A 237,628-nucleotide genomic window follows, 5' to 3' on the forward strand; every position below is an offset into this window, starting at 1 on the left:
GGCTCATGATTCTCAGAGGAACAGCAATGGCTTAAGTGCACAGCTGTCACCTTTCCCTCTATAGTTAAATATTCGCCTGTTCAAGAAATAACCTCCTACCAAATGTGATGTTACTTAACGCGTCACGCGTACCGTTACACGACTAACCCGGAGAGTACGACGCTGCAGTAGAGGTAAAATAAATATCCAATGGCATCAAAGGCACGAAATCTAAACGGGAAGGGGAGGACGCACTTCAAACGGTGATTTGGCAGACCCAGTTCTAGTAGGATACCGCGACGGATTATATGCGCCTCGTTAACACTTTGACAAACGAACATTCTGAAAAAAAAAAAAAAAAAAAAAAAAAAAAAAAAAAAACTCACCACCAATGTGGAATTTTTTTAACGCTATGCGTTTAGCGCAGTACCCGTACGGCAAAGACAGTCAAAAGGTTAAAGTGAGTTACAGGGCCATGGCGTATGCCCTTTACGTCTGCCCGCGCCTGTCGGTATCCGGGCGGACGGACTCTGAGCGAGTAAGTACTACTGACATCCAACACGGGGTGGGAACGGCCAAGAGCATTTTGGGCCTGGTGTCGCAACAGCGAAGAAAAAAGAAATCAATTTTAAGCAGCCTCCTCATGTTTTGCAGCAGGAGCTCGATAGTGAATAATAAAATAAAAATGCGAATATGGGGGCTTTTAAATGTCTTCCAGGTCTGCGGGTTCTTTTATGCGGCCACATTTACTTTTTTTTTTTTTTTTTTCGCTGGCAAGTGACCGCGCTCCTACATTGCGACGTTAACGCTCTAAAACGAGCTTCAATCGAAAGAAGTCGGTTAGCGAAGGCCAGGAGCAATAAGCAGGCCAACGGTCAAAGGGTAATTCCGAGAGGAGTGGGTACACTTCGCTTTGTTACGAGTTGATGCTGCCGCAGGATAGCGACCATGCCGACGGTCGGGGACTTCCGAGACACGCACTTTGCGAATTATTATTCAAGCGTTCTTGACAGACAGCCTCGGTTCGGACTTCTCTTTACCGCAACTTTATTCAAGCTCGTGTCGGGTGTCACGTTCGACAACCGCACAAGTTCAAGATCACATGAATGCATGTGGGTCCAACTTACACCTTTTACATACACGAACGAACCCGTTTTCTACGCAGCAGGTTCGAATTAATGTTATTCGACTATACAAACAAACTCAAAGCTCGAGTGTTCACGGCGCTCTAACAGTGAGCGCGACTGGGGTCCCTGAAATCAAGCTAGAGGCACTGAACAAGCACAAAATCTTTCTCGTGGTCGCACACTAACCTCATGGCCCACCCAGCAGGCTGCGCAAAAATCTACCCGATAAATGAAATATATCCGGCCCCCAAGCGTGGCGCAACTCGGGCCTCTTATAGCATTTTTTTTTTTTTTTTACGTTCATCTGACTTTCTATTTCGGGCAGTGCGGGCAGTACCGTCAAACCAGGTTTGCAAAACAAGCGCACACCATGGACTAACAGTAGGCGGCAAAGGATTAGAAAATGAAGCGCGACAAGATTGGATACCGCCCGTCATTTTTTTTTTTTTTTTCGCCCCACATCGAGAAGGAGCCATTCATGCCTGTGTCTATTGTTAGGCAGCAACTTCAGCCTCTCCGCATTCTTGGTTCTCCGTTGCTGGTCGATTAGTAATTTGGCGCGACTTCATCAAACACCATACACGTGCAGAAGCTTGTGACATGTTTAACGCAATGGTTTTAGCAGACAGCGCATCAGACAGTCGACGCGATTTTTGAATCAAAGCACGCACGCACGCACATGAACTTCAATAGGCACAGCTACTAGTCAGTTCACCGGTACGCACTTCACCAATCTCGAGAAGAAATGATCGCGCCTGAGGCGAGATTCGCACCGGAGGCGCATCGCATCCTTCAAGGCACCTCGCAGTAAATGCGACGATGAGAATCGCCGATAAATGAACAAGAGCAACATAAAAGAAAAACCTGCAGAGTTAACGTACTAAGAAAAAGGCATGTATTAGATCAACAAGCCACCACCGTACATTAGCTCACATGCGTAGTAGGTAACACCGGCACTGTGTCAAAATAGGTGTAACCACAATCAGGAGCCCCAACGGTCGCTACCATGCCCGCCGCTTAATGTAACAGACAAAGAAATAGGCTTTCCTAGCTGCCTCGATCGGCTATAATGTTTAGTAGAAGTTTAAAACAATGATGGATCATTTACACGCGGTCACAATTCATAGCCTAACTCAGTTATCTGCTAAGACATCATACATTAGAGCACATGCGTAGTAGCAAACACCGGCACTCCGTGTCAGATAGGTGTAACCATAATCAGGAGCCCCAACGGTCGCTACCATGCACGCCGCTTAATGTAACAGACCAATAAATAAGGCTTCCTCGATCGGCTATGACGCTTAATAAAAGTTTAAAACAGTGATGGATCATTTAAACACGGTCACAGTTCACAGCCTGGCAGTTATCAGCTAAGATAGATTAAGTGAACACGCAATAAAACGTTTTTGATAAACGCGGCACACGCCGCATTTTCAAACCCCGTCAAGAACAAAGGAATGGCGGGCCGTTAGTCGACTTCGCGGTTCTTTTGCTTTGCATCCCAACGTAATGAATATACAGCATCGAGATATCACTCACTCTTTTCTCGCCTCTTCGGTGCCGCTAATGACGAGCACAAACCACAATCACATCACCGGTTCACTGTAAACTACAAAGTTCACAAAAGTTAGCACGCGCTGACCATTCGCACCACACCGCGCATCCGTCCTGTCCCGACTGGGACTGAAGGCGCGCAACTATAGTGTTGCGCAACGGCTTACTCACAGCTCGGTCAGTAGCGCCATCATCTGGCATAGAAGTGAGGTCCTAAATTAGTTCAAAAGTTTTCCATTTTATTGCAGTAGAAATGGCGCTCATGTCGCAAGCGCTGTTGTTTGTTGCTTCCTATCCGCCGTACTAGCTTTGCTTGAAATTCTGCACTTTTTTTTTGTCTACTAGCATAACAGGTGGCGTAAAAGCGCGACTTTCGCCGGAAAACGTGAGTTATGCATTGATCTTCAATCAGTGTGAAATGAATTGCCTCAATTGAAGGCTATTCATGCTTTTCACGCCATCCACAAGATTATAAAACGGTTACGACTGAGCGAGCGGCCCTAAGTGTAGGGCAAACGCAGGCATTTCGAGCGTGTCTTACAACCGTTGCCGGATCAGTTCGCACAACATATTGCGAAAGAGTAACAGTAGCGCCGTTGCAGCTATCGCCAATGCAGAAGTTCGCTTCTTCAGATGCCTCGCTGCGCTGTGCTTATCAGCACACAGTCCGGTCGGCCCGGTATCGTGAAGCGTCTGCGGACAGTGCGTGACGCCAGTGACGCTGCTAGTTATTGCGCGAGCGTTGGGAACCGATGATGACGCAGCTCGCGTGAGCGCTTAGCTTTGGATGCAAGAGTTTATTGAGGGGTTTTAGATGCACGGTGTCTGGGCCAGTACGCGGCGCGCAAAAGCCGATCCGCCAAGCAAAGCTGCTGTCGGCGGCATCCTGTCGCCGTTATTAAGTCACAACTTTTGCCTTGTGCTCTTGCAATGTCGCGGAAGAAACTCGATAAACATTGTTCCTGTTATAGCTAGCGTTTACCCTACGAATGCGTAAAAGTGGCTTCTAGGTTTATTATACTAAATAAATAAAATTGGTTTACTGGAAAGGGAAGGCGCAGTACCTGTCGCGCTTTTTTTTCTCTGGGCATCTGAACCAGACCGTAAGGGGAGGGAGGGAGGCATGGTTTGACATGTTTTTGCTTGGTGGTTTGGCAGTGAGAGGCTGGCCCCGCCGGGGCGATGCAGTGGTAAGACGCCCGACTACTGTGCCGGAGTACCCGGGTTCGAGAGGTTTCGATGGAGGCGAAACGAAGAGGCGTCCGTGTGCTGTGCGATGTCAGCGCACGTGAAAGATCCCCAGGGGGTCGAAATTACTCCGTAGCCCTCCACTACGGCTCCTCTTTCTCTCTTTTCACTGTCACTCCCACCATCCTCCTTTCCCTTACAGCGCGGTTGAGGTGTCCACAAAAAAACAAGTGAGACAGTTACCGCGCCTTTCCCTTCCTATAAATCAAACAGACTGGCAGAGAATTTGGTTGGTTGGTTGGTTGGTTGGTTGGTTGGTTGGTTGGTTGGTTGGTTGGTTGGTTGGTTGGTTGGTTGGTTGGTTGGTTGGTTGGTTGGTTGGTTGGTTGGTTGGTTGGTTGGTTGGTTGGTTGGTTGGTTGGTTGGTTGGTTGGTTGGTTGGTTGGTTGGTTGGTTGGTTGGTTGGTTGGTTGGTTGGTTGGTTGGTTGGTTGGTTGGTTGGTTGGTTGGTTGGTTGGTTGGTTGGTTGGTTGGTTGGTTGGTTGGTTGGTTGGTTGGTTGGTTGGTTGGTTGGTTGGTTGGTTGGTTGGTTGGTTGGTTGGTTGGTTGGTTGGTTGGTTGGTTGGTTGGTTGGTTGGTTGGTTGGTTGGTTGGTTGGTTGGTTGGTTGGTTGGTTGGTTGGTTGGTTGGTTGGTTGGTTGGTTGGTTGGTTGGTTGGTTGGTTGGTTGGTTGGTTGGTTGGTTGGTTGGTTGGTTGGTTGGTTGGTTGGTTGGTTGGTTGGTTGGTTGGTTGGTTGGTTGGTTGGTTGGTTGGTTGGTTGGTTGGTTGGTTGGTTGGTTGGTTGGTTGGTTGGTTGGTTGGTTGGTTGGTTGGTTGGTTGGTTGGTTGGTTGGTTGGTTGGTTGGTTGGTTGGTTGGTTGGTTGGTTGGTTGGTTGGTTGGTTGGTTGGTTGGTTGGTTGGTTGGTTGGTTGGTTGGTTGGTTGGTTGGTTGGTTGGTTGGTTGGTTGGTTGGTTGGTTGGTTGGTTGGTTGGTTGGTTGGTTGGTTGGTTGGTTGGTTGGTTGGTTGGTTGGTTGGTTGGTTGGTTGGTTGGTTGGTTGGTTGGTTGGTTGGTTGGTTGGTTGGTTGGTTGGTTGGTTGGTTGGTTGGTTGGTTGGTTGGTTGGTTGGTTGGTTGGTTGGTTGGTTGGTTGGTTGGTTGGTTGGTTGGTTGGTTGGTTGGTTGGTTGGTTGGTTGGTTGGTTGGTTGGTTGGTTGGTTGGTTGGTTGGTTGGTTGGTTGGTTGGTTGGTTGGTTGGTTGGTTGGTTGGTTGGTTGGTTGGTTGGTTGGTTGGTTGGTTGGTTGGTTGGTTGGTTGGTTGGTTGGTTGGTTGGTTGGTTGGTTGGTTGGTTGGTTGGTTGGTTGGTTGGTTGGTTGGTTGGTTGGTTGGTTGGTTGGTTGGTTGGTTGGTTGGTTGGTTGGTTGGTTGGTTGGTTGGTTGGTTGGTTGGTTGGTTGGTTGGTTGGTTGGTTGGTTGGTTGGTTGGTTGGTTGGTTGGTTGGTTGGTTGGTTGGTTGGTTGGTTGGTTGGTTGGTTGGTTGGTTGGTTGGTTGGTTGGTTGGTTGGTTGGTTGGTTGGTTGGTTGGTTGGTTGGTTGGTTGGTTGGTTGGTTGGTTGGTTGGTTGGTTGGTTGGTTGGTTGGTTGGTTGGTTGGTTGGTTGGTTGGTTGGTTGGTTGGTTGGTTGGTTGGTTGGTTGGTTGGTTGGTTGGTTGGTTGGTTGGTTGGTTGGTTGGTTGGTTGGTTGGTTGGTTGGTTGGTTGGTTGGTTGGTTGGTTGGTTGGTTGGTTGGTTGGTTGGTTGGTTGGTTGGTTGGTTGGTTGGTTGGTTGGTTGGTTGGTTGGTTGGTTGGTTGGTTGGTTGGTTGGTTGGTTGGTTGGTTGGTTGGTTGGTTGGTTGGTTGGTTGGTTGGTTGGTTGGTTGGTTGGTTGGTTGGTTGGTTGGTTGGTTGGTTGGTTGGTTGGTTGGTTGGTTGGTTGGTTGGTTGGTTGGTTGGTTGGTTGGTTGGTTGGTTGGTTGGTTGGTTGGTTGGTTGGTTGGTTGGTTGGTTGGTTGCACAACTTTTAATTCCATCGGAAACGGGGAGTCGTGCGCCCGCGGATTAGAGGCTGGCAGGTAGCCCTTGGCTTGTTGCGGCCTCTTCCGCCAAGTGGACGGTGCGGTGCTGGATCGCAGGGTCTGCGCTTTGCAGCAGGGTATCCCAGGCTTCTCTACTTGTAATATTTTGTCCTATCCCTGGAGATTGTGGGCACTCCCAAATTATGTGGTCGAGGGTCCCTCTCGCCCCACAGTGTTTGCAGAGATCATTGTCCCTAAGGTCTGGTAGCACGTGAAACGCCCAGACCGGGTTTATGAGCGTATTAGTTTGTAGCCGCCTCCACGCGACAGCTTCTCTATTATTTAGTCTAACATCTGGCTGGGCAGGGGTACCAGTCTACGTCCCAATTTATAATGGTCGATGATTTCCCCGTAATTTTGCAGACGCTCGTCGTATGCCCAATGTTCGGGGGGCTCGACGGCTACCCGGAAGCAATGTTACTAGACCTAGTTTAGTAACATTGACCCGGAAGTAGAGAGCTCGGGCTAGCTCGTGAGCAGCCTCGTTACCAGGGACCACCACCGTGCCAGGGTCGGCAGCGTGAGCGGGTGTCCAAATTAACTAAATTTTCCTATTCATCGTTCTTTGGGTGAGAATTTTGGCCGCCTCCCCTTCCCAAAATTTTGAATGGCAGTTTTGCTGTCGCTAATTATGAATTTGGCTTCTGTTCCTACGCAAGCTAGCGCTATCGCAACTTCCTCCGCAGTCACTGTGTTGCGGCCTCTGGTGGCTGCCGCGGATACATCGACTACCGAAGCTACCGCCGCACCTGTTCTGCCACTTGGCACATCAACATAGACTACTTCCTTTGCTCCCATGTACTTGAACCGTCACTCTAGAGTTTCGGCTCGTTTGGCCTTCTTCGACATTAAATTCTGGATGCATATTTTTAGGGAAGGGGGGGACTACCAAGGAATTCCTGATTTCACTATTAATTGTGACTTTTTTTTAACTCCTCTGTCTTGGTTGAGGTCTACTTTTGCAAGGATTACCCTGCCCGTCTCGGTCGTGCTTAGTCTCTCTAATTGGGAGACGCACTGCCTCCGCCAATTCTGCCCACGTGTTATGGAGGCGAAACGAAGTGGCGTCCGTGTGCTGTGCGATGTCAGTGCACGTTAAAGATCCCCAGGTGGTCGAAATTACTCCGTAGCCCTCCACTACGGCTCCTCTTTCTCTCTTTCCACTTTCTCTCCCACCTTCCTGACCCCTTACGGCGCGGTTCGGGTGTCCACAGAGCAAGTGTGACAGTTACTGCGCCTTTCCCTTCCTGTGAACCAATTATTATTATTATTATTATGCAGCCCGAGTTCGAGCAGTCGTTCGCTCGAGGTACCCATGGGCAGTCCTAGCGCCTTCTTAACACATCTTCGAATCAGGCAGTCTAACTTCTCTTTTTCGCCAGCCTTGATGTCCAGGTAGGGCGTGGCGTAACTGATTCTGCTTATTACGTATGCATGGATTAGGTTTAGTAAATTTCTCTCCTTGAGGCCTCTTCCTTTAGTGGCGACCTTCCTCAAGAGCCCGAGGGTTTGCATCGCGTAACTCCCTAATTTTTTCAGGACCTCTCCGTTATGGCCGTGGATTGAATGACCATCCCCAAAATCCTCATCTGATCTACTTTGGAAAAATGCTAAAACGTCATTTGCATATAAGATCCTTCCCCTGATGGGGCTGGCACAGGTAGATCACCGCCGCTTGCGGCAGGAGCTAGTCTGCCACTGATTTTTATCTGTTGTAGGCCGTCATTGCACCCGGCACCGCTTCGGTGGTGGTGGACGACGGCTGTTGTTGCGGCGCGCGTCTTTCTCTCCCTCTTCTTATTCCTTTCTTGTCTATTTTCTCTTCTGTCCATTGTTGTTGTTGTGGCTGTAGGAAGAAGGAAAAGAAAATTCACGGGCCTGCTACTGGCTCTGTAGCTGAGGCACCTCCGCTGCCTCGTGCGGACAGAAGGGAAAAAAAACATTGATTTATAGGAAGGGACTCTCTCAGCGTCGTCGTCTTCTCCGAGTCTGTTGCACTTCTTCATCCTCATCACGAACAGTGAATACAGCTAAGTAACAATATTCTCTCGAACCGATGTTTCTTTGAATGCAACCATCAGAAGCCACCCGAAGCATGACAGTCTACATAGAATACTCTAACGCACACCGAGTACGATATTAACAGGAAAACATTAACGCATGTCGAAAACCATGCTGAAAACATTTCACCCGCGGGACTGCAATTCTTTTGCATTCATATATCAAGGCAGGGTTTTTTCATCTGCCAAATTTCTGCAAGGTAACTGTTTTAGGAATCATGTAAATTGGATGAATTAAATTATCTTAAGGTTTCTACGCAAAAATGAAAAATCTAACAGTGCACAGGGTCATAACGTATAGAAAAGAAAAAAAGAACAAATTGCCCGTGTCTTCGTCACGGGCATGCCCAAGCGCGTGCTGTCCTCGAGAACAGACGAAGAAGAATAAACTACGACTCAACAGCGGTTACGAATTCCTGGGAGACAGCACGAGTAAAAACCGAGAGCGAGTCATGGCAAAGCGCTCCAAGAGCCTTGCGTCTGCACTGCTACCGAGCATATTTTTTCCACCAACCGAGTATGGTTCGGACAACCCGACGGAGACGCTGCTGCAGGCTATGATTGTGTTCGGCTTCGGGCGCTTCCAGAGTCTGGTGTTACTCTGCGCGGAGGTGACCACTTTCGTTGCCTACTCGTACAGCTTTGCTGTCACCACCGATCTGGAACCCATAGAACACTGGTGTCGCTCCAGCGTCGAGTACTCCAACATGACCGTAGAGGCCTGGAAGAACCTGTCCGTGCCACGGCTACCGGGTTCCACAATCAGGTTTAGTAGCTGTTACCGCTACCAGACGCCGCTCGTAACGACAGCGCAAGAAGCCGGCGCAGATGTCGAAGGCGAAGCTGAGCTTATGGTCGCTTGCGACGCGTGGGACTACGACACGCGCATGACGGGCAACACGGTGGTGGTTCAGTGGGACATGGTCTGCGACCGTGCCTGGTACCAGCACCTCGTCAGCGCATCCTTCATGTGTGGAGGAGCACTGTCCGTGCCATGCGCAGGGCTCGCATCCAACCGCTGGGGTCGTAGGCCTATCATGTGGGCGTCACTGTGCGCGCTCCTGTGCTCCGGGCTGGCCACCCCGTTGGCGCCCACAGCGCACGTATTCATAGCGTTACGCTTCATGTCATCGGCAGCTGTGAGCGCGCTCGAGGTCGTGGCCTTCGTGCTCCTGTTCGAGACAACGCCTCCAGGACCACGAGAGGCCTTCTGCGCGCTCGCCGTCTGCTGGCCCACTGTGCTCGCGCCTGTGTACGTGGCCACCATCGGTTACCTGGCGCTGGACTGGCGCCTCTGTCACGCGGGGCTTGTGGCACCGGCACTGGCCCTCACCCTGACGGTGTACTTCACCGAGGAGTCGTTCCACTGGCTCATCGCCAGCAAGCGCTTCCAGGAAGCAAGACGCGTTGCCCTTTGGGCTGCCCGGCTCAACGGCGAAGATGCAGAGGTCGTCATTGAGCGCTTGGAGGAGGTCAAAGCGATGCTGGCTGACCGTATCGGGGGTGCAGAATCTGCCAACCGCAACCACCATTATGCAGCAGGCCGACCGTGGCTGGGCTACTACTCTTCGCGGGTTATGCTGGCCCACTGCTTCGTTGTCTTCGGGTGCTGGTTCACACTGTACATCAACTACTACTACCGGAACCTCAACCAGCCGTACGTTCAGGCTGCGAAGTGGGTTGTCATTGCTGGTAACGTGCCGGCCATGGCCGTAGCCTACTTCATCGTCAGGCACCACGGCCGGCGGACGCCCCTGGTAGTCTTTCTGCTGGCGGCCTCTCTGCTGCTGCTGTTCCAGGCGACCTTGCACTTCTTGGGCCTCACGTTTCCGGTTCTGTTGGGCCTCATGTGGCGGGTGTTGCTGCTAAACATCGCCTACGTCCTGCTCTGCATCCACACGGTGGCGCTGTTCCCGACACAGGTCCGCAGCGTGGCCTTCTCGGGGGCGTACACTTTCGGTAGATTAGGCGCCATGACATCGGAGCTATTCAGGGTCGTCGAAGGCGTTCTTCCTGGTGACCTCTCCACGCTCCCAATGGGCGTGGGAGCTGTCCATATGATGGTCTTCGCGTTGCTGCTGCTGATGCTTTCTGAGAAGGCGCTGCTGGACGATGTGACGCGGGCTGACACTTGTAGTGGTGGCGCAGCATCATCACAACGCTTGGCGAAGCAGAAATCAACGGAATGCTCCATGTTTCCACTGAGGAAATAACTTGGCTTACTACATGCGGACTTCCGTAATGCTGCGCGCTAGTGGTAGATGATCAGTTGAGATTGTTACGGGCGACACATCAACATTTGTCTTGCATTACTTTTGCTTGTATTCTTGTTTCCAATTGTAAACCTTGGCGCTTTGAAAATAATACGTAAATTTCTGCTGTATCTAATTGTCATTATAACTAGCATAAGCTTTCCAAGTTGTTGCCTCTAAATAACTTTACTTTTAACAGAAATGGGTGTGCGTGTCCGTTGGTCATCCGTGCAAGCAACCGCGTATTGCAAATACCGTACAACCAAGTCCCATTCTTTCGTTCTTAGAAATAGATGGCTTTAAGGCAGCAATCCATTTAACGGCTACATATCCACCTCCGATTGTTCGGCACGGTTCCGTCTACCAACCCAAAACGACGTTAAGAAGTTGACTAGCGGCTATAACTGGGGTTATTGAATTGCTCGTATGTTATTGTCGCAAGTGGCTTCAAAATAACGTTAGATGAAGAAATACTCACTGAACAATATTATTTACTGCATCCAATACTGACACTGCGGCGACACAAGATTGTATAGTTGGGGACAGGTTCTAGCGCGTATTCCCTGACGACATGGTTGGCAACTTATTGGACAAGTGGTGGTACGCTCATGTTGTGCTTAAAGGACCATTTTCTTATTTTGCATAACCCATCGATCAAATGCCACCCGCTATGGCCTCACATAATGGCGTCATCTTCGGCGGACCCTTTCATGAGTGCTGGTGCCGATCGCCGAGAACACGATCGCTTTCTTAGTTGACAAGATCAAGCTATGAGGACAGAAGAGAAGCAAGGGCAACAATGCCTTCAAAAAAGACAAGCTAGAACTTTGAACCTCAAAGAGCAGCGCTAACCAGAATGCCTCTACTTCGAATGTAGACGGTCAGCGAGAACGATAACACCATTGAAAGGTGCCGGCGACAGCCCTCGACAGTCAGCTAAGCGAGTGCTCCCACGAGCACTGCGCAGGCATCTGACGCTCCCCTTATCATTCGTGACGTCTTTAATTAATGTTGACGCTAAAAATTCGCAATAATTGTCAACGTTCATGCGCGAAATGGTCGAGGTCACAGTTGTTATTAACCCACTTCAAGCCACCACCAGAAGTGCTTCTTGCACGACACGTAGTATAACCAGCACAAATTGTGTGTTACTTCAGTTACCACATGCCGTTACTCGCCTTCCTGCCCGCAACAACACAGAGAACGCGCATCATTAAGTTTGAATTTTCTCAAAATATGTACTTTGTGGCAACAGAATATAGTCAATGCATTCCTGCAGTAGAATAATCTAGACTCAGCACCGATTAGACCGCCAAGTTTTATTTTACCAGGCAACTTGTTTGAACGGACACTGACAAACAGAAGTCGGCCCGCAGCCGCTAATACACATTAAAATCGTAAAGGGGATAGTTTCAAAGCAAACGAATATTTTAACGGCCAGAATAAAGACACGCGAGTTTTGTCATCACCGGCCGCTCTCACGAGCTGCAGTTAGAGCCTGGTTTTAAATTTCTGATGATAGATTATGCCTACATTAACTTTCAGACGATGTGAAGAGCACTGTCAAGATGTCGCCACCGAGAATCTAACAACGGCATTGGATGACCTTCTCTCCTAGCAGTTTACCTGTGATCACGGGTTTGGGTAAAGTGGCTAGGATACACAACGTGACTCGACCAGATTCGGGCTCGAGGCTTCATTGACCAGTCGGTTATCACCCATCCGCAGTCTTGATGTAGACTTCTCTGGCATTTTCGAGATCTCAGTAGTGATGGTCGGGGTAGATGTTCACAAGTTCTAGTTAAATGCGGGGAATGAATAAATTTCCTTAATGCAGCATCGATTTTTACAGGGAACAAAATTTGCATTGTACTGCTTCACCTGAGGCTTTCCTGCCCAAAATGAAGTCGACGGATATCGCACATGTCAAAGCCCACAATGCCAGGTGCACATGTAGCAAACGACATGCGCAGTAACGTTGCTAATGAGCTCGGCTGCACAACAAGAAACTCGTGGTTCGGGCCTCGCTTCGTCGCAACTCGCGGCTCGATCGCGCGCGCGCTCGCCCTACCGTTGCAGACTGGCCTCCCCAGCGTGCGATAAGTTTTTCAAGCGCAAAGACGTTGGCAAGGCTTCTTTCGACACCCACCTTCTTTCGAGCGTCAAACCTGACCTTGAAACACGCTGGAAAACGTCACACGAGTAAGCGTCACGACTTCATCCCAACGTCCATGGCTGTCGACCGCTTTAGACATACTGCACTGGGCCTGACGCTCGCTGGTATACTCTCTGTCTTGTCAAAGTGCGTATTCAGTGGACAAGGGATAATTTCATGAACCTCCTAAGAAGCAGACATCATCTACTCGCCTAGCGCTCTCCACGATCGAGTGACAAACGAATACTTTGACCCCGCACCAGCGATATATGTTAGCGCATGCCCTTGGCCTTCATCTATGGTCAGCGGCGCTAGCATTGGTGCAAATACTTACAATGAATTCCCGGAGCACGAAGGCGGGTGGACAATGACTAAAGCAAAAAACGATATGAAACCTCATCTTACCACCGAAACTCATGCAGTGGACCTCACACTACGAGGGCACCTTCGCACCTCAACAAAATTCGGAAAGATGACATTGCAAGAGCTGGCCTCATGCAACACGAAGCTGCCGGCGTCACCGTAAATGTGCAGAAAAAAAATTTGCTATCTTCAACACCCCCCAAATCCCGCAACAAAGCTCACTGCGCTAATAAAATTGCAAGTCGCTAAGAATACCCTGCCAGAAGCATACCGCGCTCCCCACAACTCGTGTAAAGGTGTGATCTGCGGAATACCTCCCCATACCACTTTGGAAACTGCAGTACCGTAAAATGAGGTTACTTTGTGACTGCAGGGGTTACTTTGTGACACGCGCTCGGTTTTCTGTATTTTACATCTCGCGCCCCGATCAGGCGCCGCCGAAAAGCTACGAGCCACTCAACAAGTTCGCCTGATATGCCGTGCCACCTACCGGCAGCCGGCCGAAGTTCCCGCGCTCCGGAGCCACCCAGACGTCGACAGGTTGAATCGTGTTTTAGCGCCCATCTGGTGAAGCACCGTAAACTGTGTGTGCTCGACCCGTCCGCACGAGAAATCCAGCGAAAAGAGCTTTGTACTTCTGATTGCTAATATCTAGGCTAAAATAAGCTGTAATATAAATTTAATCAAGTCATGTTTGTATAAGGTTGTAGAAAGGAAACTGAAACGTTGATACTTGGCGGGGTAACTTTGTGACACGCCAAGAAAGAAGCCAGCAGGACGGGAAAACCGACAACCGGAAAGAAGGGCAGCTCTTCCTCCGGTATCAGAGCTAGACGACCTAGGAAGAGGTCTTCTCTTGAGGACGACCGCGCAGAAGAAACAGTGACAGCGAATCGTCTTCAGATGGTCAGCATGGAGACAACAAAAAGTGGTCGGAAGGAGATACAAGTGATTCCGAGGTACTCTCCGGAAGGCTTGACAACCTATCGGAAACGGACACTCCTACCACTTCCGTGGTTCCAAATACTAGCAACGTCCCGAGGGTCCGCGGTACGGTTTCCGGAGTAAGCACCTTCAAGGGGGATGACTTTCGAAGGACAACTTTTCCCGGGAAGAGTGACGGAAGTCAAACCTGAGGGGTACATCGTCAGCACTATGGAGAGGACCAAAAAGAATTGGAGATGGCCGGACCGCGAAGACGCTATTTTGTACTCAAAAGAGGAAATTTTGTACACAAATTAATCCCCTAGGCCAGTAGGCAAGCGAGGCATCTTTGAAGTAAAAGATCTTGATTGAGGAGGTACATGTATCAATTATTTGTAATGCAATAGTAACGCTGCCGGAGCAGAAACTAATTGTAGACAACGCAAATAAACTTTTGACGGGGTAACTTTATGTCAGCCCTTTTTTTCCCAATCATATTCAGCCAAAAACAACGTTGTCACAAAGTTGCCCCACACGGCGGGGCAACTTTGTGACAGCTATTAACCAGAATATTGCCGTTTGCATTAAAGGTGCGGATTTGTAGAACATACCGTCGTGTGAGGGAAGGCTTTAGCAGCGTTATGCCACTATATTCATTCGTCTTTATGTTGATAATTGTTCAGCGAGGGAATGAAAACGTACGGTATCGTCCTTTTGGTTTCGGTTTCGAAATCAAGGTTTGCGCAGTGGCTGTGCCACCGTACTCTTTCTCCCGTCCTGCACCCTCTCTCATGAATTAAAGGCCAAGTCTGCATTTGGCTGTCGTGGAGTATGGCTGTCTGTTTCTTCCTGCACGCCGCCGTTCGGCGGGCCATGTGGCATCCATGGCAGCCACGCCGACACAACAGAAACCCTTGTGGAGAATCTGCGATCTGCGAATCTGGAAGTAAGGATCCTGGCAGCAAAAATGATGGGACGTACACAAAATGCCACCACCATCACTGCAGCTGTTCTATTGAAGAGCGTTTGCAATGGTTTTGTGTGCTTGGCTTCTCAGTCCGCGCGCAAAGCATTCTCGTGGGCCCTCGTTGCTCCGGAATGTTGAAAGCAGCTCAGCGACGGCGGTATATACCCGGGTGCGTCACTGAAAAATAAAACGCAACCTTAGGTTTTGTTCCAGCATGAAGCGCAGTACGGAACCTGAAGTGCAATATTAATAAATACCGTCGCCCTACACGGGTCGAGTCTTCTCTCCTCGTCCATCGCCGTGTGTATGAGCGTGCTCGGTCCGGAGGCGAAACGAAGAGGCTTCCGTGTGCTGTGCGATGTCAGCGCACGTTAAAGATCCCCAGGTGGTCAAAATTACTCCGGAGCCTTTCACTACGGCTCCCCTTTCTCTCTTTCCACTTTCACTCCCACCTTCCTCCCTTGCTTACGGCGCGGTTGAGGTGTCCACAGAAAACAGGTGAGACAGTTACCGCGCTTTTCCCTTCGTATAAATCAATCAAATCGGTCCGGAGCCCTCCTTTGTACGCCTCGGCATAGGGTGCTAGGTGGTACTGCTCGATGTAAGCGCGCCACAGTCCGCGCGCACCACATCGAGGCTCCCTACTTCGGCTATCCATCCAATGTCAACTGTCGTGCAGATTACAAACTCATTTCAGAAGCGGCTGCGTTTCGATGGAGGCGAAATGAAGTGGCGTCCGTGTGCTGTGTGATGTCAGCGTACTTTAAAGATAATAATAATAATAATAATAATAATAATAATAATAATAATAATAATAATAATAATAATAATAATAATAATAATAATAATAATAATAATTGGTTCACAGCAAGGGAAAAGCGCAGTATCGGTCACACTTGTTTCTGTGGACACCTGAACCTCTTGTTCCCGGAGTTAGCATTTTCGCGTCGCTTTCGTTGCAGGCCTCAGCATGGCGAGCTTTGGCGTCCGCCTTCTGTGCCTCCGTCTTACGCAGCCTCCCTCGCGGTCGTGCACCAGCCGACGTAGATGGCCCATCAGTACTCACCGATGAGGAAGTCACTGATGAGCGAGACACTGTAGTGCGTCCGGCACTGGTAGACGGCACCGGTTCCATTACTCGTTTCTCAAGAGCAAGCCTATGTTCCGACTCTTCATGTCTTAGCGAGGACTATTGGGATTACGTTGGGAATTCTTTTATGTTTGAAATTATGTAATACCTAGTGTCTGCTCCTTGTTTACAGCCATTAACCTTGATATTGTAACCCCCCTTACACAATGCCCTTCGGGGCCTGTAAGGTTCAATAAATAAATAAATAAATAAATAAATAAATATAGTGGATAGTATTCTAGTTCACTATAGCGGGGACGTAATTGCTTCCCTTAGCGGCCTCTGCGAGTAGTAGAAACTTTTCGCTACAGTTCGCGCGCACAAAAGACACCGTAGTGCGCCCGGCACAGGTAGACGCAACCGCTTTCATTACACGTCTCAAGAGCGAGCTCATTTTCCGACGCTTCATGCCCTAGCGGTGACGTCATCGCTTCCCCTAGCGGCTTCTGTGAGTGAACCTTTCGGCTCCAGTTCGCGCGTACAAGCGTTCCTTCGCTTACAATGCGGCTGAGGCGTGCACTGAGAAGGGAGGCTCTGTTTCGAATTCCTACATAGAGCAACTTGCTATACTCATTTTTATTTATTAATCCTTCCGGAACGAAGAAGCGCTGCCAGCCACCTTGCCGAAACGCGCGGGCCTCGAGTTGCAGTCGTAGTTCATCGGCAACGTCGTTGCCGATCCGAGCCGGCGTGATGAAGATCTCGGAGGCCGTGCCCTGTCTATCTTATTCCGTGACCCCACACGCATGATGGCGCTACGTGCACCCCAAGCAAAGAGGAATTACAGCGGAAAAGTAACTTGCCACTCGCTTAACTGCGTGTTCTAGTAATTCTGTAATTTACATTATCATAATTATTATTATACGCCACAATACACTTTTCTAGGGACATTTCTGAGACAACACCACAATTATGGTGAACTAGGATGAGTATTCTAGTTCACTATAACCGCAATCGATAGACGCGCCTTTGTCCATTTCAAACCATCTAGCTGGCGTGGTGGAGTGGTTCCCCGGAGGCCCACGTTTTATTCCTCAGGTCGGTGATTTTTCCTACTCGTTTTTATTTATTAATGCTTCTGGGATTTTTCGCTCACGGCCAACGCCTGACGACGCGGGACGGCGGCCGCCGACGACGACACCGACTTTTCTGCGACACGGGGCCGTTAACGCTATCATGTTAATATCATGCAGATAATTTACCACGCAGAAGCCAAATCTTTTGTGAAACCCTGGAAGGCGATGAGACAGGCCCACACAGTGCCACATGCAAAACCGGATACCCACTGGTTTCTCAAGAGAGTCCAGAAGAACTTACCGAGACAATACAACGCGCATTGTCTCCAGGGCCTAGCTCACAGCCTACACTCCAGGCGAGCGCAGCACTGACCTCAGTGGCTGGAGTAACCGGGGCGGCATCTTTGATAGGATAGAACAGGTGGTGGGGGTAGAAACATTTGCTGTCAATATTACAGAAGGTGGGGGCGTTGCCCCCTGCATGGCATTTGAGAGCCCCCTCCATGTACGGAGGGCCCTCTTACAAAACAAATGAAAACCTTTGGAGGGCTATCCGAGCAAGAGCGCATGGTCCTTATAGGAGGTACTGGTGAGTAGCTTCTCCCAGTAATCTGGGGCCACCTCTAGTGAAAGAGGATGAGGGAATGAGGGGCAGGTGAGTAGTGTGTGTAGAAAGTCGCCAGGTATGCCACAGAGCTTGCAGGAAGAAAACTGGTCAGGAAAGCGGGCGTGGAGAAGGATGGGGTATTGGGCAGGGGGTGCTTAGGTCCTCCTATTTTCGCGGTGGTAGGTAAGGATGTCACGAAAGGACAGCAGGCATTCCCCGGCATCTGAGGAAAACTGTTCCTCCTCAGCCTGGAAAATGACACCTCGGGCCAAGGAGTGAGCCTCCTCATTACTGGGAAGGCCCGCAAGCGCGGGTGTCCATATAAGGGTTACAGATTGTTGGGGTTGCCAAAAACGCAAAAGGCGGTGGGTGTTAGGGGACACTAAACCATTGGCAAAGTTTAGGATATCTGTTTTAGAATCCCAAATTATTTTGGCAGCGGGTGTGGATGTCATGGTTCGCGCAAGGGCTGCCTCCTCCGCCTCTGTAGTAGAATCGATGAGAATTGAGCAAGCAGAAAGTAGTTTTGCATGATTGTTAGTCTGCTAGTACCTTACGACGGATGTTTGCATAAGTGGCCGCATCTACATATGCTACACTAGGGTCTTCTCCATATTGTCTGCGTAAGGAATGCGCTCTGTCTGTTCTACGTTTCCCGTCCCGTTCTGGGTTCATGTTTTTAGGAAGGGGGTACCAAAATTTTGCAGCAAATTGCAGGAGGTAATGGGGTGCCTTTATATGGGAGTCCTATTGGGGATATGTGTAGAGAATGGAACAGTGCGCGACCTGCTCGTGTACACGAAAGGCAAAATTGTGTCTGGGCTGTCAGCGTGGCTTCTCGGAGTTCTTCATACATATTATGGGCCCCAAGTTTGAGTAAGCGGAGTGTTGAGGTGCTGGGGAGGAAGGCTCAGGGCTGTTTTTGTACAACTGCGGAGTAAAGCGTTCACTCGATGGCGTTCATTGCTAGTGAGGGGCAAGTATGGAAGAGCGTATGCGACTCTGCTGGTAACGTATGCTTGTGTGAGGCGAAGTGTATTTATTTCATGAAGGCCTGTTTTCCGAGGTGCTACACGACGGATGAGCGAGTAATTTTATGAGCATGAGATCTGATTTTTATGAACATCGGATCCTGTTCTTGGCCACTTTAGCGACATCGCTCCAACCATCCTGCACACTGCAGATGCCCAGTGGTCGCGGTCTCGGCGCTGTACTTCCACAGTGCGACACAACTTCCCGTGAGAAAGTAATTGCCTTCGCCAGCCGCACCATGACGCCAGCTGAGCAAAATTATACAATTACCGAGTAGGAATGTCTTGCCGTCGTCTGGGCGGTTCAGAAATTTCGTCCTTATCTATATGGTCGCCCCTTCACACTTGTGACCGATCACCATGCTCTTTGCTGGTTGTCCTCGCTGAAACATTTGGCAGGTCGACTTGGTCGTTGGAGTCTACGCCTACAAGAGTACCAGTTCGACGTCGTTTATAAAGCAGATCGCAACCACCAAGATGCCGACGCGCTTTCTCGCTGCCCACTTTCGCCATCAACCTGCAGTTTTTCTGCGCAGTGAATTTCCTCCTCTGACCAGAGTCGATTTTCTCTTCCTCCGACGCATATCACAGCAGTTTCGTTTGACGCCTCTGACAACAAACACGCTCACCGGTCGCAGCAACTAGCCGACGCCTACTGCCATCCCATCATAGACCGCCTTAAAGGCGCTTTGAACCCGCCAAATGCTAGACTCCGCCGACAGTTACGCAACTTCAAGCTCAAAGATGGCATCTTACTCCGCTACGTGTATTGCCCTGATGCAACCCGCTGGATCCCAGTCCTCCCGCGTGTGCTTCGCCCAAGTATCCTAGCGGCTCTACACGATGACGCTACGGCAGGTCACCTAACCTAGGTTTTCACAATACCTACGACCGCGTGAAGAGACGGTTCTTCTGGCCTGGCCTGTCCTCCAGTGTAGCTAAATACGTCGCTTCCTGCCCCCTGTGCCAACGTCGCAAACGGCCGACTTCTCCACCTGCTGGCCTCCTGCAACCCCTTCCCTGTCCAGCCACACCATTCGAAGTAATCAGCATCGACTTATATGGTCCCCTGCCTCTCTCCGATCGGGGCAACCATTGGATCATTACGGCTGTGGATCACCTTACGCGTTACGCGGAGACAGCACCTGTGCTAACTGGCTCGGCTCAAGAGGTTGCAAATTTCTTTTTGCGATATATTGTATTGCGGCATGGCGCTCCCCGGGTGCTCCTAAGCGACCGCGGAACGACCTTCTTATCGACAGTCGTTGCCGAAGTTCTCCACCCATCATCCACCCTTCACAAGACCACTTCAAGCTACCATCCTCAGACTAACGGTCTGACGGAACGATTTCATCGCACTTTATCGGATATGATCTCAATGTACATCACACCGAATCATCGAAATTGGGACACTATTTTACCATTCGTCACATTCGCCTATAATACAGCAGTACAGCGGACTACCGGTTACTCTCCATTTTTCCTCGTTTATGGCCACCCTCCCACCACAATTCTCGACAGTTCATTCTTCTCTACGTTCGACTGTTCCTCCACATCAGTGCCTGCCCAGTTCGTATCCCGTGTGACCAGATGCCGTCCCCTTGCTCGCCTCAACACCGAAGCCTGCCAGGAAGATCGCAAGAGTCGCTACGATTCTACTCATCGTTCGTGAGGTCTCATTCCGTCCTGGTGACGAAGTACTACTTTACGCACCTATCCGCACCCCTGGCCTTAGTGATAAATTTCATCACCGCTACCTTGGTCCATACACGGTCATCGCCCAAACTTCCCCAGTGAACTACGAAGTGGCACCTATTCATCCCCCAGCCGATCGACGTCACCGTGGCACTGAAATAGCTCATGTGTCTCGGTTGAAGCCATTTGTGCGCCGCGATGCAGCAGTTGCTTAAGAGCGGCCAGGCTGGCCGCTTCCGACCCCCCGGGGAAATTGTGTGAGCCTTCCAAGGATCTTCTTCTTTCACGTGTATATACAATCATCATCTTCATCTTCCCGTGGCGCCACCGGTGGCACGCGCCTCAGTTGTCCATCGGAATAAACGCCAGACCGCCAGACACGGCATCTCTTGCCTTGCCGTCTCGACCTTGCCGTCTCGACCTGGCCTTCTTCCACAATATTCGCTATTGCAATACTTTAACTGAATTTATTTTCCTGGTCGTTGTACATTTATGAAACATTTGAAGCTTTGCAAATTGGCCAAAATTTTCTTTAATGGCAGCGGGCGCCGACCCCATTCGTATACTATACCCGAATTTTGATCAGTTATTATATTTATATTAGAAACGCATTTTTCGATGCATGGGTCCAATGGAAAGCTTTGCAACTGGTAGTATTGATGAGCTCTGTTTGTAACATTCAAGATCAATGTGAAAAATCCAAGCATGGTGGCAACTGCGACCACACAGTTTAAAAGCAGACACCCCTATATTTCAATTATCTATGCAAATGACATTGGCTACAGGAAGCAAAAAGGAGAGAAACTCACCTCTTGTTTCTCTTAGGAAAGGTGGAGGAAGGACAAAAGGGGAGATAAAATAAACATTGGAAGGCGACCGATGCAAAATGGAGACGAAAGTCCCTTGACATTTTCATGACTTTCTGAGAAACCGGTTTGACTGGACCCTTAGGGTGGACTGCCATCAACTCTTTCCTGTGCTAGACCTTTTCACGGCTCTGAAAGAAACCGCTGTCAACGCTTTCATGTGCTACGAGAGAAGCCATCTGGCAGCGCCATTCAAGACGGGTGGAGGCACTGATTGTTCCCACTCTTTCTTCGCAAGAGTCGGAAGCGGGGTTAGGATTGTGAAAAAGCTATAAGGTAATGAAATACCGTAATCTAGTAATTGACATGAGGTCATGAGGTCATATAGCGTAGTCTCATGACAAAATAGAAATAAAAATGAAGTAGAAATATACAGGTGAAAATTAGGAGCTAAAATTCAAATTATGACAATAAAACATGTCAAAACGAAGTTAAATAAAAATAAATTGACCACGCGTCTATTGTCGCAGCAGCGGCGGCAACTTCAGGCTTTCACGTTTCACTAGTGCAGTTTCTTCAGTGCTAAGAAAGCTTTTTGAAGTGAAAGCTTCATTGGGTTAGCTGCAGCTCGTTTCTTGTACGCCACAGTTTGACCTTCAGCGGCGTGAATTCTTCTTCTCCGGCGTGACTAGCGGCTCGTGGTCTGCTCGCCGCCTGCTTCTTCTTCGCATTCTCCTTCTGTTGCTGCTTCCGTTTTTCTTTTACATAGCAGACCTGCTTGCTCTTCGCACGTGTTCACGTAGCGGCCGGCGCTCTTTTGTTCTTTTGTTGCTGCTTCGCTACCTGCTTCTTCCTCTTCACACCCCTGACAAACTTCATCGCATCGGTATGCATATCAACACAGCCTGACACAATGCTACAAAGCCTTCCAGTCACCTGCCTACTCTTTAATTTCTCTCCACCACCACCGCTGCTCATCTGGGATACTCTCCCTTTAAATGCCCTCAATACCTTCGTGCAGTCTAGACTCACCTGTGGTGTCCTTGAGGTTCGCAGACACCCATGGAGGAGTCGCGCGCTTTCGCTTTTTCTACATAGGTTTAGCGGTGTCAAACGTTTCCTTAGCAAGCACTCGCAGATTATGACTAGCAGCTTACCGGTATCGCTCAAGAGGAAAGTATACAACAGTTGCATCTTGCCTGTACTCACCTATGGGGCTGAAACGTGGAGGCTAACCAAGAGAGTTCTACTTAAGTTGAGGACAACCCAGAGGGCTATGAACGAAAAATGGTAGGGGTAACATTAAGATATAGAAAGCGTGCAGAGTGGGTCAAAGAAATAACTCAAGTTACCGACATTTCTAGTAGAAATTAAGAAGAAGAAATGGACATGGGCAGGACATGTAGTGCGAAGAGAGGATAACCGATGGTCGCTGAGGGTAACAAACTGGATTCCAAGGGAAGGAAAGCGTAGCAGGGGGCGGCAGAAAGTTAGGTGGGCGGATGAGATTAAGAAGTTCGCAGGGGTCAAGTGGTTGCAGCTAGCACAAAACCAGGTTAATTGGAGAAATATGGGAGAGGCCTTCGCCCTGCAGTGGGTATAATCAGGCTGATGATGATGATGATGATGACGTTTCCTTAACTTTTTGTTCGCGCACTATTTCATTGCTATGCTGTATTCTAGCAGCGCTGATTTGGCTGTGTTGTATTCTTTCAGCTGTTATGTATGTGTCTTGACAGTTATTTAGCACTGCGTATGGACCTCGCTACGGCTAAGTGACTTCCGAAGCCTGAAGACAAGGAAGAAGAAAATGAATGTGTGGGGCTCGTGCCACTTGCGAACGCGTGCACGTGCTCGAGTCGTGGAAAGCGCGAGCTTATTGCTGGAACGTCGGAGCCGCGTGCTTGCTGTTCGAACTTCCCAGAAAGATCTGCATCCAGCCATGTCCGACGATTAAGCTCCATCGCCCCGAGTTGCCGCTGCGACCCCTCGAGAGAGAGGGCACCGAACTAACCGTTGCGTGCATGGTCTTCGCCAGCCATCTATCAGTTTCCGGTTCCTAGAGTCGACCCGTGCCCGCGGACAAGAGTTGCAGCGACCTGACGATTGGAGTAGGTACCGTATGCCGTGTTTTACAGTGCATCTCTTAGCCTCGTTTACCTGTATTGCATGGCGTATTTGTATAAGTAGATGGCGTATACGATGACGTAACACGCCACCTACCGCCGTTGCAAGTAGCAGCATAGTGAACGCAACCTAGTAGGTGGCGAGTGGAGAGATGTAAATTCCTCCTCTGTCATTGCAACGGATGCAAGATGGATACAGGGCGTGAGAGGCACTACGTAATTTATTGAATCGGGCAATGCGGCGATTACGAAGGAATGTACAACCTAAGGGGGCTTCTATACGAGAACAAACTAAAGGATGACTGCTAGTGTAGTTGTGGTAGTTGGCCGGTAACACTGCCGTGAACTGACTTTCTGTCGGGTTGAGTGACGTCACGAGATCACGTGGCAGTAGCCGATTTGACGGGCGCTGCCAACTCGGGGTTCGCCCTTGAGCTGAGAGGGTGAGATTGAAGTGCAGCTTTCCAGGACCCTTCGGTCTTGAGTTAGGCATACGCTGTCCCTAGGCCACGCCGGCGTGTTCTTACGACTTGGTTAAAGCGAGGATTTACAGCTACGTCGGGTGGTCTTCGTGTGCCATGTATTCTGGTAGCTTACGGCTGTGTGCTAAGTAATGAGTATAAGCAGAATAATGAGGTTATAAATAAACGATCGATAGAGAGAATTAGCCTACCGTGATCTGCGATCCGCCACCATGACCCTCTACCGCGCGTGGGCTGGGCGCACAAGCTGTTTGGTTCCGACGCGGCAGGTCTATGTGCCGACATCAAGTATGTGGCGCCATCTAGCGGCTTCAAGGGGATCTGGGCATGCGCAGTGGAACGCGCGGTGGCGGATAACGGTAGCGGATCGCGGATCACGGTAAGCTAAATCTCTCTAATAATACATTTAGTAGCAAGGTGCGTGTACGTGAACAAGGATCTGCAAAGGGAGCCTTAGCGCTGTTGCGTCATGCTCTTAAAGGCGGAGCTTAAAAGATCTACTCAGTTTCAACACGATAGCATTAAAGGTAACGTTGCCCAGAAAGTGTGGACTCAAGGTCGACGTTGTGAGCGAACAATGACGGGCATGGCGCTGGCAGGTGGTAGCTGGCAAGGCCTGGCCCTCATGTAACGAGATGACATATCAGAAAGTTGAGAGGAGCTGCCAACTCGAGTTACTCATTTGAGGTGGGAAGTGGAATAACAATAAATTTTCTATGGATCTTGAGTGCTGAGTCAGGCCTGCTACATTCAGGATACGCACACGCGTTCATGTAGCTTCGTTAAAACAGGGCTTTATAGACCGTTTTATCATGGGCGATGCCATTTTGTGTATGTGGCACCATCTAGCGGCCGAGTTGTGAACAACCGCCATGCTGGTATGTGGGGTCCCATCCGCGGAACAGGCGACATTAGCGGAAATCGGCATTTTGGAGCTTTCGCGTGCAAATGTTTGCTTTCTGAAAGTACCAAGCTGAAAGAAAAAAAAAGTTTTCAGTAGCAGCGAAGCCATTCGGTCAGAAATGACAAATTATTATGCTCCTGATCAGGTCGGCTGAAGGCTACAAGCCTGATTGCAATTAGTGTGTAACTTTTATGTGGCACCGAGAGGCGGCGGCGCACCACTGGCAGTGATGGCAGCTTTCGATCTACTTTTTATTCTTAAATGATTTCTAGAGACGGCTTACCGTAACAATTTGAGGAAAGAAAGAAAGCGAATGTAGCCGTTTCATGTCCCGTTTAGGAGCAATGCTAATCGCGCTAGATTTGCTGGGTCAACCGATCATTCATGGCCTGGGTATGCAATGACAACCCTTCCCTTTCAGGCGCTTATGCCTGCCATCTACCTCAGGGTACCCCTCTTCACGCTGAACTCCTCGCGATTTGGGGAGCCTTGTCAGGAGTGCCTTGCACCGGAACTGGGTCAATACGTATTCTTACTGATTCCTTTGAAGCTTTCAAGGAAATCACTACTCCGGGTTCACAAGATGCAACAGCTACGGCTATACAGCGCCTCCTTAAACGCCACCAACTCGCGACCAGAGCTGTCGCTATTCACTGGACCCCAGGTCACTCGGACGAATCAGGGGGCAATGCGGCGGCACACGCCGCGGCTGCCTTGGCAGGTGGGATGTCCACATTTACTTCCCCACCCCCCTTGCTTCATCCTTATTCGACCTTGGGCGGGCAACTCACCCTTTCTCTTGCCCTTATGCACTATACTCGGACCAGTCTTCGTAGCCTCAGTCAGCATCGCATGCAGGTGGCCACACCAGACCCACCTTTTACGAGAAGAACCCACCTCACCCGAAGTCAAGAAGTATTTTTGAATAAGCTCATCGCCCATGCGGCTTACACGCCACGTATTATGGCCCGCTGGCGTCAGTATACGGAGAAAATGATTACGTGCCCCCACTGTACGACTCTAACCTGCGGCGGCATATCTCATTTACTTTGGGAATGCCCTGCTTTTTCTACTGGACGCCCGAGATCGAAGCCTACCGCCTGAACTACCGTTCCCTTCTAGAAACTGATGCTAACACACAGATGATATTTGCCAAGTATGGCTCGCTTAGTGACCTGGTTAGAGCAATGTGATTCGAGTGACGACCTAAACAATGAAGATTAGGTCTACTCCCCTTTATCCCCATCCATGGCCATGAGCCTTCCCATTCAATAAAGGACATTCAATCAATCAATACTCTTTAATGCTTGAGCGGCTACTGCGGAAGTTCCCACACCTCCACTGTGGTTCTATTCTTAAGTATCCATTATCCATTTCGGATCCATTACTCTACCCTGGCTACTTTTGTTGGGTGACAATCAGGCAGGGCGTTCAAGCGTCCACTACCAGTCAATCGGATTTCGACATTGCCTACATGACTCAACCACCTGTCTGCCGGTATGTGCGGGGAGTGGCGATGACTTCTCAACAGCGGAAGCTGCTATCCTGCAATTTCTCTGACTGGACGTTCGTTGCGTTTGTCTGACGCTGCCGTCATGCTGACATTAAAATACAAGATAAAATGGACAAATGATATCTATGGAATAGGGACCTTAAATTATGTCCCATAATGACCTCATAGAAAGTTGCTTTTGTCAACAATTATACAGTCCATTTTTCGTCGCAAGGTTTGCTTACTGCAAGCAATCGCTGCTATTCCTATGATCATATTCCCATTTATTATCTGCAGCAAAATCTTACGAGATGCGTGTTTTCAAAAACACTAAATAAGCTGACAACCAATTCATTAGTATATCGTTGTCTTCAAGTGGGACAGGTTCTGTCACACTTGCATTAACCTCAGGTGACTGAATCGAAATAGTTCTTCTTTACCTGGCAGCATCTCGTAAATATTTGCCGCAAGGAATATCATCCGCTTGTTGCCCAAAGTCTGCCGTTGTTGCACGGGTATTCAGTTTTTCCGGTCCCTACTCGACAAACACAGTGTTCGGAACTCGCACGAAAGGCTGTCAAAGCGAAACATTTGCGGTTGGGGCTTGAAATTCAGAAGCTGCTCGTCTTCGCCCAATTGAGTGAGTTGCAAGTGAAACAGTGTAGAGCAACACACGCGCATACACCGCTGTTAATCTTTTATCTTCTGTTAATCATCTCCTTTTGGTTGTTATTTTTGTCAATGCAAACAATTCAGTAAAAAAAAAAAGATTGCGTTAACCGCGGCAGCTCTTAGCAGCTAAACTGCGGCCGGCGGAAATGAAACGATCAGGGAAATGAAGGAAATAAAGGGGCGAAAATAGAAAGAACAGGGAAAGAAAGCACATCGCTCACATCAGCTAATCGGCTTACATACTTTGCGGCTATTCAAGACACTCAGTGTCCAAAAGACTGCAACGCGTGCCCTTTCTCGGTAGAATGCCCTGCCGCCCCCGCTGCTATCTCCGCATCCCCACATACCAGACAGGAGCAGCAGCGCAGCGCGTTCCGGCTCGAGGCTATTTTCCTCCTCGCCCCGAAAACGGTCTATATGTGGGCCTAGATTATCGGACCACGCCTTTAAAAGGGGAGTCTCCATCATAATTCCCCCCAACCCCCCTTATTGAGCGAGTGCCCACTGATGTGATCGAGACAATCGACCTATGACAAGCCACGACATGTCATCTCGAGAGTTACGCTTATTGCGCGTATGTTGGGTGCTGCCACCTGTCTGGAGGTGCAATAGATGAACGACTTAGCACAATTCAAATTCAGTGAAATGGATAATTGGGCTAGTTGGTGTGCCACTGATTATGATGCACCGCGCCAGGAAATGCATAGATAGGAAGAGGGACAAGCGCTGGACTTGCAACTAAATTTTATTCAGGAGCGCGTCAATTCAAATACAAAACTGCAACAAAATACATACTACAGAGACCAATAAGATGCGGACCCCCCCGGTATCCTTAATTACGGGTTACCTTCTGGCATCAAGGTAATGGAACTCTTTTTCAGATAGCAGAATTGATGGTGTGCTGACATATGAAGTCCCCGCATTAGTTACTGACTTCGTCTCGATAATTTCTCTTGTTCTTTTGCATTCATGATTGGCCAGGATTCTGCAATCGGAAAAGTTGGGTTTGCAGGCAGGCTTATGCTAAAACTCGCGTAAATGCTCCGACCGAAATTCTGGTGTAATGTTACACACATAATTGTGGTCATACAATCTTTCATTGAGACACCAGCCTCTTTGGTCGATGTACGTTTTTCCACAGGGTAACTTTATATTGTATACAACGGCCTGTTGACATGCTACAAATGGATTTTGTAATTGTTTCATTTTGCATCCGGGACTTTGGATTGGCCTCATGATACAACTTCATAAGTTTCACCGGGGCTGAAAAAATACTTTGCCATTTAGATTGAGGTCGAGCTCACTGACTCATCTCGGGGTCAAAATTATTTATAACGTGCCCGCCATCCTTGTTCATCACTTCGTACTTAGTAGTCGTTGGCTTACACCGCTCCCTTTGTTTCTCTATCATCTGTTGCAGTCCTCAAAATGACTACCACAGACATCCAAAACGAGCTGGGTGACCCAGAGAGTTGCCTAAACCAGGAAGATTGCATTTTACTGAGGATTGCTACGTTATGCTCACCATCTGACCTCACAACGTCTGCAAACGTGCCCACAGACCTTCAGGTGGAAGATGGCGGACGTCGTATCAGGGCCACGCCCAATAGCTTAGTCAAAAACTGCGAGGCAATATGCAAGCACCACGTCATTGGGGCCGTATTCGCCGGCTGCGTCGCATTGGACTCCTGCGCACTGTTCCCCTCTGCTGCCAAGAAGATCCTGGCCGAGACTAAAGTACTACTGATTGTGCATAACTTAGACTACATCATCAACCTGGTGGACTGGTTCCCGTCTGTACGCGTTCTAGTAATCCACCATGACTTGAAGTCGCAGAGTTTGCCGGAAGGTTGGAGAGCTTTTCCCGCCAACCGCCCGCCACAATTGAAGAGGCTGCTGGGCAGCACACCTGCGATGGGCACTAACCCCTTAATTATGGTTCCAGATGCCCTAACTGCACTTGTCTCCGATTGTCCTCAGGCAAGTACCAATCATTGCTATCTTGCATGACTGAGTATACTTACAAGTACCATCGACTGCTAGACAACCTGTTGTCCAGAATGGAGAGTTTCCTAATAACGAGAAAGATAACTTCATTACCAATGGTTCTCAATCTATGCCAACACCTAACCAACATCTTGGGAAACGTCACCACCAGTAAAAGCTCGTGTTCGAGGATTTCCGCTTATTGCTAGGAACTTGTTTCGGATTTCAGTCAACATGACGTCATTGGTCAGCAGGTTCTTCCTGGGAAGCTTGGTATTCGAGCAAGTGCAGGTGTTGTCATTTTTATCGCGTGTAGGGTTTTATCCTCGTGCGGAGCAAAAATTCCTGACGGCGGCACCGTGAGCCATTTGAAACTCCGCAGTTTCGCAAACTCGCGAGAATACTTCCGGCAGGTCGTAGTTGGCAACTGACATGATCGGGCACTGATTTATTGGCAGGTTTTGAGATATTATGAGACTGCGTGGCATGGTCGAGCTGTAAAGAGCTGCCAACTCACGCAATTCCTTTGATATGGAAGGGTGGCATACAAAGTGACCCCCTCCCGAACCTTTCCACCCTATGTCACACACGCTGCTCATTGGTCACGAAAGCGAGTTCGTACTACTTGGACAGAGCTAGCATATAGTGCCACTGCCTCCCAAGCACAATGACACATGGCAGCCCAGGCGCATGGCGGCCAGGAAGAGGAAAAAAAGGGACGTGTTATCACTACACAAACGCGGAACAAGACGGCCACAATAATGCGCTGATAGAGCACCTGAGCTTGAGGCTGTCGCTAAATACAGGTGGGGCTAGCCTTGCAGATTCTGCTAGCAATCACTCCACCGTAGAGACACATAGATATGCATCCACAAGTCAGGTACACGCACGCAATCAAACGTTATATTTAGTCACTCCTGCTGTCATCATCTAGAGTCCTGCCTGGCAAATAATATTCACTTTTTACATATATACGATAACTCAGTCATATAGAGCGCTATAGAAAATTAACACGCACCCGTATATGGCGCATGAACATTATTGGTCGTCTCTTTCGTAACTCGAGCTACATTGGCCACAGTCTCGCCATTTCGACGTTGCCTGTTTGTGCCTGTGCGTGAGAGAAAGAAAAAGAAGATGAATAAGAAGAAGAAAAGAAGGAGAAGAAGACAGTTAACAAGGTAGTTGGTAGATGCGAACAACAGTGAGTTGTTACGACAGAAGGTTCGTTCGAACGTTGTGACGGCGGTGTGTCCCGGAGTTCGACGTAAAGACGATGTCATGCCACTAAAAGTCTTCTACCCGAATGAGAATGGCCAACGATGAGAGGCAGGGGGTGCTCATACGTGAAGCGATTCCTCTGTAAAATAAATAAAGCTGAAACCATAGAGTAAACTACTAATGTGCAAAAGTCATGTCTTTACTTTGAAGCCGAACCTAAGCGTAGCCATACAGATTGTTTTCGCGTAACTCATGGTTTAACCACAAGCTAAACCAGAGCTATTTTTTTATAATTTGCACCGAATGAAATGCCTGCAAAATTTTACTTTAAACAGACAAGCCGCATTGAGCGAGCCCATTATAGGCGAATACTGTCGGGCAGCAACGAAGACTTTTGACTGTGCTCGGTTGATGGTCTAGTGATAATGATTAGATATTTCTCCTACAATATTCCTACCATAATTTTAAGCAAACTAAACATTTTGAGAAGGAAACCGAAATTCCCATGCTAGGAGAATCCTTTGGCAAACCAAATGCACTTGCGCTGCTTTGCTGCGTCAAGAACGAATAGGCGAGAGAGGAGCAAAATACAAATAGGGAACTCTCATTCACGCTCTTCTCTATATTCTGCAACAATGCGATGCAATGCAACTTCGTGAACGACGTTAATGTAAATAGGTCGCCAATTACCGATCACTTACCGCCAAGAAATGGGAGGCATCCCCAACAGATATGCGTGCGAGCGCAACAGGTGTCACTTTTTACGACTATCTGTAACGCCAAGTCAAACATTACGAATTAGAAATAAAAGCTGCCTAGTGTAGTCAGAATTAATGTCGTATGGGAAAGGACGAATGCACAAAGCCGACCCATAGCTTGGGAAAAAATGCTGAGGCTTAGCTAAGGTTAAGCCTAGTCAGATGCCAAGCATATTGGTGGTTAGGCTTGGAAATGCACGGTTTTTCCTTGGTTAAACTCGGAAATACACGGTTTTCCTTGGTTAAACTCGGTAATAGCATGACTCATCTCGAAAATACGGTAGTATAACTGTGTTACCGACACACAACGAACATGACGAACCCCGGGCCAACGTTGATCGATTACCACTACGCGGATATGTACGCGTACCAAAAGCTCTTAGAACATCGACGTGCTGAAGGGATCAACGATTATGAATTTTTCGGCAACAACACGGTCATATGGGAAAGCCTCCCCGTAAACTACCCATGCCCAGCTGGCTTGACATGCAGCAACGGTCGTTTCGTCTTCACTAGGCATGGTTGTGAGGTCACGTCATGTATACCCTTCGAGCCATATCACCGCCACGGTGGTCCTTCAATTACACCACCGAAGCCCATAAAGCGGTCCTTACGAAAACTGTTCAAAACCGAATCACGCAATTTGTTTTGTTACCTAGACGAGGAAACGATAGGTAGTGCATACGAGCGCGTGCCTCGCTATAAGAATGCCATTAGAGAGTTTTAGCTTACCGTGATCTGCGATCCGCTACCGTGATGCGCCACCGCGCGTCCCACTGCGTTTGCCCAGATCCCTTGACGCTGATAGATGGCGCCACATACTGGATGTCGGCACATAGACCTGCCGCGTCGGGACCAATCAGCTTGTGCGCCCCGCCCACGCACGGTAGCGGATCACGGGTCACGGTAAGCTAAATCTCTCTATTATGAGAAGAAAGATGAAACTGCGACGCCGCGCTTGACCGCGCGAGCCGGCGGCCCATCTCTCCTCTGCTCTGACGTCACGCATCACGTGGTACTCCTTGGTAGCGACGCCGCGCTCGACGGCGCGAGATGCAGCCCGGTCTCTCCTCTGTCGTGACGTCACGCATCACGTGGTAGGTCATGAAAGGTCAATGGTGGCGACACCGCCGCGCTCGAGGAGCTGAGGCTTAGCTCTAGTAATATGCTTCGCATAAAAAAGCTGCCCTAGAAATGTAACCGTAGAGTACAATCCTATCTACGACAGAACTGTTTGTATGGTGATGCTGGTTCAGATAAATTTAAAAAGCAACACTCCGCGAAATTACAAAGCAACCCGCATGCATGCTAAATAATTCGGAGGAGGACCAGAGAGAATTTTTAATTCCAGCTGAAATATTGCCCCGAGGTGTTGGCCAAGTAATTAAGGCGCTCTACTTATCCGCCCAAGGATGCGAGACCGAATCCCGGCGTCGTCGGCCGCTTTTCGATGGCGATGAAAAGCAAGGCGCCCGTGTGTTGTGTGGTGTCACTGCACGTTAAGGAACCCCAGGTGGTCGAAATTTCCGAAGATCTCGATTACGGTCTCTCTCATAACCTGAGTTGCTTGGGACGTTAAGCCCACCAAACCAAAGTTGAACATTAGTTCTGCCAGCTGTTCAACGCCTCTAATTTTTATGCTCTGATTGATGCAGGCATCACACTCCGTTAATGGAATGCATTGTACGTGTGATTATGGCTGAGTGGTCTACAACGGATTCTTATTAATATTAGCAGCAATATTGTTGATTTGCATTTATTCCGGTGCAGCGTGGTTATGTGTAAAGTACGGCAGTACCAGCCTCTTATTTCTGCATTTATCAATCATCTACCCTAAACCACTTCTCGCGTATGCAAGTGAAGAAATGCTTCATACTAATTCCTTAATTTTATTTGGAGTCCGCGTTTCGACAAGAGGACGACCTTTCTTGAGACTGAAGGTAGATGAGTTTTAATTCTTACCTTCAGTCTTGAGAAACGCCGGGCTCAACTCGGGCCGAAACGTCGGCTTCAAATAAAATTAAGGAATCACATATACATACCTACACAGACATCATATATATATATATATATATATATATATATATATATATATATATATATATATATATTTCTACCACCTAGGGCTCTTTAACATGCACTGACAACACACAGCACACGGGCGCCTTGCTTTTCGCCTCCATCGAAAACCGGCTGCCAAGGCCGGGATTCGATCCCGCATCCTTGGGAACAGTAGTCGAGCGCCGTAACCACTGCGCCACTCCGGCGGGGCATGCATTGTGCATGTGGAAGGCTGTGGAACAGCCTTCGTCAGAATTACACATATATATATATATGTAATTCTGACGAAGGCTGTTCCACAGCCGAAATGTCAATAAACTGTTTCACACGTTCGTCTTCATTTTTCACTACTATTGACCGTGGCCAAGATTTCATTTTGGTGTATTATATATATATATATATATATATATATATATATACATATATATATATAGGAAGGAAGGAAAGGAAGAAAGGAAAAATGTTTGTTTCAAATATGTGTACATACATGAGGGGACAAAAGGCATGCAAGCCTGACGAAGCCCATCCCCCTTGGTGCACCTGGCGCAGCAACACAGTGTTACATGTGCAACAGGAATAGAACATGTGAAATGAACACACGAATTACAAAGGCAAATTACTATAGGCACATCAAAGATATGTTGACAGAAGTTTAAAAGACACTTTCAACATTCATTAGACACGCTTTCATCAGTGTAAGCTTATGAGGGTTCTGCTGAAAGTATGTCTGCTACTTTTTTCCTGAATAAGCACTCGTTTCTGCATTTATGGATGAGATATTTTATTTCTTTGTTAGAATTAAGAAGAGCTGTTATCTGATACAATGTAGCTTGAGAGCCATAATTTGTTCTTATTCTGGGTGGCCCGACAGAATAATTTCTTAGTTCGTAGTTCTGGTATTCGACAGTGTGCATGATGTGTGCAAGTGTCCCCATGTAAAACAAGTGGTGAGCATGGCTGGCCAGCCGCAGTGTAATTAGTTTATATTTAATATCTTTAAGCTACCCCAATGTGGAACTGTGGTCTCTAGATATGGAATACCAGAGATGACTCTAATTGATCTTTTTTGTGACAGAAGGAGTGCTTTCAAATTTGTGTCAGATGTGCTACCCCAAACTAGAAGGCAGTAATGAAGATGAGATTGTACAAGTGCAAAATAAAGTTGTTTCTTTAACCAGATTGGGAGAATAGACCTAAATTTATTGACGATACCAATGGAGCGTGCGACTTTCAACCGCACAGAGTTTACGTGGTCATTCCACAACTTTTCATTAAATATGACTCCGAGGAAACACACAGCTTCAGCACGTTGGATGACATTATTTCGGAACATAATACTTTGTTCCATATCTATGACTTTGTTTTTGGGTTTAAAGGTTACAAACTTTGTTTTGTTTACATTTAATTCTAGTCTATTAACATTTAGCCAGACAGAGAGCTCGTCCAGCCAAAGATTACATTTGTTAACTATAGTTTCAATATGTTCTCCACTAAAAAACATGTTTGTGTCGTCTGCGTATAGTATTATTTCAGGAGTGTTCGGTATGTTAACAATGTCATTTTTATGTATCAAAAAGAGGAGTGGCCCAAGAATGGAACCCTGCGGTACGTATTAGTCCATATTCCGAAGGAACATCATTAGCAATAGTACATTACTGTCTTGATTTTAGATATAGATATCCAGTAGGATTCAGTGGGCCAGTTTACTGAATAAAGTAGAGCGTTACGACAGACGCGACTGTTCGTTTTCAGTTTATTGTTATTTTTGTTGACAGTTTCGGGAATGGTATTCCTTTCGTCAGAACAAGTTTACAATATCTCAGTCTTGTGACCATTGGCTTGGATAAAAACATATATGTTTTTCATTTTGATGATATATATATATATATATATATATATATAGCTTTACATTTCGTGCCCAAAAACCACGTAGTTGTCCGCCTTATCGTATCACATATATAATGTGAAGAAATCACAATAACAATTTCAAAAATTGCCGTATTTGCCTTTTAATGCAGCCTTGCATGCTGGGTTCATTACCTTCATACCGAGAAATACCTTATAATTTCACATATGTTACAGTAATAGATACGTCCAGTCCTCTTCGATCCTGACCCTTTTATACGTAAATCTCACGTCGTGGTCTAGACGCTAGTGCAGTGAATCCCCCTTTACCTTTTGCTGCGTCACAGACTACAGATATTTTGCAGACATCGAGATAACTACAATCCGCACGTTTATCGCCTTTCATTCGCTCTGATGTTCTTGCAGCTTCGAGAGGTGCAGACCGCACTCGACGACCTGTTGGAGCCGAATCATAGCCTGGCACAGAGAAGCAGTCTCCCATTGTTCAAGTCTGCCACCCTCATCCTGGGTTTGAGCCTAGTGTGTCCTGACAGCGAAAGTGCAACCGTAGACACCTCGCGTGATGTGACACCGAGGGTCCTGACATGCGCTAATGCGCTCTTCTCTAGGCTACGGCATATGGGGGTTATCAAACTTCCTCAGTAAGCGTTAAGCGAGACAATGCAGAAAAGAGAGTAATCAACTTAACTTCAACTGAACCGCACTTCTTCCAATGTTACATCACTGCGGTCTCTCTTCACGAGCTGCAACCCGACCAGGGTAGCTGCTAATAACATGGCGGTTTACCCTACAGATAGATCACTGCAGCATGACGACTGTTTCTCGAGCTCAGGAGTTGGTGATTTTCTTACCATATGGATACGCAAAGGAAACATTGTCATTATCCCAACTTCTTCCACAAGGCAAAGACCTCTCACCCACAAATTAACACTTCCCTACACCAGCTCTGGGCACCATTGTGCTGACTCACCTTTCCTTTCTGCAGTCCTCTCTTACATTTATGTTGTATTGTATCCGCTCCATAACCATTAGAGATCAACGGCTATTTTGCTTTCGCATTTGCGTGTCCTGTATATGACCAATCCTTCTTGATTTTGACCCGGATGTTATTAAGTCATGTCGTTCTCTGAAACACTGCGCTCTTCATACCTATCATATTCCAGTCCAAACTCCCCTCTGGCGTCAATTTAAGTTGAACACTGTTTGTTACTTCCATGTTTCTGCCTGATAGGAACCCGTAAATACAACTGTCATATAATTTTCTTTTAGGGGCACTGCTAAAGCACCATTCATGATCAGAGTGCCTGCTTACGTGAGAGTATTGCCAAGTATTACTGCTGACTGTCGAGCCTCGCGCAATAAGTAGCTCCGATGGCTTGGCCGAGGGTCATGTTATACCGTAGTTTTCCGATATTTGAATAAATCACTAACAATAGTAAGTGTAAATTTATTATTGGTATTTTAACCTCTTCTACACAACTTTTCCCTGTTCAGGAGACTTCTCGAGACAGGTTGGATACAGGTATCTGGTGACTTGTCTTCGAAGACAATTCCTCTTGTCGAAACGTTTGCTTGTGACCTGCTCCCCCTCCACCACTGCTGAGTTCGCTTTCATGCTGTGTAGCCATAGTCATCTCTTTTTTCTGCCCTTATTCTGTGAGTGGTTGCGTGAACAAATGCCTTGTGGACAGCGGGGAATAAGGTGATAGGTTTGTCCCAATTTGTCTATCAGGTCTCCTTTCATATTCATTCAGATATTAGCGTTCTTCCAACATTTTAGTACGCTCAGTGTCATAGGGCAGTGGTGCAGCACAACTGGATCTCCAGCGGTATTGTAAAGAAGCAGCATTGGTCTCGCGCGCAAGTAGTCGGTAATTCGAATCCCCATTCGACCCAACACTCAGACCAATAGAAAAATCGGTTGTGGCTTAGCTTGGTTAAGCTAAGCCACAAGCGAAAAGCTTCGGCGATGCCATGACTTAGCTTGTGGTTCCTTGGCGTAGTTGTGGCTTACCTTGTTGTTCACGGTTGCACCTTATGGACATTCCATGGCTTATCATCACGGTGAAACATTGATTACAGCCGTACAGCACATAAGATTAAACTTTATTTTAATTCCACATCATCATCATCACCGCTACACTTCTGTATAGACATAAGCACAGCCCGGTGAATGCTTGACCAACGACATCTAATGCGGCATCATCCCTTCATGAAAAGATCACAGAGCAAGACACCAAGCTGCCCCAAGGCTCAATAATTGCATATGTAGATGCCAGCATTGACGGATGTGAAACGACAACTGCAATTCATTGTCCTTGTAAGCCGGCGCTTAATAGCACATCCAGATATCAATTTGCAGAACCTCCTTCTTCTTTCTGTGCTGAGCTGGTTGCTGTCCAAGAGGCTCTTTGCTCTCTCTCCATCACGACCTTCTACCTACAGCCAAAATTGTCATCCGCACCGACGCCCTACAAGCAATACATCTGCTCCAACGCGTCAGTCGCAGTCGAGAAATCTGCCAGAATATACATCGTCTGGCGGCTTGCATCTCTCAAACCATTCGAACTGAGTGGGTCCCACGTGATCTACTCAGTTCGCAAACCTCTGCAGATTCTGCAACCCGCCAGGCGACTCTACCTTCATCAATGACACACTTCCTCACTATGGATGATGCCACTCTGCTTCTCACAAGAAAGGAGCACCTCCGGTGCCACACACGTGCTCTTGTTCCACCATGTGCGGTAACCCTCCCCAGTGGTCTAACCCGCGCTGATCCCCCACACCTGCTGTGACACGAACATGGCCTCAATACCGATATTTATATCAACGTCCAGGATGTCCTGTCTGCAAGTCAGAATATCACGAGGCAGATATTCACCACTTGTTGTGGGTTTGCCCGGCACTGAAGCCGACGAGAATTCGGCACCTGATGGCAGTGGGCCTTTCGCCGAACAACTCATCTTCATACACTGCATGGACGCAAAGACCTTATCATCGCTCTCTCTTGAACTTTATTAGAAAAGCCAACCTTTTTTCTTTCATTTAATACCCGCTTTAATTTCTTTACATATTCATTATGCCCAGAGGCAATAAACGTTATTTAAAAAAAGTAATTGCCTGGTGCTCGAAGAACCTGCAATGTCGAATTCTAGCTAAAGATGGGCTGCTTTCACCATTGTGCATGTTGCGCGGGTGCATTCTTTCCTTCTCGTTCACTATAATTGAGACGTGCATCTAACGCGCGGTGTTATAAGGCTTCTATTCAGAGAGGAACCCCGTGGCGTGTCGAGAAAGAGTGAATTGGTCGAAGAGCTTTGACGTCACACTTGGAGCGTAATTTTTGAATAGCGAATAAACAGACTCGGCACGCTACCACCAGACCACGAAGGCACACTTGTACGGCTTGGTAAAAGGGGGAGAGCGGGGCTGTATAATAAGAATGCGTGCGTGTGTCTTCTTTCCCATAATGCAATAGTCTACGGCTGTTTGCTAATGAGTACATGCGATACCAAACGTAGTAATTACAGAAGCAGCGATTATGCGAGGAGCAAAGCGCATGTGCGTGAAGAGTTAGTGTACGAAAACGATATCCAATTACGAAGGACGTTGCAAAAAGAAGTGCAGTGTCTGCAGCGCTGAAGTTCTGGGGTAAGCATATTCAACCACTGTAGAAGAGGAAAGTGTTCGTGTCCGTGTGCCACAGGAGCCGCTGCTGGGACCATATCTAACACAGTTACGCCATGCCCTTAAAAGCGAGGCTTAAGTGTCCCAAGATTTTCTTTTCATTTGCACGGCATACACATCTTTCACTCGCGCCCGTCACATCCGCAGATAACTGACGGTTTGCTAAAAGACTCGTAGGCTGCGTCATGTGATCGTTAGATTGAGTATATACGATAGATGTAGCTTAACAAAAGATGGTGTACCTAACACTTTCATTCCTCTTCGCAGGTGACAACTGCCCACTTAGACTCGGTTGTCAGAGTCGGCGATTTTTCAAAAATCACAAGGTTGACGCTTAGATATGAAGGGAAGACACCGCTGCCATTCCAACGCCTCTTGGAAGATGTGCTCACCAAGCTGCGGCTAAACACCTGTCTTTGAGTTTCATCTCAGACGTCAGGCTATCCGCAATCGCGGAAGAATGCCCATACCTACAGAACCTCTCTCTATTCAATAGTACCATTGCGAAAGAGGAATGCGAACTGCCACCAAACTCTATGCCGAACTTGACGGACCTTCGACTGTGGAATGGAAAGGGTGCCGAAGACTTCCACAAGCGCGCGCTGGACGCGCTCTTAAAATCAACATTGAAGCTCGCAACGTTGCACCTTGATGGTGCATTGCTGTGTGATTTATTCCTTTGTCGCTGCAGGGAGGAAGAGATGCCATGTTTGCAGTGCCTGACACTCGCAACAGATCGCCTCCTAAAACTGAGAGTCACTCCAGATAATCTTCGCTACGTTCCCGAAGCCCTTCCTTCGCTTCGCCATGTAGCAACCAACGCCTTTGATTTGAGGAATTGTTTCGAGCGGATAATGCCTGCTGTCAAAGTTTCCTGGTGCTGCTGTACAATCTGTATTTCGCAGTATCCCCGCGTCAGCACCGTGCAGAAGCACATCTAGACCGACCTCGTTGGGGTATTCACAAAGGGGAGAACCCCACCCCTGTCGACCGGGATGTGAAAACGAGCCGCCTTCGACCACCGAAATGCCGTCTAAGGCTGAAAGCCATCTAGCCCGTTTACAAGTTCTTTTAAACCATTTGTATGTATGTATGTATGTATGTATGTATGTATGTATGTATGTATGTATGTATGTATGTATGTATGTATGTATGTATGTGTGTGTGTGTGAGTGTGCATGTGAGAATACTTTTTATGCGGACAAAATATGTAGTCACTTCGACACGCTGTCCATCCCCAAATGTTGTGCACTGCGATCCTTTGAACAAGCGCAATGTTTTAGCAGTATTGGTGACTATATACCTTTCTTTTTAAATAAGTCGTTACTCAGGAAAGAACATTTTGTGGTCATTATTACTTTCTTAATCGCATCGGTCCAGTTACGGATACCAAATAATCCGGGTGTATGTGTGGAGGTGGGGGGAGGGGGGGAAGGGGCAGAAGTGCAAGGTGGTCACACAGAAGTGGGCAAAGCACAAAGACTAACGAGAGGGGACACTATACTCCGTTTCATACATCAAGTGCAACACTGCCAAAGCTACAGCTCTTGTTTGCGTTCTCCGCATCCGCGATGAAACATAGTGCCTGCTGTTGACGAGCAAATAATAGTTATTTTGTCTGCAAGCTTAATATATCTTACATTTGCCATCATCTTCATAAAAAGAGCCTTTTTTAGGGAGAAAGAATCGGATTCGGTGAATTTATATGTTTTTAAGTCGTTTTCGTTCGTGTCGCGTTTTCGTTGCCCAGCAACCTTGCCAGCTGTGCCACTAGATGGCGCTGGCTGTGCCCTCCACGCTGCGCATCTGGGGAGGGGGGGGGGGGGGGGGGCAGAAGTGCGAGGTGGTCACACAGAAGTGGGCAAAGCACAAAGACTAACGAGAGGGGACACTATACTCCGTTTCATACATCAAGTGCAACACTGCCAAAGCTACAGCTCTTGTTTGCGCTCTCCGCATCCACGATGAAAAATAGTGCCTGCTCTTGACGAGAGCAAATAATAGTTATTTTGTCTGCAAGCTTAATACATCTTACATTTGCCATCATCTTCATAAAAAGCGCCTTTTTTAGGGAGAAAGGATTGGATTCGGTGAATTTGTATGTTTTTAAGTCGTTTTCGTTCGTGTCGCGTTTTCGTTGCCCTGCAACCTTGCCAGCTGTGCCACTAGATGGCGCTGGCTGTGCCCTCCACGCTGCCCATCTCTTTTTGAGAATGTGGTTCTTCGGTGCACATTTTGCTATAAGTTCCGCACTGCGAAGATGTCTAGGCATGTGAAGCAAGTTATTGCAAACGCGTATGCTCGGAATAGAGCCCGTTTCCGTAAGAGCCACTCGGCCACAAAACGAGCGTGTAGTGATACGCCTCGATTTTTTTTTTTCGTGCGGACTAGTTGCTTAGCTTTTGCTACGTTGCACCCGATGTATGAAACAGAGTATAGTGAGTTTTACAATACGGGGAACCTATCGATAATGAGAATAGGTTAAAAGCAGGGTGAGGGAGCCCATGCCCAGAGTGATTACTGCACCTCTCACCTATTCAATGCAATACTCCGCGCATGAGCACTGACTTCACAGTTACGCAATCCATATAACCTATGCCTTATTCTGAATTCTCTATAGAGAGCGCGAGTGCATATGTCAAGAATGAAAGCCGCAACTCTCACCCTCAACTCAATCGCGCCCCGCTATTCCTCCCCTAACCAGTAATCGATATGGTCCCCCTATTCTAAAGCTCACTGATTATTAAAAGTAGCAAAATAAAGGCAACCCAATAAAGTTGAGAAGGAGGGAGTGGTAAAACGTATGGTTTTTGACTTCCCATATAAGTATTAATGAGGAACACAATACGGACACTTTTGACAACTTTGACTCTTCGCTGTTGCCTCCCGTATCATCATTTAGAGCAAGTATTTTCCGCATAGTCTACATTTATCTATCTCCCACAAGGCGGCTGAGAAAGAGAAAGTCGACTTCATCATCAAAAATTTCATTAAATAAGCAATAGGGCTGCCAATCCGCAAGTTTAACGAGCGGCTTCTAGGCCTAGGCGTACGCGATACGCTAGGAGAGATCATGCAGGCAGTTACGATCTTGCAATATGAGCACCTCACTACCACACCAACTGGCCTATTCATCATTGCCAAGCTAAACATCAACTACGAGTGACAGGGTGGAACCATAGTGAATCCGCCAAATGAGATCTGCAGCCAGCTAATAATTCCACCTATTCCGAAGAACATCATGCACCCGAACACCATACAGGGCGTACGAAAGATAGAGCCAGAACTCTGGGAAAACTCTTTCATAATGACAAATCGGTAGTGCACATTGGCGCGGCAAGCTGACGAAGACAAAATGGTAGTGGCCGTTACTGACGACGATAACCTACTGGTAAGCGGAGTGGCTTCCACGACTCATACGAACATGGGGGAAGAGGTCACTATCGCCCTCGCCATAGCAGGATACTCTGCAAAAACCACTGTCAGCGATTTCAAAACAGCAGTCAGCAAATCATCGCGGGACGAGTCTCCCGACAGGTAGAGCAAATTCTGAGTAACATCCACACTGGTAGGCAAATTCGCATAGTATGAACACCTGCTAACGCCTCCCTTCCTGGAAATGAGGGAGCCCATGAACTAACACAAGGTCTTACTTTCCGAGGTGGTCACTCCTGGCCAGCCGAGCATTTCACGAACAAAGACAGGCTACTCAAGCATAGAAAAATTTTGCAGCACTACAGGCTTGTCAGGCTGAAATACCAACCCGCGGACAAATCTCTTACTAAACAACAGGCACCAGTTTGGAGAAGACTTCAATCCAACTCATTTCCAAAGCCCCAATTAGGCAGCTTCTATTAAGACGGACAATACTTTGACAAATGAAAAAATGCAATGATAGGGTCGATCTAAATCATGATCTGGAACTGCGCCGAAGCTTCACGAGCCTATTCATCAAAATCTTAACAACATGACACACCACAGTTCACCTCCGGCCCGGAGACTCAACTTCCACTGATCAGACTGGCCGAAGACGCCGCCGAAGCTCAAGAGATAATGGCCGTTGTCTAGGCGGGGGTGTCCTGTAGGTAACTCCCCTCTATTTGCTGGGCAAGTTTTTCCATCCGTGCGTCTGTCTAATTCGCGAAGGAATGTTCCTCTTTTTGTTAATAATCCGTATTCGCCTTTAATTGCGCTCAGTCACGATATAATTTTTAAGTTTGCTGAGTCATGCTTAGACAAGGTGTTGAGTCATTGTTGTTTTCGTCGTCAGTGTACTTAACTTCTGCTATGCAGTCACCTACTGTTACACTTATGCCACTTCTATCTGCCCTGGGTCCTTCACACACGTTACCTGCCGATGCTTCAGGCAGCCGCAGACACCTCGGAGTATTCCCCTTCATAGGCACCTTGCGCTATCCAGGGGGCGCCAAGGAAATAACGTTAAAAGCACCCTCTGTGTCTAATGGGTGGTACAAATCTCCTTTGTCTGCTTCCTATGTCCTTGTTCCGTACTCATGCCCCAGGTACGAACAGACAGCTTTTGGTCTTAGTATTACAGGGCTGAGAACTGAAGATGCTGAAAACGTTTTCAAGGTCTGCACACTTTGTATAATGTACAGAAATCAGAAGCGACGTTACGCTGCCAGTTGGTAGCCAAATGAGTGCCGTATGAAGTGGTATATTCTAATATAGATTCACATGCAAAAAGTTACCGCGCAAACACATGAAACCGGAACACGGATCGCTAAGTAGCACAGAGAACCCAACCCTGTAGCAAAAGGTCCTGCTTGGCTCCTACCGCTGGCATGTGTGCATGCATGAGCTGCCTGGTGAGTTCGAGGCATGCTCCTAAACATTCTTGGTTCTTACCATCTGCATGCCACCAGATTAGTCACACATATAATTTTGAAAAATAGAACTTCCGCAAAAGGAAAAACGACACAGCATGTCGATCATATCCAAGTCTAGATTAGAGGTCAACTACGGCGGTATTCCAACCGTACCGAGTTAATGGTTGATTTATATTACTCAAGACTTTGTCACCCCAGTACGCGATTCCATTTTTGACAACACGTAAACAATTATTTTAAATAACAAATACCTTGAATCAAAATTGAAATTCCCATGCGGGTGCAGAGAGCACTGCTTTTCGTGACATCGCATGATGACGACACACAGGAATGCAGCCGAGCTGTACGCACGCGCTGTCGTCCTGTCGAGGTGTGCGAATGCCAACCACTGCCACGGTACCACGTGGAACATACTAATGAAAAGCTACCTTTAGTGGCTTTGACTAATGTAGGTGAATCATCCTCGATGACATTGGACAGTGAAAGCCAGGACTCGTCATTAAGTTGCAATTCAGAAAAAAAGACCAGCAGTACTTGGCCTGCACGCACAACGAGGGCAGAACCAGTGACCGATATTGAATTCGACTAAACTACTGCTGTGTAAAGAATTCGCTATATTCTTTAAGAAAGCCCTCACAGACAGACATTATGGAAGTAGACGGCATATATGAGGGCAGCCGAATGATATACTGGTTACACTGCTAGTCTAAATTCCCATTCGTGCCTTGATGCCGACCCAAAAGGCCGCCTCGCCACGAGCCGCGACACCAGCGCTCGGTTTCCAACAGGACGAGAGAAACGGCACAACCGACGAGCAGCCGCGGCTGATTGCGGAGCCCGCCGGCGCGGGAGCGCGTGCCAGGCGCGGTCGCAGTGCACATGGAGCAGAGGAATGACCCATTCGCTTCAGCCTCGTTATGACTGCACAAGATGCTATCCACGACCTGGTGCCTGTTTTCGGCGCATTTTGGACTTGTTTCCTACAAAGGCACAAAGCATACCGCCTTACCCTTTGGTACAAGCCGACAATGGCCAGGGGAAGTTCGCTGCTGCGGCGCTGCCATCCGAAACATATGACCTATCTACCTTAACGATGAGGGGTTTCCAACGACCTGGGTCACTGACGAAAAGCCGAGGCATGTCATTCTTGCGGCAGATTTCTCTCCATGAGCCGAACAGCGAGGAAATGCCTGACGACTTTTGATTCAGACAGGGACATCTCTCCACGGGAACCTTTGTCTTTTCAGTTCTATAGCTACTCTGTGCAATTCCTAGTTGTTATCTCCTTGAGCAAGTGCACAGTTTCGAGCTCACGAAGAAGGATTGCGTATGATAGAACGGTTGACAGCTGTTTGAGGCCGACTCGCTTCCGCAATGGCCACAGCGGCACCGCCAGGGACAACGAGCGGTATGATACATTAACAAAAAGAGGCGACAACCAACGCCGTTACCGTTTACCACTCAAGTTTTATTAAAAAACGAGCCGTAATTTTATCGTTGTAGTTTACTCTTGGAACGCGACGGTGGCCAGAACGCGACACAAGGAGGGAAACAACCGCGCGCACAAGTAAACGTGCTCATATACAGCGCGAAGCAGGCAGCGTGAGTTTCAATGCAGCTTGAATAACCCATCTGCGTACACTGCTTGGACGCAAGGGCCTTATCATCATTCCCTCTCGAACTTTATTAGAGCAGCCAACCTCTTTTCTTTCATTTAATACCCCTGAAGAGGGGTTTATAGGGAGTTATTCGGAGGACTGGAGACGGCGACCGGTGACACAAGATGATCGTAGAGCGAGGCACAATATCGTCCGAACAAAACGGTCCGAGCTCTCGGTGCGCGCACCAGCTGATCGGTGTCTTCATCATCGTTAGCGTCGACGTTGTATCATCTTCTTCCTTACACCCCTTTTTTCTTTCTACATTTTCCTTTATGACCTGTGGTAATAAACTATATAAAAAAAAGATGGCGTGGCTGCGCTGCGCGGATGTTTTACTATGGTGGCTGTAGTTTTGCCAAGGTCTCCACGGAGGGCGCTGGCGCACAAAGAGGCGCAGTGCCCCCTGGCCGAGGTTGTCTCCCCTATACGCTTACCACACGGAAAATTTAATGCCTTTCCCACCGAATGGCACTTCTAACCAACATAAGGGTGGCTATACTAACATGTTGATCACGACAATCTATTACAAAACTCAGTGGCGATGTCGACGTTTGTTTATGGAAGGTGCGCGTCCGCGCCCGAGTGCGAAAAGTGGACGATCGCTTGCCAGTTTTCATTACGCACTTTGGATGTTAAACAAGTTTCAAGAGCAACACGCAACATATGCAATCTCCAGTGTGCCACCTGACTGCGCTTTTATGTAACCTTCGAGTACCGCCCGACGGTGAAGCATACTACAGCCCAGCCCGACCAGTTTTCGCAGGATCGTTTGCTTAGGATAAGCGGCCAACAAAAGGCCGTCATCTGCTCGACACTCCTGCACAACTGTGACGTCATCGAAAAAAATCCTGTGTGGCAGCACGAGTCGCAACTCGCATACGGCTATCTTTAGATTATTTTGCGAGAAAACTAAAGTATCCTCAACTGTGCAGTTTGGCGTATATAATCTTGACGTTGAAAACTCCTGACACAAATTTTGTTGGTATCGGTGAGGATCGAAAATTGCCGGAGTTGCCCTTAACGCTTGAAATGTGCCGCGGCATGAGTCAGCTATGTTGTTGCGACTGTAGGAAGGAATAGAAAATACATGGGGCTGCTACCAGCTTTGTAGCTGAGCCACCTCCGCTGCCTCGTTGCACCCGCCACCGAAGCGATGGCGGGTGCAGTGACAGCCTACAATAGGTACAACTGCGGGTGACAAGCTGGTCCCCGCCGCAAACGGCGGGGACCTACCAGTCCTAGCTCCGGACAGGATCAGCCACCCTCCCTCTCCACCCCGGAAGCGGGTGGTTGTAGCTTAAAATGTGCCAATTGCCTCTATTTAGAGACAGCCAGTTCCTGGAAAGCAACTTTGTCAAATGAACGCTGTTTGCTGTGTTCGTCTCATCCGTATCTGCAGTGACTGGCCGGAGGCGGGCTTCATTTTTTTTTCACATGAGTGAGAAACTGGAGTAACCTTTTGTATCTCATTGCTTTCGCAATAAAACGACGAGAGGATACAGGCATTTCCTTTTGTATCTCAATTTAAGACGAAGACTGAATGGCTGGCATTCAGTTTTCTTATACGTGTTTTCTTTTTTCCGCAGAGTTTAAGAGAGCAGTCGTTACCCATGGGGAAAGGGGGATACTATTACATTCTCGCACAGGTGATTAAGTGCATTTATTGATTGCTGATGTAATTATTTTCAACAGCTCATGTACAGTCACTTCTGGATTCGGGAGACCCAAAATGTATAAAAGTTCAGTGTTAGAAATGGTTTGAATATATGTTTTGCTATCAAAAACTGACTTCTTTGTAGATTTTTAGTTAATGTAGCGAGATGTTAATGCATAAAGAAATACCAGAAAATGATCAGTGAAATCACACTCTATCACACCAACCTGAGGAGCAGTGGGAAAATTGAATTGAATATAATCAAGTAATGAATGCTAGCCATGGTCAGTACATTGCGCAGGGGTGCTAATTAAATGTGCATGACCGTAATGCCTAGATAATATTTTGAAAATCCATATCGTAAAGCTGTTGCATGACAGGTGTGTAAAAATGTGGCTTTAAAGCTTAGCTTGAAGGATTGCAATGTCTGCGTAGGCACCCTTGATCTTTATTCCGTGAGTCTCAGCATTAATGCCAAATGCTTTGTTGAGGGGAACTCAGGCTCTCTCTTGGAACGCTTGTCACTGGGGTGCCCCGTCATGCATTCATCATCATATGCCCCTGTAAAGATGAAAAGAAAGAACTAAGTCTAGTTACGTTACCTCGTTTGATAGAGAATATTCGCATGTTACAAGAAAAAAATTGAGGCACACACATAAAAAAATGGCAGCTTAAAAAGAACATTATTGTTATTTACACTGTTTCAGCAACCTTGACCGTTCCTTTTTGAAAAAGGAATGCCCATGCAAAAAAAGCAAGAGTCCGAAATGGTCACGAAATTATTAAAAACTCAGTGCAAGTACTCATATGAGCTATGGGAGGCGCCGATCCAACAAATTTTTAAGCCTATGATCTGTCAAATTACCGAGCGGCCCAGAATCAGGCTTACTCAAGCTATTAGGTCTATGCCTTTTCTCCCCAATGCCACCTTCGCTGCTTTACACCACCAAGAAGTTACAATAATAACAATCGTGTTTTTTTTCTCAACTTCTTATCAAGAACCAAACATGGCTTTTGTGAGCAACATTTCATCCACTTACTTTGGGCACATCAAGCTCAAATTTAACATGTATAACCTGCAGTGTGTGCAACTGTAATTATGCACAACCAACTCTCTAGATTTTAATTAACGATAGTTTAACTCAAATTTTGTAAACGTTAGGCACCAGGCACTAAGAATGACCACACACAGGATAAAATTGTCTCAAAACGGGTCATGCTAAGTAGACGTCAACAATTTGCTCAACTGTACACAGCAGAGGGTCAGACACATACACACACAAGAAAAAAAATGACTTTAGACTTTTTCCTGCTATAACACCGTGTCCCCATATCATACTGTTGCCGAGCATGCATTGTCTTTCACTTAAGCACGGCATTTAAAACTGGAAAGCGTCAAGCTATCCTAAACTAAATACAGATCAGGAAAGCGGGAATTGAGCACTATCTCATCACCTCTCTGGTGAACTGGGGGTCAATGGTTGCCGCAATAATCCAGGTCCACCTTTATTTTCTTGACTGACGAAACAACCATCGCCAATATGGACTTAATAAGAAAGCAGAACATTGTTCTTTTGTCCTGTGTTTCGCGCTGCTTTCAAATAACGTTTTTTTTTGTTCCTTTAATTCTATGTACTCAGGTAGACCGAGGAATATCAGCAGGAACAGTGTATATCCTCGTCAGACCCAAGCATAAAAGTCCGAATAGCTTGATTTACTTAAAATACATTTCCCTAGCCTAGGTTATCCTAAGAATGGACACAAACAACTTTGCACATGTTTTGACACATCTTCAGTTCAATACTTGCATGGAAAAATGCATACATAAATCCGAATTACAAATGGTCTCATAGTAAAGCTAGACAAACTTGGGTTGCTACAGAACTGCTTGGAACTGAAGTCTAATTCAGAGAGAGCAATCAGCTCGCAAGATATCTCAAAGCGTGATTTTTACTAATGTACACTCTTTACCCCAAGTTCAGAGCCCAGGGGAGGTTCCATGTGATGTCGTGTCCTATGTGGCTCGTTATACATTCACAGCGTTCCAAACCTCAAACCCCTTGAAGGGAATAGGAACAGTGTCTGCCATGTTAACTAAAGCTCCAGGAGCTACTAGCTAGGGTTGAGGTGTCTGTAATACATTACACATGTTTTACTTCAACTGAGAACCACATCGGTGCCCAATACCATGTATATTTCGAAAGAAGGTCTACCAACATACACTAATACCACTTACTGTTAAGAGTTTTGGATTCGAAGTACGGATGTACCCAAGCCACCTTTTTTGCACTGCTTAATAATTAGTTTGAAACCCTCTATTAGTATTTATGATAATGAAGCAAGTTCAGTTTTCAGGAACATCAATTCTTAAGAGGGGTGTACGAAGATTCAAAATTTTGAGTATGAATTGAATGTGTTTATTATTTGATTTGTATTTGAGAAACAGATAGTATTCCGAATTATAATTTTCAAAAATTACCAAATATTTCAAATTGTTTCAAATTCACTGCAGTTTCTCCGCACTGCGCATTTCACCGCGATTTCTGACCTTGTGGTCTGTACAGTGAAGCATCTTCAAAATGCAACAGGGCTGTTTTGTGAAGGGGGGCTTTCACTAAAGTTTGCATAAAGGGAAGCATTTGACGAAATCGAAAAAAAAAAAACACCCGGCATTCTCACTTCGATTTCATCTCAAGTGCAATCATGCAGCTGTTCATCAGATAAAATTACTGTGATGCAAAGATAAAATTGATAAAATTACCTCGATGCAAGTTTTTTCAGGCTCATTCGATAACTCGAGCTTTCGATTAAATCGGGCATTTTTTTTGCTCCCTTGAAGCCTGAATTAACGAGAGTTTGCTGTATTCAGCAGCGATATGACAGCTCTGCTCGTGCACTATTTAGAATCGTGAGGCAAAGATCTTTTGCATTTGAAAACAGAAAAATAACACAGTGCTCTTTTAGATGGCTTTACCACCAGGCTTAGCAGCACAAAGGAGAAGCCTACTTTACGGAGGCCTCCAAGCCATGAGGTAAAGCACGCAGCGCGTAAGAAAACAAAAGTAAAGCTGTCTACAAACATAGAAAGGAGGCGGCACGGTCCGTAGTAAAGTGCAGCAAAGAATAGGGAAGGGGAAGAAACGGGCAAACATTCCCAGCACTGTACAGCACGAAGCATGAGTTAGTGGAGGCAAGAAGCAGAGGTGTAGCATGTTTGGTTTTGCAGCACTTGATTGCCACTGGCATTTACCATTTATTGCCTTTTAAAGGACTGAAACAGCAAAAAGTGACACAGTGTTCATGCAAAGCTTTGGTTTTCACATGAAATCAAACTTGGTTGAATTCGTAGCCCTGTTGTCCTCATGCTTAAGAGGTACTTCCACAAGACGTAAAAAAGTTTTATAACTGAAAAAAATTGCACTAAGACATGATAACAGAGAGGTGAAAGGTATTTCAGAGCATTTGTTTTTTCATTAAGCAACAATACGTGTTCAGTAAGTGCCCTTTAACTACCAGACAATATCTTAGGACCATGTCATCAACAACAACTGATATAGTAAAGACCGCAAGATTTTTTGCTGGTCCCAGTGACATTACTATAAAGGGGTTCTGCTGTACTATACTCATAGGGAGCTATACTGTCAGGTAAATTTCAAAAGGCCTATGGTATCTGATCAGATGATCGAAGAAGGCGAAACGATGCTGGCCCAATGAGGGGCGACAGGCACAGGTTTAGGACAAAGAGCCCCGTGCATCTTCGTCTGCTCAAAGGGCAAGACGTCGGCAACTGGGGCAGCAAACTTCCATTTTAGTGTATGGCATTTAAGAAGAAGGCAGTTTTGAAGGTTAGGGCCTAAGGCTCGGCAGGGCTCTACCAACATGACTCCGCAGTGAATGGTGCTCGGCCTCATGTGCAATGTGCACTCTTAGTTCATCGAGGCAGCGCTGAGTCAGTTTCACTTCCCTTCTGAATTCTGGGAAAGGAAAACATTACTTAGCTGGCAGCACGTGCGATTCAGAGGCGGTTATTGGTTAACGCTGCCAATAATTAGATTTGAACAACTACCCGGTTTAACAGCGGAAAAGTGTCCGGACTTTGCAAACTAAAGAAATGGCCTCGACGCTGCCTGCAGTGCTGTGCAATAGCGCAATAGTACAGAGAAGACCTACCCATTTGGCCCCAAAGCTTTGGACAGCGTCCAAAGTGCGCAACTTGCCACTTTGTCCTCCACCTCTTGTCACATTCCTCAATTTGCTTACTGAGTTTTCTTTAAAACAGCAACTCACAGTGGAAGAGGTGCGGAGAGGGGGGCGGGAGGCCACTGGCATCGTCAACTGCAAACACAACATTGTCCTTCTCAAAAGTATCCAACCTGCACTTACTATTTCTCAGCCCAGCAGGAGACTGACTTATGATTAAGAAAAAGATAGCACTGGTACAGCTTCACATCACAAAGTTTTGAAGTGAAAAGCTTCACTAGGCTAGTCAACTCCGAGTCTCGCCTGTGCTCCGTTGTTAGAAACACATATAAAGCCCCCCTTTAAACAAGCCGTAGGAGCGTGCCTTAGTGGCCTATAGGGGTAACGTGACTGTCAGGGTCCTGGCAGGCTGAGTGTGACACAACCATCCCATGTGAAACGAGAGACCCAAGTTGGAAGCTCCTGCCAGGGGACCACAGACACAGCGACGAGTGGTTAGACTTGGTATGGTATTGCTTTCGCAATAAAAGCCACAGCTGCGCATGCGTAAACCACGCGACGTCATAGGAGAAGCGCAGGTGGTCAGAGCCGCTGCAACCGCCGCCACAACTCTGCCGGTTGATCTTTAGCTGGTGCCGCGCGCCTTCCCTGGATTGTGTTGATGTCTATGCAGAAGTGTAACGATGATGATGTGGAATCGGAATAAAGTTTAATCTTATGTGATGTACGGCTGTAATCAATGTTTCACCGTGATGATAAGCCATGGAATATCTATAAGGTGCAACCGTGAACAACAAGGTAAGTCACAACTATGGCAAGGAACCACAAGCTAAACCATGGCATCGCCGAATCTTTTCACTTCTGATATCCAGGCTTAACCAAGCTAAGCCACCACCAATATTTTCTTGAAGCCGACAAGCTGGTGACACAACATTGCTGTAACGCCCTCTACTCTTTTTTAAAAGGACAAGGAAGGCTCATTAGTTCTGAAAAACACAATATGTATATGGTAATAATGGTAGCAAGAACGCATTATAATCCACCCAACAGCAGCCATACAATGAAGAAGGAAAAGTATACAGTTTTCTGACAAACTTCATAATTTAAATATTTGTTTCGGTCCAGGGTATCATTTTTGAGGAAGCTGTAAACCATGGAGGAAGGAAACAACTTAGGAGAGGTCCTTGCCATTCCCAATGCATTGGAGAAAGTGTGGCTGAAGTGACGTCAAAATTTAGGGTTAACCAAGCCGAGCCATAAGCAACAGGGTTGCTAAGGGCCCTAGGTATGTGAGCGTCGCGGAGAAAGAAAATGCGGAGGGTAAAGAAGGAGGAGAGACGTTGCAGCGTCCGGTCGCGGCGCGGCCGCGCCAGCTACAAAAAAATGACGTCAAGGCCTCTCCTAAGTTCTTTCCTTCCTCCATGCCGTAAACCTTTCCTCCATAGCGTCATGCACAGTTACTCTTAAGTGGATGTTCAAGTAATTAGTTCCTTATTACAAACCTACTGCACCTTGTGGGATTCTCCTAAAGACTGAACCAGTACACATATGGCATGCCATCACGAAGTGTGCAATAGCCTCAGAACAATAAATTTCAGAAGGATGAAAGAGCCTTTGATGTTTCAAAGCCACACTGTTCCTTACTCCAATCTGTGTCCTTGGTGGGGAGTGGCATACCTCAGGCTCTTGCTAATTCACCAGCCTGCCACCTGTGGAGGGTTGCAAAAGATGGAAGAAACATCTGGCTGCCCAGTGACACCATTTCCAGCTCTGCTTACACATGGAAGAGCCATTGCTGGAACCTGCAGTCTGGGTATCCCAGCAACGGCTTCTGGAAGCCTGGTCACTCTATGTGGCTCTTCAAAGATTTCCAAGCCAGATTTCGCCTTGGTCTCCTAATACTCAGTGTCCTGAAAGCAGTATCAGAGAAGCATTGAACATATCACAGAGCAAGTGAAAATAATTTGAATGCACAGTTGCAGCACCTGCATGGTAAACACATGTAAGACAATTAAAATGAGACTGATATGCCTCTTTGTTCTGGCCTGAAGGTTCCATAACATACTTTTTAAACTTTCCCTAACATTAACGCCTGTGCCTGTCATAGTGGTTAGGGTGCTCTACTACTGTGCCCAAAGTTGCAAGAACAAATCCTGGCTGCGGTGGCCATTTTTTGATGGAGGCAAAAAGCAAGGCACCCATGTGCTGTACATCGCACAACACCAGGTGGGTGAAATTTCCGGAGCCCTCCACTAAACCACAGCCTGAGCCTCTTTGGGACGTTCAACCCCACGGATCAAACAACAAACCAGCCAACCAACCAACCATTAGGCCCGCCTCTGAAAACAAAACTTAGAAAAGCATATAAGTTAAGAGACAGCATCACTCGATAACATGTGCAGTACATTCAGCTTTGTTTAACAGTAAGCAACATTTCTCTTGAGGGAATATCTTCAGGTACACCAATGTCATGAAATCCCCTCCTAGTTCATAAATGACGTGAAACTGGGTTTTACTTGAAAGCCAAATGCCCAACACATATGCTCCACAAATAGTATAGCCTCCACTACACACAAGCTTATATATCCTGGGCTACAAAAAAAAAGCAAAGTAGCATACCTCGGAAGGCTGCCTTGAATCTGCACGTTTATTCATCCACCCGAGAGCAACAGCGAGGTTCTGTTCCAGTTTTCCTGTACAAGTCAATAACATATTAACCATTCACACATACTACAGTAAAAGCTTTCTTTGCACACCAATGCATGCTAAGTATCGTATTTACTCGCATAATGCTCGCACTTTTTTTTCACGGAAAATTGATGCTAAGTTGTCGGGTGTGATAATTATGCGGGGAAAATTTTTGAGCAAATGTTTTGGAGTGCTAAAAGCAAATTTAAATAGGTGTGAATTGGGATTCGTAGGTCAGATATTGTAAATATAACGAAAACATTACTTTCAAGCAGAACTTACCCTTGTTATAAAAGTACAGGGTCGCCAAAAGCACAAATTGCTAAATCACTTTATTTACAGCACGCAGCCTCATCATCACTCCCCGCGTTCTGTGGTACAATGCTCACAGCCAACCACACAGCTCTACTCTTGAGTCCGTGTCAACACTGCAATCGCCGTCTCCGTACTACGCAGAATTCGTTGATGCCGAAGTGCCTGCTGGCAGCGCGGTTGCCATGCTGTAGCTCGTATTTGAAAGCTTTCAGCTTAAAAGTACCTGTATAACTTGCGTACCACCCCACCGCGATGCGGCACCAAGAACACGGTAGACGGTGGAACAAAGCAAGCAACATGGATGGAACGAAGGAACAATGACGAGACGCGGAGACACCTCGCAAAATGGCAATGACTACGAGCATCATGGATATAAAAAAAAAGACGAGCATAACCGATGATGATGATCTACCCGAGCACGCTGTCGCCGCCTGGTAGCGTGCACACGAGGCCAGCTAGGTTCAGTAGAGCTCCGAAGATGGCGCTTGTTACTACTAGCGGACAACTCTTGCGGTGGTAAAATTGGTGGTGCGATGATTATGCGAGGAAAAAAAACAAATTCCAATTTCTGATACCCAATGTTAGGGGTACGAGCATTATGCGAGTAAATACGGTATAGTTATCAATAATCTGAACGAAATGAATCCAAAATATTTTGCACAGACATAAACCAAGTATGACTTGGAGTGCAACACATGCACAAATGCTGAAAATAGTGCATTTCTAAACTACAGGGTACTTAAGCTTTGCATCTAAAGGTACGGCCTGAGAGCGTTAACGGCTCCTGTCTGCAGCTCTCCATGATAATCATTGTATGGTTACGTGCAGTTTGCTAGTTGTTCACTCCGAAATCCCTAAATTTGTGGCTTTTTTACCTCACATGTACTCTTTAACATACAACTGCAAGCTACCCCATTATGTGCAAGACCACTCAGTACAAGTCCTTAAACAAGCCGTACAAATGTGCTTGAGCGACCTATGGGTGGTGTTTTCGACTCTGGATACAAGGGTCCTGCAAGGTTCGATTTCTTTCATCCACCCGTCCCAACAGAGAAGCATGAGTTGGCAACTCGTGCCAGTGTGGCAATCTCATTCAAAGGAAAAGTAAAGCACAATACCAGGGCGAAACCTTTACAAATGTCAACAACGCAAAGTTGACAGTTCTTTTTTGGCTAGCACGAACTGTCTTCATTGATAGATAAGCTTGCCGATCTTAGGTATTTCAGGGAAAATAGGAAAACCAAGCCTCCTCTGAAGCTGTACCTCTTGAAACCTCATGAAGCCTCCAACTGCACTATTCTGAAATGCAATGAGAGCTGACGGTGGTTGATCATACAGTTGTAGCCATGGATAAATGCCATTTCAGCAGCCTTAATGACGTCATGCACTAGAAGAAGGCAATAAGCCCCACTAGAACATAAGCCATACGAATGTACCCATGTGGCCTAGGATTATTGTGTTTGATTTGGGATCGTAACGTCTCGATGGGCAAGTGATTCCCATCTCATCCTTTTCTCCAAAAACCTGCCTGGGTTGGCAGCTCCTGTCGTTTCGACCACTCCAAATGGTCTCTTAAAGGGGCGATGACAGGGCCGTTCGATGGATTGTCGTTTCATACTTCTATGAATAACATACAAGTCTGTCATTCTACTCGCAAAGTTTTAGTACCTAGCACGCGGCACGTGTTACAAGAAACGTGATAGAAATCGGAAGCGGAAATTCCTTCCCACCGAGAGCGACCACCATTTTGAAATGCTCATGTGACATCACAAGAGAATAGAAGGCGGAGCGTCGTCTGCAGTATCAAAGGGCATGTCTCTTTCTTTCATTGACGATTGAAACAGTTTCATGCAGAAGTGTTTGATGAACATGCTACTGCACAAAAACGATATACAGTAAGGTATATTATTTTTCCGCCAAAGTTAAGGCAGGGTTACAGTCAATTAGCAGTGCGGTTAGGTTCCTTATACCCCTGTTACACAGGCACGTTAACGGCCGTTAAGAAAAATGGCAGTTGGCCTTAATGGCCGTTAGGCAGCGTTGCATGGCAGAGCGAGCACCGTTGGAAATCCAACGGCGATTGACACCAACAGAGGTGGCCGGTCTCTGTTCCGTCGCCGTTTCCATCTGTTTCGTCATGAAGTAGGCAAGATGGCAGCCCTCAGCAGCAACGTGCCTCCACTGCAGGCGAGCGCTCCGGTGCAAAAACGCTTTGCCTGGACAGCATCACTGACGCATTTACTTATAAACTTGTGGCAAGATCACCTTGCCGGACTGCGAGCGCAGAAACACAATGCGCCTGTGTACGCAAGGATGATGGCGCTGTTCAACCAGCTCGCAAGCGAGGAAAGTGCCGTGTGAGCGCAGCCACCACCATTCCATTCCCACGACCGTTACGGCGTTCAACTGACGCTCAACTGAATGGCCATTGAAAACGCCCATGTAACATGGGTATTAGCTTATCGACGTACTGATCTTTCACATCATAACAGCGACAACGCCAGCGTGACCAACGATTGCCTATAGCCGTAGTGTGAGGTTTCCGGCCCCACGACAAAGACGGACCTGTTCAGCGGACGGTCGCCCAATCTGCTTTGGTCAGATCAGAGGCCGAGCAAGAGAACATTGACGCCCGCGTTAACACCCTGAACAGTTGCGCTTGTCTGTAGCTTAGCCGTGTTAGAAAAAGGAAAGCAAGCAGCTACTTTTTATATGTTCCCAATTCTCATCAGCAATGACCTTGGCCAGAAATGCCAGCTGGCGCCGTATTCCTCTGGCGCCAGCTTTTATTTTTTTATATTTATTTCCTTTATTTTATTTCGGACGGCGCTCCATGCTCCACCAAAGAATTTTTTTCCAGATGTGGTCCGAAAGGTTTGTCTCGGGTCAGTGGTCCAAAAAATTGGTTACATTCATTGCATATTTTTTTTCCTCTCTTCCTTTCACAAATTTTAAATTAGAATGACATTTAATATGTCATTTAAATCCATACAAGCTAATAAGATTTTAATTTTATTTTACGGCATTCAACTGACGCTCAACTGAATGGCCATTGAAAACGCCCATGTAACACGGGTATTAGCTTATCGACGTACTGATCTTTCACATCATAACAGCGACAACGCCAACATGACCAACGATCGCCTATAGTCATAGTGTGAGGTTTCCGGCCCCACGACAAAGACGGACCTGTTCAGCGGACAGTCGCTCAATCTGCCTTCGTCAGATCAGAGGCCGAGCAAGAGAACATTGACGCCCGCGTTAACACCCTGAACAGTTGCGCTTGTCTGTAGCTTAACCGTGTTAGAAAAAGGAAAGCAAGCAGCTACTTTTTATATGTTCCCAATTCTCATCAGCAATGACCTTGGCCAGAAATGCCAGCTGGCGCCGTATTCCTCCGGCGCCAGCTTTTATTTTTTTATATTTATTTCCTTTATTTTATTTTGGACAGCGCTCTATGTTCCACCAAAGAATTTTTTTCCAGATGTGGTCCGAAAGGTTTGTCTCGGGTCAGTGGTCCAAAAAATTGGTTACATTCATTGCATTTTTTTTTTCCTCTCTTCCTTTCACAAATTTTAAATTACAATGACATTTAATATGTCATTTAAATGACATATTAAATGAGAATAGAAATGAGTAGACCCAGCGCGAGTATGCGGGGTTCGGCTCTACTGTTTCAGTGATTACGGATTGCGCATTCATAAATTTTGGCGGTTGCATGTGGCCATCGAGTGTGGTTTGTCAAAAGTGACTCTAAATTGATGACTACTTACATCACAATGCACGTGCACCTTGAGTGGGAAGCCTTGATGTCACTCTGTCTGGCGAGCAATACCGAGGGCTGCCGGTGGCTGTCGGCGCCGCTTGTGGGTACCCGGCGCAGGTAGGGGGCATAGCATCATCGGCGCTTCTTGCAGCGCTGCTGTAGTTTTTAAACAAGTAAAAGGTGCAACTGGTGTAAAAACAAGAGAATATTATTGGTACTGCTAGCTCAGCTAGATTGTATTTTATGCCGTGCAAACGAGCAGCATACATCCAATTATATATACGAAAGCTACGTAAACAAACACGCTGGGGCGTAGTCATAATCCGTGAATCAGTGTTTTCCTGCGAGAGTTTAGGGCTCACACACTAAATACTAAATGGTATATGTTTACGTTGAGCACTCACGAGTCATTTGCTGGACAAGCACCAGAAAAACTCAAGGTTAGGCTCAGGCGTTGTTTGCACTCGCGCGCGCGTGGCTGTGGGGGAGGCGAGACAGAAACCGTGGCGGCTGGGAGGTTTGCCTAATGATTTGCCTGGCTTTGGTGACTGTTTCTTCATTCACGTGCATGCCAAAACAAGGCACAAAAATCCCATGTACCATACAAGGCTGCATCACATACGCAGTCGACTTCCGTTCAGTGACAAACTTTCGAATAAGATGAACATTGCAATACCACTAGTTGATTACCCATAGAGCTCGACATACAAAAATCTATGCAGGACGAACTGTTTCACATGTTTTTCTGCTAGGATTAACTTTTGCGCTGGCTGCAAACCACAGTGACCCTACGCAACATCAATCACGAGCTGTCAGCGTAATGCTGCCAAGGAAAGAAAAAGACAAACACACATCTAAATGGTAAAAGCACAACTCCACAAAATGGCTTCTGCTTCACACCGAATTACGAAGAAGCTCTCTTGTGGGAGCACTCTTCTTAGGGGGTAGGGGGAGATTTTTTTCAATGGGGGAAAAGGCAGCACACCATGGTCAGATCTTGATTGCAAGTTCACCAAAGTACCAAACACTGCCTTCCACAGACACTAAAAGGCACGCACGTACAAAGTGCGCCCGCTGGTTGACTTGAAGCTTACAAATTGCCGGGCTACCTTCCCAAATGACGCAGCTTTTAAACATGTGTAGCTGTGCTCCAAGCTCTAAGGTAATGCCATTCAGCTTCTGCCCTGCACCAGCCATGTTTCAGCGAGTAATGGATACTCTACTGACTGGTTTGCAGTGGCAGGTTTGTCTGGCATATTTATATGATGTAGTTGTCTTCTCTTCAAACTTTAAAGACCATCTGGAAAGGCTATGTACAGTGCTTGACGCTATCAAGTCATCATGGTTACCATTGAAAGCAGAGAAGTGACTATTTGCCCACAAGAAGCTGTTGTTTCTGGGTCATATCATAAACAAGGAGGGTGTCCGCACAGACCCATAGAAAACAGCTGCAATCGCACAGTTTGCACAGCTTGACGACAAGAACTTTTCGCGCATCATAGAACCTATAAACTGCTTACAAAGACAGATGTACTATTTGAAAAGCACTGCTGGTGGAAGCCTTTGAGGAATTTAAGCACCACCTACAGTCTCTTCCTGTCCTCAGCCACTTTGATGAAAACGGCCAGGCTGAAATTCATACTAACACAACCAGCGTGGGCCTAGGTGCCGTCCTTGTTCAGAAGAGTGCTGGAGTGGAAAATATTTTTGCTTACGCTAGCAAGTCCCACTCAAAAGCTAAATCCAATTACTCGCTGACCGAGACGCAGTGCCACGCAATCATCTAGGCCATGCCAAAGTTCCATCCGCATCTTTACGGTCGACCATTGAATCTAGTGAGCTATCGCCATGTGGTCTGCTGGCTGGCCAATTTGAAAGACCCTTCCAGCCGCCTTGCACGATGAAGCTTTCTTCTTCAAGAAGTCGACATCACCGTTGTCTACAAATCTAGCCACAAGCACTCCGATGCAGACTGCATGTCACGAGCCCCCGCCGACATGCCTCCAAAAGAAGACGACGAATATGCATTCTTGGGACCGATGCTCACCCTGTCTTTTCCGACCACTGTCTACAGCGGCAAAGATATCTCGGTGGCACGAGCTGCATATTTTTGCTCGTAAAATGCAAATTTAATCTGGAAATTGTATGTGGAAATGCAGTTGCATGAAAAAGTGCTTAATTCTGTTTTAAATGTAGAAATTATGTGCAAAATGTAAATATCTTTTTAAATGAGAAAAATCTGCATACATGTAAATATATATTACTGATTATTTGAGCACTATAAAATTTTAATTTTGCGCCATTGCAGTGAAGCCATCTTCTACAAGTGCCACCATTTTGAAACGATTAAGTGTTCCGCATTATGACAGCATTCTGAGTAATAAACATTATTTGTTGCACCATAAGTCAGCATAGAGAACTTAATATTGTAGTTTCTATAAGAGACACTGCCTTAAGACAGCACCAATTCGTCTTGCTGGAAGAATTCACAATCCTATGAGATGACTGGTAGCTTATTTATGGTAAGAATTTGCGAACAGCTTACGAACGAGGCCCATCGCCCTGTGCTATCGAATAAGCCAAGAAAATATTAACTCAAGAAATTTATTTTTCATGACTACAAGTTTTTGATTTCTGAGGAAAAGTGTTGTGCAATTTCTATCATTTCACAGAATCGTTCAGTATAGATGTCAGTCTGCCCGTGTGCTTGTCGCGAAAGTATGTGCTCAGGCAATATTCATAAACAGTCAGCAGGTTCTTTGAGTAAATATGGCGTGTCGTCTCTGTAGGAAATTCTAAAACGAGGCAAGTCTCAAACATGACTGCATAAGGTAGGGTGTGGGATGTGTGTGTGTGTGGGGGGTGGGGGGGGGCGAAGGGAGGGGGGGGAGTCTATAGGGGACCTTTTAATTCTTTTTGAACTGGACCCTTAATCCACCCCTGAGTGTGCCCAAGGTTGTTTCTGCTACCACGTCAAGAGTGGTGGCTGTGACACCGGAAATATATTTTAGGTGGGAGGGGGGGGGGGGATATTTTATGCATTGTTTATATACTTGAAAAGTACTCACTCAATCTGTGAGCAAGCTGCACTCAGCATGGCACCTGCACCAACCTGTTTCAGTGCAGCTCTTATGACCCGTTAGGCAGTTCAGGCACATTGCCATTCACCAGTGTAACCGAGCGAAAGAGAGTCATGAACCACGAGAATCGCGACCCAGAGAGAACTCCTCAGAAGAAGAGAAAAAGAACCACAAGCTCTGTGCCGCTTGCTCACCTGCAGCGTGCCATAATTTACACCCCAGATTGTGCCGGTCCCGCTACTCACAGCACTGCTTTCCAAGGAAAAGAATTTTAGCTAGTTTTTTTTAGAATTTTAGCTGCGGAATAGTCGTACATCCTTCCACCCATAAATCTTGACGAAATCACGCAGTCAGCCATGATCATGACGCCGGCTCTTCAGCACCGCTCACTCAAAAAAATGTTTGCTGCTGTATCATGCATTACAATAGTTTTGTGGCAGTGGACAGCACCCGCCCCAATCGCGGTGTCATAAACCAAACGTAATGAACAGACTTGCCCAACCGGACGGCACCACGACTAATGCTTCTTTTCTTTTTCTTTTCTTTTTTTCAAATTCTCAGGAAAAAAAATGGGCCGTGGTTTTCTAATGAGAGTGGGCTCATTAAGCGAGTAAAGGTATAATCCTTAAACATTCAAAAAGAAACTGTCATACCATCCATTCAACATGGCTTGTGCAGAAGGCTGTCAACTACCACCTAGCTCCTTGAGAGGATGCATGATGTACCATTCCTGCACAGATAGACAAAAACAGATAAACCTGATACTAGATGTTTCCAAGGCCTCCGACTATGTGTCACACACAAAAAACGTAAATCGACATTAGGTGACAGCCCCATCATCGACTGGGTTAAACTACACCACCGACAGGTCACAATTTCTTAAAATTCACCACGACACATCTGAATACTATAGCCTGCGACCTTTGGGCTACAGCAGGGGAGAGTCTTAAAGCCCATCTTGTTCCTGGTATATTTATCGACGATGTGCACATCAGTCGTCCTGTAAACATTCGGCTTTTTTACCGACGATTGCATTCCCGATCATGAAATTAATTCCCCTGAAGATCAACAGTGTGGTAAACAATTCATTACAGCCTGTTTGCAAATGATGCGATGACTAACAGATAGTTTTCAGTACACTAATATAATATATAAAAAGAGAAAAAATCTGATCTCTCCCTATGCCTACTCAGTCCTCGATACACTTCTAACTCGCGTTTCTGAGCATAACTATCTCGGCCTAACGATATGCTATGACCTACGATAGGAAACTCATATTAACAACATTACTTCAAAATAAATGAAGTGACCATTCTTTTTTAAAAGACATTTGCACTTTACACACTTCAACAAAACTTCTGGTTTACAACATGCTCATAAGAACATTACTAGGATATGGCAATACTGTTTCGTTCCCCTATACTAAACAGTTCACAAAACAAATTAGCTATGGTTTAGCTTGTGGTTAAATGTGGAGTTACGCGAGAGCTATCTGCATGGCTACGCTTAGGTCTGGCTTGAAAGGAAAGATATGGCTTTTGCACATAGTAGTTTACTCTATGGTTTCAGCATTATTTATGCCATGGGAGAATCACTTCACTTATGAGCACCCCTTGCCTCTCATCGTTGACCATTCTCATTCGGGTGTAGAACACTTCTAGTGGCATAACATCGTCTCTACGTCAAACTCCGGGGCACACCGACATCATAACATTCGAGCGAACCTTCTGTCCTAGCAACTCGCTGTTGTCTTTCGCCTCTACCAACTACTGAGATATCAGTCTTCTTCTTCTACTTCTTCTTTCTTCACTCTTCAGAGAGGCACAGACAGGTACGATGAAATGGCGAGACGGTGGCCAATGCAGCTCTCGCTAAGAAACTTTTATGATTTTTTTTTCTGCTCATTGTCTCTCCCTGTGCCCCAAAGCTGAAAAGTGCATTTCTTATTTAGTGTCCTTTAATTGTACTCTGTAATGGACATCATGTTTGCACTGCAGCAGAGTCCACCTGCACAGACTGTCAGACTGTAGTATTGCATCTTTTCTTCGCCTTTAAAGGAAAAGCTGTGGAAAAGAAAGGAAAAGTAAAACATGTGGTGTGTGGTGTTTCAGAAGCCTGAACAAAGTGTACCTGAAAATCCTACAGTGCTATTTTATAGGATTAAATAACTTTTGATACCACTTAAGAGGGACCATTTGCATGATATTGAACTGTTTTGAGCTTCCATGATGCAGTCTAGCATTGCTATGGCAGCACCCGTAGAAGTGTTTTTGCTGCGTCTGCTTATATATTCATGCGCATATTTTTAATACTAATTAGTAGATAATCTACTAAATGTAGTCGGGCCTCGTTTGTTTTATTGTAAAAATTAAATGACACTTGTCTTGCAGTATATATATGATAGCAGCAACAATTTGTAGGAGACATTTACATAAAAATTGAGGTGGTACTCTGCTTGAATTTGGAACCCAGATCCAAAAAAATAGCTGGTTAACTGCATTCGCCTTCTGAAATGTAGTCATCAGGTCTCGCTGGTCATCTTTGCTGGTGTCACAGAATGAATGCAGCCAACGCCACTCAGCCTGAGCGATGTGGAAATGGCAGAGAAGCCACTTGCTCTCGGGACAAGTTGCACGCATGGCAGCCTTTTCAGCTGCTGCAGAATTATCAGTCATGGATGTCTGTGATGCCTGCAGAATATAAGAAGCAATATTTGTAGCTTTGTTCCTTTAAATAAAGAACTGCATCACGTATCCTAAATAGCACCAAGAGTGTACAGTACGGCTCACTGTTAGAGGGAACATGAGGCTGCGTTGCTACCGTGTTTTGCAAAGCACCCCCGAGAGAACCCGGTGCATGCTCAGTAAGCACGGCCGACTATTCTTGCCAAGCATGCACTTGGTGCCATCCATTCTTGCCACTGCCCGGCGGCAGTGCTTTGCAAACTGTTTAGGTCATGGGCTCCCATGTTCCCTTTAACAGTGGACCATACTGTACATCGCTTTTTATTAGAGGCTCTTGGATCACGTAATTTTGGACACAAAGGACATGGAGACTTTTTAACAAGTGAACTGGACGTGTGTTCCCCCCCCCCCCCCATTCACTAGTTGGACCAAAACATTAAACATCCTGTTTTGCCCCTACTGCAAGGGTGTTAATACAACAAAATGCAGGGAAAATAATGTTTGATGGGCACTCTTGTTCTTGTCCGTTGCTGTGCACATAATTTGCAGGACATGAATGTTTTTTGAATATTGTTACTTACATGAGCACCACCAAAGCAAGTTGGGGAAGCCTGCTTCAAAAGGCCAAATGCAGCCTGCTCTGTGAACCAAACTGCACCAAACTGCAGTTGGTTCACTGTTAGGCTGCTGTGTGTTTCGTCACATGATGCCGTGGAGTCCACAAATATTATTTCCCTCGCAGCACTCAGTCTTTGTGTCCTTTTTGTAAATTGCATCATTACAAGAGCTGCCCGGCAGGTGTCGTCCTCCATCTTAGTGATTCTCACACCGACCCCTGTAAAATACAATATACAGTTCTTACTTACGGTGGCACTGAGCAGACGACGGGAGAGAAATGAGGGACTTGTTAATACATTTGGAAGCAGACGGTTGTCACTGACAGCCACAAAAGGTAATGAAATAGTATATTTCAAAACTCTTTTAACGTTTTTATATATCCAACCAGGACCAGCACAATCATTTTTCCAATGCAAGATGGCTGCCTCAGGTAACAGGATGCACAAGAAAATACAACCATATGCCACCGATAAGATCCGGCTGGATAACATTTGCATGCTCATGGGTGTGTTAGGGGCTGGAAGGGAGACAGGACTGACACCGGGCAGAGTAATGTTGGAATGTGCTGACAGTAAACTTAGACATTACCGATAATGAGAATGGGACAGTGTAGGCCAGCCTTGTTCTGTCATTGTAGGAGTAATTCGGGACGGTGAAGTTTTGTTGGACACCACACAGCTTCAGCAATGCAGACCAGAGGAGGTGGGGCAATAAGCTTATTTATACATGCATGTGACTTTTTGCCATGCTGTGTGTTTACCGAAATGCACCACACTGTGGCTTGACTGAACACGCCCCCAAGTCCTCAAGGTAAGGAAACCTAGAGGGAACGGAGAAGTATTTAGTACTACTAGCGGTGAGGTTACCGACAGCATGACATATCGCTATGTTTAGTGACGATTCTTGCGAAGCAAATGCGTATGAAATGCATTAACCATAAAAATGAAAGTAATCACATACACAGAAATATACAGTATTTTCCAGTGTATAAGACACGGTTATTTTACAAAATTTTCGGTAGTGCATCCTATACAATGGCGCATCTTACGTGTGTTTTTTTCGTTTTGAGCAATGTTCATACTTTATCGTGAAACAGGTAACAGTAGCGACACCTGCGATTACAGTATTTACAATCGTTATAGTTTTCTAGAATTGTACAACCGACTCAGTGGAAGAATGCCAAAAGGTGGCGACCTCCATGCTCTTTGCCCTTTCCACGCTGCGAAGACAAGCCAGATCAAGCCAACTCTCTTTTCCAGTTACAATTTACAACATCGTTTGGTGGCTATTGCGCGTGCTTTTTCTCTTTCCTGCATATGCTTTACCGCGTGCATCAGAGTGTCCGCACGCAGCGACGATCAGCACAGTGATTATGAGAGCAAAAAGGATGATTGAGCGCTGCCGCGAGAAAGCAGCGACCGTGTACTAGGGCACTGCACGGGCTCGGGCTGGGCCTGAAATTTGTTTTTTTGCTGGGCACGGGCCGGGCATGGGCTTGAAGCTGCGGGCCTGGGCCGAGTACGGGCTTGAGGTAGCGGGCCCGGGCGGGCTTTGGCTGGCTGTGCATTGCTTCTTTCGGGAATGAAGAAATCCCACCGCTAAAATGGTTAAAGTAGTTTATGAATAAGCCACTAATAGTACATTTTTTAATGGCAAATGAGAGAAAGCTAATTTATATACAGAATTTAATCAGCTGCACTCAGTGGTTTGTCCAAGTAACTTAGGTGCGCACGCCTCTCGGCGCTCAACAACAAGAGCAAAAAACTTAAAGAGAAAATGCGCAAAACCCTGCAGCACGCTCTGCTACAGTGCAGGCCTTATGGAGTGCTGCAACGCATGACACACGGCTCATTTACATGAGCACACGCCTACTAAAGTACACAACTCTAGTACTAGCTTGGGATTTTTCAGCCATCAGTGAGCACACTTTGTCGTATCTAGCTGAAGGTATTCTTGTATCATTTTGTTTTCATGTTGCCACCAACAACGGGACTTATGAAGCCTCATAAGAGCCACTGGAGAAGAACCTTTAATCGATACTGCTTGGCAGGCAGCCGTCTTCGCACCCCCCCCCTCCAGAAAAGAAATATGTCTATGCTACGAGAAATGCCATTAAATAAGAGCGTATTGCATTAGGAATCTTTGGGTATTGAAACACATATTTATGCAAAATAAAGAGGTGTCGTTTTACGTCTCCACAAATATGCGGAGAGTGGCCATGAGTTATTCAATAGAATATTGCTGCCACAATATCCTATAGAATTTTTTATTTTTTCCTGCCCTTGATGACACAGGTTCCTGTGGCATAGTTGCTGGGGAAAGTCTCTTTGTGTGTGATTAAGCAAATAACTTGCCTCAAGAGCTAATTGATAATACGAAGCCATATTTAAAATCCCTGTAATCCATAGCTCTTGAGCATATATGAGCACGATAGCGTTAACTAAGATGGCATGCCAGAAATTTCTTGACCAAGCGTTTGCTTCTGCCAGTACTTTAACAGTGCCCTCCTTAGCTCAGAAGAATATTTTGTCACATTTTTCTTCCATCTTGACTTGTTGTTATATACCATTTAAACAGCATTATTTAATTTAACCAGCTAATTTATTTATATCAGTGCCATGCAGGGCTAAGATAGGAGTGCTTTGCTCAGATCAAAAGTACACTCGTAGTAAATTAGAAAAAAGCATTACACATAAAGTACGGTCACGATCAAAGGAAAAAAGATGTGAACAGCATACCTACCATCATTAATTCAACAACAAGGGTACTCTACTATCGATCATATCTATACCATCAACCAGGTGAAAAAAAAATGGTTTGGTTTGGTTTGAGGGGTTTAACGTCCCAACGCAACTCAGGCTATGAGAGACGCCATAGTGTAGGACTCTGGAAATTTCGACCACCTGGGGTTCTTTAATGTGCACTGACATCGCACAGCACACGGGTGCCTTGCTTTTCGCCTCCATCGAAAGGCGGCCGCTGAGGTCGGGATTCGATCCCGCATCCTTCTCGGAATACAATCAGCCCTTATACTTAATATTCATTGATTACGAAAAAGCATTTGACTCGGTACAAACCTCAGCAGTCATACAAGTATTGCAAAATCAGGGTGTAGACGAGCCATATGTGAAGCACTGGAAGATATCTATAGTGACTGCACTGCAACTGTAGTTCTGCATAAAGATAGTAACAAAATCGCTATAAAGGAAGGTGTTAGGCAAGGAGACATGATCATCCCAGTACTATTCACATTTTGTTTAGAGCAAGTATTCAGAAACTTGGAATGGGAGCAGTTAGGGATAAGGGTAGTTGGAGAATACTTTAGTAACCTGCGGTTTGCTGATGACATTCCTTTGTTAAGCAACTCAGGGGATGAGCTACAAAGAATGACTGATGACCTAGACAGGAAAAGTAGAAAGGTAGGCTTGAAAATCAATATGCAGAAGACTAAGGTCATGTTCAACAGCCTTGGGAAGAAACAGCAGTTTACATTAGGTAGCAAAGCACAGGAGGTAGTAGGTGAATATGTCTACTTAGGACAGGTAGTAACCGCAGATCCATACCATGAAAAAGAAATAACAAGAAGAAAATTGGGATGGAGTGCATTTGGCAAGTGCTCACAGATTATGAGTAGTAGCTTACCTGTATCGCTTATGAGGAAAGTGCACAACAGTGGCATCTTACCTGTAGTCACCTATGGGGCTGAAACATTGAGGCTAACAAAGAGGGTTCTACTTAAGTTGAGGACAATGCAGAGGGTTATGGAACGAAAAATGGCAGGGGTAACGTTAAGACATAGGAAGCGTGCAGAGTGGGTCAGGGAAATAACTCAAGTTACTGACATTCTAGTGAAAATCAAGAAGAAGAAATGGGCATGGGCAGGACATGTAGTACAAAGAGAGGATAACCGATGGTTGCTTAGGGTAACAAACTGGATTCCAAGGGAAGGAAAGCGTAGCAGGGGGCAGCAGAGTTAGGTGGGAGGATGAGGTTAAGAAGTTTGCAAGGGTCAAGTGGATGCAGTTAACACAGGACCGGGTTAATTGGAGGAATATGGGAGGGACCTTCGCCCTGCAGTGGGTATAGTCTTGCTGCTGCTGCTGATGATCGAAATTAGAGCTCTCGACATATTCTCAGTATACAGTGGTTTATATTGCCAAGCACATAATGTTCACAAACTATTGTCTTTTCCTTTATTTTGTTCTAAATGCAGTCTTTTACCTTGTTATAGACTGAACTATGTATTACTGCTCTGCCATGTTTAAAATTTTTAAATTACTGCATTGTTCACAGCTTCTTTTCCTGGTGTTTTGATACTTGATTCATACCTGTCGAACCTTCCTTATTCTGGAAAGGTACTGCTCTGTGAAGTAGCCAGCACCTTTTCCTTCCAGCTAGCAATCCGTCTCTGTTAGCTTCGCAAGCGATAAGGATGCACACCAATCCTTTGGCCAGCACTAACTGAACTGTTTAGCGCCAACTTCGCAGACAAAACCTTGCACACTAAAATGCTTGCTACAAACTTGAGAATGACAACTCGCTTCTTTATCCATTCCCAAGTTTATTAACCAAGCTTCTTAGGTATTATTTTCTGGTTAGAAATGGAACCTTATGCCGAGTTTTGTAATGTATACCTGGCACTGCCGTAAAGAGCACCAATGGTTTATGGCATAAAATTTAACAAGCAAAACTAGGTAGGAAAACGAGGCATTTAGATTTCAAAAGGCATCAAATCCAATCAACAAACATATCAGATGTTATATTGACGCTGCTCTCATGGCTCACATGACTTCAGTATCAGCTACACATCACAGTTATTGCGCAGTTGATGAAACTGCATGATGACTGTGAGCCAAATATAAAGAAAAATTTAACTATGAATTATATTGCTGGTTCCAGGCAAATATTGCCTCGCTGTGGCGGCCGCTTTCCGATGGAGGCGAAAAGCAAGGCGCCAGTTTGCTGTGCGATGTCGGTGCACGTGAAAGAATCCCAGGTGATCGAAATTTCAAGAACCTTCCACTACGACATCTCTCATAGCCCGAGTCAGTTTGGGACGTTAAACCCCATATACCATAAACCAAACCAAAATAGGCAAATATGCGTTTCATGTCCATATACTTATGTCTAACACACCATTAAAAAAGAAAAGAGGCTAGCAAAAATTTTGCGCCTGTGCTTCTTTACTTTCAGAAAGTATGGGATTAATTGCACTGTAATCAATGCAACATTATTTGTCTGACCGTAAGAATAATTACATGGTGCAGGCTACCTCAGCTGTAAAGCCCAGTATGTCGAACAAGCTGCATTTTCAATAGAAAGAGCGCTGACATGCTGAGTTTACACAGAGGCAGACTGGATTGAAGACAAGACTTCGTGCTGCATGTGACTACATCCCTGGCTTGTTATGCGCAAAAATACACTGGTTTCGGGGACACATGGGCCATAATGGCACGATGACTCAATCCAGAAAGATACCTCTACAAATGACAAGAGTATTGCCTTGTAACAGCCTCTCGAGTCAACTTAAATGCCTCAAATATGTATGCCTCCAAGTCAGAACGCGAGCTAAGGCCAGGATACATCATTTCAACAGCTAGTCGCGCCAGGCAGCACGTGGCAAGAGGGACCTCCATAGGCGACGAAAGCACCATAAAGAAAAAACTGCTAAATGGCATGAAATAAATACATGACAAAAATAGAGAGCACCCAACGACATAAGCATTAACTTACGACTGTTTATTTCCTGCTTATGCTATGTATATATTCACAAACACAAAGAAACTTCAGGAAAGCAAATAGGCGATCATGATTATAAGCGCACAGTGATGCCAGTCAGTTGTTGATACCTTTTTGCCGATTGCACTTTGTTGGTAATGTGAGCGATGTTTTTTTTGTGTCTTTTTTTTTTTGTCCTGCTATTGTTTTGCTTTGCTGAAACAACATCACGCACTTAGCAACTCTTCTGAGCTTGTTCGCGCAACATTCATGCATTGAAGGTGCACTGAATGCACCCGCAAACCGCGTCTTGTCAAGTCGGTAAAGTAACCTTTTGTGGCACACTCAATTTTGCTACGATAGGATCTATTGAAACGCAAACGCGTTGACACTAAAAAGCCAAGATGAAACAAGAGCACAACCTATGAACGAAACACACAGTTCGCTTTGTCATTCTCCTACACGCATGACATAAAAGGCCAAGGATTTCAGAGCTTGCAAAGTAGTCGCATCGTTGCTGCCTGGTTGTCAGCATTGAGAAGGCGCTTAGTTCAGAGTGAGGACAGCTGATCAAAATATAATAAACACTAGGCACAAAAGGTAAAATGTATTCAATAAGCAACATCACAAACCTGCATGTTCTGGTGAAACCTAACATTAAGCATAAGAAGCGCATGCATCTGCACACATGACTGAAGTATGCGCAATTATTATTCAGACGTCAAATAGTGCAAAAGCCATAATTAAACGCTTCAACAACACTTACTTCGAGTGTACAGTGACTGACAGCAGCTATTTAGTGCCTAGGCACTGTAGCAGCTACAACTGCTGGGCGCCGCCATTTTTTAAAGTTGGACCAAATCACTAGGCCCGTTGCCGCGCACTTTACCACCGCTTCACAGAAGCACTGAAAGAGGGCAGCGGCAAATGGGCATTTTTTTTTTATAATATTAGTAACTCAAAATTGCTCACATACTTAAAAATTAATATTATACTTGCACTATCCTAATAGGTGTATTGACCAAAGTTGCAGTTTTTACTTCAATTTTGTAGAAAACAATTATTGATTTGTTGCGGCGTTTTTTTTTTGTGTTTTTTTTTTTCTTGCTTTGAATGACAATGAGTGACACTCAGAGAAACTTACATCCTTACATGCCAAGCATAAACTACATGAACACAGCTCTTGCACCATCGTTTGCTTGCACTGCTTGCACCAGTAGCAGGGTAGCAGTAGTAGCAGTGCAGCCGTGCAGCCTAAAAACAACCGTTGGTAACAATGGGATGAATCGTCCGCGCGCATCAACGGCGGTAAGTGCAAAATCATACGAAAAGTGCGATTTAATTTTTTTGGCTTTGACTTTTACTGGAATAAAGTAGCTGCAAATGCATGAAACGCGCGTTGAGGTCTGGTGCTTGCTTGCATGCGTGCATCTCGCGGCATAAATGGGGTTCCCTCCGAGCACGCACCGAGAGCGCACGCGTTTTCGACAGCTCCGGTGCCTGTCACTGCGAACCTCGACCCATCACATCGCCCCAAGCGGAGCTCCAGTTTCCTGAAAAAGCGTCTGGCGAAGATCTTGCAGCCTAGGCTGTTCAAACGGGCCTCCAGTGACTCAGAATTCATCTCACCAACACGGTGATGGTCAGTATTCCAGATCAACATCGTGCCATCCAGCGTGCTCAAATCAAGCATCCGCTACCATCCCAATTGCTGCCTATGCCCCGGGCTAGCCCCTGACAACCCTTACGTGGGGTGTTATACCACGCGTACAACCATAAAACCGACACCGAGATTTTCGACGAGATCCGTGCGAGCAACCGCCGCCTTTCCGTCGTGGCAGCGGCGCGGCATGGGTGGTACCCGCCATTTCGGGGTTACATTTGTGAACAAGGAGCTACCCCGCTTCGTGCAATATCTTGACTTCACCTTCGAGGTGTTCCCTTTCAAAAGCCACCGAGAGAAGAGTCCTTCCCCTCGCTTGGCGAGAGCTACCAAGATAGCCACAGTGGCAGTCGCTCCAGTACCAAATGAGATACTTGAGCTTCAGTTTAGCAAATGCCAAAATCCAGTCTCGAGTCGGCATTGAGAAGCATAACTTTTGCACCGGGCATTTGAACGCTGGTGTTCGCTCCTTTAAGAAGCTTGTCTTTCGCAGAAGTGCATCTGCCGGCTTGAATAAATTTGTAATTTTCTGACCATTCATTACCTAGGTAACAGTCAACTGAACGAATCCCCAAGAAAGCGGAGCCGGTTTCGAGCATCTGCTGCTCCTCTCCAGTTGCCATGGTAATATAAATGCGCACAACTGGCCTCTCCTGGCCACCCTGAAATGCTCGACTGGTAGCCCAGTGTAGCTCCCACTACAAAATTTAAAAATTCGGCAGCAGTAACGTTATCACAAGTCTCAGTACACTTCTGCAAGGCGTTGAGAACCCTGAACTTCGTCACGTTTTAACTGGCATTTATGCATTATTTTGAATGCTAGCCACGAGCTACATGGGATGTTTAACCAACAAGCTTAATAATTTCCAGTCTTTGAATCTCCCTTTCACCATTTCAGCTACCCTTTAAAGAATTTCTTGTGTTTAGTAAAATAAAGACAAATTATAGTAAACACACCCACAATTACATTTCTTGAGAAACTCTGATAAAGGAAATGAATGGCTGCGTGGTACCAACCTACTTTTTGGTGGAGTTGTTAAAAAAAAAAAGAAAGCTGAGAACTGTAAAGTTGGTTTGGTTTGGTTTGCGGGGTTTAACGTCCCAAAGCAACTCAGGCTATGAGAGACGCCGCAGTGGAGCACTCCAAATATTTCGACCACCTGGGGTTCTTTAACGTGCACTGACATCGTGCAGCACACGGGCGCCTTGCTTTTCACCTCCAGTGAAAAGCGGCCGCCGAGGCCGGGATTCGATCCCGCGAACTCGGCGAACAGTAGTCGCGTGCCGTAACCACTGCGCCACCCCAACGGGGTGCTTCGCGAAAGTGGAGGTGCATGGGTCAGCAGTTTTTTTTTCTTCTACATTATCAGATCAAGAAAGCTTCTCAGTTGTAGTTCACATATAATTGCATTATGCTGCTCCGTTAACGCTTTCTCTATCATGGGAAAACTGGCAATTTTAGGGTGGTGTTCGTAAAAATATTTTTCACCCATTAATTCAAATACTTTTCTTTATTGCTGTGCATCATAGTATAGCTAATAATTTTTTAAGTCGCAAAGGAAAATAATATATACTGCGCATGAAGAAAAAAAAAGTCTCGTTCTTGCAAAAAAATTACCGCTTCTTCTGAGTATCTTATTTGTTCATCAGCAACGAGACGAATTTATTGCTGAGAAAACTAAACATAGCATTTCCCTTTCCCTGTCGCTTGACTGGCATCTGTGCTGCCTTGACCAAAACACGCTGTCACTGCCATTTTGTAAAGAACAGCTGTGTAGCCTTGCATCAGGGATCTGCCTCAGTAAACTATCTGTCCCTACTGGGGATGTCCCCACAGTTTGCTTGTGCACTGCCTCCTCTATTTCTACAGTGCCAGCTGCATCACCTGCTTTGCAGTGGGAGGCATCAGTATGCCCCACTTCATAGTTGCTGCATTGTGACGCTACCCAGATAGATTACAGGACTGCTTACATTATGCTTGCATATGGGCGCACCGTGGGTGTGTGGTGCTGGTATTCTGACGATCACTCTTTCTTGCTCCTTCACCACAGGTCTGTCAGATTCTTGCTTTCTACCCCTTCTTGCGTAGCTCTAGACTCACCAGTGGTATGGCGCCTTTTCATGCACCAGGTGGCTGGAGCGGCAGATTTGCTCACCGTTTGCAGAGGTGGGCTAAGGCGTTGAGTGACTACATCTGAACATGTGCTGAAGTGGACTTGATTTCAGTTTTATCTGTCTTGTTATTCAAGCTTTTTTTTTAATTTTTAATTTGCATCATTTGATTAACGCTTGGTGGCAGTCGGCGAGAAAGAACTTCGCGAGCAATACACGGATGAAGAAAGAAGAGGCAAAGACCTACACAAATGCAGATGCGCACGAAAATGTCTTGGTGGTGCTCTGCAATCTGCATTTGTTTATTTCTTTACCTATTCTTCGTCTGCATCTCGCTTGTGCATTTCTTTATTTGCATCGTTATAAGCCAACTAACTTAACTATACCATGTCAACTGAATCCCCTCAGCACAGCAGGTACAAAACTAATGGCCAAGCCAATAACTTGACCGCCAGGAAATCGGGCTTTGGCATCAGCTATTGTGCTGTGCATCCATGAATGGAATTCACTTTTCGCTTGTTAAAGCAATCATAGCAGTTGGCTGCCAAAAACAAAAATATATACAGCTGAACCCCGTTATGAGACATGGATGTATAACAGACAATCGGGTATAAGAGATATTCACCCAAATGGTTGGCCACCCTATGACTCAATAATTGAACCTCTTTTTTAACAGACATTTAATGTAGAAGACAATTGACTATAAAGGACATATCAGCCTCTAAGTTTGGAACTCAGTCTTGCTTGTAACAGACATTTTAACATTAGATGTAGCACCATCCATCGCCAGGTTCAGTAGCAGCTAGTGAAAACAAAAGAGACACACCTGTACCGTCGTTATTAATTATAACTTCAGCAAACAAAGAGCAGGTCAATCAGCTATGAAATGACTGCAGCAGGAATGCAATATAGAGAAGCTTTTCAGGCTTGCCATGAAGAGCACAAGTGTGACTGCATATGCAAGCATCTGAGAAATTATATTGGGAGCGTGCGTTGGGCTCTATCACGAATTACGACCAACCTGACTTGCAAACAGATGCGTAAAGGCAGCCCAAATTGTGATACATGTGCGAAAGCCGACAGAAACGTGTCCGAAAGTGAAACATGCAGTCGCTCTGACATATCTTTTGAGATAATGCATGCAAACGAAGCAGGTGCTCTTCGCTCGGCCGCTAATTGTAACAGGCTGGCAGACTTCGGTTCAGTGCAGTAAGCAATCGATGTTATGGAAACAGCATACCACGCACTCGCTTCGTTTCTGGCAGTGAACAGACCTGAGAGGCCAAAAATACTCGGGATAAGTTCTCTGCTTCGATGAACACCAGTTCCCCTCCTATCATAAAGGAAACAAGGTTACCGCAAGGAAAAAAAGACTTTTTGTACAACACAACGGGTTGACATTGCAATAATACACTGCTACTTGGCTGCGTTTGCAATGCAGGATAATTACAGCAAATAATTGGATTTTCAGATGATGCTTAGCACATGTTGCACACTAAGAAATAAGACAAAGTAAATATTGCTATTGCCTGAGCGTACACTGAACTGCTTTTACACACATAAAACTAAAGCTACATAATTTCCCTAACCATTTTGTGCATTCCTTCAACTGAACACATGCGAAAGGTAAATGGAATTTAGATGGATTTAGATGTTTATTTAGATGATTAACGGCTCATACCATTCACCCAGTTAAAACAATCTTTACTGCAACCTTTAGATGTGCCTCACAAACTAACTTGAATATATTATATTTCCTGCACTATTCAGCATTGATATATTGATGCAGTGGAAGTTTTCATAAGTCCCCATATCCGATGTGAACAGAGAGGAAGTCAAAGAATGCAAACATTGAGTCAGCATTTCCTGATGCTCGCCTTCACTTGTTCTCACTTTAAACGAGAGCTCAATTTGGCAAGAGTCATTCTTCGCGTCCACTTAGTATGTGCTAAGAGGGATAAGCATATGAAGTAAATCAAACTACAACTTCTCCATTTAAGACCACAAAAGACCACAAAACCACAAAACTGGATCTAGTTCGGTAAAACTGGAGGACGATTCCTCCTCTCGATTTTGTAAAAAACAGCTCCATGAAGAAAATGCAGTATCTCGCTTGAAATTCGCAATCTCATTTTATTTCGGCACAATAAAACTCGTGAATGAGCGCTGGAAGGCGCAAAAGCAGGCGCACGCTGACCACTGCCACAGAAGCAAGCGGTCAGGGTCGTGTAGGTCCTGCACGCCCCTCGCGGCGGGAGAGAGCGCAATTCGCTTAAACTCCCATTGTTTCCGCAGCGAGTGCGCAGGCTGTATGAAAGCGCGCACCACTGCCACTTGAGTCCAGCCGTGAGTAGAATGTCAAGAAGGTTCAGATCAGAGATTTCAGTAAAATCGATTGTCGATGATTCCGCTGTGATGGCCAGCATTTTTGCTTCTGTGGGAACAACATTCTGGAAGGAAGCCTTTCCATACACAGGAGGTGGTAGAGGATGCACCCCAGGGACCAAATGTCGAACTTCCGACTTATCTGCAAAAAACAGACCAGTTTGCAGCATTTGTAACTCAACAATGTAAGTGTCCTGTGTGTTCTTAAAGGGACACACAGCCGACAAATCAAAGTCGACCTGCATAAATAGTCTACCATGTTCTAATCACGAAGAGCAGGCCCTCTGGCCAAGAATGGAGGTTTTGCGAGCTAGACAAGGCCAAGAAACCAAACACAGTTGCTGCCCCTACTGGCAATTCACAACTAGAATGCTTGGTTTAGTTTGGTTTGTGGGGTTTAACGTCCCAAAGCGACTCAGGCTATGAGAGACGCCGTAGTGGAGAGCTCCGGAAATTTCGACTACCTGGGGTTCTTTAACGTGCGCTGATATCGCACAGCAGACGGGCGCCTTGCTTTTTGCCTCCTTTGAAAAGTGGCCACCGTCCGCCACTGAAGGTTATTTCGGCGCAGGCTCCAGAGGCAATGCTACGCTGTGCTTCATTTCAAAATTGCGGCAGCCCAACCTTTTCAGTAATGATGTCGTGTGTTGAAACTTAATGACAGGAAAATTCTGGAAACCAGTTTCCTTGCCAAAAATGCACCTTTTGCTGCCGGACACATGCCAACTTGTCCTGAAAGATCAGCAGCAATTTTCACTCTGAACACTGATTCGATGCAGTTTTCCACTTCGTCCCTTTGAAAAGGCTCTATGACAGTTTTTTAGCCCTGTGTGTGCAAGACATTTCTTAAGATTTACAGTGCCCCCAATATTGTACCATGGCTACTCAATAGAAACACACTAGATGTGAACCGTCGCATCACCTGAAACTAGTTCCTGTCGCCCTCGCTGCGGCGTTTTGGAACAGTTGAGGACGTTTCCGTGTGCAGGTTTGAGATCGAGAATGACACATTATCATCACTGCGCTTCTCTGACAAACGTGCACTTGCCGAAACAAATTCAGACTTACACGGCTACAGTAATACCCTAAAGTAATTGTTTCGAAAGATTGCCTACAGCGGTGACAGTTAACCTGCACTTCTGTTTAGACACGCTCGTTAGACTGCACACACCTATGCTTAAACGCCTGTAACTTTGACCACCTTTGTAGGCGAAGCCCCTTTCAAGCACACACCACTACAAAGCTGTGACGCAGTGGGTTTCGAACTAACCCCCTCTCACAAACAAGTGAATGGCTAAGCCACTAAGCCACCAACTGCCTATCACCTCCTTTCTCTCTTCCCTCCTCTCTCCTCATCTCAAGTAAGAGAGGGGTTTTCCTTCCTCCAGTGTGCCATATCGACGAAATAAGGCAGGTGGTGCTTCAGACAACAACAAGAGCAAAATCGAAGACCAAGTTCATGCTGATCAGCATTGCAATCCCCTTTTAAAAGCACTCTAAAAAAAGTTCAAACATTTAAATTTCAGTCTTCAGCGAGATAAAAATTCAAATGGCCCCAAATCAACAATAACAGCCATTCGCTGCTGCACTGGGACTCATAGGCACATGGGAGCAGAGTCATAGGAGTGCTCACCTTCAGGCAGCGCTTGCCCCACCCTCGTGGTCACACTCTTGGAGAGACTCGGGGAGACGTGAAATTTAACGTTCCCATCTGAAACATCGAATGGAAAATGGCTGTTACTAACTGTTACACTATAAGGGGAAGGCTCCAGCTTACATTCATTCACCTGAATTTCACATGCACAAATGTTTTGTAACATAATACTGCTGCATTTTGCTTTCATAGAAATATGCTAAGCAGCAGAAGACCATGGCCCCTGAGCAGTAACGGAGAATGCACAAGAGAAAGATGACGTCTGTCACATCCACGCTATTGTACTCGTAGCAATGCATAGCGAAAAGAATCATCCCATTTTCACCTTAATTTCCTTCACCATTATTATATGGCAGTAATATTTCTGTACAGTAAGCACAAGTCTTAATTTTTACAGGGCTGCGTTTTATATTTTCAGACACTAGAACAGTCAAAATAAATTTGATTTATTTCAGAGCAGCAAGATGGCTAACCTTGATTCAACAATGCTGCATTTGCCTCAGTGTACCATACTGTTTTTATCTCTTGCCTCTGCTGCAGTCAGATGGTTATCAAAGGCCAAGACTGAAGAAATATAGTACAATGTCTTAGGCATAACTTAACACATGCTATACAGCAACTCTTCCTTCCAATACTCAAACTAAGTAGTCATGCACATTGGAGCACAATATCTCATTCTAAGCTGAAGTACTCAAAGGCCCTGTCTTCAAAATTTTCTCTGTTAGCACTTCTAGCTCTGGTGCCATTTCAATGTACTACTGCCCGGTGCCAAAGTAATTGGATTAGGGGACCACATGCTCGTTACTTTTACGAAGGTTACCATAATTATCAGAATCTTAGAACACGATATTCAAAACTCTTAGATCATCTTACATTCGAGAACTGACTAACCCTTGACTGAACTGGTCTTAGGTGGCCGCAGTGCTGTTGGTGTACAAAAGCATTTTTTACATTGCGCAAATGATATTAATTTCTGAAATCTTATGCTTATTGGGATAAAAGCAAAAAAAGAAGTTTCAGGTTGCAGTGTGCTAAAGTAACTACAATTGAATCTGTTTTGAGAATCTTCAAAAATATCAATGGCTGAGAAATAGGCACCGGGCTGACTCAGTCTGATATTGATCACATTTGTCTTGTTTGTTAGCTCTTGCGGCACATAATTAATTTGAGTTATCACGTGCCAAGCAAGAGGTTAAAATATCATCCAAGTATTCATTTTCCTCGATCAAAGGCGCACAAGCAACAGAATGACACTGTACCCGAGACTCTTTCATGACACTGGTCACGTCTTCCTTCATGGTGCTTGCAGTGCTGCTGAAGTCTGCAATCTTCAGCTTTCCATGAACAAAGAGGAAGTTGTGTGGCTTGAGATCACAGTGTATCACACCTGGCCAAAAAAAATAAACAAAACAACATTATGTCAACGGACATGCTAGGTCCACACATTGCCTCATGAACTTACACAAGACTCTTCTCTCAATTCGCAATATTCCTCACAACCCCATTTTCACTTAAATATAGCACTTGGTCAACGTTACCTTGATTTGACAAGGCCTGGCCCTCCGTACTCTTTACATCATGCTAGTTGCCGACACTCCTGCCAGCACTCTTCACTAATGCTCGTCTCGATCAACCCCTTGCAGTCATTTACTAGTTAAGCTAGGCACTGCAACACAGTGTTGATATAGAACTCCGCTGTTACGTTCCTCACTGCTGTGTTTTCCTGGTTATTACGTTGTTTTTATCTGGTCTGGTATTACTCCCATAAGATGCAATGTATTGGGAACCTTGCTAATTATGTTGCAGCTGTGGAAACGTTCCTGCATGATATGTCGCAACTTGGCTCCCCGAATCCACCTGTAGCAATGCGCGCCAGCCGCCATTTTGGCTATTGACGAGTCTTGGCTACAAAACTAGCACCAAGAAGCCGCATGCGAGTTGGAGAGGCTAGCACTAAATCGCCATACCATATGCCTTGTGAACCACAGAACGTCGAACCCACATTTTTTTCTCCACCACTGAAGACAGTAGAACGGTCAAACTTTAACATCTTTGCCGTGCTTCAATGGTGTCGGGCAAGTGGAAAGCACTTCCCCTTGAGGAAAAGCTAGCCATACTCAATGCAGTCGACTGGCAGCCAACGCGGAAAAGAGTGGATATTGCGAACGACCTTGGTCTGCTACCCTCTACGCTTGAGACTCGTCTCGAAGCGTAGTGCTTGCATTCGCATTTTAAAATGTGCTTGCATTCGCATTTTAAAGCTCGCAAGCAGTCCTACATGAAAGCTATTGTGCGCAAGGATTTTACACTAACAGTGAGTATTATGGCAGAGGCTGTGTAAAAGGCAGAAATTAAATTAGGAGCAGACGCTTCCTTTTGAAATTCTTAGTAAAAGGACTGAAAGGGTCAGAGTACCCTGACAACCTCACTTTTCACTCAGACTGCGCAGTAAAAGTGACCAAAGACACACGGGATACCGCATTTGCGACGGAAGGAGGAGACAATGTGCAGTGTGAACCTGGTTTTCAATTTATCAGATGTGATGATGGAGGGCACTGTTCTCGCTGTCGCCGGCATCAAGAAAGCGGGGCGGAAAAGCTGGCACGGCCAGCCATCGCCGGTCTTAATTTCCCTGGCTCCCAGTCCCATGTGGCTGCAGCAGCAGCTGAATGCGCCTATGTGATCGAGGGGGCTCAACAGTTCAGAAAGACGACAATGTGGGGGTGAAACCAAGACCATAAGGGCGCTTCATCCTGACCGCTCACACATCCACTGGTGCCACAATTAAAGGATTTCCTTTTGAATGGTCTGTGAAACTTTAGTGTTGTAAAATTTCAAGCTTACGAAGTAAGCTACGGATTCTACCAACTTCAGTATATCAAGGTTCAACTGTATATCCAGGAACGACTACATACAATAAGGCTTTCATGCTTTAACAGCAGTGAGGGATGAAGGATGGAAAAAGACTAAACACATGCACTCAGGTTCTACAAGCATGAACATGGACAGCGGCCATCTCTATACCTTTCTCGTGAATCTCTTGTACAGCCAGCAACCTCTCGGACCAGTAGAACTTGACGTTGATTGTGCTCACACACCCATCCGTGACAGAAGACATCAGTACTCCTGCGAGGTCCTCGTCGCCCTTTTCCATGACCAGAGCCAGCACGAGATCCCTTTTATGGTATTCACTGCAGTAAACAATTAAAAGTCATGTCAGTTACTACAGCTTGAGGCCAGCCAGTGCAAATTCACTGCTGTCTTCTGTGACTTGATTTTGTAAAGATAAGGAACACGCATACTGATTATGAAGGTAAAGAAAGAAAAACCGAAGCTCACAACAATGCATGCACTAACTGACCATTCAAATAGGATGTCCTTCAAAAGTAAGATGTTTTTTTTCTGTATGAGAAAACTAATAAACAGGAGACATGAAACCTAAAGCATGACCTTAGATTTCAGGACAGCCACTAATATAGCTTGAATGACAGCTGCTGTGGCACTGAGTTTACAACAGTACATATAAGCATTGAGGTGGCTTGGAAATGACTGACTTTCTGAGAGGCAAGTGTATGCACAGTCGCCACATCCATTACTCCTATTTACTAGCCTTATGTGGTAAGTGATGACTATTTTGTGCTGCATTCGAGACCAAGAACAGTAAACGTGTCAAACTTTGCAAAATAAAAATAAAAAGAAACAGCTCAAGGACATGTTTTATGAATGCAGATGTCATGCTGCTATCAAGGCAATGTGAACATGGGACTTCTATGAATGTGATAAACATCAAGTAGAAGTTAGGATTTATAAATTATGAATAAAACCCTGAGCTTCCAAAGCTACAAAGGCATTACTTCAGATATGTGAGAGGTGCAGCGTGCACATTGGGAAAGTTAACACGAACATTTGGCAATGATTGCACAATTGGTGCACGTGACACTAATGGTGCTCCTCTCTCTGCCTATAGTATGCTGTCCACAAGCATGAAACCTACTTTTTACACTGCAAACTCCTATCAGTTCTGCTATGTGCCTGCTAAAACTGCGCTTTTTAGCTGCCAGGATAACTCCCATTACTTTAGTACCACAGAGGTCAATCTTCTCTCGCATACAAGTTTTTCCCCAAACAATGCAAAGAGAATGGAAACGAAACATTAGAAGTACAAGAGTAAGCCTTACAAGTCAAACAGGCGGACAACACGCTCACAGTTGGGCAGCAACTTCAGGATGGCCATCTCATTCATGAACATGTCATCAACCTTGGACTGAGCACGTGCCAGGCGAACTAGTTTCACAGCGCAGAGTTTCTTGTGCTTGGTTACCATCCTGAAAACCTGCCAAATATAGATGGTGCAAGAAAACGTAGGCCTGAAAATCAGTGCGCAAAGACTAAGGTAATCTTCAACAGCCTCTGGAAGGAACAGCAGTTTACAATATCTAGCGTAGCACAGAAAGTGGTGGGCAAATATATCTACTTAGGACAGGTAGTCAAATACAAATTTTTGACTAGCAGCTTACAGTATTGCTCAACAGTAATGTATACAACAGTTGCATCTTACCAGTACTCACCTATGGAGCTGAAATGTGGAGGCTAACGAAAAGGGTTCTAGTTAAGTTGAGGACAACGCAGAAGGCTGAGGAACGAAAAATGGTAGGTGTAATATGTTGCGACATAGGAAGCGTGGAGAGTGGGTCAGAGAAATAACTCTAGTTAATGCGATTCTAGTTGAAATTAAGAAGAGTTGGGCATAGCCAGGTCATGTAGTGCGGAGAGAGCCGATGTTCACATAGGGTAACAAATCGGATTCTAAGGAAAAAAAAAGCTCAGCAAGGAGTGGCAGAAAGTTAGGTAGGTGGATGAGGTTAAGAAGTTCGCAGGGGTCAGGTGGATGAAGCTAGCACAGGACCGGGTTAATTGGAGGAATATGGAAGAGGCCCTCTGGATGATGAAGCAAGATCACTGATTTCTCCCCCATGTTTCATAATGTCAAAGAGAAATAAGGAGCAAGCCATGACTTGGCACAGTTTTTATTTTTATTAGGGCCAAACATGACTAAAAATCTTAAAGAATTTTCTGGTTTGCTGTGGCTCTAAATAAGGCAGAGGTAGGGCACAACCCTCTACAAAAAAAAAAGAAAAAAGCTCCCCCAGAAAGTCTATAGGCACATATATAAGAAATGGGGGCAAAAAAGCAGGCAAAGAAACAGCAGTTTTAATGACACAGCTGTGCAGCCCTTGCTAGTGGCTATTAAAACACAAGTAGCTGTAGTAACAAGGAACAAAGCGCTCCTAGGGTGCACGAATTATATCCACTCCATGGTCTCAATGCTTAAGCAGTACTTGAAAATACTCTAAAGTTTCTACCTTCTACAAGCGTGCATACAAGTATTTATTTCTGCAGTTTAACAAGTGAATAGCACAGTAAAAAGCACTGCTTTTCAATAACACTCAGCTCAAGGTCAAGTGCCTTAATGACTTTTTATCACGCATAGCTGGAGATTGCCCATCTAATAAAGATTTCGTTCCATCCATATTCCAAGTAATATTTGTTTGGAGCAACACTTGCGCAGACAAGAAAAGCGGACAATAGATATTCGTAAAGCAAACCACATTTACTGTTGGACCATACTGAGGTGCACTTTTTATAATCTAAACAAACATCTGATACTTGAAGTCTGTCTTCATGAGCTTCTACTTTACGTACGAGTTACTACACCAAGCACACAACTGGCACCAATGCTTTCACAGCTGCATTCTTGTGACAAGCACAGAAATTCATATAAGTAGCGTCTTACAATTTACTCCAACAATACTTGATTCATCTGTCACGTGAGAGGTTCTATGCTGCAGGGGATTAATAAAGAAGCTGGATTACAGCAACGAAACAATGACTAGCGGGTAGTAAATGTCAGTTCACTCACTGCCTGCTTGCCTAACCTGAAAAATTCCCTCACTTGCAACAAGAATCAGCAAAGGCCGCCGTCTTTGTTTCATCAACCCCTCTGCATTGTTCTCGGCAGACCAGAGAAATTGTCAACAGTACAAGGCCAAACCTTACCTTGCTAGAGCCACTTCTCCCATTAATGTTCAGCACTTGGTACAGCTTTCCATTTATTTCTGCATAACAACTCCCCTGCAATAAAGAATCAAGTAGACCCCTCAAACAACTATAAACACATGTAAAATGAAGTTTTGAGTAAGATGCATGCAAAGTAAAATTTTGGTTAAATATACCATAAAAACTTTTATATAATACGAACTTAAATATGAGGTGCAATTTCGGCATTGCAGAAACTGAAAAACATTTCCATCCGCATATAATGCGAGTGATGAAAGATCAGTAAAAGTATTCATTTACGCTACATTTCACGGTTGTTCCGTGAGGTGTACGTGCTCCACACTTTCGTGTCCAAAGCTTATCGGCACCAGGTACCGAATAGTACTGCAACCCTTCATGTGCTGGTGCTGGTTCACTCCCCTTTGCGTGCCAATGCGATAGATGGAGCAGACATAGCAGCCAGAATAGTAGGTGCAAGTTTTATATGATGACCGCATAAGATGGCTTGCTCGGCCTCCCCAAAAGTAATATTTGAAAAGCTGTACATAATTTTCAGCGAGTCTTTGCTATCTTGACATGCCATGTCCAATTTACTGTTTTACTATAGCATCATGCCCGGTAATAAAGGCCTGAAATATAGAAATATGCAAACAATACTCTTTCGGAACCGAACAGAATATGTATGTTTATGCTAGCTTCGCTACCGAATCAAATATGTCTAGTGTTGGTTAAAAACTCAACCAAATAATGACAGTATCCAAATGAATACAATTAGGATACCTGCAAAAGTATACCATATATGCTACGGCAATGAGCCTATTTTCGTCTAGGAAGTATTGACCCCAGTTAAGTGGTTTCATAGCGCAGGGTGACACTCCTTGACACTCCTTGACAATGACACTCCTTATGCACGATCCTCCAACATTCCACCCATCAATCAATGAAAGCATGCAGTCAGCTATGATCATGATGCCCATTTTTTAGCATCGCGAGCTTCAAAAGGCGTTTGTTGTTACCATGCGTTCCATTTGTAATAAAGCAAACATACTGAGCACAAGCTTTGTGCAACTACTCGCACACATCAAGCCGTTGCAGACACTACTGTCAAGGGCTCGATGTTTTGGCACTCGCAAATTTGCCCCTCCCCCACCTCCATCATCATCAAAAGAAAAAAGAAACAGCATGATGCTATCGCTGCGCAGCATCTTGGCATGACGCATATGAAGGCGACTGGAGTGCGAAACTGAGGGATGCGCTAATGAGAAGCATTTCCTTTTTTCAAATTCAATGCAACTGACGTTGGGGTTGGGCTCCATTAGGCGAGTATATACGGTATCTGCTGCTGATGCAAATATTGCCACAATACATACTTATGCAAGACAGCAAAGCGATGGAAGAAGCACTATATAAGCTCCTAGTTCAAAGTTTTAACTACCTAAATACCTAATACAGTAGAACCCCTTTATAGTAAAGTCACTGGGACCAGCAAAAACATTTACTCTATCAGGGTCTTTACTATATCAGTGGTCAGTGATGACATGGCCCTGAAGATGCTGTCTGGTAGTTAAATAGGCACTTCTAGAACACGTCTTGTTGCTTAAGGAAAAAAAAAACATACCTTCCATCTCGCTTTTATCTCTTTGTGAAATTTTTTCATTATAAAATTTCTTTACATCTTGTGAAAATATCTCTTAAGCATGAGGACAATGTGGTTACGAAGTCAATCAAGTTCGATTTCATGTGAAAACCAATGCCTTGCATGAACATGCTGTCCCTTTTTGCTGTTTCCGTCTTTTAAAAGGCAATAAATGATAAATGAGCGTGGCACCCAAGTGCTTTAAGACTGCACTCGCTGCACCTACACTTTCTGCCTGCACATGCCTCATGCTTTGTGCTGCACATTGCAGTGAATGTTAACCCTTCCCTTTCCCTATTTCTTGCTGCACTTTTACTCTTCTTTACTTTCTGAACAGACCACGCCGCCTCCTTGCTATGTCTGTAGACAGCTTTACTTTCTTTTGTTTTCCTGCGCGCTGCGCGCTTTCCCTCACGGCTCTAAGGCCTTTGTAAAGTAGGCTTCTTCTGACTGCTGCTAAGTCCAGTGGTAAAGCCACCTAAACGAACACTCGGCGTTATTTTTTTGTTTTCAAATACAAAAAATCTTTGCCTCGCGATTCTAGGTAGTGCGCGGGTGGCGATACCATATCGTGAGAGTCATCGCCGCGGCCAAGAGCACTTTACTATAACAGATTTTTACTAAAAGAGTCTTTACTATATAAAGGGGGGAAAATGTGCTGTTGTCTATGGAAGATTATCTGGGACTTCAGTTTGACTTTCCTATATCAGAGTTTTTGCTATACCAGAGTTTACTATAGCGTGGCTCTACTGTACTGATCTTGACCACGAGACATGCAACACTAAAGGCGCGTTCACACTTGCGAGCTGTGGAGGTCGTACGACGGAGCTTCGTCAACTCACCACAAACACTGGGAAACAGCAGGTTTTGACACCGGCGTGCGACTCGCTTTCACGACAGTGCTCGCTCCAAACGTGATTTGAGAGAAGAACCGACTTTCGTGTCTTTGTGGCCCTTTTTATCTGCTGCCGCACTGGAGGTATGCTAGTTCGCACTCCTTTCAGGCATGGATGGATATGTACTATCATGAGCAATATGAGCACTCTTGAGTACGGTTTGAGGCTTTCTGCCACGCGTTCCCGTGTTCTTGCTCATATATTGCTCAGGATAGTATAATTATTTCAGTGCTCTTGTCTGCGCTCCCGCGAAGTAGCAGATTATGAAATCGTCTCATGCCCGAGCTCTGAGTGCATGACGAATGTAAACACAAGAAGGCTTCACTCACTCACTGACATGTGCAAAATAACTGCGTGCACATGAAGTTGTACAGACACAGACATGCAATATTTTCCCACCAAAGGCTTGAAAAACGTCACGTCCTGCTGAGGAGTTAAGCGACCTAATGTTGCGTCAAAAGCAATCTGTCGGCGAGTGGCACACTCAAATGCGTCGCTGGCGATTTTTTCCAGTCTCCCTCTTCATGACTAATTAGCATAATGATGTCGTACAAACTCTGGGATTCGCCAGTATGAACGCATATTGAAGGCGGTAGATTAACCCTGTGACTGTCATGTCAGAGACATCAGTAACTGTCTCCTGTGACTTATAGTGACTGCAAAACCGGAGCTTAATATCAGCTGAGAAGGTGAAAAGGTAAAGCCGGCAAATCTAATTTCGAGCATGAAAGCAAGGCTCGCTAAATATGGCTGAACACAGTTGGGAACACTGATGCGTGAAAGCTACCACTATCCACTGGGAAGGCACTGAACCCTCCTTCCAGCACATTCGGGTCGTGGCAGCATGCTGTGCAGTGTTGAAACAAGTCCTGTTCTTGAAACAGATGTCGATTGAAAAAATAGAGTGTTCACTTGAAATTTCAGGCCTATTAATCAGACATTACGAGTTCGACTCGTTTTAAACAATCCTTATGAAACACTATTAGATTTTTTTCAGTTAATCAGATAAGGTGATAATTAGTTATTTGCAACAACTTCAGATACAGTCGGGCCTGGACATGCAGACCCTAGACGTTTAAAATTACTGGCTCAATTAAAAAAAATTTCTTCTTGAAAATGCTGCACAGGAGTGCGGGGAAGCTGGATATATTAACAGTGATATGGCATATACAACGGCTTGAGCCATGTGAAACTCGGTTATGATACGTACCGCAGGAGTCTCAACTTCCTGCAATAGGCTGAACAGGCTCCTCTTGTGTGAACCGGGAGGAACTTTGGCCGCGTCACGCAAGCTGCCACTGTGGACCCCAACAACCGCAGTGCCATGCTTCACGTCTAGGGGCACTGGTTGCTCACGTTGTCCACCATTCTGAGCAGTGGAAAGCGGTGGCTTCTCAGGTATAGACGAGGGTTTCAGATTAAAATTTGGTGGGGCAGACCGGCTGAAAATAGAGAAGTGCGATACAGTTTGAATCTGGTAGCTGAGCATATAGATAAAAAATGCTTCTGAGCAGCATTTTCCTGCAGACCCTATTTATAAAGGGCAGTCTTAAGAGGTGTAGTTTACAGATTCAGCAACGTCTCTAAAGCAGACACTGTACATAATGCTCACTATACAACTATAATGCTAAAACATTCAGGAGAAAGTGAGGATGCACGAATTCGAAGCCAACAGTTGGCGAGGGCAAGAAAATCGTAGTGGATTTTTTATTCTTACAATGTTATTTACCTAAATTAGTGATGTAATCAGTTTAAGGTGAAAGGTAAATACAAAGTAGAAGGAAAAACAATGCGTCAGACGTGTGGACGAAACCCACGACTTCCAAATATCGCATCTGGTGCTATTACCAACTGAGCTATGTCGACGGCTGTCCAACCTTGGGTAATAATGTTGCCTGTTAATGAACCTTGAGAGTGTTCACCAGCGCCTCCCTCTTGCATAGCGGCGGCTGTGAACAGTCTATGTTACCGCGAGAGTCACGTGGAACGCGATCAAAATCCTGGCAGAGCGGAAGCTGTGCGAGGAAAGGGAGCTGTGCCACCTATGGCTTCTCAAGACTGTCATAACACCCTCGCAAGCTAACAAGCAGAGAATTGAATCGAGGGGCTCGTTATGATGTACGAAGGAAAGAAGCCAAAAGCTGAAATATAATGCTCACTCACGAAAAATGCAGTTTAGCATTTTCATCTTTCTCTACCTATTGTGGATGAACAAACTTTGAACCAGACATAAACCAAGACCGGCACTCTTTGTACTTAATCATTGGCCACACAGGCAACTCTACCCAATGACTTTTTTCAGGTACTGCTGGACCTTCCAAACAAATTTCGTTTCCCAACAGCCAAGAAACGCCAACTAGTCACCCTTGCACAGTAAGCAAACGTGAAATCATGCATAAGGCTCTGAATCCGAGCAAATTAATGTTCCAGCACTTAAACGTGCAACAGCCTTTCAAATGCCAGAGCTCCACAGTATTAGGTCACCACACTCTGTCATCCTAACATTACTACAGCATTACAAATTCGCTCAAAATGCACAAGGTGGGAGATTATACATTATTATAGAATGCACTTGCAACACCCAATACTCATTACACAAACGCACATATGGCTAGCTCATTCACCTTAAATATATAGTTAAATTTGCTAGCAATTTACTGGGCCTGTATTGCATTACAGTCCACCCTATTCCTCCACTCCCATTTCATTCAACCTGCCAGAATAAATGTGCTCATTGTTTCGATCTGACACATGCACGAAACTTACCATGGTAGCATGAGGAATGCATTGAAAGCTGACACATGTTGGACACTCATGGCATCTTATATTTCAAAGGCAAGAAAACTGTCTGTCACTACATCACATCACAATAGAAGACCAACGATTATTAGCACCAAATAAAGCAGAAGAGAACAGCGTTTTGCTCATTTTCTACAACTTATTTTCCTTTATTTTTAACGAAGAGAAATTCGAGGGTACATGCATGTGCTTGCATGTAATGCAAGGGTAGCAAGCCACCAGAAAGTGCCAAACCCATCACCTCCTTATGTTGCATGCAGTATTTCACCAGTTGAGCTAGGGACATATGTCGAAAAGCGCGTCCATTATGAAGGAAACGCTCCATGAACATAATTACAGCACCATCAAAATGAATGCTACTTACAATTTCCGCACAACTTCGGGCATTCCTGTACTCTCGGTGGTAGAGTCCTGATGGGATGTGTCCTTGGCACCCAACAAGCTCGAGAGGCTCGTGCAACCCGTCGTATGCTAGTAATTCCACGAGAAGAATGTGAAAAACATTACTTTCAAAGTAGCACATCGGCTTCATGTTCCGATCAAGCCTTTGAAACATCTGCTTTAGAGACAGTATAAGTAAACAACACTGAGAAAAGGTACCTCTGTCCACAACACTGGAAAAGGACTCCGGAAATTGTAACCATTTTGGGGTTCTTGCATGCGAAAATGGCTTCGCCTCTATCGAAACGTGGCCACTGCAACTGAGATTTAATCTACGTCCTCGGTATAGGTATTCAAGCGCCCTACCACTGACACACCGTGGTGAGGCAAGTTTATTAATGCGAAAGAGTCACTTCGCTATGTTCACAGATTTCTATCCGTAGGCCGCATCTGCAAAATTGTGTCCGCCGCAGTTGTAATTGAGAAGTGGTAGAGGTTAATAAAGGGAGACGTAATGTGTCCAAAAAATAATTAGGTAAATAACTAGAGACAAAAAATGTAAAAGAGGGTAGAAATGGTCTCATTAGCCAATGGCTTGGCACCACATTTGAATCAAATACTAATATAGTAACTAAGTCCACATATGAATCGAATACTAATATAGTTAAATAAATTAGTCAATTAGGGTGACTTCAAGATGTATCAAATACTAATTATTTTATTAATCAGTCAATTAAGGTTACGTCAAGGATGTGACGTCCCACACCCTGAAGTAGAACCGAAAGAGGGCATATGAAGAAATTGGCATGCAATTTAAAAAGTACCAAAGAAGTGAATTAATGTGACTTAGAGTACATGACATCACGCAACCAGAAGTAGAGCCAAAAAAAGGCACTCTAACGGATTGGCGCGCAATTTGAAGTACCAAAGACCAACATGGGTAAACAAGAAGTGAATGTGACATCAAGGATATGACGTCACGCAAATGGGAATTGAGACAAAAAGGGCACATAAGTAGTTAAATCAGTTCATATTAGGGTGACATCAAGGATGTGGCGTCATGCAACCGGAAGTAGAGACAAAAAGGGCATAAGAAGAGATTGGTGCGCAACAAAACATTTACAAAAAAAAACAACCCAAACTCAAAAACACCAAAAAGTAATACAACCATACAAAAAAGCATCCGTGCTTTTGCATTACTCCAATGCAGATTCTGCACTGCTCTTTATTTTTTTCTTTGTACATTGCAAAGCCACACTTACCAACTTTGTGACTGCTACATTTGTTGCTGGCTATACTTTAAGAAAACTAGCCTTACTTGCCACTTTTGAACCATTATAGAAGAAAACTCCCAGTAAGTACTGAGCTTTAAAAAAGACACAGAGCGTAAGTTGGGCAAGAACATAAAGTTCCATAAACTGTAGTGGCGCCAACTCTTGTGTCGTTATGAGTTGGGTTGGCTTTCATGGCACATAAACAAGTAACGTTATCGTGCACCAAACATGGTAAAATGCCTGCACTTAAAAAGATGGCCTGCTTAGCAGCTGCAAAATTCTGCTGACACCACAGTGACCGAATATGTGTTGCCCACCTCTGCATACAGTCCGCACTCCTAGGTTGGACCCTTAAAAAGAGGAAAAAAAAATCCTCGGCACTAGCAGCAGCAGCACAGTTACTTGCTGCAGTACGCATATGCAGTTTTGAAACTCCAAGCAATAACCAGTTTGTGTCGCGAACATGTTTAATGTTCAGATTTTTGCTGCCATGCACTATCCTGTGTTGCATTCAGTTATTGCCATCAATCGGTAATTATCGCCATAATTATTAAAAAATGCTGCCTCTCACAGCGCAACTAACAATACCCAATTTAGTTCCATAGGATGTAACGTGGCTAAGAGATGCGACCACACGTGGGAAGGCTGGCCAGTGCAAGGCATGGCGAGAAAAAATTATTTTGACATGCCAGCTGCCTTTTAGGTTGAAAGGCATGCCACAGCAGAATAATTGTGGTAATAAGTTATTCTAATATAGAATCATGCAAGAAGGAAGTGTGTCAGCTCTGTTGTAATCCTTAAAGTGAGCCTGTAAGCTGGTGCAATACAAAGAGAAAAAGAAAGGCTGCAGTTCAACCATTTTCGAACCAAGTTTTATGAGGGATAGCTCAATTTTGCATGGTTTAGTGCTTATGGAATTTACTCGCTGAGACCATTTCAACAACACATGACTTGGCATTGTAATCATAATAAGCTAATTAAAGGTAATTAATTTATATTTGCAATTAGTGTGCAATCATACTCGATATAAGCTACCCAATGATATATAACTTTATGATGTGTAAGGTTAAATTTTTATTTGCAAATTACTGAACCGTAATTAAGACCTACAATTAGTCCAGTGCAATTATACTCCACATAGGTTTTAGATTAATATATACCATAAAGTTAAATTTTGTCAGAAAGAATTACCTATAATTACAACACTGCATCACCAAAGCTCAGTTTTACCCGACACAAGCTTTGCAACGATGTAACACTTGTGTTGCTATTATATACTTGCATAAGGTATGCAGTAATATAACACTTGTGTTGCTATGGCTTGATGCGAAGGCTTGACGCCGAGGCAGTGCTGAAGACATACGGACACAGTAATTGCCGCAAGAACAAGTGTTCATAAAAACCTCTCCAGAGAAACTGTGTTCAGTAGCTTAAACTTAAAACCAGAGGGTGCGGGATACAGCACGCAAAAAATTTCGCTGAAGTGAAAATTTCGTTGTGGCGATATCTGCTCAAAACCACTTTTGGATTTGACTGCATGCTTCCCAAACATTTAATTCCAAAACAAAGCCTTATCTTCGTTTGCCTCTCTCCCTTAGATATCAGCAGTGCGGTGCGAGATGCCAAACACGTCCATCAAATCCAGTGCAGGAGCCGAGGCCAATGCGTCTCGTGCTTCACTCTCATTGTCCAACAAAATGTCGTTATGGTGCACTTCAAGCTTCAGTTTTCAAAATTGACAGTTCACTGTTGGAGATGCCAATTTTCACTACAATGTCTCCTTTTTGTGTACCATTTTTGCATTGTTGGTGATTCGAACCTTAAGTTTCAAGGAAATTCCACTTTGTACTCATGGTACTGTAGAGCAGTAAAGCGAGAACTAGCCCAAAAAATAGTTCGTTCTGGTAAGAACTTCGTTGCATTCACTTCTATGACCAGCTGACAGGGAATTAGAAATATTTCCCTGTACACATAAGCGGTGAATGCACAGGGGGCATTCGCATTTCTCCCACTCCCTACACAATACATAGACATCCCGGCACTGTGCTGGCCATTTAGGGAAAAGCGAATTTCATATTCGAGTAGCAAAGCCTATTGCTTCTTGCTGTGCAATACCGCGGGAGATAACAGCAAGTGCCCGTGGTGGGAAACGCTCTCTCGCAGTCCCTTTAGGCAGACTCCCTCTACCTTCGAAGCGAGACGACGACATAATGCTAAGGCTACAGATTTTTTTATGAGCTAGAACATTCTTTCACAGTGCACTTTACCTGGCATTGTGTTACACAAAGTATTTCCTAGTGTGATATGCCGTTGCCTATTTCGTCCATACATACCTGTGGCTGCGACTATGCCATGGGTTCAGGAAATTGTGTACAAGAAAGGCCTGCGTATAGCTGGCACGGAAGTTTGCCTTCCCAACTGCATGTGTGTAGAGCGACATTATAAGGGATAAAAGTATTTTTTACTATATGTGCACTGGCAACAATTTCATGTTACAACCATTATGATAATAAGCTTGCAACCTCTTGACCCAAACCGCTTAATGAAGAGACTTACCCCACGCGAATATCAAAGTGAGATAGCATGTGTGCCAAAGACCTAAGATAAAACACATGAGGTTTGTATCACAGAATTAGTAACATTGCAGTGCAGCTGTGTAAAAATGCCGCTATATGTTACCAACCTCGAAGTGCTACTGTGACTAGCAAGTGCGAAACTAAAAAGGAAGACAAGACATTACAAAACATTGATTTGGCTCCACTTACAGTTCCAGGGGGCTGCTCCTGGCTGGGAGCAGGTGTAAGCAGTTGAGCACAGCTGTCTGACGCAGTAGCAGGAACAGCATACGGCAGCTTCAGCCAAGGCAGGCCAAGCCAGTTTTTGTCCAACCAAATCCGCAACCACTGAAACCTGAGTGGTAGAAGTTAAGGCACAGCAAATTTACAACTTAAATTTACAATTTAAATTTACAATTTAATTTACAAATTTACAATTTAAAGTTTCAGTAGAAAAATATGTGCATTACATAAGAAGCAAGTAATTGAAACAAGATTTTGCTTCATCGTAAACTTCGTTATATTGAGATTCAGCTGTAGCTAAGCTAACAGGATTCATTTTATTTCCTCAAAGGATTTAAAGTTGTACTGGATCAAGATGCTCGAGTTAGGCGGTTTCCGCCAAAGAGCTCTCGCGTATTTCTACTCAAACTTGTGTCGCTTGACTGCATTCATGCTAGCATGAGATACAAGTGCAGGCAGTATAATCGTGAGCTATTGTGTGGCATTGTACTTCACCATGCACCTTAGGCAGTGGTGCCTTTTGAACTTGGTATTATTAGGAAGCAAAGCTGAAGTACACAACAAGGTTCCATCTACAGTTCAATAAAAGCACTGCACCACGATCCCATTGAACATGTATTATACCTGCTTTTCCTTGAAGCCAAATATTCAAAAAATACTGCATACACTGACACAAGCAACACTTTAACAGGACATAAAAAGTGTTCAAAAGAAATGTGGATTTACCATTCTTGCATTGATGAAGGCAAACTGGCCGGTACAGCTTGGCTCTCACGCCCAGGGGGGGTAGCTTGCATGGTCTCACTGATCCATAAAAATCACGAAATCTGTAATATTTCAAAATTGAACACAATCCTGAATTGCTGCCCTGCCTTCTCAGCTGCCTCGTGCAAAAAAAATAATAATAAAAGCCCAGTTGCAAATCCTGCATACGTTTGCATTTGGGTTTTTGGCACATATAGGCAGCCAAGGCCAACTTGAGTCAAGTGAAAGGGTTAATCTTGAAAATCCTAGCATATATGTGACAGCATTTTCAAAACAATAATTGCAAGGCACACTGAAAGCAACTAAAGCCACAAGAATAGTTGCACACAACTTGCTGTTTGTACAGGCAGTTGTAAATTTATGGCCGCTTGCATTATTAATAAAAAATTCTAGAGGCCACTTTGGACCACTTAGTGCGATGAGGAAAGAGTCGTAGCGCGGTGGATCGTAGCCCTCCACTACTGCACCTATATCTCCCTCTCTTGACTCGTACCTTCCTTCCTTCCTTCCTTTACGGCAGGTTACATGTGTCCGTGGAGAATTTTGAGAGATACTGCGTCTTTTCTATCCCGTAAACCAATTTCAAACGCCGCTGATGCCTGCTATACTAACGCCTCCTAGACATCTGGGTCTGCTTCTGTTGGCTGCGTGGTGCGGCGCGTTCGATGAAGCGGCAAATGAAGGCGCCGCACGGACGCCTGGATCGGACGCCCGGCGGGGCCACCTTTGTATACGGTGTAGCACAATTAGAGGCGCGATGTAGAATGCTTCTCCCAGCTAAACCGCGGAATCCTCGCAGTTCAAATTTTGCACAGAAATGGTATTTTGTTGCTAGTATTTTTTAATACCAAATTTGTTTGGGGTACTTGCCTGATTCGATCAAAAGAAGTCAGATGTTCCCATCTTGTGCGGCGGCGACAACGCAAGACGAGCCACTGCCCCAACAATGGTACTGGTGGCGCCACCTCATGCTGCTTACAACTCAAACCTTCTGCCAAAACATTCTCCCGCTCTTTTTCTGCTACAGAGTTGTTGTAAGCAGCATGAGATGGCGCCACCAGTACCATCGCTGGGGCAGCCGCTCGTCTGGCGTCGTCGCCGCCGCATAAGATGGAAACATCTGACTTCTTTTGATCGAATCAGGCAAGTTCCCCGAACCAATTTGATATTATGCGAAGCATATTAACGTAGGTTTCGGGCCTTCGCGCGACGCCCGGCGGTGGCCACCATTGACCCCATGGAGGAAGGAAACAACTTAGGAGAGGCCCTTGTCATTCCCAATGCATTGGAGAAAATGTGGCGGAAGTGACGTCAAATTTAGGGTTAGCCAAGTCGGGCCATTAGCAACGGCGACGCTGTTGCTATGAAAACTCGGGCCACTAGCAACAGCGTTGCTAAGGGTCCTAGGTACGTCAGCCGCGTCAGCGTCGCGGAGAAAGAACATGCGGAGGGTAAAGGAGGAGGAGAGGTTGCAGCGTCCGGTCGCGGCGCGGTCGCGCCGGCTTCAAAAAAATGATGTCAGGGCCTCTCCTAAGTTCTTTCCTTCCTCCATGATTGACCCTGAAGTGGGGTCACGTGACATGACGTCACACCGGCTGCAGATGGGGCCTCATATCGCGCTATCGCGCCGTCGGTCGCCTCCCGGCGGTGCCCACCATTGACCTTGAAGTGAGATCACATGGTGTGACGTCACACCGGCTGCAGATGGGGCCTCATATCGCGCCGTCGGACGTCGCCCGGCGGAGGCCTCCATGCTTCGGTTCGCGCCGTCGCGCTCGACGCGGCGGCGGCGCCACCATCGCTGCATCACTTGATATGTGACGTCACGCCAGGGATGAAGCGGCGCGCGCCCGCCGTCGCGTCAGTCGCTGTGCCCGCAACCGCGCCAGCGTCTTTGCGCCGGGCGTGTATGCGGTCAAGATGCCTCAACGCTAAGGACGTTAATAATAGGAATGCAAAACGAAGGCTGCAGCGTGGTGTTGTGTAGAAATGCTCAAAGACAATACAGAATAAGTGACGTGCAGACCAAGAGTCATGCATTTACGGACCATAAGAGTGTGTTTGTCGGGCTGCAAAGAATAAAGTACGACGATTAACCTAAAACCACGTCTCCGTTACTTAGCCCCATCCACACTGAGGCAGCTGCTTAACATGTTTTGCATCCACTGGGCTTAACCTTGATAAAAATACTAGCGACAAAATTCCCTTTCTGTGCAAAATTTGAACGGCGAGGATTCCACGGTTTAGCTGGGAAAAGCATTTTACATCGCGCCTCTAATTGTGCAGCGCGCTGTATATGCATTAATAGCCTGGCGACATCACCTGTCGTGATGGTACATCTCGCGCCCATTGTCGAACACAACCAGAATTTCATTGAATGCATCGAAGTTCACCGGCGTTCTATAATTAGTTTACAGGAAAGGCGCAGTATTTGTCACTCGCGAAATCCCACTATTCTCACGATAGACGGGGGGAACTAAAACTATAAAGAGCGTTTCATAATCCGGCGGGGCGTGGCGCAGTTGGTAAAGCGCTGGGCTGGGGAGGGATGGAGGTTCGATTCCCGGTGGAGACAAGGCTTATTAATTTATTTTTAACTCGTTCTCGAAAGCATGACACCTCTGCTGATAACCTTCCGTCGACAACGACCAGCCATTATAGGCTTTCACCCTAATATGCAGAACACAACGAACCCTGCATTCCCCTTCAGGCACTATCGTGCTGACAATGAGATGGCCATTTACATGGCAGTAAAAGGGCTCCACGAGGTTGCAATAGTATAGATTTCAACAATTCGCCGACTTGTCCCGAAATTTAAAAAATGAACAAACGCTTGATGCATGTTCTTGCATTAAAGGAAAGGCTTCAAGGTGTCCACGGGACGAAATTTTGAGCCAGAGCCCGGCCCGGGCCGGACGCTACAGACCCAAGCCCGGACCGACTCGGACAGGGACTGAGCCCAGCCCAGCCCAGCCCGTCGCTTGAATTTAAGGCCCGGCCCGTCATGTTATAATTGCAGTTGAAGCAATGAAAAAGAAAATAATTCCAGGATCTTAAAGTGTTGCGTTCTCACATTTGAAATGGCACATTTGCCGAGTATTCAGGGGCACAGAACGTACGTACATACGCCTAATCAACTTATTGCGCAAAAACAAATCCATTGAATCGAAGCACTTCCGGCGCTCTTGGATAATGAACCCGGTGAGGTTTCTTTCGGTGGTAAAACTTGCGGTTGGAAAGACTAACACGTTCTTTCCCAGGAAAGCAAGTTTTCGGTAAGCAGCCTGTTTGCTTCTCCAAAAGTGCGTTAGCTTTAAACCTAAACAAAGGGTTGATTTTGTGGCCAAGTACTCTGTGAGCTCGCCTAACTAATCGTGTACCTTTCACGTGAAATTTGCACAAGAGAAACGAAAGGAAACGCTTGAACCGCAGATGCTTCGAGCTATGTCCCGCTTTAATTAAATGAGGCCATGCCGAGGCATGTGTAAGCCACTACAGAAACGCTTAATAGATAACAGCATGACTCGGATTTTTAAACGAATAGAACATCAAAGCAGGCGTTACCAAAGCAGAGATGCGAAGCTCAAAACTAGATGGTCCACAGATGCCCCTCTGCTCGGTCACTAATGGCTACCAAATATCCGTTCGCAGCGAGGAGGACGCCGGGAAGGAAGTTCTCGCGTAGGGACGACGCGAGAAAATGCTGTGCATTCTAGACGCTTTCGCACTACGGCCGTATTCGCGCTTTCCCAAATGCTGCATGTGTTCGTGATCGGGGTGTTCGGCCGGGCCCGCCCGAGACAAATATACCTTAGCCCGGTATACCGGCCCGAGCTGAGCCCGAAGGAAATGGCTTTCGAGCGGCCCGGGCCCGGTTTCGGGCCGGCCCTAGCCCGTGCACAGATGGTTACATGGTTTGGTATGGCTTGGTTTTGGTGTTTAACGCCCCAAAGCGACTCAGGCTATGAGAGACGCCGTAGTGGAGGACTCCGGAAATTTCGACCACCTGGGGTTCTTTAACGTGCACTGACATCTCACAGCACACGGGCGCCTAGCTTTTCGCCTCCACTGAGATGCGGCCGCCGAGGCCGGGATTCGATCACGCGTCCTTGAGTACAGTGGCCGACCACCCTAACCACTGCGCCACCCTGGCGGGGCGCAGATGGCTACACTGTAACCAGCAGCGTTTGGACCGGGCGGAAAGCGCTACAAAGCAGCGATCTGGCCTCGGCGGGAACACTGTAAAGAGCAACGTTACAAACTAAAAAGCCGGTACGCTAAACTGACCAGCAACGCTCTGACTAAAATGGAATGCCAAAGAAGTGGGCAACGCTCAAGCACAAGTAGCGATCGGAACAAAAAGCATTCGCAGGCGACTAGCAGTTGCTCTCTCGAGCTCTCAGCTTGAGATATAAACTGATTGATTTATAGGAAGGGAAAGGCGCGGTAACTGTCTCACTTGTTTTCTGTGGACACCTCAACCGCGCCGTAAGGGAAGGGAGGAAGCAGGGAGTGAAAGTGGAAAGAGAGAAAGAGGAGCCGTAGTGGAGGGCTACGGAGTAATTTCGACCACCTGGGGATCTTTAACGTGCGCTGACATCGCACAGCACACGGACGCGTCTTCGTTTCGCCTCCATCGAAACACAGCCGCCGAGGTCGGGTTTGAACCTAGCTTGAGATATAGGTGCGCATACACGACCAATTTCGGTAACATATGCCTCGCAACGAATAATCATGCCAGTACGGGTGTAGCGCGGTTTAACTCGACTGTTAAAAAACAAAACAAAAAAGACAGCTGGAAAGGAGAGGAAACGTGCAGGTAAAGGTCAGTGCAAGAAAATGGACTGCGAACGCGTTCACAAGTCTGTCATCTCGTGTCGGGTAAATCGAGTTTTCAGCGTCCTTTCATCAACAGCGGAAAAGCAAGGCGTTTTACAAACCAAAAGGACTGTTTCGACCATCACTTACCCTTGTTTCGCAAGTCGCAACCACCACCGCTGTCACAGGCGCAGAAGGCAAGCACGTGCGGAGTGTGAGGTTCGCGCAAGGGTAGCAAGGGATCACAATTGCCCTGCATAAAATAAACGACTCTGATACCAGATTGCTTACCTCAATTCGATTTGAATTATAAAGCAACCAGCATGTTCAAAGCGATTCTATGGAAGACGCCGATTACACACATGGACCCCATGATGAACCTCCAAATATCATATGACATTGAAAATATCTCTAGGCCTAGGCTACAGCTACCAAGGTTCTGCGAGAGGGGCGATTATACGCAGAACTTACTAGGCTTGGGTGCCTCGATCCGCGTCCTCTCGCAGCTAGGGTGCTGTGAAGGGGTGAGTGCCGCTATGGATAGTACCGCTTTAACCTGGTGCCGCCTTCCGAATGCGGCGCGCTTCGTCGCGGCTCGCTGAGACGCGGGCACGGCGTTTCAGTAACGCCTTGCGACAAGTAATAATTTCACTGGCAGGCATAGCGCGGCTTAGCTTGACTTTTAAAATAAAGTAGACACTGAAAAGGAGAGGAAGCTTGCATGTAATGGTTAGTGCAAGAAAACTCGGACTGAGGACGCGTTTATAAGTGAGTTATCCTCAGTCTGTCATCTCGCGTCAGGTGAATTGAGTTTTCAGCGTCCTCAGCAACGTTTCATTAGAAGGGCGTTTTAGAAACCAAAAAGACTCGATCACAGCTTACCCTCCCTCGTTGCCTTGTCAGATGGAAGGCAGGATGCACCAGGCGCAGTCCTCCTGTGAGGGTACAGACCTCAACGAGCGACCACTCGTTTCGGAGGTCGCAGCTACCAGCGTTGTCACAAGCACAGTAGTCAAGAGCGTGTGGTGTCAGTAGTAGTACGCGCAAGGGGTCGCGAGCTCTAAATGCTCACGAGCACGTAGGCACGCTCATACTGCAGGTAATATATGACGCAGATACCAGATCACTTACAACTCGAATGAAACTGCAAAGCGGTCGGCGTTTTCAAAGCCATATAAAGGAGTATAGACATAATTTTTCGGTTGTTTTTGTATCTTCTATAATGCTGCGTAAGACATTACTTTACACGGATCACCTCGTGATATAAACCTGTGGCCGCTAAATGATTGGTAATCAAATTTTTTTCTGACCAGTTTTGGTTTCGGTTTCAACGGCCGATCCATGGCTGTGACCGTCAGATTCAAGTTTAGATTACGTGAGGGATGAATGAAACGGTGACATGATTGTTTCTATGTCGTTTTAATCACCAGAACACAAAAGCCTGCCTGCCTAAGGACATCAATTACAAAAGGTGAAGTATCAGTGGTGATATCGCTCTTTTTTCTTGTCGCGCGTGACCTCGACTTGATTTTGACATCACAGCCATCTCGACTCCTGAAACCGAAACTGGCCAGTAAAGCAAATTCAATTACAATTATTTACCGGTCGTAGGCAAAAACCTCGCGGTGATCCATGTACAGAAATCTCTTACGCATCATTAACAAGGAAAAATCCATCAAAATTTGGTGTCTACTCCATTAAAGGAAGACTCCGATTATTTAACGCACGGACCATAAAATTCGAATGGACCTAAAGACAAATTAGTCTAATTAATATTGGAAGATCGTCTTTAAAGCACGTAAGCAAACAAGTCGAACTTGGAAAAGCCAGGAGAGCAGGTACGCTGTTGTGCAAGCTTCTGTGCTTTCGGCACTTTTGCAAAGGAGCCACTCAGCAGTGTTGATGAAGCACACTCTTTGAAGTTCCCTTTTTGAATGCGTGGGACGGCGAACTCAGGGCCTTGGTTCATCCCGGTATGCAGAATTTTGTACCCTGCAGATGCTTCTCTGCCATGAGCATAACTGTTTATGCACATTTTTAAAGATAAAGGTGACTTATTTAAAAAATGTTTTTCTCTTTTTTTTTTGAGAGCGCCGACGTCTCAGAGATTACACACTGGTGAAACTCTGTTAGTGGAACTATACTGGTTTGTACTGGAACTATAAAGAAACCTGGTTTGCATTGGTTTCTACTGGAACCAATAATAAATATATTGGTAAATTTCTACTGGAGCCATTATAAGGAACTATACTGGCTTTTTCTCATTGCCTCTCAGACTGCACTTCAGGTATTTATCGAAAATGCTGAAAGTTAAATGCACCATCCTTTCCTCAAAAATAATTTTCAATCAGTCTTTCAAACCACCGCGGTTGTTTATGGTCAAAAACTTCGAGTAAAGAACTGGAGAACCCGGGTTCAAGCCTTACCGCCCCGTCCGTATTTCGATGGAGGCGAAACTGAAAGGCACATTAACGATCTAGAGGTGGTCCACTACGCACCACCTCGAGATCGTTAATGTGGACTAGTCCATTATGGAGCCAGCCGCGGTGGCTCAGTGGTTAAGATTCTCGGCTACTGAGCGAAACTGCGCCTTGCCCGCGGTTCGGTGGAGGGGAAACTGAAAGGCGTCCATGTGCTGTGCGAAGCCAGTTCACATTAACGATCTGAAGGTGATCCACTATGGACCACCTCCAGATCGTTAATGTGGATTAGTCCACTATGGAGCCAGCCGCGGTGGCTCAGTGGTTAATATTCTCGGCTACTAAGCGAAACTCAGAGGCGTCCAGCTGTACGTGCAATGTCAGGGCAGGTTAATCATTTCCAGATATTATTCCGCTACCACCCAATATGGTACCGCTGGTACCTCTGCGGTGGGTCTGCGAATGTGTTAAATATAGTGCGCTTATCCTACGGCATCAGCATTTTATATTCTCTTCCTTCTCTCTTACGGTGTGGTTGAGGTTCGAAAGCTTATCATAACACAACCGTCCAATTTCACATGACTTCCCATCAGTAATATTGTTTTGCGCTGTTGTAAGCGGCTGCAGCTCTATCCGCGCCATGCGATATACAGCTGTACCAGGCGCCACTTTTAAGCACAATGCCACCGTCGTGTCCAAAACAAGTTGCCGCAAGGAATCAGGCAATTCGCTTCCCGTGTGATTACTGTTTTTATTTCACTTTTTTAACTTCAAATTGTGCTCCTGTGACTGCCCGGCAGTGCGTGCTTCCGCGAGCGACCACATGTGAGCCTGTATGAATACATCGAACAGTCGGCCTTGATGTCCTGCCTTTTTCGTCTTGCCGGGAAGTGCGCGCTGAGACCGAAAGCTCCGCGTGTACTATTCCGGACGATAACGGCCGATAGCCCCACGTCGGCCGTCAGTGTTTTGTAGTGTGCCGCGTGCGTTGTTTTTGTTGTTGTTGTGGCTGTAAGAAGAAGGAAAAGAAAATGCACGGGCCTGTTACTGGCTCTGTAGCTGAGCCACCTCCGCCGCCTCGTGCAGACAGAAGAGAAAATAGAGAAGAAAGAAAAGGAAGAGGAAGAGAAAGGCGCGTGTCGCAACAACAGCCGTCGTCCACCACCGAAACGGTGGCGGGTGCAATGACAGCCTACAACACATAAATATTCTGCGGCAGGCTAGCCCCAGCGGCAAGCGGCGGTGACCCACTTGTCCCAGCCCCATCAGGGGAGTACCAGTCCCAACATTGACATGGACACAACAACCGCACGGATTGTACCTCTGTACTTGGACCTTTGTGCCGCTCAGTGACTTAAGACCCTACTACGGCCGACCCTCAAGCAAACTAGAGTGCAGTGTGTCATAGTGTACATATTTATTTTATTGCAAAAGCAATACTACGCCAGGTCTAACCGCTCGTCGGTGTGTGTCGTGTCCGTTTCCGTGGTCCCCGAGCCGGCGCTGCGGCTAGCAGAAGAAAAAGTAGAGGACGAAGAAGCAGAACGCTCAGTCACCCGCCGCTAATGGACAAGCTAAGGTCCAGCGATGACCCTGGCATTCAGTTCAAGGCCGTCGAATGGGCCGGCGTTGCCAAAAGTCTCCACGGCATGCGGCACGCTAGCGGACTTCCCCTATTCCTCCCACTTATTGTGAATAAAGTTTTATCAGCCTCAGCTAGATATGCGTTTCAGCATCGTTGAACCCTTCTAATTTTTATATTTTTGTCTACCCTGTCCTTTCTCCCTATCGCTAACCTCTTTGAATTCCTCTACCCCTTCCTCGCTCTAACTTTATTTTCGCCGCCCCAGTTCAGGTCCGTCAGATATCATACACCGAGTCTGGCAAACAACATTGCCTTCCTTGTGGATATATATTAAAATAACCACATACTACTACTTTCCACTTCAAGTGGGCATATCTCCCCATCTGTGTTTCTTTACCGGTTGTATTTCTACAAAGAATCTCAAGCCTCGTTCGCCACCGCCTGACGAACCTTCTAATTCACACAGTCCGCCTAAACTGGTCAAACGAAGTAGGAAATATTCAACTAGCAACATTGAATTTCGCCGCTGCACTGGTCCACGCATTGTACTGCACATACTGCAGCCTACATGGTCTCCGTTTTGCCAACCACGGGAGGTCTCGATGCGCGCGCTCACTATATACCCCTTCCTTGGACGGTCTCGATGCGTTGGAGAGCACGCGCTTCGAGGCCGGCCATATGTGTTAACGTTGCCAGGCTGATACGCTGCAATTTGCGCCAGATTTGGTGCGAAAATTGGCTGCGGTTTAGATTCGGTTAAATCTAGTGTAAAGCGAACACTGTAGTATGGTTACACACGGTAAAGCTTTTTATTCAGCAGAAGGTTTTTCTTCGGTTATGGCTAAAAAGAGACTCCGGAGATCCGTAAAGAAGTTCGTCTTGGTTTTAAATTGGCATATTGGTTGGCTGGGCAACTTTTATTTCCACTGGAGAAGGGTGCCCGCTTCCTCAAGGCGGGGAGTCGTGCGCCCGCGGATTAGAGGCTGACAGGTAGCCCTTGGCTTGTTGCGGCCTCTTCCGCCAGATGGGCGGTGGGTAGCTGGATCGCAGGGTCCGCCCTTCACAGCAGGGTATCCCAGGCTTCTTTACTTGTTATATTTTGTCCCATCGTTGGGGATTGTAGGCACTCCCAAATTTTGTGGTCGAGAGTCCCTCTCGCCCCAAAGTGTTTGCACTGATCATTGTCCCTAAGGTCTACTAGATCATGAAACGCCCAGACCGGGTTCATGAAGGTATTAGTTTGTAGCCGCCTCAAGGAGACTGCTTCTCTATTTATAGGCTAACATCTGGCAGGGGTACCAGTCTGCGCCCCAATTTGTAATTGTCAATGATTTCCCCTTAATTTTGAAGACGCTTGTCGTATGCCTAGTGTGCGAGGAGGCGCAACGGCTACCCGGAAGTAGAGAGCTCGGGCTAGCTCGTGAGCCGCCTCGTTGCCAGGGTCTGCAGCATGCGCGGTTGTACAAATTAACTGAATTTCGCTATACAGCATTCCTTGGATGAGGATTTTGGCTGCCCCCGATGATATCTTCTCCTTTCCAAAATTTTGGATGGCAGTTTTGCTGTCGCTAATTATGATCTTGGCTTCCGTTCCTACGCAAGCTAGCGCCATCGCAACTTCCTGCGCAGTCTCTATGTTGCGGCCTCTGATGGCTGCCGTGGATACCGGCTCCCCTGAGCCATCGACTACCGAGTCTACCGCCGCACCTTTTCTGCCACTCGCTGCATCGACATAGTCTACTTCCTTCGCTTTCATGTTTTCGAACCATCGCTCTAGAGCTTCGGGTCGTTTGGCCCTTCTTTCGACGTTAAATTTTGGATGCATGTTTCTAGGGAAGGGGTACTAGTAAGGCGTTCCTGCTTTCCCTACTAACTGTGACCTTTTTTGAATCCCTGTGTCTGGGTTGAGTCCTGCTTTTGCAAGGATCATCCTGCCCGTCTCGGTCGTGCTTAGTTTAACTGCGTGACTCGCACTGCCTTCGCTAATTCTGCCTACGTGTTGTGCACCCGAGTTCGAGCAGTCGTTCGCTAGATGTGCTCTTGGGAAGTCCTAGCGCCTTCTTAACGCACCTTTGGATCAGAGAGTGTAGTTTCGATTTTTTTCCGGTCACGATGTCAAGGTAGGACGTCGCGTTTATGATTCTGCATGGTTATCACGTGCGCCTAGATAAAGTTTAGTTTCTCTCCTTGAGGCCTCTTTCTTTCGTGACAACCCTCCTTAAGAGCCCGAGGGTGTGCATCGCATAACATTCTAATTTCTTCAGGACTTCGTTATGCCCTTGAGATGAGAGGACCATGCCATAGGATCCTGATCTGATATACTTTTGTTACCGGTTTTCCCTCTACCTGAATATGAAACTCCTCGCTATTCTTGCAGTGGAGGTATTTTGGGTTATATACTAACAAATTCGTTTTCTTTTTTTGCGGTAAGCACGAAAGTTTCCTTTGAGCCGCGTAATGGACAGTCATGTCGGTCGCTGCCTGCAAGCGTTTCTCTGAACTCGCATATCTCACCTGGTTAATTCAGAGGTTGATATCGTCCGCATACATGCAAAAATGTGGGAGGCTTCTGCTGGGAGGACTCTCATCGCCACTTTGAATAGGAAAGGCGATATCACTGAGCTCTGCGGAGTGCCTCTGTTTTCTAACTCTATCGTGGGAGATTCTGAAGCTTGGTATATCATGCAGGCTTTTCTTCCCGATAAGAAACCTCTTTGTAGTATGTTCGCTGCCCAGGAACGCTTCGAGCCCTACGAGGATTGCCTCGTGCCTGGCATTGTCGAAGGCTTTGGTGAGGTCTAGGCCCAGGATCACTTTGGCATCTTTCGATTGCGAGTCTATATTTTTTAGTCGGAACATCACGTTCTGCGTGCACAAGTGTTGTCGGAAACCTACCATCTTGTGCTGCCACAGGTCACTTTAGCACGTTAATCTCGTCTGGATTGCATGTACCGGCAACTTCCCGAGGCATATGAGGTTAGGGGAATGGCTCCAGCGTATCTTCCACCAATTTACCGGCACCTCAGACGCACTAAACAGGAGCTAGTAGACACCTACATCCGCCCAGGACCAGTGATATCTCTCTCTCCTTATCAGAAGAAGGAAAACGTCCGTTTAGATGCTCCCATCCTTTTACCAGAGGTACGAGCCGAGCTCAATCGTCTCAAGACGAACTCAGCTGCAGGACCGGGCCGGAAATCTAACCATATACTTCGGAACCTCGACGACGCCTCGATTCATGCGCTCACAGACTTTCTGCAAAAAAGGGTGGGAGTGGGTAGCCATCCTGCAAGAGTGGAGATGCGCCAACCTCGTGCTCATCCCCAACCAGGGCAAACCACCTACTCTCTAGAACCTCCGCCCCATTTTTCACGTCCTACGTGGGAAAACTATTGGTGCATGTAATGCAGACCCGTCTTCTTCAATACCTAGAAGAACATCACCTACTTCCAGACACGATGTTTGGGTTTCGACCGCACCTTGCGGCTCCAGACATCATGCTCTTGCTCAAGCATCAGGTGCTGACACGCAACACTTTTTACACCAAAGTCATAGTTGGTCTAGACGTCGCGAATGCCTTTGACAATGTCCGGAAGGAAGCCATTGTGCAGAACCTCCAGACCCAAGGGGTGGGACAACGAACGTATACATATATATGCGACTTTCTCACGAACCGCATAGTGCAACTTGACACCGTCCCAGGAGATCCTTCCATCATCTCTCCTGGAAGCAGGGTTACACCCCAAGGCTCAGTGCTTTCCCCACTCCTGTTCATCCTTGATCCTTGGTCTAGACTCCTTGGTCCTTGGTTCATCCTTGATCCTTGGTTCAGACTTGATCCTTGGTCTAGACTTCCTGCAGACCAACGGCGCTGTCATTGACCTGAAAGAAGCGCGTGTTTCCTTTTCGACGAAACGAGCCGTGGCGCGCATTGAAAACGAAGATCCGGGTCTGAACGTTTTGCGTATAGTTGACGATGACGTGAGGGTTCCGGCACGTTCTAGTGTGCTGGTTCTTGTAAAGCATGATTTGTTCCACGATTATGAGGGCATCGCGGATGGGCACCTTCCGCTACTACTCGAGAAGGAATTAGCCGTTGCTCGAGGACTCGTACAACTCCAGAACAGTTGTGCTACTGTCCTCCTGACAAATTTTGCTAAGGAGATGCGGCATCTCGCCAAGGACACGGCTGTTGCCGTCCTTCACGACGTTACTGCCTTACCTCATTTATGCACCGCCGGAACGAACCCTAAAGAAGAGGCCGCACCTTGTCATGCTCTGCAAACCGTTAAAATTAGCCCCGACTTGAGGCCCGATCAAAGGAATCTTCTCTCGGCTCTTCTGAGCGATTTCGCAGACTGCTTCGCCACAGGCTCGAAGGTCGGTCGTACTCCTGTCGCCAAGCACCGCATCATCACCGATGAGATCACGTTACCGGTATGCCAGCGCCCGTACCGGGTTTCTCCTAAGGAACGTGACGCCATTAAAACGCAAGTGGATGAAATGCTTGCGGACGACGTGATCCAGCCTTCGACGAGCCCATGGGCGTCGCCAGTGGTCCTTGTCAAAAAGAAAGATGGCACCTTGAGATTCTGTGTCGATTACCGAAAGTTAAATAACGTGACCAAAAAGGACGTCTATCCGCTGCCCAGGATTGATGATGCCCTCGACCGACTACGCGATGCCAGGTACTTCTCCTCATTAGACCTCAAAAGCGGATACTGGCAAATTGAAGTGGATCAGAGAGACAGAGAGAAGACTGCATTTGTGACGCCCGACGGCCTATACGAGTTTAAGGTGCTTCCGTTCGGTCTTTGCTCTGCACCGGCCACGTTCCAACGTATGATGGACACGGTTTTATCAGGTCTCAAGTGGCAGTCGTGCTTGGTGTACTTAGATGATGTTGTTATTTTCTCGCCTACTTTCGAGCAACACTTGGACAGGTTGCGCATCGTGCTTCAAGCACTCAAAGGCGCGCAACTAACGATCAAGCCTGAGAAATGCCACTTTGCTTTCAAAGAACTACGCTTCCTCGGCCATGTTGTCAGTGCACAGGGCGTTCTCCCTGATCCCGAGAAGACTACCGCAGTGTCAAATTTTCCACGCCCTACCGACAAAAAGGCACTTCGACGATTTCTAGGTCTTTGTTCGTACTATCGACGCTTCGTCCAAGATTTTTCTAAGATAGCTGAACCACTGACAGCACTAACCAGAGATGACATACCCTTCCTGTGGGGAGACGATCAAGAGCAAGCCTTCCAGGAGCTTAGAAGCCGCCTACACAAACCCCCAATACTCGCCCATTTCGATGAAGACGCCGCCACAGACGTACATACTGATGCCAGCAACGTTGGCCTCGGCGCGGTACTCATTCAGTGGCAAGGCGGAGTAGAACGGGTTATCGCCTACGCGAGCCGAACACTCTCACGGTCAGAGGCGAACTATTCGACAACGGAGAAGGAGTGCCTTGCGGTAATCTGGGCCATCAGCAAGTTTCGACCATATTTGTACGGACGACCCTTCCGTGTTGTCAGCGACCATCATTCCTTGTGCTGGCTGGCAAGCCTTAAAGACCCGTCTGGACGCTTAGCTCGTTGGAGCCTCCGTCTTCAAGAGTATGACGTTACTGTTGTCTATAAGTCGGGACATAAACACCAAGATGCGGATTGCTTGTCACGCGCGCCATTGGACTCCACCGCAGTAGAAAACGCCGACGAGTTTCTCTTTATTGGGGCCATTACTCAATCCCATATGGCTGACCTTCAACGCAAGGACCCGGAGCTGGCGCCGCTCATCGATTATCTGGAAGGACGCGGTGGTAGAGTACCGCTTGTTTTTCGTCGTGGCTTGCAGTCATACGCTTTACGAAGCGGAGTTCTCTACAAGCGCAATTTTGAAAGATCAAGAGAGACATTTCTACTCGTAGTACCTACGCACCTACGGCCTGACATCTTGAGCGCTTGTCACGACGAACCGTCCGCCGGCCACTTGGGAGTTAGTCGTACGCTTGCAAGAATTCGGGATAAATACTATTGGCCGAAATTATTACCTTCAGTACGATCCTACGTTAAAACCTGCCGTGACTGTCAACGCCGAAAGACTCCACCCGTGAAACCAGCTGGATTTCTTCAGCCGATCGCTCCACCGCAAACTCCATTCCAACAAGTGGGAATGGATCTTCTTGGTCCTTTCCCGATGTCAACTAATGGAAAGCGTTGGATTGTTGTCGCGACAGACTACTTGACCCGATATGCTGAAACCGCGTCGCTCACAAATGGAACTGCCACCGAAGTAGCCGAGTTTTTTGTCCACGACATCGTGTTGCGTCATGGCGCTCCGGCTGTTATCATTACCGACCGCGGGGCAGCTTTTACGGCCCGCCTGACTAAGGCTGTGTTGAACCTTACACATACTAGCCATAGACGGGCCACGGCATACCACCCGCAAACTAATGGCTTGGTGGAACGGCTAAACAGAACTCTGGCCGACATGCTGTCTATGTACGTGGATATAGAGCATAAGACCTGGGATCAAATCCTCCCATATGCCACGTTCGCATATAATACGGCACTTCAGGAGACGACGCGGCTCACACCCTTCGAGCTTGTCTTCGGCCGTCGAGTGACCACTCCACTGGATACAATGCTGCCCGTATACACCGACGACGAACATGAGCTTGACCTGGACATTGCTAGTTTTACTCAGCGTGCGGAAGAAGCGCGGCAGCTGGCAAGACAGCGCATATACCTACAACAGCAACTAGACGCTGACCGTTACAACAAGGGACGGCGCTTCGCTGCCTACGAGCCTGGAGACTATGTCTGGATTTGGACGCCCGTTCGTCATCGTGGACTCTCTGAAAAATTGCTGCGTCGGTACTTCGGCCCATACCGTGTCCTTCGCCGCCTCAGCGACGTTACTTATGAAGTTGAATCCGCGACCCAAGATCCCTCAAGCCGCAGACGACGCCAGTTCACTGATGTTGTGCACGTCGCCCGGATGAAACCCTACCACGATCGCCCCGCTGACTAATCTTCAGACTGATGGCGCCCCGTTTTGTGCTGTGGTATCCCCATACCAAACTAGCATACTATGTCAGCTCATCGCATCAAGCAGCATTTGCAGCATCGAGGCGATGCTGCCAAGAAGGGGGGCAATGACACATGCCATTCATAGACGACGAAGATTGGAACGGGCGATTCGGAAAAGACGACGAAGCAATACGGTGCTGCGCTTTTGTGCTGCCTTGACTGGCTGTTGGTGTTCTTCGGTGCCAGAGTGCCAGAGAGCCTTCTCTGTAACGTTACGTTACAATACCCAGCACCTCCACCAGATTTGTAACGTAACGTTACAGAGAAGGCTCTCTGGCACTCTGGCACCGAAGAACACCAACAGCCAGTCAAGGCAGCACAAAAGCGCAGCACCGTATTGCTTCGTCGTCTTTTCCGAATCGCCCGTTCCAATCTTCGTCGTCTATGAATGGCATGTGTCAATATTGTGCTGCTTGGCCTATGTAATCTTTTGGCAGACATCCCCCCTTGCACCGAAGCCTCTACGCCGACGACCTCACTCTGTGGATTACACATGGCAGTGACGGCCAAGTCGAGGAGACTCTCCAGACAGCCACAGATCGCGTTGGTACCTACTTGGTCAGAGTCGGCCTATCCCGCTCGGCCACCAAGTCTGAATACATTATTTTCCCGACTCAGGGCAGGCGCTTCAGATCACCTCCGGCCTCCTTTAGTCTGCAAGTACAGGGCACCCCCATACCCTGTACCGACTGAATCCGCATCCTGGGCCTTCATTTACAAGATAATGGAGGAAACGCCATTACTCTTCAGCGAATAGATCAATCTATAATCCAGATCAGCCGCCTGCTCAACTAGTCGCCAACAAGCATAAGGGCATGCGCGAATCCAGCGTTTTGCGCCTCGTACAAGCCTTCGTTTGTACATGCATTGCCTACGTTGCCCCTTACTTTCGCCTCACGCCAACAGATCGGGAGCGACTGGATGCATCAATACGCAAGGCATACAAGACAGCATTGGGTCTATACATATCCACTTCCACCTCCAAACTGATGACCCTCGGGATCTCCAACACAGTCGACGAGCTAATTGAAGCGACTCTAACTTCCCATTATGAGCGCCTCTCGCTGACACATGCAGGCCGCGCACTACTGAGCCAAGTAGGAATCACCCCTCTGAGGGCGGCTTCTACGTATATGGACCTCACGCCTCAGCAGGGACTTAGTCTTCGTATACCTCCGCTTCCCAAACGTATGCATCCAGAGTACCATACCGAGCGCAGAGCCGACCGAGCCCGGCTACTCCAGAAACATTTTGCCGGTCGCCCCTACGTTACATACAGCCTCCCACCACCCCCTTCGCCCCGCTATAGTTGCGGTTGCATTGGCACCGCACCGAAACTGGCACAACGCCTGCAGCGTCCTGAACGCCGCAACTGTTACCACCGCGGAAAATGTAGCCATCGCGTTAGCTCTGACCGACCCCTCCACCAAAGTAGTCGTTAGCGATTCTCAACAAGCAATTCGTAACTTCGATGCAGGTCGTATATCCCGACCGGCGCACACTATCCTCCGATCTCTCCCCTTACCGTCTACACCTCGTCTTCTCTTATGGGCCCCAGCCCATGAGGCGCTCAGCGGGAACGCACAGGCGCATGCTCTGGTCCGAGAACACCGGGCGAAGCACCCTCCTCAGCCTCCCGTTTCCACTGACACTCTCCAAGACACTCATTTACGCCTTGTTACGTACACGGACATCCTGCAGCATTATCGGTTCGAACGGTGTCTATAACCCCTCCACACCAGGAATTACCCCGGCGCGAGGCCGTCCATTGGCGCAAAATACACAGGAACCTTTCCCAACCCATGGCTATATAGCAAAAGTTTCCCAAATCTTATTGCACCTAGCTGCAAACACTGCTCACAACCGGCCACATTCATTCACATGGTGTGGACATGTATACGAAACAACGCAGACAATACAGCTACAGTGGATGCGTGGGAGTCCCTCCTGCGTACCACCGAGCTCGCCCAACAGCGCCAGCTCATTTTGCGCGCTTTGGAGGCCGCAGAGTCCCAAGGGATCTCTGCTGACCTTCTCTATGCAGTGTAACCAGTCTTTCGCTGGTTCCACTGTTTTGGGAGTAAATAAAGAGCTCATCATCATCATCATCATCATCATAATCAAATTTTACAGTTACGAGGGTTTACCTGGCTTGGGTATTAGTATTATATTTACCGTTTTACTTGCGTCCGTTTCCTCACGGCATGCTTAGGTGTCCACCTGTAGCGAGAGACTGCGTTCCTCCAATTCCACGGTTTTCTTTTTATTTCGCAAACTTGCCTTACGGCATACTATATTAAGAAATGGTGCAAAGCATTGCCATGTTGTTGGAGAAGACGCTGTGTTTTCATAGAACTTGTTCTACATCTTCGTGCAGCTGGCGTAACCTAACATATCGCCAACATAAAAGCAGCTGCTGTTAAGAAGGGGGAGAAATTTTTTTGCCGATATTTACTGGGGACCTGAGTCTTTGCATCGTGTCTTATTCAATGGCGAGCGCCATTGTTATTCACATGTACTGGTTGTACTCTGCAGTAATTTTTTTCTGATATCGAGGCGTCGGTGACCGGTGGGCTGTGTGCTTTCCGAGGTCCGCGATTTCGAGTGGCGCCGGCGGTAGGGCGTGTTACCCACGCGATAACGCTTCGCCATGTGGCATGTCGTGCCGAATGATCAATGCCCAAACTGCGGCCGCACGGAAAACATGAGACACGCGTTCTTTGAATGCCCAGTCGCGCTGGTCATGTGGCGCTTAATGAGAAGGATGTTCTCCGTGCACGGTGGCCCTGCCCTACTGAAAAAATTGTATGAGGCAATAACCTCACATTTTCTCACACATTCACACTCAATTCAGATAAGAAATCACATATAAGTCGCATATAATTGCATAAAGTCGCATAGTTTCTTGCACATTATCGTAAATTATGTACGATATTTTATGATAATGATGTGCACCGTATGAGAGTCTATGCGATTAGATGAGATTTTATGAGGTTATTTCCCGGTAGAACTTTTAGTTTTTCAGTAAGGTGGCGCTGCATACTGCCTTGGAGGCAGTACTTGAAATAAACATGGGCACTGTAATAAAAATAAAATATAGTATTAAAATATAATAAAAATACGGTCACCGCAATTAAAAGGTTACTTGCGATGATAATAGAGAGTTTTAGAATAGGGGGCCCCAAGCTTTGGGGCTCCCAAGGAGCTTGGGGCGTCGAAATGCGCATGCGCAGAACGTAAGGCGCGCTTGGGGTCTTGGGTTAACGCTAGGGGCGGCCCCTATTTTTCGGAAATAGCGTTCGCCCCAAGCCGCCGTTGGGTCGCTTGGGTTACGGCAACATGGCGGCGACCGGCCAAGCGGCGGCCGCTCGCCTCGGCACACATTCGTCGTCACCGCTCCATGGTGTCACGCGTTCATGGCAAACGAAAGGCCAACGAAGCTTATGCTATGTCTCATTATGCCCGCACCACCAAATTTTAGCAATAAAACGCCCCATATTTTCTGATTGCTTCCGGATTTACCGAGCTGCTAGGCCTAGCGAGTTCGCCTCGTTCAGTTGCCATGGGCACCAGACGGCGGAAAGCGCGGAAGGTTCAAATGAGTTTTCCCGGCCTCGGCCTGGATTGACAATTGGCCGATTTCGTCTTGTATGACAAAAACAGTTTGTATAACTGGTAGTTTTAATATAGTTTTGTGCAATAGTAGCACTTTTTGATTAACAAAATAGCGTTGTTGGCACTTATATATTTAAATGCGTTTTCTTGGTTTACCGTCGTGGCGCTGCAATCGACGAACGCAAGCCCGGCTCCGCTGCGTCGGGAAAACCCCTATTCTAAAACTCGCCGCTCGGCTAGCACGTTGCGCCGCCGCACGCTATTTCCTTGGGGGCCCCAAGCCTTGGGTCCCCCTATTCTAAAACTCCCTAATGGTTGTTCCACAGAACGGTCCCTGGAGGGCACGAGTTCAGCGTGTGAAACATTTCAAGCTGCTGATGGTGCTCTGGGACATCTGTTTCGAGGCCACTTTTCGAAGAAGCATCTGCATAGACATGCCAGGTCAATATGCCACGGCCGCGAATCGGCTAATTTCGATTGGCGATCTCGCGGTCAGATCCCATTCACTGTGTGTAAGCACATTTTACATTCCCAAACTATATGGAATGCAAAAAAAAAAAAAAAGGCTTGCCGGATTTGCCAGACTTTCTTAAAATGGAGAATTTCTTTGTCCAAAAATATTGATGTCGACTAGTCGCTTTAACCGGCAATTGAAATTATTCTCAGCCTGACATCCGCTAATTCCAGCTCTGCGTCGTGCATTTTACCTCTGAGCCTTCATGCCGGTTTTTCCTGGAAGTAGACAACAGCTCCGCGTCGCCGGTGTTCTCGTAAACAATGTGCTTGGCAGGAAAAACGCAGGGGAAATCAAGCAATGATTTTTGCGTCGCGTAACCAATAGTGCACTGCTCTAGCCAATAAAATGTCGAAAATCCAAGGTTGGCTTCCTTTTGGTCCCAGCACTCGCGCGTTTAGCAGCTGAGGCGTGCTGCAACACAGCACAATAGCGCGAGTTCTATTTCTGGCTGCAGAAGCAGTTTTCCTGATACAGGTGAAATGTGGAAATGCCCTTGAGGTTTCTTTGCACATCAGTCTATCCCAGATGGCCGTAGTTAACAATATTCTCTACACGGCTGCATCATACAATAGTGTCGGCGCATTACACTGCTCACGCAATGTTTGAACGCAAACTTAGGCTCTGTGACTAAACTGTGCCCATGCGCGCGGCTGCGTTTCGATGAAGGCGAAACGGGGTGACGTCCGTGTGCTGTTTGACGTCAGTGCATGTTATAGAACTCCAGGTGGTCGAAATTTCCGGAGTCCTCTACTACGGTGTCTCCGCTTTGGGACGTTAAGCCCCCAAAACCAACCAACCAACCACCTACTATGTTTAAGAGGCGGCATAGTTCACTCTCGTCTTAGCCTTCGTGAGGACAAACTAAAAAATAAGTTTGACAATGAATGCATTTCGATAACGAGTTCGGAAGAATCACGGGGCCGCGTTCGCGCTGCTGTTGTCCATTCATGCAGTTCCAGCAAGTAAAACCGGAAGTAGCTGAAAGTTATGACGTTTCTATAGAAGTTTCAAGGTTTCTGTGCCCTTGTCGCACTCAACAAAGGGCATGTAGACGACGGGCCTCCGAGTGATCCCGTTATAGGTCGGCCGCAGCTCGGTAGATGGACCCCGTGGCGTGGCGACAAGAGAAGCGCGTGGAGCGGCGAACAGGATCTGGCTGCGCCGCTGCGCGTAGGGCCAGCGCCTAATATATTAAGGCGAAAGCCTTTAATGGCTCAGGCTGTCGTGGACAAAGTGTGTCCCGCTTTTGCGGCGTTCTTATTGGCTGAGACGGGATGCGTCTCTGCCATCTGCAATGCCACAGTTGAACGAACACGCGCCAAGCAACGCCACGTGACAGTAGTGATGGTGTACCGTCTAAACACACACTTGCCGGAGAAAGTGTGATAGATACTGCGCCTTTCCTTTCTTGTAAACAAATTATAATTGTATATAGCACTGCAACTAATGCCGACAAGAGGCTAACGATGGGAGGCAAATTATAAGATAGGAAGGGTAGGCTTTCGCCATTCTCCTCTTAAGAGACATCTAAGAGACCATCTAATCTTTTATACACCAGACTTTGAAAGCATTTTTTAATTATTTAATTATATTTTATTTATTTAATTGATCAATGTTGCACACTAATGCTTCTTAATTGGCATCAGCAAGGATTGGCTTTTCACTCTGAGCATTGTGACACCTTTCAACCCCATTTATCCAATGTTTTTTGTTTTCATTTACGAAGTTCTTTAATTCGTCAAATAATCAATTTATTACAATGCTTTCATTAACTCGTGATCGCCTATAATCCATCAATCAATCATCAATCACTAGAAGCACAAATTGCTATGCTGCGATCTTTTTACTCAGCCCCTCGATTATTTCCGACAAGCAGTGCTGACTACTACTACTGCCCTGGCGGCTTTTCTATCGAGCGAGCTTTGTAAGCAATCGCTTTCAAAATTAGCGAAATGAAAGCACGTTGTTAAAGGGACTGCCGCGTTTAACCTCAGGGCGAAGCTTGAATGCTCCCCTAATTCAAACCGTCGCACCACGTACAAATTTGCTGAGGAGGAGGAGAAAACATTTATTTACAATAGAATGATTTAGGAAAGGGAAGTGCGTATGGTTTTGGAGTTGAGTGGCAGACCCTATTCCGGAACGCCATTGGCCGCTGCCGCTGCCCGAGCTCTCTGGACCAGGACACAACAACAACAACCGAGCTCTCTGGACCAGGACACGCCGGACCTTCAGGTCCGAGCTGGACAGGGCCGCCTCTCAGCTATCCCTGGTGTGCTTTTTTATAACATTTATATTTCTATTTAGCTTGCAGGCCGACACCATGTGGTATAGGTCAGCATACTGCCCGCAGAATTAGCTGAGGGTGGCTAAAAAGTGCTTTTTAGGCCCACGATACACTAAGAAGGGGGCTGGGACAGGCAGGTCACCGCCGCTTGCAGCGGGGGCTAGCCTGCCACCGAATTTTTCTGTTGTAGGCCGTCATTACACCCGCCAACGCTTTGGTGGTGGATGACGGCTGTTGTTGCGGCGCGCGTCTTCCTCTCCCTCTTCCTTTTCTTCTCTATTTTCTCTTCTGTCTGCACGAGGCAGCGGAGGTGGCTCAGCTACAGAGCCAGTAGCAGGCCCGTGCATTTTCTTTTCCTTCTTCCTACAGCCACAACAACAACACAACAGCACCTACCCGTGAATGTCGGGTCCACGTCTTTTAGTATGGCGGAATTTAGAAAACACCCGGTGTGGAGCCGTCTAAGGTGGTACTTCTCAGATATGTCGAGAACTTTGGCGGGTCCCGGAAGTGCCCTCTGCCAGGGGCGTAAATGATTTGTAATGTCCTCATAAGTTATGAGCGCGATTGGTATGGTTGCCTCGGTAGAACCGGAGGATTGAGTGGAACCCCGGGGGAGGAAAGCTTGGGCAGCCGCGTGAGCGGTCTCGTTCCCCTCCACCCACTGGCGACCGGGCACCCATATAACCTGTTTTTTACTAGTAGCCAATTCTGCATTTCTCGTATGTGCCAATAATATTTTGCTGAAAAATACTTATCGTACTTCGTACAGCTGGGTTCAAGCCATTCTTAAATCCCACCAGTTTAACCTTCTTTTACTCGCTCCTACATCCGCTGCCTCGGTTTTCAGCGATTTCCGCATGCTTTGTTATCGAAGGCACTTTCTTTCCGCAAACTTGCTTAAAATGTTCGTGCAGTTTGCGAAACATAATAATCGCTTACGTATAAGGACCGCTTTTAATAAGTGAGGGTCAAATTTTTTGTAGAGATGAAGTGCGGGCCTGAACTCTTTATCGCGTCTTATGCAACCGAGAGCGGCATGTTATACGCATCTTATGAATCCATGATGTATTTGAAAAAAGGGCCATTCGTACGAGTGTGCGTTGGTCGAGTGAATTAGACGACAGAACGTGCGAGTTCTGAAAAGATAAGCTGTTACTGACGTTCTGTACACCTTCCCTATAAAAGATGAAACTGATAACTGCTGGTTTCGGCTGTCGATCACTTTGCTATGTTCAATGGTCGGTATTCTTCAGCCTTCGCTCCTGTGTTCGAACTAAACGCCAATCCGAACAAACTTCATTAAAGTTACAGGCTGAGTCGTTAGCATCGGCAGAGTCAAAGATTTTAAAGACTTTAACATCGATGAAGCGCACTGTGTTCACTATACTTTGCTGCCCGCAATTGCCCCTTCGTCCTCCTTGGCCGACAAGTGACCCCCTTGACTGCTCTCTTTCTGCTCGTACTCTACTGATGGGGCTGAGACAAGTAGGTTACCGCCTTTTGCGGCGGGGGCTTGCCTGCCACAGAATGTTTTATCTGTTGTAGGCCGTCATTGCACCCGCCACTGTTTCGGTGGACGACGGCTGTTGTTGCTAAAGTTAAAGTTAAATTGGTTCACAGGAAGAGAAAGGCGCAGTAACTGTCACACTTGCTCTGTGGACACCCGAACCGCGCCGTAAGGGAAGGGGGGAAGGTGGGAATGAAAGTGGAAAGAGAGAAAGGGGAGCCGTAGTGGAGGGCTACGGAGTAATTTCGACCACCTGGGGATCTTTAACGTGCGCTGACATCGCACAGCACACGGACGCCACTTCGTTTCGCCTCCATCGAAACGCAGCCGCCGCGGTCGGGTTCGAACCCGGGAACTCCGGCACAGTAGTCGGGCGTCTTACCACTGCACCACCCGCGCGTCTTTCTCTCCTCTTCCTTTTCTTCCTTCTCTATTTTCTCTTCTGTCTGCACGAGGCAGCGGAGGTGGCTCAGCTACAGAGCCAGTAGCAGGCCCGTGCATTTTCTTTTCCTTCTTCCTACAGCCACAACAACAACACAACAGCACCTACCCGTGAATGTCGGGTCCACGTCTTTTAGTATGGCGGAATTTAGAAAACACCCGGTGTGGAGCCGTCTAAGGTGGTACTTCTCAGATATGTCGATAACTTTGGCGGGTCCCGGAAGTGCCCTCTGCCAGGGGCGTAAATGATTTGTAATGTCCTCATAAGTTATGAGCGCGATTGGTATGGTTGCCTCGGTAGAACCGGAGGATTGAGTGGAACCCCGGGGGAGGAAAGCTTGGGCAGCCGCGTGAGCGGTCTCGTTCCCCTCCACCCACTGGCGACCGTGCACCCATATAACCTGTTTTTTACTAGTAGCCAATTCTGCATTTCTCGTATGTGCCAATAATATTTTGCTGAAAAATACTTATCGTACTTCGTACAGCTGGGTTCAAGCCATTCTTAAATCCCACCAGTTTAACCTTCTTTTACTCGCTCCTACATCCGCTGCCTCGGTTTTCAGCGATTTCCGCATGCTTTGTTATCGAAGGCACTTTCTTTCCGCAAACTTGCTTAAAATGTTCGTGCAGTTTGCGAAACATAATAATCGCTTACGTATAAGGACCGCTTTAATAAGTGAGGGTCAAATTTTTTGTAGAGATGAAGTGCGGACCTGAACTCTTTATCGCGTCTTATGCAACCGAGAGCGGCATGTTATACGCATCTTATGAATCCATGATGTATTTGAAAAAAGGGCCATTCGTACGAGTGTGCGTTGGTCGAGTGAATTAGACGACAGAACGTGCGAGTTCTGAAAAGATAAGCTGTTACTGACGTTCTGTACACCTTCCCTATAAAAGAGGAAACTGATAACTGCTGGTTTCGGCTGTCGATCACTTTGCTATGTTCAATGGTCGGTATTCTTCAGCCTTCGCTCCTGTGTTCGAACTAAACGCCAATCCGAACAAACTTCATTAAAGTTACAGGCTGAGTCGTTAGCATCGGCAGAGTCCAAGATTTTAAAGACTTTAACATCGATGAAGCGCACTGTGTTCACTATACTTTGCTGCCCGCAATTGCCCCTTCGTCCTCCTTGGCCGACAAGTGACCCCCTTGACTGCTCTCTTTCTGCTCGTACTCTACTGATGGGGCTGAGACAAGTAGGTTACCGCCGTTTGCGGCGGGGGCTTGCCTGCCACAGAATGTTTTATCTGTTGTAGGCCGTCATTGCACCCGCCACTGTTTCGGTGGACGACGGCTGTTGTTGCGGCGCGCGTCTTTCTCTCCTCTTCCTTTTCTTCCTTCTCTATTTTCTCTTCTGTCTGCACGAGGCAGTGGAGGTGGCTCAGCTACAGAGCCAGTAGCAGGTCCGTGCATTTTCTTTTCCTTCTTCCTACAGCCACAACAGCAACAGCTTTCTGCCCGTTTAGTGCCCACCGGCGATTTTACCAAGGCGCCCGCCTCCGAATCACACGCAGACTCATCGCACCGCGTCTCATTGTAACCAATGTGATTCAATAATAATAATAATAATAATAATAATAATAATAATAATAATAATAATAATAATAATAATAATAATAATAATAATAATAATAATAATAATAAATTACCTGGGGCTTAGCTTTAGTTAAGCCCGGTAGGTTGCGAAAGCTCAGCTCGTAGTGTAGCCAATTGGGATTTACCATATTGACCGTACGATTAAAGCAAAGCGCCCGCGTGCTGTGTGATGTCAGTGCACTTTAAAGAACCCCAGGTGGTCTAAATTTACGGAGTCCTCCAACCCGGGCTTCTCTCATCGCCTGAGTCGCTTTAGGACGTTAAACCCCACAAACCAAACCGATTAAAACAGGACACACATTGGAGTTTACTATTGTTTAGCTTTATTGTTTATACCTATGAAGACACTTCGGTGATCACTGAAGTAGGGAGACTTTGCCTCCACACGAGTAATCACATGTATATTTTCTCCTCTGTCCGCACGAGGCAGCAGAGGTGGCTCAGCTACAGAGCCAGTAGTAGGCCAGTGCATTTTCTTCCTTCCTACAGCCACAACAACAACAGCTGAGGCATTGGGAGGTGGTTATAGCGAACTAAAATATTGTGTATTCTAGTTCACTATAGACGTGGTGAACGGTGGCTGATCTTGGCCCTGATGGGGCTGGGACAGGTCCTGTCCGCACGAGGCAGCGGAGTCCCGCCGGGGTGGTGCAGTGGTAAGACGCCCGACTACACTGGCGGAGTGCCCGGGTTTGATCCCGAACTCGGCGGCTGCGTTTCGATGGAGGCGAAACGAAGAGGCGTCCGTGTTTTGTGCGATGTCAGCGCACGCTAAAGATCCCCTGGTGGTCGAAATTACTCAGTGGCCCTCCACTACAGCTCCTCTTTCTCTCTTTCCACCTTCCTCCTGTTCCTTACGGCGCGGTTGAGGTGTCCACAGAAAACAAGTGAGACAGTTACCGCGCCATTCCCTTCCTATAAATCAATCAATCAGGTGGCTCAGCTACAGAGCCAGTAGCAGACCGTGCATTTTAACGCGGTAGCGTTAAGGAGCCCGTGTCGCAGAAAAGCCGGTGTCGTCGGCGGCGTTGGCCGTGAGCGATAAATCCCGGCATGCACTTCATGCATGCACTTCATAAATAAAGAGCAACGTCCAAGATGGGCTGGGTGGGAATCGAACCAGGGTCTCCGGAGTGTGAGACGGAGACGCTACCACCCAACCACGAGTTCGATGCTTGAAAGCGGTACAAAAGCGCTTCTAGTGAATGCGGTGTTGCCTTAGAAACGTGCCGTAGAACGTTATACTGCGGTGTATATCGGTAATTATGAGCATGTTACTTACAGAAGTCGCAGTTACACGAGTAGCGAAGTACGTTTCCGCTACATTTCTTCTGCGCTCTGCGCACATGCAGAGCCATCTTGCGGCAAACACAGAAGAACCCCTCCTCGCAATGTGCGGCGCTGCCCCGACACGTGGCGCGCCACTCGCCCCTGACGTTTCGCCGTGCACCCTCACGGGTTGTAGAATCAAGCGTCTTTCCTTTCTTTAGATCACTATCTTCGCTCACCCGCTTCTCCCCTTCGGGCCGCGCGGGTACCGGTGCGAGGATGCCCCAATACCCTTGCGTTTAATAAGTTTTCTCGCTCTCTCCCCTTCCAACATCCAGCGTGCGTCACTCGAGCAGTGGTGTTTAGGCGACGCGGCTCCTCTTTCCGCACACAGCGCGATTGCTAGGTGCAGCGTCTGATGCCGAACGCCTCTGACGTGATCGCTGCGCCGTAGCGCTTCTGCTGGGAAAGCGTCCCCTGCGATGTGTGCCGAGCTGCTTCCGAGGAATCATGCTTCTGCGTGGTGCTCCCAAGCGAGATAGAGGACGATCAAATCAAGGCGTCAGCCCCATGATCGCGTCCGCCTTCATGGCGCGCCGCTGCCCGGCTTTCTCCCTCCGAGACACCGAGTTCTTTGGTTCGTTCCGCTTGCTCAGGCGCACGTTTTTATTTTCCGTCTTACTACAGCCACAACAACGACAGCATGAGCCATTAAAGGCTTCCACCTTAATATTTTCGCGGACACCTGACCACGCCGAAAGTGAAGGAAGGAAGGCGGGAGTGATAGTGGAAAGAGAAAGGGGGTGCCATAGTGGAGGGCTGCGTAGTAATGTATGGCACCTCTTCATCTTTAACCTGCACTGATATCGCACAGCAGCCGTTTCGCCTTTGATTGATTGATTGAATGTCCTTTATTGAATGGGAAGGCTCATGGCCATGGATGGGGATAAAGGGGAGTAGACAGAATCTTCATTGTTTAGGTCGTCACTCGAATCACATAGCTCTAACCAGGCCACTAAGCGAGCCATACTTGGCAAAAATCATCTGTGGGTTAGCATCAGTTTCAAGAAGGGAACGATAGTTCAGGCGGTAGGGTTTGATCTCGGAGCGTCCAGTAGAAAAAGCAGGGGAATCTCAGAGTAGATGAGATATGCCGCCGCGCGTTAGAGTCGTACAGTGGGGGCACGTAATCATTTTCTCCGTATGCTGACGCCAGCGGGCCATAATACGTGGCGTGTAAGCCGCATGGGCAAAGAGCTTGTTCAAAAAGACTTCTTTACTTCGGGTGAGATGGGTTTTTCTCGTAAAAGGTGGATCTGGTGTGGCCACCTGCATGCGATGCTGACTGAGGCTACGAAAACTGGTCTGAGTATAGTGCATAAGGGCAAGAGAAGGGGTGAGTTGCCCGCCCAAGGTCGAATAAGGATGAAGCAAGGGGGGTGGGGAAGTAAATGTGGACATCCCACCTGCCAAGGCAGCCGCGGCGTGTGCCGCCGCATTGCCCCCTGATTCGTCCGAATGAACTGGGGTCCACTGAATAGCGACAGTTCTGGTCGCGAGTTGGTGGCGTTTAAGGAGGCGCTGTATGGCCGTAGCTGTTGCATCTTGTGAACCCGGAGTAGCGATTTCCTTGCAAGCTTCATAGGAATCAGTAAGAATAAGTATTGAACCAGTTCCGGTGCAAGGCACTCCTGACAAGGCTCCCCAAATCGCGAGGAGTTCTGCATGAAGACAAATGGTGAGTTTAGAGGTTATACCATTACTCCTGTTGCGTGGCGGTCCTTGGCGCGCGTTCAATTGTAGGCTTGCAGATAGCAGGAACGCTACAGAAGGACGCATCTCGCGGAGTTTCGCGCACAGATTCAACGCATTCCTAATAGGAGGCGTTGACATCTCGCGCACAACTCTCGCGCAGGTGATTTGGAAAGCGTAGAAAGGCTTTCGCCTTAATACCCACAAAGGTCGTACGCGTAGAATTCAGGCGCTTTCGGTTTGTGTCGGAATGTCACTGTATGAGAACACCGCGCTGTAGGAGAGACGGCGTACGTCCAAGCCCCCACTTAAATGAGCACTGCAGCGAACGCGCGCCATGGGACGTCAAGACGAAAGCCTTCAGGGCTCATGATTGTGCGTCCATGCGTGCGTTGATCTGTTCACAGAATGTACCACATACATGACTAAACGTTATAAACTTTTGACAGACTGTCAAATCCTTTAGTAGGCGCTAAAAACTCAGTAAGCAGTCATCCACAGTTCAGTAAAGAACGAGCAAAAGATTTAACAACCACCGCAAAAAAAAAAAAAAATATGTAGGGGGCATTTTGGATCACCAATTTTTTTTTTATTTCGCAAACTTGCCTTAAGGCATACACCATTTCCACATTTTTGGAAAATGCACTGTGTTTTTATGGAACTTGCTTTACAGGTTCGCGCAGCTGGCGCAACGTAACATATCGCCTACATAAAAGCCGCTGCTGTTAAGAAGCGAGGGAAATGTTTTTGCAGCGATAAATTGAGGACCTGAGTCTCTGCATCGCGTCTTATGCAAAGGGGAGTTCCATAGTTGTTCGCACCGACAGGTTCCTATATGTAACGTCAATATTCCTAGGGGTGATTTCTGCGGCGCTGGCACACGCGCTTGTATGTTTTACAAGGGAGGAGGCTTGAGATGCCTGTCGTCCTTCATTAGAACCCCCCCTCCCCCTTCTATTGTTTTCCACTCTCTGGGGAATCAAATTTTTCAGTTTATTATATATATGTACCATAGAGAATTTTGTATAGTGATTTAGTCTGTGAGTAATGTGTTTTTTTATGTATGTATGTACTCAATAAATTTTCGTTACACGATGGGGAGAGAGAGGTGGCGAAGGGTGGCTGCCCTGTCCCCACGGTGCTGGGACTAGTAGGTCAACGCCGCTTGCGGCGGGGGCTAGCCTGCCATTAAATCTTTATCTGTTGTAGGCCGTCATTGCACCCGCCACCGCTTAGGTGGTGGACGATGGCTGTTGCGACCTCGCGTCTTTCTTTCCTTCTTTTTCCGACCGCAAATTCCGACCGCCAAACGCAACAGCCGTCGTCTTGATGCGTTTGGCGGTCGGAATTATGAGCTGGGTTGGATTACCTCCTCTTGCCAAGCGAATCCTACAAAATTGCTGTCGGTCTAGCGACAGTCCGGACTGTAATCTCATCTAGGCTCTCGCCATCAGGGGCTCCTGGGCAATGAGTTAGCCGATCAGGCGGCCCGCGTGAATAATTAGTGACTACTTGGTTAATGAAGTAGTTAAGTAATTGGCAACTTACCTACTTAATGTCTGATTAACTATTTGATATGCCGCCGCGAGTTCGTACAGTGGGGGCACGTAATCATTTTCTCCGTATACTGACGCCAGCGGGCCATAATACGTGGCGTGTAAGCCGCATGAGCGATGAGCTTAGTCAAAAAGACTTCAAACATTTCCAATTTCCCGCCACCGGAAGTTGGGCCTACGTCACCGGGAGTGTATTACTATGGTATTACTACGTGACTCTTATGGATGTTGACATTACTCCTTCTGGTTATTTAGACACCTGATTGACCTAATTTTTGTATCTATTTAACTAATCAATCCACATCAACCCGTTTGTCACTTGCACACCTTTCCTCGATGCTCTATTCGATGGTACCATTCCTTTTTTCGGCATACCCACTAGTTCCTCTTTTACAGAGTCGACAAGGTCACACCCTCGCGAAACCCGCCTGCATAGCCGTACATTGCTTACGCATTAATACTTTCGTCACAGGAAAGCAGGGGCGCAGTATCTGTGAAAAGAATTACGAGGGAGTTAATCGACTAAAGTAGTGAAAGGCGGAAGCTTGAGTACCGCATTCTGTTACGCAAATGCCACTTATTAGAATTTCAATAATTAACTAATCAATAAATAAATAGTTAATCAGTCATTAAGTAGGTAATTTGCCAATTACTTAACTACTTCATTAACCAAGTAGTCATTAATTATTAATACATTATTTCTTTAGCAAATAATTGACTATTTATAATTAGCAATTAGTCATTGATTGGCATATGGCCATATAAGGCACGCATTCGCACATACTGTGGTGGTACTCTGTGATTGGTCGATACTTCTGTGACGTCATCCCGTTTCGGCCAATCAAAGCCGCCGCAAAAAACTGGACGCATTTTGTTCAGGACAGATGTGCCGCGGTGTGGTGGTGGTGGTGGAAAGCATTTATTGCAAAAGGAGAGGTTGCTTGGAGAGCCACCCCTAGTGGGCCGCTCGACCCTTAATATACTAGGTGGAGTCCCTTATTCCGGGACGGTAAGAGTGGGGTGGTAACGGGACCTAATGTAAGGGGATGGGAGGGTTCGCGTCTGGAGGCGGCGCCGAAACCACCCCACTGCCACCCTCGCCCACATTCTATTCCAATGCCCGGCGGATCCTCCCCCGCGCGGTCTGGACCACTTCACTACCTGGGAGGAATGGGAGACCCTGCTACGCTCTGAGGACCCGGTCCGGCAAAAGACCGCCACAGACGGAGCTGCCGACGTCATGAAGCGTAGGAGCATGAAAATTAGTGTAGTGGGGCCGTGCGGGGGTCCAGGGGCCTGCGCGCCCCGAACTCCTCTGTTAAAATAAATGTTTTTACTACTACTACTACTATTCCGGGACTCCATTGGTCTGGGCCGCCACACGAGCTCGCTGGACCAGCGCTTGCAAGAGATGGTGAAGGGTGGCTGTTCCCGGCCCTACGGGGCTGGGATGGCAGGTCAACGCCGCTAGCGGTGTTGACGTGCCATTCGCCACTGATTTTTATCTGTTGTAGGCCGTCATTGCACCCGCCACCACTTAGGTGGTGGACGACGGCTGTTGCGGCGCGCGTCTTTCTCTCTCTTTTTTCCTTTATTTTTCTCTTTTGTCGGCACGAGCCAGCGGAGCTGCACCGCCGAGGTGGTGCAGTGGTAAGACGCCCGACTACTGTGGCGGAATACCCGGGCTCGAACCCGACCTCGGCGGCTGCGTTACGATGGAGGCGAAACGAAGAGGCGTCCGTGTGCTGTGCGATGTCAGCGCACGTTAAAGATCCCCAGGTGGTCGAAATTACTCTGTAGCCCTCCACTATGACTCCTCTTTCTCTTTCCACCTTCTCTCCCACCGGCGTCCCTTCTCTTACTGCGCGGTTGAGGTGTCCACAAAAAGAAACATGTGAGACAGTTACCGCGCCTTTCCCTTCCTATAAATCAATCAATCAGGTGGCTCAGCTGCCCCGCCGGGGTAGTGCAGTGGTAAGACGCCCGACTACTGTGCCGGAGCACCCGGGCTCGAACCCGACCTCGGCGGCTGCGTTTCGATGGAGGCTGAACGATGTGTCCGTGTGCTGTGAGCGCACGTTAAAGATCCCCAGGTGGTCGAAATTACTCGGCAGCCCTCCACTACAACTCCTCTTTCTCTCTTTCCACTTTCACTCCCACGCCCGACTACTGTGCCGGAGTACCCGGGTTCGAACCCGATCTCGGCGGCTGCGTTTCGATGGAGGCTGAACGAAGATGTGTCCGTGTGCTGTGAGCGCACGTTAAAGATCCCCAGGTGGTCGAAATTACTCCGCAGCCCTCCACAACAACTCCTCTTTCTCTCTTTCCACTTTCACTCCCACCTTCCTCCCTTCCCTTCCGGCGCGGTTGAGGTGTCCACAGAAAACAAGCGGGGCAGTTACCGCGCCTTTCCCTTCCTATAAATCGATCAATCAGGTGGCTCAGCTACAGAGCCAGTAGCAGGCAATGCATTTTATTTTCCTTCTTCCTACAGCCACAACAAAGACAGCATGAGCCATTTAAGGCTTCCACCTTAATATTTCCGCGGACACCTTGACCACGCCGTAGGTTAAGAAAGGCGGGAGTGAAAGTGGAAAGAGAGAGGGGGTGCCATAGTGGAAGGCTGCGTAGTAATTTCTAGTATCCTCGTCATCTTTAACCTGCACTGATATCGCACAGCACACGGATACGTCTCCGTTTCGCCTTTGACAAATGTGTTTAGAAGTTATAGCATCATTTCTGTCGTATCAGCTTCTGTTTACTCTCTTCACCATTTCTGTGGCGTGGCGTTCCTTGGCGCGCGTTCAATTGTAGGATTGCAGATGGCAGGAACGCTACAGAAGGACGCATCTCGTGGAGTTTCGCGCACAGATTCAACGCATTCCTAATAGGAGGCGTTGACCTCTCGCGCACAACTCTCGCGCAGGTGATTTCGAAAGCCTAGAAGGGATTTCGCCTTAATACCGACAAACGTCGTGCGCGTAGAATTCAGGCGCTTCCGGTCTGTGTCGGAAGGTCACGCTATGAGAACACTGCGCGGTAGGAGAGACGGCATACGTCCAAGCCCACACTTAAATGAGCACTGCAGCGAACGCGCGACATGGGACGTCAAGACAAAAGCCTTTAGGGCTCATGATTGCGCGTCCGTGCGTGCCTTGATCCGTCCACAGAAAGTGCCACATACATGACTAAACGTTATAAACTTTTGACAGACTGTCAAATCATTTAATAGGCGCTAAAGAGTCAGTAAGCAGTCATCCACAGTTCAGTAAAGATCGAGCAAAAGATTCAACAACCACCGCAAAAGAAATAAAAAAAGGGAGGGGGCATTTTGGATAACTAAACAATCCACTTTGGTGATCCAAAATGCCTGCTCCAATTTATTTTATTTCGCAAATTTGCCTTAAGGCATACACCATTTCCACATTTCTGGAAAATGCACTGTGTTTTTTTGGAACTTGCTTTACATGTTCGCGCAGCTGGCGCAACGTAACATATTGCCTACATAAAAGCCGCTGCTGTTAAGAAGCGAGGGAAATGTTTTTGCAGGAATGAATTGAGGACCTGAGTCTCTGAATCGTGTCTTATGCAAAGGAGAGTTCCATAGTTGTTCGCACCGACAGGTTCCTAATTGTAATGTCAATATTCCTAGGGGGAGGTGCAGCGGTGGCGTAGCGGTAAAACATCCGCCTCGCATGCAAGAGGACCGGGGTTCAAATCCCGGTGGCGCGCAATTCTCCACCGGATGAAAAAAAAAGAAATCCGCGTGTCCGATGGAATTACATAAACAGGTTTGGGGTGCGACCTGATGTCGGTGAACACCTCCGGCAACGCACTCCCTCACCAGAACAGGAGTTGGCCACCCTGGTGCAGTAATTGGCCACAACCTCCTATGATAAGCTCCATACCGGGTTAAGTGGAGAAATATGGGAGAGGCCTTCGCCCTGCAGTGGGTATAAAGGGGTGATTTCTGCGGCGCTAGCACATGCGCTTCTATGTTGTACAGGGGAGGAGACTTGAGATGCCTGTCGTCCTTCATTAGATCCCCCCCCCCCCCCTTCTATTGTTTTCCACTCCGGGGAATCAAGTTTTTCCAGTTTATTTTGTATATGTACCATAGAGAGTTTTGTATAGTGATTTAGTCTGTGAGTAATGTGCGTTTTTGTAAGTATGTATGTACCCAATAAATTCTCGTTACACGATGGGGAGAGAGAGGTGGCGAAGGGTGGCTGTTCCTGGCCCCACGGTGCTGGGTGCCCAGTACTTCTGGTTCACTGTAGTGCTGGGACTGGTAGGTCAACGCCGCTTGCGGCGGGGGCTAGCCTGCCATTAAATCTTTATCTGTTGTAGGCCGTCATTGCACCCGCCACCACTTAGGTGGTGGACGATGGCTGTTGCGACCTCGCGTCTTTCTTTCCTTTTTCCGACCGCAAATTCCGACCGCCAAACGCAACAACCGTCGTCTTGATGCGTTTGGCGGTCGGAATTATGAGCTGGGTTGGATTACCTCCTCTTGCCAAGCGAATCCTACAAAATTGCTGTCGGTCTAGCGACCCTCCAGACTGTAATCTCATCTAGGCTCTCTGCCATCAGGGGCTCCTGGGCAATTAGTTAGCTGATCAGGCGGCCCGCGTGAATAATTAACTACTTGGTTAATGAAGTAGTTAAGTAATTGGCAACTTACCTAATTAATGACTGATTAACTATTTGATATGCCGCCGCGAGTTCGTACAGTGGGGACACGTAATCATTTTCTCCGTATACTAACGCCAGCGGGCCATAATACGTGGCGTGTAAGCCGCATGGGCGAGGAGCTTATTTAAAAAGACTTCTCGCTCGTTCACAATCAAACATTTCCAATTTCCCGCCACCGGAAGTTAGGCCTACGTCACCGGGAGTGATGTACTACGTGACTCCTATGGATGTCGACATTACTTCTGGTTATTTAGACGCCTGATTGACCTAATTTTTGTATCTATTTAACTAATCAATCCACATCAACCCGTTTGTCACTTGCACACCTTTCCTCGATGCTCTATTCGATGGTACCATTCGCCCGTGTGCTGTGCGATGTCAGTGCACGTTAAAGAACCCCAGGTGGTCGAAATTTCCGGAGTCCTCCACTACGGCGTCTCTCATAGCCTGAGTTGCTTTGGGACGTTAAACACAACAAACCAAACCAAAACCTTTTTTCGGCATACCCACTAGTTCCTCTTTTACAGAGTCGACAAGGTCACGCCCTCGCGAAACCCGCCTGCATAGCCGTACATTGCTTACGCATTAATACTTTCGTCACAGGAAAGCAGAGGCGCAGTATCTGTGAAAAAAATTACGAGGGACTTAATCGAGTGGTAAGACGCCCGACTACTGTGCCGGAGTTCCCGGGTTCGAACCCGACCTCGGCGGCTGCGTTTCGATGGAGGCGAAACGAAGAGGCGTCGTGTGCTGTGCGATGTCAGCGCACGTTAAAGATCCCCAGGTGGTCGAAATTACTCCGTAGCCCTCCACTACGGCTCCTCTTTCTCTCTTTCCACTTTCATTCCCACCTTCCTCCCTTCCCTTACGGCGCGGTTCGGGTGTCCACAGAGCAAGTGTGACAGTTACTGCGCCTTTCCCTTCCTGTGAACCAATTTATTTAACTTAATCGACTTAAGTAGTGAAAGGCGGAAGCTTGAGTACCGCATTCTGTTACGCAAATGCCACTTATTAGAATTTAAATAATTAACTAATCAATAAATAAATAGATAATCAGTCATTAAGTAGGTAGTTTGCCAAATACTTAACTACTTCATTAACCAAATAGTCTTTAATTATTCATTACATTATTTCATTAGCAAATTATTGACTATTTAATATTTAGCAATTAGTCATTGATTGGCATATGGCCATATATGGCACGCATTCGCGCATACTGTGGTGGTACTGTGTGATTGGTCGATACCTCTGTGACGTCATCCCGTTTCGACCAATCAAAGCCGCCGCAAAAACGGGACGCATTTTGTCCAGGACAGATGAGCCGCGGTGTGGTGGTGGTGGTGGAAAGCATTTATTGCAAAAGGAGAGGTTGCTTGGAGAGCCACCCCTAGTGGACCGGGAGAGCCACCACTAGGTGGAGTCCCTTATTCCGGGACTCCATTGGTCTGGGCCGCCACACGAGCTCGCTGGACCAGCGCTTGCAAGAGATGGTAAAGGGTGGCTGTTCCCGGCCCTGCGGGGCTGGGATGGCGGGTCAACGCCGCTTGCGGTGTTGACCTGCCATTCGCCACTGATTTTTATCTGTTGTAGGCCGTCATTGCGCCCGCCACCACTTAGGTGGTGGACGACGGCTGTTGAGGCGCGCGTCTTTCTCTCTCTCTTTTTTCCTTTCTTTTTCTCTCCTGTCCGCACGAGCCAGCGGAGCTGCACCGCTGGGGTGGTGCAGTGGTAAGACGCCCGACTACTGTGCCGGAGTACCCGGGTTCGAACCCGACCTCGGCGGCTGCGTTTCGATGGAGGCTAAACGAAGATGTGTCCGTGTGCTGTGAGCGCACGTTAAAGATCCCCAGGTGGTCGAAATTACTCCGCAGCCCTCCGCAGCCCTCCACAACAACTCCTCTTTCTCTCTTTCCACTTTCACTCCCACCTTCCTCCCTTCCCTTCCGGCGCGGTTGAGGTGTCCACAGAAAACAAGCGGGACAGTTACCGCGCCTTTCCCTTCCTATAAATCGATCAATCAGGTGGCTCAGCTACAGAGCCAGTAGCATGGGCCGTTCATTTTCTTTTCCTTCTTCCTACAGCCACACCAACAACGACAGCATGAGCCATTAAAGGCTTCCGCCTTAATATTTCCGTGTACATCTGACCACGCCGTAAGGGAAGAAAAGAAGGCGGGAGTGAAAGTGTAAAGAGAAAGTGGGTGCCCTAGTGGAGGGCTGCGTAGAAATTTCTAGCACCTCATCTTTAACCTGCACTGATATCGCACAGCACACGGATACGTCTCCGTTTCGCCTTTGACAACTGTGTTTAGAAGTTATAGCATCATTTCTGTGGTATCAGCTGTCTGTTTACTGTCTTCACCATCATGGCGTGGTGTTCCTTGGCGCGCGTTCAATTGTAGGATTGCAGATGACAGGAACGCTACAGAAGGACGCATCTCGTGGAGTTTCGCGCACTGATTCAACGCATTCCTAATAGGAGGCGTTGACCTCTCGCGCACAACTCTCGCGCAGGTGATTTCGAAAGCCGCGCTTCCGGTCTGTGTCGGAATGTCACGCTATGAGAACACTGCGCGGTAGGAGAGACGGCATACGTCCAAGCCCACACTTAAATGAGCACTGCAGCGAACGCGCGACATGGGACGTCAAGACGAAAGCCTTTAGGGCTCATGATTGTGCGTCCGCGCGTGCCTTGATCCGTCCACAGAGCGTGCCACATACATGACTAAACGTTATAAACTTTTGACAGACTGTCAAATCATTTAATAGGCGCTAAAGAGTCAGTAAGCAGTCATCCACAGTTCAGTAAAGATCGAGCAAAAGATTAAAAAGAAAGGGAGGGGGCATTTTGGATAACTAAACAATCCACTTTGGTGATCCAAAGTGCCTGCTCCATTTTTATTTCGTAAATTTGCCTTAAGGCATACACCAATTCCATATTTTTGGAAAATGCACTGTGTTTTTATGGAACTTGCTTTACATGCTCGCGCAGCTGGCACAACATAACATATCGCCCACATAAAAGCCGCTGTTGTTAAGAAGCGAGGGAAATGTTTTTGCAGCGATGAATTGAGCACCTGAGTCTCTGAATCGCGTCTTATGCAAGGGAGAGTTTCATAGTTGTTCGCACCGACAGGCTTGTAACTGTAAGGTCAGTTCTTCCATGGGCGTTCTTGTCGGCTGTGAAATGAGATTTTGACTGGCTTAGGCGCTGGGGCGTCCTCCCCACGAGATAGCGCCTTGCCAGATGGGGTGTTGTACCCAATGACCAGTGTGCCAACTGCGGTGCTCCCGAGAGCCTCGCGCATGTTTTTTTTTTTTCGAATGTGTAGTTGCGAGAACAACGTGGCGGCTCGCGTATAGGATGTTTAACGTCCGCATGAACCCCGGCGTCAGGCGCCGGCGCACCCCTTTTGAACACCTTGTGTTCAGTGTGGTTCTGTTTGTGTTGTGGCGTCGCAGTTGCCTCGCTGAGGCGCGCCGAACTCCCGCCCGAGCAACGTACCCAGCCTTGCAGAGGCTGCGCCTCGTCGTCTGGAAGTATCTGTCTGGACAGTTAGAAACAGACGGGTGATGCGGTTTCTGCGGCGCTGGCACACGCGCTTCTATGTTGTACGAGGCAGCAGACTTGAGATGCCTGTCGTTCTTTATTAGAACCCTCCTAGTTTATACTTTTTTCCCTTCTCAGGGGAATCATGTTATATTTAGTTTATTATGCATATGTAACCTATAGTCTTTTGTATAGTGCTTTGTTGAGTAATGTGTGTTTTTGTATGTATGTATGTATGTATGTATGTATGTATGTATGTATGTATGTATGTATGTATGTATGTATGTATGTATGTATGTATGTATGTATGTATGTATGTATGTATGCATGTATGCATGTATGTATGTATGTATGTATGTATGTATGTATGTATGTATGTATGTATGTATGTATGTATGTATGTATGTATGTATGTATGTATGTATGTATGTATGTATGTATGTATGTATGTATGTATGTATGTATCCAGTAAATTCTCTTTATGTGGCGCTGACAGACGCGCTTCTATGTTGTACGGGGGAGCAGACTTGAGATGCCTGTCGTCCTTTATTAGAACCCCCTCCCCCCCCCCCCTTCTATTATTTTCCCCTCTCTGTGGAATGAAGCTTTATTGCGAAATCAATACTACTTTCACTTTCAAGCCTTTGCGGTGCGATGGCGGTGCACATGAAATTTCCTTTCGCATGACCTTAGAACCATCTTAGAATGGGCGGGTCGAAAAATAGGGGCACAGCCGACAAGGTGGCCCTACCACCACAATGTCGCGAGAACATCATTGTCCGTCCTCTCCCCCGCAACATGCACCCAGAATACCACAAGGAGAGACGGGACAAGAGAGTAGCACTGGTTAAAAAAGCAAAAGAATTCAGAGTAAAAGAAGTTGCCTACGTAGACGCTGCAAGCGGCCGATCTGGGGCGGCAGTCGCCGCGGTAGTCAATGGTAGCGGCGCACCAGTCGTCTCCGCCACCATCCGAAGCAGAAATATAGACACGGCTGAAGAGGTCGCAATAGCGCTCGCTTGCGTCGAAACGAAGGCTAGATTGATCTTTAGCGACAGTAAAACTGCTCTCTGGAATACCGGAAAAGGCAGGGTCTCGCAAGAAGCCGCCTGAATTCTAACAGCTGCAGCTAAAATCGATCGCAAAATCATAATTTGGGTCCCAGCACACACGTCCGTCCCCGGCAACGAGGCGGCCCATGATTTAGCCCGAGATCTTTACTTCCGGGCAAACGCGGAGCCGCCCGACTGTCAGGCGATGGACGAACGTTTGAAAACCTATAAAGAAATAATCGAAAATTATAGATTAGGAAGACGTCTGATGCCGCCACCGGATCCTAGCTTAAATAATAAAGAGGCCATAGCCTGGCGGCGATTACAAGCCGGAAATTTGCCAAACCCTGTCTGGTTGTTTCACACCCAGATAGATGAAAAAAAAATGATAAATGTAAAGCCTGCGACGCGAGAGGGACCCTCGACCATATACTTTGGGAATGCGCTAAGTCTCCGGGCGCTAGGGACAACATTAAAAGTAAAGAAGCCTGGGTAACCCTGCTGCGAAGCGACGTCCCCGCTGATCAGCAAAAAGCCGTCCGCCTGGCGGCTGAGGCCGCGAATAACGAATGTATATTCGCCAGTCCTTAGTCGCGGAGGTTCCAGCCCCCGTTCCTCAGGCCTGCGTACCAGGAGCGGAGAGTAGGGGGCCTCCTAAATCGGTGGAAAGTAAAGTTTTAATCGTTCAATCAATCAATCTGGGCGACCAACTCGCGCCGTCCGTGAGAGACGGCGGTGCGCATGAGCGGCGGTCTAACTCCCGCTCTCTCCGCCAGGAGCGCCACAGGTGTCATGACGTCACGCCTCAAAGCTGGGCGACCAACTCGTGCCGTCCGTAAGAGACGGCGGTGCGCATGAACGGCGGCCTAACTCCCGCTCTTTCCGCCAGGAGCGCCACAGGTGTTGTGACGTTATACAGCTGTATGACAGTAGCATGGATAATGGTGGTGCATTTAGTTGATAATAATGATGAGAGCCAACGTAATGCACCGTATGCAGCACCAAAACTCTAGCTTTCGCATTTCTGCAGTGTAGATTCCACAGTGCTCTCAATTTTTTCAGTTTATTATGTATATGTACCATAGAGAGTTTTGTACATTGCTTTGGTAGGTGAGTAATGTGCGTTTTTGTATGTATGTACCCAATAAATTCTCTTTACACGATGGGGAGAGAGAGGTTGTGAAGGGTGGCTGTTCCTGGCCCTACGGGGCTGGGACTGGTAGGTCAACGCCGCTTGCGGCGGGGGCTAGTCTGCCACCAAATTTTTATCTGATGTAGGCCGTCATTGCACCCGCCACCGCTTAGGTGGTGGAAGATGGCTGTTGCTGCCGTGCGTCTGTCTCTCCTTCTTTTTCCGACCGCCAAACGCAACAGCCGTCGTCTTGATGCGTTTGGCGGTCGGAATTATGAGCTGGGTTGGATTACCTCCTCTTGCCAAGCGCATCCTACAACATTGCTGTCGGTCTAGCGACCGTCCAAACTGTAATCTCATCTAGGCTCCTTGCCTTCAAGGGCTCCTGGGCAATGAGTTAGCCGATCAGGCGGCCCGCGTGCTCTCTCCCCGGGAACTCAAACTTGCTCGGGAAGTCTACTCCGAGCCCACCCAATATCTTATCACATTAAAATAAATTATTACATATTATAAAAACAGCCACCGCCGCTTTCCGGAGCACTGTAAAGGTCTCTGAAGAGCGCACGAAAGGCTCCTACTCAAACATTGTTACAAACACAATGCTGTGCCCGGCAGTCTTGAAACATTTCAATACAGACTTTGATGGGGGCTGCAGCCTGTGGTGAGCCACCACAGCGGACCTTGATCGCCAGGGCGCGAGCAGCGTTAGACGCCATTTGGGCTCCGGAATAGGAGCTCCACCTAGATTTGTGAGGACCTGCGCTTACAGGTTCTCGATCCAAACACCTACTTGTTCAAAAGAATAAATAAATGTTTGTCATCACCACCGGCTCCTTTCGTGCGGCCGATTGTAGCGATGTAAAGGTATTTCGGCTCTATGTTCCTTGATGTTCGGGAAAGTTTCGGATCTGAGGCCATCTTAGGCATCCATAAAGATGGTCCGGACTGCGAGCGCTTTTTCAACCTGGATTTTTGCTTTGGCAATCGATCATTATCTAAATTATTAGAGGTGTGGGTTAACCAGAAAGGTATAGGTGGGTCGCATTACAGCTTAGCGGATGACATCTGCACATGGCTGATGAATGATCGTAACCCATCATCAACCCACACAATACCACGGCATCAATAACACCAAGGAGCGGAACATTGCACTGGCCGTTCACAGTACAGCGAGACGGTTTGGGCCTAATAACAAACCTCGAACGATGATGAACGCACTTCACCATTATTTCACTACTTCTCTGGAATCATAAATTTTCATTACTAAAGGTATAAATCTGGACGTTCTTAATATAATGTACAGTTAAAACTCGATATAATGAAATGGAGAGAACCCGCGTATTATTTCGTCAAATCGGGAACTTCATTAAATTGAGGGAGATATTCCTCGATTATTTAATTCCATAAAATCGACTATTATAGGGTTTAGCGGCGCCGATGAAGTATCACGGCATCATAATTGCGAAGCGTAAATTTGATGAAAATGAAATTGCGTTTTGAAAGGACGCAACAGGGCTACTTTACGATGAAGCAGGGAAGTTGTGCTATTATGTCTTCCGAAATGCAATAGCAGCAACTGTTCACTATGCTATGTTGCTGCATTTAAATTGAGGCCTACGTAGACAACTGGCACTGATAGCTATAGCGCGTCGGAAAAGAAGCAACGAAAATTGTATGTCGGCAAAAATGGTGCAAGGGGCTACAAACTTCTTTCCTAGCAAAGAAGTCGCAGATCTTTGCTTGCAGTTTGTAAGCAAGAACGTAACGCTTATTTCGTGTCTTCCTCCGGCAGACTGTCGCAACAGATCGAGGCATCCAAAACTTGACCCGGTGTCGGCATCGGTGCCGCATGCCGACACCGGGTCGACGCTCTGGCTTTTTACCGTTCGCAAAATTTCCTGAATTCAGATCAATAAATCCCTATTTGCGTCGCGCAGTTTGACAAAAGCGGGACGAAGTTTCTCCACGATGTTACCTTCGGCTCGCAGTCAATAGAGTTGTGAGCTTTGTGAACAAAATAGACTACAAATATAATTTTTGGCCTTCATTTTTCGACAAAAAGTTCGTTAAATCGGGACAAATAGGGAAGTGGGTTTCGTTATTTCGAGTTACTCAAAGCATTGGACCATATGGGCGTGTGAAAGGAGATCAGAATATCTTCTTTAAATCAAGCCTTTCGTTAAAACGGGTTTCGTTGCATGGAGGTTTGACTGTATTCGCTGGCAATAAAGCTATCTTTCTTAGCTCGCTACTCCACGATCATTTCCTTCCCCCTCCCCTCCCCCTCCCCCATCTCCAATTTTCATTTCAGTTTACTCTGTAACCAAATGCGGTGTTTCGGTACAGTAAATACCCTGTCATTTCCTGCTATGCAACAATGGTGCTCCAGGGGACCATTTCTTCTAAGGTCTCCTCACTTTGCAATCTGCCACTGCTGCGGAGATTAATCCGGCAGGCGACAACAAGGAAAATGGAGGGGCTTAATATCCGCACGTAGGTAAAAATAGCGCCTCGCAGCTCGTACACGTTGGGTTATTTGCCGGAACAGCGGCGCAATAAAAGAGTGCGTATTGGTCTTTATAATAAGTGAACTCACTAAGGAACCCGATGCTAGGTCTGCGCCTCAACAACTGATGAATAAGTTGATGTTTAACACTTGGCAGATAAATAATAGATCTCGGCTTAACGACGATTTCTGACAAAATAGATGTATTTTTTACTATTCTGTGTAATTTTACTTTTTTTATGTGCAAAAATTAATATAAGCGCACCAGTGAACAACTGGCGTCCCAATGTTAGGGACTGCGCGGGGACCGGCTGGTCCAAGAGGAATAACGAAAAACGCATCCAGCGTACTGTGAGCGTTTAAAAGTTGAAATGCATTCGTTGGTCCACCAAAAACTGTATAGAAAAATCTTGTCTTTAATGAGAGGTGCCGTAATTCGGAACATCTAAAGTAGTCCTCCTTACCATTTTTTTTTCGGTTAGACTTTCACTGTCACCATCGCACAGCAGATATAGTTTTACGTCTGGTTAGTGGTGTCTATCGACATCATAATTTGGACCTCTATTGTTCGAGCTGGTTGTGGTTGAAGTAAAAATAGTGCACGACATAATATATCTGAATGTTCTTCCTTACAGGAGACAAGATAGCGAGATTGGTGTGCGTAGAAGCACTACCGCGATGTTTCTGAATCAAGAAACGCTGTCCACCCTGTTGCCTTTCTTAATATTATTGAAATATTGTACTTTTCCTGCAGGCGTGGTAGCCGTTGCGGAACCTTAATTACACATGCGAAGAACATTTTTTTTCTTAGGCAGAGCTGAATACTGCGGACTGTAGTACGGATTAAACTTCGGATATCACGGCACATAGCGTGAATCAGCAAGTGAATAAATTATAGACGATCGATGAGATATTACTGCGGAATATATGCATGAAAATTAATTTTTTAAACCGTGCTACATCATTATGCTACTGCCTAAATAAGCACGTGAAAGAGATATCAGTGCTCGTCTCGGAACCATTTAGTGTGCTGTTGCAATTTCCTTTCAGAAAACCTGTAACCAATCATTGCCGAGCCATATGTCACCTGCATTTTTGAAATTCTTTCAGGTTTTTTTTCAGCAAAATTATTATTATTGTTGTTTTTCTTATGTTCACAATTCTAATAGCTGCATCTTATAATTCTTTACAATCTCGTTTTTAAACAAGCTTGTGCTTGTGATTGAGTTTATGGACAACACCACACTTTGGCCAATCCCCCATGATGGGTACGTGCCATTTTCCAAGAGGCTAACAACAACAACGCTCGGTCATCAGCAGCTAATGTTTTCGCTCCACATTCGGCTCAGCAGCGCTGAACCCTTCTCATTTTTTTCCTTCCTTTGTGATACATGTTTTTAAAAGATATTAGAAAACGTTGGTCACTCGATAGACTGGCGCCCTTCCCGTCTTTTCCGGTCCTTGCTCACGGTAAGTATAGCAAGCTAAGGGTAAATGGTTGGAGTGGCATCTGCAGCTCCTTCATCAATGCCTTCCATATTTAGGTTCGAGTTATCTCGAGCTCTGAAGTGCGCCGCGCCGTCGGATGATCGCGTGTTGCGACGCTCGTTTCAAGTGATATCTTCGCGGCTGCTGCGATGCCGCCGCTCAAAACTGAATCGTTGTAGACATTGGGCACTCGAACATCTCACTTGCATGCTGCAGTGACTAAAGGTAAGTTGGGGCTCAGCCCCCCCCCCCCTTTTTTTATAATAACAACTAGACCATTTTATAACACCCTCTTTCTATCGTTACGGATTGTTTTTTTCTTACAACTCAAAATTAATCTACACGTGCTTGCAAATCCGCTGAAAATATTTACAGGGTGCCCTTCAATGCAAATTTATATAATTGGCCCTATATAGGCAGTAAAACGTTCCGAAGTTTGATTCTGCGCTTTTTTCTGCGCTGCAGGACTTGCGCATAATCGTGCTGTATTGTAGTACTGGTCTTAGAGACGTTTTCAGTAAACTATGTTTTATTGTACTCTAATCCTATCACATGGTGCTCGGCATTTATAGTGGAACAATGTGATACGCAGTCAATGGAAGTTTGAAGAAAGCCTTATATCTTTGAAAATTCCAAACGTCGACTACGCGGTTTTCATAGCCAACTACTCAGTTGTAATAAGGGAGCAATTAACCATTGACATTCAGCTAAGCGCAGCCATACGGCTACGAAGGAAAGCTAGACAGCTTTCTCATTAAATTTGTAGTTAAAGAAAAATTAATTCTGGTCCGAGGGCCGACACCTTTCTGGCGAAGTCGCTTTAGCAACTAGGCTAACCAGGACGGACTGCAGATCTGATGGTAGGGCGAGAGCGAATCGATCAATAATAACTGAAGTGGGAACGGTGCTGGTGGTTGGTTGGTTGGTTGGTTCATAGGAAGGGAAAGGCGCAGTATCTGTCACACTTGCTCTGTGGACACCTGAACCGCGCCGTAAGGGAGGGGATGAAGGTGGGAGTGAAAGTGGATAGAGAGAAAGGGGAGCCGTAGTGGAGGGCTACGGAGTAATTTCGACCACCTGGGGATCTTTAACGTGCGCTGACATCGCACAGCACACGGACGCCACTTCGCTTCGCCTCCATCGAAACGCAGCCGCCGAGGCCGGGATTCGATCCCGGGAACTCCGGCACAGTAGTCGGGCGTCTTACCACTGCACCACCCCGGCGGGGCGGTGCTGGTGGAATGTTTTCAATTTTGGAATGTTTTCAATTTTGGCTGAGATTGAATTCCGTGTTCGGATCTTTCTGAGGCGCACAGATTTAATACTCATACAGGGACGCTGTAACCACCTAAAACTGAGCCGTGTACACGCCTGTGCAACACTTATATGGTGGTGTAACAATGATGCAGGTCACGCTTTGGCAGGTGCCAAATGTATTGATGACCCTAAGACAGGGCATTATCGGAGAGGCAGTTAAGTGCATGTTTACGCTCCATCAGGGGCCAGAGGGTGTAAAGTAGGGGTATATATACAAAAATACACATGTTCTGACTCAAGGGCTTAACAACGGCATGTGGATTAGGTATAGAGGCAAAATTTAACAAATTTTTCTCATGACTAACATGTTCTTCAGCAATCTACAACTTTAGGAATGCAGTCATATCTGTTTTGCTTAATGTTTTATCTGTGCCCTATGCCGGCTCAGATACGTACCGAAACATGTCAGATTATTACTGTAAACGGATAAGAATGCGGGCGGAAGGGTTCAGCAAAAAGCTGCTATAAATATAGCGAGATATACAACGTAATGCCACAAGATGGTTCAACTACACAAAATAACAAAACAAAAAGCCCCACCATATCCCCAATACAAAACACCGAATCCAATTATTAATTTCGGCGATTTTGTTTAATCCTGCCACCAACATTCGTAATAACACTGTTCGGCATCGCCAAATAGCGGCACGCCGTATTTCTTTTATTCACGGATGCATATGAAAAAAGCGCGAACACGTTATTTTGTTTTCGAATTTGGTTTTCATAAAGATCTTTCAGCAAATTTACCAGCGATGTCAGATTCAAAACATCAGTACAGACACCCTCGAATTTTAGGCACCTTATTACGCAAAAGCTTTCAAGGGCATTTATACATTTGGCATATTTTATGACGTTGAAAGTTTATGTATGAAAGGAGATAGAATAAAGCAGAGTGGCTTGATGGGCGAGTGTGTTCAACATTATTTTATAACAGTGCTAGAACACGGAAAGATAGAAAGAGACAAACGGGTCAGCACAGTGTGTGTTTGTCTCTTCCTATCTGTCCGTGTTCTATGGCTGTTTTAAAATAAGAGATAGAATAAACAAGTGCATGACATAACTAGACACGAATAAGCTCAAGAAACAGGAAGAAACGATTACTTCTGGTCACGCTTGCTAGGTGAGTTAACAAAGTCGCCGTTTGCAGACGTGCAAAATGGCAAAATTCGCCGTCTGCGATAGTAGCAGTCCAAACCTTTGAAGGTGAGCCGACTGTGACAGCCAACTATTAAGTGGGAACTACAAGTGAATGGGGGCCGGTGGTGGGAGGTAGTGGAGGGAAGCTTATATTGTTGGCTTTGTGTCTCCTGCCTGACGTGGTGTCACTTGGACGTCATCATATAAGCGCCGCACTGTTAGGATAAATGACGCTAAAATGTAACGGTTATCATAACAGTGAAACATAAGGCGCACAGACGTAAACATCACACGTCAACATATAAGGACTGGCTTGATTGCAATGTTTTTGAAAAAAAGATGTAATTATCGTGCTTGGAGCTCCTGATACAGTCTCCATTATGGTTTTCTGTCACAAGATCATCGCCTCAAGAACAAAACACGCAATGGCCGTCTGGCCTTATAATCTCCGACAACACGTTAGATACCTTTCTAACTTACCACTCCGGAGATAATGTGGCGGTGGCGTGATAAATCATGAAACTAGGCTAACAATGGAGGGAAGCTAGCTCCATGCACCGTCCAACCTTGGCCGTGGTCCCGTGTAGCTGATAAGGAAAGAGACACACGAAAAGAATTCCAGCGGCATTCTTTTTTCTCTTGTTTTGATTCAGCGTGGCTGGCCGACGTCGTCTGCTTATGTTGTTGTCTGCTTCTCCGAGGCCACCATCTGCGAGCGCGTGTTCGTCCCGTGACGCCCCTACAACTACTCTTGTGCGTCGTCTGCTCGTAACGGCTCGCGTGAAAGAGAAAGGCAGCAGCTCGTAGCGGTACACACTCTTAGCCGCCTGTATCCGACGCGCAATTGCGTTGCGTTGTTAAGCTCATCGGACGCATACTTCGGCGTCGTCTGCTCGTGAACAGTTATCGTCTGCACGGTGCAGTTGTGTTGCGTTGTTGGGCTCATCGGACGCAGTCTTCGGCGTCGTCTGCTCGAGAACAGTTGTCGTCTGCTGGTGAAACTTCTGCACGGTGCGTGTGATTGTGACTTTCATGCAAACTTCTTTGGTTGGTTAAAACGTGACTCTGCTGCCTCTGCGCAGTGTTTCTGCGTTTTCTTATTCGTCGATTCGAACAAACCGCCGCTTGAAGTCGTCGCTTCCGAAGCAAGCATCCACTCTCGAAATACCAGCTGGTCCCCACTGTGTCCCGGCTGGCGTTTCGAGCACGTCTTGCGGAGCACCGCGACCCCGAGTTTCCGTAAGTTGCCGATGGGATTTTCTTCGTCGTGATATACGCCTTGATTTTTTTTTCACAGATTTACTTTCTACAGAATCTCTCCGGTTGTTTCTATACTGACGTGTTCCTGCTTTTTTTGCGAAATGCACATGTGTAAGCGATGTGAATAGAATACAATATTGCCGTGCGGTCACCAATTGATTCCCAAAACACGAATGACGGCAACATTTTTTTCCCTTTAATAACGTAGCTTTCCTCCATGTTGTCCTCTTTCTTGTGTTGTGCCCCCGTTGCGCTAAAAATGATTTATTATTTACTCCAGACGCATGACCAGTATTAACGAGTATTGGAAGTATTTCTTCATTTATTGTTGCTTTAAAGTTTATGTTTATATATTCATATAACTCATACAGCAGAACCGAATTCTGTTCTTAAGTGAGTATATATAGATGGTAATGTCTGGTTACCGTGCGTTACGTGCATGGTAAGTCTAATTAATCTAAATACGGGGTCAGTCGAAATATTCACCTGTCTTATTATTTTAGAGAGTGAAATGCCATTACCTGTTCCCGGCAACGAACCTTGCCCAGAAAAAGACGGAAGTATAACTTTTCAATTACTTCCAAAATTTTCCGTCCGTATGCTATCTGGAAGAAAAAGACACTTAAGCGCCGCCTCTAAGGGTATGACGCGATAACGTAGGCCACCACCTGACATATAATGCCCCGCTTTAACCAACACATATAAACGTACTACACGCGTGGCCTATGAGTAGTGGGCCATGTCTGGAATCCGAGAGCACTGGAAGGTTGATTCTTATTCTACCTTCCTATACCTGAAAGGAGCAATCCTATTTGGCAGCTCCCGTCAACTTCCTGATATAATGTGGTCTTGTCAAACCCGATTCTGTCGTGTTTCTCTCCTTCCGTTCTATCGCAAAGGTTTTTCACTCTCCTACCCGGTCGTCTAGCCTTGGCAAGACAAATTCCCCTTCCTCCTCCGCGTTTGGCGGGAGGTGGGGAGTGGCACTCCGCCTGCGCGAAAATAAAAAAAAGAAAACGGGCGAGGCAGCGCGCGCCTCTGGATACAGTCGGCCCGTGGCGAGGGAAAAGCGCGCAGCGAGCGGTAGACACCTTCACCCTCAGACAGCGAGACGGACCAATGGACGTCGTTCTTCAAAATTACAGGTTAAGCAGGGGACTGGTGCCACCACCGGATAAAAGTCTAAACAATAGGGAGGCAGTCGCATGGCGGCGCCTGCAAGCTGGGAACTTTGTAAACCCGGTCTGGGCATATTATGTCCAAATGGAAGATAGGAGAAACGATAAATGCAAGCACTGTGGGGAGAGAGGGACCCTCGACCATATAATCTGGGAATGTACTAGCTCCCCAGGGGCTAAAACAAATATAAATTGTAGAGAAGCCTGGGAAGCCCTGCTGCGGAGCGAGGTCCCTGCTCCACAGCTACAAGCCATCCGCCTGGCGGAAGAAGCCGCGAAGAGCCAAGACCTCTTTGCCTGCTTCTGATCGCGGAGGTCTCTGCTCCCGTCCGTTAGGCCTGCGTGCCGGGGGCGGGAATTGGGGGCCTCCTTATCTGGTGGAAAATATAGTTATCATCATCATCATCATCATCGACGGGCCAGCACAGGAAACGGGGAAGCTGGCTTCCCGAAGGAGAACATGAGAGAGCTTTGATTCGTATTTTCGTTGCTTTGCGGCGCGCGTGTCACTGTAGCATTTTGCACAGACTATCTCCGGTACCAGATCGAAACACTGGGCTCCTTCGCCTAAAAGGTCCTTCCCTGGACAGTGGCCCTTTAAGTCGCCCATACCATCCAACAATCAGTGCTCTGCCATGTCAGCACGCCAGCTACCGCCTGTCAGCGCCAAGTCGTGATTTTTCGCTCATAACGCCAATGCCGGGTTTTCAGGGGAACGGGTTGAAAACCCGCCGTGCTGTGGTTCGGGCACTCGGCTGCTCTGGCCAAAGATTCGGGATCGAATTCCGGCCTCGGCGGCCGCTTTTCGATGGAGGCGAAAAGCTAGGAGCCGTGTGCGGTGCGTTATCAGCCTACGTTAAAGAACCCCAGGTGGTCAAAATTTACGAAGTCCTCCACTACGGCGTCTCTCATAGCCTAAGCCGTTTTCCCTAGTTTTGGGACGTCAAACCCAGTAAACCAAACCGAACCAAGCTATACCGATAAAACTCTCATCGCAGGGCCTGTTGGGAGTTCGAGCTAACATACCCGCAAATATGGCAATGTGACGTCACTGGATGTTAACAGGAGAAATCTGGCGATTGCGGGAGTGCAGCTTTGCAAGGGAAAGTTTACAAACAGGCGGTTCCGTTAACAAATGTTCAGCGCGCGGTCACGGTTTGTTCCGTTACCTCTCGAGGCTTTACATCATGCTTTATCAATACAGCATATCTCGCCTATGCTCAAGCCGGTGCTCACACTCTTACCACTGCCAGTGAAGTCACACCTATCACTGGAACAGTAACATATCTGCATATTTCTATCACTGGAACAGTAACATATCTGCATATTTATCTGTGTGCGGATGGGATAACTCAGCCCTCGCAGCAGCGGCTATCTGTGTGTCCTGACCGGTCTGTGATGATGATGACGATGGTGATGGTCGAAACAACAGATGGAGCATGTCTCCACAGGTGGTGGTCACTACTGAGAGTGGCGATTTTCGCAAAATTAACGCCACGCTGCGAGGGAATTACGAAGTAGTGTGAAAAAAAAAAAATATCGGCGCTTCCCTACTGAAAAAATTGTAGGAGGCAATAATATCGCATTTTCTCACACAATCTCACTAAATTCACATAAGAAATCACATACATGTCGCATATAATTGAATAAGGTCTCATAGCGTCTTGTACATTATCACAAATTATGTACGATATTTTATGATAATGATGTGAACCGTGTGAGAGTCTATGACATTAGATGAGATTTTATGAGGTTATTGCCTCGTAGAACTTTGGATTTTCAGTAGGGTTTCGAAACCGCATTGTTGCTCCGTTGCCGACTCATTCATTGTTGCTAGACTTTTTCTGTGAAAATATATTTTAGGAGTTCTGTCAATCAACCGCACGGATGCTTCTACTATGATGAGATAAACGAGAAGATAAGTGGGCTTGCGTCGGTTTTTTGATGCAGGGAAGTATATGTGAAAATGGAAATAGCAACTTTTCAAACTGCAGTACCGTGACGATGCAGTGGCCATAAATAAACATCGAGCTTAATAAAAGCTTTTTGCTCTAGAAACTGCGAGTGCCCGTACAAACGAAGCTTTCTTTGTGAAGAAACGTCGCTGAATACAAGTCACCGTTACGAGAATATTGCAAGCATGGATAATTATGCGCGACTGTGCTATTAACGGCAGCCTTTATCAAGGCATGCATGTGTGATGATATAACGCTTTGACGTCGACGAAGGTGTGACATAAAGGCTTTACTCCGAGATCATTTTGTTCTGATATTGTTTTCTGACCTTCATGTTTTATTGGTGCCCTCATCAAGTGTCAGTAGGATCAATAAGTCACAAAGGAAGCCGAAGCACCACCAGAATACGGCAACCATAATCAATGTACAGAGGGAAAAGCATTTCTCTAGACAGACCAGACTTCGAGCTCTGGATCGCTCAGGGCTACGCACGCGAGATCTAGCGAGAGCAGCCTGTTTTGTGACGGTCTGTGAGTATACATGCACGGCCGAACGGACATAATCTTTTGGAGGCTCGCTCGTGCCCTGGGGCTTCGCTGCCTGTTTTCGTCGCCAGAGCTTTGGCCGAGATGACCGTAGCTTGCCGCAGCTGCTAAAGAGATAGACAGAGCGAGGAAACAAGTCAGCAGCCTGCTCCCATGTGCTAACTTTTGGTGGTGGTGAAAACTTTTTAATGCTTAAAAGAGAGTTACGGAGTTTGAAGACCCCGCTATATGGACAATATGTATAGTCGGAGACGCCGCACTTCCAGACCCCGTCTCGCGCCCTCTTCACTAGAGCTCTTTGGGCCTCCAGTGGTACTAGAGTGTTTTGGTTTCTCAGCATAGAGCGTAGACAGCGCTCTGACGACGACAGAAGGCGGCGAAGCTGCCAGGCGAGTGAGCTCCGAAAATGCGGGCAGTGCTATCAGCATAAACTAAGTTAACGGCCAAAAGGGGGCACTCCCCTAAGGCCCCAGCGACCAACTCTGGGTTTCAGCGCAATTAGCGGAGTCGACGAAGCGCGCCAGCCTCAGAGAAAGGCGCTTCAAAATACCAAATTACGGAGGCCACCCTTTTACTTTTGACTTCATTTCTTTCCTTTTTTCTTTATGCATAACGTAGTTTCATTCGGGCGCTTGCGCTGAGTCGCCATTTAAAGTCTTGAAAAGTCACTGAAAATTGATAAATTTCACAACCGACGAAGCCGCGCCGCCTCAGCCGCTTCTTTTGCAATGAAAAAATCGATAGATGAATAAGGCGAAACCATTTGAATCGCGTGGTGGCTGCGCATCCCACCTACCCGTGACTGCTATTATATGTTGCATTTATTCTTAACTTGCCTGTATACCAACCAACCTGCATTTCGTTATTCCTACCTGTCTGTTTTTCTCTCACAGTGTTTAAGCTATAACGTATTTTTTGTCGGTGCAAACGCCGTGCGGTGGAGTAGAACCTCCAGATCGATCGCGAAAGGGCCCGAAGGTCCCCTCTTGTAGGATAGGTTGCCTGTGCTAACTGTTTGGCCGCATATGCTTACTTGTAATTCGTCTCGAACCAGGCGGTTATCGATAGATGTCGCACACGTAGACCGGATCACTCAGTTTGGTCGTTCTAGAGAAGCGTTTTGCCATCTGTACTTATGGTCCCGCATTTTCTCTGCTCCATATTGGAGGCGTAGCTCTTGTGAAAAACAAGATAGGCTGCAGTTTTTCATTGGGCTAACATTTCATCTTTTTTTTGTAGCCACATATGGTAGCGACGTATTGCGGCAATTTGTTGGTTGGTTTGGTTTGTGGGGTTTAACGTCCCAAAGCGACTCAGGCTATGAGAGACGCCGTAGTGGAGGACTCTGGAAATTTCGACCAGCTGGGGTTCTTTAACGTGCACTGACATCGCACAGCACACAGTTCTTGTGGGTTTTTGAGGTATTGAGTTAGATAACCACTTATTTTAAATACAAAATAAAAGAAAATCGTACATGTGAACGTTGATACTTCACCGTCTGCTAAATTAGGATAGTAAAAAAATATATGCAAGGTCAGTGAAATCAATCCTAAGCGCTCTTTTACGCAGTAAACCTTAGCCTATGATAAAATGATAATAATTGGTTCACAGGCAGGGAAAGGTGCCGTATCTGTCACATTTGTTTCTGTGGACACCTGAATCACGCGATTAGTGTTTTTGAGCCGAAAACTCTCTTTATGCGGCACACTCAGAATGGCCTTTACATTATCCGTCACAGCGAAACATATATAGCTATATAGAGCTCACTCAGAGTGGTAGAAAACGTCACTGGGGGCAGTGCATATAGCTGATTTTTGTGTACTTAGCTGAATACATTATGATTTATGGCTTGGTTTACGGGGCTTGACCCTCCGCGGTGGCTCAGTGGGTGCGATTCAGAGCACCCAGATTCGAAACCGACCACTGCAGCCGCAAGCGCGGCGAATCTCAAATGCGTCCGTGTGATCTGCGATATAAGGGATGGTCCCAGGTGGTCGAAATTATTCCGGAGCCCTTTACTGCGGCACCTGTTTCTCTTCTTTCAATCAATCACACTTCCCTTCCAGCGTGGCTCAAGCATCCACGGGGATGTGTAACAGATAAGGCATCTTTCATTTCCTACAAACCAATTTACATATTTAAGGGGTTTAATGTCTACAAGCGACTCGGGCTATGCTGGGCGCCGTAAGGAAGGAATCTCGACCGTCTATGGTTCTTTATAGTCACCCACATTGCCCACTACACAGCTGATTGCTTTTCGCCTCCATGCAAGCGCGGCTGCTGCAACCGGCCGGATCGATCGCGGGTCTCCCGGCTGACGTGAAAAGTCTAGGGGGCACTTTGAACCGCTAATGCGCGGTGAGGCCAAAGCCTCTATTGCGCTGTTGTTCGAAGCCCTCCACTACAGCCATCGCCACCTAGAATTTTCTGCTACGGCACCTCTTTCTCCTTCTTTCAGACCGTCTATGGTTCTTTATAGTCACCCACATTGCACACTACACAGCTGATTGCTTAGTGGCCTGGTTAGAGCAATGTGATTCGAGTGACGACTAAACAATGAAGGTTCTGTCTACTCCCCTTTATCCCCATCCCCATCCATGGCCATGAGCCTTCCCATTCAATAAATGGCATTTAATCAATCAATTCCCACCATCCTCCTTTTCATTACAGCTCGTTTATGATGTCCGCAGAGAAATGTGACGGATACTGCGCCTTTTCTTTCCTGTAGGTGGTGGTAAAAATATTTTAATGAAAATGATTAGGAGGTTGTAGCGGCGGTTGGAGTCCTCAGTCCGGAACCCCATTGGCGTAGGCTGCTGTCCGCGCTCTTCCGATGAGTTCTTTTTGAACCCTTGCGTCCGAGCTGGTCAGAGCTGCCTCCCACCCCTCCTGCGTTGGCTGGTTATTAATAGTGACAGTCTGATTTCGCTGGCATGCCCACACCATATGGTATAGGTCCGCCTTCTCCCCGCAGAATTTGCATTGTGAGTCAAATGACTCTGGATCTATTGCGTGTAGTCTGCGTGGATTGTTAAAAGTGTTGGTCTGTAGCTTGCGGAGGTGTATCTCCTCCCCTTTGTCTAGTGTCTTTGCCGGTGGAGGGTAGACCCGGCGAGATAATCTTAAGTGCTGAAGTATTTCGGTGTAAGTTAGCAATGGGATAGGAGGTTCCACGAGATCCGTATTGGGTGCCCGGGGGAGAAATGCTCGGGCTGAGGCGTGTGCGCTCTCGTTCCCTGGGATGCCCTGGTGACCTGGTACCCATACTAAGTGTTTATCCATGGGTTGGTAGCCACGGGTGTAACTATCTTGCAGGATTTTAGCTGCTAGCGGTGCAATCCTGCCCCTGAGGTAATTGCGATATGCTGTCTGTGAATCTGTAAGAATGTATTCTGAGGTAGTGTGTGTCGCAGCTAGGGCAATTGCCACTTCCTCCGCAGCCAGTGTGTCATGGCTGTGTAATATTAGTCCATCCACTGTTTTATCTTGGTGTACTACCGCAACGGCCGCCATTCCCTGTTCAGGACCCGCAGCATCGACATAGAACACGCCCTCGCGCCCGCCGTAGTGCCTTTTTATAGCTTCCGCTCGTGCTTGTCTTCTTGGCTGGTGAAAGTCGGGGTGCATATTCCTCGGTAATGGAGTTCCCTTGAATTGTCCTCTCCATGAGGCTGGGATGTCGCTTTTAGGGTCTAGCTGTTCGGGGCAATTGATGTTCAAATCGTTCAAGACTTGTCGGCCAGTCAGAGTCGTGGAGAGTCGTACCACCTGCGCCGTGAGGTGTGCCTCAATCAGCTCGTCTACCGTGTTGTGGACGCCCAGTCGTAAAAGCCGGTCCGTCGATGTCGTAAGAGGGAGGCCCAGGGCCTTCTTGTAGGCTGTTCTGATTATGACGTCGAGGTTCTTGATGTCAAACTTCTTGAGACGAAGGTAGGGTGCCGCATAGACGATGCGGCTCACGACGAAGGCCTGCACCAGTCGGAGAGTATCTTCTTCGCGCATCCCAGATTTCCGCGTCGTTATTCTGGCGATCATCCTGCCGACTTGCTCGCTCACGAGGCGGAGTTTCTGGATGGCGAGGTGGTTGTTGCCCTTGTTATTGATGCATAGACCCAGTATCTTAACGGTCTGAACTTCCTTTATGGGTGAGTTGTCAACGTGGATGTCGATCGTGGCCTGATTTTTGTGCTGGCGGAAGACTAGGAGTTCACATTTTTCGGGAGAGCAGGTTAGTCCACACGCTCGTGCATAATTCTGAACTGTTGTTGCCGCTGTTTGTAGTTGTTCTTCCATCATTCCCATACTACCCCTAGTTGTCCAGATGGTTATATCGTCAGCGTACAGGGCGTGTCGTATGCCCTGTATCTGATTTAGAAGAGGTGGAAGATTGCGGAGTGCAATATTGAACAGAAGTGGGGATAATACTGCCCCTTGCGGAGTGCCTCTCGTGCCCATCTTCACTTGCGTTGTTTGTTTAGTGCCGATGCTGATGTTGACTGTTCTGTCTTTAAGGAAATCATAGATGTATGAGTAGACTCGCTGGCCACAGTTGGTGGTCTGGAGATTTTGGAGGATTGTGGAATGTTTGACATTGTCAAACGCTCCTTTGAGGTCGAGGGATAGAAGTGCTCGGTCACTGTTTCTGCGTGCTGGATCAATGACTTCGCGTTTGAGTTGCAGAAGCACATCATGGGTGGACAGATGTGCTCTGAATCCAAACATCGTGTGTGGCAGTAGCTCGTTGTTCTCTAGATAGTTGGAGAGACGTGCGTGGACTGCCTTTTCCATGAGTTTGCCTGCGCACGACGTGAGGGATATGGGGCGTAGGTTTTCAATGCTGATTTTCTTGCCGGGTTTGGGGATAAAGTGTACATTGGCTGTTTTCCATGCCTGTGGAATGGTGCCGATGCGCCAGCATTCGTTAACGTAATCCGTAAGTTGCTGCAGTGCCTCCGTGCCGAGGTTGGTTAGAAGTCCGACCGTAATTTTGTCTTGTCCCGGGGCTGTACCTCGGCGCATATCTGCTAGTGCTGCTATGATTTCTTCTAAAGTGAAGTCTTTATCTAGGTCTTCGTTCGGTTCCCCCCGGTATTCTGGATTTGAGGGTTCTGCGTCTCTCGAAGTGCAGATATAGCGACGCGTGAGTTCATCCATGAGTTCATCATCCGTGCCTTGAAAGTTGTGTAAGGCTCGATGCAAATTTCTACGTTGTTCACTCTTCGATTTCGGTGGATCAATTAGGCATCGGAGAAGGTTCCACGTAGTCTTGCTGTCTAGGCGACCTTTGAGGGATTCGCACCTTTTTAGCCAATTGGTGCGAGCGAGGTCCCATGCGTATTGGTCTGCTTGAGTAGTTAGCTTCGCTATTCGAATTCTGAGTTTTCGATTGTGCCTTTGTTTCTTCCACCGTTTTATGAGACTACGCCTAGCTTCCCAAAGGTGTAGAAGATGGTTGTCAACAGCTGGGTGGTCCTCCGTGGTGGCAAGGGTTTTTGTGAGGTTTTCTTTAAGGTCGAGAATAGATGCCGCCCACTCTTCGTAACTAGTTATTTGTTCCGATGTAACTAGTTTAGTATCCTTCCTGAATTTCTCCCAGTCTGTCATTCTGGCTTGCCCACGAGGTTTGCTGTGCTTGTTGCTTTCAAAGATGGTCTGCAGCATGTAGTGATCGCTGCCTAAGGTCTCTCCCGTATTGAGCCACTCATAGTTGCGGGCGTTGCGGACGAGCGTCAGGTCGGGGGAGGTATCCCGAGTTATGCTGGTACCGACTCGAGTCGGATGCTGCGGGTCAGTAAGTAAGGTGAGTGCCATGTCAGCGATGGCGGAAGCTAGTTTCCTGCCTTTAGTGTCTTCCTTTGGATATCCCCATAATGGGCTAGAAGCGTTAAAGTCGCCGACTATAGCTAGGGGAGCTGTGTGAGCTTCTCTTAGTGCTTTGATAAAGATAGCGTCAAAGGCTGCGTGGCGCTGTTTGGGGCGACTATATATATTGAGTATATAGGTGCCCTTGCTGTTACGGTGTTGTGGTAGCAACTTTATGAAGGTATATTCAATGTCGCTGTGTAGGTCAAGGTCTACAGTGGTTGCTGTGCATGATTTGTGGACCAAAATACATGTCGAGGGGTTTGTTTGATGTGTTGAGTATCCTCTGATCTTAGCCTCCATATTTACTTCTTGCAGGGCTATTATTTGCGGCGCATGAGAATAAGAGTCTATGTATTGTTGTAATGTTTCCCTCTTGCGCTTTAGTCCCCTGCAGTTCCATTGTAGGATGGTGAGTTTAGGTCTTGGTTGTGGCGCCATGTTGAGGATTAGAAATGTGTGTCGGATCCTGTGGTGGATCTTCAGGTTCTTTATCAAGTTCAGGGATGACTAGGCGACGATTTCCCATTTTGCCCTGTAGTTTTGTGCCCTTGTTGTGAGAAACATCCGAATATTCCTGAATTTTTCGGTCAATTCTAATCTCCTGCGCTTGCATCCTGATTAGAACTGGTTCAAGTTTTTCCATCATGGGCTTGATGACTGATTCTAACATGCTTTTGATTGTCGTCTCGATCATAATTTGTAATTTATTGGCCATGAGATCTTGGACTGTGTTTTCCAAGCGGGTAATGCGGTCCTGTGTTTCGGTGTTCTCAATAAATTGCGGCATGGGTGCCTGCGGTGCTGCTGCCTGCGGTTGTGGTACCTGCGGCATTGGCGCCTGCTGTGGCGTCTGTAGTGCAGTTTGCCTGTCGATAGTGCTAGTATTTAGCTCCTGTGGGTACGGAGGGTGTACCTCTTCCTTGTCCTCCTCCATCGGACATGCCTGTTGTGTCAATGGAGGTAATGTGTTCTTCGGGTTGGCTGCGACGCCTAATTGCTCTTTTAATTTCCTATTTTCTGACTTTAGTTTCTCGATCTCTGCTTTAAGTTGTTTGTAAGCCAACGCTTCGGGGGAGGAGGCAGCTACATCTGCCCAGCTCACCTTGCCGTCGTTGCGCTGGTCCTTGTAATGGGGTCCTGTTGTTTTCTCAGCTGGACGACTGCCGGTGGGGTGCGACGCCTTGTCGCTAGTGTCACGTCCTTTGCTTGATGACCGGGAGCCGCGTGGTCCTGAGTTGCTGCTGTTGGACTGGGCCCGTTGGGTCAGTCGGTCCCCGCTGTTAGATGTGCCTCTGCGGCTGGACCGGTCCCGAAACTTGGCCCTGGACTGGTGACTGTCTTGACCTGTCTTGGATTTGGCTGGTTGTGATGTTCGGTACTTGAACTTGCATTGATTCGACCCCATGGGATGTGGGCCTTCGCACACTGTGCACTTGGGTTGGCAGTCATGGGCTTCTTGAATGTCGTCCTGGCCACACTGCGGACATCGTGACTGCGCAGGGCAAGGGCAGACATCCGCCCGGTGTCCAAGTTTCCCGCACAGCAAACAGGCTGGTGTTGTTTTCTTGTACAGGCGCACAGGAAGCGCCTCTCCGTAGTAAAAGACGTGAAAAGGGACCTTTCTTCCTTCGAAAGTGACGGCCGCTTTGTTGGAGGAACCTAGTTTTCTCACGCTCACCACTGGTGCGTCCGGGGAGCGAAGCGCTTCCGTGATGTCTTCGTTGGAAACCCTAGGGTCCACCTGTATTACTCCTTTACATGTGTCGTCAGAAGGCCGGAGGTAGGAGTACACTGCGTGTGCTGTGTCCCCTAGTTTAAGTTCTTGAATTGCGAGGATCTTTCTGATTATTTCGGCATCTCGTACGCCGACGACGATGATGTTTTGTTCCCAAATGGGCCAAACGCTGAGCGCTGCTGATGTGTTATTAATGCCTGCTGCCATGTGCAAGGAGCTTCCGAGAGTGTTGCTTCCCCTGAATTTGCTGAGATCCAGCGTTCCTCTAGGTTTGATTATGATGACTGCATCTTGCTTGTCGAGACGCGGCTGCGGAGGAGGCTTCCAACGCTTGACTTGCGTGCGTGGCGTCTCCTGCAGCGGCGTATCAGCTGCGGCGGTGAAGTGGCCATCTGGCGTTCGTCCTTTCTGCCGTGCCGAGCGGTTGTTATGGGCTGATGCGCGTTCCCACTCTTCTATCTTGCGTTGGATGTTGGCTTCTGTTACTTTGTCGAAAACTGGCGTTTTCGCCTGCGGAATGGTGACGATACGCATTCCATCCGGGTCGTACCCCGTCAAGGTTGTCATGATTTGCGGCAGAGTTTGCCCGCGGAGCCGCGGCGGGCAGCTGACTCGAGGCCTATCTGTTAGGCTTAGCTACTCGCTCGATCCGCTTGAACTTGAAATCCTCGTTGAAAATGGTCCCACCTGAGAAACGGTGGTCTCCTCGTTGTTCTGAAGTGCCCGGGAACAAGTCCTGCTGCTTTTGAAGCGCTTTGGAAATCCTTGTCCGGGAAAGGAGCATAAATTCGGCGGAGCCGATGTAACACACGGCCGTCCTTCCCGACTGCTCGCAGCGCCCTCCTTTCTTTCCTGTAAACCAATTTCAAACACCGCTGATGCCTGCTGTACTGCGTCTGCTTCTGTATGCTTTGTGATGCGACGTTCGAGGAAGCGACAAATGAATGGCGCCACACGGACGCCTGGATCGAACGCCCGGCGGGGTCAGCTTCGTATTGCGTGAATTGCCTGGTGACGTCATCATGACGTCGGTTCCAGTTAATAAACATAACCAGGTGTGACGTCATAATCACGTCATATCCGAGTCAATACTTGTCATTACGTCACCAGGTGATGGTATCATAGTCAGCCATCTCTGTCATCATCATCCCTACTCCTACCACTATCATTGTCAATCCCTACCTACCACTAACTAGCGGTGGCGGTCTCCATGGCAAGCGCGCTAGCATGACGCTATAGACAAGGAGAACTAATATGTTTCTCACGCGTAGAAAGCTGGGCTAGTTCTTTCTAGTACCATTGCGAGACATTGTTCCAGCGCACGAAAAACACATGGACGAAGGCAGAAGAGAAATCTAGCCCAGCTTTCTACGCTTAGTGATATACTTTCTAGTACACTGGGGCCTGTGATTCATCCTTTTATGTGTTTGAATACTTCTTCGACCGGCATTCGTGTTGTCTCTTCTACCTCCGTCCGTGCGTTTTTGTTGTTGTTGCGACTGAAGAAAGAAGGGAACGAAAATGCACGGGCCTGCTACTAGCTCAGTAGCTGAGCCACCTCTGCTCCCCCTTATGGACAGAAGAGAAAATAGACAAGAAAGAAAAAGAAGGGAGAGAAAAAGACGCGCATCGCAACAGCCGTCGTCCGCCACCGAAACGGTAGCGGGTGCAATGACGGCCTATAACAGATAAAAATTGGGGGCAGGCTAGCCCCCGCCGCAAGCGGCAGTGACCTACCAGTCCCAGCCCCGTAGGGCCAGGAGCAGCCACCCGCACCCCCGTGCATTGTTCGTGCGCTGGAAGCTTGTGTCAGAATGGTTTCTCACGCGCCCGGCGTGGCTGTCATGATGATTGACAGCACGCCGGACGCCGCAGGAGAAATTAATCCCACAATAAAGTTATTAAGGGGCTGCGTCGCAGCTCTTTCAGAACGCCTTCTCACCGAGGGAAAATGAGCGGGCAGAAGTAGCAACCTATGGCAACGTTATCGTAAGCGCAGAATGATACATTAGGACCATGCTCAACGTGTGTGCAAAAATCACTGTCGTTTCCTTGCCATCGGCATTCATTTTCAAGCTATTTTCTGCATTGTAACAGTTGCGCTAACATTTAATGCAAGCTGTGAATTAGGCTTTTCCCCGCGGTTTGTCCATTTTCGAATAGGTTGGAGCTTTTTCCATAAATTGTGTTGCTTTCATTGAATAAACTTTCAATTGTGAGTCAGCGGTCGTCCCGTGGTTCTCCTGCTCCTTTGTTTGTCTATTGCGCTGCTTGTCCTTCAATTTGTTTCAGCAACAACTCGCCCGTTCGGATATACTACAGTATCAGAGTATCCGGGGTCGAACCCGACCACCGGCAGCTGCGTTTCGAGGGAGGCGAAACGGAGAGGTGTTTGAAACCTCTTTCTCTTTCCACTTTCTCTCCAACCTTCTTCTTCATTTACGGCAAGGGACAGGTGTCCACGGAGATAGTCCGAGGGTATAAATTGTTGGCTTAACAATTCACCAATCGGGAACAGTGACTGCTTCGCTTTCTTAGGTAATAAAAGCAAGCTATTCAGGCTATGGGTTTGATTAGAAGAATCGATCCTAAAACAAGTGGCACTGGCTCGTCTGTTACACGCCAGTTGGCGAGGGCGGTTCTGCGGCCACGTATTGTTATCGAGCCCAGTTCCAGCATCTTACAAGAGCATAATAAAATCGCCTTCAAGCCGTGAACCGAGAAGCTATGGGGACCATTACATGTCTTCCACGAATTACACCGATCAATAGCGTTACAGGACAATGCGCAGCTCGACACTATCGATGAGGTGGTGCAGCAGCGCCATGATGCTCGCAGACTTAAGGCCATCCTATCACATTCCACGCAAGCACTGAGTGCCTATGCAACTTCACACACTTTTCTTAAGCCATCTGCGCCCCTTCTCCCTTTCTGGAAGTTTGTACAGTCACGCGACAAAAAGCCAACTGATAATCGCAGACCAACGACTGCCAACTCGGCATCGTCGCTTCGCAAGAGATTTGAAGAGCAAGACGATCACCTGCCTCAAGGGTCCATTGTAGTGTACGTGGATGCAAACATACAAGACTGTGGAGCAAAACGAGCAATGAAGGCGCACAGTTCTGTAGAAAGAACGAGCTTGACGCGATTTCAGACAAATCAGAGAAGAATGCGAGAACCAGGTAAAACCGAGCTTTACTCAGAAAAGATTTACCCAATATTGCAATGAATCGGATTGAACAACGGCCACGACGACCGCATTCCGGCGGAGGCGAAGCATAAAAAGTCTCACTAATCAAAATAATTCGATGCTGTCAACTACAGTGCCCCATAGAGAAACATATATACTTACACTGTAAAAAAAAAAATTGGTCAGAATGACGGAAAATTCTTGGCAGCTCTATTTCCAAGCATTATCCGTGATTTCAACTTACGGTGCTTTTAGTCATTTTGATGTTTACTTGTCAAACTGGAATACATTTAAACCGTCAATATGACAATTGACCATCATTTCTAAATGACTGTGCATTTCTTCATTTCGATATAATGTACTTAAGTTGTAAATATGACAGTTGATCGTCATTCTCAAATGACGGTTCATTTCATTATTTGGTATAATACACTTATGCCGTCAGTATGATGGCTGGCTGTCATTGCACATGATGGTGTTGTTAATCATTTTGACGTACTGCTTGTGAACCAGGAATACAACGGAGTCATCAATGTGCCATTGTACAATGTGCCGTCATATTGACGGTTGCTGTGTCAGTTTGAAATACATTTAAAGCGTCAATATGACAACTTGACATGTTTTCACTTCACGGTCCAATGACATTAAGCACTTTTTTGTGCAGTACAGCATCAGTTCAACATTTTTTATCGTTCAACATAAAGCATATTTAAGCCATCAATATAAACCTATAAGAATCCGTCAATATCATTTCAGCTATTTGAATCTAAAACACATTTATTTAGAATTTCCTAAAGCCTCGGTTGTAAGAAGCTGAGCAAAATTTAAGTTAAACTTTGTGCCGCTCTGAAATCGAGCCTCAAGAGCAAAGTTCAACTGCTTCTCTTTGTCATTTGGATCTGTTCTTTTTTATTTTTAATCAAGGACTTCCACTCCTGCTGCTGTCAAGCTGCAGACTGACTCGCAGAATATCTTTAAAGAAGACACCAAAATTAGCGTTTCAAAACAACCTTTATTGTTATAAATGCACTAAAATGTAATGTAAAAATACACTTTGAACTTGCAGCTTGCTGCTCGCAGATTCTTCCCAAAATCATGCATGGTGTATCTAGAAAACAGAATATGACGTATACTCATATTATATACATGATCATATTAAGGGTATTTAAATAAAACAATATGGGGCCATAAGAAAAGCATCCAACATATGCTGAAACTAACTTCGGATATAAAAAATACAAACATTCAACACGTGGGCAACTTCTGTTACCATCATTGCATTCCAATAATTTCTATAAAGTGAGACAACAGAAATCTGTCCAATTCGTATTTATGAACTTTGAGTCATTTTGTCCAGCCTCTTCCCTGATTCTGCGAGAGATTGTGATTTTGTCAAGATAGCCCGATATTCCAGTTTCCAAGTCCACTTATCCCAGCTGTTATTTCCCAAAGCCTTAGAAAATAAACAATTTGAACAGAGATGAACCACAAAAATTGAGATGACAGTCAAATTCTTTATAGTACCGTAGTTCAGGTAAACATTTCATGCTGTCGGAAGGAATGGCTTCATTTTCTCACTTCATTACCATTTCATCTCTAAGCCATTGAGATTATATTCATGCAATTACTTTTATGTTTCCCATGTGAAGGCAACTATATTGGTCACTTTTTTTCCTTTGCCTGATTCTTTCAGTTAAAGAACAGAAACGCTTAAAATTACTCGAGGTCAAACTTTCCCTTATGGGGCACTTCATATGCTGCAATTTAGGCACAGTCTTAGTTGAATGCATCAGTACCATCTCACTTAACTGGCCAGCTTCGAGAAACAAAATTGTCCCTCCCGCAAGGCACATTTGCAACCGCCACAAGACCGACAACAAATTTTTCAGATTCACTAGGGCTGCAGGAAGGTTAGAAAAATCAAGTTTTGTACAAAACATGACTTTACATAAACTTCCAATTGCCAACATGGTGGAGCAAGAGATTCGCAGTTTTGTTTCCGTTCTGATGCTTGACTGTCTCAGCACATTGTTTACATAGACGACAAGCAGTAATCGATGACAATGGCTGTAGTGGTTCTGCAAGCCTAGGGCAAACATGGGCTTAGACGAAGTTTAGACTCAAATTAAACCTGCCACTGTGAGTTTACTCAAGGGTAGATGCTTGGGCTTGTTGGTTCATGGTATAAAAGGAAAGAAGCATAGCAGAAAAAGAGATGGACACACAGTCAAGACACACAGTGCGAACTTCCAACAAATGTTTATTTTAGTAAAGAAAGGTTTTTATGCCTTCATATTACAGTGGGCCATCAGGCATGCACTAGCAAAGTATTTCTGACAGATACACAAGTTCCCTCGACAAAGTGCGACCAAAGGGCTGCTTGCATAATTGTCTTTGAAAAGGGACAATCACTGGGCTTCAATTAATTTACGTGTTAACCTGTTTTTATGCACTTTTAAAACCACAAGCTTTCTGAGATGGTAAATGCATTCACACACATGGCAGTGAGTCGGCAAACTTTTCCCGCACATGCTCTTCTACATCCAGCCCATGGTCCCGATGCTTATCATTCAGGCATCTGCCCATTTCTCCTACATATTGTTTGCCACATGGGAGAAGAATTTGGTAGGGAACATTCTCGGAGCAATAAACAAAATTTTCCCCAAGCTTCCTTGTGCAGCAGCCAACCGGCTTATTGAGCTCTGAAAAAGTTTTTGTGCACAGACGACTCAACTTGTTAGGAGCCGAAAAACCCGCTCTGCTGCTAGATCACTGCGCTATTTTCTTTTGAGCCCAGCAACACAGTGGCAGAGTTCTATTTTTCGGCTCCTTATAAGTTGAGTCATCTGTGCTCGAAAACGTTTTCAAAACTCAATAAGGCAGTTAGCTGCACAATGAGGCTTGAAGAAAAATCCATTTATTGCACTGAAAATGTTGTCTATCCAACTTATATCTCCTATGGGCTGTGGCAAACAATATGTAGCACAAGTGGGCAGATGCTTGAGTGATAAGCTTTGGGACCATGGGCTGGGCATTAAGAGCATGTGCGGGAAAGGTTTATCGACCCAATTCCATGTGTGTGAATGCATTCCCCATCTCAGAAAACGTGTGATTTTAAAAGTGCATAAAAACAGGTTAGTACGTGAAATAATTGAAGCCCAGTGGATCGTCCCTTTCGAAAGAAAATTATGCAAGCAACCCATCGGTCGCACTGTTGTCAAGGGAACTTGTGTATCTGTCAGATACGCTTTGCTAGTGCATGCCTGATGGTCCACTGTGATATGAAGGTATAATAACACTTCTTTACTAAAATAAACATTTCTTGCACTGCATGTCTCTCCTACTTGTGTCCATGTCTTTTTGCGCTACATATTTTTTCTTTGAGCTCACTGAACGACCACATTTTGTGGGACACTTCCCTGCATAGTCTTGTAGCTCATGTGGCTAACCACTTTCAAAACATGGCAGTTATATAGCTGTGAAAAGCCACCACTGCTACTGCGTTGCACTGCAGAAATGTGTGCGAAGGCACTCACAATTCTGAATTATTTCTTGAACATTTTTAAGAATGTGTGCAAAAGCAGAACACTAGATTAAATGGAAAAAAATTGTCCTTGGCGCATGGTTTTGAATAATATTCAGAGCGTTCATTAGGTGAAAGTACTGTGATGCTGTATGTTCTTGGCAGTTCTTGCCAGTTTCATAGGGTTATTCAACGATTCTAAGCATTTACCTCATCTCTTAATGATGAATTGATCAAGATTGTTGTGTTTGCGAAAAAAGCAAGCACATGTGAGCTCTGCGAACTTTGAGCAGTGCAAGCTTTGGCAGTGGACGATATCTCAGAACAGTAAGAACTTGCAGCCATTCGTATGTACTGAATGAACCCACTGATGATAATAGACTTGCTTTTATTAGGCTCTTTTCTGGATTAAATTTTCTGTGTGATCACATTTTCGGCCCCCTTGAATTCTGAATTATTGACTTTCCACTCTGCATATTATATAGTGGTTCGGCTCTTTGCAGCAGCATTGCGGCGAATATAAAAGGTTTGAAAAACTTAGAACGTTGGTTCTATGACTACTGCTGTGGTTCCATGAAAATGTCGAAATAATCGAGAATCGGAAAACTCACAGGTCAGAAATTTCGCCTTTGACTGCTACATAGTTGGTCGTTTTGCACATTGCCTGCTTCAAATCTCAGCAACTACAGATATTCAAAATTTTGGAGCTGCAAGAAATAATCACAGTAAAGGGTTTTTTGCCATTTACTTTAACTACCACAGCAACTACCAGCTGCCGCCGAATATTTCCTCGCCTTATTCTCAGACGAATTTATAATACAAATGAATTCTATCTTAATGCACTACACAATTTGCAACTTAGCCTTTCATGTCTAACGGTGCATCAATCAAGTCACACTGAACAACACTTTCTTTAAAAAGCCTTTCATGTAGGAATGAGGTTCCTTGAACTAAGAGGAGTGAAGGAAATCCTAATGCATTGTGTAGATGTGCATTAACTCGACACTGCTATAAGCTATCACAGTAGCACAAGCCACATAACAGTGACAGTGATCAATTCAAAGGTCAACTCACCAGTGTAAAAACACCCGCAGCAGGCTCAACGACCTCGGTGAAATACCGCTGGCTGGCCCTTTTCCTCGGCCCTTGAAAAGGTTTATTTTTCCAAAGTACCTGTAAAATATGAATAGTAAAATAAATTAGATTGATTTGGTGAGCGACGCTGCTAACAATGGTTCATTAAAAAGCAGAGGGGTGGGAGAAACAAGAAAGTAAAGATATGCAGGGAGTAGTTCCAGCATATACTCAATAATTTGTCTAAAAATGGCAAGGCCAGTGATGGTATGAAGTAGCACTGAACTAGGATAAAGAGGGCACGCCTCAGTTCGCAAGTCGAGCCAATGTTTCGATAAGTAGACTTGTCTTTGTCTGGCATGACATGGAAATATGGCATGGGAATGAATTTTGAGTATGTCAAGAAAAATTTTCCGTGCCTCCTTTCTAATTACTTTGCTTCGTTAGTGTCGCAAAAATGAAATAATTGTTAAACCTAGCTTGACATTATTTTGCAGTTATATCATGGGCACATCTTCCATATATTCTTATAAACTGAGGCAAATTCCCATAATTTTTTTTTCACCTTTCCCACGACTTTTTAGTAGCCTGTATCTATGCATAATCGAATATTAAACACTATAATGCTCAACAAAAATATTGATTTATTTATACCACGCATTACTTTTGATTAGGATAGCACGTTACCTCAAATATCTCCATCACCGGCCTTTGTAGAACGAGAGGAAGAAGATGGTTTACACGGTATGATGGAGCACTGAACAAGGGTAAAGGGCGACAAGTGGACTTGTCTTCGTCTGGTCTTAGACGAAGACAAGTCCACTTTTTGAAATGTTGGCTCTACCTGCGAACTAAGTTCTGCCCCCTTTACCCTTGTTCTTAGATGAAGACAAGTCCACTTGTGGAAACGTTGGCTCTACCAGCGAACTGAGGCGTACCCCCTTTACCCTTGTTGAGTTATCCATCATACCGTCCAAACCCTCTTCTTTCTCTCGTTCTACCAAGGCCAGTGATGGAGATATTTGAGGTAACATGTGCTATCCTAATCAAAAGTAATGCGTGGTATAAATAAATCAATATTTTTGTTGAGCAGCATAGTGTTTAATGTTTTGATTACGCATAGATACAGGCTACTAAAAAATCGTGGGAAAGGTGAAAAAAAATTATGGGAATTTGCTTCAGTTTATAACAATATATGGAAGATGTGCCCATGATATACCTGCAAAATAATGGCAAGCTAGGTTTAACAATTATTTCATTTTTGCAACACTAACGAAGCAAGAGTAATTAGAAAGGAGGGGGCAAGGAAAATCATTCTTGACATACTCAAAATTCATTTCTATGTCATATATAATGTGACTCATATATTTTGGCATATAGTTGTCTAGAATGCCTTGAATGTTTATAGTGCATAATCTTCTTTGAGGCTGAGTATGCTGAAGTGGTGAAGAGAAACATGTTTGGGACGTCCTGATGGCAGAATGCATGTTCACACTCTTAATATGCTCAACTATACAGAATCATTTCCTACTATACATGCTTCAAGAGGAAAAGAGGGTAATCTTCAATAGTAGTAGGTTGCAGTTAAGGCAAAAGACTTAACTTACTTCGAGATGCAGCTAAATAAATCGAAGCAGCCTCTACATATGACGATGAGCGACAGCAATGAAACAACATTTTCACATTATTACCGTGAAAGCCTTAAATATCAGCCCAAAACACAGGACGCGAACTCAAACCCTTCAGGTAGTTACATGGACATCACCTAGAGTTCAGTAAAGGAGGCTATTAGATCTCATTAACAAATTGGTTGCTTCCTATTCAACAAAGTAAATAGAATGTACTGTCATGCTCAATACGAGTTGCAACGCATCACGAGTGAATCAATTCTGGCATCCATGCAACCATAAATTAGTGAGCATTTAGGGAGAGCATGCACCTTGTAAAAATAATAAATGAACTCTGTTATCCATTTCTTCAACTGAATTAATGAATTGTGAGCAAGGCTATAGTCAGTGTGTGCCAAGAACATAGCTCCTACTGCATCTTGTGCGTTGTAGTGCATATTAAGTGCAACAGTACATTTTCAGAAATTTTTACGCAAGTCAGAAATGTATTAGGCACATGATGTAAAATGCAAAACTAATATGCATGATATTTACTAGTGTAAATTAATTAAGACTGCCATCTTGCCATGCTAAATACCTGCTAAGTAATTTTTTTACGCATGATAGTCAGGCACAACTAAAGAATGAACCAGCAGTTGCTCTACAAGTCCCTTCAGCAATTGCCATCAAACAGTTTCATGATGGCATGGTTGATCCAAGTGTAGAGTGTTTATTCACCTTTCCTAGTCATCAAAATAAAAAATATCAATTGTGCAAGTTGTTCTATGGAACCCAATATATAAAAAGCCTCAGCAATGATTAAATTGCTCAAAAACTAGAGATGAAATTCTATTTATTTCCTAGCAACTAAAGGGCTTTATCCTTATAGTAACACTTATGTCTTAAATATGTAACCAGTACAGAAATTACAACACCTGATGAAAAGATTTTTTTCTATCATTTGAAACTCATTTACCTCTGCAGAAACACCATAGTAAGAGGGCGCCAGGTGGATAGGAGATATTGAACACGAAGAACGCTCCAAGTAGTAGTGCCATTGCTTTCTCCGTGCTTGCAATGCTAAAGCACTCTTCTTCATCTACTGCCAGCACAACTCGTCCCCCATGTCTGAGCCTGCATGTGAAAACCACATTACTTCACATAAAACTTCATCATGGGTACACAAAACAATTATGATTTGCAACATACTTTGCATAAGTACACAGACAAATATGAAATGAATCTCAAGAATAATAACATACAGGACTATTGTTTCTATATTAATATAAACTGTCCAGTTGTAAGATGAGCAAAAACTCTCAGCATGGTTCAACCCGCCTTTCTTGATTTAGAAGAAGTTTTTCTAGCAAGAGCACTGCCTCTACAAAATGAGGCTATCTATTAACAAGAAAATATAATAATATATGTACACAAAATAGACTCGATTGGAAAATGACTACTGACAGACCATAAGGATTACAGCTACAACTTTGCCCATCTAATTAAAAAAAATGTTTACAATATCTTCTAATTCTAGAAACAAAATTATTTAAAAGTAATAGCACTGCGAACTCATACTATATTTGACTTTGTTTTGGCTCAAGAGAAGATGCCCCTGCGGCCGAAGAAAGACAAAATCTTGTTATCAAACACCTTTCTCTGCGCATGCGACCATGGTGGCGGGGCTGCCACGCAGACGGCTCTCTGGGCAAAACGAAGCAGCGGGCTGCTCTACTGTGATGTTGACTGGAGTCGTGTAACGCTTGACACGCGGTTTTTTCCGCGCGTACGTTCGCCTACTTAAGTACAGAGAAGAGCTGGCTGAGGCTTTCAGCGAACATCGTCCCAGCAAAAAGCAAAAAGAGACAGAAGGTATTGTTATCAAACACCCTTCTCTGCGGACTGCAGGTGGTCACGCGGTAGACGAAAGACATGCTGGGGCACCATGGCCGCACTGTGGCCCGCAGCGACGAGTTATATGATAGCTCCCAAGAGCAGCGCCGAAGGACGCAGGTGTTCAGGCGGGCGCTAGGTCCCGCCGCTTGAGCAAATCGACTATGAGCGCCAGCAAGACGCCATCTTCCAAATTTTCCGCGCACGCCACATACCCTGCCCTGGCGGCTAGGCGTCAAAGAGAGATAAAACGATCTTCAAACAGACGGCAGCTCTCCAGGCATCGAATGTTAATTCTTTCAATGTCTGCGGTCACCAAAAGTAGCGAAACACTCAAAATTGATCCGTGCATTTTGATATAATGAAAACAGAATTACATAAAAAAAAAAAACAGCCAGCGTTGTCTTGTGCTTTTAATAGGCGAATGCACACGTTGAAAATATGAGCCTCGTGACATCACTCCGGTCAACATCACAATATTTCAACCCGCTGCTGGGTTTCGTGTTTTTGAACACGCGAGCCCTCTCTGACTGCTGCTCTTCAATTACCGAGAACAACGTACCATTTAACTTGTGCACCTGTATCACGCCCAACGTGCGGTCCATGCGCGCTTTAAAAATTACTTGCACATCGCGCCGTGAGCACCCTGACCGTGAGCCGCGCCATTATCACATATATTCAACAACCCCATCTCCACAGCAACTCCTTCCTAATCACCTCTTATACGTAACCTTTCAATTTGTGACGTTAAGCCGCACAAACCAAACCATGGACACACTTTGCACAAATACCCGTGAAAAATTCACGTTCTCTATACAAATATATCGCGCCTACAACTTTCCCTTAACGAATGCTAGCGGACAGCCTTCTGTCGTTATGTGGAGCACAATACGAGCGCACGCCGGTTGCCTTCAGATGCATGTTTCGCATAAGCTCGGCGCACGCGCTTGTATCCTACACCACAAGCTCCACAAAGTCCTCAAGTAAATAAAAAACACGCAGTACACTTACCGTAATCAGGCGGACTTGGTCGGAGACTGCAGCTTCGTGTGCGGGGCTGACTCCGAACCACGCCGTCCTTTTGCAAAGTGCAATACAAAATGGCGCAACACACACAAAGGAAGAAAGAACACGAGAAGCCGACGAAACCGGTGCAGGAGACGTCGACCTCGCACGCAGTCAACGCAGCGGCACGCTGGGTCTCGCCCGACGCCGAACAAAACATTGCGATAGGCCAAATGCGGATCACGGGTTGTGTGACGTAACCCAAACGGCGGCGAACGATCTGCGCGCATTGTGTTTGTTTTTTAGGACTCCTGGTCCCTTCGCTCTCTCCCGCTATTTGACTCCTCGGCGGCAGTTTATTCTTTTGGCGTCAGCGCTCCATCAAAACTGAGTAGAGGGAGGCCGTCAAAGTGACGAATATTTTTTACAGTGATATACGTTTCTCTACGAGCGGCCTGGCAGCGCGTCTTGCTCGCTCCTTCCTTTACCCTTGCTTTCATTCCTTCCCCAATGACGGTATTCAGGTCGATCCTAATTAAGGTAGTTACCGCCCATTTGCGTTGGTGATAATCATTAATTATCAACGAAAACATAAAAGAGCAGTGAAAATGGAGGAAACGCAAATCCCCTCCTCCTCCTCAGAAGAGGAATGCACACTGGCCTACACTTTCAGGCAGATAACTGTATCAAAACAGATACAACCTTTACTCCCACCTGTGTAAAGGATTAACGAGAGCGGAAGAACGCGTGTTTCTTCCCTTCCTTACGAACACCACGGTGTGCAGGCGTCGCTGAAACACTTTGACATTGCCTTCTCCTGGGAGTGCCTGCACTTTGGGGAAATGTCCTCGGACCTCTTCCACGCGGTGTGGGCGTTCCTCTCCAGCCCTGATCTTACACCCAACCCAAACCCCAACCCGGGAGGAGTGGGAGGTAACCCTACTCGCCTGCTCCAACCTGAAAGTCCAAAAGGCGCGGTCAAACTAGCAATGGTGGCAGCGGGAGCCACTGGGGTCCCGTACTAGGGACTCCACCTATTGTTTGTAAGGGGAAGGTCACCAAGCCTGGCCTTGGAGCAACCTCTATGTAACCCTCTATTTTTAATCAACGTTTTTACCACCACTACCAGGGAGGAAATTTGCTTCATTCAAGCCGTCTTTTCTTGTTTCAGCAGTTGAATTGAATTCAAGTTTATTTGCATCACATCACATTCAATGTGTACATGACACTGGAAACGCGAGGAAAAACGTGTCTCAAGGACTCCTTAACAAAGTTTCAGGATCGTTCGATGAGCGAATATCACTGATGACAAAGGTACGCTTTTCGGGCGATACAGATTTCTAATGCTGATCACTGCACACTCACTCGCTCTGTACCTCTACCCCGTACCATAGAGATTTTGTAGCTAAAGCTTGCTGGGAGTGTCATCGTATACGTACCTCCGCCAAGGACGACCTACGTAATTTGCAGCCAAAGGACGGAGCTTACAGTGCATGTGAAATGAACTGAGTGGCACCGTAGAGGTGTTCCCGTCGCCGCAATTTGGGCAGGTGCCAATGTTTCTAGCCGGGGCACGGATGCCTTACGCAACGAGATAACGTTTTGCGTCAGGCGTCCCGCTACACCCGTTCGACAGGTATACTACAGCGCACGGTGAAATGCCGGCTCAGGAGCAAGCCGATGAGAGGCCCTGCAAAGCGCTTGTCGAACTTCCCATCGCCTGTGCGGCAAAACCCCTACTGTACGTTCGCGATGCCTTATCAGACACCGGTTGAATAAATGCCATGCCATATGGTGACGAAGTACTAAAGCAAAGAGCGTAAAACGGGCTAGCAGGTAATTCATATTTGCAAAAGCAGTGCACAATTAAGACGTGAACAGTGAAATATATATGAAGACACAGCGCCGACTTCAACTGGTTCAGAGTGACACAATATATATATATATATATATATATATATATATATATATATATATATATATATATATATATATATATATATATATATACACCATCGGCGCGTTGTATTTTTCTTCCGCTTTGCATTTAATGTTCTTTATCCCGATAACCACCATAAGACTCATTCCTGTCAACTCCAACAGTATAATCATAAAAAACAACAACCTAACTGGTTGGTTTGGTTTGTGGGGTTTAACGTCCCAAAACGACTGAGGCTATGAGAGACGCCGTAGTGGAGGACGCCAGAAATTTCGACCACCTTGGTTTCTTTAACGTGCATTGACATCGCACAGCGCACGGATGCCACTTCGTTTCGCCCTCATCGAAACGCAGCCGCCGAGGCCGGGATGCGATCCCGCTCCCTTGGGAACAGTAGTCGAGCGCCCTAACCACTGCGCCACCCCGGTGGGGCCCGTAGACTGTTCGCTTCTTTAAATTATATATATATATATATATATATATATATATATATATATATATATATATATATATATTACATTACTAATTTCTGTGATTATCCAAGTAAAAAATTAAAAAAAATGGCATAAAGTTCAACCCCAATGCTTTCCTTGGCTTCGCCGACTGTTGGCTTCTTTCCTTCATGTATTATAATGAGCACCCCCATTTCCCCTTCATTTATCTGCTTGTAGCTTACGGGGGTCTCAGTTCTGGCAGTCTTGAAGCCATAGGTAGCGTAAGAGGGTTCTAGCACAGCTTTTACCCTCGCTCTTGATCACCTTCTACGTGACGCTGGCAGTAACACAGGACGTTCCACGTCCGCCGCTATGGTTGAGGGTGGCGCTGGTGAACACTCTCAAGGTTCGTATTCAGACAACATTAATACCCAAGAAAGTAGCAGGGGGGACAGCGGTCGATGTAGCTCAGTTGGAAGAGCACCGGACGCGATATTCGGAGGCCGTGGGTTCGGTTCCCACCATCAGCACGTTGTTTTTTCTTATACGTTGTGTTTAATTATCTTTCCCCTAAACAGATTACATTACTAATTTCTGTGATTATCCAAGCAAAATATATATATATATATAAAAAAAAACTAAGTACTATCCCGAATGCTTTCCTTAGCCTCGCCGACTGTTGGATTTTTTCCTTCATATATATATATTGAAGTGGGCGGGAAAGCATGGGGGTTAGCTGCTAGGTTTACGCGCCACATTAAGATAACAAAAATGAAAAAAAAAAAAAACATACAAGAGATTACTATGATGCACCTGGGGACAAACAAAAATATGGAAGTGCGAATAAAAGGATGACCCCAATAGACAGTAAAAGAGTAACAAATAAGAATATGTAATTAAACGATGAAAACTAACTGCGATAAAGTGCCGTTATAATGAGAATGGGTCCTCCTATTTTTCGCTGTTCACGTCTTAAGGGTGCGCTGTTTTTCGAAGTACTAAAGCACTCTGTTATCAGCAAGCATGACGGGACTGTTAACATTCGTGTACAAAAATTATAGGTGATTTATTTCCTTGAGCTCGAAGTCACTTCTTAAGTGCCACAAAGTTGAAGTCAATTCTCCACTCGGCACAGCCTCCTCTCGAATTTAATCCCTACTCTTGTTGGCGTTGCTAAATAAGGGCAGCATGTAATCTTCTTTGAACAAATATAATCTAGTAAACCAGCTTTTTATTCTTATTCTGCGTGGCTTTCTGCAGCATCGATCAATATATTCGTGCGGTGGAGTTTGTTGAAAACTGTGGAAAACAAGGAGCACGAAAAGAATGGAGATGTCAGTGAAGGCATATAATGACATATATGGATATATATAATAACGTGACATTTATGAACATATCAGGGCATATATGAATGATATAAAGGAAAGAACAGATGTGCTGTCTTTTCCTGATTTTTTACAGCCTGACTTTTACAAATCATGTTCGCATTGACTTGTGGGCTGATGCGTCGGTCGTTCTTTTTTTCTTCTTAAATAGCATACGAAGCTACCGCCGCTGTTTAAGAGTTCAGCTTCACGAGCCTCATATTTTCTCTATTGAGCGATATTCTCAACTTGTAGTAATAATAGCTTGATTGTATTGTGTCGTGTAACGAAGCTAACTGGGTAGAACAAGGTAAGGAATATGAGTACACAATATTAAGAATAACCTAATAAGCGTTGAGGGGAGCTTCTGTCTGCAAGTCAGTGTTTTGACAAAAGGACTTTTCTGATTGTTTCCTTGATAATAACAAAACTGCGATAAAGAGTATACCTCCTTGTTCCTTGAAGCATTGTGACTCGTAAAACGCCAAAAGAAACGAGGTCGAGGAAGCTTTGCCACGAGGCTCATCCTACAGCTGTTCTGTGAAGATAATAGAAAAACTGTGTACAAGAATGAACTAACGAACATATCTTCCTCCTATCATTGTCACAGAAGAATCTTTAAAAATTCACTATATTTTTTCACAGTATTGACATCTATATTGCGTTATCTCCTATACTTGACGTTCTTTTCCACGGTCCAGCTCAGAAGCGATTCTGGAGGGTCATAGTTAAAAACGTTTGGAAGAAGCCTTTAGCTGTTCTGCTGAGTGCTGTATAGAATACGAATAGATATTATCACTGGTGCTTTGGCGGCTTACACCAAATGCTCTAAAAGAAGACACAGTATTGCTTTCACCAAATCAGACGCAACATGCCGTTTATCTTAAGTCCAACAACTATCTCCACTCTCCTGATTAACTTAAAAGAAAAATTACGAGGGGCTTTAGCGACTAAAGTAGTGAAAGGCGAAAGCCTGAGTGCACATTTTGCTACGCAACTAGCACTAATTAGCTATTAATTAATTTCTCATATAAATAATTATTATTTAGTAGGTAAATAATTAACTGATTGGGTAAAGCATTGTTCATTAGTAATTGATAATTTGAATAATCATTAATTAGTAATTCATCATTGATTGCCATATGGCTATATAAGACACGCATTTGCACATACTGTGGTGGTGCTCTGTGATTGGTCGAGACATCTATGGCGACATCCCGCCTCGGCCAATAAGAGCCGCCGCAAATGCGGGACACATTTTGTCCATGACAGCATGAGTCATTAATGGATTTCGCCTTAAAACGCCGCTTGAATAGCTTTTTCAGGACTGAGGCACGCAGACGGGCGCAATCTGCATGTGCTCGAAAAATCACGCGGTGGATGTGTTTTGAGTTAGAAGCGTAAACAGTTGAAAGGCGCGTCGAACACGGTGTCGGACTCAGGTAGGTCAGGTGGAGACGCGTGACACAAACCACTCGAAACACGCATCTAAGCCGCTAAGTCAAAGCTGTTTGCGAGCCGCGTCTTCATGCACTGAGAGAGATAATAAACAGCCTCTTATCTCTTACCTCAGGCACGTACGCCGTGTCCGCACGCGACCCGGCGATAGAGGTCTGTGTTCGAGGACCGGTCGCTGCCCGCGTTGATAAGACACCCCCGGGATTATTCCGACTCTGAGTGGGCCACGCTTCCGACGTCGACACACTCGATAGTACGATACTCCGTGAAAAGCAAACAAGAGTACGCAAGCTGCCAAAAACTATGAGGAATGTTACTGTATGATACATTTTCTCTCAGAAGTATGCATGCATATAGGCAACCGATAACATCAGGTTCCAGGAGATCTTACGCATCCTGCCTTTCAACCTATTCCTCACTCACTCCCTATAAATTTTTCTCACCATTTAAGTCGTGTTCCTAGCAGTCTTCAAGTCAAGATTTTGGGGCGTTGCATATGGCATGCTTTCCTTTTCAAGCTATTGTCGTTATCGCTATCGTCAGCCTAGCTGCATCCGTTGCAGGAAAGGAAATATGTTATTTATTTATTTATTTACAGCGACTGCAATCCCGGTGTCCGAAATTTAGCAGGGTGTGGAAACGCTAAGCAGTTTAACAAAGGCGTCAAGGATAAACAAGCAATAACAGCGCAAGTTGTGCATATATATATATTGTTACGGACGACATCAAGGAAGAAAAAGCGGGCAGTGGCGCGGACAGGAGCGCTCGCGCTAGGCCCGGCAACATTTTCATAAAACGTCATCTCACTGGGGACTTCATCATCACCCCCCCCCCCCCCCCCCCCCATCCTGGTTCGGAGCATCAGCGCCCTGCGACTTCTTGCGCCGTCGGCGAAAGGTTAGGAGGCACTGCATGGCTGTTCCCCAGCCTGCCGGACCCAGCAAGACCTTGCCGTTCCTCCGCCCCGTCCCCCCCGCCCCGACCACAAGACACGACGAAGGAGAGACTGACCCGAGACGCCACACATGACCACAAGACACAAGGAGAGACCCGAATGACCTAATGTGACCCCACCGACCTGATGTTCCGACCAAGGACCCTACGACCCAAGACACCGCTACACTTCAAGACATTCTCCCCTGCCTATGCCATGCAGTGCGTGCCTTGGCCTCCGCCATCGAGTCGTGGCAACGTGTGGCCCGAGAGTGTCCTGCCAAGGTTCATCGCGAATCATCGTGCCGGCAAGCCATTCTATTCTTCCTTCTTCCTCTTCTTTTTCAAGCATCTAGACACGCCTATCATCATGCCATGGAATCATCAACATCGTGCATTTCCTCGCCCACGATCGGGACGATCGCTCGGTGGCCCCGGGTCATGTTACGGACGACATCAAGGAAGAAAAAGCGGGCAGTGGCGCGGACAGGAGCGCTCGCGCTAGGCCCGGCAACATTTTCATAAAACGTCAATCACTGTCATCGACCATCTCTCTGTCCTCTGTTCTCCTGTTGTCATTGGCTTGCCGTATCGTAACACTATATATATATATATATATATATATATATATATATATATATAAAGTAAAAATAGAAATGCATGTAAAATAAACTATGTAATATGCTGTGAGAAACACGTCAGTAAGGTTGCAACGCTTCATTGTTAGTGAGGTTACACCAATCGGAAATAGCTCGTGGAAGGAATCGGTATTTAAATCTGATATTACGGCCGCGATAGGGAGTTAAACGTAGCTCATGTCATTGGCGGGGCGTATATCCAGACAAGAAAAAAAAAAAAAAAGCAAATTGGTGGCTTCAGTCCTGCAGTGTCTATTATTAATTTAATACATAAATTTAAGCCATGCAGAACGATTTCGCTGTTACTGTCAATAAGCCAGCTTTGACTAACAGATGTGTAACTGATGTACGTCGGTGATTGTTATACATGTATCTTGCAGCCTTCTTACCTCTCTCTACTTTGTTCATATTAGTCTGAGTGAACGAGTCCCATATGATAGCAGCATAATATAGGGTACCTAGAGCAATACATTTCTAAGCAAGCAGACTTACAGATGGGGTAGAAAATCCCAATGATCGTCCTAAGAAAAACAATTTACGAAAAGCGTTACACGTTATGAAGTCATTATTTAATCCAGCGAAGATTGTTAGTGACCCATAGCCCTAGATTCTAGACATTCCGTTTCTTCTGAAAGTGTCACGCCGTTAGTACAGTAATGAATAATAAGACATCCTCTTTGTGAGTTATTCTTAATGATATGGCTCTTTAATAGTTAAGATATTTTCCATGCTTTACACCATGCACAAACATTCTACAATGCGCTATTGTATAGTTGTTTCTAATATCGCGAGAGCTCTTGGAGCTCTTCAGTGCGCTCAGGATAAGTGGATGATCAAATATACTACGTACAGCAACGGATTCATTCCCCGCGGTTAACAAAAAAAGCAAGTGTTGCTACTATCATATAGTAATGCAATTAAAACCAGTATTTTGGTGTTTTTCATTTAGTTTTTTGGGGCGAAATAACGCAAATAATTCTGAATTGGCAGTTATTCATTATATATGAAGCGAACAAAACAGCAAGGTGACATCGTTTTCTCTCTATAGATAATTATGATTTCTTCTGTTCGCGCTTTCTATAACGAAGGTTTATGCGGGACTGGTCGCGCTTAATTTTGCACTGCCTATACAATTGCTTCTTGGTTGTCCTGAACTACCACTGCTCGAGCGTAGTGGGAAAGGTATGTCGCTCTCAGCACACGTGAAGCTATAACAGAAGCTTGCAAAGCTGTATATTCAAGAGAGTTTGCGAGTGGTATATACACATACACTGATTGGGTATGTTTGCTTCAAAAGCAGGCTTTTATAACAATATAGTTGTGTTGTGCCTCCGTTAAGGTGCTACGTGCAGAAAGTGATGCGAGCAATATCGTATAGCCCACTTCGATAATAACAGGGAGCTGATAAGATGAAAATATCGTAAATATTACTGATTATAGAGAATGGGAGCGGGTCATAATACATTTCAGTCTGAAACCTCAAATTATTTTCCCCTATAGCTCAGTATTTTTACAAGGGTGAAGACCAATCAAAAACACTTCCGATCGAAACTTGAAAATCTCTGTTTATTGGCATAGAGCAGCCATGATTCTGCACTGTTGCAGATCGATGTTGAAGTCAGCGTCAATGCAGTAGCCCTAAGAATTTATCGCAGATGTACCATATGATGATTTAGGTTTGTTCCACTTTCTTATTATCCTTGTCGGTCCAGTGAATTTTATCGCTGTTGATGTTATCAGCATCAAAGTTTTCCTTCTCTCTCAAACTGGTAAGGTCTTTTCCAAGACTTTTTTTTTCTGTAGCCGAGGCCACAGTTCTGGGAAAAAGAAAAAAAAATGGATAAAGGAAGCAGACTCCTGAATCGAGTATCCAGTATTTGCTGCATGTTGATTCACCTCGACGAATTCCATATGAGTATAACAATGGTCATAATAGGTAATTTTTTTTTTAATATTAGTGGCTACACCACCGTTAAGCAACAGTTCTTACAGAATAAGGACATCAAGTTTCGGGAAACTAATGTTTTCATCGATCGCATTGCCGTGTGAATTTATTGGCCAATATTGTGATCCATCGTAGTACGGTAGCGGCAGTTTCTATATCAAGAACGTGTCATTTCTACAGGCACTGTGTTGAACTGCAGCCTCTCCAATGGCCTTAGAACGTTCCTTTTCGGTGCAGAGTAGAAGAACGAATGAAGGAATAGTCGACGGACATTGCAAACAAACGAAAAACAATTCCGGAGGTTCTGAGAAAAGTTGAGCAGGTGCTGGCCACCTCTGTAGCACTCGCCTGCCGAAGACAAAGGCGCCGGATGCGTAAAAGCTAGCATTACAGTGCAGGCGAATTACATTAAGCTCCCGCGTACTGTGCTGTGCCAGCGAACGTTGAAATCTGCCAAAGTTGACCGAAATTGATTCGCAGTTCGGCACTACAAGGCGCCGCCCCCAAACAAAGTTCAAATTCGGGGATTGCGTGAAATTCTGTTTATTTAAGTAGTTCCTTTGTTAAAATAAATCGTATTTTGAAACTAGAAAGTACTGTTTGAAAAAGAAAATATCACCAAATCAGAACACTGGTGACGTGGTGCTTCTTTGGAAAGCGCGGAGTTTTGTATTACTCTCGATGAAGACACCCAACGATGACAGATGTGTGTTTTGCATAATATATCCTCTTCTTCCCCATGAAATTATCAAGGAACTTCCTAGAATAACCTCCTATGCTGTTTAAATTGTACGGTCCATGTTACGAACAATATATGAATTCTGGGGAATCGATGTGTCACGACTGCTCTCCCTGGAATATAAATATAGAAAGCGAATTATGAGTCTGATATTTTTTCATATCTTCTTTGGGAGCATATCTACTGCTCGAGTAATCAGAAGTTAGAAGAAAAAAATATTAAGCTAATAAGCGTTGACTTACTCGAATCAGCCAGTCAGTCCTTCCCTCTGACAATCAATGAGTGAGTTTGTCAATCAATAAATCTTCCAATCTGTCAGAAATCAATTTGTCTGTCAAGGAATAAATCATTCAGTCCGTCAACTAACCACCACCAAGTCTTTTAATGATTCCATAAATCAACTGAATAATAATTTTTTATATGCGATAGCAGTATAGAAGTTTTTATTTATTTAATCGGTTTATCAGAGCATGCTGCTGTCTATATCATCATATCTTCACCATTGCCTCAGCGCACTCAAAAAAGACTAACTCGAGTGCTTAAATAAATTAACCTAACGTGTGTATCCATAACTAGGTCAGTGAGGGGGCTAATATATTGGGTGATTAACGCACTGAATTTTGATACATAACTGCTCAAAACTGCAGTTCTTTAATCAATGTGTTAATAGAAGAGTTTAGCTTGTCGATGAAAGAGACAGAAATGTATCCGCTGTAATTTCTAAGATACCGCTGAAAAGACATGCAATTACGCCGACTTCTTGCCGATTCTAGGTCAATAAACGAACGTAGCGTAGACAAGCCACAGGATATATCTTTGAAGGAACAGGTGCTTCGTTTAGGAAAAAAAAAAGTGGATTTTTGAGAATAAGAATCTTATTATATCACTCCGAAAAGACCTTCGTCTGCTCTGAGTATCAATATGCACACAGTTTGGCAGCTCCCTTGTTTCCGAGCAACAATCTATTTCCTTCCTTTGCCTATCAGCAACTCATTGTGCGCTATGATACGAGCCGGAAAAGAAATCACGAGGGTATTCCTCTCTGCGCGCAATCGCAACAAGTTGTTTTCCGGCAACACGATAGTCGCATTTCCAGGGAATCCGTTCCCTACGTCATCCTGTTTTATCTCCTGCGGCCTATTATTCTTGTTTTCTTTTCCTCATTTCCTTCGGCTTGGTGTCCTTTCCAGGCTTGGCCATCAGCGTCTTTTAGCGGCACGCAAGTCATGAAAACAAGTGCAGCCCCGTGTACTGAGCTGTCACTTACAGTTATTACGGCTAACGTGAAGGAAGAAAGCTGGCACTGGTGAAAAATAATGGCGCTACTGCAATGAGAAAGCAGACGAACAGTAAAGGAGAGCAAAACTTGGCAGCAGTGTATTGGGAAAGCAGACGAACGCGAAAACATTCAAACAATGGACGCAAGAAATGTGAAAGCAGACGAAGATAGTTTGTTTCATAACGTAGTATAGGAAAAGGAAACGCCGATGTCGGCGCCTGGAAACAAGGAAACACAAAGGAACGGTGCGAGAAGCAGGCGAACGTTGCATAAAAAATATATAAAGATATGGCGGAGGGCGCGGGAAGGATGCAGTTGCCCTCGGCAACGACCGCGTCACTCTGACGTCAGAACCACGCCTCCAGGGTCGCGCCGGCGATTGGCAGGCCTCCAGGGGTATAAAAAGCTCGCCGGTCTCCGGCCGGCTCACTCGACAGCTGTTGTCGACCGGTCTTGTTCATCGCATCAAGGTGCGCTGCCCTGCTTTTGGTTTTTTTGCGTTGGTTTGCGGGTCCCTGGAGATCAGATCTGAGCCTTCGTGATAGCTTCGGCTGTGCTGAGATAAGTGTTCTAGGGTAGGACGCATCGACTCTGCATGCTTTTGTGAGTACGAGGCGGCAGTCAAGATCCTGTAAGTTTGACTTGCGAGATTTCAGTGTCCTTTGCTTAGAGCGCGTTTTGTCGCAGTTATATAACTATAAAAGACAGCATGAGAAGCTTGAATTGCCGGAAAATGAAGCTAATTGAATGCAGTTGTAACTGGTGGATTTTGTATTAGGTGAAGATTTACAGCTTGTCACTTTTCAGGAGATTCCTAATCGTCACTTGAGGTGTCAACTTCGCGACCGGGAGCAATGGCGTCATTCTCATTAATCGTTGGCGGTGAATATGTCGAGGTTGGGCCTTTCTTCGCTTGTACCGACTCAAGGAGTGGTGACTTGACGCGCAGACTACCTAGTCGCTATTAACTTTCTGAAATGCATGGATATTTCACAGCATATGGAGGCCGGATGTGGAGTATTTGGCTGTGAATATATTACTGTTCACGTTGGTGCAATCTGATGCCTCTAATGTAATGTTGCGAACTGGGAAATTCTGTGCCCGCAAGACCTCAATAATAGTTTTTTCGAACTTTTTATATGCCTAAAAGTAAGGTACCAGTTTTTTCCTCACGGGGGTGTCACTTCTATTTGGTACACTGATACGCTGAAGAAGTAGTTACGTATTAAGCCGCTAACGCGTTTCTTATTTTATTTGGGGGGGGGGGGGGGGGGGGGACTTCATGGCATTTGTTATCCAGCGACAATAGAGACGCAAGACCTAACCCGCTGCATCTGATCCCAGAGGCACCCAGCTCACGTGTACTATTCGAAATAAAGTATTTGAATACTTACAACTATAACTTTTCACCATTTGGTACCGCTTCAACGCCTGCACTGCCGATCCAACATGAGTAATATGTGGACTGTTTGAAGATCATTCTATCCATGCCTTTTGGTAGCTCATCTTTGATTTACGTCTGTCACGTTTTGCCATTGATGGACTTATGCTCAACTTGTTAGCCATAATCTTCGCTCTGTAAACGCGAAATTTAGGTATTCGCAGCAGCTTCACCTAAATTCAAAACGTCTGGTCAACTGACAGCGCCCTACTTTCATCTGAGTCGTCTGCTTCAAAGCGGTAGCCATGGAAACTGGAGACCGGGCGTACGTACTTCACTGGAAGAGGTATTTCCCAACCGGGAATCGATCTGTTAGTGGCGGCCCCATCATGAGCGACCTTTTGTAGCCCAGAAAATGCTTGGTCGGTGGATATATAACTTGTTTTCGTGTTGGAGATATCTTTGGTAACGTTCATGGCCTCGGTACTTAGGTTGCCGACCTCAATGGGGGGCTGTGTGGACAGCACTCTGAGTCATACACTCACCTGCGTTTTGAACACTCTAGTGGAGCACTTGAAGCAACGCATTATTCTCAGTTGTGGGGGCGCGCCAGTTAGCTGTTAGTTCCGTGTATTCTTCTTGTAGACAGCGAATTAAAGAAGATTCAGTAGAGCTGTCTGCTCGATTTTAATGCGCGTCTTTGTAATTTGGGATTCCTGCGATCTAGTTCACAATAACAAATCAAAATCGGTAGGAAAAATGGCTTTAAAAGATTCGTTTTCGTAAGATATGACCGAATGTCATCTTTTTTTTTGTGTGTGTGTGTGTGTGCTATCGTCTGCATCGGTACTCCTAGCATTTTTCTTAAGTCATCTCTACTTGAGGTTTAATATCTAGCAAGTATTTTGTATAATGTACTCTACTCCATTTAGTTAGGTAGAAGCTGCCATGCAATTAATAACTGTCCGTTTGCTGCTGGCGCTGACATGTTTAATAGATTTGCTTGCGTATATCATAAGAAGTGTTAACTCCCCTCGTGGTTTTACCTGCAGTGCACTCCCGAGAAGATATATTTCCGTGGCTTCTGTACTACTTTTTGTCCCATTTTACCGCAATAGGTCACAGTAGGTAAAGGCAAACTAAGTTAATAGAAATCATGTCCTAACCAGCAGAGTAAACTCTGCTGGTTTCTTCAAAAATGGCTGCCCAGTCATTCTGCATTTACTTTACTTGTGCCCTCTCAACGTAACCCAGTACCTATGTTCTGCCTAATCCGGAAACAAACTTAACGTAACTGACAAAGCAGACCAGAAATGTGGTTGTGATCGTGGAATCGCGGAATGCGGAATCGATACCTACAGAGCGACTTCGTTGGGCCTGAAGGGAATCCTTTAGTGTGAAGTCGCAGGTGAATTACAGGCTTCCCCCTTAAAATGAAGTAAACCACAGTGTCATGACAATCGCGGCCGATGCCGTTGGCTCAAGGACCTCATTAGTGATGTATTTGCCTCTGTATCTTCGAGTTCCATCTGATTGTAGTACGTTCTAATCGATAATTCTTGTATCTACCCGCTCGTCGATATGAATATTATTAAAGTGTGCTTGGACCATTTCTCAAACGAACAAAAAACAGAGTCCACTGACAGCCTATATAAGCTGACACTAGACATATAAATCGACTGTCCATAGAGGTTATTAAATTATGGCCGAGGAATGGGCTTAGACCGCTATCCTTCGATCAAGCAAGAATCGAAGTGCTCTTATCGGTGTCATCGGAAAGCGGGCGTGGGGAGTGATGGAGGTGATGCTTATGAATGATTTTTTTTTTTTTTTTATTGTTGTTGTTGCTCTCTTTTAGATCACGCTGCCACGTTTTTCCCGCAGTAACGTGATCAGCATTATCGCGTAATGTAACTTTGCACCGCACGCAGCTTATAGGCTCGAACAAAAGAGCTTCCACTAATGGGTGATATCTGCGTCCCACTTTCATCGCGCTCTCCATTCCTGTTGCCATGGTGCCCGGAGATGGCTGGCGGTAAAGTCAGGTAAAGAAGCCCCGGACTCCCGACCGAGCGCCGATCGATTCTACTTGTTAGGTTAGCTTGTCGCAGGCCTTCGTGAGAAAAGTAGGTCGCACGTGTTTCTCTTCGAAGAGATGATTGGCTTCTCAGGGGACAGTAGGCGCAGTATAGTATTACGAGGGTCTACGAGGAATGCTTTATAGCTTGAGACCCTAATCAATAGCGGCTACTGAGGCTTCGTCAACGTGCGCTGACACTGCACATGTGCACGCTCGAGATTTTAGACGTCGCCAGCGAGATTACGAGGCTCAGTAGTTGAGCGCCATGTTCTGTCATACATATTAGGAGACCTGTCACAGGAGACTCCGCATACAGAGTTAGCACTAAATATTAGGAACATGAGAACAAAATGGCTGCCACTGCATGACCTTTTAACTTTTGGTGGCAAGAGGGCACAGAGCTTGAAAAGAAAAAATTGCCCCACCCATTCGATCAACGTAGCTCAGGTTGCCTAATTGAAGAAATAGATTCAGCTATGGTCAATGGACTTTAAAATAGACGTATGACTTATAATTCCTAAACGCCACTGCGTCAACAGAAAGGAAGAAAAATGAAACTTTACCTTGCCGCGAGATTTAATCATTTTAATACTGCTTGAATGCAATGATAACGCTCTTGATTGGGCTAGTTGGCGAATGAATTCAGACATGGTGCTAGCACACAAGAAACACACACAGTGTTAGGAGGACAGGACACTTGTGCAGGGGGACAGTTGCAAGTCAAGCGTGTGCCCTGTCCCCCTACCTCTGTGTGTGTCTTTCTTGAGCGCTAGGTCTGAATTGAATGCAGTCAATGTTGGTTTTGGAAGCCTGCGTTCGCCACGTGCTCTTGGGACCTTTCTATTGGGCGAGATTTCGTGAAGGAAGACTCTTGCACGAGGGCGACCACCGTTGGCTTCTCGAAATACACCTTAGCAGCGACGCGCACGTGTCGGCACCGCGAGTACCGTTTCAAAGCGGCTCCAGTGATTGCCCAATTTCCATCCCCACTTCTCCTTTGCCCACCTTTTTGCTTCTTGAAAAAAAGAAAGTAAAAAGTACCGAGGACAGGGGGGGGGGGGGGGGGGGGTTTGCTGTGGTAATCGTCGGAGTATGAGAGGTCGTTAGGGACGCCCACTGAGCCCTTCAATGCCACGCAGTGCACGAAGCAAAGGCACAGCAAACGAAAAGAGAGAGGAAACGAGCTTGGCTGGAGCGCTGCGGGCCGACAAAAGGGTGGGGAGCAAAGTAGAAGTTAGGTACCCAGAAAATGGCAGGCAGAGAATGCCGCTCGTTTGTTGCTAGGCGAAGGGTCTTGGCTCGAAGCACTCTGCGACCGATGGGGATGTCGCGTTCTGAAACGCGGTTCTTCGACCTTCGCTGGCCTGCTTTAATGCTGGCCCTGAGGGAGAGGGGGGTAAAAACAGGATTTTTTTTCTTTCATTTCATTTTATTTTTTCTTTACTATTCGACTCGTCCTTTGACACTGGAATCGCCAACTTCAAGTATCGGTTTTATAGTTAAAATAATTAACTCGCGGGCTTTTCGTTCCTGTGCGCCTAAGGCAGAATTTAAAGGTCAAAAGCGACGATGACGACAGCGATACACGAAACTTATGACAGCTTTACCCACGTATTTAAAATGGACAAACAATTTGGTAAGCCAGTTGCATGCTTTTAAAGATGTGATGATGTCATGCTTTGAGCGTAGATGCGCGGATGCCTTTGCCAATCGCCCAGGGCCGTATGTTTAATTCGAAAACAGTCACGACAAAAAAGCGATATATATATATATATATATATATATATATATATATATGCAGATAATTGAAGGGGAAATGAGGGTGCTCGTTATAATACATGAAGGAAAGAAGCCAACAGTCGGCGAGGCCAAGGAAAGCAATGCTTTCCTTGGCCTCGCCGACTGTTGCGCTTCTTTCCTTCATATATATATATATATATATATATATATATATATATATATATATATATATATATAATACCTTTCCTCTTCTGATGCAAAAACTTCTTCTAAACTGCGATTTCGGACAAAAAAAAGAGTAAATTCTATAGAGAACACAGGCCCACATAACTTAGCATTTGTTAAATGAACAGAAGATCAGTATGAATGGGAATGGAGAACTTGCGTGATGCATAATTGCGAGTGGTGAGCAGAAAAAAAAAATATCTCTTTGTAGCTTGGAGCATAATTGTGGGTGAAAAATTATTGAATCCCAAATGGGAACTAGATCATTTATTATATCACAACTGAACCTTGCTCTTAAGAGGTTCGAATTGTTGTGGTCATTGCAGCACAAAAACTATTTTCTGTATAAAAACGAAAAAAAAGTGAGTAAACCGAGGGTAAATTTTTTAATTACTTCGAAGCGCTTCTTCGGCTGAGTGAGCTTCAGACTCGCTGAGACCAGCGTGTGCGAATCATTGTACTTGAGATTTAAAACTATTGAGTTTCGAAATGTGGAGTACAAAATATTAAAGGAGAGCGCATGCTATCCTTTTTTTGGGGGGGCATAGCTCCATTATTGCAAACTTTCTAAATGACCATCCTACTGTCCAGCCATCTCCACTCCTACATATGAATCGTTGGCATTAGCAATACTAACTAGAAATGTCGGCATGTAATATTGCGCCTGCAGCAGAAGTTGTTTCTTTTGTAACTTCAGTCCAGGTTCATTGCTTGCACCGGGGCATGTATTAAATACATTTAATGTGGTGTATCTAATCACTTGATGTATAGCTGCTTGTATCTTGTGCGCCGACATGGCGCATTCGGGGAAAACGTGTGAAAAGAGACTTGCACTTTGGCATTTGTGCCTTTTTTCAGCCTCTTCAAAATGCTCTCTTTACAATTGCCCCGGTGGCTCAGTGGTTAGGACGCTCAACCGTTAAGTCCGAAGGTGCGGCGGATTCGATAGGAGCAGCGGTGGCCATGCATCAGTGGAGGTGATACCGCAATGCGTCCTTGTACTGTGAGATATGGTTGCATAATAAAGAAGCCTAGGAGGCCGAAATTTCAGGACCCCTTGGGTGGACCTGGAGTCCACTACGGCGAGTCCATGTCGTTTTGGACCTTATACCGCCCAGCCCAACGCCATCTCAAGACCATCTTTGTACTTTGTGCCTCAATAAACATTCATTCATTCATTCATTCATTCATTCATTCATTCATTCATTCATTCATTCATTCATTCATTCATTCAATCGTTCATTCATTCATTCATTGCGTCTCTCATAGCCTGAGTCGCTTTGGGATGTTAAATCCTACTAACCACTCACTCATTCATTCTTTCATTCATTCATTCATTCATTCATTGCGTCTCTTATAGCCTGAGTCGCTTTGGGATGTTAAATCCTACTAACCATTCATTAATTCATTTATTGATTCATTCAATCATTCATTCATTCATTGCGTCTCTCATAGCCTGAGTCGCTTTGGGATGTTAAATCCTACTAACCACTCACTCATTCATTCATTCATTCATTCATTCATTCATTCATTCATTCATTCATTCATTCATTCATTCATTCATTCATTCATTCATTCATTCATTCATTCATTCATTGCGTCTCTTATAGCCTGAGTCGCTTTGGGATGTTAAATCCTACTAACCATTCATTAATTAATTAATTCATTCATTCATTCTGTATTAATTCTGATAATGACTTGATTGATTCATTGGTTTCAGCTTAGTTCGTCTTTAACGATGTTGATTGTGACATGGTATGTAACGTTAAATTGCCCTGCATTCACGCCACTATCTATCCTAATGATCTGACTACTTCGAGGTCCGGTGTGCGAACCCGAACGCTACAACCACCTATGGATGGAGGTGATATGGCCGCTAGTGATATGGCTGTGTGAAAATCTGGCTCGTAGAAATTAATCATCGCTTTAGCTTCAGTTTCGCTATCAGGTATCCTTGAGTGATGCGTTGTTCGATGAAGTCTGTCTGCCTAGTATCTGGCGACGAACCTTGCTTCGCCGTTCGCAAGAGAGGAGAAAGAAAAAATGAGAGGGGGAGGGGCGAAAACAGGGAGGTTAGAGGATGATGCCATCCCCAAAGCAAAGTAATGCGCCGACTCTAGCGAGCGGACGGAAGCGGCTTTCGCACGAGTGGCGTTGCGGCATATAGGAAGAGGCTGGCTCGAGGTCTTGGAGCACTTGGCAACAACCTCGTGTCTCCTTTTTTCTGTGTCGATCTTTTTCTCGCAGCCGTGTTCGTCACAGCCGACTAACTCCGCGAGAACTAGACCGTGTTTCGCAGCCCGTCATACTAGTTTCTCCACGTCTAGTAGCAGCGTTCGTGAGAGAACAAAAAGAATAAGAATTAAAAAAAGAACACTAGAAAAAATGAAGGCAAAACGCCCTATTAGCGCGATTGAAGGGACCCGGATCCTGTTTACGACGGAGGGGCATGAGAAAAGTATAGGGCGATCGAAGGCGGCCGAAACCAGATTGCTTATATTGACGGCAAGGAAGTTTGGCTCGCTGGTTGGCTCCTGACAACAAGATGTTTTAGTGGACGGCTTTTTTTCGCCGAAGAATTCAAGTTTCTGTTCTTTATTTGATCTCTCGAGGCGCGGTACTATTTTGTGATGGCTAGCTATTGTCCTTTCATGTTTTTGGTCTTTCTGCTGTTCGGGGTCTGGTTACGAAGCCGGTCTCAACTGGCTGGTGTTTTCAGTTCGTGCTCGCCAGAAGACCATGAAGTGCGATTGTCGGCGTGGCCAAGTCCCCCATTCGGCTTGTAAAAGAAAAGAACGAAAAACAAATATGTGTTAGAATAGCCAAATACTCAAATGATTTCACGTGGAAGCTCCAAATTTTCTAAATTCTGAGAATTCATTTTCCGTCACGCAAACGAACAAAAAGAAAAATAGGTGGGAAACTTGAGCTCGGCCCTCTACGGTATGGCGCAGTATCCTGTAAGCGATATCCTGTAAGCGGTATCCTATGGTATCCTGTAAGCGAGTCCCTTTCGGATCCTCTTTCGGGTATACATCCATGTTGCTGGTAGATTAATCACTAATGTTTTATAATCTACGTTTATTATATCGCAGGATTTCTGTTACTAATGAGTTAATTTCTAATATATATAACACGACTTATCTAATTCCGGCTAATTATTCAATATTTTAATTAACTTATCATAATCAATTATTATTATTAGGTAATTATCTTATATTCCTTCAATTAAATCACAGATATTCAGTCTCTCTATAATTTGCTGTTATTTGCCCCTCCCCTCTATAATGTACCATATACCTTGAGTGTATAATAAATATATAAATACTACACAGTCGAGAGCTGCGGCATTATATAAAAGGCCACCTGAGATAGATCTAAAGCCTCGCTCTAAACAAGAGGTACGAACGCTCCTGCGAGGTCTCGGGATAGCATGTCTTAATCGGGGTTCAATGGTTTCGAGTTCGACTCCCATCTCTCCCTTCCGTCTCAAAGGAGCTGACCGAGTTGGCAGGGCCTTAGTATGCCATTTTATGCGGTCTCGTGACGTCACATAACCCGCCATCCAATCAGTGCCTTCTCATATCACCTACCAACTACCACACGTAAGATTCCGTGCTCACCTCCGGTAACGGCGCCATCGGATTTTCTTTCGAACAGCTAGTGTCTTCAACGTTGCCTCGTTAAGTCATATCCGTGAGGCATATCAGCTATGTGAAGTCATATCTCTTGGACTGTATACACCGGTGTTGAGTTTCAGTACCATCTGACATAACTTGTTTCGAGTGGAGAACATCCCGTATCACATACGCACCTGTCGCATCGACTTTGCAGTGCAGTTCCAGACATAGGACCTCTGTTTCAATGTGTAACTATGCATCTTTGCTGCTATAGCCGAATTTCGACGTTTTGAGCTAGAAAGAGAATTGAAAAGTTGCTTTAATTATCCGGGGTTAGAATTTAGAATTGGTGAATAGACGTGATGAGGACGTAGTCAAAGCATCGTTTATTTGAACCGGAAGTTCGAATTTAGAGAATTTTAGTTAACGGGATTCTTCGGCATATTTAAGCTAGAGAGCACTCGTAATTAAGCCAGCTATTCTGTAGAATTCCATTCCTCTCGTTGATCGGTGTTATCCGTTGAAAAAAAAAAACGAGTCAAAGATGGGTGTATCTATACAGATACTGCAGAAGCGATCCATCGGCAATCGCCGAAGAAATTTAAAATTGCTCCCATCCCTTGGTCTGCGTGTGCGTTGCAGTGACTTCCGTAGGCGTTAAAATTTTCGGCAGTGAATGCAGTCAACACCATGATCCGGAATATCTGCGGAAAGGGAGAAAGGGCTTCAAAACAACTAATTTGAGCATAACATTGGTTAAAAGGGGTCGGCGGAGGAGACATCTAGAGGATATCATCATCAACACCATTGTCATTCTACCAGCACCACCAACCCGATCGGCACCAACACAACCTGCACTTTTTACTTGTCGTCCAGGTAACAAGCGATCGTTTTGCTACATATACTTAATTCACACTGTCGACGTTCTGCCAGTGCAGTTCACCCCAGAACGGAGAATTCTACTCATGCGGTATTCATTTATTATTTTCACTAGTCTCTGTAACACCCTGCCGGTCACAGCTCATTCTCATTCTGCTCTCATTAAAGGCCCTAAGCAAGCCATCATTTCCCCTATATCGCTTGGGAGTTCCAGCTCATCAAGTAAAACCATTGCCTGAAAGATAGCCATGCCTCGTCCCCTATGCACAGTCTCAACTGGCATCGTCCACATATTTCCGATTTTCGGCGCGATGAAGACGCAGTTTCTTTTGCAACTGAGTCAGATTCCCCGGACGTAGGCGCCATAGGGTATCCTGCACCACGACCGGATGACCGGTGGTGGGTTGCCAGGCGGATGCATGTTCGTGCGGACCTCTGAGGAGGGCAACGCGAGACCTTCGCCACCACCGCGCAATCGAGATTACGACACGTATACGCCGCCGCGCTCGAGTGTGGCGTCCTGTCAGTACGGAAGCACACAAACAGAGCGATTATGTCACACGGATACCGCGAGCGCTCATTGTATGTTGCGGCGCGCCCGCAATCTCTCGAGACAGCTTCCAGCGACTTCCCCTTGTGTAAGCGGAGCTGTCTCCGTTGCTGCACTCGTTACATGGAAGGTTTCCGACAAGCTGGTCGAGCTCGGTGGCACACTTCCACTCTTAATATGACCTCTGGCAGTGAATATGAGACTTATACGCCTAATATTCATTTCGGTAAGAGCAAAGCGCCCGTGTGCTGTGCGATGTCAGTGTACGTTAAAGAACCCCAAGTGGTCGAAATGTCCGAAGCCCTCCACTGCGGCGTCTCTCATAGCCTGAGTCGCTTTGGGCCGTTAACCCCCACAAAGAAACCTATTCGTTTCGGTGAGCGCTGGGGACGTCCAGGGGACGTCCCAGGAGACGAAATTCTTCTAAAGTCTCCTAATCTGCAGACAGGCTGTGCTCGATGCCGATGTGTGACTTTAGATAACAAAAATAAAGCGTATTTCATGCAAGTATAACAAAATTTTACTGTGCTGTTCCTCTGGTTCTCAAACAATAGACAGATTTAGAGCAGCGGACACGTACCAGCATGTACCTTTAGCGGACGCCGGATGCGCAGGCGCATTGACCAACACCTGGTCGCACCTATGTCAGTGTGCAGGAGGAGTCCAGTAAGCGGGCACACGTCTACGCTAGCACGTCTCCGCTGTGTTAAATGTCTCTGTTGTTGCATACGTAACCAATGTAGGTCGAAAGATGAAGAGCACACAAGGAAGGACGGCGCAACACTTTTCGTATGGATTCGATTGAAATATCTTGCCCAGCTTTCTACCTTACTACGACACAAGGCAATCAAGAAACACCGATTGAGGCACATCAGTGAGGCAGTGAGGCGCATCAGCTAGTGCGCACTTGGCCTTGACCTCTGTCCTATCGGCAGGCAATACTGCGGCTTTCATGGCAATCTCATCATGTCACAACTATATTGTTACGGGGAATTGGGTTGCTTTCTTTGTTCGTCAAGGTCGGGGAGGCCGGCCACTCAGACGTTACTCGACGTTGTATGCCTAGTACGGGTTAAATGACATCGTGGGTACCGCCTCAGGCGAGCCGTTTCGAACGGCCTTCGGAGGTAACGAGCCGTGTAGCATTGATCCCGCAGCTTCCCTTCCTCGGCTGAGGTTTTCGGGGCACTGCTTGCCATTATCGATTCCTAGAGTCAATCTCTTAAACGCTCGGCCACAACGGGAGAGACGAACTAAAGCGATCATTTTGTGGCCCAGAAAGGTTGTGCAGCTCGTGATGAACTCGAAACGTAGGCCAGGTGTTTGACATCTGAGTGGCGGTAGCCTAGGGTTTAGGGTCTGCATTATTGAGAAACGTGACCAGAATAAAGTTAATTATGCACGTGCATAGCGAGAAATCGTTGTCACGATGTCAGTAGACATCGAACTGTTTATTCGCGAAAATACCTACACGTGGACAAGGTTTAGTTGGGGTCACTGCTTCGATGCATATGAATGATCAAATATTGGGCGGGAAAAGGTTTTGCAGAGAAGATAAGTCTAAATATGCCGATAATGATTTTCCTAGGATTCAGCAGGCAACATACGATGATTCGCTTTCCTATGAGGTACATCCACGTGACGTCCTAAGGACCACTTCTTTCAATTGCTGCGCATGAGAATTCCCCCCCCCCCCCCCCCCCCCTGTAGTTGGAGGCATATCGCTCGCAAGAGTATATTGTGCCTAATCATGAGGTAGTCATAGGGTAAATGCGTTTCTTTGATTTATTTTTTTTAAAGCAGCCATCGTATTACATTAACTATATAAATCACTATGATTCATAACCATCAGCCGAACTGAATCCGTCCGGGGCGGCAGAACAAATGGTCCCTTGCTGTGGGGTTTGATCTATTCAGTCTTGTTAACTAATTCGTTGTTTATAGGAACTGGCCGAATGCTGTGAGGGCAGCAGCGATAATGAATGCGAGGAGAGAGAAACAAATATCGTGAAGAGAAGGACTAGCGAGTACTCTGCTCATGAACTCGCCTCCGTGTTTTGTGTTCCACGTCTTGCGGAACATTCGGTGCGTAAACTGTTCGGCGTCAGTGCGTTATTAGTGCCAGTTAAAGCAACCCATCTATAGACATAAAACATACTGCGGTTTTTCTTTTCGAATCCGATTCTCTTGGTATTTTTGTGTTTGAGTTTTGTGCATTGGTAAGTACTAACATTGTTTGGCTTAAAAAGCATGTGTTGTTGAAACGACGGAAATATTAAGACAGCCAAATAATAATAATAATAATAATAATAATAATAATAATAATAATAATAATAATAATAATAATAATAATAATAATAATAATAATAATAATAATAATAATAATAATAATAATAATAGCAGTAGGTTCACAAGAAACTAAAGGCGCAGTATCTGTCACACTTGTTTCTGTGGACATCTGAACCTCGCCGTAAGGGAAAGGAGAAAGGTGGGAGTGGAAAGAGATAAGAGGAGCCGTAGTGGAGGGCTACGGTGTAATTTCGACCACCTTGGGATCTTTAACTTGCACTGACATCACAAAGCACACGGACGCCACTCCGTTTCGCCTTCATCGAAACGCAGCCGCCGGCGGTCGGGATCGAACTGGGGTACTTGTACTCCGGCACAGTAGTCGAGCATCTCAACCACTGCACCACCGCGGCGGGGCGACACAGTTAAACCAGTGGTGTGCTGAATTTAAGGAAATTTGACTATACGGCTATACGATTACAGGGACTGAGAATTTATTCGGAGTTTAAATTTATAACGAATATATATATATATATATATATATATATATATATACCGAAGTACCAAAAAAAAAACGCAAAATATCTTACTCCACCCTACAATTATTTAGTTTAACTTTATTACTCTCCGGATGGTACTGGGAACTTGATTTCCCCACGAGATCATCACATTAACATATAAAGCTGACTGCACGTAGCAGAAAGCGTAACGTCGACTGGTCGATCTACTGATTCGTTGTTCTTTGGTGCGGTGGTTATTTCGTTCAAGGCGCTCCTTGGTCTTCGAGCGCACCTACCCTTCTTATTCAATCAGGAAGCCAGATAGAAAAGCCCGCTTTCGTAAATGTACACGCAATAAATGGAATCCTGCCAGTTCGGGGTTTCACGTACCTTGAGGAAAATTGTTTAGAGGCGACTCGCTGCAACCTAGCTGCAGAACGGGTTGCAATACTGGAGGAGTGAGCTTGTGCAATGGCTTCTAGATAGCAGCTTGTATGCCCGCCTCAAACCCTTTTTTCTTTTGCTCAGTTAGAGAAAGATGCATCTCCGAACTGGCATTTTAAAAATTCCATGACTTGAATTAGTTGCGTAATTTATTCTTTGCTGTCGTGGCAGTGCACGTTAAGGAACCCCAGGTGGTCGAAATTTCCGGAGTCCTCCACTACGGCGTCTCTTATAACTTATTCTTTGCTGTCGTGACAGTGCCCGTTAAAGAACCAGGTGGTCTAAATTTCCGGAGTCCTCCACTACGGCGCCTCTCATAGCCCGAGTTGCTTTGGGACGTTAAACCCCACAAACCAACCAACCAACCAACCAACCAACCAACTTTTATCGCCGCACCTTTCGGCGGCTGTAATGGTCGTCCTCCGAAGCAATTTGGGAGACCACCGGTTCAGACAGAGGAGAGCGGTGGAGAGAGGTTGGCGCTCGCTGAGAGAAACGACCTCGAACCCAACCGGTTAGTTTTAGTGACGTAAGCAAGCGTGACGCAGTGACCACGCGTGGTGAGCGATGAACGTAGAGCTGCACCGTTGTTTCGCGCGATTATGGGACCCACGTACCATACATTAAGCGCGGCCGTTGACTTAGCGCCCCAGCCGACGCTTAGCGACAGCCAGGTCTTCTTGGAACGGGGAAGACTCGCGCTCTAGCAAAAAAAAAAAGAAAAAAAAAAGAAAAAGAAAAAGAAAAAATAAAGTGCTGAAATATTATTTGCGAAGTAAGATAAGGGCGGGGGGGGGGGGGGGGGGCTTTCGTCGAGCTTTTTTTTATGCTCGACAGTGTCCCTTAGTCAGGCCCTAACATGCAGACAATAAAGATACCTATATAGAAGCCTGTGTTTCCGAAAGATGCTGGGAAAATATTATATTTAGGATAGTAAATGAACCTAATTTATACGTCTAATACCACAATCAAACAATTATTGCTATCAATAAATCCGTAGGACATAAAGGTAATTCCTATGAATGTGGATATAGCAAGCAGGGTAGTATTAGTAAGTTTTAAGGGTAGTGATGTGTAAAAAGGAACGTAATCACTCACTTGGTATCAGCCTGTGCATTTAACTTGCAGGCTGTTTCATCCAGATCCCTAGCTATAGAAGCAGGGAGTCTCCTCTCTCTCTCTCTGCCAGGTGATATTTTTACTTAAGTATGTATAAAATATCGATAGATATGATTTCAGCAGTATTTTCAGGGCTCTATTTATTTACTGAGAAAGATGCAAACAGTGTGGCCCTAATGATAGAGTTCCTGTAACAGTGCATATTAAGTTAGGCAGGACGCGGTTAAGATTACATCGTTCGGCTGTTTTCTTGAAATTTCCGCGTATGCGATGTATCTATCTGTGTACACCTTTGGACCATAAACTGCTCAGACATGGGTAAGAAGAATGTGGTTATTGCCTTTGGCTACTCGTAGGATATTTAAGATCAAGTCTTGGCGACAGTGACTATAATTCTTTGGACCTGAAGCGAACGAGACGGCCGTATGCTGTAGGACATTAATTATTGCTTATGAGAGACCTCCGTAAGGCCGAAATTTATGCTTGATTTAAGACGGTGTGAGATGAACGTGCACGGAGACAGTAGATAGCATAAACACACCACTGTGTTCTCTTCTTTCTGCGTCCACCCCCATCGTGCTGTTTTAGCCCAAACATTAACGTATAACCCCAAAATTAGACCGCAGCACCTTTGGTCGAACTTATTCTGGAACTCTGCGTTACGTGGCACGTTCCCTTCTCCACTTCCTGTCACTCTCTCTTTCATCATCCAGTCCACCCTGAGCGATTACGAAATTTTATTTTCACAAGCAATTTTCAATACTGTTACTAACATCATTATGCTATTTCGCACTGCGCAAACTCAGCTAAAATGCGTCATATGGCGATTATCATTGTTGCCCGTGCAGCGGATACGGAAAACCACGTGGATGATGCGGAATGCACCTGTAAATTATAGGGCAACAAATGCGGAAATGCGGAGTGCGTAGGAAGTCGATATGACGCATATACACACCATTCGGAAATTATACGTACATTATATAAAAGGTACGCAAAAAAATACTTATACAGTGTGCGGAGCTTCCAGGGTTTCCTTATCATAAGCACTCTATATTTTAGTAATTTCGCATGAAAACTCATTTAGGCCCGAAATTGTGGGACGTCATACGATTTATAGTACTTGCAGTTGGTGCTATGTAGAGAACTAGTCCTGCAATTTACTTGGCCAATGCTTTCTGGGCTGCGTTTAAGTTTTCATGAAGTATTGTTTTCTTCTGATAAGCAGCGACAGAGGACGTAGCGATTATCGGCGCATCGTGGAAAGGGCAGGCGCGACCAGCTGCTGTGAACGCATGTCGTGCTGTGTACCGAGAAGCTAGCCGAAGGTTTTTATCACCCTCGCTTCTACAATGACCGGAATATAAATGAGGATCGGAAATCAAAAGCCGAGCGCTGAAGCTTTCGCAGCGCACAAGAATGGGTCGTGACCGGATAACGAACTGTGGTGGAAGGCGTTTGAAGCACTCACTGTCCCCTTCTACCATCGCTTGATTAGTGAATGGAACGGAGAATTGATGCCAGTGCTTATTTCGCATTGCCCTTTGTCACGACGGCTTTGGCATGCTTCACTAGTAGCCCCAGCCAGGTGTGGAGATCGATGAGAGCACGACATTCAATCGGATAATGTGGCCACAGAAAGTACAGGATATGGCCAATCGTATTATAACTAGGAATTTTTTTGCTGCAGTGAACGTGATCTCGTATATGCTGATAATGATAATAAGTAGGTAGCACTAGCCACAGCGGCCCAATCACCACGAACACGTTTTTCCCGATGTTTTTAACACGAGGCTCTGTCGACTTAAATCGTAGGATGAAACAACTGGATAGGATATGACGCACACGAAACACTACGACGTTCCGCTAACACAAGAACAACTCCACAACTAAATAAAAAAAGCACAAATCCCAAAGAGCTGTCACGTTTGTATACGATAGAGAAGCTCCATGCAGTTTACCGGATAACGACAAATGGCACAGACAGACACCGGCATGGGATATGAATATGTGCGTAAACGCATAGGGAGCCCAGAAACGGCACGAAACAAAGATCGATTAATTCTTGCGTGTGTGCGCTTTCCGTTCGCTCTTTCATGAGGCAAGCAAATTCCATCAGAGTTCTGCACGAACTGACTGCCACTTACAACCAGCAATGCATAAATATGTGATTTGAATTCTCTATGGACTGGCTGTTTCTCGGCGGCGGTTCCGCATTCGGTATGGGAAGTCTCAGCGATGGCGGGTTTGCCCCCCTCCTTCCGAACCGCGGTTGGGACTTCGCCTCGCTATACCGCGGGGGAACCCGCCGGTTCAAATTTAGAATGCGTGAGCCCCGCGTTGCCAGCCTCGCGTGCGCGCTCGACCCACTTCGTTGGAAAGGTCTCCGTACAGACACGGCGGGGTAGTTCTTGTTTTATTGCTAGTTTAACCCGCGTACACCCCGCTTCACTCGGAGGCCGGCTGAGCTGTCAGCGTCTTGGCCGAGTTCCACTCCGTTGTTGACTGTTCGTTTGAAATGCAAAAGCTTCGCCCGATGCCTCCTCCTCTTCCCCTTCGAGGGCCGTTCGGAGATGAGGAAAGATTCTTCTCCTCCGAGCCTGACGAAATCACGCTAACCTTGAACGGGGTGTGAGCTTTTTTCCCAGAGTTAATTCAGTCCACGCCTTGGCCAACCCTTCACTCCAGCCTCTAGTGTCAGATCGCTTCAAGCGAAGAAATTGTTGAGCTTTAATGACTCTGTGGACTTGATTTATTTTCTTGCTGTCGAGGGTGTATTACCTTGCCCATGGCGGCGGTAATAGAAGTATGTGCTTCGTGTTTACGTTGCAGCTGATCGATAAAGCGTTTTGTTTCCGTATGTGTTGTGTTCAGGTGGATTAGGCTACATAAATGAAAAATTGGTTGGTTGGCTTGTAGGGTTTAACGTCCCAAAGCGACTCAGGCTATGAGAAACGCCGTAGTGGAGGACTCCGGAAATTTCGACCACCTGGGGTTCTTTAACGTGCACTGACATCGCACAGCATACGGGCACCTTGCTTTTCGTCTCCATCGAAAATGCAAGGTACAGCGTTCACACAGTGCAACGACTTCGGGGAAAAAAAGCAATGCCAAATGCCAACTTCTTTTATAGCACTGGTGCTTATTTTTCCTTCTGAAATCGCGTTTTAGGAGATTACTGAGGCCACCCGGTCAAAGCCTGGGTGGGCGCCCATCCATCTCATGCAGCACCGAAGCCAATGGGTGGAAACTAGAGCAGATCAATATGATTTTGTACAGCCTTCTTGGTGGAATATATTTTGTTAACTTATTTTCTGCTTAACTCAGTCTGTTTGCCTCGAGATGAAGCCATCTGTCTGCACCCCCCTCCCACCCTCCATATCCCAAAATAGCTCGGACGTCCAAGCCTATCACCAAGTAATGACTGACTTGTGAACGGTGACGGTCTAGTGTGCACATTCCAAATTTAGGTATTCGTCATCTACATATTTGGTCTGCGCATTTGTAAGAAACCGCAAGACAGTGAATTATTGTATTTACTAAGGTGAAAATTTGGGCGACTTTGTACGAAATCATTTGGTCACAACGCACGGGAACGAGACAAAAGACAAAGATTGCGCACAAACAAGCGCTTTATTTATTTTTATTTCTTCCTTGATTCTGCGTTCGCTTAACAAGCTCGCTCAGAACGGCTCAGTGATCATTATATAATGGTCACGGCAGACGAGTCATCCGCAGAAGAGAACAGACTATCGACGCACTCCTGCTGTAACGGTCTCGCAGTTGTGGTTCTGTTCCGAAAAATTATCTGACTCCTTACCTCATCTTGGCCACAAGAGATTGCGTTTATTTCTCATCAAGCTCTGTATCTTATCAACTAGAGTGAAGAGCGAGCACTTGGAGAACAGGCAATCAATCTTCCCCAGTCCTCCATGAGATAAAATTTTGGTTATTTTGCTTCAGCTCAAATTGCACCATACGGCGGAACAGACCACTACTAGAAAGCCCCATGTTTTTTTTTTTTTTTTTTTTTTTTTTTTTTTTTTTTTTTTTTCGCAAACCGGGAAGGCCGTGTAGCCTGTAGTCGAACGAGCGGGAAGTCAGAAATGCTGACGCAGGCTTCTGAGGCTAGAGAAGTCTAAAACAGTTTTGAGAGGAGAAAGCAAGGAGGCAAAGAAGAAGAGAAGACGACCTCTGTTAGTGGTTAGATAAAAGACACTAACGATGTCGTCAACAGCCAGCGCTAAAAATAGCATCGACTTACCATAGAATGTACAAATGATCGACTGTTAATCGCTCATTATCCTGGAGTCAAAAATCTGCCTGAAGGCCCGACATCTACTAAGCGATCAAAGTCGTTGGCTTATTGATTCCCCCTCCCCTCCCCCCTCCCCGCACATTTTTTACCTTTGAGCAAATGAAGGTGACTTCATGACCTCGTATAGCAGTGGGCTGGGGACGCGACGTAGCACGAAAGGCAAAAGAGATAGAGAATTTTACGTTTTCGACACTGCCTGTCTTGCCGTTGTAATTTCCTCTTCTTCCGCTTGCTGTCAAATTGCCACTCCCCCCTCTTCATTTGGTGTCAGCCTTGCTTTTTATCCTCACGACGGTTTCAAAATCAGGTTCTCATCCACTGAAGAATTTCTGGCGTGCACTGGCGGCGGTGGGGATGAGCCCCGTTTCAAAGAGTGGGCGTCACAGTGACGTCAGTTCAGCTTCTCGACAGCGTCATTATGGCGTCAGAGGTTGATTGGAAATTATTCTGGGCATGGGCCAGGTCGTTTTCAAGAAAGCGCTCGCTTCGCAGTAGACAGGTAGCTGCGCTTAAGAAGAAGAAAAATAAGTTTAGTGGAGAGGTTCAACAGCGCGGGAAACAGCGTCTGTTGTTACAAGCTGCGAAAGCGTGAACGCTGGTAACGTGTTACCTTAATTCTTATCATTATTGAAAATCGTGGAGAACGCTACTGTACTGTATAACGCGTACCGCTAGCCCTTAAAATCGCAATTAAGATCCCTTTGTTTGAAGGCTGTTTTGGCAAGCACGCGTTTAAAGTCGTATATTCGGATTCATTAGTATTAACAGGTTTGTATTTTAAAATACCGTAGCTAAAAAACGCTTTCAAAAAATGACCGAGAAGAAAAAAAGACATATACCCCCACCTCGTTTGCCGTCATACCTGTGTCACAAAAATGCGAAATCTACCGATGGTTGCCACAATTAGGGAAGGTCGGGTTAGAAAATAATGAACCTTTCCTTATGTAAAGTTTTACAAAAACCTTTTGTGAAAATGCTCAGCAGCAATTCATGCGATCAGCCAGTTCAGCTCTTCTCTCACTTGACGCCTTAGACCATTGCTTGCTAACGACCAATGTCTGCTAACGAGATACAAAAGCTATCAAGAGCACAGGAGCCAATAACCTGTGAGCAATGCCATGCAGCGAAACCGTGACAGAAATAGCAGTGACCATTTTTGATATTCTTTATGTTGAAATAATGTTAACAACATGGCAAGCGATTATTTAAAAAGGCGTATTTATTTCACAACGTTTTTTATCTAGCACTCTGCGTGATTAATAAGAAAAAGTAATCACCAGCAATACCACCACGAAACTGAGAGGGTCAATCGTGCGATGCTACACTAACACCACCTACGTTCATGCATCAACGAACGTTGGCGTTGATATCGAGCGCAGCAGTCTCGCGAGGGGACACAACAAGATGAAGACGAAGACGGCGCGTGGCGTTAGCTCGCGCTATGCAACTAGATTGCTCAGTTCTGGCTAGTGTCCGCTTCTACGACATTCTAAACGTGAGTTCCCCATTTCGACCTCATTTCTTCCGCGAAAGCTGCGATGTCGAGGCTGTAAAGCATATACCACAAGAGAAGAAGCACGAGATGCTCATAATCCGGCTGAAATGAAAGGGCAGCAGATATTATGTGCTATACCAGCGAAGCAAGGTGCCCTTGTGTTGTGCAATGTCAGTGCACGTTAAAGAACCCCAGGTGGTCGAAATTTCCGGAGTCCTCCACTACGGCGTCTCTCATAGCCTTAGTCGCTTTGGGACGTTAAACCTCACAAAAAAAAAAAAAAACCAACAAAACAGACTATCTATGGTCTTTCCAAGCGACCACACGTTAAAGGGAAACTCAGTTGTGAGCGTCAAGGAATGACTGAATGAATGGAGCAGTACGATCAAGAAATCCGCTCATGTGTAAAGATGGCAGCGCTTGGTAGATAACGAGGATATGAGGGGGGTATTTGGAGAGAGGCCCTTGTCTTGCAGTGGTATCATACAGTATGACACTATCCTCTTTTCGTTGGGCGTACGCAGTCAGTGCCTGCATACACGAGGAAAGAAGACGGTTTGTTTTCTGCATTGCCTTACACTCTGTACGACTGGGGTTTACGCACACGAGCGTCTTTTTCCGTGTGCTTTTGGCCGCAGCGACACGCCTATGGTTTATGGTTTCCCGTGTCTTCCTGGAGTGATGAGGTCTGTGTACTGACACGTGGCCAGAGGAAAAAAAAAAATAAGCGGTCTCTGGATGTCTCGTAAGAGGAGAATTGCGAAAGCCTACCCTTCCTCTCCTATCATTTTCCCCCATCGTCTGCCTCTTATCGGCGATCGTTGCAGTGCTACATACAATTATAATTGGTTTACAGGAAAGGAAAGGCGCAGTATCTGTCACGCTTTTTCCGGCAAGTGTGAGTTAAGGCGGTACACCATCGCTCCTGTCGCGTGGCGTTCCTTGGCGCAAGTTGGATTGCAGATTGCAGCAACGCTAGACAAGAACACATCTCGCGGAAAATGACAGATCTCGCACACAGACCTCGCGCACGGGATTTCGGTCCATATGAGCCTAGAAAGGGTACAGTATCTGTCCCACTTCTCAGCGGACGCATGCACTTTGAATACACTTCTTACTCGTGCTCGATCTTTTCTCTGCAATATCAGACACTCTCCTCAAGCATGTTATAATTTAGAACACTGCATTTTCTCCTACCCCGTCGCACTTCAGTCTCATTTTCCACACCCTTCTCCCCCAACGTAGCGGGCTTTGCTAGCCTCGGACCAGCTGACCGACCAGTTGGCCTAGGTGATCCGGGCCCTGGACATTCTTAAAGCCTAATACTGTGTCCAAATTAGGATTTTCCTCCTCCTCCTCCTCTTCGGTGGACATATATACTTACAATGAACGGCATGCAGTTGGAGGCATATATGCCTTCGGTTTGAACGCCTATCGCAAACTACCCTCAAAGTTGACTAGCAGATCAGTGCTACATGGAAAATGACGCCACCTTAAACAATGTACAAACGACTGTTGCGCGTCATTTTTGACATCAAATCACGTTATATTTTTGTTGCAACTTCCTGTCCACACTTCCTCCTCACCCGCTTATGAGACAGCTGAGGATTGTCTTAATAAGATCATCGGGTTTTGAGTTCGGTAATGCAGGTGACGAGCGGTGGAAGGACGCAATATCCGTAAGGGCGCAACATTAGAGCCCATGCCGCAAATTAGTCGACGGTCTGCATTCCATCGCGCTCTTTAGTTATTAGTTGCACGCGCGAAACTACGGACGTATTGCGATTTCTTACTGTGAAGTGGAAGCTTCACGCGCCAGGCTAGCGTATTGCACAAGTCTCCTTTCCACGCGCTTGTTTTCAAGTGCTCTCCCGGCGTCGCCGCCTTCTCGCAGGTATAGGAAACGGCAGGGACATCGTTTTGCGAGCTTTCGCAACTGACGAAAGTGCACGCGTTTTGACTGCTCAGTCTTCGGCCTGTATCTTTAAATCATCCTTTCATTCCAGAACTGTTACGCTTTGTTGGTTGTCTCATAACCCGTCCATGTCCAAACGGACGGCAATCCCTGACACGATGGAGTGTTTCAAAAGCAATACTCTGTTGGAGAAATCGGTTGGCACTTTCGGCTACTAAGGTGGCGGTCGCACTGTGAAACGTGTGCTAGTATACAACGTTCCAAGGTGCAGAAATAGAATTGATTCGTTGGAGAAAACAAGCGAATTTAATGAAGTAAAACGTAAGAGGGAAAAAGCGAGAGAACACATCATTTTGTTTTTATCGAAGCAGGTGTACAGACATAGCACGACATTTATGAGTCCATGCCGTCTCTTCCTTTACCCGCGTCACTTAAATGTTTTTCTGCTGGCACTCTTTTTCATTCGTCGTGCATCTCCCAACTGGCCCGCCCAAAACGTTTCGATTGATTTAAGTACACGGGAGAAGTCTCCACGCGTACTGGGGCGACTTTGAAGGTTGGAGGTCGTATGTGTTGAATGCATTGTCTTCTTTTGCAGTTTTTCACCGAACCCGCAGCTTAAATGCACCAACTGTCTAAATATAGCCGCGCAGAACCGACGTCTCTCTCGTAATTACGCACCTGGGCGTATTTTCCTGCGTCGTACGATCGTCTTTGCAGCGCTCGTCGATAGGGAGATGGTGGACTGTTTATGACGTCATCAGATCACGGCACGTTTTTCCCATGAGGCCGTACACTTGTCGACGACCGAAAAAAAGACTACCTTTTAAGAGAAAGCTGTCTCATTTAATGGAAGGATCCCAGTCTCTGTTGTGTCTGTTGGGACAGATTAGTCGTGTTTAGGTGAGCAGACAAGTCTCTCCGAAAGTCGCGATTTATTCTCATGGATTACTGGCAAGGACACGAAGTGCGCGTCACTCTTGGCAGGTACAATACAGTCTGATCCGTACTTACCGACTATTCCTCTCTATCATGTCTTTTCCAGCTCGCTTATCCGGCTTACTGAGCGCTGAAAACGCGCGACGCGAAGAATAATTTCACAACTTTCTGTTTTGTCGCTGATCACGTATTATTATAGCGTGTCCTTTTGTAATGACAGCTGCCCATCCATTGGTAGACTGGAGGAAGTCTGGAAAGTCTTTATCTGACTCCGTGACTTCGTGCGCACTTAGTTTACAGTCTGTTGGCTATTTACAGAAGTAAGCAATTGCTGTAGATTGAAATGTAGACAGGTAAGCAAGTGCGAGACTGTGCGTGTGCGCTGTTATGTGTCTGCCTTTATCTGACGTTAGTGTACCTTTGCCTTCTAAGTCAAGGCTTTCAGGGGTCAGCGAATCAAGCAAATAATCGTGCAAAGATGCCACATCCCATTTTCTAAGGAGTCGCTCCTAAGGGAGTTGGTTTTACGCGCCAGTGCTGCGTTGCAGTTAACAGAGCCGGAAACTTACCCTTGGTGTTCCCTCTTCTTGTTACGGACAAAATTGTTCACAACGCTGCTGAAGGATTGGAGTCATGGTTTGTGCCATGATCTAGAGAATTCCTGAATGCCAAAGTTTATTAGAACACTTCTAACAATGTTCAGTGTTTTATCAGTAAAGATCAGCTGAACGAAATCACCGCATAACATTCCTTGAAAGGAACTGCCGATGAATCAGTGAGCATCAGTATGTATCGCAAAAGCATTTTTGCCGCACTTTTACGCTGCTTAGCCTAACTTCGTCTGCTTAGAAAGTTGTCTAAATATCTTTCATGCTGTCGTGTGACGTTCAGAAATTAATTGCTCAGTAGCTGCTTGACCTTTATCCACGCGTTATCTCTGTCATTATCTGTGACGTATATATGTTCTGAATGCCAATGTATCTGCTGTGTACTAAGAGCAAATTTCATATCTTGCTTTTCTTTCTTTTCTTGTGGTCGCAGGTCAGGCTGAGTATTATGGTAGAAGGGTTCCCTTCGTCGGAAGAATCCATCTATTGCACCGACCCGAGGCCCGTGTGGACCGCGGTCTGGCAGGAGTCCTGGGCCATCTCTATACCATCGCCTTTGCCACCGTTTCGCAAAAATTCCTAACAGACATCTTCCCCTCGGGGCGCAGTGATCGACACTTGTGAAAATTCGCAGCATTCCGTCGGCAACTCCTCGGGTGAGTGATTCCTGTTGACCACTTTGGTCGCTTCTTTCTCTTTATTTATTAGCGTGGATGTATTTTCCAAGACTGTGGTTTGTTTTGTCTATACCACTTGAACGAATTTCGCAGACGTCGCCTAAAATTGTTGCTTGGTATATGCTGCATCGATAGTGAAATCAGTACGTCAAAAGCGGATAGTTTCGGTCCTAATTTCTGTAGTTTCATCACTTTTGTCTAGCACCACCTTTCCTCGCGCATTGCAAATACTGATATCTGTTACTTCCAAACGCCCCGTACCTGACCCCGCCGGGGTGGCGCAGTGGTTACGGCGCTCGACTACTGTTTCCAAGAATGCGGGATCGAATCCCAGCCTCGGCGGCCGCTTGTCGATGGAGGCAAAAAGCAAGGCGCCCGTGTGCTGTGTGATGTCAGTGCACGTTAAAAAAACCCCAGGTGGTTGAAATTTCCAGAGCCCTCCACTACGGCGTCTCTCATAGCCTGAGTCGCTTTGGGACGTTAAACCTCACAATCCAACCAACCAGCCCCATACCTGCTCGTATAATTTGACTTGGTGACTGGGTGATCCAGACATTGATTTTTAAGTTAGTTCCTTCACTTTTGCGCTCGCTGCGCATGTCTAACGGAGGACTGCTATGAGTCATATATATTAAAATGCCTTTAGCTCATCGCCAGATTGTAGCACACTATCATACGCAAGTTGAAAAAATGCTTCCAACCTTCTGAAATGTGTGGGTTGAAAGAATACAGGAAGAGGAGAAGAAAGACGAAAATAACCTTATTGGACGATGGTTGCTGCTGTTGTGCCACGGGATGCCCATTAGCGGCTCAGGAGTTCTGTGACCGCCATTTTTTGTTCGGCGCACTCGATCAACCTCGGCTGGTCGGTTCGGTTAGCAGTTAGCAGAGCGTCTTCCCAGCAAAACCTTGAGAGCATAGAGGCTCACGGGTATTTGGGCATGCTGTGGAAGTTCGGCAAGTGGTACTGTAGGATGAATGGGAATGGACTATATTTGGTGTCTCAGAACACTCTTAATCTGGCTCCACATAAGTTCCAGTTATAAGTGGAACTTTTGAAAAGGTTCCGCTTATAAGTGGAACATTTTTTAAAGTTTCACTTAGTATGTGGAACCAGATTAAGAGTGCACGGGTGATATGCTGGGACTCGGCTGAAGTTTCTATTCATACTGCGCTTCCCCTCGTGTCTAGGGAGTGGTGGGAGCGGCCAGCAGTGGGGTCCACTTTTTTTGTACTTTACGTGATGACGGCGTCTTATTCGAGAGAGGATTCCGATGGCGCCCGGAGGGAGATATCTTGGGCGTGCAAATGAATGTGTTGATTATACGGGGTGCTCTCGAATCCCGGTTAATATGTTATTGTTATGGGCCTTTAGAGTGTGTAAGCGTTGGCGACTATGCGGGCTGTTGTTTTCTAGATGGAGCCTCGTATAGTTCATGCATATGTCTGCCACGACGTCAGTGGTGACGGTAGTATGAACGCTTCTCAGTACTAGGAGACAGCTCTTGTCGCTAATTGCAGGTGCTAGTCTTGTACGTTAGGCCTTCTGTGTGTAAGTTTATCTGTGTTTTGGCAACATAATGTTACTTCAGATGTGTGAATGGGATTGAAATGTGCGTACAATTATAACAGCGCTAACAATTAGCATTACAGAGCGCGGAACCGAAGATATTAGAATAAAGCAAGAGCACACTCGCGTGAAATGAGAAAGCAGTGATTGTATATGTGACTTTTAATTTTCATGGTAGTTGCGCCATTAATTTTGTCGTGTTAAAACAACTCGAGGGAAATTCTACTTCTCCGTGCTCCTTTGTGCTTATCATGGTAGATTAGGCGTCTTCGTAGAACCAGCAATAATTTGTTTGACTGTCGGTAGTAAGATAAATTTTTATTGCAATTTTGTTATTTACAGTTTAGTATATCATGGATGTACCTGTATGCTTAAGCGTAAAGTATTATATGCTTAAAACGCAGTTCATATGTGTATACCTATAAATACAGCAAAGATCTGCGTCTTTCAAATAATCTTAATATAAAAACAGAAACACTGGAATAAGTCACACCAAAACGCTATTGACACCGACAGCCAGGAAAGGAAACTAACGACAGAGACGTACTACTTACGCTTAGCGCAGAGAATGTATTATACTAACCGGTGTGCCATACGACCAGTATTGTCTACTGACTCTGGAAACAGAGCACTCGAACGGTACACCGGACAGAAAAAAAAACCTATAAGGTCAGGTCTCGGAAGTCTGATTGCGCGTGACTCCGCAGTGGTAAAAGACTCGCCCATCAATAAATTTGGTTTGGTTTGTGGGATTTAACGTCCCAAAGCTACTCAGGCTATGAGAGACGCCACCAATAAATTCTGCACAACTATTATATGCGAAGGATAGTGGCTAGCATTTTAGAAGTAGGGATTGCACATCACGAATGGTCTAGTTGTTGACGCTAGCGATAATTAATCGTGTAAAGTCCATTCGTCGCGTTTTCCTCTTCCTGGTGCTTGCATAAACGCCACATAATATTTCGATACGTAAGTCTGATTAAAATATGGTAATAGGTACCGCATGATTCATGAGGCGACAGAGTCTTACAGCTACATGCATTTATAAAACGCATTTTTGATGCCTAATTTCCAGCATGCAAAGCGAGCGATTGTTGTCTAATATCTGGATACCATACGTCGTGAAGTCGCACGAGGTATTTCACGAACATAATAAAGCGCGTGAATGCCAATAATTTCAGTTATAAGGTTTGATAACTATAGAAGCCTCCTAACCGTAAAGTGAAGTCCATATGAATAAAAACATTCCCCGAATCGACTGATTTAATGACGCTGCACGCCTGTAGTTGGCCCAGGAACATCATTGTTGTCAAAATTTTCCATGTTTTGTGCGTAAATTTAACAATTTTCAATAGCGCGAGATTTCTTTAATAGCGCGGGAAAAGCTCAATCGCTTTTCTCAAAGTTCATGTATTTCGTGTGTGCCTTGCAAGGCTGATAAAACCTCAAGGTCTGTCCCGTAATTACAATTTTGAGGACCTTGTACGTAATCGATATGAATTGATTTTTAAATATTTCACAGGCAAAACTGGACGTGCACCTCTTACATATTTCAGGTCATCTTCTCTTACTTTAGGGCGCAGTTTCGCGAATTCCGCGTTTAATTTAAGCAAACTTCATTGGTATAGGCATATTGTGCTAGTAATACTTCACGGGGCACAAGCGTAATTTTCTGAAACCTTTACAGGTCGACCAAGCAAACCTACTGTATCCAGCGCCATGGCCGCCAACAGCAACCAGCCGCAACTTGGCTTGGCCGCCAAGTTGGTCTGCGCGGGTTCAGCCGCTTGCATAGCGGATGCCATTACCTTTCCCCTGGACGTCGCCAAGGTCCGACTGCAGGTGATGATGCGCTTCAATTATGTTATCGCTGCAGCACCTTTGACCACTCACTAGAACCAAATGATTATATCTCTAGCAGAACTTCTCCATGGGGTAAATTCGATTCAATTCATTTATTTCACCAAGTACATTGTTGGAGCTCTTGGGCAAAAACCTGCTCGCGGCAGCGTGACGAGGCCCAAGAGACCATAACAAGGTATAGCAGTGTAAATACGAGACTGCAAAATGGCAAAAACTGTTATATGCAATATTACATTAAAAAAAATACAAATATATATCTAATTTAAATATGACTTGGCATAGAACTAATACTGCTACAATGTTGTCGGCAAACAATAAGGCAAACAAAGAAATACAGAAATGAAGTACCTTAAACAACATAATCACAAAATAAAGATCAATATAGAAAAAAAGCTATAGTGTGATCAAAGGAAGGAAGGACATTTAAGCTTGTATTATATTAGGTTTTCCTTTACCTGACTTCTGTCCTGGTTCCTTTTATGGTGCGTTTAGAAATTGTTACCGCAAGTCGTTTTTTGTGGGCTTGTCATGGGTCACGAATTCAAATCGGGCACTCTGGGGCACTTGGAGCTTATCAGACTGTCCCGCCGCGGCATTCAAAATAAGTGACTAGCGCTGCTCAAAGCACAAGCACTGTATGGAAATGAAAGGCGCAGGGCACCGCCGATACCTGATAGCCTAGCTCGTATGCAGCGACACCATTAATTCTAACTCTTCAGAAGTAACAACGGGAAGGTGTCGGGTTTCAAAATGGAAATTTTTAACTGGTTTGACCAAAAGGGATAGCTAAAACTGAGCGACATGGTGGGACCAGGAAATTTGCGGGGGACACTTAAACTGCGCCTTTAACGCGATAGCGTAAGCGATAGGTATGACGTGATAGCGTAGGCTACCAACCCACTCGCAAGGACCCCGCTTTAACCTAGCCATGTGAACGTGCCTACGTGGATTAGCGGTAACATGTCTAACTCAAAGTGTCAGGGTCCTGGCAGGCTCATTCTGATATCACCCTCTCATATGAAAGGAGAGACCCTAGTTGGTAGCTCCTGCCAAAAGTAAGGTGCGCGGTCATGTCAGCTGCCAGCTACCAGTGTCATGCCCGCCATGCTTGTTAATTTTCTCGACGACACCGACAACGGTAGAGCTATCGCGTTTTGAACGTCATCGGGTTAAAATGTCAGCACATCGGGAAGCAACGTTTACCGATGAATCGTTACTGGATGGTGGTTCAGCTGCCACGGGTTCGTCTTTGCAGGTTATCGCTAATCGGAAACGGCTTTGTCATTTCGGGCTGGTTTTGAACAGCTGAGGGGGAATTAGTACATGCGTAAGAAGATTAGGAGTTTATCAACAGCTTATTAAAAGGTAAGCTGGATTATCTTTGACATAGTTTAACGCGCTATGAAAGATGCTCACGCCAGCCTTGATGTAGCCGGGTTGCTGCGGCAGATTAAACATCCTGAATGAAGTGGGGGAAAAAGACACGAGCGGCAGCTCACAAAGCGTTAAGTTTGCCAACAGGTTACGCTTGATGTTGTAACTTGCAATACGAGCTACTTAAGCACGTCTGCCGCCCAACAGGAACCCCTGCAAACGGCGTTCATTGCAGCGGTTAAAAAGGGACTGCAATGCGGCTGCAATAAGTAGGCAAACTGAGTGTTGGACAGCAGCTCTGTCCTCGTATCATAGTATTGTTCCTGTACAGGGACTTCAATATTTCAATAATTTGCGATTTCTTTCAAGGATCTGCAGTAATAACTGCGGCTGTGCCTTATTGGCTCTTACGCTGAGACCTTACGCTTGGCTCTTACGCTTGGCTCAAATTAATATTGAGGATGAAGTGAAAGTGGTATGTATTGATCCCTGTCGCGTTCATATCAGCTTTTTTTATCATACCAATGGTTAAACTCGGCTTGAAAAAGTGGATAATTATAATACACGTTTTTTTTTTTTATGCTTGTGAATGGTGGCACCATAGCGGCAAATAAAACAATCGCACGTAGTCGTCAATATCCTAAAGCGTTTCTTTCCTCGCTTTTTTTACCTCTTAATTTATGTTTTGGTCTGCTATGGCGGTACAAAGTAGTTTTGTTTTAACAACGAAAATATTATGAGGCTCATTTACGTATTTCTGTAAGCAAATTCTCTTTCCGGTGATTGAATGTCACAAATGGAACTTTGCTGCAGAGTGAGAAACAGTCCGTGTCACCCACGAGTATGGTATACTCTGTAGGAAATTACATTTCTCTCGTCTTTCTTTTCGTTCGCGGTGTTTGCGATTGGCTCAACTGACATTATATGCCCTCTCGCCTGGCTTACTTTATGCTGCACTGTCCCCGCCTCCACAATCTAGCACACTAGGATGCATTCTGTAATAATAAAACGAAACCTAACAAAAAGAGTGGTCGTGTTATGGTGATGTGGTAAGCAGCCGATTCACTGAGTTCATTTCCGATCCCGCCATCTAAACCGATATACATTCGCATGCTCGCAGATCCAGGGCGAGGGCACGACCGGCTACACCAGGTCGAGCCTCAAGTACCGTGGCGTACTGGGCACCGTGGTGACCATCGCGCGCCAGGAAGGCCCTGCCAGGCTGTACGGGGGTCTGGGGCCGGGCCTCCAGAGACAGGCCTGCTTTGCCACGGTGCGGATAGGCTTGTACGATAACGTCAAGGAGGCCTACAGCATGGCAATCCTGGGTAAGCGATAGCTACCTCACTCGAGATTGTCCGCACCGACTGCTGATCACGATCCGAATCGATGCGATGTCTATATCGAACACAAAGAAGAGCTTACTTAAAGATGTACCCGCACAGACGCCCAAGTTCTTTGGTAGCGGGGTCTTCGATGTTCGTAGACGTGGTCATAATTGCCCGAATAACTCAGTTATTATAATCACTGTTTTGCACGTTTCAGCTGAAAGTGCCCTTGTTCAGCGGGACGTTTGTATTTGTTTGGGACGTTTGTACAGCGAGTAATAAAAATCGAGTACAAATTTCAGACAAGCGAAGTATAGACGTTTTGAGCGCACCAATCATGCGCTTCGGAAATGTAAGTAAACCAGCATTGGTTTGCAATGTAAACATCCTGACAGAGTTAATAATCAGAGAAAATGACCTTGGCACAGTAGTGCAATTGGGTCACAGCACACAAAAGAGAAGCTGTAGTCTTCCGGCACGCGAATACATTCTTTAGGGGAGGGTAGCAGTAGCCACATGCCATCCAAGCCGTGGCTTACGCATGATTGCTTCTCACGGCGGGTCGGAAGCGGTGCCAGAGGTCTAAGGCACAAGTTCACCATACACAGAAAAAAAAAAAGCGAAGCACGTATGTAGGCATATTTGAGCGAAGCTCTCGAATCTACTTTACGCTTACTCCCAGAGCGCAGAACTCCACCGGAACAAAAATAGACATCTTATGCAAGGCATGCTAAGGGTGGCTTTAGATTTATCCTCTGATTTTCTGGCCTTTGGCAGTATACAATTTAGCAGAGATTTGCACCGTGTGCAGCGTATTCAGAAATAAAAAAACAGCACTCGCTGTTTATAAAACGTTTGTATGGCCGGAGCTTTTCGAATAATCTTACCAGCCTTAGGTGAGAGATAAAGGAATAACAAAATATACATAGTTCGTCATGTTTATTAGAAGCTCGCCACTTAGGCCCGGAAGAAACGGGCTTAATTCATATCTTTTTTTCATCTCTCAGGCGTCTTTGCTGTCTAAGGAGGGATTGCTAGAAGATTTCAATTTTGTAGCGGCTTTTTTAATTGTTGTGGTGTCTTTTCGAGAATTATGTGTTTTATTAAGAATTAAGCGTAAATACTTTCACAACGACAAATTAAAAGCACGCACATGAGGATTGATCTGCAGTACTCGCGTTTGCCTCTCAAAGCCCTGAGTGCCATATAGTGTTTTGCATTAATTTATAGGCGCACAACACCAAATGCTTTAGGCTTATCACTAACTGACAAGTTCGATTCTAGCTCAGAGAGCCGAATTTATATGGAGCCAAAATATATAAACGGCAAAGTACTGAAGAGTTGGTAACCGCTGAAATTGGTAAGGCAGAAAGGTGGGCGGATGAGGTTAAGAAGGTCACAGGGGTCAACTGGATGCAGCTAGCACAGAACCGGGTTAAGTGGAGAAATATGGGAGAGGCCTTCGCCCTGCAGTGGGTATAGTCAGGCGATGATGATCATGATCATGATGAAATGAGTGAATTCGAAGAAAGCGTGGTAAGGTGTGGCGGTGGATACAAGTGGGGAAATGGAGATATTGAAACGAGATTACAGAAATGCGTGGTTAAACAATTTATTTGTGTACAGTGCACCTAATACTTTACGCCTAAAATTTGATGCAGCTAGCACAGGACCGGGTTAATTAGAGGAGTATGGGAGAGGCCTTCGCCCTGCAGTGGCTATAGTCCAGCTAATGATAATGACACCTAATCCTGTAGTCTGTGATAATTAGCTGTCAAGTGCGAACTTCTAAGCTAGCTAAGGGGAAAGCTGTGACGAGCACCCACTACACACGGTAACATGGACAGGGTTAATAGGGTCCAACGGGAGAGGCCTCGCTTTGTCATTGGTGGTGGCGATGGGCAACAGCTCACGAATGCCGTGTTTTTCTCTGTACCCAGGTCACAACCACGGCGGCAACTCTGTCTCGGTGCTGGCCGTGCGCATTGTGGCCGCGGTGACCACGGGTGCCCTGGCCGTGACCACGGCGCAGCCCACGGACGTTGTCAAGGTGCGCATGCAGGCCCAATCCGGCACGGCACCCCGACGCTACCGAAACTCCTTCCAGGCATACCGCACCATCGGCCGTGAGGAAGGCTTGAGGGGACTGTACAAAGGTGAGAGCGTGGAGCACCTTTGATCTCCCTGCATCCAGCCAAGCGTCCGGCATTTGTCTTACACTAGTTGATGAAAATGGCTTATACGTGTAGCTTTGTAGCTCCTTCCACTTTTGTATGTATGAGATATGTGCGCCCGTATAGGGCATATTGACAATAATGCTAATGCCATGTAGTGGAAACTGTAAGTGAAACTGATTCATTTTACAGGCGTTCTGATCGGGAATGCATTTCGCACGTCTATTCCTTACAACTGTTTTGCTGTTCGAGAACTTTCTTGAGCAGTTCTTGCCTCCATGGGCTTTATCCTTTGTTTACTTATAAAATTGAGAAGTCTTGGTAATAAAACATAGCCTGGAGCGCCCTCGTCTTTGGAAGTTGTTTCCTTTGTGCTATGTAATTCCCAGCAGTGCCGATGTACAGTCGTCAGCACGTCTAGCTATCTAGAGCGCTCGAACACAGACCTGTCGCAGAAAGAAAGGCAAATTTTAGAAAAGGGGCCCGATTATAGAGATAATGATGACACGAAACGGAAACTTGTAGGCATACTATTTCCACTGGAAACTACACTGTACCACTTACAGAGCAGCCCAGCCAATATTTCACTTTGTTTGATCGGCAGCACATCGCTTCAGCACTCTAGATAGCCGTGCTGGCGACTGTACTACCTCTTCAGTGCACCATAGTCTACGTATGTTATCGTGGAAGAATGAACTGGCTAATAAAAAAGGCAGGGGAGTATTGCTCCAGGCTGTAGGTTTCGAAGAGCAGTTCACTCAACATGAGAGATGGTTGCAAGGTCGACAGCACCGTGTCTGGGCTCTGAGGTTGAATAAGGTAAAACCTCCGCTCGCATTTTTTTTTCTGGGAGTGACCAACAGAAAGGGCCTCTATATGAATTGCTCCCAGACAGGAGGATATCCATAACCTTCGTCGAAAATGAAGGGTCTCCAGCCCAGCTGACAATAATAAATGTAAAACCCTTCGTGCTTTATTTCATGGCATGTTATACCATTTGAATAATCATCCGATAAACATGTGTAAAGCAAGTCTATCGCTTTTAAGGTTTCATACGGGCCGGTATGTGTAGTTTGGCTCCGATATTGTTATTGTGCCCCATCTCCTAGACAATTTGTGGTTTGTGCGAACCACTACCATAGCTGTAAATGAAAACGAAAATATATAAGACATTCATTTCACACATATGCGTTTCAGATGCTCTGTCACTGATTCATCGTTCCTAACTTTGAATGGGAAATGTGACTACTTGAAGCTTGTAAGATCAGTGTTGTAAATGTAGCTCTTGATAAACGAAACCGATGACTGAGAGAATCCTACTCTACCAGATTAATTGAATCGTACTGTTATTACTACAGTCGTTCTCCTTTCTCTTGAGTAGTTGTCGCTTTCTTTAGGCCAGCAAAATGGGGCAAGCGGCGGAATGCTGGACCAGCCAGTGGCTGACCATAGCTTAGGACAAGTGATAACTACAAGGGACAAGAGCCGCCGTAATTGCAACCTACATTATTAGAAAGTTGGTTGCCAACCGGCGCTTTCATTCCGTCGCCTTTCTCGTATTGCTTTTCAGCTGCTTTTTTGTGGAATTCATTCATATTTTCGCTATATCTTGTACTCTTTGCTCTCTTTACAGGCATGATGCCCAACATCGCTCGCAACAGCATCATCAACGCAGCTGAGCTGGTGTGCTATGACAGCGTCAAAGAGGCCATCCTCTCTCGGGGTTTGCTCGGAGACAATATGGCGTGCCACTTCGTGTCCGCCTTCGGCGCTGGCTTCTGCGCCACTGTGGTGGCCTCGCCCGTGGACGTCGTCAAGACGCGCTACATGAACTCTGCGGCGGGCCTCTACACGGGGGCCATGGACTGCGCCGTGCGCATGTTCCACGAGGGAGGCCTCATGGCCTTCTACAAAGGGTACGCATCACTTTGACCATTCTGTGTGTTTTGGACACAACTGTGCTGGAAGTGAATTCGCAGCTTTTCCGCGGGTTGTCCCCCCCCCCCCCCCCCCCGCCCGGCCCTACTGAAAAAAGTGCATGAGGCAATAACCTCACATTTTCTCACACAATCTCACTCAATTCAAATAACAAATCACATACAAGTCGCATATAATTGTATAAAGTATCATAATTTGTTGTACATTTTTATAAATTATGTGCGATATTTTATGATAATGATGTGCACCGTATGAGATCATATGCGATTAGATGAGATTTTATGAGGTTATTGCCCCGTAGAAGGTTTGGTTTTTCAGTCAAAGCGCTTTCTTCGTTTCGGACGAATTTAGATTCCTTGCCTCAAATAAGATAGCGTTTACGACGAACAACGATTGCAGTAACTAATATTTCATAATATAGCGATTGGGTAGCGTGTCGTCCACCATTTGTATGCAGATAGAATTTGTCACCAGGAATAACATTTCACTTTCCTGCAATTTCAAAACCGATGTTCGTAGCGCAAAGAGAAATCAATTCTGCTATTCTTATGATGTTTGGTTTGGTTTACGATGTTTAACGTTCCAATGCGACTCAGGCTATGAGAAACAGCGTAGTGGAGGACTCCGGAAATTTCGACCGCATGGGGTTTATTTTTTTTCACCTCCATCGAAAAGTGGCCGCCGCGACCGAGATTCGATCCCTATCCTTGGGCAATGGAGTCGAGCGCCTTACCACTGTACCACCGCGGTGGTGTTCTTATGATGTTTGCCTAACAAATCATGGCATTTCATGTTGCTGTTTTCATCAAATATAATGCACTCCGCCACAGCGCTGCCCATTTGTGAAAAATTAATTTCTGGTATTTCGTGCTGGAAGACTGAAAATTTGTTTTTCCTTAGGCCAGAATATAGTAATTAGGTTAAAAACCATTTAATCTTGAATGAAACGAGAATAGGCCTCTGCAAGAGTCAAGCCAGAGATGTTAAATTCGCAAAGAGGCTGGTCCCGAGGAAACTATCTACCTTAGCACAGCCAGTAGTTCCCTTTAATGGAATAATTATTTCTTAGGAGACTAATTGCAGGTTGGTGTAATCCACAAGTAGTGTGTGTTGCCAAGCGCTAACGCTTGTTGCAGAAACAAGCTGTCGCGTGCTTACCCTTTCTATTTATTTCAGGCTCATAGTGTAGTGTGTGAGTTCTAGAGTGTGAGCTAGGATTAACGATATTTCCTTTTCCCTCTTCAAATAAGATCACCAGATGGCATTTGCCCCTGAATATTGCACTTTCTTTCCTTTATTAACAAAGCTCTTTAAGAAGTGACACTGAAGCTTGTCATATTTCATGTACATCCACTTAACAATTTTGGTGCCCATTTTCACTAGCTGCTTCACTGCAATAAATGACCTTTCGCATCACGCAGATTCACGCCCTCATTTGTCCGACTCGGCTCCTGGAACATCTGCATGTTCGTCACGTACGAACAGCTCAAGCGACTGTTCCACAACCTAGGCAGCGGCGAGGGTTCTTCCAACTGCCTGATCGTGGGTCAAGACAAGATTCACCTGTCTCGCTACTCGGTCCTTGCCGAGCCCAGCGCCGCCATCATCCTGTGACTACGTGTCGAACTACGCATGTAATCATCGTCAACATATCAAACAACTGATGGAGGCTTACGTAATGACAGCTGCGTTGCGACGCTACTGGTCAGCTCTGAGCTTATTTCCAGAGTTGAAGTATTGCGTTAGCAATGACGTTGACCACCAAACTAGTGACCTTTCCTGTCATTTCCGTAATCTGCGAGCGATGGATGAGATGCGAGCTAATCCTAACTAGAGAGGTTTTGGAAGGCATTGCAAAAAAAAAAATACATAAAAAAAATTGAGAGGTACTTTTGGGGAAACTGGAGCAACGAATGAATGTTGGAAAGAATTTCGAGTTCATTTTTTTTCTATTTTAATATTTTCCCCGCATATATTTAGGCCTAAACATCACCACATGGTGAATACATGGAGAAGGTCAAATGGTCACTTGGAAAGCCCAAGGAGGACGAATTTCGGATCTCTGCCCAGATGTCACAGTTGCCACAATGGCTGTTTTGACTCTGTTGATCGGCACCATACAAATATTTTTGTTAAAATGTTGTCTATCTTCAAGACGTTCATAAAGATGAGATTTTTTTTTTCTCGAAAATGCAGCTCCTATTTTTCCTAGTGCGAATCTTCAAATTTTGTTGAATTAAATCAGTGACTAAAGTTGGCAAAGTGGAGTAACAGACTTATAAGATATTCTTCCATTCTCGTTACTAACGAGGCCGTTGCCATGCTGGCTCCATTTTCTTTTATAAACAAATTTGCTCCGTATTCTAAACAAATGGATGATATGAAGTCTCTCCTTGGAAACCAAATGACCAAATTCCAACTCATTATTAGGAATCGTTTCTGCAGAAGTAAACTTGACAAAAGAAAACATTCGGACAATTGGTCTTTGGACAATTAACAACTTGGCCTTCATGTTAAATTAACTTAAACAAATAAAAAGGTACAAGCACTGCATAGACATACATATTGTTATTGCTTTCTAATACTGTGTGGGACTATGTATGACCATGCATTGAACGCAGGGCGGAGACAAACATGACCAACTCGTTGTGCGTATACCGAGTTTATGTACAAAGTCTGTATTAAACACCCTATATTTTTTACTCTGTTTTGCCTTGTGTCTTGCATTCGGGTTACATAATCTTTCTCATATTCAGGAAATGCGGTGTCGTTGTAGGCTTTGGCGTTGTGCTCGAATCATGAGTGTGAGGCTGTCAGGTTGGGACTGACAGCTGACAAGGCCGAGCTCTGGTTCTTCAACCACATATCGAAAAGTTGGCAGGACTCACTATTTCGATTTGCTCAATTTGAGGTGGGAAGGTGGAACTAAAATCAACTTTGCAGTGCTCTTGGATGCTGAGTAAGGCATGCTTAACCATAGGCCACACACGGCTTGGTTAAAGTGGGGCTTTATATGTCAGGTGGCTCCCTACGCTGTCACGTGATACCCTTAAATATACCCTCAAGGGTCCCCCGTAATGTTTGGGTGTATCGACAAGAATATTCTATGTAGGAGCCCCGCAGCCTCCCGGCCACAACCACACTCTGTGAGTAGAAAGAAATAGGATGGACAGTTGGGCGAGTTGGTACAATTGCGTAGTGGGTGCAGCGCTCGTCTGTTGTGCGTCTCTTCTTGTGTGTTTCGTCTTTTCGCGCTGTTCCACCCACTATGCAGTAGAAAGAAAGAAGCAAATTGGATTTACCGTCTCCTTTGGACGAATGAAGTCACTGTTTGGAGCTGCAGGTACTCAAAGAAAAAAAGATGTTAATTTGTGAGGAGACACGAACTATTTCAATAGCTGGCCGAAAAAGGTCCGTCGTGTATTATTATAACCTTTAATTCGAATTCAGGCTTTCACTTGACCTGGCGCATGATAGCCGCAGTTGCTTGTACGCCATAAACTATTTATAAAGAACTAGCTATTTCCACTTGACCTAAAGTTTTAATACGGACGAAATAATGAAATAATGGAGTGTTCTGGCGTAATTTTATAGAAAAGGTACCTTGCCAATATGCCTAGTTTAAAATGTCTAGTCCGGTAGATTCGCTTCCTTGTAACTTGTGGCAAGGTGTTCACCTTTTGGTGGGGCACCGTGGACGCTTACGCCCAATTTCATAAGAAATATCACACTAGGTTCAGAGTACTCGACAAAGCGCTCGACACGGCCACGAAAGCTTCTATCACTACCCCCGCCACATAGGAAAAGGAATCTGCCACTGGTCTAGCCACTGTCTCTACCTTTCCTACTGTCACCCCGTACGTCTCAAACTTAAATGTAGCCTGTCGAAATGGCGCCAAAGCCTAGTATTGCCCTCAGGGCAATAATCCTAGACTCTGACGTCACCTCATCATGCCATGCCTTTCTACAGTGTGGACCCCTGACCATAAGTCTCTTCCTGAAAACCAACATACACGAGCTGTAACCTTCGCTATTGCTGCCTGTGTGCCAGTACCGAACTAGCATAAATATCTCTCCATCTTTACCACCTCGGCGGGCAAAAGTAATCAACTCCCTACTAATTATTTGTGAGATAGAAGGCAGCTTCCCGGTGAGAACAACAAACCAATACATGTGCACCTAACTCAACTTCCGGCCATAACTACACTTCTCATTCTATCCTAACCTACGTCCCTATTGTAATTAATACCATTTCTATTACCACACCAATTGGAGTCTCGAGGATAAAACAAACACCTCACTCAATTATATAATTTTTACATCAGCATAGCCTTCCTCATCATTATCCACACACTTTCGTGTATATCCTATCAGGACTAGGTATCCAAGTTTCCACTGTTCACCTCTACACATTGTGTTCGTTTCAAATTTCTTACGTTTCGTTTTCGTCTATGGATATCTGGAAGAAGATGGGCTGTTGTTGTTGGACCTTTTCATTCCTTACCGAGAATACATAAACAGTATACGGTTTGGTTCCTGTTTCTCGTTTTGTCTAGCGTCCAGAAAACATTAAAAGAAGGGTTCTTGCAAAAGACACCCCAGTGGGGCATACGTATAACAGCAATTGAGGGTAGGAGAACCTTTGTGATATTCCCTGCCCTTTCATTTTGATGCGAAAAGACGCATCATATCTTCAATTTTTCTGCTCAGACATGTGGTGTAAATATGTCGCTAAACCCTCTAGCGAAAGCGTTTCATGGCGCAGGCTCACCGCCGCTTATAGTTACGCCTTCTCTCTAACCGCCCCTGTTTGGATACGGTCCGTGTAGCTCATGAGCTCTTAAAGGGCGGCAATAGCGCTCACATTTTATTAAGATGAAATTAAGAACTATATGTCTGTTAAGACGGGTCATGGCCAGAGTCGCCGACGCCACCCACACCCTAAACTAGGGTGCAGGGGATTTAAGGTAATCAGGAGACAATAGAGCAGCGGCATGGGAGGTCATAATGTGTTCTGTATTTGCACATGGGGAGTCCACATGATAAGCCCATATCAGAAGAAATCTGGCGCTCTGTATGAGTTGAATTTATTTGGAAGGGAACGCATTGTTGTCGCGAATCTTTCATGCATCCATAATTGTTTAGCGTTTATCGAAACCCAGAGCGGAACTAAAACTGACGGGACACCGCCTATCTATGGCTGCTCAGGTCCTATATATATATATAAGCATTGTTTACCTCTGTAAAATCGTCAAAGGGGGCAGCCTGATTCCCAAGCTGAGTGTCCCAGCTTGCATGATCGAGGAGCTCCCGAAGGTCTCATCGAGACAGCTATATTTGTAATCTTTTCATAACAGTGCCACCGGCCGAGAAACATTCGGCCACAAATTGAAGCAACACAACTCCCAGGGGTTAGTTCTGAGTTATTTTTATTCCTCCAACAGCCATGACGGAAATGTTCGCCTTCTCCTCCACCCGTCCTTCTCTTCAGTTTTTTTTTTCTTGTGGCGGTCACGAAGGACCTAACTTGTACGACAGGTTTTTTTTCTTCTTTTGTAATGCATAACGCACGTCAAGCAACGTACGTAATGAGTGGTGCTCTGTCCCTAGAGAGCATCGTGGAGCATCCTAGGGCTTCTCAAAAGGATTTGGGGACTTGAACGATGAAGGAGACATCTATTTCGCCTGCAAGGCTCGGGACTTCAGCGCCTCCTCTTGTCGTTTGAAGGAACGCCAAAGTTGTCCTTGCAGTCGAAGGACAGCACGGATACACTTCCTCTGCGCGCTGCGCAACTTCTTCATCTTTTTTTTTCCCTTCTTCACCGTGCGGCTGGAAGACGCCTCTGTGGTGCTAGCAAACAGGGACACTTCTTCAACGGCCAACATCAACGACATCAAGGATCGGATTTGATAAGGGCAACTCTTACATATCACAGCGATGCTTATCACAGGACTCTGTAACTAGTACATTTGACTAAACGGATGAGGTTCTCTGAAACACACGGTTCATTCGCACTGACCAACTCGGGTGCAATGCCGCAGAAGTGCAAGTGGCAAAAATTCGCGTTAAATAACCTTAAGTGGCGAAAAGTGCTCTCGAAGCTGAAACTTTGTCCGGTACGTACTCCATATATTTTACGTTATATTTTTATGACATGGTAATCTGTGGCAACGGAGGTAATATATTGGAGCTGGGACATCTACACGACTTTGATAACGCCTGTTCTGGTAGGTATTAGGGGACAAGATACGTCAAGCACTTCCCACAACTGTGGAGGGTGAAAGTGACAGAAGAAGAGCGGAAATGGAAGCTGGCTGATGAGGCTTGTCTGCGTGCTTTGTCGGAAGACGTAGGTATATTTGCGACATCTTTGAGCTGCCCGAAAACAACTCAATTTTCGTCACAGAACTTAATTACATGGCATTCACAAATCCTGCTGCCAGTACCTTAACTCTTTCTTCAAACTCGGCGAAGCAATGAAGCAGCCAGAAAGTGACGTGAACGACAAGAAGTGAATCAACAGCGCATGTATCGATTTTACCTAGCTTTAAGCGAGGTGTCTGCTCTGCGTCTTTCTTGGTGCTCAAGGACAGGGGAATCCTTCAACTTAACGAACGAGGAACAGGGATTTAAGACAGTGACAAAAAAGCTACCGGACACTTGACGATGTGTTAGGGGTGTAATGTTATGTCTACTTCGCTTTTCATTTTTCTCTACTTCCTTAACCGAATAGCTGCCAAATATACTGACTTGCGACTTCAAACGTTCCTCACACTATCATCCAGAACACTCTCATAAAGGCTCTTTCCGAGACAGACGTGTCTTCCAGCCGCATGTGCTTTTTTTTTTTTCCTTTGAAGACGTGCGCTCTGTCTGTGCTTTTCCGCAGGCGGGTGGTTAGCGCCTGCGGTTGCGTATCCTTCTACTGGTTGGGCAGTACTCCGCGTACTCTTCCCAGCTGCAACCGGCCTGAACGTCGCAGCACTCGTCTATGATGCCGCGTCCGCCCAGTCGTTGGCGCCGCCAGGACTTGCGCCTGCCTCCTCCCGGCTTCTTGTCGGAAGAACTGCCCAACAGGCTCAGCGCGGCCTCGGGCTTGAGGAAAACTTCCGCAAGATCTGCGAATAAAAACAGGAACAGTAGGGTTGTGGTTAGGAGCGCTCGTATAGAAAGTTATCCCTACCAAGAAGTCAACAGGCGAATTAAGACATTTGTAATAGTTGGCTTTATTTGAAGCAAGCGGCCCGAATTCAGCCCATGAACAGTCTTTGTCAAGTATAAGCAGCTGAATGGCTCTCCTTCTATAAGCCATCTAAGGGGACTGTTTTTGCACCTGCAGTGATCCCGCTCCCGCTGATGACGCAAAATCTCCTTCTAACGCGTCCCCTATAGTTTGGGCATTGCGGAAGTGCTTTCAGGGGCCCCGTTAAAGGCTCCTGGCGTTGAACGCCTTGAGCTCTATATTTTGTACGAAGGCTGTGCAGTCGAGAGAAAAATAGTTCGTATGCCCTGTGGGTTTTCGCTGAACTTAATCACACTGTCAAGTCGCAGCTGGACGTTTTGTCCAGGCAGGCTATATGGGGCGGAAGAAAAGTAGGGGGGGGGGGATGTTGCTGTCGGTGGGCATATTAGGTTCTTCGTTAATATCCAGCGAGTGTTTGCTAATCGGAAAGGTGTAGTTTATATGCAGATACAGGTGTATTGGCTAGGCCTGCGCAGGGAAGTTGACATGCAGAAATGTGTACTGGTGGACCTACGGTAGCCGAAATTCTTAGAGGAACTATTAGGAGGCCACGGAGGAATACAAATATTTTTTTCCATTGCGAAGATTCTAAAACGCTTCATGACGTTCTCTTTTACGTTGGGCACTGCGATAGCCCCTGTATAGTGAAGTGCAACAACGAACTGTATTGTGCAGTGCGCCTATTTTCCTTACCACTACTACCCTAACCCACACCCATGGGCTTCGGGCCCTCCTTCTAAAATAATTCATTCATTCATTTAATTTTATTTTAGGTTCAGGTAGGTGCTAATAATATCTGCTCCAGTACATGCCAATATTGCAAGCGATGCGAGTTAATTTGCGGCCAAAAAATTCGTTAATATCACTCAAAAGCAATTCGTATCTTTCAATGCATCATACACATCTACTAAGGACCTCAGCATCTAACACGGTTGATTGCACCTGGGAAAAGCATATTTTCCTTTGTTTCCAGCGAACCTGGTGTTCTATATTCTTCTGTATGTGATTCGAAAGACCGGAAAAAGCACATCTCCTTGCGTGCATCTCCCTGCGTGCGTGCGCGCGCGCGCGCGCGCGTGTGTGTGTGTGTGTGTGTGTGTGTGTGTGTGTGTGTGTGTGTGTGTGTGTGTGTGTGTGTGTGTGTGTGTGTGTGTGTGTGTGTGTGTGTGTGTGTGTGTGTGTGTGTGTGTGTGTGTGTGTGTGTGTGTGTGTGTGTGTGTGTGTGTGTGTGTGTGTGTGTGTGTGTGTGTGTGTGTGTGTGTGTGTGTGTGTGTGTGTTTCGCTTCCTTGCTGTTCTTTGTGTTTGATGTGTTCATGCGCTTGTTTCAACGTATCTCAAAGTTTTATGTTAGAAACATTATGGGCCGCTTTTTTTTAGCTGACAGGAGGCCTTGTGTGGAAATTAAGAGTAAAAGTTGTTGCTTATGAAGGGCAACGGAATGCAGTAGATGACTGGCAGCATTGCTTACTCTCCGTTGCCATCGCAAGAAACACACGCCCTTTTTTTTTGTAGCAACATAACTTGCATGTATTCTTCCATCGAAGTATGTGCTAGGCACCAGTACAATTGGTGTTTCGCCGAATGCTCTCGGGAATTCTAAAAGATAGGTATTCGTAAAATAAAGAAAAAAGTTTTCAGGAGGAAACCAATAGCCGCATTGGACGTAAACAACAGTAAAATATTATTTATTACATGGTAAAACAACTCACACTATTTCATTCTGAAAGAATTTCAGTTGTGGGGTTAGTGGCAATAGTGAGTTTGAAGCCGTCGACAAGCTAATGCAGCAATAGGTTTTTAAACGAAGTGGCTATAGGCGAATTCTACAGGTGATCAATGTGCTTTAGTTTCCTATGCATCACTACAGACAATAAAGCACGCATTCAGAATAAGGCTTCTGTAGTCCAGTAAGACGAGCGAGTCGGCCCTACGTACTCCGATATTCTGAACTACTATAAGGGGGTACGGATCCGCTATCCGCCGCCTCATCGGGATCTAAAGCAACAAGAGGCCGTGTACTGGCGAAGACTGCAGACAGGAACATTCCCTAACCTGCATACACTGAGCAAAATTTACCCGTCACAATATCGAGACACCTGCCCATGGTGTGGTAGCAAACCTTCGCTATACCACATCACGTGGCAATGTAAAAATAACGACAGCTTTCGTAAAGACCCGAGTGCGGAACAGTGGGAGAGCCAGCTCTCCAGCGGCGATTTGGATTGCCAACTAGGTTTAATCCAGCACGCCCAGCGAGCAGCGAAGCTCAGCGGAACCCTGGAATAGGGGCACCGACCCTGTGAGAAGACGGAAGATGGAACTCTTCCGCTACTAGCACAAGACCCTCCTAGAGAAACTAACGTATTTCCTATCCTATCCTAACGGATAGGTAACAAGCATGCGAACGATGTAGTACAGGAATATATATTTTCTTGTTGACTGGCAGCCTGCGTTCGTAGGAGGGCTAAAAGTGACATAACATTTATCCCCTCCTTCCGTCTCTATCTTTGGCGGTGGGATGATTTGTTCTTTTTCAACAGTGTCGGAAGCGTTGTCCTTACCGCTGTCCTTGTCGAGCGGGGCATCTCTCTTGCGGCGCCGCATCTTGTAGATGTCCTTTTCGCACACCCAGTTCATGTGCTCCATGAGCTCGTGGTAGCAGCGACGGTGGCGCTCCACGTGCCACACACGAGCCCAGTCATCATCATTCCTGTAATGGAGGGCATCGCCGCCAAGCGGGATCTTCATTCAACTTTGTGACTGCCGACATTTCTCTTTTTTCCCCCGCTTTGGTACATACCAAAGCAGTAGTAATATGTTCATGCGACCTTGAAATTTAATTTGACGTTCTCCCTGCACCGAAAAAAAAAAAAAAACTGGGTTTGAAATTGTTATTCCAGATATGAAACAACTCGACTGGAATTCACAGCTAGCCAATCTTCTTAGACCACAGCACTATATGGCAGATATATGGCAAACATGACCAAAGGCAGGCCATATTTAAATCACTGATTACGACTTTACAAAAATATCAGACTAGAACGAACCTTTTCGCTTTCCTGCTTTGCGAGCACTGTAACGGAGCGGAATATCGTTTACCTTTTAGCCAAATGTGTTGCAATAATGACGATCTATATATTTTTTCAATCATGTTGTGATACGCATGCTTAAATGCCCTGGGGCAAAACGGGGTATCTTAGAATAAAGAATTGGCCACATATGACACCCTGATAGCTGCATTTTCAGAAATGTAAGACAATTACGATTTCTGGACTGAGCGAACTTGACCCTTGACTGATTCACTTGATTATAACGTCTTGCACACTGTAAGAAGATCTGTATATGTCCCTTTTCTATCATCCGAGATTTCTGCAAATGAGGTATACGGTTTCCGAAACATTCTCCAACACGCCGGATCATGGACAGTGATGCAGCTTCAGTTATCTGCTGCTGCCAATAAGGAAAAAATAATATGTTCCGTGACTCATTATGGTTTCTTGAAAGTTGATAAAGCACGTGTAAACATTGCTTCAACAATTCTAGTGAGGAATACACTGTTGTGCATTTTCATCGTGATGTGTTTCGAAAAATTACCGCCTCAACCGCTGGCTCGTTTGCCATCAAATTGAATATGAGCTTGCACATAGCTTTTGTCTTGTGGTGTATTATTTGGTCAGGAGCCGCGTAACGAAAACCCGAAATTGTTCGCGCCATACTCTGCGTAGTGTTGCGGCAACCAGAAGCCGCCAATGCTGAGTTTGCAATGAAGATTTGATGCAGAAGATTTGGTTTGCGTCCCGCGCTGAACCAGGCAAGTCGTAAGTGCCATTGTCAAACTTAGTGCGAGACAATTTACCGCAATGTGCAAGGTGGATCATCACTTGCATGACAAACGATCCAACGTTTAAGGCAGGAAATTCTTGAAAGTAACCACAATCAAAACACGCAATATGGCCAAATTAAAGGCGAAGGCAAAGAAGAGTTGTAATCCATCCGCAAAACGGCTTCGGCAGGCTCCGGCATGGTCTAGTGGTTAGGATACCTGGCTCTCACCCAGGAGGCCCGGGTTCGATTCCCGGTGTCGGAACAGATCTTTATTTTTTTTCTTTGCCCGTTTACCTTTTATTTCTGGTTTGGTTTGGTTTGTGGGGTTTAACGTCCCAAAGCGACTTGGGCTATTGAGGGACGCCGTAGTGGAGGACTTCGGAAATTTGGGTCACCTGGGGTTCTTTAACCTGTTATTTTTAAGTAATGGGTAGCTGTTATAAAATCCCATTTGCTCGAAATCAGTTCGGAACCGTCCAACGCCATGATAATTCTGTGATACGCATATTACATTGCAATAAGGTGTCCCAAAAACCAAAATCCGTGATAATTATGCGATACGCGTATTACATTACAGTGAGGTGTCGGAGCGACCATACTCCAGAAAGATTGAATGCAATATCGAATGTATTAATGATTTAAGCTAATCTGCGGCACATAGCAAGTCAAATATATTTTTCGATTGAACATGCTCCGCTTGTTTCTCTTGGAAACTCGGCAAGTTCGGTTTCATCATTGAAGTGACAGTGGAACTTGTGAACGTTAAAGATGGAAGAGGCACCTTGTGTTGCACTTTGTCACCAGCGCGGCAGTTCTGATGTTTTTTGTCACTAGGTGGCGAAACATTCCCTCAAGTTACGCGTCAAGTAAAGATTTTCGTGTTTTAACTAACGTGGTCGTCTTAGGCCTACAAAATATCTGTACTAATTTACTCACTCAAGAGAACAATTTCAGGAGCTGTTAAATAGCACACAACCGCTGCACTTATTCCGGTTTAAATTTATAGCGTCCTCTAGTGGCGCTTGCTATCACTACCTCCATGATGTCATTTCTCCTATTCCTAGATGGCGGCACGCTGGCATAAACCATAGGGTGCCTACACGTTGCGCCGTTAATAAACCAACGAGCGGAGGTCGATTTTCGTAATATTTTACTTGCATTTTCTTTATAAGCACTCAGCAACTACAAGGGTATGTTTTAGAACCGCCGCACCGCAAATATGGTCGCTGTGGTAAATGATACCGCAAGTCAAATGAGGCTGATCCCAGTAAAAAACATCAATGGGTGCAATTAAGAATTTCCCAATTCAAATGAATTGTTCAAACACCAATTGTGTTTTCGCCACCTATTGGGCCTGACCATTTGATATGAATTGGTGCTTCCAATTGGAAATAATTGGTCACCCATGAAGACTAAATGGTTCACCAATTGAACTCAAATGGCATACCCATTGAGCCCAAATGGTTTTGAACTCACATAGCTGGAAAGAATGGAGATGCAATTTCAATGTTTTCTGTCGAGAAGTTACCGGGGAGCCTACTTTTATGCAAGTGGAATGAAATTACAAGTTTTTACAGAAATCACGCGATAAAGCATGCATCACACACATGGAACTAACACAGATTCAATGCATATATCCACAGGATACTTCGCAGACTTATATACTCCATCAGTTGAACAGTGCGGTTGGGACCAATGATACGTCTCTGTTATTCAGAGCGAACTTATTTAATTATGCCTGCACTTGCAGTGGACACAATAAAATCAATTAATAAGATTAAGCAAGATATACTTTTTATAAGAACTTAAATTTTTCACTGTTGTCTCATTATAGAGGTATGAATATATGTGCACATCTCAGTCAGGGATATCACTGACTTGACTTTCCCAGTTGGGAATGTTTCCTTTGGACCAATTAGAACCAATGAGAAGCCCAATGGATTTCATGACTCCCAATCGGGAGTGAAGAAACCAATTGGGTGCCCAGTTGGGAGTGAATGCATCCCATTCGGGATTGAAGAAACCCATTGGGCTTCCCAATTAGCCCAATGGGTTTATTCAATCCCATTTGGGGTGCCCCATCGGTTTCTTCACTCCTAATCGGGACGCCTAATTGGTTTCTTCACTTCCATTCGGGAGTCACGAAAACAAATGGGCGTCCCAATTGGGAGTGAAGAAACCAACTGAGTATCCCAACTGGGATTGAAGAAACCCATCGGGCTTCCCCATTGGGAGTGAAGAAACTAGTTGGGTTCGACAGGACCCATTGGACAAACCATTTGGGATTGGCAGAACCAATTCAATCTGACTGGTAGTCCCAACTGGACCCGTTGATTCTTTTGTTTGACTGGGATGAAACCTTCCAGCGTTAGGAATAGAAATATATGTTACCGTATTTGCCGTACGGGAAACCTCTATTCACCATTGGACTTCAGAGAGACATCAGAGGGCGCTTTTACACGCGCACTCTCACCATACCTTTCTCATTGTGATGACCAATTTGCGGTTCATAGCTTGCGGTCACAGTAATAATTTCAAGGCTTGAATTAGGTAGGAGCAGTAATCAGAAGATGCCAGCCTTCTGAAATCGCAGTATTTAAATCCATTCATTTTTCAATTACCACTGTCTTATCCCTGCTGCAGCCAATGTCCCGGAAAATTTAGTAATCGTCCGTCCACGCATGACTCTGCCATCCACCGCTACCCATAGTAAAGTAACCGTTGCACCAATGGAGTCCACTCTGCCACCATAACCAGCTATACGAATGACTTGTATACATGGTCTGGAACCCCCCGGTGCTAGATCGGGAGTAGCTTCTACAGTGCACATTAGAGCAGGCGGTGATAACCAGACACGATGAGCTTGCGGTGTGTCAGTGTGGTCCTGATAGACTTGCATGACGTCAATGCAAGCAGTCATTCTAGAGCTAGTAAATTGAGCATGTACGGTAAGGGAGCCGTATGGCTCCCTACGGTTACGTTATATGATTACGTTATATGGTTAAGTTACTCCAGCGAGCGCATACCTGTTGCTGAAGATCTCGTTCCAGTCGGGCACCTCTGAGCCGGTTACCACCATGCGTGGAGAGGCGGCGCATAGACTGAGCCATAGGGCCGTCCACTGCAGCAGCATGGCCGGGGCGCGGACTCGGGGAGCTTCTGCACCAAAGAAAGCGACACGAAAAAGAATAAAAAGATAAATAAACCGAAGCATTTTCTTTTACACAGTTGTGTAAAATTTTTATTTGTTAGCGTAAACCAACGTATATCAAAGCAGGAGTGCAATCAAAGTATAATTCAGGAACCTCGGGGCCCGTTACGTCAACGGTTCGTCCGAGTTAAATGTGCGTAAGATGGTTGGAAAGAGCCTAATATACGACTACGATGAATCAGGTGGGCTTGGTAAAGATGAAGTTGACGAAGAAGGAATAAGCACACAAAAAGCACCGGAACGATAGCTGATTGATTGACTACATACATTTTATTCCCGCCAGAATGGTTGTTTCGTCTAGCTACAATGATGGGTAGCAAAATGAGAAACATTCAGATGCGATGATCGGCGCTTTGGTGCACGCAAAAGCCAACAAGAACACAATCGGAGCACTATATGTGCAGGCCTGTATAGGTGCCAATATACACGATGAGCTGCCGGGCGCAAATTTTCTGTCACTCGAAGCACTGTCAAGCAAAGGATCAAACGGCAGGGTGTCGCTTATGTTTCATGTGGAAAAAGAGACTACAGGTGAACACAAACCGTTATCGTTTACGAGTCTTCGGTACGGCTTTGGGTGGGCTATACCTGACCTAGTTGTTAGAGCTCTCATAGTAAAGCAACAGCGCGAACTCCTGCTGGGCATCCTAACGTAGCGCTCAGATTAGGTACAAGTGAGAATACTGAACAGCTTTTGAAGAAATTACGACACAGGCGTACCTCGATATATGTCAAACCGAATATGTCCAATTAATGAATCGCCTTGATCTCCGCCCGCTGAACGATATAAGACCTCGTACGCTGGTGGCTACGACCGAGGGCTATAAATAAATGCATGCTATGCAGTGCATGGCGCGTTCGACAATCCATTTTTCCTATTGCAGAGTAGTAAACCAGTACATCGTCTCAGTTAACCTCCTAGCCTTTCCGTCCCTGCAAATTCTATTTTATTGCGAAAGCAATACTACTTTCACTTTTCAGCCCTACGCGTAGTGAGGTGGTAGCTACCATTGACCTTTAACGTGACCTTTGGCGCGCCGCCAAGCACAGCTGCGCAAAAACAGGGGCCCTAACTCGCGCCGTCAACTGGCGAGGCGGCAGCTACCAACCGCGGCCTAACTCCCGCTCCTTCCACGAGAGGCGCTACAGCCGGAGTGACGTCATCCCATCTGCCGCAAAAGCAGGGGCCCCAACTCGGGCCGTCAGCTCGCGAGGCGGTAGCTACCAGCCGCGGCCTAACTGCCACTCCCTCCGTGAGGGAGCGCTACAGCCGGAGTGACGTCATCCCTGAGACTTGAGAGACCGTTTAGAACGACGTTTCGGGCGCCAGTTCGGGTACGCCCTTACACACCGAGAGTAAAGCCCAACGTTGATCTACGACCGGGCGGAGCTGCAGTTACGCCACATGCTCTTAGAGCTAAGAAGAATTATGGGGCTGCAGCCGCAGCTACCGACGGGGGTGCAACGTTGGATACTATAGGAGGTGGCCTAGTGGCAGGTGGAGCCAACACAGTCTCCAGGGATGCTTTCATTTCTGCTGGCGTAAAGAACGCCGTTGGAGCCGGTGCCGGAGTGGCAGTTGTACATTCTGCCTTAACCACATCCACAACCAAGTATATCGTTGCAGCCACGGAATTTCTTGCCTCGCTACTAGTTATACATAGAATAACCAGGTAGCACCCCGAAATAAACAATAGTTGAACCATATACCGTGGCCAGAGGGAATCACTGCATAACCATAAGCATAACCACAAGCACCACAACCAGCTACACCACCAGCTGAACCTAGGCGTAGCCATAGCTATTGTTTTCGCAATTACCAGGCTTAACCAAGCTAAGCCACTGCCAATTTTTTTTTGTATTCGCGTTTCTGCAGTCTGTACTCCCATCTGATGGACATGAACATGACCATAACAGAGTGAAACTTATCGGCCCACTGATTGACAGCGAATATATGGATGTTGCGTGTTTGATTGGTTCACAGGAAAGGGAAGGCGCAGTATCTGTCACACTTGTTTCTGTGGACATCTGAACTGCACCGTAAGTGAAGGGAGGAGGGTGGTAGTGAAAGTGGAAAGAAAGAAAGGAAGAAATGGGAGCCGCAGTGGAGGGCTACGTAGCAATTTCGACCACCTGGGGTTCTTTAACGTGCACTGACATCGCACAGCACACGGACGCCTCTTCGTTTCGCCTCCATCGAAACGCAGCAGCCGCATAAGTAGCAGAGGTATTACCTTACCACTTCCTGTTCCTCGCTACCTTTTAAAATGCTACTTCGTTCAGAGACTGCTGATCATTGGTTCAGTTTTCTGCATGCTAATTTCGTTGAATCGTCTTTCTGTTTTGACTATCCAAGTAATTAATGATACTTTCCATACCATCGGCTGAATACTTGTAAACACAAGGCCATCAGCGAATTGCCGATCGCCTGGAAATTTAATCCTCGAGCGGTCTGTTGAGATTGAAAAACATATTTTGCAAAAGGGTAATACGAATACACATCCATGCTTCCAGTGCTGTACAAAATACTAACATATGCATTACATAGGCACCGAATGTGCCGTTATAAAATTTTAGTGCCACGTCGTAGGAACGCATGTAGCCGATAGAAGAATGTGTGTGGCCATCTGGCGGTAACCAGGTACCAGGAAAACTTAAAAGCACCATGCACACCAAATAATAAGGGAATAAAATAAGAGAATAACAAGGGAATAAAAAGGGAGTAGCACGTCCTCCAGCTCACTCCCTTGTTGAGGCACAGTATTCCCTCCAAAGCATGCACTAAATTTACGGAATGCTATAATTTTGGCAACAGAGCTATATTCCTTCCCCAGTCATATTTAGTTCATGCAAATAGTAATGACAGCAGAAATTAACAATAAAAGATATTTAAACCTTAGTTAAAATCTTCTCCATTGCTAGAGCTTTCCATGTTTTGAAGCCAAAATCAGCTTCTTTGACAACCACCTGCATTCGGTGTTTTTAGCGATGAAAATCTGCCCCAGAGCTTAGAATGGTGGCTCTACAAGGGAGTGCGCTAGAGGCACGTTGTCCCCTTTTTACTCCATTTTGAGGTAATTCGTCTTTAGAGCTCGCACGTCTTCGCGCGGGTTTCGGACACGCGGTGACGCAAGCTGTACAACTCTAATTTCTGTTGCTTTAGACTCCGCAGTCACCGTCTCAGCCTTCCTCCTTGCATGGTAATCTGCCAGCCTCTTGTACTTTGGTTATTAGGCGATGTTCATCTAGGCGTTTTCCGGGTGTTGTTTCGTTGTCACACTCGGTGATGCCGCGGTTTCCGTGGCAAAGCTTGCTGCCCTCAAAATGTCACACCTCCCCGAGCGCTCCCTCACCAATGACGTCAACGGAGCTATCTGGGTGCGCCTAATCATTGGGCGCTTCCAAGTGACGAGACAGGGACGGGGCGTGGCAAGGTGGCGAGAGAAGTGTCATTTTTGCTCACCGATATCGCCGGTGTTAATGGAGCTTGCTAGAGAATTCTTACGTTGTGGAGAGGATTTATGGATTTTACGTGTTCTAGTATTGTTAGCTTTTCGTGGCCCCTTTCAAGCTCTTTCTCTTTCCCGACGTCAGGCAAACGGAGAAACCTCCATACTCAAGATACACGTGTCACTCAATAATGAACAAGCACACTTTCTTCGCGAATTTCTGACTAGCGCTCTCAACTACCCAATCGATGCTCTACAACTTCGGATGACTTGACAAAGCTTACTGCTCCAACTGTTTGGGGATAACGGCAAATACAGGACACATTCATTATACATGAAACATTACCATTACCTCTCACCCCCGACGGGGTGGCGCAGTGGTTACGGCGCTCGACTACTGTTCCCAAGGACGCGGGATCGAATCCCGGCCTCGGCGGCCGCTTTTCGATGGAGGCGAAAAGCAAGGCGCCCGTGTGCTGTGCGATGTCTGTGCACGTTAAAGAACCCCAGGTGGTCGAAATTTCTGAAGTCCTCCACTACGGCGTCTCTCATAGCCTGAGTTGCTTTTGGACGCTAAACCCCACAAACCAAACCGAACCATTACCTCTCATCGTTTCCCCTACCCTCACCCTCCTTTGTGGAGGGCTTGGCTTTGTTTGGTTAAGCAGCTCACCAACAATCCTTAGCTCTGCAAGTGCTCTTATTCACTTGGTCGGGCATTGCTAAATTAAGCAGACTTGTGGTGTAAAAGGAAGGGCAACCATCCCGGACGTCCTGAGGAAGGAATGACAAAAATAGAAAAAGGAGATTGGAGACAGTATTTGTCTGAAGTTGTTGCCACAGGCTTGGCTTTCAGCTGGGGATCATATCAATTGTGTGGTAAGAAACAGAACCACCTCTTATCCTCTAGGGACATGAATAGTTCGCATTCGACGGAATATCGTTGCGGTTTTTACGCGACGAGACGACTCACCTCCTGGAAGTAGGAGTAGATGCCCGGCGTATAGATGGTTAGCCGGACAGGCTTGAAGAAGGCTCTGCTCGGCTCCTGGAGACCACGGGTGGTCACTTGGAAGCCATGAGTCCTCGGCGCTGAGACTAGCCCAAAAGCAGCCCGACGATCGGCGCTTTTGGAAGTGACACTCCGCACCCTTCCCGTCTTGGTCCGTTCTTGGAGAAGGGCCTAATAAAAGGGCGTTGGTCGAGCCTGCGTCAGCGCCTGATTGGTTCTTTTGAGCATGACGTCAGTGCTCAAGCTAGAGCTCCGATTGGTAGATCTTGCCAGCCATGCGATAATCAGATGCGCCGAACTGCAATCATACTCAATGTGACTGGGGCATTATGCTCCCACTCCGAGCGGAGCGGACGCCTTCGCATGTCGTTCACTAACAAGTTGTAGTGACCCTCTTTAACAACCCGATATATGGTTTTGTGGGTCCGCCTGCTCTCTTTCGCAGCGTCTAACCTTGTGCTTAGCGCACGATAGCCACCATTGCTTTGTGCCATAAAACCACATATAACTAACTAGATCTACCTTTCGCGATAATAGCTCGACACAGGGTTTAATTTTGCATACAAAAGCCATCGGTGTTGCAAGTTCTAGCAGAGAGCACAGCACCTTATCATTCCGGCAACCCAAGATTATCTTAATCAGTCTTGGGAGTGGGCGTTTTTGAGAATGTGCCCTCTATGGTCACAAAACTTAGGTACAGTTGCCCATACTATTTATATTGGAATGGGGACTGTCATGGGAGAAGACGCACAAAATTTCAGAAAATGTCAAAATTTTCGTTCAATATGAACAATCAATTCGCCCAAAATGCAGGGATGCTGAACTACATTTCTAATACATCGGGCGACAGAGGAAAATGAGGACGAAGTTAAGGGTAATGTGTGGTGCCAGACTGACCCTTCAATGTCTTTTGCCTGGTACTACTCACATCTTCACCAGAAAATGTAACCAGTACCAGGCAGAAGCCACTGAAGGGTCATTCTGGCACCGCACACTACTCTCAACTTTGTCCTCATTTTCCTCTGTCGCAGAAAGGCACGCGGCAATATACTTCCTTAACTCTGCGCAGTCGGATGTGGTTTTCTTGACGCGTCCAGTCCATGACCGTGTGATCGCATCTTAAGATCAACTTGCCTAAATTCCCGACACGTTACCATGACAACCTCTCACGCATAAGTTCAGCTTCCCCACGCGCGAAGGCTGGCTACGCCCACATGCAAAAACAAAAAGAAGAATAGAACACAACGAATTCGTCGAAGCGATTGCCAATCTTCAAACACCAATAGAAACTCATGTCTTGAACTTAGTGCTTTGCTCTCAGATAAACACCAGTAGAAACTCATGTCTTGAACTTAGTGCTTTGCTCTCAGATATGCTGACTGTTTAGGTACCCTCCAAGATAGGCATAAATTGAGACGAAGCCCGGATAAATAAACAAGTTGAACAGTACAAGAAAACCCGTCAGTTCCGAGGGTCTCGGCCGCGCATATTGGCGTTAAATCCCCCACCAGGCCGCGCGATCGTATTGCCCGGAGCACGGGGATTAAAGACACCCCATCGGGTAAAAAAAGAAAAAGAATTAAAAAATTGTGAAAACTGGATGAATTAAAGCAATGAAATAGAGCTACAGATTCGCCAATGCCTGCTTACCGAGAGTGCGTCATTCGCTCAGCGCACATGGCTGACGCAGAGCCCTTAAAACACGTGCGTTGGCGTCTGAAACTAAATTACAGGAAGAAGAAATAAAAGTCAATGTCAGCATTTTCATGGCTTATTTTGGGAAACATGCCGAGTGCATTGGGGATTAGCTGGGCTGTAGACGCTTTCCGAATGCCGGGCTGTAATATTGACCCCTCGCTTGAGACCAGCGCTGGCCGGGCAACCCGGCGCCGACAATTTGTTTCTGACTTTTGCACTTCTCTGCGGTGTTTTATGTGTTTTTTTTTCTTTAATACACACCTCAAGCACAACCGAACGAAGCATAGCCGGCGACAGCCTGTTTAGCCAATATCGAGTGCGAGTGCATCCGCCCGACGGGGTTGAATGTTTACGTGCCGTTCGCTCTAAGCCATCTTCGTGTTTCAGCCGCCCCCGTTTGTCTGATCCTATAGCGCGGAATATGAACAATGCACACGGAAGTGCAAAAATAGAAACAGTTGTAACTTCAGCGTATCCACGCTTCTGATTAGCGGAAGCTCCGCGCATGCGTGGCATCGCTTGCAGAGTCTTCAGATCTGAGGGGGACATAACCTCAAAAATAATGCACGAAATAACACGAATGAAATTCATAGGTGAGAAAAGCAATAGGCGCGTCAATTTAAGAGACTGCCTTTAACTTATTAGTTAAATGATAGTGTTTCAATCGAAAGCAACTTCCGGTGGAAATATGATGGAGATAATTTAGTGGCATACTATGTTCTCTGTCGCAGTTCACTGCCGAAGTTTCAGTGAGTATTGACTTGTAGAGATCATTAATTGATCGTTTGGTTTGTAGCGTTTTACGTCCCAAAGCAACTCAGGCTATGAGAGACTGCGTAGCGGAGGGATCCGGTAATTTGGACCATCTGCGGTTCTTTAACGTGCGCTGACATTTGCACAGCACACGAGCGCCTTGCTTTTCGCCTCCACCGAAAAGCGGCCGCTGCGGCCGGGATTCCATCCCGCATCCTTGGGAAGAGTAGTCGAGCGTCCTAACGACTAAGCCACCATGGCGAGGCAGGCATATTAATAAATGAAATTCACTAAATAACTGTAGGTTTAGCTTGGTTTGGTGCATGGGGTTTAACGTTAACGTGATGTTAAAATATACTCTACCGAACTGTTCGAACACCTCTCTCCTATAGCAATCTAACCGTCTTCTTCTGCACTTCTGGAACTGTTCATTCACTAGGTTGTATTTGATACTGTGTTGAAATATTTTTACCTGCCATTTCTCTCTTTTTTTTCTCCCCTTTCTCTTTAACAACGTATAAGAATTGTCCTATATGTAACTGCACCTGTTAATGCAACAGGCTTCTACGGGTGACAAAGTTTGTCAAGCGGTCATTGCGAACCGCTTTTTTTTCGTCATCCACGGTTTTAGTATGACAAAAACTGAAATGAACTTGACTTGCTTTGAAGAACGCCTTAAATAACTTTAAATAAATTAAATAACCTCTTAATCAAGTGACCAGCGCTCATGAGGAGTTGATTTTCGCTACAAAGATCAAAAACGCGCAAAAAGAAAATAAAGAAGCTGTGGATAGATAACGCGCTATTTTAACGAATAACAGCTAAAAATAAAATGTTCCACAAAATCCTTGCTACTAAAGACGTAAACCTATTTGCGGAGTTCAAGAAATTTTGAAACAAATTAAACGCTGGTATAAAGAAATCGAAGTTAAAATATTATGAAGCTATGTTTTTGAAAATAAAAAGTAATACCGCGAAAATATGAAAACAAGTTAGCGCCCTCGTCGGCAAAGACCTAAACTCCCCCCATTTCAACATAAAACAGGAATTAATTCAGCGGCAAACAATTAGCAGATGAAATGAATAAGTACTTTATCAATACAGCAATGTCCCCCAACACCCAGCCGGCAATGAAGGTTCACAAATAGGCTATAGTACAAAGACTGCTACGCCAGCGGAAACTTAAAATCTTACACAGTAATTAAGGCCAAATGTGGCAAGTGGTTATGATGACATACAAGACCCAACCGTGAATTACGTTTCGTCTGAGATTAGCCCTGTATTGTCACATTTAATAGATGTATCTATTTCAACTGGCATATTTCCAGATCAGCTTACAATCGCTAAAGTGGTACGTATACACAACGGAAGAACGCGAAATGAGTTCACAAATTACAGACCGATTTAAGTTTTACAGGTGTTGTCAAAGGTATACGAAAAGGCTATAAATAATCGATTTACTCATATCATCCAAAAACACAAGATAATCTCCCCCTTTCAATTCGGGTTTCAAAAGAACAAGACATTCGAAGAGGCCCTGCTTAACGTAAAATTATTAATTATAAAAAATATTGAAACAAGAATGTACACTCTGGGAATCTTTTTTGATTTAAGAAAGGCCTTCGATTCAATTGACCACGAAACTTCGTTTTATAAGCTCCACAGGTATGGGATTCGAGGCGTTGCATCAGACCTCATAAAAGCTATTAATCATACAGATGCCAATTCGTACACCTTTATGGAGAGCACCAGGAAAATCTAGAAGTTTCCAAACTAGGTCCCACACTATTTTTGTTGTATATAAATTATATTACCGAGGTTAAACACAAACATGAAATAAACGTCTTTGCTGATGACCTAGTGTATTTTTCACGGGAAAATATGTGCAGTAGATTGAAAAAAAAAAATGCAAATCTTTACATATCTCAACTGTCTACCTGGCTCGAGGACAATAGTTTGCAGCTGGACAGTTTATACTTTTCAAAGCAGTTAACAAAGTTGCTAAAGAAGACATTACACTTAAATACGGAATGGAATATATTGATGAGGTGTCTACAGCAAAAATCTTGAGGCGCCTGGTTTAACGAAGACTTATCCTGGACTCCGCATACTAATCACCTTCTAACCGATCTTTCCCGTGCCGTAGGTTGTGTGAGCCGTCTAGCTCCTCTTATCGCTCTCTGGCTTAAAAAACTTTGTATTACACATTATTTTACCCTTATGCAATATTAGTGTGGGGTATCACGACGAAATTAAATTACGATAGGCTGCTTGTACTGCAGAAGCGCATTCTGCGTCTATTTGAGAACTATAACGGTAGAATAAGTGACCTGCCAACCCAGCCACTCTTCCTAGATTATGATTTAATACCAGCCAACAAGGTGTATTACTTTAAATTGATGCAAATAATCCATAAAAGAAGGCTGTGCACCAGGTACACAAATATATCTCCACATTATAGCTTTCGAACCCTTGCACATAAAACAAAGCATATCAGAACTAATTATGGGAAACAGGACCTTGAATATAAAGCAGTAAAATTACTAAACATTCATGAACACAGAATCGATCTGACGTTATCATTTAATTCCTTCAAAGCAGCACATAAAGCATTCCTAAAGACCACTGAATATATTTATTGAATATAGGTACACTCATCCGAATCCAAATTATCAGTGGTTCGTTTTCTTCAAAAATGTTTTTTTCCCTGCAATCTATGTCGTCATGTTATTCCTGTCAAACACAGATCCATATTTTTATTGTATTTTTTTTTCTCATCTCTCCTATGTGTTTGTTGTTATATATATATATATATATATATATATATATATATATATATATATATATATATATATATATATATATATATATATATATGAAGGAAAGAAGCCAACAGTCGGCGAGGCCAAGGAAAGCGTTGGGGATGGTACTTTATGTGTAGAGCACCGGACGCGATATTCGGAGGTCGTGGGTTCGGTTCCCACCATCGGCACGTTGTTTTTCTTCTACTTTGTGTTTAATTATCTTTCCCCTAAATAGATTACATTACTAATTTCTGTGATTATCCAAGTAAACATTAAAAAAAAACACATAAAGTACCATCCCCAACGCTTTCCTTGGCCTCGCCGACTGTTGGCTTCTTTCCTTCATGTATTATAACGAGCACCCTCATTTTCCCCTTAATATATATATATATATATATATATATATATATATATATATATATATATATATATATATATATATATATATATATATATATATATATATATATATATATATATATATATATATATATATATATATTGTTACTTAGAGAATTCCCTTTCTATGCACCTGGAACGTGTTGTCTGTTTCGAGCTGCACATGGGAGACGAGGACTTGTCATGTTGCACGCCTTTTGCCTCGTCTTTCCCACTTTCACTTGAAGGAAAATAAACGGAACTAAACTAAACTGAACTGAATTGAAGTCGTGAACAAGATAATGGCATGCAAGTTTTAAGAGCAAAGAAATCCGGCGCATTTTCAATGCCAAACCTAAACTGCGTGAATTCGACGCATGTGAAGATGACGTGTTGCAGTGACTACGGCGCCAAATTTCGGTTTTCTACTTCACGATGCCGTGTCATAGATTTTTCGCTTCGCCCTTCGCTGTCAAAAACAGCGAACACGCAGTTGACAATAACTCTTCTTTTTCTTGCCCCAAGCTGGAAACAAAGGAATGTACAAGACGCGGCACAATGGAGCACGTACACCGATTTGAGCGCCATAGTCTTTGCAATACAACCAGCGGGCTTCTCGTCGCATTCTGTATCGCCACGCATTTGCTCAAGATTCCAATGAAGTTTCCTTACCTTCGGCTCACTCAAGCTGTGCGAGCTGTTCTTGAGGATCCGAGCTGGTCAAACTCATCCCGCTGTTCGACGGACCCATTTGTAACCTGGAGCTTTGTCAGGCTAGCCTGCCGTGCCCAAAGAGTGCTAAAACTAAGGTTTCTTCACAGCATGCGTGGTTTGAAATAAACGCAGCGGGCCAAAGCTCGATATCATCCAAGTGATTTGGATATGAGTTGATCGGTAGGCGTCGCTATACAGTGGCTTGTTGTGTAGCCAGCGAACTGCTTAAAGGGCATATATGCTGCTTCTATCTCTTTGTAGAAAGATTAGGACACAGAAACTATGTGGTGCAGGTTGTGTGTCCGATTCGCGTTCTTCCGTTCGGCGCATATATCCTCGAACTAAGTCGTCCACTTTCATTTTGTACCGGAAAAAAAGCTCAATTTCGTCACGCTAGAGAGATTTGGAACATGAGCTCTTACAATAACTGGCACTGTTAACGGGCTTACATTTCGCGCCCGTGACATAACTCAGGCGGAGGAGGTCGCCATTGCGCTGGCAGCTACCCACACTGATTCCAAAACAATTATCTCCGACTCGCGAGGGGCCTGTCGAAACGTCGAGCAAGGCTGGGCGCCATACTTAGCCTACCGACTACTTCAAAATAGCACCTATACCGGAGACCCCGCTTGCCGGAAAATAGTATGGGCTCCTGCTCATATGGGTCTCGAGGGGAATGAGGCAGCCGACGCCGCCGCCCAC

General features: G+C 46.0%; 5 protein-coding genes, 2 long non-coding RNA genes, 1 other non-coding gene and 1 pseudogene across 16 annotated transcripts in view; 4 read left to right on the forward strand and 5 right to left on the reverse strand.

The window, feature by feature from the left end:
- Positions 1 to 3,165, reverse strand: part of LOC146173629 (uncharacterized) — a 15,506-nt gene extending 12,341 nt beyond the window's left edge. Inside the window, exon 1 of the mRNA XM_084584565.1 lies at positions 2,646 to 3,165. The gene's annotated coding sequence lies outside the window, so the exon portion shown is untranslated. The remainder of the gene's footprint in view (positions 1 to 2,645) is intronic.
- A 5,351-nt stretch (positions 3,166 to 8,516) lies between these two features.
- LOC146173630 (solute carrier family 22 member 7-like) lies at positions 8,517 to 10,277 on the forward strand. The gene has a single exon (XM_084585236.1). The coding sequence runs from the start codon at positions 8,517 to 8,519 to the stop codon at positions 10,275 to 10,277; it is 1,761 nt and encodes a 586-aa protein (XP_084441362.1).
- A 36,117-nt stretch (positions 10,278 to 46,394) lies between these two features.
- LOC146173631 (uncharacterized) lies at positions 46,395 to 70,393 on the reverse strand. 4 transcript variants are annotated; one of them, XR_014701676.1, is made up of 8 exons: positions 70,265 to 70,393; positions 63,744 to 63,997; positions 61,132 to 63,168; positions 57,406 to 57,554; positions 53,249 to 53,322; positions 52,408 to 52,539; positions 52,274 to 52,338; positions 46,395 to 46,990 (listed from the first exon to the last, which is right to left on the reverse strand). It is a non-coding gene; the product is annotated as an uncharacterized LOC146173631 (long non-coding RNA). The 4 variants fall into 4 exon arrangements; XR_014701677.1 differs by having other exon boundaries at positions 46,397 to 46,990; positions 52,274 to 52,539; positions 61,132 to 61,208; positions 62,910 to 63,168; XR_014701678.1 differs by lacking the exon at positions 52,274 to 52,338.
- A 314-nt stretch (positions 70,394 to 70,707) lies between these two features.
- LOC146173632 (dicarboxylate carrier UCP2-like) lies at positions 70,708 to 214,539 on the forward strand. 6 transcript variants are annotated; one of them, XM_084584792.1, is made up of 8 exons: positions 70,708 to 70,806; positions 70,990 to 71,140; positions 201,347 to 201,569; positions 204,848 to 205,002; positions 207,518 to 207,725; positions 209,666 to 209,881; positions 211,533 to 211,815; positions 213,259 to 214,539. In XM_084584792.1, the coding sequence occupies exons 4-8, from the start codon at positions 204,880 to 204,882 to the stop codon at positions 213,449 to 213,451; spliced, it is 1,023 nt and encodes a 340-aa protein (XP_084440918.1). In that variant the 5' UTR covers positions 70,708 to 70,806; positions 70,990 to 71,140; positions 201,347 to 201,569; positions 204,848 to 204,879; the 3' UTR covers positions 213,452 to 214,539. The 6 variants fall into 6 exon arrangements, with proteins under 6 accessions (XP_084440918.1, XP_084440917.1, XP_084440915.1 ...); XM_084584791.1 differs by lacking the exons at positions 70,708 to 70,806; positions 70,990 to 71,140 and adding an exon at positions 142,010 to 142,494; XM_084584789.1 differs by lacking the exons at positions 70,708 to 70,806; positions 70,990 to 71,140 and adding an exon at positions 177,216 to 177,284.
- LOC146173633 (dual specificity protein kinase TTK-like) lies at positions 75,393 to 93,250 on the reverse strand. The gene is made up of 9 exons (XM_084583911.1): positions 93,121 to 93,250; positions 89,065 to 89,171; positions 87,112 to 87,343; positions 83,370 to 83,444; positions 81,491 to 81,645; positions 80,337 to 80,503; positions 78,572 to 78,699; positions 77,292 to 77,369; positions 75,393 to 75,800 (listed from the first exon to the last, which is right to left on the reverse strand). The coding sequence occupies exons 2-8, from the start codon at positions 89,085 to 89,087 to the stop codon at positions 77,322 to 77,324; spliced, it is 828 nt and encodes a 275-aa protein (XP_084440037.1). The 5' UTR covers positions 89,088 to 89,171; positions 93,121 to 93,250; the 3' UTR covers positions 75,393 to 75,800; positions 77,292 to 77,321.
- On the forward strand, positions 106,043 to 111,881 carry LOC146173634 (uncharacterized; annotated as a pseudogene).
- LOC146173635 (uncharacterized) lies at positions 157,994 to 166,226 on the reverse strand. Its single transcript, XR_014702222.1, has 4 exons — positions 166,092 to 166,226; positions 164,164 to 164,321; positions 161,581 to 161,679; positions 157,994 to 158,091 (listed from the first exon to the last, which is right to left on the reverse strand). It is a non-coding gene; the product is annotated as an uncharacterized LOC146173635 (long non-coding RNA).
- Positions 214,540 to 218,610: 4,071 nt separating the features above from the next.
- Positions 218,611 to 226,040, reverse strand: Ilp7 (Insulin-like peptide 7). Its single transcript, XM_084583973.1, has 3 exons — positions 225,934 to 226,040; positions 221,644 to 221,792; positions 218,611 to 218,956 (listed from the first exon to the last, which is right to left on the reverse strand). The coding sequence occupies exons 1-3, from the start codon at positions 226,038 to 226,040 to the stop codon at positions 218,736 to 218,738; spliced, it is 477 nt and encodes a 158-aa protein (XP_084440099.1). The 3' UTR covers positions 218,611 to 218,735.
- TRNAE-CUC (transfer RNA glutamic acid (anticodon CUC)) lies at positions 223,098 to 223,169 on the forward strand. Its single transcript has one exon. It is a non-coding gene; the product is annotated as a tRNA-Glu (tRNA).
- Positions 226,041 to 237,628: the final 11,588 nt, after the last annotated feature.

The sequence above is a fragment of the Amblyomma maculatum genome, chromosome 11, assembly GCF_055883805.1.
Source record: "Amblyomma maculatum isolate TAMU_Amacu chromosome 11, ASM5588380v1, whole genome shotgun sequence".
Lineage (NCBI taxonomy): Eukaryota > Metazoa > Arthropoda > Arachnida > Ixodida > Ixodidae > Amblyomma > Amblyomma maculatum.

What these genes read in the sequence shown, in the direction of transcription:
- LOC146173630 (XM_084585236.1), top strand. Translation starts at nt 8,517, where the DNA reads ATGGCAAAGCGCTCCAAGAGCCTTGCGTCTGCACTGCTACCGAGCATA.
- LOC146173633 (XM_084583911.1), bottom strand. Translation starts at nt 89,087, where the DNA reads ATGCCCGAAGTTGTGCGGAAATT. An exon ending in GTTGTCCGCCTGTTTGACTT is followed by an intron (nt 80,504 to 81,490) that starts GTAAGGCTTACT and finishes TGTTTACTGCAG; the next exon opens with TGAATACCATAAAAGGGATC. An exon ending in ACAAGAGATTCACGAGAAAG is followed by an intron (nt 78,700 to 80,336) that starts GTATAGAGATGG and finishes TTTTTTGGCCAG; the next exon opens with GTGTGATACACTGTGATCTC.
- LOC146173632 (XM_084584792.1), top strand. Translation starts at nt 204,880, where the DNA reads ATGGCCGCCAACAGCAACCAGCCGCAACTTGGCTTGGCCGCCAAGTTG. An exon ending in TCGCCAAGGTCCGACTGCAG is followed by an intron (nt 205,003 to 207,517) that starts GTGATGATGCGC and finishes GCATGCTCGCAG; the next exon opens with ATCCAGGGCGAGGGCACGAC. An exon ending in CTACAGCATGGCAATCCTGG is followed by an intron (nt 207,726 to 209,665) that starts GTAAGCGATAGC and finishes CTCTGTACCCAG; the next exon opens with GTCACAACCACGGCGGCAAC.
- Ilp7 (XM_084583973.1), bottom strand. Translation starts at nt 226,040, where the DNA reads ATGCTGCTGCAGTGGACGGCCCTATGGCTCAGTCTATGCGCCGCCTCT. An exon ending in AACGAGATCTTCAGCAACAG is followed by an intron (nt 221,793 to 225,933) that starts GTATGCGCTCGC and finishes CCTCCATTACAG; the next exon opens with GAATGATGATGACTGGGCTC. An exon ending in CCCGCTCGACAAGGACAGCG is followed by an intron (nt 218,957 to 221,643) that starts GTAAGGACAACG and finishes TTTTATTCGCAG; the next exon opens with ATCTTGCGGAAGTTTTCCTC.